The sequence below is a fragment of the Anolis sagrei genome, chromosome 2 (genome assembly GCF_037176765.1).
Source record: "Anolis sagrei isolate rAnoSag1 chromosome 2, rAnoSag1.mat, whole genome shotgun sequence".
Classification (NCBI taxonomy): Eukaryota; Metazoa; Chordata; class Lepidosauria; order Squamata; family Dactyloidae; genus Anolis; species Anolis sagrei.
In genome coordinates, this window is record NC_090022.1 from 177,968,826 (window position 1) to 178,175,116 (window position 206,291).

The window sequence follows — 206,291 nt, forward strand, 5'->3', positions numbered from 1 at the left end:
TGTATTTTTGAATGATGTGCGCAGATCCAAGTAAGGTGTCCTTTTGCAGTTGACAGATCGTGATTTTGTCAATGTTTATTGTTTCCAAATGCCAGCTGAGATCTTTTGGCACGGCACCCAGTGTGCCAGTGACCCTGGGACCACCTCTACTGATTCATGCCAGAGTCTTTGCAGTTTGCTTGATTATTATTATTATTATTATTATTATTATTATTATTATTTTACTGACACAAAAACACAGTATGTCACAGCAAACGAGATATATATGCTGGATTTCGTATCACAAAATCACAAGTCAAACACTTTCCAAGCGTCTAGGGCTATATGGTGTATTTTTGAATGATGTGCGCAGATCCAAGTAAGGTGTCCTTTTGCAGTTGACAGATCGTGATTTTGTCAATGTTTATTGTTTCCAAATGCCGGCTGAGGTCTTTTGGCACAGCACCCAGTGTGCCGATGACCACTGGGACCACCTGTACTGGTTGATGCCAGAACCTTTGGAGTTCAATTTATTGTTGTTTATCAAAAGGAAGTGCTGCGACACATTCCCCTCCCTTTTGTTCCAAAATTCATTGATGTGTTTCCCCTTGTTTAATTTCCTTCAATCTCTCCATAGGTTTTGGACTACACTTACTCTCTGTCTTGATAGACATGGTCAATGGTTAGGGATGATGAGAACTGTAAGCTAAAACAAATAATGGAGGAAAACTGTTGTAGTCCTTTTCCAAGATTTTAAAGCAGGGTGGTGGATCATGTAGCCCTCCAAATGTTGGTGGGCTATAAATCCCTCCATTAATAATCCAACATCTGGAGGACAACATCTGCATGGTCCCTATCCCTATGTCAAGAGTCGATCCCTCCTCACACTTCAGAGGTAATATTCTTTTCTTCCATTCCTGGGTCTCAGTTATTCTTGCTTTCTCACTCGATTTTCAAGTTAGGATGTTGGGTTTGAATAGGTCTGTTTGAAAAAAGTATGTAACAAATGAAGGAAGACGGTGGCCCCTTATAACACGTCTAGAAATCCAAGCTGAAAATTAATCCCGACAAGACAGAGGTCCTTCTGGTCGATCGTAAACTGGATTGGGGTATATGGTGGCAATCTGTGTTGGACGGGGTTACACTCCCCCTGAAGTCACAGGTCCGCAGTTTGGGTGTCCTCCTGGACTCATCACTTACGCTTGAAGTTCAGGTGTCGGCGGTGGCCGGGAGGGCTTTTGCACAATTAAGACTCGTGCGCCAACTGCGACCGTACCTCATGAAGGTGGATCTGGCCAGGGTGGTCCATGCCTTAGTCACCTCCAGATTGGACTACTGTAATGCGCTCTACGTGGGGCTGCCCTTGAAAATGGCCCAGAAATTCCAATTGGTCCAACTGGCGGCAGCCAGGTTGTTAACTGGTACTCATTACAGGGAGAGGTCAACCTTCCTGTTTAAGGAGCTCCATTGGCTGCCGTTCATTTTCCGGTCCCAATTCAAGGTGCAGGTGCTTACGTACAAAGCCCGAAATGGTTTGGGACCCGCCTACCTGTGTGACCGCATCTCTGTATATGAACCCACACGATCTCTTCGATCATCCGGAGAGGCCCTGCTCACGATCCCACCTGCGTCGCAAGCGCGATTGGTGGGGACGAGGGACAGGGCCTTCTCTGTGGTGCCCCCCCCCCCCCCGACTCTGGAACTCCCTCCCCAAGGACATCCGACAAGCCCCAACATTGGCAGTCTTTTGGAAGAGCTTGAAGACATGGTTGTTCCAGTGTGCCTTCCCAGAATAGGAAACTCCCAGCATCATGTCCCAAATGCACTTTACTAGAGATTTAAGATTGTCTACATACCGCACCTATCTCCAAAACCTATCCATTTCACCTGTCATGCTCAGCATTTTTAAAATTTTTAATCATTACATTTGGCCCGACCTTCGTTTTTAAATGCGTCGTGGTGTTATTGTCTAATGTTTATTGCTATTGTTTTAATGTTTATTGCTTTGTTTTATGAGTTTACTTATTGTTGTATTTGTTATGCTGTTGTTTTACTGATGTATTGGGCCTTGGCTTCTTGTAAGCCGCACCGAGTCCTTCGGGAGATGTTAGCGGGGTATAAATAAAGGTTTATATTATTATTATTATAATATTATTTATTATTATTATTATTATTAAATAGAAAAAATATATATTCAGGGATCCCATGGAGTTCCGTCCAAATAAGGGAGAAAAATCAAGTCCCAGCAGCAATAGCTAGCTGGAGAAAAATGTTGGAAAGTTTCAGTCTCTTGATTTTTCACTGGGAACCAGCAAATGCCAAAGAATAGCAAAGAATTATTCTACTCTCACCTTGCACAATCATCACTAATAGATGCTTTGTTTTAATGGTTTCTCCTTTTTAAAGTGTTTTACATTAAATATAATTAGTTCAATACATTATGTTAAATTAAACCAGCACCCAAGGGTTTCTCAGCCTCTCCCAGTGCATTTGCATTAATGAACAGCAGACCAGAGCGGGTTATCTGGATGATCAAGTCTATGAAATACAGTTTGTTTTTGCTCTTTGTTTCTTCCTTTGCTTGTTTCTTTTGTTTGTTTTTTGTCACAAGTTGAAAATTCAAGAAAAGCATCTTGGAACCTCAGTCCTAAATACAACAGGTCAACAAAACTTGTATTGTCGAAGGCTTTCATGGCTGGAATCTACAGATCCACCAAGAAAATCCAACAAATGCTACGTTCAGCAAAGGACAAGAGGGATCCTCTCACTTCTGCAGGAGTCTACCATATACCATGCAGCTCTGGACAAGTCTACATAGTTACCACCAAACACAGCATTGCCCAAACACAAATCAAGGAACATGAAAGGCACTGCAGACTACTTCAACCAGAGAAGTCAGCCATAGCAGAGCACCTGATGAACCAACCTGGACACAGCATATTATTCAAGAACACAGAAATGCTCGACCACTCTAACAACCACCGCGTCAGACTACACAGAGAAGCCATTGAAATCCACAAGCATGTGAACAATTTCAACAGAAAGGAGGAAACCATGAAAATGAACAAAATCTGGCTACCAGTACTTTAAAAACTCTAAAATTACAACAGCAAAACAACAGAGAGGAAACAATCGGGGACATCTAATCACCTCAACAAAAGATTGCCCCAGGCACTGCCAGGCCATCAAATGCTCATCAAGGTGGTCAGTTGAAACATTCACACCTAGCTCCAGCAGACAAGAGTCCTTTGTCCCACCCTGGTCAATCCACTGATATATAAACCTTTTTTCCTAGTTCCAACAGACCTCACTACCTCTGAGGATGCTTGCCATAGATGCAGGTGAAATGTCAGGAGAGAATGCCTCTAGAACTTGGCCATATAGACTGAAAAGACCTACAACAACCCTGAGCAGAACTTATTTCTGAGTCTGTTTTAAGGACTCCACGGTGAATATCCCTAAGGGAACCATACTTATAATAAGTCTTTCTTCCAGATTTAATCTACAAGGTAGTTGTACCCCACTGGAAGGATGACTTTTTCCGTGACATAGCAGAAATAAGCCAAAGTTGCCCCTAACGGATAACCCCAAAGGAATCCTTCAGGTGAAAAGCCTGCAATGAACTTGCAGCCTACATTTTGACAGAAGGGAAGACAATAATAGTAAACAAAGCAGTTCTACATCCTTAGGCCTAGATATAATGAATATCGTGGAATCACAGGTTAATTCATACTGTTGCAGATACGTGCCTTCATGTCAACTCCATGTGATCATGACCTTATCCTAAGGGTTTTCTAGGCCAGATTTGTTAAGAGAGGGTTTGCCTCCTTACTGAATAGCACCCAGAAGGTTTCCATGGCTAAGCAGAAATTCACACTCTGTGCTCCCAGAATATATTTAATGGTTTTTAACTGGGAATGTTTAAATATTGTTGATATTTAATCCTGTTTTAATGTTTGCATATTTGTATATTTTGAATTGAATGATAATGAATTGTATGTTAAGCTGCTTTGGGTTTCTTGCAGAAGAGATAAATCAGGGTTGTTGTTGTTGTTTATTCGTTCAGTCGCTTCCAACTCTTCGTGACTTCATGGACCAATCCACGCCTGAGCTCCCTGTCGGCCATCACCACCCCCAGCTCCTTCAAGATCAAGCCAGTCACTTCAAGGATGCCATCCATCCGTCTTGCCCTTGGTCGGCCCCTCTTCCTTTTTCCTTCCATTTTCCCCAGCATCATTGTCTTCTCTAAGCTTTCCTTTCTTCTCATGATGTGGCCAAAGAACTTCATCTTGGCCTCTACCATCCTTCCCTCCAGTGAGCAGCCAGGCATTATTTCTTGAAGTATGGACTGGTTGGATCTTCTGGCGGTCCAAAGCACTCTCAGAACTTTCCTCCAGCACCACAGTTCAAAAGCATCTATCTTCCTTCGCTCAGTCTTCCTTATGGTCCAGTTCTCACATCCGTAGGTAACTATGAGGAATACCATTGCTTTAACTATGCGGATCTTTGTTGCCAATGTGATGTCTCTACTCTTCAATATTTTATAAAGATTGGTCATTGCTCTCCTTCCAAGAAGTAAGTGTCTTCTGATTTCCTGGCTGCAGTCTGTATCTGTAGTAATCTTTGCACCTATAAATACAAATACAAAGTCAATGTATAATAATAATAATAATAATAATAATAATAATAATAATAATAATAATCCCTCTTGACTCTTGACAGTTTTTATTTCAGAGTGAATAGAAGTGGTCACAGAGTTTCCTTTTTTGATTAGAGCCCCTGGAATTTGTCATTTAGAATGGCTACACTGATTGTCGAGGGTGAAAGTGGGAATAGTGCTACTAATTTGTATTTTCCAAGCTCTGGTAGAGTCAACCAGTACTGAATCTAGCTGCTTTGTTATGGATATCTTGCATGCACATATAAGTGGCTTGGCTGCTTCTGGAAGTGGAAAAATCACATCCTCTTGAAAGTGTGGGTGGCAGTGCAAGCAGTTTTGTGTTGTCAAGTATTTTGCAATAAATCATGAGGCTAAGCTGGGAGCAGGAAATTAATATTAATAAAGATGCTGATTTTAAGGTTTCTTATTCACAATCCAGTTCTTACTCATCCCTCCTTAAAGCATATATAAATAAAAAAAGTCCTTTGAAAGCCACTGACATGTTACTTTTTTTTTCCATGTTAGGAGTGACTTGAGAAGCTGCAAGTCGCTTCTAGTGTGAGAGAATTGGCCATCTGCAAGGACGTTGCCCAGGGGACGCCCAGATGTTTGATGTTATACCATCCCCGTGGAAGGCTTCTCTCATGTCCCCACATGGGGAGCTGGAGCTAACAGAAAGGAGCTCAACTTGCTCTCTCCCATTTGAACTGCTGACCTATCAGTCAGCAGTCCTGCCAGAAAAAGAATTTAACCCATTGTACCACTGGGGACTCTATAACACTAAGGCAACGTGGCATTTCAGTAATTAGTGATAGATGATGAAAAGGATTTTTTTTTCTGGAATTTTTACAACCCGGATTTGGAAATTTGTTGTAACAGGGAAGTTTCTACAATTATCTATATGGAGCTGTTTAACTCTTGGGGAGAGCCACTGTGAAAGATTATCTCTCTTCTTTATACTTTATTAAATCCTAGGTTTTTGGAAGTTATTTAGAGTCAGAATCAAAAGATTGCAAAGGGATTCATGGGCCATCTAATACACACACACACACACACAGGGGTGGCTCAACCCATTACGCAAAGTAAGCATTCGCAGTATAGTTGATTTTGCCCAGGGACGCTCTTGGGGGAAAACAGACCTTGACATATGCGAGTTGTAGTTACTGGGATGTATAGTTCACCTAAAATCAAAGAGCATTCTGAACTCCATCAATGATGGAATTGAACCAAATATGGCACACAGAACTCCCACGACGAACAGAAAATATATATCAGTGATTGGTTGGGGGGGGGGGGGGCACCAAAATACTGTTTGCTTACCCTTGAAAATTACCTAGGGCCGCCTCTGCACACACACACACATTCAGTGCCAGATTTCCACTTATATTTAACACTAGCCGTCCCCTGACATGCATTGCTGTGGCCTAGTCTGGTCATCTGGAAAATAAAGTAATGAGAAAGTGTTGGTTTTTAATATATCTCATTTCTTTCTGCTTGTGGGTAAACAGTATTTCTTGCTGTTTCTTTGTCAGTGTTGATGTGGAGATTGTCTGGTTTGCCTACTCTGGAACATGCATCATATAATTGTCCTTCTTTAGGGTCCCTTTCAAATCTATGATACTGCGTGTGTGTGTGAGTCATATCTATCTATCTATATCCATCGCTGGATGGCTCTTTGTCAGGAGGGCTTTGATTATGTTTTCTTGCCCTGGTGAAGGGAGTTGGACTCGATGGCCTTAAGTGTTTTCTGTTGGTGATGGTGGTTCTGTGTTGAAAGTTTGACCCAATTCTGTCGTTGGTGGGATTCGGAATGTTCTTTGATTGTCGGTGAACTATAAATCCCAGTAACTACAACTCTCAAATGCCAAGGTCTATTTCTCCCAAATAATAATATAATAATAAAACTTTATTTATATATCGGTCTATCTCCCCGAGGGGACTCAGAGCGGTTCCCAGGTAAAAATCACAAAACATACAAAGTAAAAACAACATAACCATAAGATTAACAAAACAAAATGTGCATAAAAATTGTCGCCATAACACACATATATTAAAAGTAATCCTGCCTGTTCAAGGCAATTTAAAAATTGAAAAGGCCGGGCCAAGATTTGTGCAAGCCCAAAAATTCTAGGGAATCTAAACAGGGAATTGAGTGCAATGCTATGGCAGGCAACAATAATATTATGTACGAGTCTGTGGCTGTTCATTCCGGGGCCGATTAGAGCAAGTGATCTGGGTAATTGGTAGGAAGAATAAGGCCGTATTCGACAATGTGTAGGGCTGAGTTAGAACTGGTCATTTTCAAAGGCTTGTTGAAACCACCAGGTCTTCAAGCTCTTATGAAAGGACGGGAGGGATGGGGCCCGTCTTATTTCCCTTGGAAGGGCGTTCCAGAGGTGGGGGGGGGGGCACCACTGAGAAGGCCCTCTCTCTCGTCCCCACCAACGGTAGTGGGACTGAGACGGTAGTGGGACTGAGAGGAGGGCCTCCCTGGAAGTTCACGTCGGTTCATAGAAGGAGATGCGATCGCAGAGATAGGCGGGGCCTGAACCGTTTAGGGCTTTATAGGTCATGACCTGCACCTTGAATTTGGCTCGGCAACTTATTGGGAGCCAATGAAGCCAACTCCATCTGTGTTCATATTTGGGCTTACTGAGTATTTGTGCCAAGTTTGGTCGAGATCCATCATTGTTTGAGTCCACAATGCTCTCTGGATGTAGGTGAACTAAACTCCCAAACTCAACGTCAATGGTCACCAAACCCTTCTAGTGTTTTCTGTTGGTCATGGGAGTCCTGTATGCCACGTTTGGTTCAATTTCATCATTGGTGGAGTTCCGAATGCTCTTTGATTATAAGTTAACTATAAATCCCAGCAACTACAACTCCCAAATAACTCCTTGGGTTAGTAGGTGTCTTGTGACCAAATTTGGCAGCAATTTGCCCAGTGGTTTTTGAGTTATGTTAATCCCACAAACGAACATTACATTTTTATTTATATAGATTTATTTAAAACTTAAACTTTAGCAAATATTATACCTTCGTTCCTGAAGACATGATAGATGACGGTAATAAAATCCAGCCAGAATACACACCTCTAAGTTGCAATCTAAAATGTTTGAGTTTTAATCATCATTTTCCAGTGTTTCATAAACTCCCACATGCATTGTTGAACAGATCAGTTTTTTGCAGTTCATACCCAAGTTTCTGCACAAATTTAGCAGGAAGTAAAAACAAAAAATATTGTATGTTGTTGTAGGTTTTTTCGGGCTAAATGGCCATGTTCTAGAGGCATTCTCTCCTGATGTTTCGCCTGCATCTATGGCAAGCATCCTCAGAGGTTGTGAGGTTTGACCTCACTAACTCTGAGGATGCTTGCCATAGATGCAGGCGAAATGTCAGGAGAGAATGCCTCTACAACATGGTCGTATAGCCCGAACAAACCTACAACAGGCTTTCATGGCCGGAATCACTGGGTTGTTGTAGGTTTTTTTGGGCTAAATGGCCATGTTCTAGAGGCATTCTCTCCTGACGTTTCACCTGCATCTATGGCAAGCATCCTCAGAGGTAGTGAGGTCTGTTGGAACTAGGAAAATTGGGTTTATATATCTGTGGAATGACCAGGGTGGGGCAAAGAATTCTTTCTGTTGGAGCTAGATGTGAATGCTTCAACTGACCACCTTGATTAGCATTTGATGGCCTGGCAGTTCCTGGGGCAATCTTTTGTTGAGAGGTGATTAGATGTCCTTGTTTGTTTCCTCTCTGTTGCTTTCCTGTTGTAATTTGAGAGTTTATTTAATACTGGTAGCCAGATTTTGTTCATTTTCATGGTTTCCTCCTTTCTGCTGAAATTGTCCACATGCTTGTGTATTTCAATGGCTTCTCTGTGTAGTCTGACATGGTGGTTGTGAGAGTGGTCCAGCAATTCTGTGTCCTCAAAAAATATGCTGTGTCCAGGTTGGTATTAAAAAACTCAAAAATTACAAGAAGCAAAACAACAGAGAGGAAACAAACAAGGACATCTAATCACCTCTCAACAAAATATTGCCCCAAGCACTGCCAGGCCATCAAATGCTAATCAAGGTGGTCAGATGAAACATTCACACCTAGCTCCAACAGACAAGAGTTCTCTGTCCCACCCTGGTCATTCCACAGATATATAAACCCATTTTCCTAGTTCCAATAGACCTCACTACCTCTGAGGATGCTTGCCATAGATGCAGGTGAAACGTCAGGAGAGAATGCCTCTAGAACATGGCCATTTAGCCCAAAAAAACCTACAACAACCCAGTGATTCCGGCCATGAAAGCCTTCGACAATACATAAGAAATATTATATGCTGTGAGCGTTGAGTTCTCTGGGGATCTACTTCATTTGCAAATAAAACCATTATTTCAATTTGGCATTTCTAAAGAGTTTTTTTTTCTCCGTTTATCCTTTGTGTATTTATGAATTCTTCTTTTGCTGATTGATGTTACATTTATCCATCTGTGCTTTTGTATATTATGACTCATACATTTGTACAGTGATGTATTAATGTATTCAACTTTTACTTGCTGATTTCCTTTGCAACATTCATGACGGCATTGTGGTTCTATGAGTAGCACTTTGTCAAACTTTGAGGAGGCGGACAATTGAAATCAATTGGTCTACAGTTCAAATTTGTCTTTAGGATTTCAGTGGATGTAAGCATGATTAACTGTGCACCAACATCCAGAACACGAATGCTATTCCTACCTGCTCCATGTGCATTTGCAGAGCCCGACTGAGGGCATGCGTGTCCTGCCCTGATCACCTGGAAGAAAACACTGACAGCAAACTGAAATAATAATAATAATTATTATTATTATTATTATTATTATTATTGCAAGTAGCTTCTGGTGTGAGAGAATTGGCCGTCTGCAAGGATGTTGCCCAGGGAATGCCCGGATGATTTGATGTTTTTATCATCCTTGTGGGTGGCTTCTCTCATGTTCCTGCAATTGGGAGCTGGAGCTGATAGAGGGAGCTTACTCGTCTCTCCCCGGATTCAAACCTGCAACCTGTTGGTCTTCAGTCCTGCCGGCACAGGGGTTTAACCCACTGCGCCACCGGGGGCTCAGTTTCTCAAGTCGCTCCTGACACAACAACAACAATAATAATAGTAGTAATAATAATAATAATAATAATTATTATTATTATTATTATTATTATTATTGTTGTTGTTGTTGTTGTTGTTATGTTACCTGCCTTTCCTAACAGCTCAAGACCAGGTGACAAAAATATACACCAAACACAGGGTACACAGAATCAACATATAACAATAATAGAATGGGTTGTTGTAGGTTTTTTCGGGCTATATGGCCATGTTCTAGAGGCATTCTCTCCTGACGTTTCGCCTGCATCTATGGCAAGCATCCTCAGAGGTAGTGACCTCTAGAACATGGCCACATAGCCCGAAAAAACCTACAACAACCCATTCTATTATTGTTATATGTTGATTCTGTGTACCCTATGTTTGGTGTATATTTTTGTCCTCACTACCTCTGAGGATGCTTGCCATAGATGCAGGCGAAACGTCAGGAGAGAATGCTTCTAGAACATGGCCGTATAGCCCGATTCCGGCCATGAAAGCCTTCGACAATACAATAATAGAATGTAAATTGAAAATTTATGATTTATGATTCAGATTTGACTGGATAGGCCTGTGGGAAGAGGTGGATCTTCAATAGGATCTTACATTCTGACGGCTCATTTAATTGTCAGATCTCATTCCACAGTGGTGAGGCAGCCAGTGAAAAGGTCCTTTGGGTGACAGTCGCCAGTCGGGTTCTGGCTGGTTTGAGGAGTGTCCTTCAGAGGATCTCAGAGGATCTCAGAGACCTTAGCACATTTCTCTCTTTCTCTCTTCCACCTTCCATTCGTGCCTCTTCAAATTCTGCAGCACTGCTGGTCACAGCTGACCTCCAGCTGGAGCTCTCAAGGGCCAGGGCTTCCCAATTCTCAGTGTCTATGCCAGAGTTTTTGAGGTTGGCTTTGAGCCCATCTTTAAATTTCTTTTCCTGCCCACCAACATTCCCTTTTCCATTCTTGAGTTCGGAGTAGAGCAACTGCTTTGGGAGACGGTGGTAGGTCATCCGGACAACGTGGCCGATTCAGTGGAGTTGATGGCGGAGGACCATCGCTTCAATGCTGGTGGTCTTTGCTTCTTCCAGCACGCTGACGTTTGTCTACCTGTCTTCCCAAGACGTTTGCAGGATTTTCCGGAGGCAGCGCTGTTGGAATTGTTCCAGGAGTTACATGTGACATCTGTAGACTGTCCATGTTTTGCAGGCATATAGCAGGGTTGGGAGGACAATAGCGTTATAAACAAGCACCTTGGTATCCCTACGGATGTCCCGGTCCTCAAACACTCTCTGCTTCATTCACGCTGACGTTTGTCCGCCTGTCTTCCCAAGAGATTTGTAGGATTTTCCGGAGGCAGCGCTGATGGAGTCGTTCCAGGAGTTGCATGTGACGTCTGTAGACAGTCCACGTCTCGCAGGTGTATAGCAGGGTTGGGAGGACAATAGTTTTATAAACAAGCACCTTGGTATCCCTACGGATGTCCCGGTCCTCAAACACTCTCTGCTTAATTCACGCTGACGTTTGTCCGCCTGTCTTCCCAAGAGATTTGTAGGATTTTCCGGAGGCAGCGCTGATGGAGTCGTTCCAGGAGTTGCATGTGACGTCTGTAGACAGTCCACGTCTCGCAGGTGTATAGCAGGGTTGGGAGGACAATAGCTTTATAAACAAGCACCTTCGCATCGCTACGGATGTCCCGGTCCTCAAACACTCTCTGCTTCATTCGGAAAAATGCTGCACTCGCAGAGCTCAGGCAGTGTTGTATTTCGGTGTCGGTGTTGACTTTGGTGGAGAGGTGGCTGCCAAGGTAGCGGAAATGGTCAACATTTTCTAATGTTACACAATTAAGCTGTATCTCTGGCATTGGAGAGGGGTTGGCTGGTGACTGCTGGAACAGTACTTTGGTTTTCTCGATGTTCAATGACAGGCCGAGCTTCTCGTATGCTTCTGCAAAGGTATTTAGAGTGGCTTGTAGATCTTCTTCTGAATGCGCACAGACAATGTTGTATAGGCTGGAATCCTCTCTGAGTCCCTTCAGGGAGATAGGACAGAATACAAATCAAGTGTTGACATGGCAGCACATTTATGGCAAATTAAAATAACGCAAATTAATCCTTTTTAAAAATACCAGACACCAGCACAAAGCTACCAGAATATCCTCATCGGCTGGAGGACAGCAAGGGAAGAGGAAGATAGCATTTCCACTGAATCCAAGTGACTACCTGGAATATGGCAACTGCAGCGGGAGAAGCCATCACACAGGAATTGAATTGTGCTACAGCAGCAGTAGGCAGGCAACTGATACTTTTCTCCATCAAAGGGGAAACGTTTCATAATAACAATGCCAAGACAAAATAGTGGGAGAGACCTGACACTGTGTGATAAATTCCTCCAGCATATTAAATTATCCTGCCATAATTGTAATGGGTCAGGCTCATATGATAATATCCTAAGTCTAGACCAATTACATAAATGATGGTGCTTGCATCCCACTTTTTCTCCACGCAATTCAAAGCAGTTGGCATGGTCTACTACAGTGTTTCTCAACCTGGGGGTCGGGACCCCTGGGGGCGTCGCGATGGGGTAAAGACCATCAGAAAAGACAGTATTTTATGTTGGTCATGGGGGTTATGTATGGGAAGTTTGGCCCAATTCTATTGTTGGTGGGGTTCCGAATGCTCTTTGATTGTAGATGAACTACAAATCCCAGCAACTACAGCTCCCAAATGTCAAGGTCCATTTCCCCCAAATACTACCCATGTTCATATTTGGGCATATTGAGTATCCGTGCCACATTTGGTCCAGATCCATTATTTTTTAAGTCCACAGTGCGCTCTGGAGGTAGGTGAACTACTACTCCAAAACTCAAGGTCAATGCCCACCAAACCCTTCCAGTGTTTTCTTTTGGTCATGGGAGTTCTGGGTGCCAGGTTTGGTTCAATTCCATCGTTGGTGGAGTTCAAAATGCTCTTTGATTGTAGGTAAACTTTAAGTCCCAGCAACTACAACTCCCAAATGACAAAATAATTTCCTCCCCAACCCCACTAGTATTCAAATTTGGGCATATCGTATATATGTAGCAAATTTGGTCCATGGAATGGAAATACATCCTGCATATCAGATATATGCATTACAAATCATAACAGTAGCAAGATGACAGTTATGAAGTAGCAATGTAAATAATTTTATGGTTGGGGGTCACCACAACATGAGGAACTGTATTAAGGGGTCACGGCATTAGGAAGGTTGAGAAAAAATGGTTGACAGTGTGTAACTTGGAGCCCCTGGTGGTGCAATGAGTTAAACCCTTGTGCTAGCAGGACTGCTGACCGAAAGGTCGGTGGTTCAAATCCTGGGAGCAGGGTGAGCTCCTGTCTGTCAGCTCCAACTTCTCATGTGAGGACATGAGAGAAGCCTCCCACAGGATGGTAAAACATCCGGGCGTCCCCTGGGCAACGTCCTTGCAGACGGCCAATTCTCTCACACCAGAAGCAACTTGCAGTTTCTCAAGTCACTCCTGACACTAAAATTAGTGTGTAACTGGCTTAAAATCACCCATGTTTTGAGTATTCTTTAGTGTGATGACTGTCTCAGCCACTGCACATCACTGAGCACATCATCATCATACGTTATTCCTTGTTTATTACCCCTCTCTCCTCACAGCTAGAGATGGGGAACAACATTGTTAAAATATATCATCAAAATAAAATGCATTCAATAAAATGCATATATTAAAATATATTTCTACAAAATAGACATATTAAAATACATCCAAAGATTAAAATACAAGAGACACAGAATATGAATTTAAAATTCATAGTTAAATACTGACTGGTAGGTATTATCAGACTTCATCACAACAGACCAGCATGAATAAGGAGGTCTTTCTATGAGCCTTTCTGGCTTTTAGCTTTAACCCAGTACAGAGTGGTAATGGATTTCCTGCACAAGTATTGACACACAGTCTATTTATTTGCAAACAACAAACAAGCACGGATTAAACTGCACTCCCGCCTAATCTATAAACTAGTTCAATTTCAGTTGCTGGGTGTACTCCAGGCTGTTTTTAACTAAATTGGAGGCTGTATGGAGTATTTTCAACGTAGGATCAAGCTACCAGGAGCGTAGTATCCGGGAAGAAAGTAGGCAAGCAAGACGCAACAAAGCAAGAGGGATGGATGGGAAGACGGATGGATGGGAGGATGGATGGACAGGTAGAAGGAAGGAAGGATGAAATGGAGGGAAGGAAAAATTAAAGGAAGGGAGGAGGAGGGAACGAGGGAGGGAGGGAAGGAAGGAAGGAAGGTGGGAGGAAAGGAAGGATGAAAGGGAGGGAAGAGAGGAAGGAGGAAGGAAGGAGGAAAGGAAAAATGAAAGGAAGGATGAAAGGGAGGCAAGGAAAAATGAAAGGAAGGAGGAAAGGAAGGGGGAGGGAAAGAAGGATGAAAGGAAGTAAGGAGGAGAGAGGGAAGGAAGGAAAAAAAGTGGGGGGGGGGAAGGAAGGAAGGATGAAAGCAAGGAAGTGGGAAGGAAGGGAGGATGAAAGGGAGGGAAGGAAAAATGAAAGGAAGGAAGGAAGGAGGGAGGGAGGAAGAAGGAAGGGGGAGGGAAAGAGGATGAAAGGAAGTAAGGAAGAGGGAAGGAGGGATGAATGGATGGATGGATGGAAGGAAGGAAGGAAGTGGGAAGGAAGGAAGGATGAAAGGGAGGGAAGGAAAAATGAAAGGAGGGGAGGAGGAGGGAGGGAAGGAAGGAAGTAAGAAAGGAAGGAGGAGGGAGGGAAGGAAAGAAGGATGATAGGGAAGGAAGGAAGGATGAAAGGAAAGGGGAGGGAGGGAAGGAAGGAAGGAAGTAAGAAAGGAAGGAGGAGGGAGGAAAGGAAGGAAGGATGAAAGGGAGGGAGGGGGAAGGAGGAAGGAAAGAAGAAAAGAAGGAAGGAAGGATGAAAGGTAGGAAGGAAGGAAGGAAGAAGGAAGTGGGAAGGAAGGATTGAAAGGAGGGAAGGAAAAATGAAAAGAAGGAAGGAGGAAGGGAGGGAGGAGGAAGGGGAGGGAAAGAAGGATGAAAGGAAGTAAGGAAGAGGAAAGGAAAGAAGGTGGGGGGAGGAAGGAAGTGGGAAGGATGGAAGGAAGGAAGGAAGGAAGGAAGGAAGGAAGGAAGGAAGGAAGGAAAAATGAAAGCGGGGAAGGAAGGATACAAGGAAGGTAGGCAAGGAAGGTAGGAGGGAAGAAGGAAGGAAGGGGGAGGGAAGGAAGGAAGGAAGGAAAGAAGGTGCAAGGGAAAAGAGGAAGGATGAAAGGGAGGGAAGGTAAGATGAAAGGAAGGAAGGAAGGAAGGAAAGGACAGGAGGCAGGCAACAACATCAGTGGAAACAAATTCATAATGCTCATCTGCTGTTATAAAAGCTAATCACTAAATTATAACTCTGCCTAAATACCGGTGTGCACTCTACATAGTCTGTGATTCACTTCTTCGTTATATTGTCTTCCTGACTAGACACGGCCTCCTCCCCTTTCCACCCCACCCCACCCCAGACAAGTTAGAAAACTGCTGAGCTCCATGTTTTGTTCAGGCAATTTCTAGTCACAATGACTGGTCTGAAATCCAATGAATTCAGAAGTACTGGAGAAGAAGAAGAGGCGGCATGCTAGGGCTTGTGTCTACATCAGTGAGGTCAAATCAATTTCCTGAAAGAATGCAATATTTCTATTTGTATCAAGTTAAATAAACATAGAACAAAAGGTGCATCTGCACTGTAGAAATATTGCAGTTGGAACCCACCTTAACTCCCATGTGGACTATGGACTATGGCCTCTAGAACATGGCCATATAGCCCGGAAAAACCTACAACCCAGTGATTCCGGCCATGAAAGCCTTCGACGATATAATATTGATAATAATATTATAATGTAATACAATATAATACTAATAATACAATTTAATAATTATATATTTCATGTTACATGTAATATTGCTAATAATATTACAGTATAGTGGTGTAGTACAATATAGGAATGTATGTTGCTAAATTTGTGCTGTGCTAATAATATAATATATTGTGTGCTGTCGTGCGCTGGGCCTATAGCAATTGGTTTTTAAACAGGACGTGCTCTTTGTGCCCAGTGGGAAGCCGGGGTGCCTCGGAGGAGAGGCCCTAGGGGTTTTCCTATACAAAGTCTTTAGAAGCTTAAAAGTTTAACAAAGTTCTTTATTATTGCTTATAAAGCAATAATACAATCAAACAATCTTAGCTCTTCAACAAATCAAACAAATGCTTCTTAACTTGTCTACAATGTACAGGCAACTTGCTTGGAGAACTATTTCTTTCCTTTACGAGGAAACCCCTTTTTGACCCCTACCTGGGCAATCTGCTTTCTAGGCTTTGCTGGTGTGGGCCCTACTCCCAGCTCCAAATTGCTTCTTGGGTACCCGAGTAAACCTACCAGCCAAGGCTCTGAAGAATTTCCAGCTGGAGTCCTTAGCAAGTACAACGCGCGGCAGCCAGATTACTAACGGGTGCGGGGTACAGGGAGCACACCACTCCGCTGTTACTCGAACTCCACTGGCTGCTGATTAGCTTCTGAGCACAATTCAAAGTGCTGGTGTTAACCTATAAAGCCCTAAACGACTCCGGCCCTGTTTACCTCTCCGAACGTATTCTCCCCTACGAACCATCAAGACCACTAAGATCGTCTGGAGGGGCCCTGCTCTCGGTCCCTCCGCCTGCACAAGCACGGCTGGTGGGGACGAGGGACAGGGCCTTCTCTATGGTGGCCGTTCGACTTTGGAACTCCCTGCCATTAGAGATCAGAACTGCCCCCTCCCTCATGACGTTGAGGAAACTAACAAAGACCTGGTTGTGGAACGCGGCATTTGACAACTGATTTAATTCTTTGCCCACATGAAAGGAGGATGATGAATGGGATTGTGATGGTGTTGGACGATTTGGCTCTTTTAACTGGGATGATAATGTTTTAATGTGTATGGTGCTGATATTTTAATCATGTAATAAAGTGGCATTGTGTTGTTATTGTATATTTTTTGTATGTTAACACATGTTGTGAACCGGTCCGAATCCCTCTTTGAAGGTGAGAGGGTCGGTATATAAAACCTCGAAATAAATAAATAAAATAAATTTTTCTCACGAAAGTCGTAGGTCCGTTTCTCCAACCCCAACAAGGGTTGTGCTGTAAAGCTGTTTCTCTTAAAAAAGCCTTTCTTTAGAGACTGTTCTTAAAGCTGTGAGGCTGTAAATTCCCCAGCCAGAGCTTTTGGGACTGTTTTCCCCCAGACTTTGTAAGAAACAAAGCTTCTCTACAGGTAGAAAACTTTCACGTCCTGTAGCTGAGCTTCCAACTGTAAGACTGAACTAAAATGGTTCCCTTTCTCTCCTGAACCTGGAAAAAAGGGCGGAACTAAAACTTAACAATGATAGACAGGTAGCAAGCCCCATGACTGCAGCCTAGCAGGAACCATCCAACTGCAAAATGCATGGCCAGAACAAGCACATGCAAACGCTCAAAGAATGAAAGGGAGTTTGGAGCTCCTGGTACAGCCGTACCAGCACATATTGTATACATATTACTTGTAAGCCGCTCTGAGTCCACTTTGGAGTGAGAGAGGGTGGGATATAAATGTCGTACATAAATAAATAAATAAATAAATAAATACCAATAAAATTACATTAATTGAGGCATCAGTCGGTTAAAATGTTTTTGAATATTTTCATAAAACTGTCCAACTCTGATTAAAGTATTATTCTAACCTTCATCAATGTAAATGTGCTTGCGTATCCCTCCAATAATAATAGAGTAAAATAATAAATTTAATAAAAATAATAATAGAGTAACGTAATGGAAATGTAATGACAGTAATAATAGAATAAAATAATAATTCTAATAATAACAATAATAAATAGAGTAAAATAATAAATGTAATAATAATAATAGAGTATTGTCGAAGGCTTTCATGGCCGGAATCACTGGGTTGTTGTAGGTTTTTTCGGGCTATATGGCCATGTTCTAGAGACATTTCTCCTGACGTTTCGCCTGCATCTATGGCAAGCATCCTCAGAGGTAGTGAGGACTGTTGGAACTAGGAAAAAGGGTTTATATATCTGTGGAATGACCAGGGATTTCAATTTCAAAAGCCATTCTGACTACAGACTACACAGAGAAGCCATTGAAATACAAAAGCATGTAGACAATTTCAACAGAAAGGAGGAAACCATGAAAATGAACAAAATCTGGCTACCAGTATTAAAAAAAACTCTAAAATTACAACAGCACAACAACAGAGAGGAAACAAACAAGGACATCTAATCACCTCTCAACAAAAGTTTGTTCTAGGCACTATCAGGCCATCAAATGCTAATCAAGGTGGTCAGTTGAAACATTCACACCTAGCTCCAGCAGACAAGAGTCCTTTGTCCCACCCTGGTCATTCCACAGATGTATAAACCCATTTTCCTAGTTCCAACAGACTTCACTATCTCTGAGGATGCTTGCCATAGATGCAGGCGAAACGTCAGGAGAAATGCCTCTAGAACATGGCCATATAGCCCGAAAAAACCTACAACAACCCAATAATAGAGTAAAATAATGTAAATGTAATAATAATAACAATAAGAGTAAAATAGTAAATAACCATAATCCCTAAAAAGGGGGCTGAAAAACTAGGCTTATACTTGAGTATATACAGTAATTGTTTCCTACTGGGTACAATTGTTTCTCTCCTGCAAAAAATCAGTTGCCAATGGCTTGGGGAACAGCACTAGTCCAAAGATCATGACTTTGAGTAGCACTCATTTAATATGTTGTTACTTCAGGATCATCATAAAATACAAAATGATTTTAGACATTTTGGAATAAACAGTCCAACAAAAGGAACAGCATCGAGAGGGGATATCTTTCAGTGTTGAAATGCAAGGGGAATTTTACTTTTCCTGTTGCTGTCTGTATAAGAGTGCTGTTTTTGCCAACTCAGCATGTGGGGTGTCTTAAAACTTCCAAGGGCAGTGTAAGGAACTGCTCTAGATCCCGCAGAGTCAGCTCCATGCTCCTGATTATTTTGTTGTTGTTGTTATTGTGACTTTCACATGACTGTCCAATTATGTCTATGTATGTACATTTTCAGACTGGATTAGCAAGCAACATTGCATTGGTTCTGCTTTATGGGTGCTCCTTGTCTCAAATGCAGTTTGACACCACATTGACAACTATGCTATAGAATTGTGGAAGCTCTCATTTACTAGGTCTTTAGCCTCCTCTGTCAAAAAGTGCCCGTGTCTTACTAAATTGCAAATTCCAGTAGTCATAGTGTCCAGCCATAGCAACAGAAGTGGTATTAAACTGCATTAGGATTTAAAAACCTGGCTCTTCTGATGTGCCTTTGGAGAGTGACCATATATTTATTTCCCATAATGTGTCCTCATATTGCATTCCCCCCATTTTACGGAAGTTCTGTCTCCACTGTCCCATCCCCTATGAGCTTTTCCCATATATATAGACCAGCACTGAAGCGATGGTCCTCCGCCATCAACTCCGCTGGACCGGCCACATTGTCCGGATGCCTGACCACTGTCTCCCAAAGCAGTTGCTCTATTCTGAACTCAAGAACGGAAAACGGAATGTGGGAGGACAAGAAAAGAGATTTAAAGATGGGCTGAAAGCCAACCTTAAAAACTCTCACGTAGACACTGAGAACTGGGAAGCCCTGGCCCTTGAGCGCTCCAGCTGGAGGTCAGCTGTAACCAACAGTGCTGCAGAATTTGAAGAGGCACGAATGGAGGGCGAAAGAGAGAAATGTGCCAAGAGGAAGGCGTGTCAAGCCAACCCCGACCAGGACCGTCTTCCATCTGGAAACTGATGCCCTCATTGTGGGAGAAGATGCAGGTCAAGAATAGGGCTCAACAGTCACCTACGGACCCACCGCCAGGACACTACACTTGGAGGACCATCTTCCTTGGACTACGAGGCATCGCCTAAGTAAGTTAAATCCTATCTCATGCAGTGTTTTATCATTTTATGTCATACATTTGGCCCGCTCATTTTGCTTGATTTCCCCCCTTTTTATTTTGTACTGTTTTATTTACTGTATATACTCGAGTATAAGCCTAGTTTTTCAGCCCTTTTTTAGGCTGAAAAAGTCCCCCTCGGCTTATATTCGAGTCAAGGTTATTTATTATTTTACCCTGTTAGAAATACACTAGCTGTGCCCTGCCACGCGTTGCTGTGGCCTATAGTAAAACTTATAAAAGTTGAGGTAGATATCTGGACTATTATGAAAGAGAGGTCCCTACCTATTCCTTCCCCCTTTTCCTCCCCCTTTCTCTACTTTCTTCCTTCTCTCCCTCTTTCTTTCTTTCCTTCTTTCACTACTTGGTTTCATCCTTCTCTCTTTCCTTCATTCCCTCCCCCTTTCTTCCTTTGCCTTTCTTCCCTTCCTTGTTTGCTTCCTTCTTTCACTTTTTATTTCCTTTTATTTCACCACCATCATAAGAATAACAATAATGCAATGCATTGCCTCTGGGACCTGACACCTCTCCCATTCCCCCTAAAAGGATCTCATAGGAACAATAGCATCATCATCATAATAATAGAAATAACAACCTTTACCCGCCACGTGTTGCTGTGGCCAATCTTCCCTCTTTTTCTCCTTCTTTCCCTCCCTCACTCCCTCCCTCCCTCCCTCCCTCCCTCCCTCCCTCCTTCCTTCCTTCCTTCCTTCCTTCCTTCCTTCCTTCCTTCCTTCCTTCCTTCCCATCTTTCCTTCTCCTCTTCTTTCTCTATCTCTTTCCTTCCTTCCCCCTTTTTCTTTCTCTTCTGCTGTCTCTCTTTTCTTTCCTTCCATTTTTCCTTTTCTTTCCTTTTCTTCTTCCTCTAACTTTCCTTCCTTCCCCCTTTTTCTTTACCTCCCTTTCTCTTTCTTCCTTCTTTCCTTCCTTCCTGTCTTTCCTAGATTTTGACAGGGCGGGAAGGGGCGGGGTGGGGTTTGGAGGTGGCCTGAAGTAAAAGGAGGTAAGATTGGGGCAGGGGAGTGATGGAGCGTGGGGTTGCGTGTGTGTGTGCGGCGGCGGGGGGAGTGGGGTTGCGTGTGTGTGCGGCGGTGGGGGGAGTGATGAAGCGTGGGGTTGCGTGTGTGTGTGCGGCAGGGGGTGTGTGTGTGGGGGAAGCGGCACGGCGGGGCTTGGAGTGGGCATGGTTTCCGCAGAGGGAACGTTGGCCGGAAGGCCATGTGCGTGCGCAATGGAACTTGCGGCTGGGCGCCAATGCGCATGCTCAGTTGTTTTGCCGTTTTGTGAGTGTGTTGCGTTGTTTTTCATTTTGAGTAGATATGTTTGTACCTTGTGGGTTGTGTTCTGGGCACGGGAATTTTGGTTAAGTTTCGTTGGGGGATTTTTGAGTTTTGTTCTTTTGCCGTTTTGTGAGTGTGTTGTTGTGTTGTTTTTCATTTTGAGTAGATATGTTTGTACCTTGTGGGTTGTGTTCTGGGCACGGGGATTTTGGTTAAGTTTCGTTGGGGGATTTTTGAGTTTTGTTCTTTTGCCGTTTTGTGAGTGTGTTGTTGTGTTGTTTTTCATTTTGAGTAGGTATGTTTGTTCCTTGTGGGTTGTGTTATGGGCACGGGGATTTTGGTTAAGTTTCGTTGGGGGATTTTTGAGATTCGTTGTTTTGCCGTTTTGTGAGTGTGTTGTTGTGTTGTTTTTCATTTTGAGTAGATATGTTTGTACCTTGTGGGTTGTGTTATGGGCACGGGGATTTTAGTTAAGTTTCGTTGGGGGATTTTTTGAGTTTTGTTGTTTTGCCGTTTTGTGAGTGTGTTGTGTTGTTTTTCATTTTGAGTAGATATGTTTGTACCTTGTGGGTTGTGTTATGGGCACAGGGATTTTGGTTAAGTTTCGTTGGAGGATTTTTGAGTTTTGTTGTTTTGCCGTTTTGTGAGTGTGTTGTTGTGTTGTTTTTCATTTTGAGTAGATATGTTTGTACCTTGTGGGTTGTGTTATGGGCATGGGAATTTTGGATAAGTATCGTTGGGGGGTTTTAGAGTTTTGTTTCCTCGTTGGATGCCCCTAACAAATTTATATATAAAGATAATAAATGTATTGTTATTGTTGTTGTTACATTGATCATTCTACTTTATTATTGTTTCTATTATTATAGTTATTATTTTACTCTATTATTACAGTTATTATTACATTTCCATTATTTTGCTCTATTATTATTATTATTATTAGTAGTAGTAGTAGTAGTATTACATTTATTATTTTACTCTATTTTTATTGGAAGGATGTGAAAGCACATTTACATTGAAGAAGGTTAGAATAATGATTTAATCAGAGTTCCACAGTCTTATCTTAAATTATAGTTTTATGTAAATATTCAAAACATTTAACCTACTGATGGCTCAATTAATATAATTGTATTGTATCTGTTTTTATTTTGAAATTTACCAGTAGCTACTGTATTTCCCACCCACGGCTTATACTCGAGTCAATACGTTTTCCCAGGTTTTTTTGGTAAAATTTGGTGCCTCGGTTTATATCCGGGTCGGCTTATACTCGAGTATATACGGTATGTACATTGTGCATAGGAATTCATTCATGTTTTTTTTCCCATCCAATAGTTTGATGGACTGTAACCTGGCACTCTGTTTAAAAGGTTTGAGGACCCCTGATTTAAAGCTACAGACAATGCAGTTGCTGTTGCCTGTTTTTGGTCTGAAAAGATTTAGCTGCTTGTGATCTCTTTCTTTTATCAGTTTAAACTTATTTATTATGCAATGCTTTTGACGCTCCATATATATATATATATATATATATATATATATATATAAGGTAAAGGTAGTCCCCTGACATTAAGTCCAGTCATGTCTGACTCTGGGGTGTGGTGCTCATCTCCATTTCTAAGCGTTGTCCGTAGACACTTCCAAGGTCATGTGGCCGGCATGACTGCATGGAGCGCCATTACCTTCCCGCCGGAGCGGTACCTATTGATCTACTCACATTTGCATGTTTTCGAACTGCTAGGTTGGCAGAAGCTAGGGCTGACAGCGGAAGCTCACGCCGCTCCCCGGAATCGAACCTGCGACCTTTCGATCAACAAGCTCAGCAGCTCAGTGCTTTAACCCACTGCGCCACCGGGGGCTCCATATATATACACACACACACACACACACACGCTCTGATTTCCTTATCTGACACAGACAATTGTGAGTCATTAATTCCGTGTAATGGTTAGGATTCTCCTTGGCTGGACTTGGATCACCTTCCAACATTCGGCCTAATGGGTCAGGAAAAGTCTATGAACTGCAAATCTGTGCATAGACTTTCCTTGACCCATCAGTTGGAAAGATCAACAATAAAATCCTCCTTCAACCAACACCTCTGCTAGGGATTTAGGTGTAAGCCAAATAATCTACAGCTCAGGGCAAGGATATACAACGGTGACCCTCTAAAGATTTCCCCCTGTAACTCCAATCAGCTCACCACAGCACGTTCAAACAGAAGGATTGCATGAGTTGAAGTCCAAAAACTTCTTGAGGACCAAAATTGCATGTCAGATTTTCAGAGATTCTAAAAATCTATATATATATAAATGCTCTGTGCATAATGAGTACCTTAAAAACAAAAGAACCAATGAACGAAATCACACCAAGCTTGGCAACAAAATGTCTCACTACACAAGGAGTGACCATCACTCAAAAAGTTATGATTTTGCCATTTGGGAGTTGTAGTTGCTGGGATTTATAGTTCACCTACAATCAAAGAGCATTCTGAACTCCATCAACGATGGAATTGAACCAAACTTGGCACACAGGACTCCCATGACCAACAGACAACACTAGAAGGGTTTGGTGGGCATGGACGTTGAGTTTGGGAGTTGTAGTTCACCTACATCCAGAGAGCACTGTGGACTCAAACAATGATGGATTTGGACCAAACTTGGCACGAATATTCAGTATGCCCCAATGTGAACACAGATGGAGATTGGGGGAAGTAGACCTTGGCATTTGGGAGTTGTAGTTACTGGGATTTATAGTTCACCTACAATCAATGAGGATTCTGAACGCCACAAACGACAGAATCGGGGCAAACTTCCCACACCGAACCCCCATGACCAACAGAAAATACTTAAGGCCATCCAATCCACCTCCCTTCATCAGGGCAAGAAAGCATAATCAAAGTCCTCCTGACAAAGAGTCATCCAGCCATGGATAGATAGATAGATAGATAGATAGATAGATAGATAGATATAGATATAGATAGATAGATAGATAGATATGATTAACACACACACAGATACAGCGTCATAGATTTGAAAGGGACCTCTAAAGAAGGACAATTATATGTCACATGTTCCAGAGTAGGCAAACTACACCATCTCCACATCAACACTGACAAAGAAACACTGTTTACCCACAAGCATAAAGAAATTACATATATTAGAAACCATTACTTTCTTTTCCAGATCATCAGACTGGGCTACAGCAACGCATGGCAGGGGATGGCTAGTGTATAGATAGATAGATAGATAGATAGATAGATAGATAGATAGATGATGGGGCTTCTTAAACTTGATATATAGCCAGCCCTCTACATTCACTCAGGTTATGGCCATAAGACCTCTGTAAAAATAAAAGAAACTCAAATAAAATATTGCTATTTTTTGGTTGAAATAACATCTTTCTAGTAATCTCTAGGTCAGTGTTTCTCAACCTTCCTAATGCCGTGACCCCTTAATACAGTTCCTCATGTCGTGGTGACCCCCAACAAAAATTATTATCATTGCTACTTCATAACTGTAATTTTGCTACTGTTATGAATTGCAATATAAACATGTGATATGCAGGATGTATTTTCATTAACTGGACCAAATTGGCCACAAATACCCGATATGCCCAAATTTGAATACTGGTGGTGTTGTGGGGGAGGTTGGTTTTGTCATATGGGAGTTGTAGTCGCTGGGATTTATAGTTCACCTGCAATCAAAGAGCGTTCTGAACTCCACCAATGATGGAACTGAACCAAACTTGGCACACAGTTCTCCCATGACCAACAGAAAATACTGGAAGGGTTTGGTGGGCATTGACCTTGGGTTTTGGAGCTGTAGTTCACCTTTATCCAGAGAGCACTGTGGACTCAAACAATGATGGATCTGGACTAAACTTGGCACCAATACTTAATATGCCCAAATGTGAACACTGGTGGAGTTTGGGGAAAATAGACCTTGACATTTGGGAGTTGTAGTTGTTGAGATTTATAGTTCACCTTCAATCAAAGAGCATTCTGAACCCCACCAATGATAGAATTGGCCAAACACCCCACTGGAAGGGTTTGGTGGGCATTGACCTTGGGTTTTGGAGTTGCCTGCATCCAGAGACCACTGTGGACTCAAACAAGGATGGATCTGGACTAAACTTGGCACCAATACTTAATATGCCCAAATGTGAACACTGGTGGAGTTTGGGGAAAATAGACCTTGACATTTGGGAGTTGTAGTTGTTGAGATTTATAGTTCACCTTCAATCAAAGAGTATTCTGAACCCCACCAATGATAGAATTGGCCAAACACCCCACTGGAAGGGTTTGGTGGGCACTGACCTTGGGTTTTGGAGTTGCCTGCATCCAGAGACCACTGTGGACTCAAACAAGGATGGATCTGGACTAAACTTGGCACCAATACTTAATATGCCCAAATGTGAACACTGGTAGAGTTTGGAGAAAACAGACCTTGACATTTGGGAGTTGTAGTTGTTGGGATTTATAGTTCACCTACAATCAAAGAGCATTCTGAACCCCACCAATGATAGAATTGGGCCAAACATCCCACTGGAAGGGTTTGGTGGGCATTGACCTTGGGTTTTGGAGTTGTAGTTCAACTTTATCCAGAGACCACTGTGGACTCAAGTAATGATGGATCTTAACTAAACTTGGCACCAATGGGATTTATAGTTCACCTACAATCAAAGAGCATTCTGAACCCCACCAATGACAGAATTGGGCCAAACATCCCACACAGAACCCCCATGGTCAACAGAATATAAAGTATTTTCTGATGGTCTTTGGCGACCTTCTGACATCCACTCTATTTTAAACTTTTAAAGTCAGCACTTCCAGTCATATACCATCTGTATCACGTGGGGGGTTGGTCCTGACTGTCCTAAAAGTGGAGAAAAGGGAGTTTCCAAAACACATCTATTGCGCCAGCACAACATATATTAATATTCTGTCAGGCTATGACTATTTCCATGTGATAGCACATGGGTCAAATAGCTGGAAGATACTTTCCATGGAGGTTAAATTCTTCCTATCTTTTTTGCAAGGCTTTACAGATAGCCACTGTTCTCCTTTGGGCAACAGCTTTGTCGTGTGTACATTTTATATCAAATTAGATGCATTTAAAAGAACATGATTAAATCCGAGTCTCAGATCAGTTCCTTTCTGAAACTGTAACAAAGGGGAAATGTCTAATCCCTGACTTCTCTCTCACTTTGGGGAACAGAAATTGTAAAAGGGGATCATTTTACTCTTATTCGCTGCTCTTCACTCCTAGTTTCAGTTCAGATTAGGGTAATGGGAGGCAATATGTGCCCTCTAATTCCATCTTTTTGGTACTTGTGCTGTCGCGTGCTGGGCCTATGAATGTCTGTTTATAGGACATGCTTTCTGAATGCCCAACGGGATGCCGGGGTGCCTCAGCTAAAGGGTCCCACAGGTTTCCCAACACAAAGTTCTGTAGAGGCTCAAAAAAATTCCAACAAAGTTCTTTATTAAGGCTTAAATCTTCAAACAAATGAATTAAATGCTTTATAATCTTAAAAAACTAGTAGCTTTCTCGATCTGCCAACAAGACACAGGCAACGGCTTGATAAATTGTTCCTTTCTTCTTTGGGGAAACTTTTTGACGCCTCCTTGGGCAATCTTTCTTTACCCTGTTGGCGTGAGGCCCCAACTCCCGGCTCCAAAATGCTTTATGGATAGCCTGAGTGACCCTTACCAGACAAGATCTGTAGATCTGCCAAGCTGGTGTCCTGTAGATTTGCCCCACAAAGGCCGTGGAACCATTCCTTTATTTTCCGGCAAAGCTGGGTGTAGATCAATTTCTTTCACCCCAGCAAAGGCTGGCTGTAAATCTATTTCTTTCACCCCAGCAACACTGTAAGAAGTGATTTTTTTTGCAGGTGGGACAGAGAAAGCCCACACGTCCTGCTGCCTTGGCTCCAAACTGTAAGACTGAACTAAAAGTCACCTTTTCCCTCCAAACCTGGGGAAAGGGGCGGATTTAAGGCTCTAACGATGACTGATTGGTTGTTGGCCCTATGATTGCAACCTGGGGAAAGCTACCCATTTGCAAAATGCATAGCCCAAATAGTTTCATGCAAACTAACAGTGCAAACAAGGAAATTCAAACTCCTGGCACTACCGTGCCAGCACAGTACTGTAACATCTAGTATTCTTCACCATTGCTATAATATGGTACATAAGATTGAGACGGTTTTTAAACAGTAGATTTTAATGTCGAGATAAATGATTTTAATGTTTATATATGTGTATAGTCTATTTATATCCTGGCATTGAATGTTTGCCCTTTATATCTTGTGCTCTGCCCTGAGTCCCTTTCAGGTGAGAAGGGCGAAATATAAATGTTTTAAATAAATAATAAAAATTAGGATAGTCAGGGATTGCAGCTCCATGGCATCTGGAGGTCTGCTCTTTACCTGGATTAGGGCTTCTGTTATTGCTCTTTGAAAGAAAAAGACTTGGAGTACTTCCAGATGAGCTTTTCATCTCACCATAATCCTGCCTCATTCATTTGGTGAGGGGGGAGCAGCCTGGGATGCAGACGATGATATCTTTTACTCACACGTTTTCTATATTTTCACACTTTTTTCTTGCATTTTCTTCTAGAGGAAAAGTAAGAACGGGAACCTTGCATCTTCCATGTTGTACACCTAGAAGCCTCGCATCTGGAAGTACCTATAGTTCGACCCATGTGAAGGAATTAAAAACATGCACATGCAGCCCAAACTTTGGCTAAGAGCTGACGCAAGTAAGGCAGGAGAGCAGCAGAATAATATGTGAATCCTGTTGTGCAATCGTATATGCTCCAGTTTGCTATGTAACACTCTATAAAGTTGATTGGGTAAAATGCTATGATCTAATCCTACCTCGACAGGCATAGAAAGCTTGTTCCTGGATTCAGTTTACACGTTTAGTAAGTGATACTTAGACTATTTATTTATCGTGTCAGGCATTTGTCAGAACAAAGAAACAAACATACAAAAGACACAGAGTTTGCAAGCTTGGTAGTTGATTAGATGTCCTTTGACCAGTATCTGGCCACTTGGAGTGCCTCTGGTGTTGCCGCAAGAAGGTCCTCCATTGTGCATGTAGCAGGTCTCAGGTTGCATTGCAGCAGGTGGTCTGTAGTTTGCTCTTCTCCACACTGGGCATGCATACTCAGCAGCAGAGTAGCACAGCGCAAGGGCAGATGTATTCACTGTATCTGGTTGTGATCCCCAGGTTGTTCCAGTCAGCTTTCGTATGATATTGTTTCTAGAACCCACTTTTTACTTGATGTTCAGGCAGTGCTTCTTGTAGGTAAGAGCACGGTCCAGTGACTCCCAGGTACTTGGGTGCGCTGCAATGCTCCAGTGGGATTCCTTCCCAGGTGATCTTCAGAGCTCAGGATGCTTCTCTGTTCTTGAGATGAAAGGCACATGTCTGTGTTTTAGATGGATTAGGGCAGGCCCTTAGCCAGGATTTCGTTTGGGGGGGGGGGCTGAATTTTTTTCAGGGGGGGTTGGGGGGGGGTGAGTTTCGGGGGGGGGGGGGCTGAGTCTGAGTGAAAGAGGGTCTAGCCAAGCAAACCTTTTGTATCATTACCCCAACACCCCCATGCATATGGGATATATTGAGTATGGTGATCAGATCATGATATGAATAAACTTAACAGTTTAAATAATGCACCAGTAAGGCCTTTTCGTGAACTACCATGAGAATTTCGGGGGGGGGGGGGGGCTGAAGCCCCTCAAGTTCCCGTCCCCCCCGGCTACATGGATTAGGGATTAGGGATTAGGGATCAGCTGGTTTTCCCTGTAATAGACAGTAAGAGCACCTAGAGCTTCGGAAAGCTTCTGTTCTACCATCTCAAAGCTCCCTGCTTGAGCGGTAATGGCACGATCATCAGCATAGATGAAACTCTCTGTCCCTTCTGGCAGTGGCTGGTCATTTGTGTAGATGTTGAACATGGATGGAGCAAGCACACTACCCTGAGGTAGGCCGTTCTTCTGTTTCTGCCATCTGCTTCTCTGGCCCTGAACTCAACAAAAAAGCTGCTGTTTTGTAGCAGGTTTCCTATGAGGCAGGTGAGGTGGTAGTCCTTTGTGATATTGTACATTTTTCTCCGGAGGAGGCGGTGGTTCACAGTATCATAGGCTGTGGACAGGTCTGTGAAGACAGCTCCTGTGATCTGCTGCCTTTCAAAGCCATCTTCTATGTGCTGAGTCAGGTTCAACACTTGTAGCTTTTGCCTTTGGGTAGGGAAAGCTTGGGTAGGGAAAGTGGAACAGACTGGCCTTCCTCTTTGCAAGCGTTCCTATTGGAGAGCGTTCCCAGGGCAGTGCCTGGGGTGTCATTCCGGGCGCGGCCGGGAGGGGGCGCGCGAGGGCCCCCGGGGAGGAGGCGCTGGGAATGGGCTGCGAGGCGCCGAGGAGAAAGAAGGGAGCCGCTCCGTTGTTGTCGGCGGTGCATTGTGGGCGAGCGGGCGGCGGGGAAGGAGGCAAAGCAGGCAGGAGCAGGCGGACTTCTTCCCAACTTCTCCGGCCAGGTAAGGCGTTTGGGGGGTGGGCTCCTCGGTTCCCTTCCCTTGGAGGAAGAGGGCGACCTCCCCCCTCCAGATCCCCACTCCTCTTTCTCTCCCTGGTGCACTCCATGCTCTGATTTTGAGCTCCCAAATCAATCCCTGCACACTTTTGCCTCCCTCCCTCTATTTAGAGTCTATTCCTTCTTTCCAGGGGGGCATCTCCACAATCATACGGATGCAGTTTGACACCTCTTTAACCTCCATGGGAACTGAAAGTTTGGCCAGGTTTTTCTCCTCCTTTGCCTACAACTCCCACAGTCCCATAGCATTGTAAAACTACAATGCCACGGTCCCATAGCATTGATCCGTGGCAGTTCAAATAGTGCATCAACTCTATAGACATGCCCCTTGTAAAACTACAACTCCCACGGTCCCATAGCATTGATCCGTGGCGGTTCAAATAGTGCATCAACTCTATAGACATGCCCCTTGTAAAACTACAACTCCCACAGTCCCATAGTATTGGGCCCTGGCAGTTCAAATGGTATCAAATTGCATCAACTCTATATATGTGCCCCTTGTAAAACTACAACTCCCACGATCCCATAGTACTGAGCCATGGCAGTTCAAATAGTATCAAACTATATAAATTCTGTAGTGTAGATACGTCCCTTTCAGAACTACAACTCCCGGGGCCCCATAGCATTGAGCCATTGCAGTTCAAACAGTATCAAACTATTTGAACTGCCGTGGCTTAATGTTATGGAACCATGGGAGTTGTAGTTAAGCAAGGGGCGCATCTATGCTAGAGAATTAATATATAGATGTGCCTCTTGTAAAACTACAACTCCCACGATCCCATAGTATTGAGCCATGGCAGATCAAACTGTATTAATTCTGTAGTGTAAATGTGCCCCTTGTGAAACTACAACTCCCATGGTCCCATAGCATTGATTCGTGGCAGTTCAAATAGTATCAAACTTCATCAACTCTATACATGCACCTCTTGTAAAACTACAACTCCCACAGTCCCATAGCATTGAGCCATTGCAGCTCAAACAGTATCAAACTATTTGAACTGCTATGGCTCAATGTTATGGGACCATGGGAGTTGTAGTTTTGCAAGGGGTGCATCTACACTACAGAATTAATATATAATTCTGTAGTGTAGATGCACGCCTGCAAAACTACAACTCCCGGGATCCCATAGCACTGAGACATGGCAGTTCAAATAGTGTCAAACTGTATTAATTCTGTAGTGTAGACGCGCCCCTTGCAACACTACAACTCCCAGGATCCCATAGCATTGAATCATGGCAGTTCAAATAGTATCAAACTTTATCAACTCTATACATGCACCTCTTGTAAAACTATAGCTCTCATGATCCCATAGCATTGAGCCATGGCAGTTCAAACAGTATCAAACTGTATTAATTCTGTAGTGTAGATGCGCCCCTTGCAAAACTACAACTCCCATGGTCCCATAGCATTGATTCATGGCAGTTCAAATAGTTTCAAACTGCATCAACTCTATACATGCGCCTCTTGTAAAACTACCACTCTCACAGTCCCATAGCATTGAGCCAATGCGGTTCAAACAGTATCAAACTATTTGAACTACCATGGCTCAATGTTATGGGACCAGGGGAGTTGTAGTTTTGCAGGGGGTGCATTTCCTTCCCTTCCAAATCTCAGCACATTTCTTGACATCTCAGCAAATAGAAGGGGAGTACCTTGGAGCAGTGGGTGTGCCTGGGTTTTGAGATCAAGCCCTTTGAGACCTCTGGCCACAGGGTGTCCTTTGGGAGGAAGAGGTTTGCCCGTGCTTTCCTCTGAGGCTGAGAGTGTGTGACTTGCCCAAGGGTCAGCCATGGGCTTCCATGGGGCAAGCGGGATTCGAACCCTGTCCTCCAGAGAGGCTCATGACGTGGAGGGTCGAAGGAAAGCAATATGGGGTGGGAAGGGGGAGATGTTTGGAAAGACCTCCTGGGATGCTTTGTGCGGGCTTGGCTGGGCTTGGCTGGGAGGATCTGAGAGCAAGGCCTGGGAAACAGGTGCCTGGGAAGCTGGGTGTGGAGGTGGAAAGGCTGTGATTATGCTTTTGAAAGACTGGGAAGGGGGTGTGTGGGTGAATCCTGGGTGCGGAAGGGCGTGTTCCGGTTTGTGCGCCTCTGGAAACTCAACTTCCCTCGTTCCACTTGGAAAGATGCTGGGATTTCTGCTTGTAACTTCACTGCAAAATGAATAGATGCAATGTATTGTCGAAGGCTTTCATGGCCGGAATCATTGGGTTGTTGTAGGTTTTTTTCGGGCTGTATGGCCATGGTCTAGAGGCATTCTCTCCTGACGTTTCGCCTGCATCCATGGCAAGCATCCTCAGAGGTAGTGAGGTCTGTTGGAACTAGGAAAAAGGGTATATATATCTGTGGAATGACCAGGGTGGGACAAAGGACTCTTGTCTGCTGGAGCTAGGTGTGAATGTTTCAACTATTTATTTATTTATCGTGTCATCAGCAACCATTGTTTACAATTCTAACAGAGCAAAACAAACACACAGATTGAAAAGAAAAAGGAAAAAAAACACACACAGATTTTGCAAATTTGATATTTGGTTAAATGTCCTTTGACCAGTATCTGGCCACTTGGAGTGCCTCTGGGGTTGCCACAAGAAGGTCCTCCATTGCGCATGTGGCAGGGCTCAGGGTGCATTGCAGCAGGTGGTCAGTGGTTTGTTCTTCTCCGCACTCGCATGCCGAGGATTCCACCCTGTAGCCCCATTTCTTAAGATTGGCTCTGCATCTCGTGATGCCAGAGTGCAGTCTGTTCAGCGCCTTCCAAGTCGCCCAGTCTTCTGAGTGCCCAGGGGGGAGTCTCTCATCTGGTATCACCCATGAATTGAGGTGCTGGGTTTGGGCCTGCCACTTTTGGACTCTCGCTTGCTGGGGTGTTCCAGCGAGTGTCTCTGTAGATCTAAGAAAACTATGTCTTGATTTAAGTCGTTGATGTGCTGGCTGATACCCAAACAGGGGATGAGCTGGAGATGTCTCTGCCTTCGTCCTTTCACTATTGGCTGCTACTTCCCGGCAGATGTCAGGTGGTGCAATACCGGCTAAGCAGTGTAATTTCTCCAGTGTTGTGGGGCGCAGACACCCTGTGATAATGTGGCATGTCTCATTAAGAGCCACATCTACTGTTTTAGTGTGGTGAGATGTGTTCTACACTGGGCATGCATACTCAGCAGCAGAGTAGCATAGCGCAAAGGCAGATGTCTTCACTGTGTCTGGTTGTGATCCCCAGGTTGTGCCAGTCAGCTTACGTATGATGTTGTTTCTAGCACCTACTTTTTGTTTGATGTTCAGGCAGTGCTTCTTGTAGGTCAGAGCACGGTCCAAAGTGACTCCCAGGTATTTGGGTGTGTTGCAATGCTCCAGTGGGATTCCTTCCCAGGTAATCCTCAGAGCTCGGGATGCTTGTCTGTTCTTAAGGTGAAAGGCGCATGTCTGTGTTTTGGATGGATTAGGGATCAGTTGGTTTTCCCTGTAATAGCCAGTAAGAGCACCTAGAGCTGACTGACCACCTTGATTAGCATACAATGGGCTGACTGTGCCTGGAGCAAACTTTTGTTGAGAGGTAATTAGATGTCCCTGCCTGCTTCCTCTCTGTTGCAGCTTGACACCACTTTTATTTATTTCTTTTATTTACCATATTTATATATACCGCCTTTCTCAGCCCGGAGGCGACTCAAGGCGGTTTATAATCGGCATGATTCCGCGCATAAACCAGGGGTCCTCAACCTTTCTAATGCTGTGACCCCTAAATACAGTTCCTCATGTTGTGGTGATCCCCAACCATAAAATTATTTTCGTTGCTCCTTTATAACTGTAATCTTGCTAATGTAAATATCTAATAGGCAGGAAGTGTTCATTGTTACAAATTCAACATAATTAAAGCATGGGTTGTTGTAGGTTTTTTCGGGCTATATTGCCATGGTCTAGAGCAGTATTTCTCAACCTGGGGGTCGGGACCCCTGGAGGGGTCGTGAGGGGGTGTCAGAGGGGTCACCTAAGACCATCAGAAAACACAGTATTTTCTGTTGGTCATGGGGGTTCTGTGTGGAAAGTTTGGCGCAATTCTATCATTGGTGGGGTTCATAATAGTCTTTAATTGTAAGTGAACTATAAATCCCAGCAGCTACAACTCCCAAATGTCAAGTATCACTTCCCCAAACTCCACCAGTGTTCACATTTGGGCATACTGAGGATCTGTGCCAAGTTTGGTCCAGATCCATCATTGTTTGAGTCCACAGTGCTCTCTAGATGTAGGTGAACTACAGCTCCCAAACTCAAGGTCAATGCCCACCAAACTCTTCCAATATTTTCTATTGGACATGGGAGTTCGGTATGCCAAGTTTGGTTCAATTCCATTGTTGGTGGAGTTCAGAATGCTTTTGATTGTAGGTGAAGCCCAGTAACTATAACTCCCAAATGACAAAATCAACCCCATCGCTATTCAAATTTGGGCATATTAGGTATTTGTGCCAAATTTGCTCCAGTAAATGAAAACACATACTGCATACTGGATATTTACATTTTGATTCATAACAGGAGCAAAATTACAGTTATGAAGTAGCAATGAAATTAATGTTATGGTTGGGGGTCACCACAACATGAGGAACTGTATTTAGGGGTCGCGGCATTAGGAAGGTTGAGAAACACTGGTCTAGAGGCATTCTCTCCTGACGTTTTGCCTGCATCTATGGCAAGCACCCTCACTACCTCTGAGGATTCTGCAGCACTGCTAGTCACAGCCGACCTCCAACTGGAGCGCTCACAGGCCAGGGCTTCCCAGTTCTCAGTGTCTATGCCAGAGTTTTTAAGTTCTGTATTATCCAACACCCAGCTCTACAGCTGTTTCAATACATTGTGATGTTTTGATGACAAATTCGTAAATAGAGTAATTACTACATAACATTACTGTGTATTGAACTGCTTTTTTCCGTCGATTCGTTGTAAAACATGATGTTTCGGTGCTTAATTTGCAAAATCATAATTTGACGTTTAATGGGTTTTTCCTTAATCCCTCCTTATTATCCAACATTTTTGCTTATGCAATATTCCGCCAGCCTGTTTATGTTGGATAAGCGAGACTCTACTGTAGTGTCAAACTGCATTTATTTACAGTGTCGATGCACCCATAGTTAGAGCTTTAGTTAAGCTTCTCAATCAAAGGCAATCCAGTTTCAGTTCTGAAGGTGGTTTGCTTTCAGGTGGGCAAGGAGGGAGATTCCCAGTTTATTTCTATTTACCCCACTTCCTGCCTAGAAACATCACAGAACTGAAATTTATGTCAGTGTGAATTTGAGGAAGGCCAAAATGAGTTCCTCCATAAAAATCAGAGTTTGCTCAGGTTAATCGGGGCTGTTCCTCTAACTGGGTGCGGATGGGGGCATGAGTGACCTTTCCCTGGGGTTTAATTTGTACTGGAGCCAAGTCCTGGTGTCTGTTTTCACTGCTAGGGATGAAGGGTCCCTGAGGATCATAGAATCAAAGAGTTGGAAGAGACCTCCTGGGCCATCCAGTCCAACCCCCTGCCAAGAAGCAGGAATATTGCATTCAAATCACCCCTGACAGATGGCCATCCAGAGTCTGTTTAAAAGCTTCCAAAGAAGGAGCCTCCACCACACTTCGGGGCAGAGAGTTCCACTGCTGAACAGCTCTCACAGTCAGGAAGTTCTTCCTCATGTTCAGATGGAATCTCCTTTCTTGTCGTTTGAAGCCATTGTTTCGCGTCCTAGTCTCCAAGGAAGCAGAAAACAAGCTTGCTCCCTCCTCCCTGTGGCTTCCTCTCACATATTTATACATGGCTATCATATCTCCTCTCAGCCTTCTCTTATTCAGGCTAAACATGCCCAGCTCCTTAAGCCACTCCTCATAGGGCTTGTTCTCCAGACCCTTGATCATTTTAGTCGCCCTCCTCTGGACACATTCTAGCTTGTCAACATCTCTCTTGGATTGTGGTGCCCAGAATTGGGCAACTAGAGCAGAATAGAGGGGTAGCATTACTTCCCTAGATCTAGACACTATGCTCCTATTAAGGAAGTGCAGAGTTCTGTTTCTTTTATTGCTGTGGAGCCACAGAAAGAACCCAGACACAAAGAATAAGGCAGAAACACTATTGGGTCAGAGGCTGTGTTTCCAGGCACACTTGAGCTTCAGCACCCTGAAATAAAATTAACAGTAAGTAGTAGTAGTAGTAGTAATAGTAGTAGTAGTAGTAATATATAAATAAAAATGTAATGTTTGTTTGTGGGACTAACAGAACTCAAAAACCACTGGACGAATTGACACCAAATTTGGACACAAGACACCTAACAACCCAATGTATGTCCTTCACTCAAAAAAATGATTTTGTCATTTGGGAGTTGTAGTTGCTGGGATTTATAGTTCACCTACAATCAAAGAGCATTCTGAACCCCACCAATTATGGAATTGAACCAAACTTGGCATATGTTCTCCCATGACCAACAGAAAATACTGGAAGGGTTTGGTGGGCAGTGTCCTTTGGTTTTGGAGTTGTAGTTGATCTACATCCAAAGATCACTGTGGGCTCAAACAATGATGGATCTGGACCAAACTTTAAACGAATACTTAATATGCCCAAATGTGAACACTGGTGGAGTTTGGGGAAAATAGAATCTTGACATTTGGGAGCTGTGGTTGCTGGGATTTATAGTTCACCTACAATCACAGAGCATTCTGAACACCACCAATGATAGAATTGGGCCAACCCTCCCACACAGAACCACAGCAATGCGTGGCAGGGGACAGCTAGTAGTAGTAGAAATAATAATAATAATAATAATTATTATTATTATTATTATTATTATTTACATCCCACCATCATCTCCCCAAAGGGGACTCGGGGTGGCTAACATGAGGCCAAGCCCGAAAATAATACAGCGAAGTTAAACACAAAATAACAGAAAAATTACATCACAACAAAATACATAAAAGTAACAAAATAAAACAAATAGTTCAAAACAACATAGTAAAAATCAAACACAAAGGGCAGGCCAAATGTGCAAGATAAAATGTTAAAACGTTAAAACCCTGGGTGAGATAGGAATAGAAAAAAGTGTATTTATGTGGAAAGAACAAATTCACAAACAGTACCAATCTGCTGTTTTTGCTCAGCAGAAAGTTTTATAGTTCGAACAGGCAGAAGGAAGAATTTTTTTTGTCCATAAGGCAATGATAAAGCATGCAAATTAGATTCAGAAGGGTCCTGGATTCATTTTGCAGAAACATTTGGGAAAGTCCCCTGTTGAGAAACAGAAAAATTCCTCCTAGTGAATGTATAGTGGAGCCAGGGGTGCATTTTATGCACTATAGAATTAGTGCAGTTTTGCACCATTTTCACTGCCATAGGATATTGGGAGATTTAGTTGTGCAAGGCATCAGCAATCTTTGACAGAGAAGGTAAAGACTTTGTAAATTTACAACTCCCATTACTCCATAGCATTGAGTCATAATAATTAAGTGTTGTCAAGCCTCATTAATTCTACAGGAGCCCCTGATGGCACATTGTGTTAAACCCTTGTGCTGGCAGGACTGCTGACTGACATATTGGTGGTTCGAATCCAGGGAGTGGGGTGAGCTCCCATCTGTCAGCTCCAGCTTCTCATGCAGGGACACGAGAGAAGCCTCCTACAGGATGGTAAAACATCTAGGCCTTCCTTTGGGCAACGTCCTTGCAGATGGCCAATTATCTCACACCAGAAGCAACTTGCAGTTTCTCAAGTCACTCCTGACACGAAAAAAAAATTCTACAGTGAAGATGTATCCCAGGACTCAAAGGATTACAGTGCCAGGACCTCTCCCTTTTCAGAATAAGAATCTTCCCAATTCCTCAAAGTGATTTAATGTTCACTTTTAAGCATAGCTGCTTTATATTAATTCCTATGATGCCTGGAAAAGAAATTCCTGGGCAGGTATTTTTTATTTATTTATTTACAGTATTTATATACCGCCTGTCTCACCCCAGGGGGGACTCAAAGGTTGGTAGAGTGGGTGAGCTTTTTATAGTAATCAGGCAGCAAACGACCTGTAGTTTATTGTCAAAGGCTTTCATGGCCGGAATCACTGGGTTGCTGTAATTTTTTCAGGCTGTATGATCATGTATGGTCATGATTCTCTCCTGACGTTTTGCCTGCATCTATGGCAGGCATCCTCAGAGGTTGTGAGCTTCTCAAGCTGCTCCTGGCATGAAAAAAGCAAACAAAAGAAGTAAACTTAAACTATTTTGGGTGATCCTTTAACACCTAAAATGAATGGGGCACCGCATCTTGGCTGCGGTGGCGTTATTTGTCCTGGCGTCTGTGTCGCAACCTGATTCACCAGCCCTTCTCCTCCCTTAATATGTTGTTTACACTACATTCGATTATTAAATTATGCAGATATTTCAGACAGATTGCGCATAAACCCAAGCATAAAATGATAGTATAACTGACAGGTTGAGTATCTTGTATCCAGAATTCCACAATACTGAAAAATGATGGTGATATGTTCGCTTTCTGATTATTCAAGGGTACAAAAACTTTGGTGCACAAAATTATTACAAAGACTAGCAATCCCCTGCCACGCATTGCTGTGGCCCAGTCTGGTGATCTGGAAAATAAAGTAATTAGAAAGTGTTGGTTTCTAATATATGCAATTTCTTTATGCTTGTGGGTAAACTGTATTTCTTGCTGTTTCTTTGTCAGTGTTGATGTGGAGATTGTTTGGTTTGCCTACTCTGGAACATGCAACATATAATTGTCCTTCTTTAAGGGTCCCGTTCAAATCTATGATACTATATCTGTGTGTATGTGAATCATATCTTTCTATGGGAGCCGCTGGTGGCGCAGTGGGTTAAACCCCTGTGCTGGCAGGACTGAAGACCGACAGGTTGCAGGTTCAAATCTGGGAAGACGTGGATGAGCTGCCTCTATCAGCTCCAGCTCCTCATGCGGGGACATGAGAGAAGCCTCCCACAAGGATGATAAAAACATCAAATCATCCGGGCGTCCCTTGGGCAACGTCCTTGCAGACGGCCAATTTTCTCACACCAGAAGCAACTTCTGACACAACAACAAAAATATCTATGTCTGGATGGCTCTTTGTCAGGAGGGCTTTGATTACGTTTTCTTGCCCTGGTGAAAGGAGTTGGACCGGATGGCCTTAAGTATGGGGGTTCTGTGTGGGAAGTTTGCCCCAATTCAATCGTTGGTAGGATTCAGCATGTTCTTTGATTGTAGGTGAACTATAAATCCCCGTAACTACAACTCCCAAATGTTAAGGTCTATTTCCCGAAACTCCATTTGTGTTCATATTTGGGCATATGGAATATTTGTGCCAAGTTTGGTCCAGATCCTTCATTGTTTGAGTCCACAATGCTCTCTGGATGTAGGTGAACTACAATTCCCAAACTCAAGGTCAATGCCCACCAAACCCTTCTAGTTTTTTCTGTTGGTCATGGGAGTCCTGTGTGCCACGTTTGGTTCAATTCCATCACTAGTGGAGTTCAGAATGCTCTTTTATTGTAAGTTAAGTATAAATCCCAGCAACTACAACTCCCAAATGACAAAATCAATTTTTTGAGTGATGGTCACTCCTTTGGTTAGTAACCACTGGACGAATAGTAACCACTGGCAATTCATCCAGTGGTTTTTGAGTTATGTTAATCCCACAAACGAACATTACACTTTTATTTATATAGACTAGCCGTCCCCTACCGCGCATTGCTGTGGCCCACATGAGGGTTCTGTGTGGGAGGTTTGGCCCAATTGTATTGTTGGTGGGGTTCAGAATGCTCTTTGACTGTAGGTGAACTACAAATCCCAGCAACTACAACTCCCAAATGTCAAGATTCTATTTCCCCCAAACTCCACCAGTGTGCACATCTGGGCATATTGAGTATTCTTTTAGAGTTTGGCCCAGATCCATCATGGTTTGAGTCCACAGTCATCTTTGGATGTAGGTGAACTACAACTCCAAAACCAAAGGGCACTGCTCACCAAACCCTTCCAGTATTTTCTGTTGGTCATGCGAGAACTGTGTGCCAGGTTTGGTTCAATTCCATTGTTGGTGGGGTTGAGAATGTTCTTTGTTTGTAGGTGAACTATAAATCCCAGAAGCTACAACTCCCAAATGACAAAATCAATTTTTTTGAGTGAAGGACATACATTGGGTTGTCTTGTGTCCAAATTTGGTGTCAATTCGTCCAGTGGTTTTTGAGTTCTGTTAATCCCACAAACGAACATTACATTTTTATTTATATAGATTGTATACATTTACCATCAGGCTATGTGTATAAGATATGTATGAAACATAGATGACTTTAGTGTTTAGACTTGGGTGCCATCTCTCAAGATTATCTGATTGTGTTCATATATGCAAATAAAGGTATTCCAAAATTTGGATCACTTCTGGTCCTGAGCATTTTGGATAAGGGACACTCAGCCTGTAGTGGTAGCGAAGCAGAACAAAGAAGGGCGAGTGGTAGGACACGAGCAATCTGTTGACAGCACCACGCCCACCCACCATTTGCTGAGTTTAGGGAATTGCCTTGCTAGAAACCCCATGCTGGTTTGGCCCTTCCCTCCTTCGCTGAGTCTGTTGTGGTTTGGGGAGAGGATATCCAAATGGATATGCTTAATGGTACCCAGGCAGCTTTTTTCAGTGCAGTGCAGCTGCAGTTATAACAAAGTAAGCAAACAGATGTGTTTCTGGCCAAGCTTGGGAAAGTCAGTGTTTGGGACTGCAACTCCCAGAATTGCCTTCCAGCCTATATGGTTTGCTTTGGTAGATGTTGGTGGGGTTTTTTTCCCCCCTGGGCAGCTGGGTGTGGTATTGGTACTGCAGTGTCTCTGTGTGTATTCATATAACACAATTTATTTATTTATTTGCTACATTTGTATACCGCCCCTCTCAGCCCGTAGGTGACTCGAGGCAGTTCACAAGGCAACAATTCAATGCCAACAACATCATAAAAACATTAAAACATTAAAAAGCATTAACACACCAATTAAAACCATGACAATAGTAAAAACAATCATTTCGTCTCCTAGATCAAAACATAATCCAATCTCATAGTCCAATTGTTCCATAATCCTATGTCTAATTACACTGCCTTTTCAAACACCTGCTTGAATAGCCAGGTTTTGACTTTTTTTCGGAAAGTCAAAAGGGAAGGGGCTGATCTATTGTCCCTAGGAAGGGCATTCCATAGCTGAGGGGCCACCACTGAGAAGGCCCTGTCTCTCGTCCCCGCCAGACGTATTTGTGACGCAGACGGAGTTGAGAGCAGAGCCTCCCCAGATGATCTTAACGTCCTAGATGGCTCATAAAGGGGAGATCCGTTCGGACAGGTAAGTTGGGCCAGAACCCTTTAGGGCTTTATAGGCTAAACCCAGCACTTTGAATTGTGCCCGGTAGCAAACCGGCAGCCAGTGGAGCTGGCACAGCAGAGGAGTTGTATGCTCCCTGAGTGCCGCTCCCGTTAGTAATCTGGCTGCCGTCCGCTGGACTAGTTGTAGTTTCCGAACAGTCTTCAAAGGCAACCCCACTTAGAGAGCGTTGCAGTAGTCTATATGGGATGCAACCAGAGCGTGGACTACTGTGGCCCAGTCAGACTTCCTAAGGTATGGGCGCAGCTCGTGCACAACCCTTCTATCTGCATGGGATGTTTTTCTGGACTTTGCATGGATACATGAAACTGCAAAAAATAGCATACCTTATTGAAATGAATGACTTCTAGTCCAAGAATATTGTACAGTTGTCCTGTAGCACTCCGAAAATGTCTAAACAGGCGTTATTATGTTTACGATAAATGGAAATATGAGTTTTTATCCTGTGGATATTAGGATCAGACTATATAGCAACGCTTTCCCTCGACTCTGGAACTCGCTTTCCGGAGAGATTAGGCAAGCACCCACCCTGGCAGTCTTCAGGATCATAGGATCATAGAATCATATGTGTGTATGTATATCTGTATCTTTCTATATCTATGTATCTACATATCTATGTACACGCACACAAAGGTCAGAATCATAGAATCAAAGAGTTGGAAGAGACCTCGTGGGCCATCCAGTCCAACCCCCTGCCAAGAAGCAGGAATATTGCATTCAAAGCACCCCTGACAGATGGCCATCCAGCCTCTGTTTAAAAGTCTCCAAAGAAGGAGCCTCCATCACACTCCAGGGCAGAGAGTTCCACTGCTGAACAGCTCTCACAGTCAGGAAGTTCTTCCTCATGTTCAGATGGAATCTCCTCTCTTGTAGTTTGAAGCCATTGTTCCGCGTCCTAGTTTCTAAGGAAGCAGAAAACAAGCTTGCTCCCTCCTCCCTAGGACTTCCTCTCACATATTTATACATGGCTATCATGTCTCCTCTCAGTCTTCTCTTCTTCAGGCTAAACATGCCCAGCTCTTTAAGCCGCTCTTCATAGGGCTTGTTCTCCAGACCCTTGATCATTTTCGTCACCGTCCTCTAGACAGGAAGAGCCTAAAAACCTGTGCCTTTGAGGAATGAACAACAATCCCATACCTCGACCAAATCCATCATAAAATGCCCTTCGGTGCACTTTATTTCACCCTTTAGTGAAATTAAACCCCATTGTTTGTCCCACCTGAACCTCCCTCCAGATACACTACACCAGGGGTCCTCAAACTAAGGCCCGGGGGCCGAATGCGGCCCTCCAAGGTCATTTACCCGGCCCTCGCTCAGGGTCAAACTAGGTCTGAAACGACTTGAAAGCACACAACAACAATCCTATTTCATCAGCCAAAAGTAGGTCCAAACTGCACAGTGAAATACTAATAATTTTATATTTGTTGAAATTGTTCTTCATTTTAATTATTGTATTGTTTTTAAGTGTTTTTGCACTACAAATATGGTATGTATAGTGTGCGTAGGAATTCATTCATTTTAAAAAAATTATAATCCGGCCCTCCAACAGTTTGAGGGTCTGTGACCTGGCCCTCTGTTTGAAAAGTTTGAGGACCCCTGCACTACACTACTCATTTCACCCAAGGTTTTTAAAATTTTATCCTTTGTCATTGGCCCTGCCCACTCTGTTCAATTTCTCGTTATTTCATATTATATCCTGTGTTTATAATAATAATGATAATAAAAAAAAACTTTATTTATACCCTGCCACCATCTCCCTGAAGGGACTCAGGGGGGCTTACATGAGGCCAAGTCCGTCAAATACAAATACAACAATACATGTATTTTTCTTTTGATATATTTTATTATATTTTTATTTGCTGTATTATTGTATGGTTTTGGTTTTTTTTTTTTTGCTTTATTGGAATTATTGGACTTGGTCTAAAGTTACCCGCCTCGAGTTCCCATTGCGGAGATAGCAGCGGGACGTAAATAAATTTATTATTATTATTATTATTATTATTATTATTATTATTATTATTATTTGAAACACCACAAGATGAGTCCACAGAGACACTCTGGTGGCTGTTGTATTGGATCACACGTCTGACACCTCCCAAGTGTCTAGGACTGTGTGATGTATCGGTGAATAATGTGTGCAGATCTCAGTAAGGTGGCCTTCTGCAGCTGGCAGATGGTAATCTTGTCAGCGCCGATTGTGTTTAAGTGCAGGCCAAGGTCTTTAGGCACTGCACCCAGTGTGCTGATCACCACTGGGACCACCTTGACTGGTTTGTTATTATTATTATTGTTATTGTTATTGTTATTGTTATTATTATTATGTGTCACCTTTACTGGTTTGTTATTATTATGTGTCACCACAGCACGTTAGTGTCAGCTACAGTGTCTAGGTGTGTCGTGGGAATGTAATGAGAAACCTCTGTGTCTGTGTGAAACAAGCAATAAATCACATACTTTTAAAACTATAAATGAAACATTTTCCATGATATATGTTGTGTGCCCATACAGTTCATTATTACAGTTTATGTATGTGTTTATATATTTTACAATGAGTTGGTTTAACCTCCAGTTTGCCAGTAAAACTGAATTTCTGTGTTGTGAAATGATGCACATCTAAAAAGTGTGTCTCCAACATGAAAATTTTGGAAAACTCTGCCTTGGAAAGGCTGTATTTTGTTGAGATACTTGCAAACATGGTCTCTGGTTCTGTGGATATAGGAATCATGCTATATATGTTTATAGGAGAACTTACAGAGCAAACTGCCACGTGTCTGTGTGTAGGTGAAATGGGAGTCTCTCCCCACTCCTGAACCTGTAGCTATTAACTCCAAACAAAGCCCAACAGGCTTGGCCACCTTCGGTCGCATAGCGATTTAAGTTGACAACAACTATATATTGTATTATCGAAGGCTTTCATGGCTGGAATCACTGGGTTGTTATAGGTTTTTTCGGACTATATGGCCATGTTCTAGAGGCATTCTCTCCTGACGTTTCGCCTGCATCTATGGCAAGCATCCTCAGAGGTAGTGAAGTCTGTTGGAACTAGGAAAATGGGTTTATATATCTGTGGAATGACCAGGGTGGGACAAAGAACTCTTATCTGCTGGAGCTAAGTGTGAATGTTTCAACTGACCACTTTGATGAGCATTTGATGGCCTCGCAGTGCCTGGGGCAGTCTTTTGTTGAGAGGTGATTAGATGTCCCTGATTGTTTCCTCTCTGTTGTTTTGCTGTTGTATTTTTAGAGTTTGTTTAATACTGGTAGCCAGATTTTGTTCATTTTCATGTTGAAATTGTCCACATGCTTGTGGATTTCAATGGCTTCTCTGTGTAGTCTGACATGGTGGTTGTGAGAGTGGTCCAGCATTTCTGTGTTCTCAAACAATATGCTGTGTCCAGGTTGGTTCATCAGGTGCTCTGCTATGGCTGACTTCTCTGGCTGAAGTAGTCTTCAGTGCCTTTCATGTTCCTTGATTCGTGTTTGGGCGCTTTCATGGCTGGAATCACTGACTTGCTGTAAGTTTTTCAGGCTTCATGACCATGTTCCAGAAGCATTCTCTCCTGACATTTCACCTGCATCTATAGCAGGCATCCTCATAGAATTTATTTATTTATTTATTTTGGTTGCTTCTACTCCGTCCTTCTCACCCCGAAGGGGACTCAAGGCGGCTTACAAAAGCAAGGCACAATTCGATGCCCGCATCACATAGCAGCAATAAAAACCATAACATCAATTAACAATTAAACAACAATTCTTGCATTATAACCATAAAACCAATACAAACCAATTTCTCCTCATTGACGGTCAGTGTTCGCTATCTCATAGTTCAATTTCCAATTCCACAATTGTCAGTCCTGTCAGTCCTATTCGCCTGGTTGTCCTTATCTAGTTGTCAGATTGCCCAAAGGCCTGGTCCCACAACCACGTCTTTACCTTCCTCCTGAAGGAGAGGAGGGATGTTGATGCCCTAATTTCCCCCGGGAGTGAGTTCCACAGGCAAGGGGCCACCACTGAGAAGGCCCTGCTCCTCGTCCCCATCAAACCTCACTTGTGATAGCGGTGGGGTCGAGAGCAGGGCCTCCCCAGATGATCTCAAATTCCGGGGTGGGACGTAGAGGGAGATACGTTCGGACAGATACACTGGAATCATAGAATCATAGAATCAAAGAGTTGGAAGAGACCTCATGGGCCATCCAGTCCAACCCCCTGCCAAGAAGCAGGAATATTGCATTCAAATCACTCCTAACAGATGGCCATCCAGCCTCTGTTTAAAAGTTTCCAAATAAGGAGCCCCCACCACACTCCGGGGCAGAGAGTTCCACTGCTGAACGGCTCTCACAGTCTCACTCCTCAGAGGTTGTGCGTTCACACAAATGTCAGGAGAGAATACTTCTGGAATATGGCCATACAACCCAAAAAACTTACAGCAGTCCCAAAACTATGTGTTGATTACTTTACCTTTTAAAAGATTTGGAGTGTATTTAGGAAGGAAAGAGGAGACATGTCAGGGAGCAAAAGAGATGTCATGCTAGGCTTTTTTCCTCTGCCCAGAGACTTGAGCCAGTGGCTTAAGCAGTGCATTGGGATGGATTGATGTGTGTTGGGGGGGGGGGGGGGGGAAGAGGCCTGGATTTACCAAGAACTCGGGATCACATGATCTTAATCCGGTGGCAGCGTCCTTCTCTTCTTCTGCTCCTCCTCCTCCCTTCACACAGCCTTGTCGAGGATGGAGGATTAGTGCCTGTCTTCCCTTAATGGGAGTGTTTACCATAGGCGAGCAAATAGTGCTTAATGTCTGCCTGGATTATATAACAAACACAATGCTTATCTCTCTTGCCTCCATACAGTGTGTCCTGCTTGGGACTTGCTCCAGGATGGATGGGTGGAGGAAGGACTGTGATGTGTGATTCCCCTACAGTTGTGGGGTCTCTCCTCATGAACGGATGCCCTTTTGGTTGTGGGAATGTTTGATTGTCTAAATTCATCTGTTTGTTTATCCGTCTCTCTCTCTCACACACATCCTCCACAGCCACACTCCGGTTTCGTAGTTGCCTGCAGTGATTCCCAGCCCCACTTCCTGCTGGTGTGGGATTATCAGAGGCTGCCCACGCTTTTGATTCTCGTGGGCACCAGTGATGCTGGACTGGGTTTTCCACAGTGTTGTTCGCAGCTCAGCGTGGCAACCAGTGCGAGGTACATTGCGGGCAACGCAAGAGCCGGCTTTCTCGCTGAAGCAGGTGTGTCTACGTAAGCGAGAGACCTGTGGGCAGTGTGTTGAGAGGCAGTGGATCCCACTTGGAATAATGATGGTAGGTTATTGTTGGTGTGCGTTTCTGTACCTGTTGCTGAATTGAGATGCAAAGATATCCTGAGTTTAGCGGGGCAATGCCGGGGAGAGCTTTGTAGATCCTGACGTGTGAGAAATTTAGAAACAGAAGTGGGTCGTGGCATGGTACCAACACCCCCCCCCCCCCCCCGTTTTGGCTGTCGTCCCTTCACGTCTGCCCCACATTTTTGCTGGTGTCTCGTTTCACTTCACGCTCTGACTTGCTTTGACGCCTTCTTTGAGTTCTCGGCGTGTTTTCCTACCCCAGAACTTGTTACCTTGGAAGGAGCTCAAAGCCCTATTGATTTCCTCCTGTACCACCGGCTGCTTTCCCTGCCCTGCTCCGTTCTCTTTTCAACCCCTTTCGGTAGATAAGCCTTTGTCAGGACTACAGAGGCATAGGTTGGGATGGAGGGAAAGAGAGAGAGATGCCAGGTTACTCCACCTGCCAGTGTTGGGGCTTCCCAATAGATTGCGGCTGGGTTTTGGTCCTTGTGGGGTTAAACAGGCTAGGAAAGGACACCCTGAGCCAGAATCTCTCATTATCCCTTGGACTCTTATCAGAGGTGGCTCTTTCCCTGCCCCCTACCCTGAGCCGGACAAAGGGGGCATTCAGAAGCCCCTGGACTGGCATGGCTCTCCCTACGCCTGCTTCCCGCTGTGGGGGCGGCTGGGCTGGGTGCCCGCCAAGGAACTGCAGCTACTTGATGACCCTGACACCTCCCCAGCCTCTGCCTCTTCCCATTGAGGGGGGCACAGATGACTTCGGGCCTCAGAAGGGGGTATTGTGTGGGGCAGAGAAAGATGGATGAGTTTAGCATGAGGTTTTGCCTATAGCAGAGTCACATACTTGTCCTTTTTCCTTACAGAGGTGGGAAAATAGGTGGAATCAAATATGCTGGAACCTAGTATCCTTGGTAGGAGTAGATCAGGGGTCCTCAAACTAAGGCCCGAATACGGCCCTTCAGTGTCATTTACCCGGCCCTCGCTTAGGGTCAATCTAAGTCTGAAACGACTTGAAAGCATACCACAACAACAACAATCCTATCACATCAGTCAAAGGCCCCCGGTGGCGCAGTGGGTTAAAGCCCTGTGCTGGCAGGACTGAAGACCGTCAGGTCGCAGGTTCAAATCTGGGGAGAGGCGGAGGAGCTCCCTCTATCAGCTCCAGCTCCTCATGCGGGGACATGAGAGAAGCCTCCCACAAGGATGATAAAAACATCAAATCATCCAGGCGTCCCCTGGGCAACGTCCTTGCAGACGGCCAATTCTCTCACACGAGAAGCGAATTGCAGTTTCTCAAGTCGCTCCTGACACGACAAAAAAAAAAAAAAGTCAAAAGCAGGGCCACACTTCCCATTGAAATACTAATAAGTTTATATTTGTTAAAATTGTTCTTCATTTTAATTATTGTATTGCTTTTAAGTGTTTTTTGCACTACAAATAATATATGTGCAGTGTGCATATGAATTCACTCATGTTTTTTTTCAAATTATAATCCGGCCCTCCAACAGTTTGAGGGATTGCGACCTGGCCCTCTGTTTAAAAAGTTTGAGGACCCCTGGACTAGATGAAGCAACACCTTGAACTGGGGGGGGGGGGTCAAACTCATTTTCATCAGGGCCCACGCCAGCCTTATGGTTGCCTTCAAAGGGCTGTTGAGTCCATGGATGGAGAATTATACAGAGGGCCAACTATATTTTTTTTAACCCAGTGGTTGATGCTCTTTAGTTTTAGCCCAGTTTGGGTCCCCAGATGTTATTGAACAATAACTCTCTTAACTTTTGATTATCTCCCATGCAGCCTGGGGATAATGGGAATTGCAACATAAGAGCACTTTGGCTCTGAGCTTTGGGAAAGTTTGAAGGTCATTTCAAAATCAGACATTGTATCCACAAGCCTTGTATCTGAATTCAAACACCACTATGCTGAGTAAATAGAACAAACTCCAGCTTCCCAGATGTTAGCTCTAGTCATGATGTGTAATGATGAGGAGTTGCAGTCCAGCATTTGGAGAGCCGCATAAAAGGACATGGTGGGCCAGATTCGGCCTACAGGTCTTGAATTTGACACCTATATCTTAAACTCTTGATTCTTTTCTGTGTGTGTGTCTAGCTATATACATATGCAGTATTCCTGGTTTTCTCTCTAAGAACCTCTTTACCAGTGGTTCTCAACCTTCCTAATGCCACGACCCCTTAATACAGTTTCTCATGCTGTGGTGACCCCCAACCATTAAATTATTTTCATTGCTACTTCATAATTGTGGTTTTGCTAATGTTATGAATCGTTATGTAAATATCTGATATGCAGGATGTATTTTCATTCACTGGACCAAATTTGCCACAAATACATGGTTAGCTCAAATTTGAACGTACCAACTCCACCAACGATGGAATTGAACCAAATTTGGCACACAGAACTCCCATGACTGACAGAAAATACTGGAAGGGTTTGGTGGTCATTGACTTTGAGTTTTGGAGTTGTAGTTCACCTACATCCAGAGAGCACTGTGGACTCAAACAATGATGGATCTGGACCAAACTTGGCATGAATACTCAATTTGCCCAAATGCGAATACTGGTGGAGTTTGGGGAAAATAGGCCTTGACATTTGGGTGTTGTAGTTGCTGATTTTTATAGTTCACCTACAATCAAATAGCTTTCTGTACTCCACCAATGAGAGAACAAACTTCCCACACCGACCAAAAGAAAATACTATGTTTTCTAGTTGTCTTGGCAACCCCTCTGACGCTCCCCTTGTGACCCCCCCAGGGGTCCCGACCCCCAGGTTGAGAAATGCTGATTTAGTGCCTGAATTTATTGCAGTGTGTGCATGCATGTCTTTGTGTGGCACACCAAGGTCCAAACTATGGCAAAATTCTTTCAAACAAAGCCTACTGGAGTGAGATGGACTTCCCCATTTGTTGGGTCTCACTGATTAGGGGCCCATTCATACTACACAATCATAGTACTATGATTTCACTTTGACTGCCAGAATAACAATCTATGGCAGTGGTTCTCAACCTCTGGGTCCCCAGATGTTTTGGCCTCAACTCCCAGAAATCCTAACAGCTGGTAAACTGGATTTCTGGGAGTTGAGGCCAAAATACCTGGGGACCCACAGGCTGAGAACCACTGATCTATGGTATCCTGGAATCTGTAGATTGGGAAGAGATGGCGTCCTGGTCTGATTCTGAGCACAAAGATTTGAATCTTGGCCATGGAAACCCACTGGGTGACCTTGGACAAGTCACACTCTTTCATCCCCAGAGGAAAACAAAGGCAAACCTTCCTATGATCAAATCTTGGCAAGAAAACCCTGCAATAGGTTTGCCTTTAGAGTTGCCATGCAACCTGAAGACGCACAACAAGAGGCTCTGACCAAACTATCAAACTCAAGTTACACATGGCAGTTCAAGTGGATTCACTGTGTTGCAATCAGAGGGTGTGCAGAGACTCCTTAGTTTCTTACCCTACTACCACTATGTAGTTTTCTCACTTTGGAACTGATTCTGAAGCCCATCTTGGAACTATTACTGTTTTTGGACTATAACTGGTGATGGAACTTGGGAATTTGGGGGATCTAAAAGAGACATTTTCTTAAGCTCTGTTCAGGAACATGAGCGACAGCAGGACTGACTGTGCAAACCTCTGAACAGCTTTTGAGCTGACTATGCAATGAGGCTTCTGTTGGCTGGGCAGGTGACGGCACTCAGTGCCAATCTGCAGATGTCCGGCTAATCCTCGCTAACACCTCTCTTCCAACCTCAATCCCTGGAAGCAGCCCTCTTCCACGCAATTATTATATCCTCCCAACACTAGCAATTCCATTAAAACCCCATCGACCCTTCTCTGCAAGAAGCCGCAGAATCTGGGGCATTTGGCATGAGCAGAGACAGGCACGATATTTCCCATATGGGAGTGGGAGCAAGATTAATATTGTTGCCAACCAAGGGGGTGATGGCAAGAATTAGGGATGAGGGGAGAGGCTAGAAACAGAGAAGCAGAAAGTAAACATATTGTGTGTATATGTAAATATATAGTTCTAAGCCCTCCATACTTCCAGATTTGTCTTCTACAGGTTTGAATTCTGTGGATTTTATTAAAATATTGTCTCCTGGAGCTGAAGTTCTCCACTGTAATTAGATGATCAACTACTGCGAAAAGTTGATTGTAGAGTAATGCTGGGGATCTACAGCATCATTTCCCAACATTGTGGTCGTGACCCGGGGGGGGGGGGGGGTTTCAGGAGAAGGTGTCAGAGGGGTTGCCAAAGACCATCAGAAAACACGGTATTTCCTGTTGGTCATGGGCGTTCTGTGTAGGAAGTTTGGTACAATTCCATCGTTGGTAGGATTCAGAATGCTCTTTGATTGTAGGTAAATTATAAATCCCAGCAACTACAACTCCCAAATGTCAAGGCCTATTTTCCCCAAACTCCACCAGTATTCGCATTTGGGCATATTGAGTATTCATGCCAAGTTTGGTCCATACCCATCATTGCTTGAGTCCACAGTGCTCTCTGGATGTAGGTGAACTACATCTCCAAAACTCAAGGTCAATGCCCACCAAACCCTTCCAGTATTTTCTGTTAGTCATGGGAGTTCTGTTTGCCAAATTTGGTTCAATTCCATCATTGCTGGAGTTCAGAATGCGCTTTGATTGTAGGTGAACTATAAATCCCAGCAAGTACAGCTCCCAAACTGGAGCCCCTGGTGGCACAGTGCTTGTTGAACAAAAGATCATAGGTTCGAAGCTGAGCTTGTTGAACAAAAGATCACAGGTTTGAAGCTGAGCTTGTTGAACAAAAGATCACAGGTTTGAATCTGGGGGGTGGCGTGAGCTTCTGCTGTCAGCCCCAGCTTCTGCCAACCTAGCAGTTCGAAAACATGCAAATGTGAGTAGATCAATAGGTACTGCTCCGGTGGGAAGGTAACTGCACTCCATGCAGTCATGCTGGCCACATGACCTTGGAGGTGTCTATGGACAACGCCAGCTCTTCAGCTTAGAAATTGAGATGAGCACCACACCCCAGAGTTGGACATGAAGTCCAACTCCAGAGTTGGACTTAATGTCAGGGGAAAATCTTTACCTTTATCTTACAACTCCCAAATGATAAAATCATCCGGCCTCAACCCCACAAGTATTCAGATTTGGGCGGATCGGATATTTGTGCCAAATTTGGTCCAGTGAATGAAAATACATCCTGCATATCCGATATTTACGTAACAGTAGCAAAATTACAGTGGTGAAGTGGCAACGTGAATAATGTTATGGTTGGGGGTCACCACAACAGGAGGAACTGTATTAAGGGGTCTTGGCATTAGGAGGCTTGAGAAATCCTAAATTTTAGGAGTCTGAGCCAGGAGGAAAGCCGAAACAGGTTTTGAAAACAAACTTCAAATTTGGGAATGAGTCTGTAAATCTTTTGTGTTTTGCACTTTGGCTTGTTTTTGCCTTGCTTTAAAATGCCTTGAGTTCAAAAATACAGAGTTCCAAAGGACCCCCTGAGCTCCCAGGAAACCAGGCACGGCCACACCCACATTTCTGCCCATCTCTTTTTCTTTCTGCCCCTTCCATTAATCAATAACGCCATGCAAACAAATGACAAGGGCTTCCTCTGTTCCCCACCCTGGGGCGAGACACAAGTCCTGACCTGTCCATTTCTCCTGCTGCTTCAGCCTCTGTCCCGACACCCGTCTGATCAGCTGATGCCCTGGCTGGCTTGCAATAGCTGCCTTCTTCTTTCTCCTCTCTCTCTCTCTCTCTGGCAGTGGCCTTCATTCTTCACCCACAACCTCCCCATTCCCTCCACCCCGTGTTCATTTTCTCTGGGGTGCCAGGGTCATGTGTCTCAATGCTGTGAGAGCTCTATTGCTGTGGGATAAAGGGCCCCTTGAGCCCCCGTGTGGCTCTGTGATGGCACAGCCGAGAGGGGAACAGTGGGGGCTTTGATGGGAGGGGGGACGCTGATCACAGCAGCCATTGATACAGCCTTGAATTGCCATCTAACCCCAGCCCCCCTCCATATCAACTCACACACTGCCTTATCGCTTTCTTCTAGGGATGTCCGCGGAGCCCTACGGCTGCTGCCACTGCCTGACGTTACCATGCGGGAGCTGAAATGTGCTCAGCGTGGCCAGCGGGTAAGTGCAGGGAAGCGATACGCGCGTGGGACCAAAATGGGATTGAACGGTGGAGATCGGAGCCTGCCGGCGGTTGCAACTCCTGAGTCTGAATCCGATATCGGTCCCAAATAGAGGAAATAATTGCATCCGTTAAACTTACACACATATTGGGCGACTCAGTTGTCATTTAATCAGTGAGTGTATTCTAGTTTGGACTAACAGTGGGATTTCAGTCCGGGATTCCTTCTCTGGGAGGAAAAGGTGGGCTGGCATGTTGTGAAGTAAAGTTAGTATTGGAAAGATCCAGTTCTCTTCGGTGACATCTTTCTCTGTCAGATACTATTTGTGATACAAACATTAGTATCACAGAATAAATTCTTGCAAAATGTATTGTCGAAGGCTTTCATGGCTGGAATCACTAGGTTCTTGTGGGTTTTTTCGGGCTATAGAGCCATGTCCTAGAGGCATTTCTCCTGACGTTTCGCCTGCATCTATGGCAAGCATCCTCAGAGGTAGTGCAAAATGCCTTCAGAAGCACTTTATTTTACCTGTTAGTGCAGTCAAACCCTACTTTATCCTCCGTATCCCCTGTCCAGATATATTACACTGCTGTCTCACCCAGTGTTTTAATTTTTTTATTCTATTGTAACCGTCCCTGCCCACTGTGATCGATTGCGATTTACTTTGTTTGATGTGTTATTTATAATGGTTTTTGCATTGAATTTTTATTTTCTTTATATTTTATTGCTGTGTTCTGTTGTATATTGATGTATTGTATTGCTGGGCTTGGCCTCATGTAAGCTGCCCCGAGTCCCCTTGGAGAGATGGTGGCGGGGTATAAATAAAGTATTATTATTATTATTATTATTATTATTATTATTACTAGCTGCCCCTGCCACACGTTGCTGTGGCCCAGTCTGTGTATATGTGTTTTGTGTACCTTTTCAAATGTACCTTTTTCATTGCTATCTCATTTTATGTCGTTCATTTGGCCCGCCCACTGTGTTCAATTTTCCATTATGTTATTTTGTACTGTTTATTTACTTTATTGGTTTATTTATTTTAACTGTGATGTTATTTTGCTGTTTATGTTGTTGTAATGTATCATTGGGCTTGGCGAGTCCCCTTTGGAGAGAAGGTGGCGTGGTATAAAGTTTATTATTATTATTATTATTATTATTATTATTAATGTATTTTTTGGGTTTTTTGTCATTTTGAGTCCCTTCTGCTGTGTTTTTCAATGTTTTTATGAGTGATGGTCACTCATTGGCCTGATGGGTGTCTTGTGTCCAAATTTGGTGTCAATTCATCCAGTGGTTTTTGAGTTATGTTAACCCCACAAACGAACATTACATTTTTATTTATATAGATTACTAGCTGTACCTGCCACGCGTTGCTGTGGCCAACCTTCCCTCTTTCTCTCCTTCTTTCCCTCCTTCCTTCACTCCCTCTTTCCTTCCTTCCTTCCCATCTTTCCTTCTCTATCTCTTTCCTTCCTTCCCCCTTTTTCTTTCTCTTCTGCTGTCTCTCCTTCCTTTTTCTCTTTCCTTCCTTCTTTCCCTTCCTCTTTCTCTACATCTTCCCCCTTCCTTCGCTCCCTCTTTCTGTTTTTTCTTTCTTTCTCTCCTTCCTTCCTTCTCTAACTTTCCTTCCTCTTTTTTCCCTCCCTCTTTCTCTCCTTTCTTCCTCCTCTACCTCTCTCCTTCCTTCTGTCTTTGCTTCCATGCTTCCTTCTCCCTTTCCTTCTTTCTTTCTTTCTTTCTTTCTTTCCCTCCCTCGTTTCTTTCTTTTTTTTCTTTCTTTCTTGCTTTCTTTCTTTTCTCCCCTCCCTCTTTCTTCCTTTTTCTGTATTATCATTTAGCTTTTGGGGGCTTTTAAAGTCCCTTCTGCGTTTTTCAGTGTTTTTATGAGTGAAGGACATACATTGGGTTGTTAGGTGTCTTGTGTCCAAATTTGGTGTCCATTCCCCCAGTGGTTTTTGAGTTCTGTTAATCCCACAAACGAACATTACATTTTTATTTATATAGATTATTATATCGAAGCACATGCTTTGGTAACATTCTGTGACGTTATAATTCCTGAGTGTCCATATGTGTGTCTCACTCTCATTCAGCACATATAATTTCCAGTTGGCAGACAATATGACTTCCAGTTGGCAGACAATATTTCTTCTCGGACTTTGTGATCCCCTTGTTACTATATTTCGTAATGTAATAGAAGAGATCTGGATGATTCAAAGAGATCTCCAGATCTCTTCAAATAGAAGAGATCTGGATGATTCAAAAGCTCGCCCATGTTGTGAGGCTTTTATTTAGCCGAAACACTAACAAAGATGTTGGAATTCTTTTTTCCTTCTTCAGACAACTAACTCTGCTTTAGGTTGCTTCCATGCGAAGTGAGTATATTGGAACTGGCGTCCCGCACACGCATATGTTTCCATTCCCCTGGAAATGTACGCGGGAGAGGGGCGCCTTTTGTCTCCTTCGCAGCCCCACCCCTTTGCCATTGTCTGTGAATGCGTCTCGCGCACCTTCCCCAGGGAGGTGTGTGTTTGCATGAAGGAGAGTGCGTATATGTATGGTGGTGATGTTACTACGCTGCTGCCTCTGCTCCCTTCCAGCTGTGGCCAGAAGGCAAGAAATGGGGGCAGGGTCTCCTGGAAGCCCCTGTGGTCCCTGGCTTCCTGCCTGCCCACCCGCCCCCACCTGATACTGAGTGGCGGGGAAGCCGAGGAGAGCTTTGATTTCCAGCCAGGATGTTTGCGTGTCTGGGTTCGTCTTCCCTCCTAGGAGGCAGATGGTTGCATTTGCTGGGTGATGAGATAGGAATGGGTTTGGTAGTATTGGGGGTGGGTATATGAATTGGAGAGTGCCTTTCTACTAGAGCGGTGGGGGTGAGGGATAAAACACCTTCACATCTGTGGTTTCGGCAACAGCTGGGCCAGGGGAATTGGAGCAAAGATGGGGGGAGGTTGTCCTTTCTCTCTTTCTCTCTCTAAGTCAGTGGTTCTCAACCTTCCTAATGCCGTGACCCCTTAATACAGTTCCTCATGTTGTGGTGACCCCCAACCATAACATTGTTTTTGTTGCTCCTTCATAACAGTCATTTTACTACTGTTATAAATCATAATTCAGCGGTGACCAGGGGAGCATTTGCACAGCTTAGGCTCGTGCGCCAGCTGCGCCCATACCTCGGGAAGTCTGACTTGGCCACGGTGGTACACGCTCTGGTCACATCCCGCCTTGACTACTGCAACGCTCTCTACGTGGGGCTGCCCTTGAAGACGGCCCGGAAGCTTCAGCTAGTCCAGCGCGCGGCAGCCATGTTACTAACAGGAGCGGGACGCAGGGAGCACTCAACGCCCTTGTTGTTCCAGCTCCACTGGCTGCCGATCTGCTACCGGGCCCAATTTAAGGTGCTGGTGTTGGCCTACAAAGCCCTAAACGGTTCCGGCCCAAAATACCTTTCGGACCGCATCTCGGCCTATGAGCCCACGAGGGCCTTGAGATCGTCTGGGGAGGCCCTTCTCTCGATCCCGCCTGCTTCACAGGCACGTCTGGTGGGGACGAGAGAGAGGGCCTTCTTGGTGGTGGCCCCCCGGCTGTGGAACACCCTCCCTGTTGACATCAGACAGGCGCCCTCCCTTATGTCTTTCCGTAAGAGCCTAAAGACATGGCTATTTGAGAAGGCATTTAATTGAGTGCTACAATACTGGGTAATGACGACTGGAACGGAATATGGACTACGAGATTGGTTATGATTCCACGTTGAGACAGAGCGGATTATTTTAGTGTAATTATATTATTGTGGTATTATTGATATGTTGTTATTTTGTTATTGCTTTATTGTAGATTGTCTTTTATATGTTGTACACCGCCGTGAGTTGCCCTAGGGCTGAGAACGGCGGTCAACAAATGCAGCAAATAAATAAATAAATAAATAAATAAATAAAGTAAATATCAGATATGGAAGATGTATTTTCATTCACTGGACCAAACTGGGCACAAATACCCAATGCAACCACATGTAAATGCTAGTGGGGTTGGGGGAGGGTTGATTTTGTCATTTGGGAGTTGTAGTTGCTGGGATTTATAGTTCACCTATAATCAAAAAGCATTCTGAACTCCACCAGTGATGGATTTGAACCTTATTTGCCACACAGAACTCCCATGACCAAGGGAAAACACTGGAAGGGTTTGGTGGGTGTGGGAGTTGTAGTTCACCTATATCCAGAGAGCACTGTGGACTCACAGAATGGTGGATCTGGACCAAACTTGGCACAAATACTCAATATGTGCAAATGTGAACACAGGTGGAGCCTGGGGGAAATAGACCTTGACTTTTGGGAGTTGTAGTTGCTGGGATTTATAGTTCATTACAATCAAAGAACGTTCTGAACTCCACCAACGATAGAATTGGCTCAAACTTCCCACATGGAATCCCCATGACCATCAGAAAATACTTTGTTTTCTGATGGTCTTTGGCGACCCCTCTGACACCCCTTCGTGACCCCCTCAGGGGTCCCTACCCCCAGGTTGAGAAACACTGCTCTAAGTGCTCTCTTCCTGTTGGCATCTGTCTGTCTGACCCACGCGGAGAAGGGAGCAAACCTTGAAAATTTGCGCCTCTTTGTTGGAAGGGCACAAATGTGCCAACGTAAACTTTGCTTACTACTTTTGGGAGGAGAGCAATGTCCAATCTTGGCAAAATAGTGAAGAGTAGAAACATCACACTGGCAACGAAGATCCGCATAGTTAAAGCAATGGTATTCCCCATAGACATGTACGGATGTGAGAGCTGGACCATAAGGAAGACTGAGCGAAGGAAGATAGATCAGTGTTTCTCAACCTTCCTAATGCTGTGACCCCTTAATAGAGTTCCTCATGTTGTGGTGACCCCCAACCATAACATTATTTTTGTCGCTACATCATAACTGTCATTTTGCTACTGTTATGAATCGTAATGTAAATATCTGATATGCAGGATGTATTTTCAAATCCCAAATACCCGATATGCCCAAATTTGAATACTGGTGGGGTTGGGGGTGATTGATTTTGTCATTTGGGAATGTTGGAGGTGCTGGGATTTATAGTTCACCTAAAATCAAAGAGCCTTCTGAACTCCACCAATGATGGAATTGAATCAAACTTCACACCCAGAATTCCCATGACCAAGAGAAAATACTGGGAGGGTTTGGTGGACATTGAGTTTTTGGAGTTGTAGTTCACCTACATCCAGAGAACACTGTGGACTCAAACAATGGTGGATCTGGACCATTGTTTGAGTCCAAATGTGCCCAAATGTGAACACTGCTGGAGTTTAGGGAAAATAGACCTTGACATTTGGGAGTTGTAGTTGTTGGGATTTATAGTTCACCCACAATGAAATAGCATTCTGTACCCCACCTATGATAGAATTGGACCAAACTTCCCACACAGAACCCCCATGACCAATAGAAAATACTATGTTTTCTGATGGTCTTTGGCAACCCCTCTGACACCCCCTCACGACCCCCACAGGGGTCCTGACCCCCAGGTTGAGAAACATTGAGATAGATGCTTTTGAACTGTGGTGCTGGAGGAAAGTTCTGAGAATGCCTTGGACCGCCAGAAAATCCAACCAGTCCATACTTCAAGAAATAAAGCCTGATTGCTCATTGGAGGGAAGGATAGTAGAGGCCAAGATGAAGTACTTTGGCCACATCATGAGAAGAAAGGGAAGCTTAGAGAAGACAATTATGTTGGGGAAAATGGAAGGAAAAAGGAAGAGGGGCTAACCAAGGGCAAGATGGATGGATGGTATCCTTGAAGTGACTGGATTGACCTTGAAGGAGCTGGGGGTGGTGATGGCCGACAGGGAGCTCTGGTGTGGGCTGGTCCATGAAGAGCCAGAAATGACTGAACGAATTAACAACAACAAACTTTGCCCTTCTTGACAATATGGTCTATGTCCCTCAACTGATGTTGTTAAACCTGTTAAAAAGGGATATCCCTTTTTCCGGTTGGTGTGTAATTGATTTCAAAATACTACAACTACATGGAAGATATGATCAATATTAAATTCCAAGGATCACACACCCAGAGCCTCCTGCCTTCCCTTGAGGGAAGATTTTGGGTGTTTCTGCAGTTCTTACCTTAGTAGGTCATTAAAAATGCACAAATGCAAATCTCCTAAAAGCTCCTTGGAAGCTAAGCAGGGTTAGCTCTGGTTAGTTCTTGGATGAGAGACTGCCAACAATGATCCGTTGCTGCGGTCTATATTTCAGAGCAAGACTCCAGCAAAACCAGCATAGACTCTAGCATAGCTTCCTTAGGCAAGGAGTATTCCTTGCCTAAGGAAGCTATGGGGTCATTTTTTCATGTTTATCAGGAGCGACTTAAGAAACTGCAAGTCTCTTCTGGTGTGAGAGAATTGGCCATCTGCAAGGATGTTGCCAAGGGGACGCCCGGATGTTTTGATGTTTTACCATCCTTGTGGGAGGCTTCCCCCATGTCCCTGCATGGGGGGCTGCAGCTGACAGAGGAAGCTCAATCTACTTTCCCTGGATTTGAACCGCTGACCTGTTGGGCAGCAGTCCTGCTGACACTGGGGGCAATCATGGGGTCATGATAAGTCCACAAGCAATTTGAAGGCAAATGCATACACATAAATGCAGCGGGTTTAACTGCTGAGCTGCTAACTGTCTGCAAGGACATTGCCCAGGGGACACCCAGATGTTTTGATGTTTTACCATCCTTATGGCAGGCTTCTCTTATGTCCCTGCATGGGTGGCTGCAGCTGACAGAGGAAGCTCAACCTGCTTTCCCTGGATTCGAACTGCTGACCTATCGGGCAACAGTCCTGCTGGCACTGGGGGCAATCATGGGGTTATGATAAGTCCACAACCAATTTGAAGGCACGTATATACACAAAAAGGCAGCAGGTTAAACTGCTGAGCTGCTAACCGTCTGCAAGGACATTGCCCAGGGGACGCCCAGACATTTTGATGTTTTACCATCCTTGTGAGAGGCTTCTCTCCTGTCCCTGCATGGGGGGCTGCAGCTGACAGAGGAAGCTCAACCTGTTCTCCCTGAATTTGAACCGCTGACCTGTTGGCACTGGGGGCAATCATGGGGTCATGATAAGTCCACAAGCAATTTTAAGGCACATACATACACACAAAGGCCTCATCGTGATGCAGCGGGTTAAACTGCTGAGCTGCTAACCGTCTGCAAGGACGTTGCCCAAGGGATGCCCAGATGTTTTGATGTTTTACCATCCTTGTGGGAGGCTTCTCTCATGTCCCTGTAAGGGGGGCTGCAGCTGACAGAGGAAGCTCAACCTGCTCTCCCCAGATTCGAACCACTGACCTGTTGGCACTGGGGGCAATCATGGGGTCATGATAAGTCCACAAGCAATTTCAAGGCACGTACATACACACAAAGGCCCCCTTGTGATGCAGCAGGCTAAACTGCTGAGCTGCTAACCGAAAGGTTGGCAGTTCAAATCTAGGGAGCGGGGTGAGCTTCTGCTGTTAGCCCCAGCTTCTGTCAACCTAGCAGTTCAAAAACATGCAAGTGTGAGTAGATCAATAGGTAGAAATGTAATAGTGCTCCATGTAGTCTTGCTGACCAGATGACCTTGGAGGTGTCTACGGACAATGCTGGCTCTTTGGCTTAGAAATGGAGAGGAGCACCACCCCCCAGAGTCGAACACGACGAGATTTAATGTCAGGGGAAACCTTTACCTTTACCTTACATACACACAGTAAGAATAGAAATAAGGCTAGACATGGGGAAGAGGATAAAACAACTAAAAGGATGTGAATACAGCATACAGCAGACTTGTGGGTGTGAATGATTTTCAGTGCTTCACTCTCTGCAGTGCAAAACATTTGTGGACTGACAGAAGAGGGGGCGAATTCATGCATGGGGACTATGTCCTCGATCTCTCCCCCCACTCACCCCACCCCATTAGCTATATTCCTAGGCTGAGGGCAGAGTAAGGACTGGGCAGTGAAACTGGGATCATCTGTGTGCCATTCATGCCCCCACCGGCCACTCTCTCCTGCTGTGTCTGGCGGGCGTCTGAGCTGTGACCTCGCTAAAGGAGGGGGATTAATCCCAATGGGACGTGGGCTTAATCGGCCTTCTCTGGACTGCTAAATCCCAGCCGGGTGTTGGAAAGGGGGAGGCTAGTCTTCATGTCCAAGGTGAAAGCTGCTTGAGAGAGTGCAGCCCCCTCCTTCCAACTCTAGCGAGGGGATGCTACCATCTTCCTCCCCTCTCCTTCCAGGGCCATCCTTGCCTATGATGGAGGGTAGAGCGGACCACTTTTGGTAGCACTATGCTAACGCAGGGATTTATTCCCTTTTTCCCCAATAATATTTATTATTAATTTTTAATTATTAAAACCCTCCCAACCACACCACCCAACACCCAGACCACATATCTATATAAATAAAGACGTAATGTTCGTTTGTGGGATTAACATAACTCAAAAACCACTGGATGAATTGACACCAAATTTGGACACTATACCCCAACAGACCAACCGGGTGACCATCACTCATAACCCCCTCCCCTCCCCCAAAAAAACAGCGGAAAGGACTTAAAACCCCCCCAAAAGCTAAATGATAATACAGAAAAAAGGGAAGAGGGAGGGAAGGAAGGGGAGAAAGAAAGAAAGAAATAGAGAGAGAGGGAGGGAAAGAGAGAAGGAAAGAGAGAAAGAAGCATGGAAGCAAAGAGTGAAGGAAGGAAGGAAAGGTAGAGAAGTAAGAAAGGAGATAAAGAGGAAGGAAAAGAAAAGGGGAAGGAAGGGAAGGTAGAGAAGGAAGGACAGAAAGAGGAAGGAAAAGAAAAGGGGAAAGAAGGAAAGGTAGAGAAGGAAGGAAGGAGAGAAGGAAATAAATTAAGGGAAGGAAGGAAAGCGAGCGAAGGAAGGAGGAAAAGAAAAAGAGAAAGAGGGAGGGAAGGAAAGAGAGAGGGAAGGATGGAAGCAAAAAGCGAAAGAAGGAAGAAGAAAGGTAGAGAAGGAAGAAAGGAGAGAAAGGGAGAAGGAAAGAAGGAAAGAGAGAAAGAAGGATGGAAGCAAAAAGTGAAAGAAGGAAGAAGGTAGAAAAGGAAGAAAGGAGAGAAAGGGAGGGAAGGAAAGAGAGAAAGAAGGATGGAAGCAAAAAGCGAAAGAAGTAAGGAAAGAGGTAGAGAAAGAAGAAAGGAGAGAAAGGGAGAGAAGGAAAGAAGAAAATAGAGAAAGAAGGATGGAAGCAAAAGTGAAAGAAGGAAGGAAAGACGTATAGAAGGAAGGAAGGAGGGAAGGAAAGAAGTAAAGGAAAGCAAGGTAAGAGGGAGCGAAGGAAGGAGGGAAAGAGGGAGGGAAGGTTGGCCACAGCAATGTGTGGCGGGTACAGCTAGTTAAACTATATATCTTTAACTTAATCTTGTTGTTGTGTACTACTCCCATTAGTATCAAATCTATATTTACTTGATATCTTGAATAGTTTTTTTTACCATTGTCTTCAATATTTTTCCCAAATGGCTGTTAGCTTTGAACATTCCCACCACATATGGGTATACCATCCTTTATTCAATCCACAGTGCCAATACATTGAACTTATACTTGTTACCATATATGAAAGTTGAGCTGGGGTCCTATACCATTTCAATATATCCCTTTCCAGTTCTCTGAATTTCTCTATTTTAATTTTCTTGATCCCCTTCATTAATCTCCCTATTTTTTGACTTGTGAGTAGGTCTTTTTTCTGCCATTCTGGATCTGGATTCTCTTGGCTTCCAGTTGTGCTATTCTTGGGCTTGTTTTGAGTGAAAGTGGAGGAATTTGACTCACTGCTATGTATTGTTCTGTGTCCTCAAGTAGTTTTTGACTTATAGTGACCCTAAGATGAACCTAGGATGGGGCTATTTTGGAAAGATTTGTTCAGAGGGTGTTCAATGTATTGTCGAAGGCTTTCATGGCTGGAATCACTAAGTTCTTGTGGGTTTTTTCGGGCTATATGGCCATGTTCTAGAGGCATTTCTCCTGACGTTTCGCCTGCATCTATGGCAAGCATCCTCAGAGGTGACCTCACCTCTGAGGATGCTTGCCATAGATGCAGGCGAGACGTCAGGAGAAATGCCTCTAGAACATGGCCATATAGCCCGAAAAAACCCACAAGAACTTTGTTCAGAGGGGTTTGACTTTGTCTTCCTCTGAGACTGAGAGAGTGTGACTTGCCCAAAGCCACCCTAAGGTTTTCCATAACTGAGCTTTCCAATACTGCTTAGCATCCATCTCTTTTGGATAGTCTAAATATCCTGAAGGTGTCAAATCCAATCCGATCTTGTAACTAAGCTGAATCAGGCCTGGTTAATATTTGGATAAGATACCGTCAGGGAATACCATATGCTGGAGGTTATGTTTTAGACGAGAGCAGTGGCAAACAATCTCTTAATGTTTCTTGCCTAAGAAAACCCCATTACTGTATATACTCGAGTATAAGCCGACCCAAAAATAAACCAAGGCATCTAATTTAACCACAAAAAACTGGGGAAACGTATTGACTCGGGTATAAGCTGAGGGTGGGAAATGCAGCAGCTACTGGTAAATTTCAAAATAAAAATAGATACCAATAAAATTACATTAATTGAGGCATCAGTAGGTTGAATGTCTTTTAATATAATTTAAGATAAGACTCTCCAACTCTGATTAAACCATTACTCTAACCTTATTCAATGCAAATGTGCTTATCCTTCCAATAATAATAAAGGGAGTAAAATAATAAATGTAATAATAACAAAATATATAGAGTAACATAAAATATAATAATAATAGAATAAAATAACAAATTTAATATCAATAATAACAAATAAAAATAATAAATGTAATAATCATCATAAATAGAGTAAAAGAAGGAGGAGGAGTCGTCCAGGATTGAAAAATCAGCTGATAACCCAAAATGCAGACTGTGCAAGGAAGCTGATGAAACCATGGATCATATCTCACTACCTCTGAGGATGCTTGCCATAGATGCAGGCAAAACATCAGGAGGGAATGCCTCTACAAAATGGCCATGTAGCCCGAAAAACCTACAATAACCCAGTGATTCTGGCCATGAAAGCCTTCGAGAATACATGGATCATATCCTCAGCTGTTGCAAGAAAATTGCACAGTCAGACTACAAACAGAGGCACAACTCTGTGGCTCAAATGATTCACTGGAATTTATGTCACAAGTACCACTTGCCAGTAGTAAAGAACTGGTGGGATCATAAACTTGCAAAGGTAGTGGAAAATGAACATGCAAAACTACTGTGGGACTACTGTGGGACAAAGTTTTGGAACCCAATATGCCAGACATACCAATTGTGGAAAAGAAAAAAAGTTTGGATTATTGATGTCGCCATACCAGGTGACTGTCGCATTGAGGAAAAACAACAAGAAAAACTCAGCCATTATCAGGACCTCAAAATCAAACTGCAAAGGCTCTGGCATAAACCAGCACAGGTAGTCCCAGTGGTCATTGGCGCACTGGGTGCTGTGCCAAAAGATCTCAGCCGGCATTTGGAAACAATAAACATCGACAAAAGCACAATCTGTCAACTGCAAAAGGCCACCTTACTTGGATCTGAACACATCATTCGAAAATACATCACAGAGTCCTAGACACTTGGGAGGTGTTCGACTTGTGATTTTGTGATACAAAATCCAGTATATAGATTTCGTTGGCTATGACATACCTTGTTTTTGTGTCAGTAAAATAATAATAATAATAATAATAATAATAATAATAATATTAATAACAACAGAGTTAGATAATAAATAAAGTTGACTCGAGTATAAGCCGAGGGGCGATTTTTCAGCCTCAGAAAAGGGATGAAAAACTTGGCTTATATTTGAGTATAATGGTGTCATCATAAGTTGATTGGTGCTTTAAGGCACATAGCAGAAACATCATAGATCTGAGAATTAATGAGTGTTCGTAAGGAGTATAATTTGTGGACGCATTGAAAACAACAAATGGAAGCATCATAGGCAGTGTTATACTAGTATGGTTTGTTGTTGTTCATGTTGTTTGGTGTGTCTTCAAGTTGTTTCTGACTTATCTGACTTTATAGAGAGTGTACATAACCCAAAGTCCCAGAGGATTCCCATGCCTAATTGGGAATCAAACGCTCAAGCCATGCTGCTTTTTTGGTTGACTTATGGCAACCATAGGAAAAGCAGCCTGTAAGGTTTGTCAAATAGCCTGTAAAGCTATAGCCTTTGAGAGTGTGTACAGTAGAGGTGAGCAATGTTACATGGCTAGAGTACATGCCATCCCTTATTATTGGTGATGCTATTTATTTTATTTATCGTGTCAGGAGCAAACCAAACAGTTGTATTGCATTTTTAAACAAACAAAACTCAAAGTTTGCAAGCTTGGTAGTTGATTAGATGTCCTTTGACCAGTATCTGGCCACTTGGAGTGTTTCTGGTGTTACTATAAGAAGGTCCTCCGTTGTGCATGTGGCAGGGCTTAGGTTGCATTGCAGCAGATGGTCTGTAGTTTGCTCTTCTCCACACTCGCATGCCGTGGATTCCACTTTGTAGCCCCATTTCTTAAGGTTGGCTCTGCATCTTGTGGTGCCAGAGCGCAGTCTGTTCAGCGCCTTCCAAGTCGCCCAGTTTTCTGTGTGCCCAGGGGGGAGTCTCTCATTTGGTATCAGCCATTGGTTGAGGTTCTGGGTTTGAGCCTGCCACTTTTGGACTCTCTCTTGCTGAGGTGTTCCAGCAAATGTCTCTGTAGATCTTAGAAAACTATTTCTTGATTTAAGTCGTTGACATGTTGGCTGATACCCAAACAGAGGATGAGCTGGAGATGTCACTGCCTTCGTCCTTTCACTATTGGTTGCTACTTCCCGGCGGCTAAACAGTGTAATTTTTGTGGCTGATGGGAGTTGCAGTCTTCCAGCGCTACTCATACATGATGTAGAAGGGATCATACCTCTTCTCTTTCTGGATAAATCTCGGTTATTTCTCTCTGGCTCCCTAAGCCTGTTGGCTGGCTAATGATGACTGGAATTCCAGCTTCACTTGTCAGCATATCTTTAGCAGAGTGGAAATAAATCTTCCTTTGTCTCCTTGAAATGTCATCAAATTGGCAGAATGTCTTTTAATTTGCACAAATTAGTCTGGGGTGGATTTTTGTCTGGACTTAGGACTGGGCCAAAGGGGATGCTTACACAGGCTCCTTTTGCAATGTTATAACTTTCCTGAAAGAAAATCCAGACCTTGATCAGGGACTTCTCTTGGAATGTCGAACAGACGAGGGGGAAATTATTTTCCATAGGAGGGAAAAAATCTGGTGTAAAAATGACCCCTCCTCTTTCTAGAAGAGCAAAAATTCATCAGTACACAATTGCTCACGGTAGATCACTTTTTGAAACTTCTTGTGAGTACAAGCAATATGCAAGAACAAATAAGATCCCTCTTGGTTTGCCATATCTGCTCACAAAAAAAAGCTGCCCATAGTGTCTTTGCTTATTTCATTGGAACAGAAACATTATAGGGTTGTTGTAGGTTTTTCGGGCTATATCGCCATGTTCTAGTAGCATTCTCTCCTGACGTTTTGCCTGCATCCATGGCAAGCATCCTCACAACCTCTGAGGATGCTTGCCATAGATGCAGGCGAAATGTCAGGAGAGAATGCTGCTAGGATATTTATTTATTTATTTATTTAAAACATTTATATTCCTCCCTTCTCACCCTGAAGCGGACTCAGGGCAGAGCACAGCATATACGCGGCAAACATTCACATACACATACATAAATATTAAAAAACATTTATCAAAATGTTAAAATACACCATTTAAAACCGTCCTAGTCATCCGCGTCAAATCATTGGCCTGGTCATCTTTCCTATTGCCGCTTTATTGCCCTGTCCCGAAAGTTTGGCCCACAGCCAGGTTTTTACCATTCTTCTAAAGGACAGGAGGGAGGGGGCCGACCTGATCTCACCAGGAAGGGAGTTCCATAGCCAGGGAGCAATCACCGAGAAGGCCCTGTCTCTCGTCCCCACCAATCGTGCCTGTGACAATGACGGGACGGAAAGCAGGGCCCAAAAAACCTACAACAATCCAGTGATCCCTGCTATGAAAGCCTTTGACAATACAAGAAACATCATACTCCTACACCATTTTGAGGAATGAGTTGTAGAGCATTCAGCTGTGTCAGATGAAACAGAATTGGCACTCCTTCAAGTAGGGTACCTGTTAGATGCTCGCACAAGCCATTGCCCTGGGCCTGAAAGATTGCTATTCAAGGAATATGCCCCAACCAGCAATATGTGCAGAAAGAAAGGAACAAAACAAAGGCAAATGTGTCTTACCATTGCACACACTAATATGTACAGCGCTCCAGATGTTAGTGGACTGCAGCTACTAGTGGATACTAATTTTTTAAGCTTTAAAAAATATTACTTTTAGACAGCTAAAACAACATGGTAGCGCAGCAGGTTAAACTGCTGAGCTGCTAAACTTGCTGGCCGAAAGGTTGACAGTTCAAATCCGGGGACTAGGGTGAGCTCCTGCTGTTAGACCCAGCTTCTGCCAACCTAGCAGTTCAAAAACATACAGATGTGAGTAGATCAATAGGTACCGCTCCGGTGGAAAGATAACAGTGCTCTATGCAGTCATTTTGGCCACATGACCTAGGAAGTGTCTACGGACAACACCGGCTCTTTGGTTTAGAAACGCAGATGAGTACCACCCCCATAGTTGGACACAACTAAACTTAATGTCAGGAGAACCCTTTACCTTAACCTCAAACAACATAATAATTAAGAGACCTTCTGCAATGGCTGATTATTAGTCAAAACTCGGGTGAACAAAAAGGAGAGGGAGTGACGGGAATGGGGGGCAACTTGGCTTCCTGTTGGAGGCAGTTTTGCAGCCTAGAAGCAGCCCCCAAGAAGGCCCTCCATTGTGCTGTGAGACCATAACAGAACTGAAGGAAAACTCTCCCCTTAGGATTTTAAAACTGGGTAGGCTTATACTGGGAGGTACAATCTTTCAGATAACCTGTGCCTAAGTTATTAATAGAATTTGGTTAAAGGAGGTCCTTTCAAACCTAACCTTTGGGTCTGCAAGATAGTAAAGGTAAAGGTTTCCCCTTGATATTAAGTCTAGTTGAGTCCGACTCTGGGGGGGGGGGGGGGGGTACTCATCTCCATTTCTAAGCTGGAGAGCCAGCGTTGTCCGTAGATAGCTCCTAGGTCATGTGGCCAGCATGATTGCATGGAGCGCCGTTACCTTCCTGCAGAAGTGGTACCTATTGATCTACTCGATTCAAATTGCTAGGCTGGCAGAAGCTGGGGCTAACAGCGGGAGCTCACCCTGCTCCCCAGGAAGTCACAGGGAGGAAGGAGCAAGCTTCTTTTCTGCTTCCCTGGAGACTAGGACACGGAACAATGGCTTCAAACTACAAGAAAGGATATTCCATCTGAACATTAGGAAGAACTTCCTGACTGTGAGAGCCGTTCAGCAGTGGAACTCTCTGCCCCAGAGTGTGGTGGAGGCTCCTTCTTTGGAAGCTTTTAAACAGAGGCTGGATGGCCGTCTGTCAGGGGTGCTTTGAATGCAATATTCCTGCTTCTTGGCAGGGGGTTGGACTGGATGGCCCATGAGGTCTCTTCCAACTCTATGATTCTATGAACCACCAACCTTTTGGTCAGCAAGTTCAGCAGCTCAGCAGTTTAACCTGCTGTACCACCAGGAGGCCCATGCAAGATAGTACTTAGGGTTGTTAATCTTGAAATCTGACCATTCTTTCTCTTTTCCCCCCTTTCTTCTAGGATTGGGCCATGTCCCTCGGCCACCTGCTGCTCGCCCTTGTTGTGGTGGTGACGCTTCTGCTGCCGTTGTACTCAGCTGCACGTCCTCCCTCTTACCCATCTTTCTTGGCCCCTAATGATACCTTTAATCACCTGGCCCAAGCCCAGAACACGGGGGCCCTGTATGTGGGTGCCATCAATGCCTTGTACCAGCTGAGCCCTGAACTGAGGCTCGTGGGACGGGCAAGAACGGGACCAGCCCAGGACAGCCCTGAGTGTCTCCCCTTCCGGGATGCTCGCGAATGTCCGCAGGCTCGGCTCACGGACAATTCCAACAAGCTGCTGTTAACCAACGAGCGGGCCGGGGAATTAGTGGTCTGCGGACAGCTGTTCCAGGGCGTGTGTGAGAAGCGCGCCCTTGGGGACATTGCCAAAGTACTATACCGTCCTGAAGATCCTGGCGACAACCAGTTTGTGGCTGCCAATGAGCCACGCGTTTCAACTGTGGGCTTGGTGGGGCGGCATGGTGGCCGTGACCTGCTTTTTGTGGGCCGAGGGTTGACCGCCAAGCTCTCTGGAGGGATCCCGCCATTCACCATTCGTCAGCTGGAAGGAGCCCAGGCCTTCTCAAACGAAGGAATGGGCAAGTTGGTGGTGGGAGACTTCTCCGACTACAACAACAGTTACGTGGGTGCTTTTGCTTCTGATGGTTACGTCTACTTCCTATTCTCTCGCCGCGGAGCGAAGGCACAGATGGAATACCGCACCTATCTCTCCCGGAGCTGCATGGAGGACACCAATCTCTATTCCTATGTCGAGCTGCCCCTTGAGTGTCGGGATGCTAAAGGACGTATTTACAACCTGGGTCAAGCAGTGCATTTGGCACCTGGTTATGCTGGGCAAGGGAAAACTCTTTTTGTTGTCTTAGCCGCTGGGCAGGGCTCCACTGCGGCCCCGACGACGCAGACAGCTCTGTGTTTGTACAGCCTGAAGGATGTGGATGAAGCCATGGAGCGAACCCGGCGACTGTGCTATACCTCCGCTGGAATTGGCCCCACTAAAGAGGAGGAGGCTGCCATTGAGTATGGAGTGACCTCGCGTTGCAACTCATTACCCAAGGTAAGAGAGAGGATGAAAGGGACCTCATTTTTAAGGGGAAATTATCATTTCTGACTTATTTTTCCATTTGGTCCATTTTCAGGATTCCCCAGCAGCGTACCCCTGTGGGGACGAACATACACCTAGTCCCATCGCCAGCCGGAAGCCGCTAGTAGCTGAGGCTCTTCTGACCACTGTGCCAAGCCTCACAGCTGTGGCAGCCATGGTAGAAGCTGGGCATACCATCGCATTCCTGGGAGATGGCGTTGGGCAGCTGCATAAGGTAATTGCAAGAGTATCTGTAATTCTCATCTATGTACCATGTTGTAGACGTCCCTAAACTAGAGCCCTCAAATGTGGTGACCTAGCATCTCAGAATTGCCTGTACCTACTTAGGCAATCCTTCGTGGCCTGAGTAGGATTGTCTTCCAAGATCGGTGTACTGGCAGTGAGTCTGTAAGTGACTGTGCAGCCCTTTTCTTGATCTGCATGTTCTCCATCAGTGAGGGCATCGGTTTCCAGGTGGAAGTTACCACGATTTTCCAGAGGCAGCGCTGATGGAATCGTTCCAGGAGTTGCATGTGACGCCTGTAGACAGTCCATGTCTCACAGGTGTATAGCAGGGTTGGGAGGACAATAGCTTTATAGACAAGCACCTTGGTATCCCTACGGATGTCCCAATCCCTAAACTAATGTGATTGACAAAATGGGGCAGCCCTGGTTGATGTTTTGGATGGCACCGGCCCCCTTTGGCAGAGGAAGCTGTTTTACTTACTTTCTTAAGCGATCCCTCGTAGTTCGAGGATGATGGTCCTCCAAGTGTAGTGTCCTGGCGGTGGGTTCGTAAGTGACTGTGGAGCCCTATTCTTGATCTGCATCTTCTCCCGCAGTGAGGGTATTGGTTTCCAGGTGGATGGCGGTCCTGGTCGGAGTTGGCTTGATGTGCCTTCCTCTTGGCACATTTCTCTCTTTCGCCCTCCATTTGTGCCTCTTCAAATTCTACAGCACTGCTGGTCACAGCTGACCTCCAGCTGGAGCGCTCAAGGGCCAGGTCTTCCCAATTCTCAGTGTCTATGCCACAGTTTTTAAGATTGGCTTTGAGCCCACCTTCAAATCTCTTTTCCTGTCCTCCAACATTCCCTTTTCCGTTCTTGAGTTCGGTAGAGCAACTGCTTTGGGAGACGGTGGTCGGGCATCTGGACAATGTGACCAGTCCAGCGGAGTTGATGGTGGAGGACCATTGCTTCAATGCTGGTGGTCTTTGCTTCTTCCAGCACGCTGACATTTTTCCACCTGTTTTCCCAAGAGATTTGCAGGATTTTACGGAGGCAGCGCTGATGGTATTGTTCTAGGAGTTGTATGTGACATCTGTAGACAGTCCACGTCTCGCAGGCATATAGCAGGGTTGGGAGGACAAAAGCTTTATAAACAAGAACCTTGGTATCCCTATGGATGTCCCGGTCCCTAAACTAGAGTGCTGCAAATGTGGTGACCTAGCATCTCAGAATTGCCTGTACTGGCTAAGGCTAATGGTAGTTTTGATCCAGGAGTCTATGGAAAACTGCCTCGTTGTTTCTCATCTAACTTGACTTTGGAATCCTTTGCAGTTGATGGCTGCTGATATATTCCCTGGCTTAAGCAACTCATCCAAGATGCCATCTTCTTCAAATTGCATAATGTTTACAGACTTCAGAATTTAACTGAGTGTGGTTCATCCCAGAGCAGAATTTAAGCTTTTTTTCAAGTGTTGGTATGAGTTGGATGAAAGGTATAATTTTCTGCAACATACTGAGTGTAAGATGCTTTATCTTCCCACAAATGAAGGACTGGCTGTTTGTTCTCCAGGCAGGTCTGGCTTAGTTCAACCTGTTTGTGGGGTCGGATTAGGTCTGATGTTTTTGTTTTCTTGTAATGAAATTCCATGTCTCAGGTAATTTAAAATTGCAAGCTTCGTGTATGCTGTATCAGCACCTAATTCCTTTTTAGGCTATACCTGAAATCTCCCATCAGGCATAGCAAAAGGCCATCTTTTCACTGGCAAGATATTTGAAATGTCCTTATGTAAGATCGTTAGGATAGTATTGTTGAAAGCTTTCATGGCTGGAATCACTGGGTTGCTGTGAGTTTTCCAGGCTGTATGGCCATGTTACAGAAGCATACTCTCCTGACATTTCACCCACATTTATGGCAGGCATCCTCAGAGGTTGAGAGGTCTGTTGGAAACTAGGCAAGTGAGGCTTATATATCTGTGGAATGTCCAGGGTGGGAGAAAGAACTCTTGTCTGTTGGAGCTAGGTGTGGATGTTTAAGTTGGTTACCTTGATTAGCATTTGATGGCCTTGCAACTGTGAGGTCTGGGGGGTTGCTGCCTGGGGGAATCCTTTGTTGGGCGGTATTAGCTGGCCCTGATTGATTCTTGTCTGGAATTCCCTTGTTTTTTGAGTGTTGCTTTTTATTGACTGTCCTGAGTTTTTTTAATACTGGTAGCCAGATTTTGTTCATTTCCATGGTTTCCTCCTTACTGTTGAAATTGTCCACATCAGTGTTTCTCAACCTGGGGGTCGGGACCCCTGGGGGAGTCACGAGGGGGTCTCAGAGGGGTCGCCAAAGACCATTAGAAAACTCAGTATTTTTATTTATTCTGTTGGTCAAGGAGGTTCTTTGTGCAAAGTTTGTCCCAATTCTATCATTGGTGAGGTTCAGGTGAACTACAAATCCCAGCAACTACAATTCCCAAATGACAAGGTCTATTTTCCCCAAACTCCACCATTGTTCACGTTTGGGCATATTGAGTATTTGTGCCAAGTTTGGTCCAGATCCATCCTTGCTTGAGTCCACAGTGCTCTCTGGATTTAGGTGAACTACAACTCCCAAACTCAAGGCCAATGCCCACCAAACCATTCCAGTATTTTCTCTGGCTCATGGAAGTTCTGTGTGCCAAGATTGGTTCAATTCCATCATTGGTCAAGTTCAGAATGCTCTTTGATTGTAGGTGAACTATAAATCCCAGCAACTACAACTCCCAAATGACAAGGTCTATTTTCCCCAAACTCCACCAGTATTCACATTTGGGCATATTGAGTATTTGTGCCAAGTTTGGTCCAGATCCATCCTTGCTTGAGTCCACAGTGCTCTCTGGATGTAGGTGAACTACAACTCCAAAACTCAAGGCCAATGCCCACCAAACCATTCCGGTATTTTTTCTTGCTCATGGAAGTTCTGTGCACCAAGATTGGTTCAATTCCATTGTTGGTCGAGTTCAGAATGCTCTTTGGTTGTAGGCGAACTAAATCCCAGCAACTACAACTCCCAAATGACAAATTTAATCCCCCCAACCCCACCAGTATTCAAATTTGGGCAAATCAGGTATTGATTGTGAATGAAAATATATCCTGCATGACATGATGATTCATAACAGGAGCAAAATTCTAGTTATGAAGTAGCAATGAAAATAATGTTATGGTTGGGGGTCACCACCACATGAGGAACTCTATTAAGGGGTTGTGGTACTTCGAAGGTTGAGAACCACTGGTCCACATGCTTATGGATTCCAATGGCTTCTCTGTGTTGTCAGAATGGTCTAGCATTTCTGTGTTCTCAAACAATATGCCGTGTCCAGGTTGGTTCATCGTGTGCTCTTCTATAGGTGACTTCTCACGTTGAGTTAGTCTGCAGTGCCTTTCATGTTCCTTGATTCATGTTTGGGCAATGCTGCGTTTGGGATAGTCATTATGCTTGTGTCATGTTATAAAAGGATTAATTGTAAATTATTCTTTAAAAGGCACATATGCACAGATCCATCACAAAAAGCAATCTGTCTAGAGGGCAAAGAGCACCGTTGTAATTTTTGATTTCCCTGTAAGAATGGAAGTGAAAGGACGAATGTACCTTCCATCATTCTTTCAGCTCTGGCGAAACAAGAAAATGCTGATACACGGAGTTGGATCAGAGGGGTACCTCGTGTCCTCATACAGCTTGCCAGCTCTGTCTGGCTTCTGGAGAATTTCTGGCTCTCCCCCAACATGTGATTTCCTCTAAGGGCTGTCCACTGATTAAATGGTTTCGTTGATTCATTTGCCTTTTAACAAATTTGCCAATTTAAACCCATTAAATAAATGTGTGCATTATAAAAACCCTCAATGCAATTGCCTAGTAAGGATAATGAAGGAAATGCAAGAGGACATTTCATAATTTAGTAAACTGCCGTCTTTTATCTGGAGGAAATCCTTCCACATCTTTAATATTTTCTTTCACATTCCAGAATCTATATAAATAAAAATGTAATGTTAGTTTGTAAGATTAACATAACCCAAAAACCACTGGATGAATTGACACCAAATTTGGATACCATCAGGCCAACATGTGACCATCTATATAAATAAAAATGTAATGTTCATTTGTGGGATTAACATAACTCAAAAACCATTGGACGAAATGTCACCAAATTTGGACAGCATACACCTAACAACCGAAAGAGTGATCATCACTCCAAAAAATTGATTTTGTCATTTGGGAATTGTAGTTGTTGGGATTTATAGTTCACCTACAATCAAATAGCATTCTGAACTCCACCAATGATGGAATTGAACCAAACGTGGCATACAGGACTCCCATGACCAATAAAAAACACTAGAAGGGTTCGGTGGGCATTGACCTTGAGTTTGGGAGTTGTAGTTCACCTACATCTAGAGAGCACTGTGGACTCAAACAATGATGGACCTGGACCAAACTTGGCACAAATACTCAATATGCCCAAATATGAACACAGATGGAGTTTGGGGGGAATAGACCTTGACATTTGGGATTTGTTGTTACCAGGATCTATAGTTCACCTACAACCAAAGAGCATTCTGAACCCCACAAATGACAGAATTGGGGCAAACGTCCCACACGGAACCCCCATAACCAACAGAAAGCACTTAAGGCCATCCAGTCCAATTCCCTTCCCCAGGGCAAGAAAATGTAATCAAAGCCCTCCTGACAAAGAGCCATCCAGCTGTGGATATAGATAGATATGATTCTCTCTCGCACACGTATAGTATGATAGATTTGAAAGGGATCCCTAAAGAAGGACAATTATATGTTACATATCCCAGAGTAGGCAAACTAGAAAATCTCCACATCGACACTGACAAAGAAACAGCAAGAAATACTGTTTACCCACAAGCATAAAGAAATTACATATATTACAAACCAACACTTTCTCATTACTTTATTTTCCAGATCACCAGACTGGGCCACAGCAATGTGTGGCAGGGGACGGCTAGTCACTCATAAAACACAGAAAAACACAGCAGAAATGACTTAAAAATAAAAAATACATTACAACACATGCACAAAACCACATATATAAACACAAACACACACACACACATATACACAAATATACGCACACACATATACACATATATACACACACAAAACACATATACAGACTGGGCCACAGCAACGCATGGCAGGGGGCAGCTTGTAAGTCATAATCTAACAACATGTGGGCCTTTCTTTTGTACTCCGCCACAAAGATGGGGAGATTTTACCACTCCAAATGTTTTGTCCGGCAACACTTATGTATCTGGTCCAGCATTACCAGTGATGGGAGATTGTGGGAATTGTAAGCCAATACACCTGGAGGGCCAAGGTTTGCTCCATACCTGCATTAGAACCAGGATGGTTTCATATTTTTTCATTCACAGCTTCCTCAGCAAGGGCAAATTTTAAAAAGTGCTTCCTGTCAGTTAAATCAATTATTAACCAATATCATGTTTGAATACCATATCTCTCTGTTTTTCCTGTTAGTGACACATTTTATGACTTTCCCCTTAACTCTAATTATCAGAGCAGAAGCAAGAGTAATGGTGCATACCTAACCCTAGCTTGGTGATAATTCAACTCAGGGTGCATCTACACCAGGTATGGGCAAATTTCAGCCCTCCGGGTGTTTTGGACTTCAACACCCACAATTGCTAACACCCAAATACCCTGGTAACTACAAGAAGCACTGCCTGAATATCAAGCAAAAAGTGGGCGCTAGAAACAATATCAAATGAAAGCTGACTGGCATAACCTGGGGATCACAACCAGACACAGTGAAGACATCTGCCCTTGCGCTTTGCTACTCTGCTGCTGACTGGCATAACCTGGGGATCACAACCAGACACAGTGAAGACATCTGCCCTTGCGCTTTGCTACTCTGCTGCTACGCATGCCCAGTGTGGAACACATCTCACCACGCTAAAACTGTGGATGTGGCTCTTAATGAGACATGCCGCATTATCACGGGGTGTCTGCACCCTACACCACTGGAGAAATTACACTATTTAGCCGGTATTGCACCACCTGACATCCGCTGGGAAATAGCAGCCAATAGTGAAAGGACCAAGGCAGTAACGTCTCCGGTCCATCCTCATTTGGGTATCAGCCAGCACGCTAATGACTTAAATCAAGAAATAGTTTTCTAAGATCTACAGAGACACTCGTTGGAACACCTCAGCAAGCGAGAGTCCAAAAGTGGCAGGCTCAAACCCAAAACATTAATCAATGGCTGACACCAAATGAGAGACTCCCTCCTTGGCACACAGAAAACGGGGCGACTTGGAAAGCACTGAACAGACTGCACTCTGTCACCACAAGATGCAGAGCCAACCTTAAGAAATGGGGTCACAAAGTGAAATCCACAACATGCGAGTGTGGAGAAAAGCAAACCACAGATCACCTACTGCGATGCATCCTGAGCCTGTGGGATGTTTTCTAAGCACTCTGTTTTTATACAAGAGAAAACTGAACATATATATATATATATGAATGAATGGTGGATGGAATGGTTCATTGCTATCAGTCATAATGATTCTTCAATATCCGAAGGAGAATGCCTTTGAATGTCAGTAGCTGGGGAACTCTAGTGGGAGGGTACTTGTACCTTCATGTCCTGTTGGCTAAATTTCCATAAGCGTCTGGTTGCCCATGGTGGGGACACAATGATGGACTAGATCAGCATTTCCCAACCTGGGTGTCTGGACCCCTGGGGGGGGGGTCACGAGGGGGTCTCAGAGGAGTCACCAAAGACCATTTGAAAACACAGTATTTTTATTTATTCTGTTGGTCATGGAGGTTCTTTGTGGAAAGTTTGTTCCAGTTCTATCAGTGCTGAGGTTCAGGTGAACTACAAATCCTCAGGAGAGGGTGTCAGAGGGGTTGCCAAAGACCATCAGAAAACATGGTATTTTCTGTTGGTCATGGGAGAAATGTGTGCCAAGTTTGGTTCAATTCCATAGTTGGTGGGGTTCAGAATGCTCTTTGATAGTAGGTGAACTATAAATCCCAGCAACTATAACTCCCAAATGTCAAGGCCTATTTTCCCCAAACTCCACCAGTGTTCACATATTGAGTATCTGTGCCATGTTTGATCCAGATCCATCCTTGCTTGAGTCTACAGTGCTCTCTGGATGTCGGTGAACTACAACTCCCAAACTCAAGGCCAATGCCCACCAAACCATTCCAGTATTTTCTCTTGCTCATGGAAGTTCTGTGCTTCAAGATTGGTTCAATTCCATCATTGGTCGAGTTCAGAATCCTCTTTGGTTGTAGGTGAACTATAAATCCCAGCAGTTACAACTCCCAAATGACAAATTTAATCCCCCCAACCCTACCAGTATTCAAATTTGGGCAAATCACGTATTTGTGTCTGGTGAATGAAAATACATCCTATATGTCAGATATTTACATGACGATTCATAACAGGAGCAAAATTCCAGTTATGAAGTAGCAATGAAAATAATGTTATGGTTGGGGGTCTCCACCACATGAGGAACTCTATTAAGGGGTTGCGGTACTTGGGAGGTTGAGCACCACTGGGTTAGAGAGACCTTTGGTGAGATCCAAAACAGCTCTTCTTAAGTTCTTACATTCCAGGTTGAATTAAGAAAGTTGATCTCAGAGGACACGTGTCTTCTAAACCCATGTTTTCCATGCAGTCTTGCAGTCCTTTAAACCAAATTGGGATGAGATGATCGCTCAAGGTGTGCTGTTCAACTTCAAGGTGATTTGCAATGGATTGGCAAGCATGTCTGATTCCCATGATTTAATGTTATTGTTGCGTGGTGGCTTCAAGTGAACGCTGACGTATGGAAACCATATTGCAGCGTTTTCTTGGCAAGATTTCTTCTGCAGAGATTGCTGAGAGAGTGTGACTTGCGCAAGGTCACCAAGCAGGTTTCCATGGCTGAGCTGGGATTCAAACCCTAGTATCCTTAGCAGTTCTACTGTAGCTACACAATGCTGTCTCCACCATTATTTAATACCAGCAGTCTAAACCAGGTCATTGAAATGAAGAAAGCATAGAGCAGGGTTCCTCAAACTTTTTAAACAGAGGGCCAGGTCACAATCCCTCAAACTGTTGGAGGGCCAGATTACCATTTGAAAAAAATCATGAATTAATTCCTATGCACACTGCACATATCTTATTTGTAGCGCAAAAACACTTAAAACAATACAATAATTAAAATGAAGAACCATTTTAACAAATACAAACTTACTAGTATTTCAGTGGGAAGTGTGGCCGTGCTTTTGGCTGATGAGATAGGGTTGTTGTTGTTGTGTGCTTTCAAGTCCTTTCAGACTTAGGTTGACCCTGAGCGACGGCCGGGTAAAAGACCTTGGAGGGCTGTATCCGGCCCCCGGGTCTTAGTTTGAGGACCCCTTGGAAGAGTAATTGGGAATGGTTTTTTTGTATGGAAGGATTGTCAGCACCATTCTCTTATGCAATCCACATATCTTGGGCTTTAATTTTTTTTATTGCTGGCTTTTGTATCATGCTTCTCTTGGTGGATCTTTTTGCACCATGGTCCTGCTGGTGGCTGAAGAGTCTACTGAGGTTCCTTCTACACAACCATATAATCCAGATTATCAAAGCAGATAATCCACATTATCTGCTTAGAACTGGATTATCCGAGTCTTCACTGCCATATAATCCAGTTCAAAGCAGATAATCTGGATTTTAAATGGCAGCGTAGAAGGGGTCTAAAAGTAGCTCTCCACATATCGGACCCTTGCTATCCTGGCTTTGTTCAGCAACAGAGTTATTCTTCATTCTGCTCAGGCCCTTTCTACACTGCCATATAAAATCCACATTATCTGTTTTGAACTGGTTTATATGGCAGTGTAAACTCATAATACAGTTCAAATAAAAATGTGGATTATCTGATTTGATCATCTGGATTGTATGGCTATGTAGAAGGGGCCTTAGAGGTTTCCATCTGGCTCTTGGTTTTCTGCAGTTGGTGAGGACAAGAGAGAGGGTCTTCTCAGTGGTGGCCCCCGGCCTCTGGAACACCCTTCCAAGGGAAATAAGACAGGCCCCATCCCTCCCCTTCTTTCGTAAGAGCTTGAAAACCTGGTGATTTTAAGAAGCTTTTGAAAATGACCAGTTCTAACTCAACCCTACACATTGTCGAATACGGCCTTATTCTTCCTACCAATTACCCAGATCATTTCCTCTAATCGGCCCCGGAATGAACAGCCACAGACCCGTACCTAATATTATTGTTGCCTGCCATAGCATTGCACTTAATTCTCGGGCCCCCTAGAAATTTTGGGCTTGCACAAATCTTGGCCCGGCCTTTTAAATTTTTTAATTGCCTTGAAAAGGCAGGATTACTTTTAATATATGTGTGTTATGGCAACAATTTTTATGCTTATATTTTGTTTTGTTAATCTTATGGTTATGTTGTTTTTTGTATGTTTTGTGATGTTACTTGGGAACCGCTCTGAGTCCCCTCGGGGAGATGGAGTGGTATATAAATAAAGATTATTATCATCATCATCATCATCATCATCATCATCATTTTGACCCAATCATAAAACTGGCCCTTAACACTGTTTGAATCTGCCCAACTGGATTTTTTAATGAGACTTTCACCCAAACTGTCATTGCCAGTTGTCACTGGATGTGCTGTACCGTTTGCCAATAGCTGGAAGATCCAACAGTAGACTAGTGACTCTTTGTATGTGCTGAACTCCGCATTAAGCAAAGTGAGATGTCTGACCAGGTATATTGGAACTGTGATGCCTCCAAGGCTGACAAGGCCACAGATCAGTCCTTCTCAAGCTATCTGGGAGCGGGGAGCAGTAGGACCCCTTCTACACTGTCATACAAAATCCAGATCTGCTTTGAACTAGATTATATGGCAGTGTAGACTCATATAATCCAGTTCAAAGTAGATAATATAGATTATCTGCTTTGATAATCTGGATAATAAGGCAGTGTAGAAGGGGTCTTGGTTCTCCATGCAACCAACATGCCAGGGGCAGTCTCCAAAGTTGTGCCCATTGACTACAATTATTTTCTTTCTTTCCTGGATAAGAGATACACCTCAGACTGACGTCCAGGAGTTGGCATGCTGCAACAGGTCCACAGATTACCTCTTGGACCCGCTGTGACCTAGAGGACTGTCTGGGACAACATTTGGTGGTCCTCAGGGCAGCATGCCTGACTTGAGCAAGATCGTCTCTCAGAGTCATCTATTTGGGACCTAGCCAGTTCTCTGAGTAACAAGGGAGGATGTCCATTGTGCAACTGGTTCTGTTCTCCATCGGTCTCTCTCCTCTCCGTTATTTATTTATTTACAACATTTCTATGCTGGCCTTCTCACCCCGAAGGGGACTCAGAGCGGCTTACAAGATATATATACATACAATATATTATATTACTTGTTGTCCCCTGCCACGTATTGCTGTGGCCAAGTCTGGTGATCTGGAAAATAAAGTAATGAGAAAGTGTTGGTTTCTAATATATGTAATTTCTTTATGCTAGTGTGTAAACAGTATTTGATTAGGTTTTTTGCCTTGGTGAAGGGAGTTGGACTGGATGGTCTTAAGTATTTTCTATTGGTCATAGGAGTTCTGTGTGGGAAGTTTGCCCCAATTCTATTGTTGGTGGGGGTCAGAATGTTGTTTGATTGTAGGTGAACTATAAATCCTGCTAACTACAACTCCCAAATGTCAACGTCTATTTTCCCCAAACTCCGTGTTCCTAGTTGGGCATATGGAATATTCATGCCAAGTTTGGTCCAGATCCATCATTGTTTGAGTCCACAGTACTCTCTGGAAGTAGATGAACTAAAACTCCCAAATGCAATGCCAATGCCCACCAAAACCTTCTAGTGTTTTCTGTTGGTCATGGGAGTCCTGTGTGCCATGTTTGGTTCAATTCCATCATTGGTGGAGTTCAGAATGCTCTTTGATTGTAAGTGAACTATAAATCCCAACAACTACAACTCCCAAATGACAAAATCTTTTTTTAATCCCACAAATGAACATTACATTTTTATATATATAGACTAGCCATCCCCTGCCACGTGTTGCTGTGGCCCACATGGGGGCTCTGTGTGGGAGCTTTGGTCCAATTCTGTCGTTGGTGGGGTTCAGAATGCTTTGTGATTGTAGGTGAACTATAAATCCCAGCAACTACAACTCCCAAATGACAAAATCATTTTTTTTTTGAGTGAAGGACATACATTGGGTTGTTAGGTGTCTTGTGTCCAAATTTGGTGTCAATTCGTCCAGTGGTTTTTGAGTTCTGTTAATCCCACAAATGAACATTACATTTTTATTTATATAGACTAGCTGTCCCCTGCCACGCGTTGCTGTGGCCCCCATGGGGATTTTGTGTGGGAGGTTTGGCCCAATTCTATCATTGGTGGGGTTCAGAATGCTCTGTGATTGTAGGTAAACTATAAATCCCAGTAACTACAACTCCCAAATGTCAATATTCGATTTTCCGCAAACTCTTACCAGTGTTCACATTTGGGCATATGGAATATTCGTGTCAAGTTTAGTCCATATCCATCATTGTTTGAGTCCACAGTGCTCTCTGGATGTAGGTGAACTACAACTCCTAAACACAAGGACAATGCCCACCAAACCCTTCCAGTATTTTCTGTTGGTCATGGGAGAACTGTTTGCCAAGTTTGGTTCAGTTCCATCGTTGGTGGGATTCAGAATATTCTTTGATTGTAGGTGAACTATACATCCCAGCAACTACAACTCCCAAATGACAAAATCAATTTTTTGAGTGAAGAACATACATTGGGTTGTTAGGTGTATCGTGTCCAAATTTGGTGTCAATTCGTCCAGTGGTTTTTGAGTTATGCTAATCCCACAAACAAACATTACAAATTTATTTATATAGATTAGCATAATACAATATCAGTATTATATTTACTATATTGTACTATACCATTATATTGTAATATTATTGTAATATTACATGTAGTATTAAATATATAATTATAATATCATATTATTATTCGTATTATATTGTATTACATTATAATATTATAAATATTATATGTATATACAATATATTGGGAGCCCCCGGTGGCGCGGTGGGTTAAAGCACTGAGCTGCTGAGCTTGTTGATCGAAAGGTCGCAGGTTCGATTCCGGGGAGCGGCGTGAGCTTCCGCTGTCAGCCCTAGCCTCTGCCAACCTAGCAGTTCGAAAACATGCAAATGTGAGTAGATCAATAGGTAGCGCTCCGGCGGGAAGGTAAGGGTGCTCCATGCAGTCATGCCGGCCACATGACCTTGGAGGTGTCTACGGACAACGCTGGCTCTTCGGCTTAGAAATGGAGATGAACACCAAACCCCAGAGTCAGACATGACTGGACTTAATGTCAGGGGACTACCTTTACCTTTACCTATACAATATATTATATTATATTATATTATATTATATTATTAGCATAGCACAGGAGACAAGGTGGAATTGTCCCCTGGCCCCCTCACTTAGACAGAGAGCCGTGGCCATGATTGGGTGTGAGTTGCCTTCAATTCTCTTCCCTCCTCGGGCGGACAGGCTGTCCGTCATTTGTTTCCTTTCACCACGCCATGCTCTCATTCTCAGCTGGCAGAGGTCTAGCCACCTGCACAGTTCTCTCCATTGTTGGGGATTTTGTCTGTAAACATGAGGATGCCACAGATGGGCAACCCGTGCCTGGTGGGTGATGACTCCAAAGATTAGCAGGCACTCCCTCAAAATATTTCCTGCTGCATGATTCATTTCCCTAATATTTAGTTGTTACAGTATGTCGCGGTGCCATGGTTTTCATTCTGTGCTTTGAAGTCAACTTACAGTCATCCTATCATAAGAGTTTTCTTGCCAAAGTTCATTCAGAGGAGTTTTGCCCTTGTTTTCATCTTAAGCAGGGTTACATGCTGAAAGTCACCCAGCCCAAGCAAGGATTTGAATTCTGATCGAATACTTTGTTGGTGTTGGAGGAAAGTTCTGAGAGTGCCTTGGACTGCGAGAAGATCCAACCAGTCCATCCTCCAAGAAATAAAGCCCGACTGCTCATTGGAGGGAAGGTTACTGGAGACAAAGTTGAAGTACTTTGGCCACATCATGATGGATGGATGGCATCCTTGAAGTGGCTGGACTGACCTTGAAGGAGCTGGGGGTGGTGACGGCCGACAGGGAGCTCTTGCGTGGGCTGGTCCATGAGGTCATGAAGAGTCGGAGACGACTGAACAAATGAACAACAACACTTTCTTGATGTTTATTTGTTCAGTTGCTTCTGACTTTTCATGACCTCATGGACCATCCCACGCCAGAGCTCCCTGTCGGCCGTCACCACCCCCAGCTCCTTCAAGGTCAAGCCAGTCACTTCAAGGATCCCATCCATCCATCTTGCCCTTGGTTGGCCCCTCTTCCTTTTTCCTTCCATTTTCCCAAGCATCATTGTCTTCTCTAAGCTTTCCTGTCTTCTCATTATGTGGCCAAAATACTTCATCTTTGCCACTAATATCCTTCTCTCCAATGAGCAGCCAGGCTTTATTTTCTGGTTGGATCTACTCGCTGTCCAAGGCACTCTCAGAACTTTCCTCCAGCACCACAGTTCAAAAGCATATATCTTCCTTCGCTCAGCCTTTCCTATGGTCCAGCTCTCACATCCGTAGGTGACTATGGGGAATACCATTGCTTTAACTATGCGGATCTTTGTTGCCAGTGTGATGTCTCTGCTCTTCACTATTTTATCAAGATTGGACATTGCTCTCCTCCCAAGAAGTAAGCATCTCCCGATTTCCTGGCTGCAGTCTGCGTCTGCAGTAATCTCTGCACCTAGAAATACAAAGTGTGTCACTGCCTCCACATTTTCTCCCTCTATTTGCCATAATATTGTTGCTATAATATTGGTTTTTTATGTTTAACTGCAACCCAGCTTTTGCACTTTCTTCTTTCACCTTGATCAGAAGGCTCCTCGGCTCTCTTTCGGCCATCAAAGTGGTATCATCTGCATATCTAAGGCTGTTTCTTCCAGCAATTTTAGCCCCAGACTTGCAATACTACAGTAGTCCAAGAATACAGTAGTCTTAATCCAGTACTCAAGTTTGTATGCCACATTTGACTCCCTGCAGCCCTACGTACTATAATGTTAACTCCTCACTTTTCTAGCTGTGATTTCTTGATCTCCTTTCACTTCCTTAGCCCATTTGTCTTCTGTGGTTGTTCATAGTTTGGGGTGGAGTATAGCACCCTGGTGGCGCAGCAGGTTAAACTGCTGACCTTGCTGACTGAAAGATTGGTGGTTCAAATCCAGGGAGCAGAGTGAGCTTCCACTGTTAGCCCCAGCTTCTCCCAACCCAGCAATTCAAAAACATGCAAATGAGAGTAGATAAATAGGTACCGCTTCTGCGGGAAGGTACGGCGCTGCATGCAGTCATGCCAGCCTGATGACCTAGGAGGTGTCTACGGACAACGCCAGCTCTTTGGCTTAGAAATGGAGATGAGCACCACTGCACTTAATGTCAGGGGAAACCTTTACCGTATACCCAGCAGTTTGAAAACATGCAAATGTGAATAGATCAATAGGTACTGCTTCTGTAAGAAGGTAACAGCGCTGCATGCAGACATGCCAGCCTGATGACCTTGGAGGTGTCTACGGACAACGCCGGCTCTTTGGCTTAGAAATTGAGATGAGCACCACCCGTCAGAGTCGACACGACTGGACTTAATGTCAGGGGAAACCTTCACCCTATACCCAGCAGTTTGAAAACATGCAAATGTGAATAGATCAATAGGTACCGCTTCTGCGGGAAGGTAACATCACTGCATGCAGTCATGACAGCCTGATGACCTAAGAGGTGTCTACGGACAATGCCAGCTCTTTGGTTTAGAAATGGAGATGAGCACCACCCGTCAGAGTCGGCACGACTGAACTTAATGTCAGGGGAAACTTTCACCCTATACTCAGCAGTTCGAAAACATGCAAATGTGAATAAATCAATAGGTACCGCTTCTGCGGGAAGGTAACATCACTGCATGCAGTCATGCTGGCCAGATGACCTTGGAGGTGTCTACAGATAACGCCAGCTTAGAAATGGAGAAGAGCACCACCCGCCAGAGTTGGACACAACTAGACTTAATGTCAAGGGGAAACCTTTACCTTTATAGCTCATTCAGAGTTTATTCCTGTCAAGATAGGAACCCTTTTGGGTTCATGTACACTTTACAATTAATACAGTTTGAAAACACTTTACCTGCCGCTGCTCAGTGTTATGGAATTCTGGTTTTGTAACTCAGTGAGGCATTAGTACTTATGGTAAGAACCTTGTGAATCTACAACTCCCGTAATTCCATAGCATTGAGCCATAGCGGTTAAAGTGGTGCCAAACTGTATAAATTCTACAACGAACCCCAAGAGTTTCTTATTCTCCAGTTTTTGACTTCTCAGATGTCCTTAGCTTGACTCAGAGAAGTAACTCTGAATGCCATTCTTGCATTATCAGCTTTCCCTCTTCCAAGCAGAATCCTTCAAGGCTCTGTCCCTCTTTATCTTTTCCCTTTTATCCTATGAGTCACTCATCTAACGTTTATTATCACTTTTAAGCCACTACTTTTTTCATCTTCTGTACTACCTTTGCCTCCTCTGTGTCTGTGTTTGTGTGTTTAAGTTTGTGTGCTTGCCTTTGTTGCTATTTCCGTCCATCTATTTTCTCCTTGCGCCAAACAAAACCATTTGAAAGTGATCCCTTGTGCTGTAGCTTTCTCTTTTTCCCTCTCCTTAATCTGATTCCATGCCTCCTTCTCCCTGGCGTCTTTGGATCTTTTCTCCTTTTCTTCTTTTAGTCAAATAATGTCAATGTTTGTTGTTTTCAACTTGAAGGTTACAGTCCTACCCTCTCAGGGTGGTGGTTGCAAGGACTGTTAGTGTGGCGTAGTGTTTTTACTATAACTTTGGAGATGAGGATTCAAATCCCCACTCAGGGCCCTTCCACACAGCTCTATATCCCAGAATATATGCAGATGATCTATGCAGATGATCGTGCCATTACCGCTCAAGCAGGGAGCTTTGAGATAGGTGAACAGAAGCTCTCCGAAGCTCTTGGTGCTCTTACTGCCTATTACAGGGAAAACCAGCTGATCCCCAACCCATCTAAAACACAGATATGTGCTTTTCACCTTAAGAACAAACAAGCATCCCGAGCTCTGGGGTTTACCTGGGAAGGAATCCCACTGGAGCATTGCAGCACACCCAAATACTTGGGAGTCACCCTGGATTGTGCCCTGACCTACAAGAAGCACTGCCTGAATATCAAGCAAAAGGTAGGCGCTAGAAACAATGTCATACTCAAGATGACTGGCACAACCTGGGGATCACAACCAGACACAGTGAAGACGTCTGCCCTTGTGCTATGCTACTCTGCTGCCGAGTATGCATGTCCAGTGTGGAACACATCTCACCACGCTAAAACAGTGGATGTGGCTCTTAATGAGACATGCCGCATTATCACGGGGTGTCTGCGCCCCACACCACTGGAGAAATTACACTGCTTAGCCGGTATTGCACCACCTGACATTAGCCGGGAAGTAGCGGCCAATAGTGAAAAGACCAAGGCAGTGATATCTCTGGCTCATCCTCTGTTTGGGTATCAGCCAGCACGTCAACGACTTAAATCAAGAAATAGTTTTCTAAGATCTACAAAGACACTCGCTGGAACACCTCAGCAAGCGAGAGTCCAAAAGTGGCAGGCTCAAACCCAGAACCTCAATCAATGGCTGTTACCAAATGAGAGACTCCCCCCTGGGCACACAGAAAACTGGGCGACTTGGAAGGCGCTGAACAGACTGCGCTCTGGCACCACAAGATGTAGAGCCAACCTCAAGAAATGGGGCTACAAAGTGGAATCCACGACATGCGAGTATGGAGAAGAGCAAACTACAGACCACCTGCTGCAATGCAACCTGAGTCCTTCTACATGCACAATGGAGGACCTTCTTGCAGCAACACCAGAGGCACTCCAAGTGGCCAGATACTGGTCAAAGGACATTTAATCAACTGTTAAGCTTGCAAACTTTGTGTTTTGTTTGTTTAAAAAATGCAACACAACTGTTTGGTCTGCTCCTGACACAATAAATAAATAAGGCAGAAAATCCCACAATATCTGCTTTGAATTGGAATATATGGCAGTGTGGACTCAGATATCAAAGTAGATATTGTGGGATTTTCTGCCTTGATATTCTGGGATATAGGGCTGTGTGGAAGAGCCGTGAGTGGGGATTTGAATCCTCATCTCCAGAGTTGTAGTAAAAAATACTATGCCACACTGATAGGGCTTTGTGGAAGGGCTCTTGGTTATGAAACCCGGTGGGTGACCTTGGTGAGTCACACTTTCCTAGCCTCAGAGGAAGGCAAGGACAACCCTTTTCTTAACAAGCTTGCCAAGGAATCCCGGTGATAAATTCTCCATAGGTTGGAAACAACTTGAAGGCACACAACAACAAGGATATGGTAGAGCTCTTGCTTCCTATCCCACAGACCTTTCTGTTTTGAGCATGGAAAACGTTGTTGCTGATTGTTGTGTTACAATTGATATGACAAAGAGGGTGATTCCAGAGGTGAATGGAGAACAGATTAAGATTTGTTTGGGGTTCCTATTTTCCCCAGTGTGTGATCCTGGACTCATTGCTGAGCTTGAAACCCCAAGTTTCGGCAGTGACTAGGGGAGCATTTGCACTGTTAAAGCTTGTGCGCCAGCTCTGCCCGTACCTTGGAAAGTCTGACTTGGCCATGGTAGTCCACTCTCTGGTATTTATTTTATTTATCGTGTCAGGAGCAAGCCGAACAGTTGTATTGCATTTTTTAACAAACAAACAAAAACACAAAGTTTGCAAGCTTGGTAGTTGATTAAATGTCCTTTGACCAGTAGCTGGCCACTTGGAGTGCCTCTGGTGTTACTATAAGAAGGTCCTCCATTGTGCATGTAGCAGGGCTCAGGTTGCATTGCAGTAGATGGTTGGTAGTTTGCTCTTCTCCACACTCGCATGTTGTGGATTCCATGAGAGTAGCTTTCTCGCAGGATTGCAAGACAGCCGGGCATCCCCTGGGCAATGTCTTCATAGACAGCTGATTCTCTCCAGAAGCGACCAGAAGCGAATTGCAGCATGCAAACACTCTGGTTACATCCCATATAGACTACTGCAATGCTCTCTATATGGGGTTGCCTTTGAAGACTGTCCAAAAGCTTCAACTGGTCCAACAGACAGCAGTCAGATTGCTAACAGGAGCAGTGCTCAGGGAGCATACAATTCCTCTGTCGCGCCAGCTCCACTGGCTGCCTGTCTTCTAGCAGGCACAATTCAAAGTGCTGGCTTTAGCCTATAAAGCCCTAAACGGTTCTGACTCAGCTTACCTGTCCGAATGCATCTCCCCTTATGAACCCTCCAGGACTTCAAGATTGTCTGGGGAGGCCCTGTTCTCGATCCCGCCTTCGCCACAAGTACATCTGATGGGGACGAGAGACAGGGCCTTCTCAGTGGTGGCCCCTCAGCTACGCAATGCTCCCTAAGGATATCAGATCGGCCCCCTCCCTTTTAACATTTCAAAAGAGAGTCAAGACTGGCTCTTTGAGCAGGCATTTCTAAATACAACGTAATAGACATAGGAAAATGGAATGGTTGAACGATGTGATTGGATAATGTTTTTAGTAGGAGACCCTAATGTTCATGTTTTTATTGATTTTGTTATGGTTTTATTATCTGATTGTTTTTATTGTATTGAAATTGTATTTTATGGTCTTGGCACCAATTGTGGACTGCCCCGAGTCGCCTGCGGGCTGGGAGGGACGGTATATAAATATAGTAAATAAATAACTAACTAAAAGTATGTCAGTCCTGAATATAATGCATGCAATTTTCAGAATTTGGAAATATAGCTTTTTGGGACAACACCTCCTAAGGTCCTTCCACAAAGCCCTATATCCCAGAATATCAAGGCAAGCAATCCCACAATATCTGCTTGGAACTGGGTTATCTGAGTCCACACTCAGGTAATGTGGGATTTCCTGCCTTGATATTCTGGGATATAGGGCTGTGTGGAAGGGCCCCCATAATTACTAAGCTAGCAGCTGAGGCTATTGGCACCAATGTCGTCCAAAAAAGTTTTCAAAGTTCTGTTTATTTTGTATTGTTGAAGGCTTTCATGGCCAGAATCACTGGGTTGTTGTAGGTTTTTCCAGGCTATATGGCCATGTTCTAGAGGTATTTTCTCCTGACGTTTCGCCTCCATCTATGGCAAGCATCCTCAGAGGTAGTGAGGTCTGTTGGAAGTAGGAAAATGGGTTTATATATCTGTGGAATGACCAGGGTGGGACATTATTTTCCTTCCAGTTGCTCTATGTCTTAACCATTTGCTCAGTAAGGCGTTGTCTCCATGCCTTCCCTTCCACTTTTGTGTTGTTCTGCCTTGCAGGAGACCGGCACTTTTTATTTTCTCTTGCTACTGACTCTGCTCTGGACACGATGAGCCCTCCTTCACATTCCCAGCTTGGAAAAGGCTTGGGATGGGGTGTATCTAGGCACCAGTGCCACTCTTGGTGGTGTGTTTCTCCCTCAAAAAGTGTATAATCTTTTTTGTCCGAAGCTACAGATGGCAAGCACTTCTTTGCTCTATTATATGCTATCTACTACTGCTGTGAGCACAGTGATCCTGGAAACAGTGGGATTCTGGCGCACATGAGAATATGGATGGGTTTTTGCTTTTAAATCCCATGATTAATGTTTTTTTCTCTCCTTCTTCCTTCTCTGCTCTACCCATATTAGCTTACAGTATTCTCTTACTTGGCTGTTATTATTATCTCTGCCTTCTGTTTTGCCTCTTTCTTGGCTGGTATCAGTTCTCAGACTATTCCTGTTCTTCTTTCCCACCACACAGTCGTCTTGTTTTGTCCACATTCCTCCTTTGTTCGACTCCCTTTCCTGGCTCCTTTCTTGTAATCTCTTCAGTCTTTGTGTTGCTTCTTTATCTTTCTTCTCTCTCTAGCTGTCTCTTTTTCTTTGCCATTTTGGTCATTTCAGCTCTATGGATCTTTGTTCTTCTGTTTTAGGATTTCTCTGTCTGTCGCTCCTGCTAGCCCCTGTCTCTGCAATGTTTAGACCAGTTTTTCTCAACCTGGGGGTTGCAACGGGGTGTCAGAGGGGTCGCCAAAGATCATCAGAAAACACAGTATTTTCTGATGTTCATGGGCATTTCATGTGGGAAGTTTGAGCCAATTCTATCGTTGGGGAGTTCAGAATGTTCTTTGATTGTAATGAACTATAAATCCCAGCAACTACAACTCCCAAAAGTAAAGGTCTCTTTTCCTCAGGCTCCGCCAGTGTTCACATTTGCGCATATTGAGTATTTGTGCCAAGTTTGGTCCAGATCCACCATTGCGTGAGTCCACAGTGCTCTCTGGATATAGGTGAACTACAACTCCCAAACTCAAGGTCAATACCCATCAAACCCTTCCAGGGTTTTCCGTTGGTCATCGGAGTTCTGTGTGGCAAATTAGGTTCAAATCCATTGCTGGTGCAGTTCAGAATGCTCTTTGATTTTAGGTGAACTATAAATCCCAGCAACTACAACTCCCAAATGACAATATCAGTCCTCCCCCAATTCCACCAGCATTTACCTGTGGGTGCATTAGGGATTTGTGCCCAGTTTGGTCCAGTGAATGAAAATACATCTTGCATATCTTATATTCACATTATGATTTATAACAGTAGTAAAATGACTGTTATGAAGTAGCAACAAAAACAATGTTATGGTTGGGGGTAACCACAACATGAGGGACTGTATTAAGGAGTCACGGCATTAGGAAGGGAGAAACACTGATTTAGACACTCAGCTGCCCTTCCTTGCAAGTGTTCAAACAGCACCCCAAAATCTCTCTTTTTGCTGATTTTTAATCTTATCTCTGACCTCATCTACACTGTTGTTGTCATGCAGATTGGACTGCATCATATGGTCAATGTGGATTCATATAACTGCATTGAACCGGATTATAGGAGTCTGCACTGACCTTATAATGCAGTTCAGTAGTGAAAGGACCAAGGCAGTGACATCTCCAGCACATCCCCTGTTTGGGTATCAGTCAGCACATCAATGACTTAAATCAAGAAATAGTTTTCTAACATCTACAAAGGCACTTGCTGGAACACCTCAGCAAGCGAGAGTCCAAAAGTGGCAGGCTGAAACCCAGAACCTCAATCCATGGCTGATACCAGATAACAGACTCCCTCCTGGGCACACAGAAAACTGGACGACTTGGAAGGCGCTGAACAGACTGCGCTCTGGCACCACGAGATGCAGAGCCAACCTTAAGAAATTGAGCTACAAAGTGGAATCCACGACATGCGAGTGTGGAGAAGAGCAAACTACAGACCACCTGCTGAATTGCAACCTGAGCCCTGCTACATGCACAATGGAGGACCTCCTTGCAGCAACACCAGAGGCACTCCGTGGCCAGCTACTGGTCAAAGGACATTTAATCAACTACCAAGCTTGCAAACTTTGTGTTTTGTTTGTTAAAAATGCAATACAACTGTTTGGTTTGCTCCTGACACAATAAATAAATAAATTTGCATTGTGAAGGAACCCCTGATGGCGCAGTGGGTTAAACCAGTGTTTCTCAACCTGGGGGTCGGGACCCCTGGGGGGGGTCGTGAGGGGGTGTCAGAGGGGTCGCCAAAGACCATCAGAAAGCACAATATCTTCTGTTGGTCATGGGTGATCTGTGTGGGAAGTTTCACCCAATTCTATCATTGGTGGGATATAGAAGGTTCTTTGATTGTAGGTGAACTAGAAATCCCAGCAACCACAACTTCCAAATGTCAAGATCTATTTCCCCCAAACTCCACCAGTGTTCACATTCGGGCATATTGAGTATCTGTGTCAAGTTTGGTCCAGATCCATCATTGTTTGAGTCCGCAGTGCTGTTGCCTTCTCGCCAAGGTGGAACCTATTGATCTATTCACATTTGCATGTTTTCGAACTGCCAGGTTGGCAGAAGCTGGAGCTAACGATGAGAGCTCACCCAGCCCCGCATATTCAAACCACTGACCTTTCAGTCAGTAAGTTTAGCAGCACAGCAGTTTGACCCGCTGCGCCACCTAATATTCTGGTTAAAATTGTCAGAGTGGTCCCTTGATATCTTAATTGCTGAAGTGTGGTTCCAGGATGCCTCATGGATACCAAAATCCATAGGTGCTCAATTCACAGTATATATACACTGGCACAGTAAAAAAAAAGTCTCTAATATAAAATGGTAGGATCAAGCTTTGCTTTTTCAAATATTTAAAACTATTTTCAAGCAGTGGATGGTGGAATCCATGAATATAGAGTTTGTGGGTATGGCCGGCCAACTGTGTTATTCCCTGTGGCTGAAAATAGGAAGAGCACTGAAAAAATGCAAAACAAGTTTCAGATTTAATCAAACAGCTGACAAAGTTTTCCTTGGTTTCGAGCCAGCAATTTATTTTGACATTTCGACACAGTAGCATGCATAGCGTCTAGCAATGGTAGTCACTCAGATACTTCGGCTTTACAATTCCCTTGATCTCTAGACAGTGTGGAAGGATGCTGGGTGTCCCAGTTGAACAGCATTTGGAGCCCCTGGCGGTGCAGTGGGTTAAACCCTTGTGCCAGCAATTTTAACCAGAATATTAGGTGGCGCAGCGGGTCAAACTGCTGTGCTGCTAAACTGCTGACTGACAGGTCAGTGGTTCAAATCCGGAGGGAGTGCGGATGAGCTCCCTCTGTCAGCTCCAGCTCCCCAGGTTTCGGCGGTGACCAGGGGAGCATTTGCACAGTTAATAATAATAATAATAATAATAATAATAATAATAATAATACTTTATTTATACCCCGCTACCATCTCCCCAAGGGACTCGGTGCGGCTTACATGAGGCCAAACCCACAATACAACAATACAAACAATACAAGTAATAACAGATACAATACAAAGCAATTAAAATAAATATCATACACAAATAGCATAAATATTAAACAAGGTACAGCACACATTAAAATCTATGGCTGGGCCAAATGTAGTTGAAATTTAAAAAATAATGCTAGGCATGAACAAGGTAAAGGAGGTGGGGCGTTGAGGGAGACATACAAGCAATCCTAAATCGATATAAAGTGCTTTTGGAGGACATAATGCTAAGGGTTTATTATTCTGGGAAGGCACACTGGAACAACCACGTTTTCAAGCTCCTCCTGAAGATTGCCAGAGATGGGGCATGCCTGATGTCCTTAGGGAGTGAGTTCCAGAGTCGAGGGGCCACCACCGAGAAGGCCCTCTCTCTCTCTCTCGACACCACCAATCGTGCTTGCGATGCAGGTGGGAGCATGAGTAGGGCCTCTCCAGATAATCGAAAAGATCATGTGGGTGCGTATACAGAAATGAGGTCACACAGGAAGGCAGGTCCCAAACCGTTCAGAGCTTTGTAGGTAAGAACCTGCATCTTGAATTGGGTCCGGAAAATGAATGGCAGCCAGTGGAGCTCCTTAAACAGGGGGGTTAACCGCTCCCTGTAAGGAGCACCAGTTAACAACCTGGCCACCAGTTAAAAACTTGTCCGCCAGCTGCGCTCGTATCTTGGGGAGTCTTGACTTGGCCACGGTAGCCCATGCTCTGGTTACATCCTGTATAGACTACTGCAATGCGCTCTACGTTGGGCTGCCTTTGAAGACTGTTCAGAAGCTTCAATTGGTCCAACAGACGGCAGCCAGGTTACTAACAGGAGCGGCGCTCAGGGAGCATACAACTCCTCTGTTGCACCAGCTCCACTGGCTGCCAGTTTGCTACCGGGCAAAATTCAAAGTGCTGGCTTTAGCCAATAAAGCCCTAAACAGTTCTGGCCCAACTTACCTGTCTGAACGCATCTCCCCTTATGAACCATTTAGGATGTTAAGATCGTCTGGGGAGGCACTCCTCTCAACTCCGTCACAAATTCATTTGGTGGGGACGAGTGACAGGGCCTTCTCAGTGGTGGCCCTTGGCTATGGAACGCCCTTCCTAGGAACATTAGATCCCTTTTGACTTTCCGAAAAAAAAGTCAAAACTTGGCTGTTTGAAAAGGCAGTGTAACAGACACAGGATTATTATTTATTTACTGTATTTGTATACCGCCTTTCTCAGCCAATCGGCGACTCAAGGCAGTTATGGGACAATTGCATTTGAGATTGGATTACATTTTTATCTAGGAGACGAAATGATTTGTTTTTACTACTGTTATGGTCTTAATTGATATGTTAATGCTTTTAAAATGTTTAAAATGTCTTTATGACGTTGTTGCCTTGTGAACCACCTCGAGTCACCTGCGGGCTGAGAGGGGCGGTATATGAATGTAGCAAATCTATATTAATAAAAATGCAATGTTCGTTTGTGGGATTAACAGATCTCAAAAACCACTGGGGGAATTGACACCAAATTTGGACACAAGACACCTAACAACCCAATGTATGTCCTTCACTCATAAAAACACTGAAAAACACAGCAGAATGGACTTAAAAAGCCAAATGACGAAAAGCTAAATGACAATACAGAAAAAAGGGAAGAAAGAGTGAGGGAAGAGGAGAAAAGAAAGAAAGAAAGAAAAGAAAGAGGGAGGGAGGGAAAGAAAAAAGGAAAGGGAGAAGGAAGCAAAGAGAAGGAAGGAAAGAGGTAGAGAAGGAAGGAGAGAAAGAGGGAGGGAAAGAACAAGGGGGAAGGAAGGAAAGTTAGAGAAGGAAGAAAGGAGAGAAGGAAAGAAAAAAGGGAAAGAAGGAAGGAAAGAGGGAGCGAAGGAAGGGGAAACATGTAGAGAAAAAGGGAGGGAAGGAAAGAAGGAAAGAGAGAAGGAAGAAAAGAGACAGCAGAAGAGAAAGAAAAAGGGAAGGAAGGAAAGAGATAGAGAAGGAAGAAAGGAGAGAAGGAAAGAAAAAAGGGAAAGAAGGAAGGAAAGAGGGAGCGAAAGAGGGAGGGAAGGAAAGAAGGAAAGAGAGAAGGAAGAAAAGAGAGACAGCAGAAGAGAAAGAAAAAGGGAAGGAAGGAAAGAGATAGAGAAGGAAGGAAGGAGAGGAGGAAAGAGGGGAAGGAAGGAAAGAGGGAGTGAAGAAAGGAGGAAAAGAAGGAGAGAAAGAGGGAAAGTTGGCCACAGCAACGCATGGCGGGTACAGCCAGTAAATAAATAAATACATAAGGCAATGGTTCTCAACCTGTGGGTCCCCAGATGTTTTGGCCTTCAACTCCCAGAAATCCTAACAGTTGGTAAAATGGCTGGGGTTTCTGGGAGTTGTAGGTCAAAACTCCTGGGGACCCACAGGTTGTGAACCACTGGATTAAGTGATCCCTAGAGAAGTGTTCTCACGGGTTAAAAAGAATGGAGTTTTTTACTTGCTGTTTTTCCACTTTCAAGAGGTAGCACACCCTTAACCTCAGCAAATGTGGCCAACCTACTATAATTATGTTAAAGGTCCTCATGATGTTTATTAAACAAACATACTGCGTTATTGCAAGAATTCTTGTGATGCCACGTTGTGAGGCTGCAGCATTAACACCTCCCCCCCCTCCCCCGGCCTCGCAATTGGCTTAACTGCCTTGGGCTGCTGAGAGTTGCAGTCTAAATATGATCTGGAGGTTGTCCAGATGAGTTCCAACCCTGCACTTGTAGCGCCGCAAGGGCTGGTAGTCCATAGACAAGCTCATGCCTCCACTGACTTTCCCACACAATGGCCCCTTCTTGCAGAATAATCGCGTCCCACATCTCTGCCTGTTTGCCTTCTCATAAATGACTTTGTGAATACATGAGTCAGATCTCTATCATTGGAAAGCTGAGTGGGAGGGAGGGGAAGGCCAGAGGCAGTGCTTGCCATTTTTCACCTGGGAGAGAAAGAGAAAGAGAGAGGCAAAGAGAGAGAGATAGAGAGGGAAGGACTCTCTCAAAATGACCTTACCTTTTAAGAACGGCCTCTCCTCCCACCTCTCTCTCTCTCTCTCTCTCTCTCTCACACACACACACACACACACAAATCATAGAATCATAGAATCAAAGAGTTGGAAGAGACCTCATGGGCCATCCAGTCCAATCCCCTGCCAAGAAGCAGGAATATTACATTCAAAGCACCCCTGATAGATGGCCATCCAGCCTCTGTTTAAAAGCTTCCAAAGAAGGAGCCTCCACCACACTCCGGGGCAGAGAGTTCCACTGCTGAACAACTCTCACAGACAGGAAGTTCTTCCTCATGTTCAGATGGAATCTCCTCTCTTGTAGTTTGAAGCCATTGTTTCGCTTCCTAGTCTCCAGGGAAGCAGAAAACAAGCTTGCTCCCTCCTCCCTGTGGCTTCCTCTCACATATTTATACATGGCTATGATGTCTCCTCCCAACCTTCTCTTCTTCAGGCTAAACATGCCCGACTCCTTAAGCCGCTCCTCATAGGGCTTGTTCTCCAGACCCTTGATCGCCCTCTTCTGGACACATTCCTTGGTCGCCCTCCTCTGGACACATTCCAGCTTGTCATTATCTCCCTTCAATTGTGGTGCCCAGAATTGGACACAATATTCCACGTGTGGTCTAACCAAGGCAGAATAGAGGGGTAGCATTACTTCCCTAGATCTAGACACTATGCTCCTCTTGATGCAGGTCAATATCTTTTTTAGGAATCTATTAATTACACAGGTCATTTTTTTTGCGTGTGTCAGGAGTGACTTGAGAAACTGCAAGTCGCTTCTGGTGTGAGAGAATTGGCCATCTTCAAGGACGTTGCCCAAGGGAACGCCTGGATGTTTTACCATCCTGTGGGAGGCTTCTCTCATGCCCCCACTTGAGAAGCTGGAGCTGACAGATGGGAGCTCACCCTGCTCCTCGGATTCAAACCGCGGACCTTTCGATCAGCAGTCCTGCCGGCACAAGGGTTGAATCCAATGCTCCTAGCTTAGAAATAAAAACACAAGTTGCTTACAGCAGCAGTATGTGTGTTGCAGTCACCTGTCCCATGAAATTCAAAGGATTTTCTTGTTCAAGTAATACTCAGATGTAGTTTGCTATTGCCTCCGAGTGAAATGTAGCTTATAGCATCATGTATTCCTTAGCATTGTCATTTCCAAGTGCTTACCAGATCTGACACCTTATCTCTCTCCTGAGGAAGGACCAAGTAGCAACAGTCAGAACTGACCATGGAACAACAGACTGGTTCAAGATTGGGAAAAGCGTACGGCAGGGCTGTATCCTCTCACCCAACCTATTCTCACCCAACCTATAGAGCATATCATGTGATGTGTGGGGCTTGACGAATGCAAGGCTGGGGTGAAAATTGCTGGAAGAAACGTTAACAACCTGAGATATGCAGATGACACCACTTTGATGGCCAAAAGCGAGGAGGAGCTGAAGAGCCTTCTAATTAAGGTGAAAGAAGAAAGTGCAAAAGCAGGGTTGCAGATAAACATTAAAAAAAACCAAGATTATGGCAACAAGAATGATTGACAACTGGGAAATAGAGGGAGAAAACGTGGAGGCCGTGACAGACTTTGTATTTCTAGGTGCAAAGATTACTGCCGACGCAGACTGCAGCCAGGAAATCAGGAGACGTTTACTTCTTGGGAGGAGAGCGATGACCAATCTCGATAAAATAGTGAAGAGTAGAGACATCACACTGGCAACGAAGATCTGCATAGTAAAAGCAATGGTATTTCCCTGTAGTAACCTACGGATGTGAGAGCTGGACCTTAGGGAAGGCTGAGCGAAGGAAGATAGATGCTTTTGAGCTGTGGTGTTGGAGGAAAGTGCTGAGAGTGCCTTGGACTGCGAGAAGATCCAACCAGTCCATCCTCCAGGAAATAAAGCCCGGCTGCTCACTGAAGGGAAAGATAGTAGAGGCAAGGATGAAGTACTTTGGCTACATCATGAGAAGAAAGGAAAGCTTAGAGAAGATAATGTTGCTGGGGAAAATGGAAGGAAAAAGGAAGAGGGGCCGACCAAGATGGATGGATGGAATCCTTGAAGTGACTGGACTGACCTTGAAGGAGCTGGGGGTGGTGATGGCCGACAGGGAGCTCTGGCGTGAGCTGGTCCATGAGGTCACGAAGAGTCGGAGACGACTGAACAAATGAACAACAACAAATTCCTTAGCGTTGTTATTTCTAAGTTCTTACCAGACCTGACCTCGCATAGCTTTCAAGGATATGTTTTCATTTTTTGCTAGCTGTTCCCTGCCACGTGTTGCTGTGGCTCAGTCTGTGTATATGTGTTTTGTGTTTGTATATATGCGTGTGTTATATTTTTGCATATGTGTATATATGTGGTTTTGTGCATGTGTTGTAATGTATTTTTTATTTTTTGGCTTTTAAAATCTCTTCTGTTGTGTTTTTCGGTGTTTTTATGATTGATGATCACTCCTTGGCCTGATAGGTGTCTTGTGTCCAAACTTGGTGTCATTTCGCGCAGTGGTTTTTGAGTTACGTTAATCGCACAAATGAACATTACATTTTTATTTATATAGAAGACTTGTAAGTCCCCAAATCCCCATTGGTTAGGATTGTCCTTTCCTAGTACTTACGAGATCTGACTTGGCTTAGTTTCCAAGGTTAGGTATTTCTTATTTGGACACCAAGTGGCCATGTTAGCAGAAAGATTTGGGGAACTGGACTTGAAAAGTGGATTTTCCATGCTGTCTTTGCCGATTCCTTTTACAGGAAAGAGGATTGACAAGGAAGCAGATTGTAAAAGTCTGTGACTTTCAGGGGAGGGGAGGTGGATGGGAGAAAAAACAGAAGAAATTACATATATTTAAGAATATAGTAGCAAATTCCCCTACAGGTTGCTCTTGCCTCTCACGTTTTAGCATGCTTTAGCTATGAAGGGTAAAAGGCTGGCGGCCAAGAGTGTGTGTGGGAACACAGAGGTGACCGGCCTGCAGCATTCACCTGCATACATTCCTCATGTGCTAACCATGCATTTGACCGTCTGTAAGATTAGAATCAGTAGTGCATTAATTGTGTTGAACCACAGCCAATAAAAAGAGCATAATTTAACAAATTAACTCCCTAGTAAGAGTACAACCTCCTATACTGTATGTATAGGTGAAACTATAGCTCAGTGGTATAGCACCTGTGTGGCATGTGGAAGCATTCAGGTTCAGTTCTTTCTGTATCAAAGATAGCAGAGTCTAGCATGTCTGAATAGTAGGCATGTGCAATCCATGGTTCTAAATGGTTCTAAAGTACTTACAAAACTAGGGAGCAGCGGTGCTTTGCTTCTAAAGCAGTGGTTCTCAACCTGGGGGTCGGGACCCCTGGAGGGGTCATGAAGGAGTGTCAAAGGGGTCACTAAAGACCATCAGAAAACACAGCAGTTTCTGTTGGTCATGGGGATTCTATGTGGGGAGTTTGGCCCATTTTTGTCATTTGTGGGGTTCAGAATGCTCTTTGATTGTAAGTGAACTATAAATCCCAGCAACTACAACTCCCAAAATATCAAGGTCTATTTTCCCCAAACTCCACCAGTGTTCATATTTGGGCATATTGGGTATTTGTGCCAAGTTTGCTCCAGATCCATCATTGTTTGAGTCCACAGTGCCATGAGTCCCATGAGCAACAGAAAATACTGGAAGGGTTTGGTTGGCATTGACCTTGAGTTTGGGAGTTGTAGTTCACCTACATCCAGAGAGCACTATGGACTCAAACAATGATGGATTTGGACCAAACCTGGCACAAATACGCAATATGCCCAAATGTGAAGTGTGAATTAGAGTTTGGGGAAAAATAGGCCTTGATATTTGGGAGTTGTAGTTGCTGGGATTTATAGTTCACCTAGAATCAAAGAGCATTCAGAATCCTACCAACGATAGAATTGGGCCAAACTTCCCACACAGAAACCCCATGACCAAGAGAAAATACTAGAAGGGTTTGGTGGGCATTGACCTTGAGTTTGGGAGTTGTAGTTCACCTACATCCAGAGAGCACTGTGGACTCACACAATAATGGATCCGGATCAAATTTGGCACAAATCCTCAATATGCCCAAATGTGAACACTAGTGGAGTTTGGGGAAATAGACTTTGACATTTGGGAGTTGTAGTTACTGAGATTTATAGTTCACCTACAATCAAAGAGCATTCAGAAACCTACCAATTATAGAATTGGGCCAAACTTCCCACACAGAAACCCCAAGACCAACAGAAAATACTGTTTTCTGATGATCTTTGGTGACCCCTCTGACACTCCCTTGTGACCCTCCCAGGGGTCCCGACCCCCATGTTGAGAAACACTGCTCTAAAGATTTCTGGGTTGCATTATAGGGCAAAGCCGTCCCAGAGTATCGAACATAACTAAAACATAATGCCAATAAGATGCAGACATTAAAAGTGTAGTTAACACATTCAAAAGTCCAGCATCACATAGTAATTTGAAAGCTCTATAAGGAGAGGAGCCTACAACCAAGAAGTCTAGTTTAATCCTGTTCCTTTAAAAACAAAAGGCTATGAGACAAAGGCTATGTATCTCTGGATGAAGGAATGAAGCTTCTGTCCTGCCTCAATTGATGTTGACTTTCCCACACTACCAGTACTGGGCCGACCATTCAATGGAGGTGAGGTGGTTGCCTCCGGCATGTGATGTTGGGTGCCATTAAAGGCCTACAAAGTATTCATTACCGGTTTATATTTTTAGCAGGATGGGATCGGTAGGGAGTGAAGCGCTGGGAGCTTTCTCCGCAAGCACATTAATGTTTTGAACCTTCTGTGATTCCTTGTTCTCTAGATCCGACTCTACTTCCTTTCCACAAATATCCCAATTATGAGTTTGTGTGCGTGTGTGAGCACGGACACACATAGGTAGATGCTACCTGCAAAACAGGCTTTTGAAACCCTATGCAAAATAAGCATCTGCCCACAAATAGATTTGCGTAATTAACTTAAAGGGTGGATTTTGGTTTGCCTTGGCCATAGAGTTGATAAACAGTGTTTATTTTGTAACCATTTTGCACACAGTCATATAAAACATAAGCGAGTCTTTGTTCAGTTGCTACACTTTAGAAGTATTTATTGCTTTTCATGGCTTGATCTGGCTTTTATTTGCAATTGGAACCGGAGCAGATAATAGAGAAATCAGCACACTGGCCAGGCAAAAAAGCTGTATACTGTAAGCAATAAGGATCCGCAACTGAAAAGAAGTTCCTCATCCAGTTCCCAGGTAGCTCTGCATATTTTCTGAGGTTTGAGGCACAAGATTTTTGCTAAAGCAGGAAAATCACAAAAAGACATTTTTTAAAAATCTGAGAAAACACTTCCCTAGGAATATTTAATCCAGGGGTCCTCAAACTAAGGCCCGGGGAGCAGATGCGGCCCTCCAAGGCCATTTACCCGGCCCTTGCTCAGGGTCAACCTAAGTCTGAAACAACTTGGAAGCACACAATAACAACAACAATCCTATCTCTCTTTGATCATCTGGAGAGGCCCTGCTCACGCTCCCACCACCATCACAAGCGCGATTGGTGGGGACGAGGGAGAGAGCCTTCTCGGTGGTGGCCCCTCGACTCTGGAACTCACTCCCCAAGGACATTAGGCAAGCCCCAACTCTGGCAGTCTTTTGGAGGAGCCTAAAAACGTGGTTGTTTCAGTGTGCCTTCCCAGAATAAGGAAACACTCAGCAATATGTCCCTAAACGCTCTTTATTAGTGATTTAAGATTGTCTGCACACTCATCCCTCTCCAAAAACTTCTATCTCAGTTCCATGTCACCTTGTCATGCCTAGCATTATTTTTTTTAAAAAATTAATTATTACATTTGGCCCAGCCCTAGGTTTTTAAACACGTTGTGTTACTGTTAATGTTTATTGCTTGGTTTTGCTTATGAGTTATTTATTGTTTTGTATTGTTGTTGTTATTGTTCATTGTTGTATTGTGGGCTCGGCCTCATGTAAGCCGCACCAAGTCCCTTGGGGAGATGGTAGCGGGGTACAAATAAAGTTATTATTATTATTATTATTATTATTATTATTATTATCATCTCATCAGCCAAAAGCAGGCCCACACTTCCCATTGAAATACTAATAAGTTTATATTTGTTAAAATTGTTCTTCATTGTAATTATTGTATTGTTTTTAAGTGTTTTTTTGCACGACAAATAAGATATGTGCAGTGTGCATATCTTTTCAAATTATAATCCGGCCCTCCAACAGTTTGCGGGACCGTGACCTGGCCCTCTGTTTAAAAAGTTTGAGGACCCCTGATCTAATATTTCAGTTCGACCTTATGGTTAACTTATCCTGGGAGTGGACTGTGGAATTGCATTGGAAGACCTAGAGATTTCTAGAGATACCGTGTCAATCAAATCTATGAATAATCAAATCTGCAAAAGTTAAACCACAAATATGGAGGGCTGGCTTGATATTGTTATGGATAGTCCTTTCAACATTTTGTAATCTAGAAATAGTTTTCTAAGATCTACAGAGACACTCACTGGAACACCTCAGCAAGCGAGAGTCCAAAAGTGGCAGGCCCAAACCCAGTACCTCAACCAATGGTTGATACCCAATGAGAGACTCCCCCCTGGGCACACAGAGGACTGGGCGACCTGGAAGGCGCTGAACAGACTGCGCTCTGGCACCACGAGATGCAGAGCCAACCTTCAGAAATGGGGCTACAAAGTGGAATCCTCTACATGCGAGTGTGGAGAGGAGCAAACCACTGACCACCTGCTGCAATGCACCCTGAGCCCTGCGACATGCACAAGGGAGGACCTTCTTGCAGCAACACCAGAAGCACTCCAAGTGGCCAGATACTGGTCAAAGGACATTTAATCAACTCTCATACTCACAAATTTTGTAATCTGCTTGTTTGCTTTGCTCTGTTAGAAATGTAATAGAATTTGACTGGTTGTTCTGACACGACAAATAAATAAAAAACATTTCGTAGTGTCTGTGGACTTTGCAGTTTAGGGGACAAACATCCAGGATTCTCAGCCAGGTAATCCTTATGACTTCTCAAATTACACGTTCCAGCATTCCACAGGATGCGTCTATGGCAGTTCAAATGGAATCATAGTATTATATTTATAAAGTGTAGCTCTTTTCTTTGGCGTCCCACAATTAGGTTGCTGCATACAAAGAAACCTAAATACAAACATAGCAGTATCTTTATTTTTTGAAGCGACAATGGCTAGCATTGGAATTCAAGGATCGAGAGTAGATGTGGGAAATTTGGCTCCTATTCCCACATGTGGTGGGAATGTGATAAGAGTACAAGAGTTCTATAACAAGGTAATAAACAAAATGGAAGAAATAATAGGATATAAACTGGCTTTGAATAAAATAGAATTTTTTACAAATAAATTTGACAAAAAAAGATAATATCAAAGTCTGGGAGGAAATTATAAAATATATGATATTAGCTGCCCAAGCAACTGTGGGATTGGGGTGGAAAGATGATAGAAAATGGGAGGTTAAAAATGGTATGAGTATTTAGCAGAATATATGCTTCAGGATTATATTTATTTATTTATTTATTTATTTCACAGTTTTGTATACCGAGCTTCTCAACCTCGTTGAGGGACTCAGCCCGGTTTACAGCCATAAAAACATATACATTCATTAAAATATCATATATCACAATTACAAAAACTTGAAAATAACACTATGTCTAAAACTACTGTGGTCAGTCGTCCTATTAAGATGGATCTACATCAACTTCCATCCAGGGTCCTATGGTGTTCTCTCATTCCTCGAAGGCCTGACTCCACAGCCACGTCTTCACCCGTTTCCTAAATGTTAGGATGGATGGGGCGGTTCTGGCCTCCAGAGGGAGAGAGTTCCAGAGTCGCGGGGCCACCACCGAGAAGGCCCTGTCCCTCGTCCCCACCAGGCGCGCTTGCGAGGCCGGTGGGACCGAGAGCAGGGCCTCTCCAGATGATCTTAGTAATCTTGATGGTTCGTAGGGGAGAATACGTTCGGAGAGGTAAACAGGGCTGGAGTCGCCATGAAAAAAGAAACAAATACACAACATGCTGATTTAAGAAAACTTGGGTGCAGAAGTGGGAAAGACTGATCGAAAAAGTGGAAGGAAAAGAAAGATATAATGTGCTAAACCATTCTCTTTTTACAATTGTTCAATTAAATTAAGATCTGAATTAAGGTAAATACTGTTCCCTGAGGGGTGGGTGGGGGGAGGAGGGGTGTAAAACTGTCAGACACAAGAGTAAGGTGAAGGGGAGACAGATAAGAGCATTAGGAAAACAATATGCGATAGGTGATATGTGATATGTATTCATAATGTAAGTTAGCAACTGAATTTCTAACAATGATCGTATTTGTTGTTGTTCATTCGTTCAGTCGTCTCCGACTCTTCGTGACCTCATGGACCAGCCTACGCCAGAGCTCCCTGTCGGCCGTTACCACCCCCAGCTCCCTCAGGGTCAGTCCAGTCACTTCAAGGATGCCATCCATCCATCTTGCCCTTGGTCGGCCCCTCTTCCTTTTGCCTTCCACTTTCCCCAGCATAATTGTCTTCTCTAGGCTTTCCTGTCTCCTCATGATGTGGCCAAAGTACTTCAACTTTGTCTCTACTATCTTTCCCTCCAGTGAGCAGTTGGGCTTTATTTCCTGGAGGATGGACTGGTTGGATCTTCTCGCAGTCCAAGGCACTCTCAAATGATCATATGTGATGGTACTATTTTGTGTCGAAAAAAATAATAATAAAAAAGAGAGTACATAATCAATCACAAGAGCAGGCAGGGGGGCATTTGTAGCAATCTAAATGATGCTGGATTACATTTTTCACCATCCCCCAGACTTAGTCAAGCTGCCTCGATCTATTGGGGAGCTGAAGTCCAGCAACATTTGGAGAGCCACAAATTCTCCTGATGTGGACTAGATCTATATAGACTGAAGGCCCTTCTATACAGCCCTATATCCCAGAATATCAAGGCAGAAAATCCCAGAATATCTGACAAACTGAGTTATCTCAGCCAACACTGCCATATATTCCATTTCAAAACATATAGTATGGAATTTTCTGCCTTGATATTCTGGGATATAAGGCTGTGTGGAAGGACCTTTAGAGAGATACCTCCTTGGTGAGATACATGCTAGATATCTTAGTAATATACAATGATGCTTGTATAATTTTGTATAGGTTTATGTGAATGGCTCCGCAACACAAGTCTACAGCACAATACCCACTGGTCAGCGCTCTCCAGTCAATCCAGACCTCCTCCTTGATACCAGTGGGGCGTACCTGTATGTGATGACAGCCTCCCAGGTGAGTTGGTGTAGGCTTAACCTTCTTTTCTCTCTGCATTTCTTTTTCCGCATGATCATTTGTCATCTTCAGTTTGACCAGGGGAAATTTATAATAAATAAATAAATAGTATTGGTTTTCTAATAAATCTACACTTTGTTCCATTTTGGAAATAGAATGTGTTGTTATATGTCTTCAAGTCATTTTTAAATTTATGATGATACCAGGGTGGATCGATCATGGATTTTTCTGGGGCTGAGAGTATGAGGCTCCTTCGTCACTACCATATAAAATCCAGATTATCTGCTTTGAACTGGATTATATGGCAGTGTAGACTCAAATAATCCAGTTATTATTATTATTATTATTATTATTATTATTATTAGTATTATTATTTACAGTATTTCTCTTCCCTTCTCACCCCGCAGGGGACTCAGGGTGGATTACAATGTACATATACATGGCAAACATTCATTGCCATAGACACACAACATATATAGACAGACACACAGAGGCTATTTAACATTCCAGCTTTTCAGGAGGGTATTCTAGCCATCAGGGGAGCTGTAGCTTCACTGTCCATTTGGGACGCTGATGAAGTACTTCCTCATTCTTTCAGGCTTGCTGGAGATTTTTATAGTGTTGTAAATTAGTTAAATTAGCCTCCCTGCATAGGCAGTAGCTAAATTTCCTACTTGACAGATGCAACTGTCTTTCGGGCTGCAAAGGTTGACAGCAGTTCAAAGCAGATAATATGGATTATCTGCTTTGATGATCTGTATTATATGGCAGTGTAGCTCCAGCCTATGACTTGGCCAGTGTCGCCCATTGGGTATTCAAAGCCAAGCAAGGAACTGAACCTGGTCTCTATAGTTCAATGTTTAAGGTTGCCCATTGGGTATTCAAAGCCAAGCAAGGAACTGAACCTGGTCTCCATAGTTCAATGTTTAACAGTACTACATCATTGCTGGTTCCCAAATACAGATTGCCTTTCTTTTCCTCTGAAGGAGAATGAAACTTGACAGTGTTACATCAGCTCCACAGGCTACCGATCCAGTTCCGAGCACAATTCAAAGTGCTGGTTCTGACCTACAAAACCCTATACGGCTCCGGCCCAGTGTACCTGTCCGAATGCATCTCCTTCTACGTCCCGCCTCGGAGTTTAAGATCTTCTCGGGAGGCCCTGCTCTTGGCCCCACCTCTATCACAAGTGAGATTGGTGGGGACGAGGAGCAGGGCCTTCTTGGTGGTGGCCCCTCGCCTGTGGAAGTCACTTCCCGGGGAAATTAGGTCATCGACATCCCTCCTCTCTTTTAGAAGGAAACTAAAAACATGGATATGGGACTAGGCCTTTGGGTAATCTGGCAGATAGGCAAAAGATAATGACGACTAGAATAGATAGGATTTGATAATGTGGAATGAACTTACGGATTCTGAGCTGGTGAACGTTGAACATTAGATTGGTTTTTATTGATTGTGATGTATAACTTGATTGTTTTAATCGTTTTATAATTGCCGTTGATACATGTTTTATCTTATTGTCTGTTGTTGGCATCGAATTGTGCCTTTTGTAAGCCGCCCTGAGTCTCCCCTCGGGGGTTGAGAAGGGCGGGGTAGAAATGCGCGAAATAAATAAATAAATAGTGTTGACTTTCTTTCTGCTCCAGGTTTCCAAAGTCCCAGTCTCTGAATGCCCTCATTTCCAAGACTGTGCCTCGTGCCTGCGTGCCAGGGACCCCTTCTGTGGTTGGTGTGTCCTGCAGAGCAGGTATGTCTTGGTGGAAAGACAGCAAAACAGGCATTTTTCCTTAAGAGGAAGACTCTGTACTCCGTTGCCCCCTATCTAACACATTTAACTGATTTCACAGGTGTACCCGGAAGCTGGAATGTGAACGCCATGAAATGTCCAATCACTGGCTGTGGAGCTATGGAGTCGATACCCAGTGTTTGAGAGTGGAGCAAATGTCACCAGCCAACCAGAGCCGAGAAGAACAGACAGAGGTGAATGTAGAGGATTTTTATGAATAGGGACTCTCCAGTCCATAGTCCAGGTCCAGTCATTGAGGAGAGTCCCCTGTTCAATGTTTTTGTCATTGCTAATTCCTATTAAAAGGTAACAGATAAGAAACCACTAAAAGTCTGGGTTGTTGTAGGTTTTTTTCGGGCTATATGGCCATGTTCTAGAGGCATTCTCTCCTGACGTTTCGCCTGCATTTATCGCAAGCATCCTCAGAACTAGGAAAATGGGTTTTTATATCTGTGGAAAGACCAGGGTGGAACAAAGGACTCTTGTCTGCTGGAGCTAAGTGTGAATGTTTCAACTGACCACCTTGATTAGCATTTGATAGCCTGGCAGTGCCTGGAGCAATCTTTTGTTGAGAGGTGATTAGATGTCCCTGATTGTTTTCCCTCTGCTGTTTTGCTGTTTTAATTTTAGAGTTTTTTTAATACTGGTATCCAGATTTTGTTCATCTTCATGGTTTCCTCCTTTCTGTTGAAATTGTCCACTTTATTATTATTATTATTAACTTTATTTGTACCCCACTAGCATCTCCCGAAGGACTCGATGCGGCTTACAAAGGCCAAGGCCTCAATACGCAACATAACAATACAAAACCTAAAGCAAATTAAAAACAATTAAAGCAATATTAAACAACAAACAATAAACAATACACCAAAACACAATAAAAACTGGGCCGGGCCAGAGTAATGGGTACAGAATTAAAAGTGCTGATGTGACAGGTGGTAAATAAGGATTATAGGGTAAGTGCAGCGTGCGGCAATCTTAGTTCTAATAAAGTGCTTCTGGGACTTGGTATTGGAGATTTCCTATTCTGGGAAGCACATCGGAACAGCCAGGTCTTCAAGTTCTTTCTAAAGACTGCCAATGTAGGGGCCTGTCTAAGATCTTTGGGGAGGGTGTTCCAGAGTCGGGGGCCACCACAGAAAAGGCCCTGTCTTGTGACCCCACCAAAAGCGCTTGCGATGCAGCCGGGATCACGAGCAGGGCCTCTCCATGCTTGTGGATTTCAATGGCTTCTCTGTGTAGTCTGACATGGTGGTTGTGAGAGTGGTCCAGCATTTCTGTGTTCTCAAATAATATGCTGTGTCCAGGTTGGTCATCAGGTGCTCTGCTATGGCTGACTTCTCTGGTTGAAGTACTGGTAGGCTATCAAATGCTAATCAAAGTGGTCAGTTAAAACATTCACACCTAGCTCCAGCAGACAAGAGTCCTTTGTCCCACCTTGATCTTTCCACAGATATATAAACCCATTTTCCTAGTTCCAACAGACCTCACTACCTCTGAGGATGCTTGCCAGAGATGCAGGCGAAACGTCAGGAGAGAATGCCTCTAGAACATGGCTATATAGCCCGAAAAAAACTACAACAACCCAGTGATTCCAGCCATGAAAGCCTTCGACAATACATTTAAAGTCTACTTGAGATTTGTAAACTGTGTCCCCTTCCAAAGCAGCTCATTTGGCGAATTAATGTGACCAAAATTAGAGCATTCCTGTTGAGACTGTAAAATATGGAGGCATGCTATTTTTTTTAACAAAGCAGAAAAACCAGTCTAACGAAATCCTATTTTTTTTTAAAAAAAAATGTGTTTCCTGCTCTTCTCAGGTCTCTCTATTGATCCCGCATCTCCCTGCACTGGCCGAAGGAGAGAGTTACCATTGTGCCTTTGGGACCCAGGACAGCCCAGCCCAGCTGCAAGACTCCTGGGTGCGCTGCCTTTCCCCGGTTCCCCAGCAAGTGCCGCCCAACCAGGAGGGGAAAGGTGAGACGTGGATTTGGTACCTGACTTTACAATAGGGCACAGAAAAAGTAGGATATGGGGGAGGAGGAAGAGGAAGAGGAGGAGAAATATTTATTTACTTATTTATTTACAGTATTTATATTCCACCCTTCTCACCCCGCAGAGGACTCAGAGCGGATTACAATGTACATATACATGGCAAACATTCAATTCCATAGACACACAACATATATAGACAGACATTCAGAGGCTATTTAAGTACTACAAGAATAATAATAATAATAATAATCTTTATTTATATACCGCTCTGTCTCCCCGAGGGGACTCAGAGCGGTTCCCAGGTAACATCACAAAACATACAAAGTAAGACAACATAACCATAAGATTAACAAAACAATATAAGCATAAAATTTTTTCGCCATAACACACATATATATATTAAAAAATAATCTTGCCTGTTCAAGGCAATTTAATTTTTGTGCAAGCCCAAAAATTCTAGGGGGCCCAGGAATTAAGTGCAATGCTATGGCAACAATAATATTAGGTACGGGTCTGTGGCTGTTCATTCCGGGGCCAATTAGAGGAAATAATCTGGGTAATTGGTAGGAAGAATAAGGCCGTATTCGACAATGTGTGAGACTGAGTTAGAACTGGTCATTTTCAAAGGCTTCTGGAAACCACCAGGTCTTCAAGCTCTTACGAAAGGAGGGGAGGGATGGGGCCTGTCTTATTTCCCTTGGAAGGGCATTCCAGAGGAAGGGGGCCAACACTGAGAAGGCCCTTTCTCTCGTCCCCACCAACCGTGCTTGTGACGGAGGTGGGACCGAGAGGAGGGCCTCCCCGGAAGATCTTAGAGTTCGTGCCAGTTCATAGAAGGAGATGCGATCACGAAGATAGGTGGGGCCTGAACCGTTTAGGGCTTTATCGGTCATGCCCTTCACCTTAAAAGAAGTCCCCAAGTTTCTAAAAAAATAGGTCCAGTAGATTTGTTCTTAAGTTGAATTTGTATGTAAGTCAGAACAGGTACTTTTTAAAGTGTAACTCCAGCCTATATATCTATATCTATATATAAAAGATCTTTAGATAACATAGAAAAGGGTTATCACCCCTGTGATGTTTGTTTTGGAATTTGTGCTCCTGTTCAGAAGATCTCACCTCCCTTTCTGTCCCTGTGATTATTGGATTTTGAAAAAAGTGGCTTGTTGTGAAAACTAGGATTGGTGATGAAGCTTCAGTGGAGATATTTCCCCCCCACGATAACTCTTTCAGAAGTGAATTTCCCTTCCTAGGGGTAGATTTCTCTTTCCTCCCGTTGTCTCCTCCCTGTTCTGATGGGAAGTTGTTGCTAAAAGTGAGAGAAATAAGGTTGAACACTGTGAAAGCCATCCACTGCATGGCCATCAGCCACCTCCCAGTAGACTCAAATTAAGGAAAAGCTTTATGAGAACTACCACTCCTCTTGGCGTCCCCCCAGCAACAGGAAGGGTATCCCTCTGGACAGCTAAACTAGGAAACCCCAACTGGATGGCTCCCCACGAGGGTCTTCCTCCAGGGGCAAACCAAGAATGGGCAACTTGGAAGTCCCTGGACATACTCAGAAGTCGAATGGGCAGATCAAAAGACAACCTGGCAAAATCGCACTACCAAATAGAATCCCCCACCTTGTGTGACTGTGGAGCAGAACAGACAACTTCGCATCTGTATGCTTGTCCACTATGCCCTGCCTCATGTACAGAGGAAGAGTTGTTGGAGGCTACAGACAATGCGATAGCTGTTGCCCGTTTTTGGCTAAAAGATATTTAGCCGCTTGTCTGTTTTTAATAGTTTTATACTAATTTATGTGATGATTTTGATATGAAATAAATAAATAAGCCTTGTTCTTAACTAAGAATTATTTGTAGGTCGAATGTTTTTATGCTTGATTTATTTCTTGCCGGCCTCTCCTTAGGCCTTGAGGTGGAATACAACACAGAATGAAAATAGAGTCCATAATTCACAACCTAAACCCATGTAAAACACATAGATTAAGATCACATAAGATTAGAACACACATTTACATCATCCATACCTATAAAATGCCTATTTAAAATTTATAGTTCAAAACCGACTGGTTAGACCTGCCAGAAGAGATAGACATCAGTTCTTTTTTAAAAAAACAAAAACAAAAACCCAGACCACGTGTTTAGCTGTCAGATCTCTTCCGGCAGGTCAGCCCACAGTCTGAACCAGGGGTTCTCTAACTTTTTAAACAGAGGGCCAGGTCACAGGCCCTCAAACTGTTGGAGGGCCAGATTATAATTTGAAAAGAACATGAATGAATTCCTATGCACACTGCACGTATCTTATTTGTAGCCCCAAAACACTTTAAAACAGTATAATAATTAAAATGATGACAAATTTTAACAGATATAAACGTATTAGTATTTCATTGGGAAGTGTTGGCCTGTTTTTGGCTGATGAGATAGGATTGTTGTTGTTGTTGTTGTTGTTGCTGTTGTTGTTGTTGTTGTGTGCTTTCAAGTCGTTTCAGACTTAGGTTGACCCTGAGCGAGGGCCGGGTAAATGACCTTGGAGGGCCGTAACCGGCCCCCGGGCCTTAGTTTGAGGATCCCTGGTCTAAACGAAGGCAATGAAAAGGTGATTTAAAATTTAAAGTTCAAAACCGACTGGCTAGACCTGCCAGAAGAGATAGACATCAGTTCTTTTGGGTGACAGTTTTTAAAAAATAAATAAATATAATCCTACACACAAAAAGTTCACATGTCAGGGACAAATGTGCTAGTGTATGGCCTTGCTTGACTTGTGCAAAAAAGACCGAGCATGGACCCTTTTTGCAAATGTGAGGTTGTATAGGTTTAATGTTGCAGATAAATTGCAAAATCTGCATCATGAAACTTATTTGTCCATCCCATTATATTCCAAGATAGCAGATGTAATTGTCACGCTGGTGTCGATAGATCTGGATCATTACCAATATGCAGAGGTTCCGTCTGAGCAGAGGCTTTGGGGCTGGGTGGCAATTTATGCATTGGAGATATCTGATTTTCCCTCCTAGGCTTTAAGGGGTGTATTGGACTTATAGTTATGGTGTCGTCCTCATTCATCGCAAGTAGTGTGTCAACAGAGCCCCCAGCCAAATCCCACATGTGTTTTCAAAGGCTTTCATGGCTGGAATCACTGGGTTGCTGTAAGTTTTTTGGACTGTATGGCCATGTTCTAGAAGCATTCTCTCCTGACGTTTTGCCTGCATCTATGGCAGGCAACCTCAGAGCTGGAGCCCCCGGTGGCGCAGTGGGTTAAAGCCCTGTGCTGGCAGGATTGAAGACCGACAGGTCACAGGTTCGAATCCGGGGAGAGGTGGATGAGCTCCCTCTATCAGCTCCAGCTCCTCATGTGGTGACATGAGAGAAGCCTCCCACAAGGATGATAAAAACATCAAATCATCCGGGCGTCCCCTGGGCAACGTCCTTGCAGACGGCCAATTCTCTCACAACAGGAGCAACTCCTGACACGACAAAAAAAAAAATCCTCAGAGCTTGTGAGGTCTAGTTTCCAATGGACCTCACAACCTCTGAGGATGCCTACCATAGATGCAGGCAAAACATCAGGAGAGAATGCTTCTGGAACATGGCCATGCAGCCCGAAAAACTTACAGCAACCTTGTATAGGTTTGATCAGAACTGAATTCCCATTAGAGGAGGTGTGCTTCCAGAGAAGGGCGACTAAAATGATCAAGGGTCTGGAGAACAAGCCCTATGAGGAGCGGCTTAAGGAGCTGGACATGTTTAGCCTGAAGAAGAGAAGGATGAGAGGAGATATGATAGCCATGTATAAATATGTGAGAGAGGAAGCCACAGGGAGGAGGGAGCAAGTTTGTTTACTGCTTCTATGGAGATTAGGACAAGGAACAATGGCTTCAAACTACAAGAAAGGAGATTCCATCTGAACATGAGGAAAAACTTCCTGACTGTGAGAGTCGTTCAGCAGTGGAACTCTCTGCCCCGGAGTGTGGTGGGGGCTCCTTCTTTGGAAGCTTTTAAACAGAGGCTGGATGGCCACCTGTCAGGGGTGATTTGAATGCAATATTCCTGCTTCTTGGCAGGGGGTTGGACTGGATGGCCCATGAGGTCTCTTCCAACTCTTTATGATTCTATGATTCTGACCTTTGTGTGCGTGTACATAGATATGTAGATACATAGAAATAGAAAGATACAGATATATATATACACACATATATATGTATTTACTACAATGGCTGGAGCTCAATTATTTCAGGCCCGTGAATACTCTTGAACTGCCTTTGCCTATGTTTAAGATTCAGGGCCAGGCTGCTTTGTGGATTTAATGGGGGAAAGTGTGTGCGTGTGTTGCCTAGCAACCAGAAATGCTTCTGGCCTACACCAAAGAGAGAGTGGCCTTCAATAGGGAGAGAAAAGAAGAGGTCACTTGTGTGTGTGTATGTGCCAGGCCATTCCACCTTGCAGAGTACATTAATTGTAGGGAGCATGCTTTTTCCGGTGTCTCAACGTCCTCTCTCTTTTTTCTCTCTCCTCAGATCATGTGACTGTGGCGCTAGCTCTGATGTTTCGGGACGTTGTTGTGACCTCTGTGGGGTTTTCCTTCTACAACTGTAATGCTGTGAGCCAACTCGCTGATGCCACCCCGTGAGCAAATGTTGAGTGGGGATGGATGTGCGGGGAGGGGGTGCAGGTTTGGCATTGAGGGACATTTGCAAGATGATGGGTTCCTAGTAGGGTCCACGACTGAAAACTGAAGGTATACATGTAATAGTTGTGTAGAAAACAGAACTTCCACAAAAAAAATATTGTCATGTAACCAGTTAACAAGTAACACCTCCTGAAGTTTCCTTTTCTGCTCTGGAATTAAAGGTACAGTGGAACCTCAACTAAAGAGCATCCCAACTTAAGAGTGTTTTGAGTTTAGAGCTGTCACTCTGGGTTTTGCATTGACATAAGAGCAGTGTTTTGAGTTAAGAGCTAGCACCAGAGGAGTGTTGCAATCCAGAGCAGGAAACGAGACCATAAGATAACAATTATTTATTTATTCAATTTATTTATTTACTTTGCTTATATACCGCTGTACATTGCCAATCATTGCACTAGTTATTCGAACGCCTGCACAAACAGCCAGGTCTTCACTTTTTTGCGGAATACCATTAGGGATGGTGCTAGCCTAATGTCCGTGGGAAGGGCGTTCCACAGCCGAGGAGCCACCACCGAGAAGGCCCTATCTCTCGTCCCCGCCAGCCGTGCTTGAGAAGCAGGCAGGATCGAGAGCAGGGCCTCCCCGGAAGATCTCAAAGTCCTGGTGGGTTCATAGGCAGAGATGCGGTCGGATAGGTAGCTTGGGCCGTAACCGTTTAAGGCTTTATAGGCCAACGCCAGCACCTTGAATTGAGCCTGGTAGCAGATCAGCAGCCAGTGGAGCTGGCGCAACAGGGGGGTCGTATGTTCCCTGCGTTCCACTCCTGTTAGAATCATGGCTGCCGCACGTTGGACTAATTGAAGCTTCCGGGCCATCTTCAAGAGCAACCCCACGTAGAGAGCGTTGCAGTAGTCTAGGCGGGATGTAACCAGAGCTTGGACTACCATGGCCAAGTCAGACTTCCCAAGGTACGGGCGCAGCTGGCGCACAAGCTTTAGCTGTGCAAATGCTCCCCTGGTCACCGCCGAAACCTGGGGTTCCAGGCTCAGCGATGAGTCCAGGGTCACACCCAAGCTGCGAACCTGCGTCTCCACCACACTTGACTGTGGGAAAAACAATCCCTTTTTATTGATGCAAAATGGTTACAAAATAGAGGAAAATGCAAAGTCAAAAGGCCACAGTAAAATTCAGCAGTCAGGAATATCCATGAATTAGATCAAAATTCCAAAAGCGACACTGTAAAAACCTGGAACCTGTTAGCAAATCACTAACCGTACTTGGAGCACTAGAAGCCTCTTGGGATGTAGGCCACGGGAAACAGGGAAATCTGCCAAGGTAATGCCTCAGTCTAAACGATGCCTGATCTAACGAGACAACCCAGCGAGAGGCACTTAAAACTGAAGAGACTGTTTCGTGACACGCCTCCAGGCTTTGAAGCCTGAGCTTCCTTTTCCCTTAATCTGCTTGACCTTCGCAGACTCTGCGATTCACTCCTGTTTTTCCAAATCTGTCCTTTTCTATCCTCATTAAGGAAGCCAGGTGCTATCTCCTCTGGAGAGTTATCTGGCTCTGCAACATTCTCATCAGAATGTGTAGTTTCACTTTCCAAGCCACTGACCTCAGAATTACCCTCAGGGAGAAATACATTTTCAGTTGCATCAGGAAATACAATCAGAGAATCAGGTTCAGGTTCAGCAATCAGAGAATCAGGTTCATGTTCACACGCAGGCTGAACCCCAACAAGGAGCTCTAGCATGAGAGTACAGGGCTTTAGGACTTCAAGGGAGCAGCCTCTGTGCCTTGTGCTCTTGTCTGCATTGAGATATTTATGTCTGCTTTGAGGAACTTTGGGTTAGTTGATTTTATTCTGGTTACATCCCATATAGACTACTGCAATGCGCTCTACATGGGGTTGCCTTTGAAGACAGTCTGGACGCTTCAATTAGTCCAACGAACGGCAGCCAGATTGCTAACAGGAGCGGCTCTCAGGGAGCATACAACCCCCCTGTTGCATCAGCTCCATTGGCTGCCAGTTTGCTACCAGGCCCAATTCAAAGTACTGGCCTTGGTCTATAAAGCACTAAACAGTTCTGGCCCAACTTACCTGTCCAAACGCATCTCCTCTTATGAACCATCGAGGACCTTGAGATCGTCCGGGGAGGCCCTGCTCTCGGCCCCACCTTCGTCACAGGTACGTTTGGCGGGGACGAGAGACAGGGCCTTCTCAGTGGTGGCCCCTTGGCTATGGAACGCCCTCCCTAGAGAAATTAGATCCGCTCCCTCCCTCTTAACGTTTCGGAAGCAAGGTAAAATATGGCTATTTGAGCAAGCGTTCACAAATACAGAGTAACGGATATAGATAACTGATATAGGAAATCTGACAATTTCACGATGGAACTGGACAATTTTTGACAATAAGGAGATGCTGTTTATGTTGTTTTTATTGCTTGTTATGTTTTATGTTGCTTTGATGTCTAATTTGTACTATGATATTATGTATACTGTTTTGTTGGAAACCGCCTTGAGTGGCCGATAGGCTGAGAAAGGCGGTATACAAATACAGTAAATAAATAAATAAATAAATAATGATTGGCACTCCATGCAGTCATGCTGGCCACATGACCTTGGAGATGAATGCCATCCCCCAGAGCTAGGCACAACTAGACTTAATTTCGAGGGGAAACCTTTACCTTTACCTTTACCTTTATGTTTGGCTTCATGAGGAGAGAGGGGATAGAGTCTGGAATGAGTGCAGAATAATAATAATAATAATAATAATAATAATAATAATAATAACAACAACTTTATTTATATACCGCTCCATCTCCCCGAGGGGACTCAGAGCGGTTCCCAGGTAACATCACAAAACATACAGAGTAAAAAACATAACCATAAGATTAACAAAACAAAATATAAGCGTAAAAATTATCGCCATAACACACATATATTAAAAGTAATCCTGTCTGTTCAAGGCAATTTAAAAATTTAAAAAGCCGGGCCAAGATTTGTGCAAGTCCAAAAATTCTAGTGGGCCCGGGAATTAAGTGCAATGCTATGGCAGGCAACAATAATATTAGGTACGGGTTTATGGCTGTTCATTCCGGGGCCGATTAGAGGAAATAATCTGGGTAATTGGTAGGAAGAATAAGGCCGTATTTGACAATGTGTAGGGCTGAGTTAGAACTGGTCATTTTCAAAGGCTTGTTGAAACCACCAGGTCTTCAAGCTCTTACGAAAGGAGGGGAGGGATGGGGCCTGTCTTATTTCCCTTGTAAGGGCATTCCAGAGGCGGGGGGCCACCACCGAGAAGGCCCTCTCTCTCGTTCCCACCAACCGTGCTTGTGACAAAGGTGGGACCGAGAGGAGGGCCTCCCCGGAAGATCTTAAGATCTTTCAGTTAAGAGCTCAGTCACAGAATGAATTAAACTGTTAAGTCAAGGTATCACTGTAACGGATTCCGCTCTGAAAACTATGAGGGTAAAACCAGCATGGGTGAGCAAGAAGTTTTCCATTGATTCTGTGTACTTTCTTCCTCAAAAGGTAGTAAAGGAAATTCAAATTTTGGAATTCCTCAGAAAAATATAGAAGTTAAGCATATATACCTATACTCAATTTGGACTTTTAAAGTTGATTATTCTATAGAACTACTGCTTGAAGTGTTTTAAATTAATGTTCAGGCCTAAAAATCATGACACTAAGATTTTTTTTTTGTTGGGCTGTAATTGGTAGTGTGACAACAACCAAAAGTGGTTTTTATCACTGCCAATTGCCCCAAACTTCCGGTTTTATCATCAAACAAGGCATGGTAGGAACTTGCACTTCATTTTAGAAAAGTGCCTTGCTCTCTTGATGCTTTTGACAGTCAAGTTTCTTCTCAGAAAGGGTGTGTGTCCCTTGGGAGCCTTGTTTTCAGCCTGAAAATGCATATTAAAGTCCAAAGAACTTGAAAATATTTGTCTGTGGGGTGGGCCTTTTTGTTGCCAACCTCTTCTTATGCAGGCTAAAAACAAAAATAAAAGGGAAATGTTATGATTTTTGACGATATCAAAAGTTCACAGGGATGTCCACTCACTTTTCTTGCTTAATATTCTGGTAAAAAATCCTTTTGTTTTGGCTGCTTTCTCCTATAGGTGTGGAACGTGTGTTGACAGTCCCTGGATGTGCCACTGGTGCCCATCCAGTCACCATTGCGTTCCTGGAGGTCGCTGTCCGAAAGGAGAGAGGCTTATTTACAATCAGAAGGTGAATAACTTTTAATGACGGTGGCACAATGGGTTAAACCCTTGTGCCGGCTGAAGGTTGGCGGTTCAATCCGCAAGATGGGGTGAGCTCCCATCTGTCAGCTCCAGCTTCCCATGCAGCCACGTGAGAGAAGCCTCATGTTACAGGATGGTAACATATCTGGGCGTCCCCTGGGCAATGTCCTTGCAGACGGCCAATTCTCTCAAACCAGAAACGACTTGCAGTTTCTCAAGTCGCTTCTGACACAATTTTAAAAATAACTATTTGTAACAAATGAAAACAGGGAGAGAACAAAAACATGTAGCTGCATATAACCTTTCTATGTCTTCCAGGTGCTCACGGAGGAGCCCCGGGGTGCATCTGCATGTCCCAGTGTGGGAAGCATTGGGGAGGGACACCTAATTCCTGCTGGCGTAGAAATGCCACTGAATTTGGTTGCTTGGAACCTGCCTTTATTGATGGTGAGTAGATTAAGCATCCTAAGTCAAGACAAGAGGGTGACAGAAAATAGTTGCGACATTAATGTATCTTGGTTGTTGTAGGTTTTTTCGAGCTATATGGCCATGGTCTAGAGGCATTCTCTCCTGACGTTTCGCCTGCATCTATGGCAAGCATCCTTAAACTACCTCTGAGGATGCTTGCCATAGATGCAGGCGAAAAGTCAGAAGAGAATGCCTCTAGACCATGGCCATATGGCCCGAAAAAACCTACAACAACCCAGTGATTCTGGCCATGAAAGCCTTCAACAATACATTAATGTATCTTATTTGCAAAGTGAAATATATTTGAATCTCTTGTGTCCTAGACCAGGATTTCTTTTTTTTCCACTCATGATTGCTTCCTACTCAAGATTCTTTTGTGTGACCCTTTTCCACTCAAAACACTTACCTGACCCTGGATATGTAGGTAGATAAAATAGGTATAAAGATCAAACATTTACAGATAAGAAATCAACATTTGCAAATCTTGCAAAACAGGCTTATTTTTGTTGGTATGAAGTCCAGCTGAAGCCTCTTCTGCAGTCTTCTCTGTAAACACTGCATGTTGTTGGTAAAAGATTCATGTAATAATAATAATAATAATAATAATAACAACAATAATAATAAAAAGACAACCCTACTAGAATCTGCACGCATTATTCGCCGATATTTTATTTATTTATTTATTTACAGCATTTTTACCCTACCGTTCTCAACCCACCGAGGGGGGACTCAGAGTGGCTAACAAAGGCAGCTATTCGATGCCACAATCAATAACACAGTATAAAACCATAAATACATGCAGAATTAAAACAATAGCAGTTAATTATAACCAAATTATCATACATCACACAGTCTCAGACACATGGGAAGTGTCCAACATGTGATCCAATACAACAGCCAGCATAGTAACCTTGTTTGTGTGTACTCATCTTGTTGTGTTTCAAATAATAATAATAATAATAATAAAACTTTATTTATATCTCCCCGAAGGGACTCGGGGCGGCTTACATAACGCCAAGCCCATCAAATACAAATACAACAATACATCAACAAACAAGCAAGCAAATAAAACAATATGAATAATACAGTTGAACAGATAAGCAATAACACACAAAAGATTTAAAAACATTATGGCAGGGCAGATGTAGATTAAAATTTCAAAGCCCTGGACTTGTACAGAGTAGGGTATGTCTAGGCATGGGGGTTTTAAAAAGTGATATGGAGGGATCAATCCAACATATAGATAAAGTGCTTCAGAGGACGTATAGAAGGAAATTGGTCAGATCGGGCATTATTTCCTTCATTCAGGGAAGGCACACTGGAACAGCCACGTTTTCAAGCTCCTCTAAAGACTGCCAAAGTGGGGGCTTGTCTGATATCTTTAAGTAGAGAGTTCCAGAGTCAGGGGGCCACCATAGAGAAGGCTCTCTCCCTCGTCCCCACCAATCGCGCCTGCGAAGGGGGCGGGAGCGAGAGCAAGGCCTCTCCAGGTGAACGAAGAGATTGTGTGAGTTCGTAAGCACAAATGCGGTCACGCAGGTAGGCGGGTCCCAAATAGTTCAGGGCTTTGTAGGTAAGAACCTGCACCTTAAATTGGGACCGGAAGATGAACGGCAGCCAATGGAGCTCCTTAAACAGGGGGGTTGACCGCTCCCTGTAACTTTATTTCTAGACTGCTCTCTCTCCCTAGAGGGACTCAGGGAGGTTTACACACAAAAAAGGCAAACATTCAATGCCTCAAAATAGGTACAAACATTCAATGCCTCAAAATAGGTACAAAATGATACCGGATAATGGATAGTAGTAAAAGTAGTAAACTTACAACTAAAGAATTGAGCATCTAATCGTCACTAGAAATTTTTTTATTGAAGCCCGACCAGCATAACTAATATTTTGGAAAACCGGGACATGAAGTCAAAAATGTTAAAAATGAAAAACCACTGTCCCCAAACATTCTGGTCATGTCAGTTCTACCTCTTATCTTGTGAGTATAAATAGACTATGCAGAACAAGATTCCCAAGATTTTGAGGGTTTCTGGAAATATTAACAGGTTTGAAAAAGGCCACAATTTTCAGAAATGTCCTTGGTACTGCCTCTTCCAAATATATGAAATAACGAGGTAGAGGATAGTGGGAGACAAGATATCTAGATATTTAGGACCTCAATACCCTGCTTTCCGTCCCGCCATTGTCACAGGCACGATTGGTGGGGACGAGAGACAGGGCCTTCTCGGTGATTGCTCCCCAGCTATGGAACTCCCTTGCTGGTGAGATCAGGTCAGCCCCCTCTCTCCTGTCCTTTAGAAGGATGGTAAAAACTTGGCTGTGGGACCAAGCTTTTGGGTCAAGGCAATGAAGCAGCAATAGGAAAGATGACCAGGCCAGTGATTTGACGTGGATGACTAGGACGGTTTTAAATGGTGTATTTTAATATTTTGAGAATTTATTTTTAATATTTATGTATTGTATGTAAATCTGTGTCCTGGCATTGAATGTTTGCCGGGTATATGCTGTGCTCCACCCTGAGTCCCCTTTGGGGTGAGAAGGGCGGAATATAAATTGTTTAAATAAATAAATAAATAAATAAACTTCCAGCCAAAATAACTAATGGGAAGAAACGGGGGGAATTTTAGCTCCAAACATCATAGGGCTGTATTGCCTAACAGCATACTAGTTCACTGTAAAGATTTGACAAGTGTGGCAGTCCTTGACACTTCACATTGCAGTCATAACTGAAACTAGGATGGAATTGGTTTTAGGAAAGCCAAATGGGTAGATCAGAGCTGAACAGTCTTTGGAGTAAGCTGATGAGTTGTTGAGTCACGCAAGCTTGTGTCTCCTTGTCCTCCTTTTAAGGGTCCAATAACAATCTCCTGTGTGTTGGAGGTGGAAGGAAGTCCAGTTTTTGTTCCAGCAACTCTGGAAGAAGGGGACACAGGAATATCCCATCGGGTGCAGTGCCTGCCTCAAGCATACAGCTATACACAGCCTATTTCAGAGCTGCATGTTCCTCTGTACATCCTGGTGGGGAATGACCAGCGCCTTGACAGCCGTGGAGACCTCCATGGTAAGAGATAAGCCCTAGAAGCTGGATTTTAGAGCTTAAATGTGTATGCCCAAATCTATATATGAGCCACAGTCTCCCCGGAGCACAATGTAGGGCGGTGGGTTCAAAATTCAGCTCCCTTTTAATTCTGAAAGAAAAGCTTGTTTCTAGTCCACATGCCCACAGAAATGAATTTGAAAGTGTATGGACAGTGAAAGCTTAAAGGCTGGGAGGGATTGGATGGGAGGTACATTTCAGTTCTGTAGTGGTCATGGATGGGATGTAAATATTCCATATTATTCTGGAAGTAGAACTCTTCATAGGAACAAAGCAACTTGAATGCCATCCTCCCTGCCTTACGTTTTGCCTCCCCCTCAGTAACGTTGTACAATTGTTCGGCTGGTCGCTCTGACTGCAGCCGCTGCAAGGCTGCCCCTCCACATTTCCGCTGTGTCTGGTGTCCCAGCAAAGAAGTGCCTGGCTGTGTCTACGAGGAACTATGTCCATCCAAAACTGTGCCAGTGGCTTGCCCATCACCAGTGATTCATTCGGTAAGCACCCATCCTTTTAGGACCATTGCTGCTGTTGTCACCAGATCCTGGTTAGTTTTTGTCCAGAGTTTAGAGCGAGAAGCAAATGGGGACCCAGTTCCTCTCACTTGAGCCCTTGTGGCCAAAAAGTGGAGTCTGGCCTGTTTCACTTCACATTGTTTATAGGAGGGTGTATAATTGGGCCTCATGCAACACATATAAGGATTCATGTTGGGTTGTCATTCTCATTGTAATTTTTCATGATGTAAAGACTATTGAATTGAACAAGAATTCCTAAGTTGGACATCTGCTCTTAGATTCTCTCATCCTTAATGTTTATTATTTGTGTGCCTCTTTGTGCCACTGTTTACAATTCTAATTTGTTTGCTTTTTAATAGATTTCAATCTTGAAATCTACCCAAACTAGTTTTAAAGAAGCAGGTTCAGGACCTGCCTATCTGCGCGACCGCCTCCGGTACTTAAGATCTTCCAGGGATGCCCTTCTCTCGCTCCCGCCCCCGTCCCAGGTGCGATTGGTGGGGACGAGGGAGAGGGCATTCTCGGTGGTGGCCCCCCGTCTCTGGAACTCCCTCCCTAGGAAGATTAGGCAGGCACCATCCCTAGCCACATTCTGCAAGAAACTAAAGATGTGGATGTTTCGTTGTGCCTTCGACTGATGACCCCTATGACAAACGATTGTACTGCGATCTGTTTTCACTATTTAACCTGAATTCCTATATTACATCATTATTCATATATGTATGTTAAACTGAGATGATTTTGTTCCTGTCAAATTGCTCTGTTTCCATGATATCTCCTGTGCCAGTTATGTTCCTATTCACCTTATTGAACTACTTACCTTTTAATCATTTTGTATGTTGGTCTCCTTCCCCCCCTCCAAAATTTGGGTTGCTGTTGCTTGATGCTTGTTTATTACTGTTATGCTGTTTTTAATTTGTAACTTGCTGTTGTTTTGCTTTTAATTGTACATTGCCTGGGTTTGACCCCATGTAAACCGCCCCAAGTCCCCTCGGGGAGATGGAGGTGGGGTAGAAAAATAAAGTTCTTCTTCTTCTATTGTGGGTTTTGTTTTGTTTTGTAGTTGTTGTTATATTTGCAGAATGGAAGGAGAAGCCAGTTTCAATGGTAATGCCTTGTTTCTATTTTCTAGATCTATCCCCTTAGTGGACCGTTGGAGGGGGGCATCTCTCTCACGGTGACAGGATCCAACCTGGGTCATCGATTTGAGGATGTGGCCCAGACTGTGACAGTGGCTGGGCTGCCATGTATTCCTGATCCTGCCCAGTACCTAGTCTCTACCCGGTAAGGGAATCAATAGTCTCAAGGCGGAGCAGTACTGGGTTAAGCATCACAGGAGAGCTTAGAGGTCTACAGTGGTTCTCAACCTTCCAAGTATCGCGACCCCTCATGTTGTGGTGACCCCCAACCATAACATTATTTTCATTGCTACTTCATAACTGGAATTTTGCTACTGTTATGAATCGTCATGTAAATATCTGACATGCAGAATATATTTTCATTCACTAGACAAAATTTGACACAAATACCTGATTCGCCCAAATTTGAATACTGGTGGGGTTGGGGGGATTAAATTTGCCATTTGGGAGTTCTAGTTGCAGGGATTTATAGTTCACCTACAACCAAAGAGCATTCTGAACTCGACCAATGATGGAATTGAACCAATCTTGGCGCACAGAACTTCCATGTGCAAGAGAAAATACTGGAATGGTTTGGTGGGCATTGGCCTTGAGTTTGGGAGTTGTAGTTCACCTACATCCAGAGAGCACTATGCACTCAAGCAAGGATGGATCTGGACCAAACTTGGCACAAATACTCAATATGCCCAAACGTGAACACTGGTAGAGTTTGGGGAAAATTTACCCTGACATTTGGGAGTTGTAGTTACTGGGTTTTGTAGTTCACCTGAACCTCACCAATGATAGAATTGGGACAAACTTTCCACAAAGAACCTCCATGACCAACAGAATAAATAAGAATACTGTGTTTTCTAATGGTCTTTGGCGACCCCTCTGAGACCTCCTCGCGACCCCCCCAGGAGTCCGGACCCCCAGGTTGCGAAACACTGCCTCACAAAAATGTCAAAAAGTATTTTGATTCAAATGCTGCAGTGTATGTGTGTGTATGGTGCTTGTTCCACTCCCTGTGGTGTTTTAGGCTGGGGAGTTGCCTTTTGCACATCATAAGTGATATAAGTAGAACAAGAAACAGAAAATATTCTTGGAAGGAGGAATGCATGAATCCTGCAGGTCACACATCACTACTGTCCCACCACACTGTCTCTCCTTTATTCATGTTAAATGCCTTAGAACAGTGGTTCTCAACTTGTGAGTCCCCAGGTGTTCTGGTCTTAAACTCCCAGAAATTCCAGCCAGTTTACCAGCTGTTAGGATTTCTGGGAGTTGAAGGCCAAAACATCTGGGGACCCACAGGTTGAGAACCATTGCCTCAGGAGAAAATACCTCAATTTCTTCACTGTCCACCGGAGCTCCCAGTGGCGCAGTGGGTTAAACCCCTGTGTCGGCAGGACTGAAAACTGACAAGTTGCAGGTTCAAATCCGGGAAGAGGCAGATAAGCTCCCTCTATCAGCTCCAGCTCCTCATACGGGGACGTGAGAGACGCCTCCCACAAGGATGATAAAAAAGTCAAATCATCTGAGCGTCCCCTGGGCAACGTTCTTGCAGACAGCCAATTCTCCCACACCAGAAGCAACTTGCAGTTTCTCAAGTTGCTCCTGACACGACAAAACAAACAAACAAACTGTCCACTGTGAGGGAAACTCTGGACATACGAAAGAAAGCCTTGATTTTAGCTAAAGCCCTAAGAAAAACCTTGAGCTTTGTAGTATCTAGGCTTGCAGATGGCTCAACTTGTGTGACGTGGGCAGCTTTATTGAAGCTAGGGAGTGCAAAATAAACATTAGAAATATGCTTCAAAATGAAACAATATAAGCCTTCAGTCTTGCCTGGCTTACGTGAGCGGGTTCTGACAAGAACCTTCAAGATGATCCAGGGTGAGAAAGAGGTGTTCATCTATAGCTTCAGAGACAAAGATTCCCACTTCTCCTTTATAGAAACTGTATTAGATAATGCTCAATCACAAATTGATGTGGTGTACTTCCATTTTTCCCCACAATTGAGAAAGGCTGTATCAGCTTGAGAAAAATCCTCTTTGTCTATAATTCACTCATGTGGCCTTGACCGTTTGTGTACCCAACAATCTACTAGCTTCTCTCCTGATAGTCTTGATAAATAAATAAAATCCCTTCCATTTGTTTTTGAATGATTTTAAAACATTTACATTGGTTTTATTGTATTCTACTCTGAGGTCCCATGATATGGGATGGAATGTAACATATAGATGGAAGTAAAGTTTTCGACTCTCTCCATCACATACTTAGATTTCTCTCAAATAAATATTTCAGATTTCTATATTGTTTTGCTTTAGAATGCACAATTAAGAACTGATTTCGTGAAAATATGATATTGCATCTAGGCTGACATCTCAGAGATGTTTATGAAGGTTCTGGAGCCATTGGTTAACAAGCTTTTTTCAAAAAAATGCTAATTTTGGTCTGTTTTTATTTAATTTGAAATAAGTGAAATCACTAGTTTCCCAATGGGCACAGCTATCAACATTTCTAAGTGCATCTTCCTGTGTTTTACATATTTCTCAATTTTTTAAAACCATACACTTCAGTTTTTCTTTGTACATAAGTCAATAGTTCTTTTTATAACTTTGGATATGGACTGGGAACAGTCCTCCCACTTTTCAGATTGAGGTGGAAGACAAAATGGAAAGCTTGTCTAGGAGCATCAACTGGACCTTTATTTAAGCTAAATTTGAATTTTCATCTCTTACATCCAAGCCCGATTTATTTATTTATTTGCGAGATTTATATGCCGCCCTTCTCACCCCAAAGGGAGCTCAGAGCGGCTTACAAGTAAAAAGTAAATACAATATATTATATTATTACCATAGCACAATATTAATAGTACATATTACATTGTACTATAACATTATATTATAATATTATTAGTAATATTACATTTAATATAAAATATATAATTATAATATTATATTAGTAGTAGTAGTAGTATTATATTGTATTACATTATAATATTATCATGGCTAGGACAGTTTTAAATGGTGTATTTTAATATTTTGATAAATGTTTTTTAATGTTTATGTATTGTATGTGAATCTGTGTCCCGGCATTGAATGTTTGCCATGTATATGCTGTGCTCTGCCCTGAGTCCCCTTCGGGGTGAGAAGGGTGGAATAAAAATGTTTTAAATAAATAATAAATAAATCATTAGATTACATTATATACATTAACTGTAAGGACAGAAAACATAATGAGTCTGTCTTTTTCCTTATATTTTTCTCATGCATTTCTTCTACTGTTTTTCTCTTATATGTACTATCTTTTAAAGTTATTTTGAATATGTTATCTTGAATTAAGGATAAGTAGCATATATACTCAGCATTAAGGGCCCCCTGGTGGCACAGCGGGTTAAACCGCTGAGCTGCTGAACTTGCTGACCGAAAGGCTGGCGATTCGAATCCAGGGAGCAGAGTGAGCTCCCGCTGTTAGGCCCAGCTTCTGCCAACCTAGCAGTTTGAAAACATGCAAATGTGAGTAGATCAATAGGACCCTCTTCTGCGGGAAGGTAATGGCACTCCATGCAGACATGCCGGCCACATGACCTTGGAGGTGTCTACGGACAACGCCCGCTCTTTGGCTTAGAAATGGAGGTGAACACCAACCCCCCAGAGTCTGACACAACTAGACTTAATATCAGGAAAAACCTTTACCCTATACTCGACATTGCCCACAATTGCATTTTGTTTGTGACTTTTTGTTTGTTTCTTTTCTTCCTTTTCCCTTTTTCCCTTGTTTTTCCCCATGCACTTTCCCTACTCTCTTTTTTCCAGAAAAGATTAGAAACTTTTCTATGCCGCCATAGGGTTCTAACTATGGCGATAACTATCCAAATCTATCCTTCATCTTTTTTAAAGGAGTCCATGCTGTAAGTTTCTTTAGGCTTTCTATAACAGAGCTTGCCTTCATGTCCTTCAGGATTATCTGTGATGTATCTCCTGGAAGGCGAGGGTTATCCGGCCCTGTTGAGGTCACTGTAGGAGACCAGCCGCCAGGGATTTCTGGAAGTTACTTCACTTACCAGGTTAGTGTCTGAGTAGGGCAGATGTCCAAGGGAATCACACTATTTTGAAAGCAATTGTGAGAGGACGAAGATAACCATGCTATTAATCAATGGTTCCCTGATAACTTGTGCATTTCTTTTGTCATTCTTTGTCTTGGTGTGGGTATGGGAGCAGAGGACCAGCTCTGTCATTGGCCTGACTGCAACATATGCAAGCAGCAGATCTGGGGTGTTACAAAAAAAGTGAAGTTTTAGCTGCTCAAGGGGGTTAGATGTGCTTTTAGGACTTTGTTCTTTACTAGCCCTCCCCTGCCACGCATTGCTGTGGCACAGTCTGTGTATATGTGTTTTGTGTGTGTATGTTTGTGTATTTATTTATTTATTTATTATTTCGGGTATTTCTACCCCGCCCTTCTCAACCCCCGAAGGGGGACTCAGGGTGGCTTCCAACCGGCATACGTTGATGCCTACAATTCACACAGTAAAATACATAGTAACAATAAATTATAACAGTTAAAACATTACATTAATACAATAAAAGTACAATAAAATGCCAGCCTGGTGGCCATCGTTTTGCCAAGTCCATAATTAATAAATTCATTCCGCTTATCATAGTCAGTTTCCAAAGCTTTAGTCGTCATTGTCCATTGTCAGTCTGCCAGATTATCCAAAGGCCTGGTCCCATATCCATGTTTTCAATTTCCTTCTGAAAGAGAGGAGGGATGACGATGATCTAATTTCCCTGGGGAGTGAATTCCACAGGTGCGGGGCCACCACCAAGAAGGCCCTGTCCCTCGTCCCCGCCAATCTCATTTGTGACAAGGGCGGGGCCGAGAGCAGGGCCCCTCCAGAAGATCTTAAATTCCTAGGCGGGACGTAGAAGGAGATACACTGGGCCGGAGCCGTATAGGGTTTTATAGGTCAAAACCAGCACTTTGAATTGTGCTCGGAACTGAAACACACATATCCATATATTTGTGTATATGTGTGTTTGCATACATATATATGTGGTTTTGTGCCTGCGTTGTAATGTATTTTTTATTTTTTCGCTTTTTAAGTCCCTTCCGCTGTGTTTTTCAGTGTTTTGATGTGTGATGGTCACTCGTTGGCCTGAGAAGTGTATCGTGTCCAAATTTGGTGTCAATTCGTCCAGTGGTTTTTGAGTTATGTTGATCCCACAAACTAACATTACATTTTTATTTATATAGATTTACTGTATTTGTATACCGCCTTTCTCAGCCCACAGGCTACTCAAGGCGGTTTACAGGGCAAAATTCAATGCCCACAATACCATAAATACAATTAAAAACATTCACATATAATAAAAACCATAACAACATCAATAAAAGCACAAGTCATTAGTGTCTCCTTATTAAAAACATTGTCCTTTGCATCAGGATCTAATGAAAACATTTGCTGTTCCACCCCAGCAGTAAATTGTCTTGGCCCATCACAAATTATGACTACCAACAGAAATAGCTTACACCTCTAACATGTACTTTTTCCCTCAGGACCCCACTCTTTTTGATCTGCACCCCAAGCTGGGCCCCATGGTTGGCGGCACCCGCATCACCATTACTGGAAAGGAGCTGGCGACAGGCACTGAGATTGCTGCCTACGTCGGGGACCTGCCTTGCATCCTGTGAGTGGGTTCGGGGATCGGGGTGGGGGTGGGGGGTTGTCTTTTTATCTCTCCCAGCTATGACTTTCTCCAGTCCATTTGATCGTAAAAATACCCTAAGATCTCACAGACTCTCTTTGCTCTTTCTTATCTGTCAGTGAGGAGCCTGTTGAACCTGGGACTATTGTCTGCCGCACTAGTGCCAGCTCCAGACCACAAGAGGCATCAGTCTGGATCCAGTATGGTGGAGTCCGGCGCCAGTTGCAGGAGAAGGCCTTCCATTATACACTCAACCCGCATCTCACTGGAGCTTTCCCTTCCTCTAGCTTTCAGGGGTAAGAACTGACATGGTTAGGGAGCCATTTGAAAGAAATCTTTGTCAACTGATCTATTTAAATATTTGTTAATGAGATTGAAGGTGGGAAAAAACAATACTTATTTTTTGTATATGTGCATCACGAGAGACACCATTTTTTAAAAGGCATCCTTGTCTCCTTGTCTTCCATTTTCAAATAATTGACTGGTATCCTGTTAGTGAGTACAACTTATCCCATTGTAATTAACCATTTTAATTGTTCCAGAGATTGGAACAATCAAAAAATTCTGCCCCTTTCTCCAAACCCACCTTTTCTTTGCTATGCTCCCCCAATCTCAGTGGATTCTCAGTCCACTCACCTTTATATACTGATTTTTTTTTGTTGTGTCAGGAGCGACTTGAGAAACTGCAAGTTGCTTCTGGTGTGAGAAAATTGGCTGTCTGCAAGGACGTTGCCCAGGGGACGCCCAGATGATTTGATGTTTTTATCATCCTTATGGGAGGATTCTCTCATGTCCCCGCATGAGGAGCTGGAGCTGATATAGGGAGCTCATCCGCCTCTCCCCGGATTCGAACCTGCGACCTGTCAGTCTTCAGTCCTGCCGACACAGGGGTTTAACCCACTGCGCCACCAGGGGCTCCATATACTGATGAATATTATAGGTTCTGTGACCCTTCAAGGTGCAGTTGTTAGAGAGCGGATTTGCACCCCAAAACATCAGGGTTCCAATATCTACTCAGACATCGAAGCTATTGCTTGGAGAGTGAGAGTATTGGCTGTGAATCATCCAACTCTATTCCTATTTTCAATAGATCCTCTGGATATCCCTAAGGGAAAGAGGGAGCTAGACACACAGCATAGTTCTTAGTTCTTACACATGTCTGATATATCTCCTTATGCAGAATATTTAAAATCTCATGACTCACAATGAGTGGTGTCTCTTGTAGTGAGCCTTAGGACTATGGAGCTCTCCAGATATTGCTGAATTATAGCTCTCATCGTTCCTCACTATAAACTTTAGACTGAAGTACAGCACATTTTATTATATTCAGTTAAAGGGTTTTTTTTAATTTGTTTAGCCTAACAGGGTAATCCAGGGGTCCTCAAACTAAGGCCCGGGGGCCGGATACGGCCCTCCAAGGTAATTTAACCGGCCCTCGCTCAGGGTCATCCTAAGTCTGAAATGACTTGAAAGCACACACAACAAGAACAACAAGAACAACAACAACCATATCTTATCAGCCATAAGCAGGCCCACACCTCCCATTGATATGCTAATAATTTTATATTTCTTAAAATTGTTCTTCATTTTACTTATTGTATTATTTTAAGAGTTTCTTGCACTACAAATAAGATACATGCAGTGTGCACAGGAATTCATTCATTCTATTGTCGAAGGCTTTCATGGCCGGAATCCCTGGGCTGTTGTAGGTTTTTCAGGCTGTATAGCCATGTTCTAGAAGCATTCTCTCCTGATGTTTCATCTGCATCTATGGCAGGCATCCTCAGAGGTTGAGACCTCACAACTTCTGAGGGTACCTGCCATAGATGCAGGCGAAACGTCAGGAGAGAATGCTTCTAGAACATGGCTATACAGCCCAAAAAACCTACAACAACTCAGAATTCATTCATGGTTTTTTTCAAATTATAATCCGGCCCTCCAACAGCTTGAGGGACTGTGACATGGCCCTCTGTTTTAAAAGTTTGAGGACCCCTGCTGTAATATATCAAACATTGCATTTGTGATATGTCCTAATACTGATGTTAATAGCACAGCAGTATCCACATACATAAGAAAATAAGATAGGTTTTTGCTCCAGGAACATGAAGTCTTAAGTGCCAAACCAAACATGGTTTTGTTTACACCTGTAGCCTTTGTGTGTTAGAACAAATAGTTGGTGCTATAGTGGGGGTGGCAGAGAGAGCAAAGTCTGGACTATGGTGTGATATTAAACCCAATTTCTTTGACCCTGCCTCCATCTTGGTCCAAATTTTCTTGCAACAACTTATTTTAAAATATATACTGGATGTCAGTCCTGCAAAATGTTAAGTTGCAAAAATGTCATGTCCAAATTGGTTGCAAATGTTTCCACCAATGGAAAAAATTAAGAAAGGTAAATAGGAGTATCAGAACAAATATATGCACATGTATTATCTTGCATTCCTAGGTTTCATTTCACCCGAGAAATAGCCCTAAGTTCAGATAGGACTTTAGTCATGCATGGTCTTGAGTTTTTAATTATATAGTGGTATATAATTGTGGTGTAATAGGTCAGGTGTGGTGTAATAGTTCAGGTTTTGGACTATAACTCTGGAAACCAGGGTTCAAATTTGCCCTTGGCCATGGAAACTCATTGGCTGACCCTGGGAAGGTTATACTCTACCAACCTCAGAGGAAGGCAAAGACAGCCTGTTCCAAAGAAATTTTGCTAGGTAAACCATGTGACAGGTTCAACTTAGGGTTGCCATAAGTCAAAAATGACTTGAACACACAATCACAAAAATAGTGTGAGTAAAATGATGTGCTGTATTATCAAAGCAGATAATTCACATTATCTGTTTTGAACTGGATTATCTGAGTCTATACTGCCATATAATCCAGTCCAAAGCAGATATGCAAGCATAGAAGGGGCCTGAGAGAGGAAGGAAGAATCAAGGAAGGAGCAAATCCATAGAGAACTTCAAAAGAAAAGCATGATTTCCGACACCTGGAAGGTCTGCAGTTGTGAGCTTTGTGCCAACCTCATGTGTACGATGCTGAACATCACTCTGACATGAATCCTGTGCCATCCTTCCTCAAGATAATGCCCTCCAGTTGTGCACTGCAGTTCACAGTATGACTGGGTGCGAGGTATTGTGTGTTTCGTTTCAACTCATCTAGAGGGTACCAGCTTGAGAAAGGATGCCTTTGCATTTTTGGGCTTGTTTACATGAACACAAAAACCTAAACTTGCCTTGAATTTACAAATGGATGTCTAAACAACACATAGATTCCTCGTGTGAGTATCTCAGGTTTTTGCCCTTCATCTAAATTTACTATTTTTATCAAAATTGTGAAATATTTTGGATTTTATGGGAAATTTTCGGACTTTGCAGTCATCTGAATGGATGGATGTCGTCTGTTTTGAACTCATCCACTGTACATGCGGACACCACCGCTGCTCACCATGGACCACCTAGCCATCATGATTATTGATGTCAGAATATAATAATAATAATAATAATAATAATAATAATAATATAGAATTATTTATTTATTTCACCGAGCTTCTCAACCTCATTGAGGGACTCAGCCCAGTTTCCAGCCTTAAAAAACATATACACTCATTAAAATATCATATATCACAATTACAAAAACAACTTTTAAAACACTATATATAAAACTACAGTGGTCAGTCGTCCTATTAAGATGGATCTACATCAACTTCCATCCAGGGTCCTATGGTGTTGTCTCATTAGAATGCTATACCCATGCAAGAAAGAGATAACTCTACCCTCTCTTTGGTGATAGCATGGGTCCCCTATTTTGATATCAGCAAACACAACAGGGAATAGCCAGATGCTTGCAGCATGTTTGTGGAGAGTGGGAGTGGCAGTGGTGACAAAGGGGTGGGCCAGGCAGGAGAATGGGTAGTTTCTGTATTCTGGGCAGAATACCCCTATGTAACCTCTAGATATGGCCTGTATCAAAGTGATGGGTATCCTAAGAAACACCTCTGTTTCCATGATGTAGCCACTTTTCACCTTCCCAAATGCCATGTCTTTCCAGAGGTGGGAGGATAATCTATGTGGAGGGGACTAATTTGGATGTGGTACAACAGCCGCTCATCAAAGCAATCCTGCAACCGGAGGAGGTGAAAAACAGGCGGAAGAAAAGAGCATGTGGCACTTCGCTTGGCCCCCATGTCCCATTGACCCCTGCACCTCCACGTCCATGTGCTGAGGTGGGAGACTTGTTAGAGGTGAGTGCATGGATGCATTTTATTTATTTATTTTGCTTGAGATGAGCAATTTCCCACTAGCTTTCTCACCTAATTTTTGTATCTTGGCAGTGTTGGGAAACTTGCTGCATCAATTCCTCGACTCTCCTTCTCTGCCCATCACCGGCCATACCATCGAATGCTCAATTCCGGAACCTTCTTTTTGAGATGGATGGACTCCGTGTCCCTTTTAACAATGCCAGTGGAGGTCACGATTTCTCCTATCATTCCAATCCTCACTTGCGCTTGCCTGGCCGGGATTCCTCTGGGCGTCCTTTTAGTCTCAAGCCAGGAAATATCTTGGACATAGAGGTGAGTGCTAGATTAGAGGCAGGAAGGTAAAATATGGCCATGTAAAGGTTGGTGAAGGTCCTGGAAGTTGAGAAGAGGGCTTTGTAGGGGAAAATGTTTCCTTTCTTCCCGGCACCATGATTTTTCTTCAACTCTGCCCATTCTCAGTGCCCCTTTATTACCCCACTAATAAGACTTCTCCTGAATTTTCAGACAACACTGTGATCAGCCATGAAGGGTCATAAAGTCCATTAGTATATGTGCAATGACTATTGGAACGACCCTGGACTATAATTATGGGTGGTGTGGTTTTAATATTGAATGTAATGTTTTTAAATGTTTAATATATATTAATTTGTAATTTAATTTTAATTTTAATATTGTTGGAATTGTATGTTGCTCTAAGGCATTGACTAATGGTCTATATGTAAGCCACCTTGAGTCCCCTTCAGGGTTGAGAAAGGCAGGGTAGAAATAGGGTAATTAATTAATTAATTAATTAATAATTAATATATTGTATAGTGGGGCATGATAATATGTCAAGCAATAGATGAGAAGGTGTGCCATGGAAAAAGTAATTAATGATATTGTGAATAATTAGGCCTAATAAGGTAATTATCACTCTTTGTGCTTTATAAATTACTCTGACCTGATTGCATACAATCTCATCACGTACAGTATGACCCTCGTATCCATTGAGGAAACTCTTGGAGGTGTCTATCGACTTCCCATTTGGGGGGCATGTACTCCAGTGACAGAAGTGTTGAGGAGAGCAATAGTGTCATGTTGTGCACCTACCCCGCCACTAGGTCTCCCATAGAATTGCCTGGAGGACCTAGAGAAATTGTGTGATATAGGGGTCATAGTGTACCTGAAGTTTTGAATCAGAGTTGTCAAATGGAATGAAATGGCTAGAGTCCACAAAATTTAATTATATAGTAAATTATGAGAAATTAACTTTAAGATGCTCCAGGAGTCTTTTCTGCTCTGGACATTGTGGCTCTTCATCCCCTTAGGATTGGGAAGCCTGACAGTGGAGCTACCTCTCCTTCTCCTCCCTAACTCCTGAAGTTTGATGTCAGTATATAAAGATGTGCTTTATGGCTTATGTAGTTTATAAACATTTTATGAAGGATATCAAGGATGCTCTGCAGGTCACTGGTGCAGCCTGCCGTGTAGTGCTGAATGAGCTTTGGGCTTCCCAGAAACCTCACTGCCCTCAGCTTTGATTGATAGGGCAAAGAGAGGAAACACCAGAAAATAATATTAATTGCTGCCTGAGAGCCAGCCAAGAAAATATATGTTTTTCTTTGAGCACATGAATGAAATCTATGTTCACTCAGTTCTTGTGGGTTTTTTCGGGCTATATGGCCATGTTCTAGAGGCATTTCTCCTGATGTTTCGCCTCTAGAACATGGCCATATAGCCCGAAAAAACCCACAAGAACTGAGTGATTCCAGCCATGAAAGCCTTCGACAATACAATCTATGTTCAATTCCAATCCAACCAAAATAAACAAAATTATGCTCTAGTTATCAGATTAGCAAAACTTGAATCCTGCCAGATATTCTGTTCCTTCCTTCCTTCCTTCCTTCCTTCCTTCCTTCCTTCCTTCCTTCCTTCCTTCTAGTACATTTTCCGGAAACTCACAACCAATATGGCCACTGGAAACACTGACTAGGAACTTCTGGAGGTGTAGTCCCAGAACTAACATTTCCAAACTCTGCTTCCATATACAGCTGGCATCCATGTTTTAATACATCTAGGATGTGCAAAGCTCAAATCTGTCCCCACGGCTGCAGTGGAGTTGGAGACTATCAGCATTTTCCAGCAAGAAAAAACTGCTGCAAAATTTTCCTGTCAAGTAATATAAATACTTTCATATTGTTTTGTAAGGTCCATTACAAAAGATCCACTCATTGAACAATGTGAAACTTCTGCAAATGTTGATATGGATCAAAATAATAATAATGATAATGATAATGATAATCTTTATTTATACCCCGTCACCATCTCCCCGATGGGGACTTGGTCGGCTTACATGAGGCCAGGCCTGAACAACAATTACAATAAAGAAAATAATAATAATAATAATAATAATAATAATAATAATAATCTTTACTTGTACCGCGCCACCATCTCCCCGATGGGGACTCGGATGGGGACTCAGAGCGGCTTACATGGGGCCAAGCTCGAACAACAACCGAAAACAAGCCCAAAACCAAGACACAACCGAAAACGCGAACAATAAACAATAACATCATAATTACATAAAACATATGGATACATAACAATATGAGAATTACAATAGACACAGGCACAGTGACAATGGATCAATAGAGCTTGCCTGCATTCTTGGAAACATCCCTGAGAAGGCGATTGTAGGGATGAGCGCATACTCTTAAAAAGTTACTATTGCAATTCTGGCTGGATAACTAAATTCATCTTTGTGGGTCACAAGTTGTATAGCTCTAGTGTCATTTTAAACTGTCAGCGTAAGGAGTTTTGAGCTTGTTTTGCTTGGTACTGAAAGAACTTTCTTATTAAATGTCAACTCCTTACTGCAGTTTGAACTGGAGTGTGGGGACAGTTCTATAAGTATGCACGAAGCAGATGTGCAGCATTCTTAAGACCGATCGCCACATCTACCTCCCACAAGAATGCCTTATATATTTTTTCTCGCTGGTTGGGCCTGGTGGAGATACCCGATTGCAGGAAGCCTGTGGTACTTAGAGCAGAGCAGCATTTATCTGCAAGGGAAAGGGATTGAGTTACTCCCAACTTTTGGGTGCCTTGTGCAGCTTTGACTCTTTGCCTCACTTTCTCCATCCCTGCAGGGAGAAGGCTTGAACCTTGGCATCAGTAAGAATGAAGTGCGGGTCATTATCGGCAACAGCGCCTGCATCATCAAGACTCTGACGCCCACCAATTTGTACTGCGAGCCCCCCCTGCTGCCTCCACAGCCACTTAATGCCTCCTCTGTGCTGCCAGAGTTCATGGTGAGTTCAGGAATCAGAATAGTGGAAATGAAAATACTTGATATATTCAAGAGCCCCCAAACCCACCCCACTTCTGTTTTCCACCCTATGGGAAAACTTCGGCCTCCCTGGCAAACTTTGAAAGGCTCTTCTTGATAGTGGAATGAAGCTCCTTCTTATTGAGGCCCGTGACTTGCTTCAGATAGACAGACAAGATCACACCCTTGTAGTTTGCATAATAGCAAATGATTCTGTAATCATGGCTGCTACTACAACTGAGATTTCCCACGCCACCCATAAAGCAAGCGTCAAAGCTGCAAATCCGTTGTATAAATATGACCCTGCTTTTTAAAACCGTGGCTTCATTCCTCATAATTTTGCTTTATTGCTTTACGGTAGGTCTGGAAGCCTCCTGGGGATTTGCACAAATGAGAGAAGCTATGATCGTGATTTGTTGTCATTGTTCTGTGCTTTTAAGTATTTTCTGACATATGGTCACCCTAAGGCAAACCAATTATGAATCTGTTTGGAGGGGGCTTCCCTGGTGGCTGAGAGACTCTGACTTGCCCAGTGCGTTTACTTGCTTAGTCTTCCAGGGCTCTCTTCCACACATCCCTATATCTGCTTTGAACTGGATTATCTGAGTCCACACTCAGATAATGTGAGATTTTCTGCCTTGATATTCTGGGATAGAGGGCTGTGTGGAAGGACCCCCCCCCCCCCCCCCCCGGAGTCCTTGACCAGTGTTCCTCTCATTACACTGTGTTGGCTTTCAGTGATACTTATTTATTTATTTATTTATTTATTTTATCGTGTCAGGAGCAACTAGACAGTTGTATTACATTTTTAACAAAACAAACAAACAAACAGAAAAAAATACAAAGTTTGCAAGCTTGGTAGTTGATTAAATGTCCTTTGACCAGTATCTGGCCACTTGGAGTGCCTCTGGTGTTGCCGCAAGAAGGTCCTCAATTGTGCATGTGGCAGGGCTCAGGTTGCATTGCAGCAGTTGGTCTGTGGTTTGCTCTTCTCCACACTCGCATGTCGTGGATTCCACTTTGTAGCCCGATTTCTTAAGGTTGGCTCTGCATCTCATGGTGCCAGAACGCAGTCTGTTTAGCGCCTTCCAAGTCGCCCAGTTTTCTGTGTGCCCAGGGGGGAGTCTCTCATTTGGTATCAGCCATTGATTGAGGTTCTGGGTTTGAGCCTGCCACTTTTGGACTCTCGCTTGCTGGGGTGTTCCAGCAAGTGTCTCTGTAGATCTTAGAAAACTATTTCTTGATTTAAGTCATTGACGTGCTGGCTGATACCCAAACAAGGGATGGACTGGAGATGTCACTGCCTTGGTCCTTTCACTATTGGCTGCTGCTTCCCAGCGATACTGATCTAGTTGTATTCTATTATTATTATTTTGGTCTGATAGTATTATTTTAATTATCAGTTTAAGCTCATGGCACTCTCAATTAAATCTGGTGCTGTGGAGAATTCTGATATCCCCGTCCTGTCTGCTGGCAGAGAGTTATCGTTCCCTGTGGAGAGGGAGTGACTATTAAACTGATTTATATGGGTAGAGTCAATGTTCCTTAGAGATACAGATCTGTTTTACAACCCTTTCTCTGCTTGTACTATGAATACAAAGGGATTAAAAGGATGGCGAGCTGAGCTGTACTTCCTTTCTTTTCCTGACAGACATGTATTCAGTCAGTCAGTAGCCTTTATTTCGGTCAGCAAACCATTGGCTAAGATGTATTTGAGGCCGAATAGATATTTGTCATTAGCACAACTAAGCCTAATCTAGAGATGGAGCTTGTGAATGAACACTTTCACACACTTAAGCCATACTGCTTGGGTGAAATCAGCACCCCTCTGCCACAAAATAACAAGGGGAAGCAATTCAATACAAGTGGGTTGTTGTAGCTTTTTTGGGCTATATGGCCATGTTCTAAAGCAGCATTTCTCAACCTGGGGGTATCAGAGAGGTCACCAAAGACCATCAGAAAATACAGTATTATCTATTGGTCATGGGGGTTCTGTGTGGGATGTTTGGCCCAATTCTATCGTTGGTGGGATTCAGAATTCTCTTTAATTGTAGGTAAACTATAAATCCCAACAACTACAACTTCCAAATGTCAAGGTCTGTTTCCCCCAAACTCCACCCGTGTTCCATTTGGGCATATTGAGTATCTGTGCCAAGTTTGGTCAAGATCCATCATTTTCTGAGTCCACTGTGCTCTCTGGATTGAGGTGAACTGCAACTCCAAAACTCAACTCCAAAACTCAATGCCCACCAAACCTTTCCAGTGTTTTCTGTTGGTCATGGGAATCCTGTGTGCCAAGTTTGGTTCAATTCCATTGTTGGTGAAGTTCTGAATACTATTTGATTGAAGGTTAACTATAAATCCCAGCAACTACAACTCCCAAATGACAAAATTAATCCTACCCAACCGCACCAGTATTCAAATTTGGAAGTATTGGGTATTTGTGCCAAATTTGGTCAAGTGAATGAAAATACATCCAGCATATCAGATATTTACATTACAATTCATAACAGTGGTAAAATGACAGTTATGAAGTAGCAACAAAAATAATTTTATGGTTGGGGATCAATGCAACATGAAGAACTGTATTAAGGGGTTGCGGCATTAGAAATGTTGAGAAACACTGTTCTAGAGGCATTCTCTCCTGACGTTTTGCCTGCATCTGTGGCAAGCATCCTCATAGGTTGTGAGGTCTGTTGGGACTAGGAAAATGGGTTTATATATCTGTGGAATGACCAGGGTGGGACAAAGAACTCTTGTTAGTTGGAGCTAGGTGTGATTGTTTCAACTGACCACCTTAATTAGCATTTGATGGCCTGGCAGTGCCTAAGGCAATCTTTTGTTGAGAGGTGATTAGATGTCCTTGATTGTTTCCTCTCTGTTGTTTTGCTGTTGTAATTTTGGAGTTTTTTAATATTGGTAACCAGATTTTGTTCATTTTCATGGTTTTTCTGTTGAGATTGTCCACATGCTTATGGATTCCAATGGCTTCTCTGTGTAGCCTGACATGGTGGCTGTCAGAGTGGTCAAGCATTTCTGTGTTCTCAAATAATATACTGTGTCCAGGTGTCAATACAAGTGGTCCCTTCCAAAATGTCAAAAGGGATTTGCCTCCCTGTATCTCCTCCCCATTCCCAAACACCCCCTTGCATTTTAGCCGTTTTGAAGACTGGACAATTTAGGATTTGTGGCCAAGGAAAAAGAACTTCTCTTCAATGATATTTTACTTCAAAAATATATACCTCTCTCCCTGTATTCTCATGGGGATGGTGCAATGGCCACCTCATTGTTTGAGGCCTTGGAGGAAGTTTTTCAATCCAGGAAGCAACTTTAATGTCACTTCTTGTTTTAAAAAAGTTACCTTGGAGCTTCAACCATCTCATTTGGAGGAACATGATAAGAGTGTCCTTGCCCTCTATAGAGAGTTGCAAGGGCAGGATAGCTTGATAATTTGACCCTCTCCCATAATGTATCCGCAACTGTCGATGATTCACCTTATTTTTGCTCTTTGTGTGAGCTTGAAGATGGCCTTTGTTATCTTTTGCTTCCTGTTTGCTTTGCGTATACTATTCTGTGCACCCTGGATCTGTACCTTTTTGTCATAGCCTTGGGCTTGTACAATAAACTATTTGAAATTGAAAATCTTGATAGTGAGCAGACAAGGAGCTTTCCACATTCACTGAGATTAAGGGCCCTTCCACACAGCCCTATATTCCAGAATATTAAAGCAGAAAATCCCACAATATCTGCTTTGAACTGGGTTATCTGAGTCCACACTCAGATAACGTGGGATTTCCTGCCTTGATATTCTGGGATATAGGGCTGTGTGGAAGGGCTCTAGGACTGTAAGACATCCATAAAAGTGTTTTAAAAGGCAAATATTTTTTATATCTGAACTAACACTTCTCTAAGTATCTCTATGTTTTCCCATATGACTTGATGGTAAATATCCACTGAGGATCACCCATAGAGTTACACTAGAGATTCTTAGAGAGAACAGTTTAATCAAATCCAGAATCAAAGACTCATAGAATCCTAGAGTTGGAAGAGACCTCATGGGCCATCCAGTCCAACCGCCTGCCAAGAAGCAGGAATATTGCATTCAAATCACCCCTGACAGATGGCCATCCAGCCTCTGTTTAAAAGCTTCCAAAGAAGGAGCCTCCACCACACTCCGGGACAGAAAGTTCCACTGCTGAACGGCTCTCACAGTCAGGAAGTTCTTCCTCATGTTCAGATGGAATCTCCTTTCTTGTAGTTTGAAGCCATTGTTCTGCGTCCTAGTCTCCAGGGAAGCAGAAAACAAGCTTGCTCCCTCCTCCCTGTGACTTCCTCTCACATATTTATACATGGCTATCATATCTCCTCTCAGCCTTCTCTTCTTCAGGCTAAACATGCCCAGCTCTTTAAGCCGCTCCTCATAGGGCTTGTTCTCCAGACCCTTGATCATTTTAGTCGCCCTCCTCTGGACACATTCCAGCTTGTCGATACCTCTCTTCAATTGTGGTGCCCAGAATTGGACACAATATTCCAGGTGTGGTCTAACCAAGGCGGAATAGAGGGGTAGCATTACTTCCCTAGATCTAGACACTATGCTCCTATAATCTGTGACTAATCAAATCAGGAAAAATCAAACACATAAATGTATGTGGAAGCTCCTGCCCTATACAGATAGTTTTCAGGTCTGACATCTTCTCTCAGGTATGACTGGATTTTAGCAACAGTTGATTATTTAGGTCCTATCTACACTGCCATATAATCTAGGTTCTGGCAGTGCAGACTCACATAATCCAGTTCAAAGCAGGTAATCCGGATTTAGAAACTGGATGATATGGTAGTGGGGATCCAGCTTTAGCAGCCTTTCCCTACATGAAGTGCATGAGATTATGAGTTCTGTAGTCCAAACAATTATGGAGAGTGCTAGATTGGAGAAGAGTGAATTTAGATGAACATAGAGAAAGATAGTTAGGAGTCCAGTTCTTCAGCTGTATATAGTATGTTTTAGGTGACCATTTAGCCCCTTCTCACCACCTTTCATGCCTCAGGTGAAGTGTGCTTTGGCTCCCAAATTCTCAATAGATCTCTAAGCTTTAACATGCTGTAAACTTTTTTATTTTCTGCCTCGTGCAATATATGTACCTCTTTAGAATGCATCTTCTATGTTCTCATTGTTGATACACAGGTCCAGATGGGAAACTTGCGCCTGGATCTTGGCCGAGTTCGCTATGACACAGAGCCACCATCTCGATTTCCACCGGAAGCCCAAATTGGTTTAGGTGTGGGAGCAGCAGTACTGGCTTTCGTTGTGTTACTTCTTATCCTGATGTACAGGTAACAATGAAGTGTGATGATTAGTTGATGGGGAGGCAATATGTGTGCAGAGGAAGCAAGTAGCCCTGCTTCCTTCCTCATCACTGCTTCTGCAAAAGCTGTATTTTCTTTTTCTTCCCTATCTTCTATACCCTCTGGGCAGACGCAAGAGCAAGCAGGCTTTGCGGGACTACAAAAAGGTGCTGGTACAACTTGAAAACATGGAAATCAGTGTCGGGGATCAGTGCCGCAAAGAATTCACTGGTATGAAAGGGGAAGCAATTGTGTGTTGTGGGTGGTGGTGGAGTTGTATTGCTTTTTTTCAACTTGGGAAGCCCTGCGTGTGTTGGATCAAAGCCTTTAATATCCCTAGCGGTCTAGCTACAATGGGGGATGTTATATTCCAAAAGTCCCCTCTTGGAAATAATAATAATAATAATAATAATAATAATAATAATAATAATAAATAAAAAACTTTATTTATATACCATTCCATCTCCCCGAGGGGACTCAGAGCAGTTCCCAGGTAACATCACAAAACATACAAAGTAAAAACAACATAACCATAAGATTAACAAAACAAAATATAAACATAAAAATAAAACCACAGGGGCAGAAACTGTGACAACTGGGAAACCTGTGATATTCCAGATATTATTATTTTTTGTCGTGTCAGGAGCAAGTCGCTTCTGGTGTGAGAGAATTGGCCGTCTGCAAGGATGTTGCCCAGGGGACGCCTGGATGATTTGATGTAGGAGGCTTCTCTCATGTCCCCGCATGGGGAGCTGGAGCTGATAGAGGGAGCTCATCCGCCTCTCCCCGGATTCAAACCTGCGACCTGTCGGTCTTCAGTCCTGCCGGCACAGGGGTTTAACCCACTGCGCCACCGGGGGCTCCTATTCCAGATATTGATGAAGTATTATTCCTGTGGTTCCTCACCAGTGGTCAGAGTAGACGGGGAAGAACTCGCCAATTTTTCAAGAAACATAGGTTCACCCAGCTCTAACATAAAAGGAGCTCCTTATGGGGATTTCAGAAGCGTATTTGCTAATGTATGAAGCAGCTATGTTTTGACAGTTTTTTTTACTCAGATTTTCTTTTTGTTTGTTTGTATGGATAACTAAACATTGCTCACTGACATATTTCGTCTTCTTTGCCCTTGTCTTCTTTTGCCTTGTTCATCCTTTCTCTCCCACAAATCCCTTCTGCTGGTTTCAGATCTCATGACAGAAATGACTGATTTAAGTGGGGAACTGGAGGGCTCAGGGATCCCCTTCCTGGACTACAACACCTACACCCAGCGTGTCTTCTTCCCGGCTCAGGGGGATGTGCCACTGCGACGTGTGTTGGACCTGCCAGAAGGACGCCGTGCCACAGTGGAGCAGGGCCTAGGGCAGCTCTCCAATTTGCTGAACAGCAAAGTCTTCCTGCTGACGGTAGGTATTTGTGGGTTTGGCTTTTGCAGGTTCGATTATCCATGGATTGGATTAATGTGTTCTTTATGGAGAAATCTAGAGCCTCCAGGGTGACCCTGTAGTCAGCCTCTGCCAGAAGTTAGCCCTGTAGGATCTAGAGATTCCTAATGAAGTGCTGTCTCATGTTTAAAAAATACGTTATTTCCACTTTTGTAGGGATTCTTTGCCCCTAACCCCACAAAAATTGACTCGTATATTTGTTTATTGAATTTATATACTGCTTTTATCACCCCTGTGGGGACTCAAAGCAGTTCACAACATAATCCCTGGTGAAATGCAATGCCTTACACATAAAAACATCACATATCAAATGTGATGACATATTACACATCAAATTATCCACACATAAGAAAAGATTAAAACTATTGTCGTAGAAGAGACACCATAAATGCATGGGCTGTCTCATAAATGCATGGGCTGTCCCATAAATGCATGGGCCCCAAGTTGTCCTTCCAGCCTGGGAAAAGAGTGGTATTGAACTGGTGGCTCTAGTGTAGGACAGGGATCATGGCAAAGGAGGTAACAATCCTTTCCTGTCTCCGCAGTTAATCCGAACACTGGAAGCCCAACCTACCTTCTCACAGCGAGATCGATGTCATGCAGCATCACTCCTCTCGTTGGCTCTTCACGGGCGCCTGGAGTACCTGACGGACATCATGCAAACTCTGCTGAGTGACCTTGCTGCTCACTGTGTCTCCCGCAATCCTAAACTCATGCTCCGCAGGTAAGCCTAGTCACAGGAAACTGTGTGCCTGCACTGAAAAGGGACAGAGGAATGAATGTAAGATGGGGAATGGTGCCCTTTTATCAAGACATATCCAAGTTGTTCCATGCTTAAGTTTTAATAATGCTGTATTTACTTGGTTTTACCTGGTTTTTAGTTATGCAGGTGTTAGTCCGTGCAGTATCTTATGTAGTATTTTAAGAGTGTATCTCATCATTGATATACATAGCATTTTAATGATTTATATAGGAGTAGCTCTCCCCTGCCACGTGTTACTGTGGCCCAGTCTGGTGAGCTGGAAAATAAAGTAACGAGAAAGTGTTGGTTTCTAATATATAATTTCTTTATGCTTGTGGGTAAACAGTACTTCTTGTTGTTTCTTTGTCAGTGTTGATTTAGAGATTGTCTGGTTTGCCTACTCTGGAACCTATTATTGTCCTTCTTTAGGGATCCCTTTCAAATCTGTGATATTATATCTGTCATATACATGTGTGTGTGAATCATATATATCTATCTATATATGGCCGGATGGCTCTTTGTCAGGAAGGCTTTGTTTATGATTTCTTGCCCTGGTGAAGGGAGGTGGACTGGATGGCCTTTAGGCAGCATTTCTCAACCTGGGGGTCGGGACAGAGTTCAGAAGGGGTGTCAGGAAAGCTTACTATATGCTATATTGGAGTGACAGGGTGAAAACCAAGACTAGGGGGAAGCCTTGGGAAGAGGGAAGACTGGGAAGTCTTTGGAGTAATTGTGCTTATGCTCCATAACTATTCTGCAGGACGGAGACTATGGTGGAGAAACTGCTGACCAACTGGATGTCCATCTGTCTCTACTCATACCTCAGGGTAAGTGGTGCAGCTTCTCCAGAGTTGTAGTTTTCCCAAGTGCTTACTTCAGACAAGTTGCTTTCAAAGCCATATTTCTTAATAAATATATAAATAAATAGAAATGAGTGACCAAGTGGGAAATAGATAATCTTCAGGTGTTGGACTGAAACTCTCATCATCTCATGGTTGTAGGAGAAATGGGAGTTAAAGTCCAGCACTCTGTATAAGATGTCCTTGCTGGAGAAATATAGAACCACATATGTTGTATATATGATACTTGCCATTGTCGCAGCTCAGGATAGATTCACCTTGCTCAGAACAACACCACACTCCAAGGCTGTAGGCTTTGTAGTTTACTGAAGAAAAAGCAAAATCATAAACATAGAAATAAGGTTGCAAAAGTTCAGTAGCCAACACAGAGTCTTAAATGCAAAGGCAGAGTTTCCAAGGTCCAGAGGCAAATAACATGCAGTATAATCCACAAGCATGGGTCAAACAAGAATCTATGGCAGCATTACAAAGTCCCCAGAAGCCAAGATCAAAACCAAAGTCCCAAAGAGCCAAAGCTTTCCCCAAAAGCCGAGGCAATTCCAGAGAAGTTAACATGGTGTAAGCAAAGTTGCACTGACAAAGGATTGACTTCAATCAGATCGTTAAATATGTTTCCCTAGCATGAAAGCATTACGTTGACCTCGAACTTCCCATTTGTTGGCAAGCTGAGCACTTCGGCATACCCTTAATTGCAAACGGTCCTCCCTAATCAAATCTCCATCACCTTCAAGGCCGAATACCTCATTATCCTGGGACTGGTCACCCTGGGAACCGAGAGGCACTGAGCTCCCAGAGGGAGCGGCTGACTCCTCCACCTGCAGCTGTTAAGTTTCAATTAAATCAGGACCTTTATCTAAAACAATATTCCTTTCTCTGGGAAACAGAAATGCCGACTCTTCTTCAGAATCAACACTGTCTGTCTCAACAACAGGGCCATGTTCAGAAATCTGTAACCCATCATCCTCTTGTCCTGAGGAAACTCAGGCTCAGAAAGCTCAGGCTCAAACTGAGCCACAACAGCCACTGTGTTTCTGAAAATGAGGTAAAATTCTAATCCTCACAAATTGTGGCTGTTATCAGGTAGAACTAAATGGCTCTTGGGGTTGCTTCCAGCTCTTGTTTGTGTCATTCTGATTCCTGTGCTCTGTATTTAAGGCCGCTTCTCCACTGCCATATAAAATCCATATTATCTGCTTTGAACTGGATTATATGGCAGTATAGACTCAGATAATCCAGTTCAAAGCAGATAATGTGCATCATCTGTTTTGGAGCCCCCGGTGGCACAGTGGGTTAAACCCCTGTGCCTGCAGGACTGAAGACACAGGTTCAAATCCGGGGAGAGGCGGATAAGCTCCCTCTATCAGCTCCAGCTGCTCATGCGGGGACATGAGAGAAACCTCCCACAAGGATGATAAAAACATCAAATTATCCGGGCGTCCCCTGGGCAACGTCCTTGCAGACGGCCAATTCTCTCACACCAGAAGCGACTTGCAGTTTCTCAAGTAGCTCCTGACATGACAAAAAAAATCATCTGTTTTGATAATCAAGATTGTATGACATTGTAGAAGGGGCCTAAATTGGGAAAGGCAGCAGACAGAGTGGTTGAGGGAAAGGGGCTGGGACATGGAACAAGCCTAGACTTGCACATTTGGGTATTTTAAGCTGACATTGCTGTGCTGCCACTGGTGTTTCCGCTTCTGTTTACTGTTTCTACCTGGTTACATGACTTGCAAAATCTTAAAAGAGATACCTTTGTGTAAAGTTTCCTTGAGTCCCCTCCGAAGTTGAGAAAGGCAGGGTAGAAATGTCAAAAATAAATAAATAACTTTACTACACTGTTGTATACAATGGGACAGTTTGCAGAAGGAGCTTGAATAATCATGTGTGGGTTTTTTCCACACCTGCTTTTCTTCTTACAACATCCTCACCTGTCTGGTAGGTCAAACTGGGAGAGAACAGTTAGCTCAAAGTCAAACTTGTAGATTTTGTGCCAAATGGGAATTCTGAGTTTGGGCCCCGGTAGTTTTGGGGACATCCTTGCCTGTCTCTATCTCTGATGCCCAATAGCCTGTCACATGCATGTTTGTGTCTCCATAGTTTGTGATAGGGCTGCCTCCCATTGCCAGCTAGCTGTTGAATATCCTGCCCACATTGTCTGACACTCTTGAATGTCACAAAGATTCCCATCCCACTGCTTTGGCTGTTTTCATTCTCATTTGTTTTGGTGAAACCACCCACTCACAGCTCTTGAACAGCCAACGGAAATTCAGTAGGAAAACACAAATGTGTTCCCTTTGCTACAGTCGCTGCAATTGCCAGTTTAGCTTTCCTTTTTTTATTTTTGGCTGTTTGCTTTTCACTCATCCCCCCTCACATCCCACTGTTGGAAGTCACCCTTCTAATGCCAATGTTTTGAATACAATTAGGACCATGTTTACTCTAAAAATTAAATCCAATACAAATTGGATGCCATTGTAATACTAGCCAAATAATAATAATAATAATAATAATAATAACAACAACAACAACAACAACAACAACTTTATTTATACCCCCCTCCATCTCCCCCAGAGGGACTCGGGGCAGCTTACATGAGGCCACGCCCATCAATACAATCAACACAATATTACACAAAAGCATAACACAATATAACACAAAGCAGAAACAGAACCAAAAAACATAAAATGCAAAACCAAAATAATAAACAGAACAGCAGTCTAAAATCGGACATTAAACACACAGGAATTACACGGGCAAGGCCAAATTTAAGGATAAATTTTTAAAAATTTAAAACACTGGAAGATTGGGCAATGGAAATTATTGGGGAGAGAGATTCGGATTGAGGAAGGAATTAATTGCACAAGCATAAAATAAAGTGCTTATGAGGTCATTTGTGCAAAGTTTGGTCAGGGAGTGTCTTACACTCAATCATTGAAGGCACTTTGGAATAACCAGGTTTTCAGATTCCTCCTGAAGAGTGCCAGCGTGGGGGCTTGCCTAATCTCTCTGGGGAGTGTATTCCAGAGCCGGGGGGATACCACAGAGAAGGCCCTTTCTCTCGTCCCCACAAGTCGCACTTGCGATGTAGGCCGGAGCGAGAGAAGACCCTCTCAGGAAGATCGAAGTGGTCGTGTGGGTTAGTAGACGGAAATGCGGTCACGCAGGTAGCTGGATCCCAAACCGTTCAGGGCTTTGTAGGTCAAAACCTGCACCTTGAATTGGGCCCGGAAGATAAATGGCAGCCAGTGGAGCTCCTTAAACAGGAGGGTTGACCGCTCCCTGTAATTCGCCCCAGTTAATAGTCTGGCCACCGCCCGTTGGACAAGTTGAAATTTTTGGGCCGTCTTCAAGGGCAGCCCCACATAGAACGTATTACAGTAGTCCAATCTAGAGGTAACTAAGGCGTGGACCACCATGGCCAAATCCGCCTTCACGAGGTATGGTCGCAGCTGGCACACGAGCTTCAATTGTGCAAAGGCCCTCCCAGCCACCGCCAACGCCTGGGCTTCAAGTGTTAGCGTTGAGTCCAGGAGGACACCCAAGCTGCGGACCTGTGACTTCAGGGGGGAGTGCAACCCCATCCAGCACAGGTTACCACCCTATACCCCAATCCGGCTTACGATTGACCAGGAGGACCTCTGTCTTGTCAGGATTTATTCTCAGAAGGAAATGGTGTGACTTGTGTGAGCAAATTAAAAGATTGCATAATTTTTATGATTATTTTTCATCCTGTGCCCTCTTTCTGCTGTAATAGAAGTAGATTGAGGGACAAGCAGAAGGTTTACTGGATTGGGAGCTGAACATAGCAATGGGAAATAGTCCATTGCCATCCATTAGAGCAACAGGCTTGTTTAGGGGATGCAGGAGTAGCTGTAGAGGTGGCTGGCTGAAATGGGGCTCAGAAGAAATGACCTTGGTAGGCTGCTACCTGCGTTCCACTGGAAGCAAATGCCTCACTGTGCCTAATGATGGGATTGAGGGGAGCCTCAGCTTCATTATTATTCATTTCTCTCGCTCTTGATGAAGGAAGTGGCAGGGGAGCCTCTGTATATGCTCTTCCGAGCTATCAAGTACCAGGTGAACAAAGGCCCCGTGGATGCGGTGACCGGCAAAGCCAAAAGGACGCTGAATGATGGGCGGCTCCTGCGTGAGGATGTGGAGTATCGGCCTCTCACCCTGACTGTTCTGGTGCGAGGGGCTGGCCCTGGGGGCGGCTCTGAGACCCAGCGCATCCCAGTCCGCGTCCTCGACACAGACACAATCACCCAAGTGAAGGAGAAGATTTTGGACCAGGTTTACAAGGGCGTGCCTTTCTCCCAGCGCCCCTCCGTGCACTCCCTGGATTTAGGTAAGACCTGCGTCCTGGGGACTCTCATTCTGTTCTCCAGGGCAGTAGTTCTTGCTTTAGATAAGGAAGGATCACCATCTCTTGGGAATGACTCATTCTGTTCTGCTGATCTTTATCTTTTGTCTTTTAATGGATCTGTTTTAAAGGGCTGTAATTGTTTAATAGCATTTTAATACAGGCAACCTTCTACGTTTGTGGTTTGACTTTTGTGGTTTTGATTATTTGAAGATTTGATTGAAATATTATTTCTAGAAATCTCTAGTAGATCAGCGGTTCCCAACCCACTGGTGGGCTACGAGACCTAAATTAAGGTCTGTGACTCTAGATCAGGGGTCCTCAAACTAAGGTCCGAGGGCCGGATACGGCCCTCCAAGGTCATTTACCCGGCCCTTGCTCAGGGTCAACCTAAGTCTGAAATGACCTGAAAGCACACAACAACCACAAAACAATCCTATCTCATCAGCCAAAAACAAGCCCACACTTCCTATTGAAATACTTATAAGTTTATATGTGTTTAAATTGTTCTTCATTTTAATTATTGTATTGTTTTAAGTGTTTTTTGCACTACAAATAAGATATGTGCAGTGTGCGTAGGAATTGATTCATTTTTTCTCAAATTATAATCCGGCCCTCCAACAGTTTGAGGGACTGTGACCTGGCCCTCTGTTTAAAAAGTTTGAGGACCTCTGGTCTAGATGATTAAATATGGTTTTCTGTGTGCGAGCAGATGGCAACTACTGGACGGCATATGTTCTGTATCAGAAACTAGAGCTGATGTGCTCAATCCAATGCAATTTTCTGAATCCCAAATAACCAAACCGAAACTAAAGTTGACCAAAAACTGATTTGTAACCCTCTTGGTACTAATGTTGGAGAGTGGTCCCTGGTCAAAAAAAAAAAAAAAAGGTTGGGAATCACTGCTCTAGATCTTCCATCTCAGTTGAGATGGAAGACATAGAGATTTCTAAAAAGAATATTTTTAGGAAGAATATTTTAACAGTCATGCTGGACATTCCTAGAGATGTTTTCTCTCAGGTTAAAAAAAGTTTTTCAAATATCCAGTTTTTCATTTTCATGTGGACCCTGTGCCTCTAATCCCAGTGAATGTGGAGGGCTGACTCTAATACCTTTGAATATGTTTTCTGCCTCTCTTTTTATAACTGTTTTTATGTAGATTTGTTTTAACTTTTGCAAACTGGGTTGGGGCCTAATATTGGGAAAAGCACAAGATATAAATGAAATTTTATTTCTGTGATAATGAGAGGATTTAGGCTCAGCAACTTTTTGTAGACTGGAGAGAGGATATCAAAATAAGAGGCACTTACTTACCACTTTTCTCTTCCTCAGAGTGGCGATCAGGTGTTGCTGGGCACCTGACACTGTCTGATGAGGACCTGACATCCGTCACACAGAATCAATGGAAGAGGCTCAACACACTTCAGCATTACAAGGTGTCAGATCAGATAATAATAATTATTTATTTATTTATCGTGTCATCCGCAACCAGAACATTGTATTACATTTCTAACAGAACAAAACAAACAAACAGATAGAAAAAAACACAAATTTTGCAAACTTGGTTGCTGATTAAATGTCCTTTGACCAGTATCTGGCCACTTGGAGTGCCTCTAGTGTTGCCGCAAGAAGGTCCTCCATCGTGCATGTGGCAGGGCTCAGGTCGCGTTGCAGCAGTTGGTCAGTGGTTTGCTCTTCTCCACACTCGCATGTCATGGATTCAACATTGTAGCCCCATTTCTTAAGATTGGCTCTGCATCTCATGGTGCCAGAGCGCAGTCTGTTCAGTGCCTTCCAAGTCGCCCAGTCTTCTGTGTGCCCAGGGGGGAGTATCTCATCTGGTATCACCCACGGATTGAGGTGCTGGGTTTGAGCCTGCCACTTTTGAACTCTCGCTTGCTGAGGTGTTCCAGCGAGTGTCTCTGTAGATCTAAGAAAACTATTTCTTGATTTAATCATTGACGTGCTGGCTGATACCCAAACAAGGGATGAGCTGGAGATGCCTCTGCCTTGGTCCTTTCACTATTGGTCCTTTCACCAATAATAATAATAATCGTCATCATCATCTTTATTTATTCCCTGCCACCATCTCCCCGATGGGGACTCGGAGCGGCTTACATGAGGCCAAGATAGATAAGAGTGAATAGGGGAAGGACAAGGGGAAGTGAGGTGATGGTCTACTTGATTAATGAACATTAAAGAATGCCACTGCTGTTGAGCAGGGTGAGACAGCTGCCTCAAATAGCAGGTTATGGATGTATATTTGTTATTTTTACTGTCAGGACAGAGGAGAGGCACTTGTGAGATCTTCTGCCTCAGGTGAAGACATAACTCAGCACTTGTCATTCTGATGTTGGTAGTTTGGGGCTCCGTTTTTGCTCTTCCTTAGGTGGTGATGTATCTTGTGGCATCCCTGGTTGTGATAGAGGTTTTTGGCCTCATGTTTGCCACCCCGAGCCCCCATTGGGGAAATGGTGGCGGGGTATTAAATAAAGATTATTATTATTATTATTATTATTATTATTATTATTATTCTCTGTGCCAAGGGTTTGTTAGGTCAGTTCTTTTTTTCTTTTCCTTCCCAACTTCATTATATGATAGGAAGACTCCTGGTTTTGATTCTCTCATTCAAAGAGTTTCTCTTCATGCCGAGCCTAAATGTACCTGCCTTTTCATTGCTTATTTCCTTCCTTTCCTCTTCTTTACCCTCCAGGTTCCAGATGGGGCCACAGTTGGCCTCATCCCTCGTCTTCACAACGACATCTCCCAAGGCACAGGGCAGAGTTTCTTCTCTGGAGAAAGTAAGTATCTCTGCCTGTCTCTTGTCCTAGGAACCTTGTTGTCTTGTGGAAAGGCTCATCCTCCCATTTCTCTTATCTTTGCCTTTTAGATTCTCTCAATGCGGTATTTCCCAGCTTCATCCACAGCTTAGAATTGGGAATACCCATCTTTCTTATTCTGGAGTAGGATAGTAAGCAAAATCTACATTTGTTATAGTTTTCAACACCCTATTTTTCTGTGTTAGATGATTGCAAAATCTTAAGCTTCTAAGGCACCTTCCACACAGCTGAATAAAATCCTACATTATTTGCTTTGAACTTGAATATATGGCAGTGTGGACTCAGATAACCCAGTTCAAAGCAGACATTGTGGGATATTCTGCTTTGATATTCTGGGTTACATATCTGTGTGGAAGGGTTTTTACTGCTTACCTGTTTTTACATTTTTCTTTGCTCTCATGATGAACATATACTTCCCTGTTGGTTTCTATGGAAACATAGCCTTTGTGAAAGCAATTGAGATTCCTCATCTCAGTAATACTTGTTGTATTCTAGTATAGTCTTGACCTTGATACAGAATCATAGATCCCTGCATTGCAAACATTAATAATTCCTTTTTTGTGATTCTTACTTATCTCGCTTGTTTTCTCAGCAAATGGTCCCCATCAGACACAGCAATCCTCCAGTTCAAACTGATTGAGAGAGGGAGAAATAGTTATCTGATTTAAAAAGAAGATACTGGGGGCCTATTGCCATTGTAGAATTATAGTGTTACTAGCTGTCCCCTGCCACGCATTGCTGGTTATCTCGAAAATAAAATAATGAGAAAGTGTTGGTTTCTAATATATGTAATGCCTTGATGCTTGTGGATAAACAGTACTTGTTGTTTCTTTGTCAGTGTTGATGTGGAGATTGTCTGGTTTGCCTACTCTGGAACATGGAATATATTATTGTCCTTCTTTAGGGGTCCCTTTCAAATCTATGATACTATATCTCTGTGTGTGTGAATCATATATATCTTTATCTATGGCTGGATGGTTCTTTGTCAGGAGGGCTTTGTTTACATTTTCTTGCCCTGGTGAAGGGAGGTGGACTAGATGGCCTTAAGTATTTTCTGTTGGTCATGGAGGTTCTGTGTGGGAAGTTTGCCCCAGTTCTCTCGTTGGTGGGATTCAGAATGTTCTTTGATTGTAGGTGAATTATAAATCCCAGCAACTACAACTCTCAAATGACAAAATGAATTTTTTTGAGTGATGATCACTCCTTGGGTTAGTAGGTGTCTTGTGGCCAAATTTGGCGGCAATTCGTCCATTTGTTTTTGAGTTATGTTAATCCCATAAACAAACATTACATTTTTATTTATATAGATTATGACCCTTTAACTGCCATGTCTCCTTCCTATGGAATCCTAGGACTAGTGGTTTGATCAGAGGCACTAATGTTGTTCCCCATTTGAGAAGTCTAAATGCCCCTCTAAACTGTAGATCCCAGGATCCCATAGGATGTTGCCATGGCAGCTAAAGTGGAAGCATAGCACTATAATTGAGTAGTGCTATGAGCTAACAAGGTCATGCAGCAGCTAAAAAAGCCAATGGGATTTTGGCCTGCATAAATAGGAGCATAGTGTCTAGATCCAGGGAAGTCATGCTACCCCTCTATTCTGCCTTGGTCAGATCACACCTGGAATCATACTGTGTCCAATTCTGGGCACCGCAATTGAAGGGAGATGTTGACAAGCGAGAATGTGTCCAGAGGAGGGCAACCCAAATAATCAAGGGTCTGGAGAACAAGCCCTATGAGGAGTGGCTTAAAGAGCTAGGCATGCTTAGCCTGCAGAAGAGAGGCCTGAGAATAGACATGATGGCCATGTATAAATATGTGAGGGGAATTCATAGGGAGGAGCGAGGAGGCTTGTTTTCTGCTGCCCTGGAGATTAGGATGTGGAACAATGGCTTCAAACTCCAGGAAAGGAGATTCCACCTGATCATTAGGAAGAACTTCCTAATTGTGAGAGCTGTTCATCAGAGGAACTCTCTGCTCAGAAGTATGGCGGAGGCTCCTCCTTTTTTGGAGGTTTTTAAACAGAAGCTGGATGGCCATCTGTCGGGCGTGCTTTGAATGCGATTTTCCTGCTTCTTGGCAGTCGGTTGGTCTGGGTGGCCCACGAGGTCTCTTCCAACTCTATGATTTTATGCGTGTGAAAGGCGCTCTGGGGCTCTAAATACTCCTTTGAACAGGTCTCACCTTTTCCTTCACATTTTTGTTTGCTGCTGCCCTTGGCCAGAATTTATCAGCAGTTTCAATGGCACACAGTAAGAGGGATTGGTCCTCAAGGCTTCCTAATAAGGATTGTGGTGGCCCATCTTCATGTTCTTACAGGTCCTACAGGTTGGAATTCTTATCCGTAATTCCAAAATCCAAAATTGTTCACATGGATAGTTGAGATAGTGACACCTTTGCTTTTCGGTTGTTCAGTGTATTATTTCATTTGTTAGATCCAGGATATGTCTGGAAGGTGTTTAGGAAACTGAAATGACTTTTGTGTTTAAACTTTAGTTTCCTCTCCAAAATATCTCTAACACAGAAAAAAGAAACACATCTAAAATACTGGGTTGTTGTAGGTTTTTTCGGGCTATATGGCCATGGTCTAGAGGCATTCTCTTCTGCCTCTAGACTAGGCATCCCCAAACTGTGGCCCTCCAGCTGTTTGGGCCTTCAACTCCCAGAATTCCTGACAATTGAACAAGCTCGTTAGGGCTTCTGGGAGTTGGAGGCCCAAACAGTTGGAGGGCCACAGTTTGGGGATGCCTGCTCTAGACCATGGCCATATAGCCCGAAAAAAATCTACAACAACCCAGTGATTCCAGCCATGAAAGCCTTCGACAATACACATCTAAAATACTTCTGATCCCAAGCATTTCAGATAAGGAATGCTCAATCTGGATTGTCTTCTTTGCAGATACACCAATGCTAGAGGATGGCGAGGAGGGCGGGGTGCGCCTCTGGCACCTGGTGAAACCCTCTGAAGAACCTGAGCCCACAAAGCAGCAACAAGACCGGCGCAGCAGCCTCCGAGAGCGGGCCAAGGCAATCCCAGAAATCTACCTCACTCGCCTGCTTTCCATGAAGGTAGGGACAGAGCTATCCCCGTTCACACATATCTCCATTCCACAGTAATATAAGTTTTTTAGACACATACCTTTCAGTATCAGTAATAACAAACCAACTTCCCTGGAATGCATCTCATCCATTATAATCAGTCCACCATTGCCTTGCTTAGCTCCAGAACCACGTTGATTGCATTCAGGGTGTGTTTTCAGCTTGCACAAAGGAGGAAATGTTCAAGACCCAGAAATTGAATTAACTTGGAACTCTTGTAAACAAACCCGAGGATATATTGTCTTACTTTGCCTTTCAAAATAATTTTGACAAAATCTCCTGTTGAAGACATGGCAAGCAGAGCAGTCATGGGTTGAGATGAGATATCCCATAATCAAATAAAATACAGAGCTAATGAAAAAATGGACAGTTCTTGCAACGGACAGATATAAACGCAGGGCCATTTAAGGATCTATATTGCTGATAATGCTTTTAAACATGATTATTAATTATCTGGAGTTATGGATAAACAGAAAGGTGGGCAAATTAGCTAATGATATCCAAATAACACACAGAACAGCAACAAACACTAATAGGCTCTCTGAAGAGTGGGAGAACTAACATTAAAATTACAAAGAAGGCAATTATAAAGAAGTACATATTATGCCAGAAAAAACTTAACTTCATGTATACTTTGTTGATTTTTGAACTGATGGGAAAGTATCTTGGGGATTATGGTAAATACCACCGTGAAAATATTGATAGAGTGTGAAATTGCTGTAAAATGCCAAATCTATATCGGGGTCATTAAGGAAACAACCAAACATACTGCCTTTATCATAATGCCTATCTATTACTCTAAAGCAGGGGTCCTCAAACTATAAACCGTGGGCCACATGTGGCCCGCCGAGGGCATTTATCTGGCCCGCATGGCCTGGCCTGGCCTCGCGCAAAGCCCCTCGTCGCTTGCCAGGCCTAATCCCCTTGCCTGCCTCACGCTGCCCGTTGGGCCTGGCAAGCACTGGAAAAATTCCACTTTTTCCTGTTTTAAGATTGATTGCACTGCTTACTACAGACTTGCTACTGCAAGCTAACTCTAAAAGGTTATTGTTTCTCTAATAACTCTCCTTTACCATCCTCTCAATGCTGATGCTACTAAAAACCTTCCATGTTGAAGACAAAGGCTGAGAAAAAAATGGATGCTGGTGTGGCATATAAAGAATTTGTAAAAGGGAGTTACTTTGTTAGAAGCTTTGTTCCACTGAGGTCTGTCTGTGTTTACATACCAGCCTTAGGCCTATTCTTGTAGACGGACATATTTGCAATACGCCCCAGTGCATCCTTAAACTAAATGCACTACAGATTAGGAGCTTGTTCTGAGAGAATTGAAAAGGGCTCAAGTAGGGTATTGACTGCTCCCAAGATAAATTTCACTCCTTGGCATGCATTGTTTGTCTTGTCTGTACCCCATCAACAGTATAGCAGGTTAAAACTTGTTTGAGTTGAACTCGCTTCAGCCTGTGGCCATTAGAGAGGAAGCTTACAGGTCACTGAACTGAAAATTAGGCAAATCAATTCACATTTTTTTACCATTTGTTCCAAAATTTTATTTATTTATTTATTTATTTATTTATTTATTTATTTCGGGTGCTTTTACCCCGCTCTTCTCAACCCCCGAAGGAGGACTCAGGGTGGCTTACAAAAAAAAAAAGGCACAATTCGATGCCTATACAAATTACACATAATATACAAAACCATAGTTAAAAGCAATAATCGCAGTTAAAACAATCAAACAACCAGTACATAACACATCATAGAAAACATCATATAAAACCATTCTCGTGATCAGCGTTTTGTCTTTCAGAGTTCCATAGATCTAATCCATTAATCATTTCCTAGTCATCGTCAAAGTTCTTTCTTTATCTGCCCGATTGTTAGATCTAATCCATTCATCATTTCCTAGTCATCATCAAAGTTCTTTCTTTATCTGCCCGATTGTCCGAATGCCTGGTCCCAGATCCATGTTTTTAGTTTTTTCCTAAAGAAAAGGAGCGATGTTGCAGATCTAATTTCCCCAGGGAGTGAATTCCACAGGTGGGGGGGTCACCACCGAGAAGGCCCTGCTCCTCATCCCCGCCAATCTCACTTGTGATAGAGGAGGGGTCGAGAGCAGGGCCTCCCCAGAAGATCTTAGATTCCGGAGTGGGACGTAGAGGGAGATCCGTTCGGACAGATACACTGGGCCGGAACCGTGTAGGGTTTTGTAGGTCAAAACCAGCACTTTGAATTGTGCTCGGAACTGGATCTGCAGCCAGTGGAGCTGACACAACAGGGGAGTGGTATGTTCCCTGTATGACGCCCCGGTGAGCAGTCTGGCTGCCTCCCGCTGGACTAGTTGGAGTTTCCGAGCAGTCTTCAAAGGCAACCCCACGTAGAGTGCGTTGCAGTAATCTAATCGGGATGTAACAAGAGCGTGGACCACCGTGGCCAGATCCGACTTCTCAAGGTACGGGTGCAGCTGGCCCTAAATGTTTCTTTACCGTGATGTGAACTCGGTAGTACATGTTTAATTAGTTTAAAGTTGTGTCATAGAAGAACACATACACACAGAAAGTCTTTGAAGATAAGCTTTGGGGTGCAAATTATTGGTTGTCTATACAGAAGAGATTACTTGAAGGAGGTCCATGTTAATATCCATAGGAGGGATGCATTGCCACTGAAACTTGTACTTCCTAGAGACCTCATGGATTCTTAACCCCCTTTTCTCCCATTCATCCTCCAAAGGGAACACTACAAAAATTTGTGGACGATGCTTTCCAGGCTGTGCTGAGCGTTAACCGGCCAGTGCCAATTGCTGTCAAGTATCTGTTTGATTTGTTGGATGAGCTGGCGGTGCAACACGGGGTCAGTGAGCCAGAGACACTGCATATCTGGAAAACCAACAGGTAGGATGTGCAAGGCGGACTGAGCCAGGAATGAACAGCAACAGCAGTGAGTTGAAACTTGGGAAATGGCAGGCACCGTTGGGGGGATTTATCACTATTAGGTTTCAAGGGCTAAGAAAGTTACATTTGATATAGAAATGCAAATAGATCATAGCCTAGAAGAGGTTTGATGGTTTGGAAGTTATCTGTATTTTTCCCTTTTTATTTTTGTTGTGTGTAGCCATAGCTAGTTACTTCGTTTTTTCGTGTAATTTGTTTGTATGTAGTTTCTTTAGTCTTTTTTGTATTTTCTCTACGTGTATTGTTCATGTGTACAAGTATATATGCATATATGTATGTATCTGTATTTGTATACAAGCATACACACAGCATATATACATAGTCAAAATATGTCTGTCTGTTTATATGACAAAGGCTGTTGCTAATAATAATAATAATAATAATAATAATAATAATAACAACAACTTTATTTTTATACCCCGCCAACCATCTCCCCTAGGGGACTTGGGGCGGCTTACAAGGGACACGCCCAAGATGACAATTAAAACACACATGTAAAACACTTTAACCAATTAAAACATCAGATAAAACAAATAACAACACAATTGAAAGCAATATAAAAACAATATGGCTGAAAGAACCATAGCTGAGGTACAAATTCAATGAGTGCAATACATTTTTATAGGGGCGCAGGAAAGTGCAACAAAATAGTAAACTGGACAGGAAATACTGTCAAGCACATGTTGAGGTAGGACGTATGCCAGTGTAAAATGCGGGCCGGTGTAAAGTGCAGAACTTCAAGTAGGGGCATGAAAGTTACTGGTGAGATGCTTAGTCAAAGGCACACAGGAACATCCAGGTTTTTAGTTGACTACGAAAAGAGGACAAGATGGGAGCCTGTCTAATCTCCCTAGGGAGGGAGTTCCAGAGCCGGGGGGCCACCACTGAGAAGACTCTCTCCCTCATCCCCACCAACCGTGCATGTGACGGCAGGGGGAGAGAGAGCAGTTGCTAGGGGAAGTTGTCAAGCTTAGGTGCAACTTGACAGAAGCAATGCTAGATCCACCAGACACAGCTCTGTAAATCAAGGACTCTGAAGACTTTGGTTATAAAAGTAAACTCAGTTTACTAAGCACAGAAAAACACGTCCATCTACAGCGAGCGACATACAGGAAGAGACAGGAAAACTGAAAGTCAAAACAGAACTTTGCAGCTGTTAATCTTCCTTGCTCCAAGCGGCAACTCCCTAGAAGTTCTCAGCAGAAGAGAGCTTATCTTAAGGTCACTTAATCACAGCCTCAACATAAACATTTCAGCACAGCATTTCCATTCTCAGTGGCATCCATATTTGTTACACAAGAATTATATTTAAAACTCATACACATAATACAAATAATGCCTCAATAAATCCTGACAATAGTGACCGTCTGTGATGTCACTAGGGACCTCATCACATTAGAGAATGAATCCACTTTAAATCCAGTTTCTGTCTCCTGCAGAATTCTGGGGTTTGTAGTTTAGGGAGGAGCCTTTAACAGCCTTACTAAACTACAAACCCCAGAATTCTGCAGGAGGCAGAAACGGGGTTTAACCTGGATTCATTCTCTAGTGTGATGAAGTTGTAGATTGGCTGTTGCTAGGTGAAATGGCTCTCTGAGATGTCACGTGGAAAGAAGGTGACATGCATACAGAGGAAATGGAGGGAGAAAGGAAAGAGCGTCAAAAAGTGCCATGTTGCCATGGAGACCTCGTGAGGTAGGCTCTCTCAGAGCTGGAGAAAGGAGAGAGGAAGGAAGGAAGGAAGGAAGGAAGGAAGGAAGGAAGGAAGGAAGGAAGGAAGGAAGGAGAGAAAAAAGGAAATTGAGAAAGGATGGAGAGGGTGAAAAGAAGAGGGGAAGAAAGGAAGAGAAAGCAAAGGGGAAAAGATATGAGGGAATGAGAAAGAAGGGATGAAAGCAGGGGGCAGCAGTCTTAACAACATCTGGATATATACACTACTATATGTATGAGTGTGTTCAAATATTTTTTAAAAAACATAGGAAATTGTACTGGCAGATAATGATTCCTGGCAGATGGAGGGAGAGTTTCAATCACCCAATTTTAAAGGATTTCTCCCCTTTTGCTCTCCCCAGTCTGTTGCTGCGTTTCTGGGTGAACACGCTCAAGAACCCACAGTTCATCTTCGATGTGCGTGTCTCTGACAATGTGGATGCCAACCTGAGTGTCATTGCTCAGACATTCATCGATGCCTGTACAACGGCCGAGCACAAAGTTGGCAGGGTAAGTCTGTGCATGTGTGTACCTGCATGAAGTGAGCCAAAGGACTTCTGAATGTGTCTGTATAAGTCAGGTGGGAAAGCCCGTGCTTGACAAGCAGAAGGTCCCAAGTCCAGTGTGCCGCATCCCTAGATAGGCAGAGGAGAGTTCTGCCTGAAGCCTAAAAAGTCTTATCTTGACAGTACCAGGATTGATGACCTAGAGGCCCGAGAAGCTATAAAACAGTTTCTTTTGTTCCTCAATTAAATCAAAATGGGTTAAAGGTTATTATGATCCACTTTGACAAAGGATGAAGTTCTAAGGCTTGCTAAGTTATTCCTCTGCTCAAAAGAGGGTTCAACCAAAGCACTGAACTTGCAATATTAGCCCCAATGCTACTACCCTAAATCGTCCTAGTCAGGCCCGTAGCCGGGGGGGGGGGGGGGGGGGGGGGGAGGGGGGGCCTTGAGGGGCTTCAGCCCTCCCCCCCCCTGAAATTCTCATGGTGGTCCGCGAAAAGGCCTTACTGGTACATTATTTAAACTGTTATATTTATCCATATCATAATCTGATCACCATGCTCAATATATCCCATATGCATGGGGGTATTGGGATAGTGATACAGAAGGTTTGCTAGGGTAGATCCTGACTCCCCACCCCCGGAATCAAACACAGCCCCCCACAATCAAACTCAGCCCCTCCTCCCCCCCGAATCAAAATCCTGGCTAGGGGCCTGGTCCTAGTGTGAAGCAAGGTGGGACAATCCCTTTTGTGTACATTTAAAGGTAGCAGCATGAAACATGGGACCTATAGAATCTGCAGTCTACTCAGATGTTCTCATATGTCCATCTTCTTTACTTCAGTTGAACTTGTTTTGAGGAATACACTTCAGAGGGTTGTGCTCAGTGTTAATTACAGAGCCCACCAAAAAAATTCCTTGGTTTCTTGGTTTTTAGGCCTGTTCCTGGAGTTATTTGGAGCTCTGATTTAGAAAATTGCATTGGATAGACCACATCGGTTCTTGTTTCTTATTTATTTATTTATTTATTTACGATATTTATATGTTGTCTTTCTCACCCCAAAGGGGACTCAGAGTAGCTTACAAGTTATATGTATATACAATATATGATATTATTAACATAGCATAACATTAGTATTATATATTACTATATTGTACTATACCACCATGTTGTAATATTATTAGTAATATTACACGTAATATGAAATATAAAATTATTCTGTTGTATTATTATTAGTATTGTATTGTATTGTATTATATTATAATATTATCAATATTATATGTGTATATAATATATTATATTATATTATTAGCAGAGCACAATATTAGTATTATATATTACTATATTGTACTATACCACTATACTGTAATATTATCAGTAATATCACATGTAATATAAATATATATAATTATTATATTGTATAATTATTAGTATGTTATTGTATTACATTATAATATTATCAATATTATATATGTATACAATATATTATAATATTAGCACTACACAATATTAGTATTATATATTACTATATAGTTATCATGGTTTTCTATGGGCAAGCAGATGAAGACTGGTATATGACATATGTTCTGTATCTCAAAAATAAGGGGGAAATTTGTGCCATTTTTGGAATCAGTGCATTGAATATACCCAGAAACAGGGCTAACATTTGAGGCACCAAAATGGATATCCTGCCTCTGGCACCAAATTACCATGGCCTTAGTCCATGGTTTGAGCTGTATAGTTAATTACTTGCTATAGTAAGTAGAGAGAGGAATTCAACAGAGTGGTTTTTATCAAACTGTTTGAAAAGCAGCATAATAAAACAATCCAGATTTCTCAAGGAATACAGTAAAGCATTTTTATACTAGAATATTATACAGTTTTTCATAGGAATATTTGACCATAGCCACAGAAACCACTGTGCCTAACATCCCAGTTTCTGATTTCCCAGCAAAAGTGAGTAGGGATAGTCAAAGATCTTGGACAAAAGAGGCAAAATGGCTGATATTAAGTGTAAGCACTACTCCCCACATCTGGGGATAAAGGCCTGGACCTCCCTGATTCAAGACACTGAGGATATATGCAGAAAATGTATTTTGATTTCTGGGTATTTTTCATTCACCAAAGTGCCTCTTGTGTCCAATGGTGCCTGTTGTGATTTCACCCTGTTTAAAAAAAAACACACATTTGTACAAAATTGCTGATTTCAAAACACTTATTGCTGATTGTGTGGGAATACCCTTGCTCCCATCAAAATCACAGACTATTTAACATTCAGGCGTTTTTAATTGCATTGCAATTAGCACCCGGTGTTGCAAAATGTCTCTTTTCCCACATCGTAGCATTTTCTCATTTTGCATAGTAAATTGCTAGCTTTAATTTTTCCACCTTCTATATAGGTGTGCACTAAGATAGTGGCTAAAAATACCTCTCAAATTTATGTAAGCATGGGCACTTCAGATGACATCCCACAAGCTAAATCCGACCCCTGTATGTTCAGAGTCTGTCTTCTTCTCATCCTTTTGAGTAATTTTCTTTCAAATGTGCAGTAATCATTATAGGACAACCTCTTCTTACATGAGGTTCTTGTGGGGATTTTTGGGCTATATGGCCATGTTCTAGAGGCATTTTCTCCTGATGTTTCGCCTGCATCTACGGCAAGCATCCTCAAAGGTAGTGACCTCACTACCTCTGAGGATGCTTGCCATAGATGCAGGCGAAACGTCAGGAGAAATGCCTCTAGAACATGGCCCTATAGCCCGAAAAAACCCACAAGAACCTAGTGATTCCAGCCATGAAAGCCTTCGACAAAACATCTTCTTACATGCTTATAATGGCTTTCATTTCACTTAATGTTACCTATAGAGCCAACATAGTATAGTGGTTTGACTGTTGGACCAGAATTTAATTCTCCACTTGACCAAGAAAATTCATCAGTTGACCTTGAGCAAGTCACACTCTTTCAGCCTCATGGGAAGATGATGGCAAATCCATTCTGAATAAATCTTGCCGAGCAAACTTTCGTTTTAGAGTAGCCATAAATCAGACACATATTGATAACACAGCAACAATGTTAGCTAATTTTCAAGTGATCGTTGTTGTTGTTGCTGATAACATCTGCGATTATAGGGATGTCAACATGGAAAACCAAGAGCCTTTGAAAGTACTTAGGCGATCCCTCGTAGTCCAAGGATGATGGTCCTCCAAGGTCGGTGTTCTGTCGGTGGGTCCGTTGGTGACTGTGGAGCCCTATTCTTGATCTGCATCTTCTCCCACAGTGAGGGCATTGGTTTCCAGGTGGGAGGTGATCCCAGTCGTGGTTGGCTTGACGCACCTTCCTTTTGGCACATTTATCTCTTTCGCCTTCCATTCGTATCTCTTCAAATTCTACAGCACTGCTGGTCACAGCTGACCTCCAGCTGGAGCACTCAAGGGCCAGGGCTTCCCAGTTCTCAGTGTCTATGCCAGAGTTTTTAAGGTTGGCTTTGAGCCTATCTTTAAATCTCTTTTCCTATCCTCCAACATTCCATTTTCCATTCTTGAGTTCGGAGTAGAGCAACTGCTTTGGGGGACGGTGGTCGGGCATCCAGACAATGTGGCCAGTCCAGCGGAGTTGATGGCGGAGGACCATCACTTCAATGCTGGTGGTCTTTGCTTCTTCCAGGATGCTGACATTTGTCCACTGTCTTCCCAAGAGATTTACAGGATTTTCCGGAGGCAGCGCTGATGGAATCATTCCAGGAGTTGCATGTGATGTCTGTAGACTGTCCACGTCTCACAAGTGTATAGCAGGGTTGGGAGGACAATAGCTTTATAAAGAAGCACTTTGGTATCCCTTTGGACGTCCCAGTTCTCAAACACTCTCAGCTTCATTCAGAAAAAAGCTGCACACACAGAGCTCAGGCGGTGTTGAATTTCAGTGTCAATGTTAACTTTTGTGGAGAGGTGGCTGCCAAGATAGCGGAAATGGTCAACATTTTCTAATGTTACACCATTAAGCTATATTTCTGGCATTGGAGATGGATTGTCTGGTGACTGCTGGAAGAGCACTTTGGTTTTCTCAGTGTTTAATGACAGGCCGAGCTGCTTGTATACTTCTTCGAAGGCATTTAGAGTGGCTTGTAAGTCTTCTGAATGTGCATAGATAACGTTGTCATCAGCATACTGGAGGCCTTTGAAAGTATTTCATTGCTGTTCTAAGAATCTACAGTTCCATCACAATTCTGATAATCCTGGAATTACAGGGGCTTCATTTCCTTTTTCAAAGATGTGGAAGAAAAACTCTCCATATGTTCAGTAAATACTCTTTTTGCTTAATACAAATACACATAATTTTATAGGCTCTAGGCTTGAGAGCTTGGCTGATATTAACTTCCATTTGACAAATCCATTAGTCCCATGCCAGTTCCTAGGAACACCTTGTGGAATATCTCAAAATCTCAGGGTAACTAACAATAAATATCTGTATGTTTTAAAAATGAAATAGTCATTTAAAATCACCATAAAGCATACAAAGCAACTTTAAACACGTATATTGGTTATATATGTTTGATTATTGTGGAAGCCATCTGCGCCCATAACGTAGAGGTCGATGTGTATTGGTTGAGCTTTTCAGCTTTGATTTTCAGAGTATCTGAATTATGTATACATAGACATAGAAATATAGGGTAGATCCACGAGGAAGGGTTTCTTGGTTTTGCAATATGTTGAACATTAATGTTTACATTCAAGATACTTCCAAATAGCCTTTGTTTTACTCTTTCTAATCTCTGATGCTTATTGCTTAAGGTGAATTCCCAGTCCATATAATGGTTTTGCATTATGCCTTTGGGATAAATTCTTTTTGATTTGCATAGAAAGCCTACTTTTGCAATCAGCAGTGAGACCAGGAAGAAATCTGGAGCACTAGGGAGAAAATAGCTTTTGCTGCTCTTTCGTACTGAAAAATCTGATCTCAATCTCACTCACAACCTGTTGAACTGGTCAGACCAGACTAAGACCTTGCTGTGGCTCCTTTCAGCACCAATGGTTCTCCTGCCTCACTTTCTTTCCTCCGTGATCAAGAACTCATTGAATGATGCTATATATGTTTTTTTCTTAAGATGTAGGCATCTTTTTTACTTAATTGGGCGGTTTTGTTTACCATTTTTCTAATACTTTTTTCTTCTTCTTATGGCATTCTGCTTGGAATCCCTTTCCAGGAATGCTTAGACTTGGAAGTTTTCAGGGCGATGAGTGTTAAGTTGGAAAATAAGAGGGATGGGAAAGAGGACGAAAAGACATCTTGTCTTTCATGCCCGCATGAGGAGGGGAGACCAAGGTTATAATGCCTTTTATTCCTAAATGTGTGTGTGTAAAGGCACAACATATTTTCATGTAGTTTCCTTCGTTTATAATTTGTTTGCTTGCTTGCTTGCTTGCTTTTGAATACTTCTTTTCTGCTTTTTAGTCAAATAATCCCAATGTAACTTTACAGTCCTATAAGTAAAATAAAGAGCCAGTGTGGTGTAGTGTTTTGCTTGTTCGGCTAGTACTTTCAAAGATCAGTATGTGAAACCCCACTTGGCTATGGAAAACTACAGGGTGATCTTGGCCCAGTCACACTCAGTTTCATAGAATCCCCTTTGAGCAAATCTTACTAAGAAAAGGACAGCTTTGAATGCTGGACAAGGACTCTGAAAGTCCAAGCTTTCATTGTCCTCTCACCCATGGAAACCTATTGGATTCCCTTGGCAAGCCACTCTCAGCTTTAGAGGAACGCAATGACAAGCTTCCCTTACTAAATCTTACCAAGGACGCTCTATAAGAAGGTCACCATAAGTTGCAGATAGGTGAGAAAGCAACATAAATATTACAAACTCAGGAAATGCAATAAATCCAGGAAATAAAACAATAACAGACAACTGACCAGGCTAATGATTAAGAAAATATCTCTACAAAGAACTCTTCAACTGGCAGCTAAAACATGTTGGGAGCCTTCATTAAACTATGTCAAGAAAATTTTGACCATTTCCGCTACCTTGGCAGCCACCTCTCCACCAAAGTCAACATTGACACCGACACACAACACCGCCTGAGCTCTGCGAGTGCAGCATTTTTCCGAATGAAGCAGAGAGTGTTTGAGGACCAGGACATCCATAGGAATACCAAGGTGCTTGTTTATAAAGCTGTTGTCCTCGCAACCCTGTTATATTTATTTATTTATTTAACTTGTATACCGCTACCCCCAATTTGGCTCGGAGTAGTTTACAGAAACAGATTAAAACAGTACAGTTAGCTTTAAAAATAACCACAACAATAACAATAGGCAGCGAGGACAGACATAGCCCAGGTTGTTCACCCATCAAAAGCTTGCCGGAAAAGAAAATATGCCTGTGAGACGTGGACTGTCTACAGACGTCACATGCAACTCCTGGAACGATTCCATCAGCGCTGCCTCCGGAAAATCCTGCAAATCTCTTGGGAAGACAGGCGGACAAATGTCAGTGTGCTGGAAGAAGCAAAGACCACCAGCATTGAAGCAATGGTCCTCCGCCATCAACTCCGCTGGACCGGCCACGTTGTCCGGATGCCCAATCGTGTCTCCCAAAGCAATTGCTCTATTCCAAACTCAAGAACGGAAAATGAAATGTTGGTGGACAGGAAAAGAGATTTAAAGATGGGCTCAAAGCCAACCTTAAAAACTGTGGCATAGACACAGAACTGGGAAGTCCTGGCCTGTGAGTGCTCCAGCTGGAGGTCAGCTGTGACCAGCAGTGCTGCAGAATTTGAAGAGGCACGAATGGAGGGCAAAAAAGAGAAACGTGCCAAGAGGAAGGCGCGTCAAGCCAACCCCGACCGGGACCACCTTCCTCCTGGAAGAACATGCAGATCAAGAATGGGGCTCCACAGTCACCTATGAACCCACCAGAACACTGATCCTGGAAGACTATCCTACTCGGCCAACGAGGGATCGCCTAAGTAAAGTAAGTAAGTATGTCAAGAAGCAGATTTGCCTTTCAGATCTTTTTTTTAACGCTTCGCAGTAAGCTGCTTTTCAAACTTTAAAAATGATTTTTTGAAGCCAGGCTGAGAAAGCACACTGTCTTCTGGTTCCATCATCATTCGACAAGGTGTCTGTAAGCAAGCTTCAGACTACAAATGGGAAGTTATGCCACACTTCTCCTCCTTAGAAAGCAACATGTACAACACTGTGAAAAAGAGAGCCATTGTGTCTGAGAAAATATTGGTGTTAGAACCATTCTCCTTGAGATCGTCTCTTCTATGGACAGGAAATTTTTTCTCTGGTTGTGTTGAATTCCGTCGTGTGAGCTCCACCTGGAGTCTGAAGTGGTGCAGAAGAGCCTTGATAAAAGTTTCATGCCACAGAGAGAACTAGGACTTACTTAAGCCTGCGTCTCTCTCTTTTTTGTTCTTCTAACTGAGGAATCCTGGCAACAAGCCGGCTTGCCTTGGGCATGCAACACAATCAGTTTCCTTATTGTTGGGAATATGCTGTGCCTGCTCAGGAATGTGTTTGGAAAGGGTGGGGGAAGATTAAAGCCTGCTAGATATTAAATGACAAGTCAAATAGCAAGCATATTTTTAAAAGATCAGGAAATGTGTCAAGGCTAAACGCTCCCTAAGAGTCATGCTCTTTGAACTAAAGCGGTTGTATGGTGATTGAAGATGTGAGGCCATGTTAAGACTCAGCACATGCTCAGAGAAACCTCTTTCCTCCTCTTTTGCCACTTTTATCGTATCAGTTATGCAGGATCTTCCATTTGAAATGGGGTTTGGAATCCAAACCTTTACTCACATTAAGTACAGCTTTGGTCAAGGTAATGTTGCCAAGTCTCCTCTTCTTTTTTAATTCTTTTATTGAAATACAGATCTAATAGATATAACAAGATAAATATTTTTTTTTAATTTACTGTATTTGTATACCGCCTTTCTCAGCCTATCGGCGACTCAAGGCGGTTTCCAACAAAACAGTATACACAGTATCATAGAACATTTTAAAACATTTCAATTACATAAAGCACAACAACAATAAAAACAACATCATTAGCATCTCCTTATTGTCAAGCATTATCCAGTTCCATCGTCAATCGTCCATTCCTATATCATTTATCCATATCCGTTACTCTGTGTTTGAGAACGCTTGCTCAAACAGCCATGTTTTGACTTGCTTCCAAAACGTGAGGAGGGAGGGAACAGATCTAATCTCTATGAAGGCTGTTCCATAGCTGGGGAGCCACCGCTGAGAAGGCCCTGTCTCTCGTCCCCGCCAAATGTACCTGAGACAAAGGCGGGACTGAGAGCAGTGCCTCCCCGGACGATCTCAAGGTCCTTGATAGTTCATAAGAAGAGATACATTCGGACAGGTAAGTTGGGCCAGAACCAATATATATATCAGCAACATACAAAATGACTTACCTACTAAATTGGCAACTAAAAAAAGCTAAACACTGCTACAATTCCCTTTTTAAAATATACATAGTGGCCAAGGAAAACAAACAGTGAATTCAATTTTCAAAATGCAGAACTACTTTTGCTATAAAATACTTTAGAGGTTTTAATTCACTTTGAGACTGTTTAAAATAAATAAATAGATGTAAAACAAAACAAAAGCATGACATGGACCGATGGACCTCACAACCTCTGAGGATGCCCTCTATAGATGTGGGCAAAATGTAAGGAGAGAATGCTTCTGAAACATAGCCAGAAGAGGCTCTACTTTCTGTCTTTATCAGTGGATTTCACACAAAGGACAAATGGTGCAAACCTAAGGCATCTCACAGGGTAGCTATGAAGGAAAGAATGGGTGTGTGTGTATGTATGTACAAATGCACACATCCATCACAGATTATCTTTGCGCTAGGAGAGTTCATAAGTTTATTTTCTACTTTGTCACATTTGCATCACGTCTTTCCTCCAAGAAACTTTCTTGCACTTGTTGTTTATCCCCTTTTTATCTTGCAACCACCTTGTGAAACAGGTCAATTGGAGAAAACATGAACCTAGTCCGTGTTTTTCTCCAGAGCATGGCATTACATTCTACACTGGGAACTTGTACCTTGCCACCTGAAAAATAAACCTATAGCATACTGGGATACAGAAATATATTTGGGAATTCGTTTACATGCTTGATTGTGTACTTCCTAGAAGCCGATTTAATCAATCTCCTTTTTTCTTTTCATCTTTTGGCTCTTCTCTTTTTCTGCAGGATTCACCAGTCAACAAGTTGCTCTATGCCAGAGAAATCCCACACTACAAACAGATGGTGGAGAAGTAAGTGTAAGCATAAAGTAAATAAGGTGGGAGTAGGAGAAGGAAAGTACTTCCTTCTGTTGAAAACACAGGTTTGGGGCATACTTTTTGGAGCTATGACCTCTATACCCCAGATAACGATCTGACTTCCAAATGACTCATAGCTAAGAACAAGGGTGAGACAACAGGAAGTGAGAGAAATGTACCCCTATAGGGGGAAATTCTTTCCTGAAAAAGTTATCATGTTACCAACTGCTGCTCTGGGCCAGAGTGAAGAGAGGGGGGGTCAGGAAGACAGTTCCACCTTGTCTCCTGCCTATGTCATTGGTTGAGAGCCCCTCCCCCAGCACCAACTGCTGCTCTGGGCCAGAGTGAAGAGAGAGGGGGCCAAGAAGACAGTTCCACCTTGTCTCCTGTGCTACGCTAATAATATGATATAATATAATATAATATTATTGTATACACATATAATATTTATAATATTATAATGTAATATAAATATTATATGTATATACAATCTCACAAGCTCGTCTACCAATCTCACAAGCTCGTCTTGTGGGTACAAGGGAGATAACCTTCTCCTCTGTGGCTCCCGAACTTTGGAACTCTTTAACTGGAGAGATCAGGAAAGCTCCTTCACTAGAAACGTTCAAAAAGAACCTTAAAACCTGGCTCTTCCTCTGCGCCTTTGGTGAGTAGGTGCACACCACGACATTTTACACCCCACAACGTTTTTTGCTTCTGGAGCTCGCACCCTCCAAATGGGAAGTTTAGCCTCACAACTCTGTGTGTTTTATGAGTTCCCCGTAAATGTCCTGCTCCTATTTTATCTCATTACAGTCTTTTAATTGTGTTATCCTTTACATGTGGCCCACCCATTTTTATTGTTATTGTGATTGTGTTTAGACTGCTTTTTTTCCTTATGTAATTTTGATGATGTTGTTGTTTGTTGTTTATGCTTTGATTTTATTGCTGTAATATGTTGTCCGGGCTTGGCTCCATGTAAGCCGCTCCGAGTCCCCATTGAGGAGATGGTGGTGGGGTATAAATAAAGATTATTATTATTATTATTATTGGAAATTGAAAGTCACCTGGGAAAGTCAAGAACTTGAACAGTGTTTCCATCCTAAATATCTCACTGTCACCTTAGATCGAACACTAGCATATAGGAAACACTGCTTGAACACCAAGCACAAAGTAGCTGCACGCAATAACATCCTGCGGAAACTTACTGGCAGCACATGGGGTGCAGACCCAAAATTAATAAGGACATCGGCCCTAGCTTTGTCTTATTCAACTGCTGAGTATGCCTGCCCTGTTTGGCATAGGTCTGTCCATGCAAAGCAGGTGAACATAGCATTAAATGAAACATGCGGAATAATCACAGGATGTCTTAAACCTACACCTGTTGATAAATTCTACAAGCTAGCTGGCACTGCCCCCCCCCCCCCCCGATGTGCGACGGGAAGTTGCTGCTAAATGTGAGAGAAATAAAGTTGAGCACTGTGAAAGCCATCCACTACATGGCTACCACCCTCTTCCCAGTAGACTCAAATCAAGGTTTATGAGAACTACCACTCCTCTTGGCGTCCCTCCAGCAACAGCAAGGGTATCCCTCTGGACAGCTAAGCCAGGAAATCCCAACTGGACCCCCCCCCCCCCGCGCGAGGGTCTTCCTCCAGGGGCAAACCAAGAATGGGCAACCTGGAGATCCCTAAATAGACTCAGAAGTGGAGTGGACAGATCAAAAGACAACCTGGCAAAATGGCACTCCTAAAAGAATCCCGAACTTCGTGTGACTGTGCACCAGAACAGATAACTCCGCATCTGTATTCTTGTCCATTATGCCCTGCCTCATGTACAGAGGAGGAATTGTTGGAGGCTACAGACAATGCCATTGCTGTTGCCCATTTTTGGTCGAAAGATATTTAGCCACCTGCACACCTTCTATTTTTGTCAGTTTTATGCAATGCTTTTGATACGAAATAAAACTGCATTGAACTTCATTATATGAGTCTACAAGACCATATACTGCAGTTACAAATTGAAGGCACAGGTTCGCAGCTTGGGGGTCCTCCTGGATTCATCACTGAGCCTGGAATCCCAGGTTGCAGCGGTGGCCAGGGGAGCTTTCGCACAATTAAAACTTGTGCACCTGCTGCGCCCGTACCTTGGGAAGTCAGACTTGGCCACGGTGGTCCACGCTCTCGGTACATCTAGGATAGACTACTGCAACGCACTCTACGTGGGGTTGCTTTTGAAGACTGCTCAGAAGCTTCAAATAGTCCAACGAGAGGTAGCCAGGTTAATAACTGGGGAGCATACAACTCCCCTGTTACGCCAGCTCCACTGGCTGCGAGTTTGCTACTGGGCACAATTCAAAGTGCTGGCTTTGGCCTATAAAGTCCTAAACGGCCCTTGTCCAAATTGCCCGTTCGAATGCATCTCTCCCTATGAACCATCACGGAGATTAAGATCCTCCGGGGAGGCCCTGCTTTCCGTCCCGTCACTGTCACAGGCACAATAGGTGGGATGAGAGACAGGGCCTTCTCGGTGATTGCTCCCCGGCTATGGAACTCCCTTCCTGGTGAGATCAGGTCGGCCCCCTCCCTCCTGTCCTTTAGAAGGATGGTAAAAACTTGGCTGTGGGACCAAGCTTATGGGCAATAAAACAGCAATAGGAAAGATTACAAGACCAATTAGATTTGACGTGGATGACTAGGATGGTTTTAAATGGTGTATTTTAATATTTTGGTAAATATTTTTAATGTGTATGTATGTATTTAAGAATTTGTGTCCTGGCATTGAATGTTTGTCCTATATATGCTGTGCTCCACCCTGAGTCCCCTTCGGGGTGAGAAGGGCGGAATATAAATGTTTTAAATAAATAAATTATATGGCAGTGTAGATGGAGCCTAAGAAACTGTCCTTAGCATCAACTCATATTAAGAGGAAGTATCTCCATGGTAGGGACTGTAGCTTAAAACTATGCATGAAGCCTTGAGCCTTTTTAAATGTGCTATGTAGCAGTGAGAAAAAGATCCCTTTAGATCTCCACCTCTTTACTGCAGCTGGTAAACAGTCCCACTCACGTGTTTTTGTTTGTTATGAAACATTGCGGTGTGAAAAGAAACAAAATACACACCGTGTTATTTTACTATGCTAAACATGCAAATTCAAATTGGGTGGCTGAAGCTGATACATTAATGGATAAAGTGCCCTTTAGTACCAACATGCCTTTTCCCATGTGTTCTGAGCTCCTGATCCTCCTTTTCTGCTTCCTTATCCTCTTGTTTCTGTGGCCAGGTATTACGCTGATATTCGACAAACTGTTCCTGCCAGTTACCAAGAGATGAATTCAGCCCTGACAGAACTTTCTGGGGTAAGTCTTTGCCGCTACTCTCTCCTCAGCCACAATTCTGCGATCCAAAATAAGAGATATCGGAATTACATCTCAGCATCCCTCATTTGAAACTTGTCTATGTTGATTTAATCAACTGATTTCAACCAGGGAAAGATTATATGCAGACCAAATAAGTCCCTCAGATCTCTAAACATTATCTGACTCCTCTATATTTACACCCACACATGAATTGACCTTTTGGGTGGAATCTGTGCAGTAAGAATATCTGGGATACGATGCAGCCAATCCTTTAAAAAAGTCTTCAGAAAATAGATTGAACAAAGGCTGCTTGTATCAAGATTTTTATTACTTGGACCATTTACCAGATGTCTTCATCACATGCCAGTCCACTGAAAACACAGTTAGTAGGCTTCTGATAGCCACTGAAGAAGGACTTTAAAATTCTGTGTGTGCTGGTCTCACATTTGGTATGTGCCCATGAGAGAGAGAGAGAGAGAGAGTACTAAAAACATGTCCTGTGTTTCCAAGTACTTCCTCATTCTTTGCATGCTTACTGGAGATTTTTATGGCCTCGTAAATTAGTTAAATTAGCCTCCCCACATATGCTGTACCTATATTTCCTACTTGACAGATGCAACTGTCTTTCGAGCTGCAAAGGTCGACAGCAAGCAACACAAAATTGGTCGGAAGCTCACTCCGACCAGGGCTGGTTTCGAACTCATGACCTTTCGGTCAGTAGTGACAATGCTGGTGCTTTGGGACCAAGCTTTAGTCAGTAAATTGGAGCAGTGCAATAAGAGACTACAAAATGGCATAATGACGACTTGGATTGGCCCTGGAATATGATTTGGATTGTGTGATTTTAACTGATGTTTTAATTATTCTGATTTTAATGCATTTGTTTATGTATCGATACGTACATGTATATGTAGCATCAAATTGTTTCCTTTATAAAGCCGCTCTGAGTCCCCTTCAGGGTTGAGAAGGGCAGGGTACAAGTGTGGTAAATAAATAAATAAATTCTGTTTTTGTGGGGCATCCTGCAGCACAATTTGCTATAGTTTTTCAATGAATATCTTATTGAGTCTCAACCAATTCCACATAGTTTGTGGCAGCCACAAATACAAAGTTTCTGGAGTACAAAAACCTCTTTCAAATAAGTAATGCACAATTAAACAGAAAATAATACTTTCAAGCCAGTAACAGAAACTTTTTAAAATTTTGTTACATTGTGTAAATTATACATTATACGGTAATACTAGAACTCCCAACTGTCAAGGTCTATTTCCCCCCAAAATCCATCTGTGTTCATATTTGGGGATATGGAATATTTGTGCCAAGTTTGGTCCAGATCTATCATTGTTTGAGTCCACAGTGCTCTCTGGATGTAGGTAAACTACAACTCAAGGTCAATGCCCACCAAACCCTTCTAGTGTTTTCTGTTGGCCATGGGAGTCCTGTGTGCCATGTTGGGTTCAGTTCCATCATTGGTGGGGTTCAGAATGCTTTTTGATTGTAAGTAAACTATAAATCCCAGTAACTACAATTCCCAAATGTCAAAGTCTATTTCCCCCAAACTCCATCTGTGTTCATATTTGGGCATTTTGAGTATTAGTGCCAAGTTTGGTCCAGATCCATCATTGTTTGAGTCCCCAGTGCTCTCTAGATGTAGTTGAACTATAACTCCAAAACTCAAGGTCAATGCCCACCAAACCCTTCTAGTGTTTTCTGTTGGTCATGGGAGTCCTGTGTGCCAGGTTTGGTTTAATTCCATTGTTGGTGGAGTTCAGAATGCTTTTTGATTGTAAGTAAACTATAAATCCCAGCAACTACAACTCCCAAATGACAAACTCATTTTTTTTTTTTTAGTGATGGTCACTCCTTGGGTTAGTAGGTGTCTTGTGGCCAAATTTGGCGGCAATTCGTCCAGTGGTTTTTGAGTTATGTTAAATCCCGCAAACGAACATTACATTTTTATTTATATAGATTACCAGGATTTGAATCTTTCCTTGGTCATGAAACTCACTAGGAAACCTTAAAATGCACTCTCTCAGCCTTAGACAAAGACAATGGGAAACCTTTTCAACAAATTGTGCAGAGGCAACTATATAATAGAGTTGCCTTAGGGTCACATGGATCAGAAACAACTTAAAAACACAACAACAAAGAATGGTTAGGAAAGGGAGTGGTTGTACAGATTATTTGTCGTGTCAGAGCAACCAGTCCATTATATTACATTTCTAACAGAACAAAGCAAACAAAAAGACAAATACAAAACTTGTGAGTTTGGTAGTTGGTTAAATGTCCTGTGACCAGTATCTGGCCACTTGGAGTGCTTCCGGTGTTGCTGCAAGAAGGTCCTCCATTGTGCATGTGGCAGGGCTCAGGTTGCATTGCAGCAGGTGGTCAGTGGTTTGCTCTTCTCCGCACTCGCATGTCGAGGATTCCACTTTGTAGCCCCATTTCTGAAGGTTGGCTCTGCATCTCATGGTGCCAGAGCGCAGTCTGTTCAGTGCCTTCCAAGTCGCCCAGTCTTCTGTGTGCCCAGGAGGGAGTCTCTCATTTGGTATCAGCCATTGGTTGAGGTGCTGGGTTTGAGCCTGCCACTTTTGGACTCTCGCTTGCTGAGGTGTTCCAGCGAGTGTCTCTGTAGATCTTAGAAAACTATTTCTAGATTTAAGTCATTGACATGCTGGCTGATACCCAAACAGGGGATGAGCTGGAGATGTCTCTGCCTTGGTCCTTTCACTATTGGCTGTTGCTTCCTGGGGGATGTCAGGTGGGGCAATACTGGCTAAGCAGTGTAATTTCTCCAGTGGTGTAGGGCGCAGACACCCCGTGATAATGCGGCATGTCTCATTCAGAGCCACATCTACTGTTTTAGTGTGGTGAGGGGTGTTCCACACTGGGGCATGCATACTCAGCAGCAGAGTAGCACAGCGCAAGGGCAGATGTCTTCACTGTATCTGGTTGTGATCCCCAGGTTGTGTCAGTCAGCTTTCGTATGATATTGTTTCTGGTACAGATATAATTGATAGATAATACAATGTGTATAAACATACAAAATGTAATAACAGTTGTGCTACCATGAAAAATAAATCATAACCTTTTCCTCTCGTTGTCTTCTATTAACAGAAATACTCCTCTGACCTCAACTGTCTGGTGGCTCTGCAAGAACTTTACAACTATATTAACAAGTATTATGACCAGGTATGGTTTAAACAAAAATCTAATTTAGATCCTCCAGAGAGGTTGCCTGTAGTGTAGAAAAGCTTTTGGGAGACATCCTAGTGCAGTGGTTCTCGACTTGTGGGTCCCCAGATGTTTTGGCCTTCAATTCCCAGAAATCCTAACAGCTGGTAAACTGGCTGGGATTTCTGGGAGTTGAAGGCCAAAACACCTGGGACCCACAGGTTGAGAACCACTGTACTAGAAGGTTTCCGCAAAGAAGCTACTAGTGGGAAGAAACCTATGGAGCTTTATGCTTGTGTTGACAAGATGTTTGAACTAGTGGTGGACTATTTACTAAACTGCACAAGCAGGTTTCTGAGGCCTACTTATACAAGCACTCTCCCAGATTACACTACAGACCATAGCACTCCCAGAAGGTCGTTTTGCCATCTCTCCTCACTTCCCTTAGTAGTCTGTGTGCTGAAGGCCCTCTACTGTTCCGCAAAATTTTGCTAGAATAGCATTGCAACAGGATCTCAGTCAATACATTAGTTTTGTGTTCTTTTTTCTTTAAACAGATAATCTTTGCCCTAGAAGAGGACCCGTTGGGCCAGAAGATGCAACTTGCCTATCGATTGCAACAAATTGCAGCTCTCGTAGAGAACAAAGTGACTGACTTGTGACATTCCCCGATCTGCCGCCTGCCCAGACTGAGTGTGACTTAACCGTGCAATCCTAAGCATGTTCGTTCAGACCTAAATCTCATTGAGGCTTACTCCCCAGTAACAGCGATCTACAGTTGCAACCTAAGGGAACCAGGTTGATCAGTCCTTAAAGTTCCCTACGATGCAGTTTCGTGTTTGCACGCACACATTGCTCTCCCTCCCAGTGCCTTAACTGCACAGATGCTACCGAGCAATCCTGCATTCGGTGTGCACACGTGCTGTCTTGCTCTTTCTCTCTCTCTCCCTCTTTTTTAAAAAAACTAGTTGTAAAGGGACTCCTCCAGTCTGACACACTGGCTTTGTAAATAAAAGGGTGTATTTATTTCTGTCGCTCTCTGAGGAGGGTGTTGGCTACTGTCTCCCGTCGGTGGGGCAATGGGTTTTACGCAAATCCCTGCTGACCACTACAGCGTTTGCAATTTGGGGATTTCTCCCTTCCACCCCAAATGCCCTCACTGGTAATGCACTAATATTGGGGTGGAACGTTCCAGTTTCCTTGGTACAGACGGACTCTAACTAGTCTCTATTTTAACCCTCCCCATCTCTTCTCCCCTTTCCCAATTTTATGTAATATATAAATATAGGAGCTTTCTGCTCCAGGACTGTATTTATTTTATTGAAAATTTGAAGAATAAAAAACAAAACTTTTCAGAAAAAAAAAACACTTGTCTGATTTATTCGCAGAATCAAAAAGTGGTGAGAAGGAAAGGATGGAATAGTTTCTGTTAAACAAGGTTACTTCCTCTTGATGATTAAAGACTGAAGTTACTGAGGAGGGAAAAGATTAATAGCTCAGTCATTAATCAAAACGAAGAATGCAGTCAAGAAATCAAGAAAAGACTAGTACTCTGACATTTCTTCTGACTCTGTCTTGGGACAATAAGATGCACAATCATTTATGTGACATGAGATCAAATGGTTATCTTATATGTTGTTGTTGTTCATTCGTTCAGTCGCCTCCGACTCTTCGTGACCTCATGGACCAGCCCACGCCAGAGCTCCCTGTCGGCCGTAACCACCCCCAGCCCATTCAAGGTCAGTCCAGTCACTTCAAGGATGCCATCCATCCATCTTGCCCTTGGTCGGCCCCTCTTCCTTTTGCCTTCCACTTTCCCCAGCATAATTGTCTTCTCTAGGCTTTGCTGTCTCCTCATGATGTGGCCAAAGTACTTCAACTTTGTCTCTAGTATCTTTCCCTCCAGTGAGCAGTCGGGCTTTATTTCCTGGAGGATGGACTGGTTGGATCTTCTCGCAGTCCAAGGCACTCTCAGCACTTTCCTCCAGCACCACAGCTCAAAAGCATCAATCTTCCTTCGCTCAGCCTTCCCTAAGGTCCAGCTCTCACATCTGTAGGTTACTACAGGGAATACCATGGCTTTGACTAGGCGGATCTTTGTTGCCAGTCTGATGTCTCTACTCTTTATGATTTTATCGAGACTGGACATTGCTCTCCTCCCAAGAAGTAAGCGTCTTCTGATTTCCTGGCCACAGTCTGCATCTGCAGTGATCTTTGCACCTAGAAATACAAAGTCTGTCACGGCCACCACGGTTTCTCCCTCTATTTTCCAGTTGTCAATCATTCTTGTTGCCATAATCTTGGTTTTTTTGACGTTTAGTTGCAACCTGGCTTTTGCGCTTTCTTCTTTCACCTTGATTAGAAGGCTCCTCAGCTCCTCCTCGCTTTCGGCCATCAGAGTGGTGTCATCTGCATATCTGAGGTTGTTAATGTTTCTTCCAGCAATTTTCACCCCAGCTTTGCATTCATCAAGCCCCGCACATCGCATGATGTGTTCTGCATACAAGTTAAAAAGGTTGGGTGAGAGTATGCAGCCTTGCCGTACGCCTTTCCCAATCTTGAACCAGTCTGTTGTTCCGTGGTCAGTTCTTACTGTTGCTACTTGGTCCTTATGCAGATTCCTCAGGAGAGAGACAAGGTGGCTTGGGATGCCCATCCCACTAAGAACTTGCCACAATTTATTATGATCCACACAGTCAAAGGCTTTAGAGTAGTCAATGAAGCAGAAGTAGATGTTTTTCTGAAACTCCCTGCCTTTCTCCATTATCCAGCGGATATTGGCAATCTGGTCTCTCGTTCCTCTGCCTTTTCTAAACCCAGCTTGAACATCTGGCAACTCTCGCTCCATGTATTGCTGGAGTCTTCCTTGCAGGATCTTGAGCATTACCTTACTGGCATGAGAAATAAGGGCTACTGTACGGAAGTTTGAGCAGTCTTTTGCATTTCCCATTTTTGGTATGGGGATATAAGTTGATTTTCTCCAGTCTGATGGCCAATCTTGTGTTTTCCATATTTGCTGACATATGGCATGCATCACCTTGACAGCATCATCTTTTAAGATTTTAAACAGTTCAGCTGGGATCCCGTTGTCTCCTGCTGCCTTGTTGTTAGCAATGCTTCTTAAGGCCCATTCAACCTCACTCCTCAAGATGTCTGGTTCTAATTCACTCACCACACCATCAAAACTATCCTCGATATTATTATCCTTTCTATACAGATCTTCTGTATAGTCTCGCCACCTTCTCTTGATCTCTTCAGCTTCTGTTAGGTCCCTGCCGTCTTTGGTTCTTATCATACCAATTTTTCCTGAAATTTACATCCAATGTTTCTAATTTTCTGGAAGAGGTCTCTTGTCCTTCCTATTCTGTTGTCTTCTTCCACTTCCATGCATTGCTTATTTAAAAATAGTTCCTTATCTCTTCTGGCTAACCTCTGGAATTGCGCATTTAACTGGGCATATCTCCCCTTATCCCTGTTTCCTTTTGCTTTCCTCCTTTCTTGGGCTACTTCCAGTGTCTCAGCAGACAACCATTTTGCCTTCTTGGTTTTCTTTTTCTTTGGGACATACTTTGTTGCCGCCTCCTGAACAATGTCGCGGACTTCTGTCCATAGTTCTTCTGGGACTCTGTTTACTAAATCTAGTCCTTCAAATCTGTTCTTCACTTCCACTGTATATTCGCTAGGAATGTTAGTGAGATCATATCTAACTGGTCTGTGTGTTTTCCCTGATCTCTTTAGTTTTATTGTAAACTGAGCAATAAGAAGTTCGTGATCTGAGCTACAGTCAGACCCAGGTCTTGTTTTCACTGACTGGATGGATGTCCGCCACCTTTGGCTGCAAAGGATGTTGACCATCTGGTGAGGTCCATGTATAAAGCCGTCTTTTAGGTTGTTGGAAGAGAGTATTCGTTATACACAGCGAGTTTTCCTGGCAAAATTCTATCAGCCTGCGTCCCGCTTCATTTTGTTCTCTCAGACCATGCTTGCCTGTGATCCCAGTTGTCATTTGACTTCCCACCTTGGCATTCCAGTCTCCTGTAACGAAAATAATGTCTCTTTTTGGTGTATTATCCAGTAGGTCCTGCAGATCCTCATAGAACTGATCTACTTCTGCTTCTTCAGCAGCTGTGGTTGGGGCGTATATTTGGATCACTGTGATGTTGAAAGGCTTTCCTTGCACTCGAATTGAGACCATTCTGTCATTTTTTGGGTTGTATCCAAGCACTGCTTTAGCGAATTTCTTATTAATTATGAAGGCTACTCCATTTCTTCGATGTTCCTCTTGTCCACAGTAGTAGATCTGGTGGTCATCTGATGTGAAGTGGCCCATTCTAGTCCATTTCAGTTCGCTGATCCCCAGAATGTCTATCTTTAGTCTTGACATCTCACCAATAACAACATCCAATTTGCCCTGGCTCATAGATCTTACATTCCAGGTTCCTATGGTGTGTTGATCTTTAGAGCACCGGATTCGTCGTTCACCTCCAGTACTGTCGGCCGCTAGCCTTCCTTTCGGCTTTGAGCTACCTGCGTCATCACATCTGGGGCTGGTTGAACTTATCCTCTGCTCCTCCCCAGTAGCATTTTGGCCATCTTCTGACCTGGGAGACCCATCTTCCAATGGCATACCAACATCTCTATGGTTGTACTGGTCCATTTAGTTTTCTTGGCAAGGATACTGGGGTGGTTTGCCATTGCCTTCCCCAGGGATCACGCTTGGTCTGACCTCTCTGCCATGACCGTTCCGTCTTGGGTGGCCCTTCATGTTTTCGCTCATGACATCATTGAGGTGCTCAAGCTTCAGCGCCACGACACGGCGGTGATCCTTTGTGAACATGCAATTGAAAATATAATGGAACTTGAGCATGCATTAATTTCGGTATCCACGAGGAGTGGGATATTCCTGGACTCGAACTCCAGCAAATATCAAGGGCCCACTTTATGGTAACTATACTTTATGAGAAGATATACTGCCTCTTGAACCTTGTACAGATCAGGCTTATGGGATGACCCCAACTTACAGTGTTCTGTAAGAGACCCCAAATAATCTATCCACAATATAATTTTATCAACCTCTGGACTGGTCCAGATAAGTTGCGAGTACATTTTTTTTGTCATGTCAGGAGCGACTTGAGAAACTGCAAGTCGCTTCTGGTGTGAGAGAATTGGCCGTCTGAGGATGCTTGCCACAGATGCAGGCGAAACATCAGGAGATAATGCTTCTAGAACATGGCCATACAGCCCGTAAAACCTACAACAACCCATTATTAGAATTGTCTAGAATGACTTTATTTATCGTGTCAGGAACAAACCAAACAGTGTATTGCATTTTTTAACAAACAAACAAACAAAACACAAAGTTTGCAAGCTTGGTAGTTGATTAAATGTCCTTAAAGCTTTAAGGTGTTGAGTCAAGCATGAAAGCATGACTGTCCTTAGAAAAAAATGATAATGATAACAATGTCTGTATGTAGAAAATGTCTCTTCAGAGCCAGCATGGCACAGTGGTTGTGTGTTGTATGACTCCAGACCATGGTTCAAATTCCCACTCTTTCTTGGAAATCCATTGGAGCACTTTGGGCGAGTCACACACTCTCAGCCTCAGAGGAAGGCAAAGGCTCTCTGAACACATTCTGCCAAGAAAACCCTGTGATAGGGTTGCCTTATGGTCATCATAAGTTGGTTGACTTGGACACACAACAGTAGAGAAAAGGATGTGTTAAGTATGATTCCATGCACTGGGATTGAAGCCAGAGTCAGTTTGGAATAGAGCAGGCATGGGCAAACTTCGCCCCTCCAGGTGTTTTGGACTTCAACTCCTACTGGCTGTTAGGAATTGTGGGAGTTGGAATCCGAAACACTTGGAGAGCAAAGTTTGCCCATGCTTGGGATAGAGCTCTTCTCTTAGCCACCCTCTCTAGTTGTCTGATGTAGGGATTAATACAATACTGGCCCACCAAATATTTTAATACCCATAACAAAAGCCCAATCTGACATAAAATGCAATATTATGCAAATAAAGTTGCATTGTATGGTCAGTGTAGACTCATACAATGCAGTTTATGCAGCTTCAACCTGCATTCTATGGCCGTGTAGATGACCCACCTGCTATGCTCATTCCAAATAGTACTGAAATCCAGCCAAATTATTCTGCCACAGGGTGGAGATATTCCCTAAAGATGTACCTATATCTAGCAGTAAAAATAGTGTAAAAATAGCAGTAAAAAACCTCACAACCTCTGAAGATGCCTGCTATAGATGTGGGTAAAACGTCAGGAGAGAACGCTTCTGGAATATGGCAATGCAGCCCAGAAAACTCACAGCAACCCAGTGATTCCGGCCACAAAAAGGAATATAATCACGACACATGAGATTATTTCTTCTCTTTTTATGACACTTGGCTTCCAGAATCCCAAGTGATGGGTTCATTTATATGACAAAATTAATTCAGTCTGACACCACAGCTCAATGCGCTATAGAATCCTGGCAATTGTTTTACAAACTCTTTACTCTTACCTGCCAAATAGTGCCGGCGTCTCACCAAACAACTATGATTCCATAGCATTGAGCCATGGTGGTTAAATGTGGTGTCAAACTGTGTTAATTCTATAGTATAGATGTGCCTTTGCTACATTGTGGAAACCTTGGTAGCAATCTGAGTGTTGAGATAACTCCTAGGATTCCATAGCATTGAGCCATAGTGATGTTGCGCTGCATTAATTCTACAGTGTAGATCAGGAGTTCACAAACTTTTTAAACAGAGGGCCAGGTCACAGTTCCTCAAACTGTTGGAGGGCCAGATTATAATTTGAAAAAAACATGAATGAATTCCTGTGCATACCACATATCTTATTGGTAGTGCAAAAATCACTCAAAAACAATACAATAATTAAAATGAAGAACAATTTAACAAATATAAACCTATTCGTATCTCAATGGGAAGTGTGGGCCTGCTTTTGGCTGATGAGATAGGATTGTTGTCGTTTTTGTGTGCTTTCAAGTCGTTTCAGACTTAGGTTGACCCTGAGCGAGGGCTGGGTAAATGACCTTGGAGGGCCGCATCCGGCCCCCGGGCCTTAGTTTGAGGACCCCTGGTGTAGATGCACCTGTAGTCCCAATGCTCAACTTGTTATACCAAGGTTTCCACAGTGTAGCAAAGGTGCATCTACACTGTAGAATTAACACAGTTTGACACCACCTTTAACCACCATGGCTCAATGCTATGGAATCTTAGTCATTTGGTGAGGCACCGGCACTATTTGGAAGGTAAGAGATGCAGGCGAAACGTCAGGAGAAATGCCTCTAGAACATGGCCATATAGCCCGAAAAAACCCACAAGAACTGAGTGATTCCGGCCATGAAAGCCTTCGACAATACATAAGAGTAAAGAGTTTGTAAAACTACAACTCCCAGGATTCTATTTAGTTAGCATTGAGCTATGGTGTCAAACTACATTAATTCTGGAATTGTGGGAGTTGAAGTCCAAAACACCTGGAGGGCCAAAGTTTGCCAATGCCTATGGAGGACCAATATACAATGCAGTGGAACTGAACTGTGTGGGTCTATATGACCATATAATCCAGTTACACTACATTGTATGGCTCTCCATTGATCACAAAATCCAGTTACACTGCTAGTCATGGGCAATCCATGATTATAAATAGTTCTAAAGTACTTACAAAACTAGGGGGCGCTGGTGCTTTGCTTCTAAAGTGTTGCTAAAGTTTTGGTGGTGGCAATTTCAGAACTTTAACAAAACTTTCAAAAATTGGTTATAAATGGTAGTTCCTAATTGGTTCTGGAGCCCCCGGTGGCGCAGCGGGTTAAAGCACTGAGCTGCTGAACTTGTTGGCTGAAAGGTCGCAGGTTCGAATCCGGGGAGCGGCGTGAGCTCCTGCTGTCAGCCCCAGCGTCTGCCAACCTAGCAGTTTGAAAACATGCAAATGTGAGTACATCAATAGGTACTGCTCCGGAGGGAAGGTAACAGTGCTCGATGTAGTCATGCCAGCTACATTACCTTTGAGGTGTCTACGGACAACACTGGCTCTTCGGCTTAGAAATGGAGATGAGCACCAACCCCCAGAGTTGGACACGACTGGACTTAATTGGTTTATTTATTTCAAATATTTGTACCCCAACCTTCTCTACCCCCGCAGGGGGACTCAGGGCGGCTTACAATTCGATGTCCCATATATACAAGAAATAAAACAAGAGTTACATAATAAGTAAACATTAAATTAGATTAAAACCATTTAAAATAGTACAACAGTCCGAGTTCTACAGTCAACAACTTAATCCGAAGCCAGTTCATAGTCCGTTTTCCATAGCATTGTCATCATTTTTGTTGTCAACCTGCTATCTGAATGCCTATCCAAATGCCTGGTCCCATAGCCACATCTTCAACTTTTTCTTAAAGGAAAGGAGGGAAGCAGTTGACCTAATTTTGCTGGGGAACGGGTTGCACAAGCAGGGGACCACAGCCAAGAAGGCCCTGCCCCTCATCCCCACCAAACACATTTGCAACAAAGGTGGGATTGAGAGCAGGGCCTCCCAGGAATATCATAAATTTCGAGGTGGGACATAAGGGGAGATACGTTCAGACAAGTAAGCTGGGCCAGAACCATGTAGGGCTTTATAGGTCAAGGCCAGCACCAGGCCCGTAGCCAGGATTTCGTTTCGGGAGGGGAGGGGGCTGAATTTTTTTCAGGGGGGGTTCGGGGGGGCTGAGTTTTGGGGGGGGCTGAGTCTGAGTGAAAGAGGGTCTAGCCTAGCAAATCTTTTGTATCATTACCCCAATACCCCCATGCATATGGGATATATTGAGTATGGTGATCAGATCATGATATGAATAAACATAACAGTTTAAATAATGCACCAGTAAGGCCTTTTTGCGAACCACCATGAGAATTTGGGGGGGGGGGCAGCTGAAGCCCCCCGAGCGCCCCCCCCCCCCCCGGCTACATGCCAGCACCTTGAATTATGCTCGGAACTGGACAGGCAGCCAGTGGAGCTGACACAGCAGGGGGTGGAAGTATGCTCCCTGTATGTCGCTCCAGTAAGTAGTCTGGCTGCTGCCTGTTGGACTCGCTGAAGTTCCCGAACAGTCTTCAAAGGCAGCCCCACGTAGAGCGCATTGCAGTAATCTACCAGGATTGTGCCGCAGCTGGCTGGGTGTCAGCTGCATTAAGATCACTACTGACCGAAAGGTCATGAGTTCGAAGCCAGCCCGGGTTGGAGTGAGCTTCCGGCCAATTGTGTAGCTTGTTGTCAACCTTTGCAACCCGAAAGACAGTTGCATCTGTCAAGTAGGAAATTTAGGTACCACCTATGTGTGGAGAGGCTAATTTAACAAATTTACAAGGCCATAAAAATCTCCAGCAAAAGCATGCGGGGAATGCGGAAAGTACTTCATCGGTGTCGCAGATGGACAGTGAAGCGACAGCCCCTCCCTTACAACTCGCCTCTGTGACTTTAAAACTGGCTGGCTTTAATGGCTTGAGGAAGAAGCGGAGCAAATCCATGCTTCAAGCGAGTTATAAGGGAGAAGCACGGATTTGCTTTGCCTCCCCCCCAAGCCGCCAAATGCAGCCAGCCCCAAAGTCGCAGAAGCAAGCCACAAGGGAGAAGCATGGATCCACCCCACCTCCCCCCAGTCGCCAAAGGGAGCCAGTTCCAAAGTCACAGAAGCGAGTTATAACCCACTCCTGGAGCCCCCAGTAGCGCAGTGGGTTAAACCCCTGTGCCGGCAGGACTGAAGACCGACAGGTCACAGGTTCAAATCCGGGGAGAGGCGGATGAGCTCCCTCTATCAGCTCCAGCTCCTCATGTGGGGACATGAGAGAAGCCTCCCACAAGGATAATAAAAACACCAAATCATCTGGGCGTCCCCTGGGCAACATCCTTGCAGACTGCCAATTCTCACACCAGAAGCGACTTGCAGTTTCTCAAGTTGCTCCTGCCAAGACAAAAGAAAACAAAAACAAAACCCCACTCCTGGAATAAAACAACTACTTTCAAAGTAGAGACCACGCAATGAAACAGGAAATAATACTTTCAAACTATTAAAGATTCGGAAGTCTCGAAAGGTTCGAAAAGTTTAGAACTTTTTTTTCTGTGAAAATAGGAATTGACTTTAGAATCGAACCACTGATTGATCAAACAAGCCTAATAAATACTGTAAATAAATAAATAAATAAATATTCGGGATGTGACAAGAGCATGGACCACCATGGCCAGATCAGACTATCCAAGGAACAGGCACAGCTGGAGCACAAGTTTCTGTCATTAAAAATTGCCAACAATGAAATAATAATGAATTTGATCGAGTTCTGAAATTTTCACCACCAGAACTTTAGCAACACTTTAGAAGCAAAGCACCAGAGCCCTCTAGTTTTGTAATTACATTAGCACTATTTAGAACCATGGATTGCCCATGCCTGTACATTGCATTGCATGGAATCTACAGTGAGCCTGTCATGCAGTTGCAACCTGCTTTCTATGGCAGTGTGGACCCAGCAAAAGTCTCCTCCTCCTCCTCCTCCCTCCCAACCTCACGTGGTGGAAGCCCAAGCAGCTCTTGCAGCTGGGAGAGGGCTGGTCTGCGCATGCGCAAGGGGCTCTTGGAGCTTGCATGGAGCTCACAGGGGCTGGGGGGGCCATGAGCAGCAAAAAAGGTAATGCTTGGGATCCCAACAGCAAAAGAAAAGAGGGGAGGCGTGCATTGGGGAGGAAGGGTGGCACAGATCCTAAAAGAAAGGAGGCTGAGTTGGGGGGTGGTGAATGGGTGGGTGTGGGTGTTGTGCCTCTTCTTGGGTTGAGTTCCCTTCTGCCTGGCTGGGAAAGTTTTGGAAGCAGAGGGATCTTTCCTCCAAGCCCACGTTCACCCCTAAATAGGTTCTCCTCCTCTTCTTTGGGATTGCAGGCAATGGCCGAGGCAAGAAGAAGAAGCACAAGAAGGAAAAGGGGGTGCCCCCTCCTCCACCCGCGGAAAGCGAGACCCCCACTGGGTGAGCCCTGGCTGGAAGGGTTTCTTTTTTTGGGGGGGAGGCCAGGCAATGGATTGCATTCACTTTTGCTCTGGGGGGCAACATGCTGTGGGACCCCCCTTTTTGGAAGCCAGCCTGGTTTGGGGGTTACAGAGCAGGCTCAGACCCCTTCCACACTGCCCCTATATCCCAGGTTCTGATCCCAGATTATTTTATTATCCCAGATTATCTGGCAGTGTAGACTCATATAATCCAGTTTAAAGCAGATACTCTGGGATCAGAACATAGGATAAAGGGCAATGTAGATACAGCCTCAGTGGGTTTTCAGGGGTAAGATCTGGAGCAGATCTGGTCTAGCAGGGCAGGTGCATCTACATTGGGGAACCAATGCAGTTTGATGCCACTTCGACTGCCCCGGCTCAGTGGCATGGCATAATAATAATAATAATAATAATAATAAAATGTATTTAATACCCTGCCACCATCTCCCCAATGGGAACTCGGGGTGGCTTACATGAGGCCAAGCTCCACAGCATATTACAAGCCCTCGATCGCGCAGTGGGTTAAAGCGCTGAGCTGCTGAGCTTGTTGACCGAAAGGTCACAGGTTCAATTTCGGGGAGCGGCGTGAGCTTCCGCTGTCAGCCCCAGCTTCTGCTGTCAGCCCCAGTTTATTATTTATTATTATTATTCTGCCAACCTAGCAGTTCGAAAACATGCAAATGTGAGTAGATCAATAGGTACCGCTCTGGCAGGAAGGTAACGGCATTCCATGCAGTCATGCCGGCCACATGACTGTGGAGGTGTCTGTCGACAACGCCGGCTCTTCGGCTTAGAAATGGAGATGAGCATCACCCCCAGAGTCGGACATAACTAGACTTAATGTCAGGGGAAAACCATTACCTTAAAACCATAATAATAATATTAATAAAATGTATTTAATACCCTGCCACCATCTCTCCAATGGGGACTCAGGACAGCTTACATGAGGCCAAGCCCAACAGCGCAGAGGGTTAAAGCACTGAGCTGCTGAGCTTGTTGACCGAAAGGTCGCAGGTTCAATTCTGGGGAGCGGCGTGAGCTTCCGCTGTCAGCCCTAACTTCTGCCAACCTAGCAGTTCGGAAACATGCAAATGTGAGTAGATCAATAGGTACCGCTCTGGCAGGAAGGTAGCGGTGCTCCATGCGGTCATGCCGGCCACATGACCTTGGAGGTGTCTATGGACAACTCTTCGGCTTAGAAATAGAGATGAGCACCGCCCACCAGAGTCAGACATAACTAGACTTAATATCAGGGGAAAACCTTTACCTTAAAACCATAATAATAATAAAATAATAAATAACAAACCTTTATTTATACCCCGCTACCATCTCCCGCAGGACTTGGTGCGGCTTACAAGAGGCCGAGCCCAAATACATCATAAAACATAACGACAATACAACTATAAATAACTCATAACAAAGCAAAACAATACAATAATGACACGACGCATTTAAAAACCTGTGGCAGGGCCAACTGTAAGGATTAAAATTTAAAATGTTGGGCATTCCAAACACAATAACAACACAGTAAAATACATAATAATAATGTCCCACCCTGGTCATTCCACAGATATATAAACCCATTTTCCTAGTTCCAACAGACCTCACTACCTCTGAGGATGCTTGCCATAGATGCAGGCGAAATGTCAGGAGAGAATGCCTCTAGAACATGGCCATATAGCCTGAAAAAACCGACAACAACCCAATAATAATTATGCTTTATTTATAGCCTGCCTTATCTCTCCAAGGGGAATCAGGGCAGTTAGCAACACATATCGGCAAAAATTCAATGCAATAAAAACTAGACAAAATAATCCACCCCACCCTAACCTAAAACAAATCCACATCTACATCAAAAGTAACCATGGATTAACAAGAATTAAATAATAACATATATGATTTTGCAGCTTACGTTGGGAAGAAACAGCCAGGATCTAAACAAAGCAAATTAAGGTAAAAATATTGGAATTTTTGCAGCCGGCATCATTATAATTTGCTGAAAACCTTGCAAAGCTGCAACTTCCATGAATCCATAGCCTGGAGCCATTCCATTGGTCTCAAATTACTCTTATAATTTTACACTGTCAATGCCCTTGTCAGGCTTGCTTTACAAGGATCTTCGCTGAAGGCATTTACTTTATTTTATTTTACAGTATGTCTAATAATGTTGTACAATGAAAGACAGTTTGTAGATGTAAAACAATAGAAGCCAAAAGTTTCACTATGGGTATTATTATTATTATTATTATTATTTTACTGTCACAGCAAACGAGATTTATGTGCTGGATTTTGTATCACAAAATCACAAGTCGAACACTTTCCAAGCGTCTAGGACTGTGTGATTTATTTTCGAATGATGTGTTCAGATCCAAGTAAGGTGGCCTTTTGCAGTTGACAGATCGTGATTTTGTCAATGTTTATTGTTTCCAAATGCCGGCTGAGATCTTTTGGCACGGCACCCCATGTGCCGATGACCACTGGGATCACCTGTACTGGTTTATGCCAGAGCCTTTGCAGTTCGATTTTGAGGTCCTGATAACGGCTGAGTTTTTCCTGTTGTTAAAGCGGGGTATAAATAATAATAATAATACCCATAGTGAATTATTATTATTATTATTATTATTATTATTATTATTTATACCCCATCTCTCCTCTCTACAAGGGTACATCAACAAGACAGATTATTATTATTATTATTATTATTATTATTATTATTATTATTTCTTACCCACCTCTCCTGGTAGTCTCAAACTACACTTATAATTTTACAAGACAGAATAGTAATAATAGTTATTATTATTATTATTATTATTATTATTTCTTACCCACCTCTCCTGGTAGTCTCAAACTACACTTATAATTTTACAAGACAGAATAGTAATAATAGTTATTATTATTATTATTATTATTATTATTTCTTACCCACCTCTCCTGGTAGTCTCAAACTACACTTATAATTCTAAAAGACAGAATAGTAATAATATTTATTGTTGTTATTATTATTATTATTATTATTATTTGTAATATTATTTGTTATTATTTGTTACACTTATAATTCTACAAAGAATAGTAATAATAGTTATTATTATTATTATTATTATTATTTTATTTCTTACCCACCTCTCCTGGTGGTCTCAAACTACACTTATAATACTACAAGACAGAATAGTAATAATAGTTATTGTTGTTATTATTAGTATTATTTTATACCTCAGTGTGACACTGATTTCACTGCCATGGCTCAGTGCAATGGAATCATGCTAGTTTTAGTTTTACAAAGTCTTTAGTCTTCTTGGCCAAAGAGTGCTGGTGCCTCCCCAAACTACAATCCCCAGGACTCCATAGCATTGAGCCACACAGTTAAAATTGCATTTATTCTGCAGCGTAGACATGTTGAGTAGCCCTTATCCAAAAGGATTGCATTTCAGATCCTTCTGGATGTCAGATCTTTCTGAATTTTGGAATACCTGTAATGGTACATATAATCCTGGGCCCCTGCCTTGATATTCTGGGTTATATGGCTGTATGGAAGGGCCCTTGGAGATGGGACCTATGTCTAAACAAAATTTTGTCTATGGGTCCTTCCGGATGGGCCCTATATCCCAGGATCTGATCCCAGGTTTTCTGTTTATCCCAAATTATCTGGCAGAGGAGACTCATATAACCCAGGTTAAAGCAGAAAACCTGGGATCAGATTCTGGGATAATGGGCCTGTCTGGAAGGGCCCTGTGATGTATATGCAACTTATATGCATAGCACAAAGGTAATTTTACGTGCAATATTTAGAATTATTTTGTGCACTCGCATTAAAGAAAGCAAAAGGTATCACTTGCTTAGGCAGTTTTGGAGTACAATCAGCTGTCCGTATTTGCCTAGGTTAGGGGCACAGGCCCCATGTGAAAGTGAAATACCACGAGTAAATAACAACAACAACAACGATGGGTTGCTGTGAGTCTTCTGAGCTGTATGGCCGTGTTTCAGAAACATTCTCTCCTGACATTTCATCCACATCTATGGCAGGCATAATAATAATAATAATAATAATAATAATAATCTATTGCCGAAGGCTTTCGTGGCCAGAATCACTGGGTTGTTGTAGATTTTTTCGGGCTATATGGCCATGTTCTATAGGCATTCTCTCCTGACGTTTCGCCTGCATCTATGGCAAGCATCCTCACTACCTCTGAGGATGCTTGCCATAGATGCAGGCGAAACGTCAGAAGAAAATGCCTCACATGGCCATGTAGCCTGAAAAAACCTACAACAACCCAATAATAATAATAATAATTCAAAGACTCTGGTACAAGCCAGTAAAGGTGGTCCAAGTGGTAGTCGGCACATTGGGTGCAGTGCCTAAAGACCTTGGCCTGCACTTAAATACAATTGGCGCTGACAACATTATCATCTGCCAGTTGCAAAAGGCAACCTTACTGGGATCTGTATGCATTATTCACCAATACATCACACAGTCCTAGACACTTGGGAAGTGTCCAACGTGGGATCGAATATAAAAGCTAGCATAGTGATCTTGTTTGCTGTGTACTAATCTTGTTGTGTTTCAAATAATAATAATAATAATAATAATAATAATAATAATAATAATAAATAATGATAATTTTATTTCTTACCTCTCCTCATAGCTAAAACACATAATCATAAACATTATATAAAATATTTATTTATTTACTGTATTTATATCCCGCCCTTCTCACCCCGAAGGGGATTTAAGAGTGGCTTACAAATTGGCAAAAATTCAATGCCATATAAACAAACTTGTAAAACAACACACATACATTAAAATCACAAAAATTAAAGAACATCTATACATTAAAAACCAATTATTAAAACCACACAAATTCAAAGTCTTAGTCCAGGAACCATTCTGATCGTGTTGCACTTACTTCTGAATGAAGGAGTTGTTTATTGTACTAGCCATAGGCCATGACAACTTTTAAAAGTACAGTATACACTTTTCAATATAAACATTAAAAGTTATTTTATAAACCAGCTCTTTCAAATTACAGTAGCAGTGACAATCCCTGTTGACATGATAACAATAACAAAATCTGATTTGCATTATCCCAAACGGATTCCATTTCCATTTCTAGCTTCCGCTGTGGACTTTACAAATTTAGCTCTAACATTTTGGGCTGCAACTGCAAATGTGGCAACCTTTGATGTTATATTTTTGGACTAATCTGCTAACAGGTCACAGATAGCTGCTGAAATAAAGATACTTAAACGTATATCTATAAAGATAAAGTACACAGAAGAAAAATTAAATATAGTGAACACAAGATGAAAGTTTAAAATTCATAATTAAGATTGACTGGGTAGAAATGCCTATCTTTTCTTTAAAAAATTACTCTTATTGACTTCTGGAAGTTGACCATGGAATCGCACTAAAGGAAATAGACATTTCTAGGGAGAATCGCAAGTTCCTCCAGCAGGACTGCAAGAAATTGACCCTGAGTTGTGCTGGAAGACCTAGAGTTTTCTAGAATTAATATTTTAATCATAGAATTACAGAGTTGGAAGAGACCTTGTGGACCATCTAATCCAACCCCTTGCCAAGAAGCAGGAAAATCGCATTCAAACACCTCCGACAGATGGCCATCCAGCCTCTGTTTAAAAGCTTCCAAAGAAGGAGCCTCTACCACACTCCGGGGCAGAGAGTTCCACTGCTGAACAGCTCTCACAGTCAGGAAGTTCTTCCTAGTGTTCAGGTGGAATCTCCTTTCTTGTAGTTTGAAGCCCTTGTTCCACATCCTAGTCTCCAGGGCAGCAGAAAACAAGTTAATTTGTTTGTTTGTTTGTTTGTTTATTTACAGTATGTATATAGCGCCTTTCTCACCCCTGGAGGGACTCAAAGCAGTTTACACATAAATAATGGCAAGATTCAATTCCATACTTTGGGCACCGATACGATGCCAATACAAACAATTACAATAGTAAAACCACAATTAAACATAAATCACAATTAAAATAATACATCAACAAGCATTAAAACAATAAAACAGTCTTGTCAGTCAAATCGCCGTTCCAGTCAATGTCCCTCTAAAATGCTACATACATCTACTGTCCGGAGGCCTGGTCCCAGAACCATGATTTAATTTTTTTCCTAAAAGCTAGGAGTGAGGGAGCGGATCTTACCTCATTTGGGAGTATGTTCCAGAGGTGGGGGGCCACAGCTGAGAAGGCCCTGTCCATCGTCCCCGCCAGATGCATTTGTGCTGTTGACGGGAGCGAGAGATGATCTTAGATTACGAGGTGGGACGTAGGGGTGGATGCGTTCGGACAGGTAAGCTGGGCTAGAACTGTATAGAGCTTTATAGGTCAAAACCAGCACTTTGAATTGGGCTCGGAGATGGACTGGCAGCTAGTGGAGCTGACATAACAGGGAGTGGTATGCTCCCTGTATATCACCCCGGTTAGTAATCTGGCTGCCGCCCGTTGGACTAGCTGAAGTTTCCGAACCGTCCTCAAAGGAAGCCCCACATAGAGCACGTTGCAGTTAGCTCCCTCCTCCCTATGACTTCCTCTCACATATTTATCCATGGCTATCATGTCTCCTCTCAGCCTTCTCTTCTTCAGGCTAATTCAAATTTGTGAATCGTCAAATCTGCAAATGCCAAAACTGCAGATGTACAGGGACAACTATATTTCTGATTTTTCAGAATTCCACCTAAGGAATGCTGAACCTATACCTCTCTGTGATGAGCCTCACTTGTGAATGGGCCAACTTTGTTGGTGTGACTCCGTACCGAAATCGCGTGAAGGGAGGAATTTCACATCAGCCCCCGTCTTTGGCCGTTGCCCACGCTCAGCTAACTTTTACTGCCTTGCAGATGGTTGGCTTTACACAGGCATATTCGGCTCTGGATGATGTGCATGTGTGAATGGACCATCTGAGGCGTGACATCTCATAAAGAACCTCAGCATGAATGGCAATTCGGTGGAGTCAATTTACACATTCGGCTGAAAACAGCTGAGGTTGGAGAGAGCCAAATCATGGGCACGGCTGTGCAAATCAGGCTTAATCCCTTTTAGGAAAAGTAATACGAAACACACGCAGACACAACATAACAGCGATCTTACTGCAGTGGCAACACTTTTGCTCATTTTTTGCAGGAAGGGCTTTGTAGCGTGTGCTGCTTCACTGATGCGTGAGATGGAGATGAAAAATGATAAGTAATTCAGTGATTTCACACTAGGCTTAGCTGTTCATCAGTTGCAAACAATAGAATCTAAATTATGCTGGTTACCTTGGCTTTCCTTGGGGCCTTTACCTCTTGTCTCCTTTTTGGTTCCCATTATCCTGCTTCTTAGGATGGGAGACTTTGTTGTCTTTGCTTGCGCTGCATTGCTGCCATTGTACGTAACTTGTGGCAACCATGTGGTCATACTGTAGGCCCCTTTGGTTCATAAACTTGGTCAGGTATATTTTGCTGTACAGCAGTATTTCTCAACCTGGGGATCGGGACCCCTGGGAGGGTCATGACGGGGTGTCAGAGGGGTCGCCAAAGACCATCAGAAAACACAGTTTTCTGTTGGTCATGGGGGTTCTGTGTGGGAAGTTTGGCCCAATTCTATCATTGGTGGGGTTCAGAATGCTATTTGATTGTGGGTGAACTATAAATCCCAGCAACTACAACTCCCAAATGTCAAGGTCTATTTTCCCCAAACTCCACCAGTGCCAAGTTTGGTCCAGATCCATCATTGTTTGAGTCCACAGTGCTCTCTGGATGTGGGTGAACTACAACTCCCAAACTCAAGGTCAATGCCCACCAAACCCTCCCAGTGTTCACTTCCATCATTGATAGAGTTCAGAATGCTCTTTGTAGGTGAACTATAAATCCCAGCAACTACAACTCCTCAATGACAAAATCACCCCCCCCCCCCCCCAAGTACTTGGTATAGAACAGTATTTCTCAACCTGGGGGTCAGGACCCCCGGGAGGGTCATGAGGGGGTGTCAGAGGGGTCGCCAAAGACCATCAGAAAACACAGTATTTTCTGCCGGTCGTGGGGGTTCTGTGTTGGAAGTTTGGCCCAATTCTATCATTGGTGGGGTTCAGAATGCTATTTGATTGTAGGTGAACTATAAATCCCAGCAACTACAACTCCCAAATGTCAAGGTCTATTTTCCCCAAACTCCACTAGTGTTCACGTTTGGGCATATTGAGTCTTCATGCCAAGTTTGGTCCAGATCCATCATTGTTTGAGTCCACAGTGCTCTCTGGATGTAGGTGAACTACAACTCCCAAACTCAAGGTCAATGCCCACCAAACCCTTCCAGTATTTTCTGTTGCTTTTGTATGCCAAATTTGGTTCATTTCCATCATTGGTGGAGTTCAGAATGCTCTTTGTAGGTGAACTATAAATCCCAGCAACTACAACTCCTCAATGACAAAATCACCCCCCCCCCCCCGTACTAAAATTTGGACGTATCAGGTATTTGTGCTAAATTTGGTCCAGTGAATGGAAATACATCCATCCTGCCTATCAGATATTTACATTATGATTCAAAACAGTAGCAACACTATAGTTATGAAGTGGCAACAAAAAATATTTTATGGTTGGGGGTCACCACAACATGAGGAACTGTATTAAGGGGTCGCGGCATTAGGAAGGTTGAGAACCACTGCTGTACAGTATCTATAATGGATGAATAGTTTAATGATTTAAGTCAGGAGTGTCCACAAACTTTTTAAGTCGAGGGCTAGTTCACAGTCCTTTAGCCTGTTGAGGGGCCAGACTATAATTTGAAAAAAACATGAATGCATTCCTATGCACACTTTTTTTTTTGTCATGTCAGGAGCGACTTGAGAAACTCCAAGTCGCTTCTGGTGTGAGAGAATTGGCCGTCTGCAAGGACGTTGCCCAGGGGACGCCTGGATGATTTGATTTTTTAATCATCCTTGTGAGAGACTTCTCTCATGTCATATGTATTATTTTTAGTGCAAAATAAAACTACGAAAAAACAATGCAATATATAAAATGAAGAACAGTTTTAACCAACATCAACATACCATTTGTTCAATGAGAAGTGTGGGCTCCTTTTGGCTGATGAGAGAGCCAAGTTAATTACAGTTGTTGTTGTGTGCCTTCAAGAGTCTGGTGGAGTCTTCTCTGGAGGGTTTTCAACAGAGGTGGCATGGCCATCTGTCAGGAGGGCTTTGATTGTGGTCAGGAAAGGGAGGGAGGGAGGAAAGAAGCAATGGATGCATGGAAAGAAAGGGCTAGTAGAAATTTTAACAGGGGTCACAATTAGCCCCGAGCTGGACTTTGGGCATGCCTGATTTAATAAATAAATAATAATAAACTTTATTTATACCCCGCTACCATCTCCCCAAGGACTCGGTGCAGCTTACATGAGGCTGAGCCCACAACACATCAATAATAAAACAATAGCAACAAACGATACAAAAACAGTTAAAATACATCTCATAAACAAAAATAAAATAAAATAAAGCAGTACAGTAACACAACAAACATTTAAAACCTATGGCTGGGCCAAATGTAAAATTTAAAATTAAAAAAAATAATGCTGGGCATGAGCAAGGTAGGATATAACTGGGATGGAAATTTTTTGGAGGGGATAGGGCGTGCAAATCAATCGATCCTAAATCAATACTAAAGTGCATTTTGAGGGCATATTGCTGAGAAATTCATTATTCTGGAAAGGCACACTGGAACAACCACGTTTTTAGGCTCCTCCTAAAAATTGCTAGAGTTGGGCATCCCGGATGTCCTTGGGAAGCGAGTTCCGGAGTCGAGGGGCCACCACCGAGAAGGCTCTCTCCCTCGTTCCCAGCAATCGTGCCTGCGAAGGAAGTGGGAGCGTGAGCAGGGCCTCTCCAGATGATCAAAGAGATCGTGTGGGTTCGTACACAGAGATGCGGTCACGCAGGTAGACGGGTCCCAAACCGTTCAGGGCTTTGTAGGTAAGAACCTGCACCTTGAATTGGGACCGGAAAATGAACGGCAGCCAGTGGAGCTCCTTAAACAGGAGGGTTGACCACTCCCTGTAAGGAGCACCAGTTAACAACCTGACCGCTGCTCGTTGAACCAATTGAAATTTCTGGGCCATTTTCAAGGGCAGCCCCACGTAGAGGGCATTACAGTAGTCCAATCTGGAGGTGACTTAAGGGATGGACCAAATTGTCTAATTTCAAGGGAAAGCTGTACCTTAAATGTAAGCCTTGAATATTTTTGAGGGCTAATTTTTTGGGTCTGTCTCTAAAAGGCAAATCATCTGCAAGTGACTTCTGCCTCCAAATATCTGCCATTTCAAGGATCTCATGGGTCAGTAGTTCTCAATCTGTGGGTCCCCAGATGTTTTGGCCTTCAACTCCCAGAAATCCTAACAGCTGGTAAACTGGCTGGGATTTCTGGGAGTTGTAGGCAAAAACACCTGGAGACCCACAGGTTGAGAACCACTGTATTAAGAAATCTGTGTACATCTGGATCAAAAGTAGCTTAATACATTTTAAGTATTGAGCAATTTGTTCACATCAAAAAATTTCAAGGTATTTATGTGTGTGTATGCATATGTTCATATACCTTTAAATAGTAAGATTTATTATCTTAGCACAGTCATCCTGAACTCTCGCATTCTAGGTGTTTTGGACTTCAGCTCACAAAATCTCTGACCAGTGGCTAAAATGGCTGAGGCTGGTCCAAAGTGATGACCAAAATACTTGAAGGACCAGTCAAACTTAACAGAACTATCTGTACCCACCACACATTGCTGGGGTCAACCTTTCCTCCCCTTTTCTCTCCTCCTTTCTTTCTCTCCTTCCTTCCCTTTTCCCCCCTTTCTCTTCTTCCTTCCTTCTCTTCCCTTCCTTCCCCCCTTTTCTTTCCCTTCCTCCTCTTCATTCTTCCTTCTCTACCTATTCTTGAACTGCAACTCCCAGCAGCCCTCCTGATCAATCAATCTATCTACCTACCTATCTCCCTCTATCTAATCTAATCTAATCTAATCTAATCTAATCTAATCTAATCTAATCTATCTATCTATCTATCTATCTATCTATCTATCTATCTGGAGGATTGCTGGGAGTTGCAGTCCAGAAATAGGAAATTGGAAATATGCAGGAATTGGGATGCTCTCAAAGAAATCCAAGGAGAATAAAGCTTGCGTCTTGGAAGTAGTGCATTCGGCTCATCCTCCTCTCCTAAAGGGCCTGGTCTAGGGGATGCTGGGAGAGGTAGTCCGGAAGAGAGTGTGGATATGCTATTGTGTGTTTTGATTGCCAGGGGGAGTTGTTTTTGTGTATGCGCTGTATCATCTTTTGGCTTTTTAAGCCCCTTCTGTTGTGTTTTTCAGTGTTTTTATGAGTGATGGTCACTTGTTGGCCTGATAGGTATATTGTGTCCAAATTTGTTGGCAATTCGTCCAGTGGTTTTTGGGTTATGTTAAACCCACAAACGAACTTCACATTTTTATTTATATAGATAACTAGCCGTCCCCTGCCACTCATTGCTGTGGCCCAGTCTGGTGATCTGGAAAATAAAGTAACGAGAAAGTGTTGGTTTCTAATATATGTAATTTCTTTATGCTTGTGGGTAAACAGTATTGTTTTGTCAGTGTTGTGGAAATTGTCCGGTTGCCTACTCTGGAACATGCAACATATCATTGTCCTTCTTTAGGGGTCCTTTTCAAATCTATGATGCTTTGGTTATGTTTTCTTTCCCTGGTGAAGGGAGTTGGACTGGATGGCCTTAAGGCACCATTTCTCAACCTGGGGGTCGGGACCCCTGCGGAGGTCATAAAGGGGTGTTAGAGGGGTTGCCAAAGACCATCAGAAAACACAGTATTTTTTGTTGGTCACGGGGGTTCTGTGTGGAAAGTTTGGCCCAATTCTATCATTGGTGGGGTCCAGAATGCTCTTTGATTGTAGGTGAACTATAAATCCCAGGAACTACAACTCCCAAATGACAAAATCAATTTTTTGAGTGATGTTCACTCCTTGGTCTGATAGGTGTATTGTGTCCAAGTTTGGTGTCAGTTCGTCCAGTAGTTTTTGAGTTATGTTAATCCCACAAACGAACATTACATTTTTATTTATATAGACTAGCTGTACCCGCCACGCGTTGCTGTGGCCAACCTTCCCTCTTTCACTCCTTCCTTCCTTCCTTCCTTCCTTCCTTCCTTCCTTCCTTCACTCCCTCTTTCCTTCCTTCACTCCTTCCTTCCTTTCTTCCTGTCTTTCCTTCTCTTCTTCCTTCTCTATCTCTTTCCTTCCTTCCCACTTTTTCTTTCTCTTCTGCTGTCTCTCTTTTCTTCCTTCTTTCTTTCCTTCTTTCCTTCCCTCTCTCATTCTCTACATCTTCCCTCCTTCCTTCGCTCCCTCTTTCCTTCTTTCTTTCCCTTTTTTCTTTCTTTCTCTCCTTCCTTCCTTCTCTAAGTTTCTTTCCTTCCTCCTTTTTCTTTCCCTCCTTCTTTCTCTCCTTTCTTCCTTCTCTACCTCTTTCCTTCCTTCTTTCTCTCTTTGCTTCCATGCTTCCTTCTCCCTTTCCTTCTTTCTCCCTCCCTCCCTCTTTGTTCGTTTGTTTTTTTCCCCTTCCCTTTTTTTCTGTATTGTCATTTACGTTTTCATCATTTAGCTTTTGGGGGCTTTTTAAGTCCCTTCTGCTGTGTATTTCAGTGTTTTTATGAGTGAAGGACATACATTGGGTTGTTAGGTGTCTTGTGTCCAAATTTGGTGTCAATTCCCCCAGTGGTTTTTGAGTTATGTTAATCCCACAAACGAACATTACATTTTTATTTATATAGATAATAATGGGAGTTGCTGCCTTAGTAGAACATACTCCCTGTTAAGTGTGACCTGAGAAATACAAAATGTTTCCTTATCATAAGATGGCTGCTTCTGCAGTACGGTTCTGTTTATCATTTGGCAGCGTGATACTGACTTCATCCAACTTTGTGGTTTTAGATGATCGAAAATAAAGTCAAATGAAGAACCTAAGTGTTTTCGAAGGCTTTCATGGCCGGAATCACTGCGTTGGTGTGAGTTTTCTGGAACATGGCCAGACAGTACGGAAAATTCACAGCAACCCAACCTAATGTTTGTTGTATTGTTGTATTAAGCTGGTTGCCTCTCAAATGAGTAGGGTCCATAGGGAAATTTTGTAGTTGGATGGTGATGCTGAGGGACTTTATTATGAAAACTGTGGATGAGGGACAGAGTCGCATAGGTTAATGCGTATTGTATGTATTTGGGGAGATTGATTTGTTGTGAGGAATAGTGCCCAAAGAGGGGAGAAATGATGAGAAACTAAACAACGTCCATACCCAGTTGCATGGGAGTTGTGGTTGCAAAGGAAGGCTCCTGTGTTTGCATGTTGTTTCAGATCCACCTATCTCCCCGCCCCTCCCCCCAAAAAGTCTGCATTGCAAATTTGGACATTTGAAGGCTGTTCTTTCTATCTCTATCTATCTATCTATCTATCTATCTATCTATCTATCTATTTATTACTAGCTGTCTTCTGCCACGTGTTGCTGTGGCCCAGTCTGTATATATGTGTTTTGTGTGAGTATGTATGTGCATATGTGTATATATGTGGCTTTGCGCATGTGCTGTAGCATCTTTTTGCTTTTTTAGGCTTTTTATGTCCCTTCTACTGTGTCTTTCAGTGTTTTTATGAGTGATGATCACTCCTTGGCCTGATAGGTGTATTGTGTCCAAATTTAGTGTCAGTTCATCCAGTGGTTTTTGAGTTATGTTAATCCCACAAACGAACATTACATTTTTATTTATATAGATTTTGTATATGTGTATGCTTGTGTGTATGCATATATGTGTGTATATATGTGTATATATATCTGTATGTGTGTAGGTGTATATATATGTGTGTGTATATATGTGTATATTTGTGTGTGATTGCATATATATGTGTGTGTGCATGTGTGTGTGCATGTGTATATGTATATGAATATACATATATGTATATACTAGCCATTCCCTTCCACGCGTTGCTGTGTCCCAGTCTGTTTATTTGTGTTTTGTGTGTGTGTATGTGTGTGTGTATATATATATATGTGTGTGCACATATTTCTGTATTTGTGTGTTTATACGTGTACATGCATATTGTGTATATGTGTGCGCTTGTCTGTATGCATATTTGTGTGTATATAGGTATGTATGTGGATATGTATGTGCCTGTGGATATGTATATATGTATGTGTGCATGTATATGTGCATGTGTATATATGTGTGTATGTATATGTATGTGTGTATATGTATATATTTGTGTGTGTTTGTGCATACATATACGTGTGTGTGTATGAATGTGTACATGTGCATATGTATATCAGTGTATGTGTATATGTATATATGGTGTATTTTTGGGGTTTTTAAGTTTGTTCTGCTGGGGTTTTGTGTGTGTGTGTGTGTGTTACATTACATTTTTTTTATATAGATAGTTTATTTGGGGGGAGGTAAAGTCCGTTCTGCTGTTTTTGTGTGTGTTTTTAGGGATGATGGACACTTGTTGGACTATTAGGTGTATTGTGTCAGAATTTCATGTCAATCCATCCAGTGGTTTGATTTCTGAGTTATGTTTTTCCCACAAACGAACATTACATTTTTATTTATATAGACTTACCATATTTATATACTGCCTCTCTCAGCCCGACTCAAGGCGGTTTACAATTGGCAATTAATGCCCCAAAAACATAAAATATACCCATATATTCTGGCGTATAAGACTACTTTTTAACCCAAGAAAATCTTCTAAAAAGTCAGGGGTCGTCTTATATGAGGGAGTACCCTTATGCATGGGAGCCGTCCTGTACGTGGTAGTAGTCTTATACGCTGGGAGTCGTCTTACAGAGCAGGTGCTGAAACTTCCAATCCGGATTGGAGAATCTGTGGTTGCTGCATATGGTGGGGGGAGCTCAAAAATGGCAGTGGCCACACAACTGCCATATGCAGTGACTGTATGAAAGCATTAAGGGCAACACTGTACAACTATGGTAGAAGAAAATCCATTGATCAGGACTTGTGGACTTAATGCAGTCCCGATGGTGAGGTGAAGGGGCGCCTCACCGAGAAGGTGTAAGTGAAGGGCGGAGCAAGCTGCAGGCTTTCGGGGTGCCCGGGGTATGGAAAAAAGAGATAGAGTGTCTCTGGGCCCAGAAAAACACATCTCTTTTACCTGCCTGGCCCTTCCTTTTATCCTATTACCGTACCTCCTCCTCTGCCTCTCAGATTTCGCTCCTGAAGACTGCAGTGAAGTGGTGCAGGTGCGAGATCTGAGAGGCAGAGAAGGAGGTACAGTAATAGGAAAATTGTCATATTGAAATAAAATCTGATGCTTTTAAAAATTTATTTGGTGTGTGTTGGAAGAGAGGTAGTCTTATACGGCGAGTATATCCCAAACTATATTTTAACTGGAAAAGTTGGGGGTCGTCTTATAGGCCCAGTCGTCTTATATATCGTATTTTTAACTAATTCCTTTCATGCTATGGTCAGAATGCAACAAAACAAGCCCTGTGTGAAACAGGATCGCAAACAGGGTGTGACTTTCAAAAACCCAATAGCCAATTAGATGACACGTCCCACTGGCAGGGGTGGAAGGTGCTGGGAAATGTAGTTCACAAAGATAGATTTTTCAGGTACTGGCATAGAAAAGTATATTTTGGATATGCACTGTAAAGAATAATGCTTTTGAGTCAATACACACACACACACACACACACGGGTCCCATGTCTTATATGCCCAGTCATCTTATATGACAATTTAAAACATTAACATATAATATAGACCATATAAAAGCAGTAGAAACACTAAAAGGCATAAAACACAAGTCCTCCACGTCTCATTACTAAAATCATTTTCCCGTCGCATCGTCCAGTCGTTAAAACTCTTCTCCCTGGTTGCTGAGATTTTTGAAAGGGATTGTGTTTCTTTTATGGAGACTCATCCAAACACGTGAGGCCACACCTGCAGTCGTCTGGTTAGGACCCAGGATTACTCCTTGTTGGAGCGGGTCCCACGCCAACCAGAGCGGGCTGCTTTCCCTGGCCGGTCCCACCCCCTCCTCCCAAATGCCATTCCCATCCTGGGTGGCAGCTGCTGGGGTCTGCGGGGCTATTTTTAAACCCCCGTCGGCCTCTTGTCTCTGTGCGCATTTGGGCTGTGACGGGGAGGAGGGCTCTGAGCTCACACAGTATTAATTCCTCTTTTACTAATTAGAGGAACATGTGGGACGGAGAAAGAAGCTGGGCACCAGCCTGCTCTGCTTGGGCAGGGTCTTCCCGTCTCCATCCCAAAGGCCACCGGACGTCGGCGACTCAGATCCAACTTCTCCTCTGACGGGTTGTGCCTTCTCCTTAGAGAAGAAGACACCAGAAACACAACTGAAAAGTGTTGGTTGATCCACGTCAACCAATATATACCCAATTGCCATTTATGATTAGCCTCTGTGATTCCCTCCCCTGTGTATATTTTGAGATGGGGGAAACAGAACAAGAGGGACTTGGAGGCAGTAGGTAGGTACAAAATATTGCGGAAGATGGTGATGGCATTTCTGTTTTGTTTTTTTTCTTAAAACGTAATTGGAAAAAAGATAAGCCTCTGCCCTGACATGTCACAAAAATTGATCGAGTTAAAGGGGAAGAACATGAACAAATGAAGCTTTAATATCCCAGTAACTTCACAGTTCTTTCAAGGGTGGTTCACTCAGAAAGGAGTGAAGGATATCTCTAAATAGATTACCGTGATCAGGAGAAGCAAGATAAAAATGAAACTAAATACGTGCATGTTGTTATATTCTTGGTGTCTTATGCTGACTTGTTTCTCTCTTTTCCTTGGCTGCCCCTTTCAAGGCCGCTGAGTCCACTCTGCTTAGAGGATGCATCATGCAACCCCTCAATACCTCCCTTGCCTCTCCCTGCTGCAATCAGAGGGGGTCTCCTCGGGTCTGATGACGAAGAACAAGAGGACCCTCGAGATTATTGCCGAGGTATGTATTTAGGCAATGTGTAGCAGGATGTACTTACTATTCTTCTCCCAAGGTGATGTGGGAAGCAGCTCACTTTTCAAAAATGCGGATAGGACCCTCAAAGGTATTATTTCTTTGCCTAACAGATGGTGGGAGCAGACCATAGAGCTGGTTTTAATAAAATAGTAATAATAATAATAATAATAATAATAAGCAATAATAATAATAATATATACTGCTGGCATCATAAACTGGACGCAGACAGAACTGGACAATTTAGACAGAAAAACAAGAAAACTCATGACCATTCATAATTCATTACATCCTCGCAGTGATGTTGACCGGCTCTATCTGCCTAGAAAGTCCGGTGGCAGAGGACTTTTACAAGTAAAACAAGCAGTCGAAGAAGAAAAACACACCCTGGCAGAATATGTCAAGGTCAATAATTGAGGTCAATAATCGGAGGTCAATAATCAGGTCAATTGAGGTCAATAATCGGAAACTTTAATTGAGGTCAATAATCGGAAACTTCTCAAAGCACAGTAGACAAAAGAATCAGTACAAGAAAACTACACTACAAACCAGAGGTGACAGCTGGCACAACAAAGCCTTGCATGGGCAGTTCCTTGAGAATTGAGGTCAATAATTGGTCAATAATTGAGGTCAATAATCGGAAACTTCTCAATTGAAGTCAATAATCGGAAACTTCTCAAAGCACAGTAGACAAAAGAATCAGTACAAGAAAACTACACTACAAACCAGAGGTGACAGCTGGCACAACAAAGCCTTGCATGGGCAGTTCCTTGAGAATTGAGGTCAATAATTGGTCAATAATTGAGGTCAATAATCGGAAACTTCTCAATTGAGGTCAATAATCGGAAACTTCTCAAAGCACAGTAGACAAAAGAATCAGTACAAGAAAACTACACTACAAACCAGAGGTGACAGCTGGCACAACAAAGCCTTGCATGGGCAGTTCCTTGAGAAGATTGAAGGAAAAGTTGACGAGGAGGAGACCTGGTTATGGCTCACGAATGGAACCCTGAAGGAGACAGAAGGCCTGATTCTTGCAGCCAAGGAGCAAGCCATCAGAACCAATGCAATTAAGGCCAGGATTGAAAAATCAGCAGATGACCTAAAATGCAGACTGTGCAAGGAAGCTGATGAAACCATGGATCATATCCTCAGCTGTTGCAAGAAAATCGCACAGACGGACTACAAACAAAGACACAGCTCTGTGGCCCAGGTGATTCACTGGAACTTATGTCACAAGTACCACCTGCCGGCAGTAAAGAATTAGTGGGATCATAAACCCGCAAAGGTCGTGGAAAATGAACATGCAGAAATACTGTGGGACTTACGAATCCAGACTGACAAAGTTTTGGAACACAATACACCAGGCATCATGATTGTGGAAAAGGAAAAAGTCTGGATTATTGATGTCGCCATATCAGGTGACAGTCGCATTGAAAAACAACAGGAAAAACTCAGATGCTATCAAGACCTCAAAATCGAACTGCAAAGGGTCTGGCATAAACCAGACCGTGCCGTGCCACAATATTTTATTTATTTATTTACAACATTTATAGTCCACCTTTCTCAATCATACGGCGACTCAGGGCGGGTTACAGATTGGCACGATTCGATGCCATGCATTCATAAAAGTGCAATTAAAAACAGTCAACATAACAAAATAAAAGCATATATAAAAATCAAAACTTTAGAATAACAACAACTAAAGTACAAATATATTTTTATTAAAAACTTGGCATTGTGCTAAATGTCTTTTGACCAGAAGCTGGCCACTTGGAATGCCTCTGATGTCACTGTGAGAAGGTCCTCCATTGTGCATGTGGCAGGGCTCAGGTTGCATTGTGGTAGGTGGTTTGCTCTTGTCCATACTCACATGTCATGGACTCCACTTTATATCCCCATTTCTTAACGTTGCCTCTGCATCCCGTGGTGTCAGAGTTCAGTCTGTTCAGTACCTTCCAAGTTTCCTAGTCTTCTGTAGGCCCAGGAAGGAATTTCAATTCCAGTCTCAGCCACTGATTGAGGTTCAGGGTTTTAACCTGCCACTTTTGGACTCTTGCTTGCTGAGGTGTTCCTGTGAGTATCTCTGTAGAACTTAGGAAGCTGTTTCTTTCTTTACGTCATTGTCATGCTGGCTGATATCCGAACAGAGGATGAGCCGGAGATGTCAATGCCTTGGTCCTTTCATTGCCTACTGCTGCTTCCCGACGGATATCAGATGGTGCGATACTGGCTAAGCAGTATAATTTCTTCATTGGTGTTGGGCATAGACATCCTGTGATAATGTGGTGTGTCTCATTAAGCGGCACATCCACTGTTTTAACATGGTGAGATGTATTCCACACTGGGCATGCGTACTCAGCAGCAGAGTAGCAAAGCACAAGGGCAGGTGTCTTCATTGTGTTTGGTTGTGATCTCCAGGTTTTGCAGTCAGCTTTCATATGATATTATTTCTAGCACCCACATTTTGCTTGATAGTCAAGCAGTGCTTCTTGTAAGTCACAATCCAGAGTGGCTCCCAGGTATTTGGGTGTGCTGCAATGCTCCAGTGGGATTCCTTCCCAGGTAATCCTCAGAGTTCGAGATGCTTGTCTGTTCT

The 206,291-nt window shown here is 43.3% G+C and overlaps 2 protein-coding genes across 4 annotated transcripts in view; both read left to right on the plus strand.

Annotated features, from left to right (window-relative positions):
- Nucleotides 1–29,487: 29,487 nt before the first annotated feature.
- On the plus strand, nt 29,488–177,037 carry PLXNB3 (plexin B3). 3 transcript variants are annotated; one of them, XM_060763154.2, is made up of 35 exons: nt 29,488–29,568; nt 52,383–52,464; nt 68,257–69,354; nt 69,437–69,616; nt 104,754–104,879; nt 106,526–106,626; nt 106,727–106,859; nt 108,486–108,642; nt 113,177–113,285; nt 117,417–117,528; nt 117,861–117,989; nt 120,867–121,077; nt 121,435–121,607; nt 122,758–122,909; nt 126,710–126,815; nt 128,306–128,436; nt 128,574–128,750; nt 132,502–132,694; nt 132,785–133,024; nt 135,841–136,002; nt 141,202–141,350; nt 141,493–141,593; nt 142,548–142,765; nt 143,350–143,528; nt 144,307–144,373; nt 148,433–148,754; nt 150,102–150,205; nt 151,483–151,570; nt 154,509–154,678; nt 157,433–157,593; nt 159,726–159,873; nt 169,078–169,142; nt 172,428–172,503; nt 175,621–175,695; nt 176,235–177,037. In XM_060763154.2, exons 2-35 carry the CDS (start codon nt 52,429–52,431, stop codon nt 176,337–176,339), a joined length of 5,754 nt encoding a protein of 1,917 aa, XP_060619137.2. In that variant the 5' UTR covers nt 29,488–29,568; nt 52,383–52,428; the 3' UTR covers nt 176,340–177,037. The 3 variants fall into 3 exon arrangements, with proteins under 3 accessions (XP_060619137.2, XP_060619136.2, XP_060619135.2); XM_060763153.2 differs by lacking the exon at nt 29,488–29,568 and adding an exon at nt 46,070–46,299; XM_060763152.2 differs by lacking the exon at nt 29,488–29,568 and adding an exon at nt 52,023–52,180.
- Nucleotides 177,038–186,245: 9,208 nt separating this feature from the next.
- The window catches only part of SRPK3 (SRSF protein kinase 3), a 69,824-nt gene continuing 49,778 nt past the window's right edge, over nt 186,246–206,291 (plus strand). Inside the window, exons 1-3 of the mRNA XM_067464202.1 lie at nt 186,246–186,350; nt 186,599–186,683; nt 203,544–203,680. Coding sequence (XP_067320303.1) covers nt 186,308–186,350; nt 186,599–186,683; nt 203,544–203,680 — 265 coding nt within the window. The 5' untranslated portion in view covers nt 186,246–186,307. The remainder of the gene's footprint in view (nt 186,351–186,598; nt 186,684–203,543; nt 203,681–206,291) is intronic.

What these genes read in the sequence shown, in the direction of transcription:
- PLXNB3 (XM_060763152.2), top strand. An exon ending in ATGTGATGACAGCCTCCCAG is followed by an intron (nt 104,880 to 106,525) that starts GTGAGTTGGTGT and finishes TTTCTGCTCCAG; the next exon opens with GTTTCCAAAGTCCCAGTCTC. An exon ending in CTTCTTATCCTGATGTACAG is followed by an intron (nt 141,351 to 141,492) that starts GTAACAATGAAG and finishes CCCTCTGGGCAG; the next exon opens with ACGCAAGAGCAAGCAGGCTT.